The following is a 276,148-nucleotide window of genomic DNA, read 5'->3' as shown; positions in this document are numbered from 1 at the left end:
CCAGCGTCCCTCCTCGGGTCTTTCCACACCCCCCGCCCCCAACTTACGGCATCCTGACGAGTGCCCTCTCTGTAACAGGACTGCTGGAATGTGGGAGCTCAACCTGGGCAGAGCCAGCCGGCCGCAGGATGAGGTCCCGAGTGCGGTTTTCAGCACCCTCCGCCCTGGGGACAGGAGACAAGGCTTCCTCAGGCGCACTCGGAAGCCCCTAGGTCAATGGGCTATTGAGATGGATCCCAGAGTTGGTTCTTTCTCTAGTCACTTTGTCCAGTGACATGAGGAGCAACCAACCAACGTCATTATATTGCTTAGTTTTCAAAAAAAGTTTCGACAGTGTCATGTGTGAGTGATGTGAGCTCCTTTTTCTTGGAAGATGTGGGCTTCAAGTGACCCATGTCTCTGAAGAGTTCACACCAGGAACTCACCGTGCTTTCCTTACCACTGGAAACAGGGTCTCTAAATCTAATCAGATTAAAGAAGCAATTCCAGAAACCATGAAGCCAATTCAGAAAACTCATCTTTAAAACTCTGTTCCTCTAGAGCCACTCTCAGTACCAAAGTCTTTACCAGTGCTCTCCAGAGAAACAGCTGATGGGAGGTCACACACACAGGCACACACACCACTCACTCACACGTAATAACATCACATGTATGATTTATTATAGAATCCAGCTCATGTGTTTACAGAGGCCAAGAGGTCCCACGATCTGCAGACCCTGTCGAACCAGGAAAGCCCGAGGTGCAATTCAGTCCAAGTTGAAGGCCCAAGGACCACGAGGTCCAACGTCCAAGGGCAGGAGAAGGAAAAAGTGAATGTCCCAGCTCAAGAAGAGGGAGCAGATTCAGCCTCCCTCCTTCTGTTGTTCTGTCCAGGTCCTCGACAAATGGCATGATGTTCTCGTCAGGGAGAGTGGATCTTCCTCCCTGGGTCTACGGATTCGAAAGCGAATCTCCTTGGGAACACCCTCAAGGACACATCCAGATGTGAAGCACCTAGGAGTCTGGGAACCCCTCAGTGACACACAGAATCCCAGCAGGGCAGGCAGTGTGGGAGGGGAGGTGCAGGCGAGTCGTGGGCAGCAGCTGGTAGGTCTGCGTGAAGGGGCACGCAAGTGCGGGGCGCATGGGCAACAGAGAACTCAGCCATGCAGCCCACTCTCTCCAGGGCCTGGTGGCACTTCAGGATGTGGAACCATTAAAGACTCTCAGAGCAAGGTGGCAATAAAAACTGAGTTTCCAAAGGAAGAATCGAGGGAGAGGGGAGGGAAGGAAGGAGACTTGTCTCCAACTCAGAGGTGTCTGCCAGGCTTTGGGACTCACTGGGGCTGTGAGTTCGGGTTCAAAGTGGTCATTCAGGCAGTGAATGGAAATGGGGGGTTTCTGAAACCTGGGCCACCTCGGGCAGGGGTCTCCACCACCAGCGCCCAGCCACCATGCTACGCCTTATCAATGGTTAAACTGGCTCCTCAGAAACTGGGAGGGGATTTTCTCTAATTAGGATCCCACCGGTAAGTACGTGTTGGCATCTCCTGCAGCCCACAGAACAGAGCAGCCCCCACCCCCACCAGGAAGAGCAATCGGAAAGCAAGGTCATCCCACACAGGCACGCTGGCCTTAATAGCAGTGAACTCCCCTTAAATATTAGATGCACTGAGGAAATATTAGTTAAATTATCACAGACTAATATGATCAGTTTCCTCTAGGATAAAATGTGATAAATGGGTTTTAATAAACTGAGGAGAATTATATGCATCATATTCGTGGTCCTTGTCAATTTTATTTAGAGTAAAATGCCATTGCGATAATTAGTTGGTTTTTACTGTGTTCATTAAAAGCTTTTCTAATGACCGCTTGGAGGAATAAGTGAAATTAATTTCTATCTTGAACATCAGAGGAATTCCTCAGACAAACAAAAAGCACACTGCAGGTTGCTGTGAGGCAGGCCGCGGCCGCCTCTGGGCTCCTTGCTCCTCTCGTCTGTCTTGAGCACTGAGACTCGGGTGTCTTGCAGAGATGGCTGGAGCCGGGGAACGCCACCCCTGGTGGAGGCCCTGGCTGCCTCCCCAGGTGCCACTGAGCTGTGACTGCAAGGCCTCCTCCTCCAGGCAGCACTCCTTGACTGCTCCAACTTCAGGGTCCGCTCCTGCTGGACCCACATCTGAACTGTGGCCCCTCAGTCCCAAAGGCTGAGACTGGGCCTTCTCCTTGCCTGCGACCCCACAGGATCAGGTCGAGTGCCGAGCAGGGCTCTGGGGCCTAAACCTGGGATCCTGGCTCATCTCCTTTTTGCAGGGCCGGCATGTCCTTTGCATCTCCTCTTTGTCCTGGGTCTCTTGGACACCAGTCCCCGAACAGCCCCGGCAGGATTTGGCTGAGCTTGGCCTTCTTCAGCATATGGTGTCCATCCCAGAGGCCCGAGGCCAGTCCATGGGATCCAAGGGTCCCCTGGGGCCAGGGGCAGAGCCACTGATGACTGGCCTCAGGGAGGACAGCCGCCAGGTACAGAATTGCCTGGCCAGGTCTGGAGGAGGCAAGGCGTCTCCAGGCAGCAGGGCATGGCCACAGGGCTGACTCCACAGAGGAGGCCGGGCAGGAGGAGGGCGTCACCTGACAGGATCCTGTCACACCTGACAGTGTGGACGGTGGACCAAAGCCTGATGCTACTCAGCACAGCTGACCAGGATCTCGCCCACTGCCACTGGGTGGGGACAGCCTGAGACCTGATGAGGAGCTGCACCAGCCTCTCCTCTGGGCAGGACACACAGCTCCTGCACACGCACTGACACAGAGGCTTCTGATACACAACCAGTACTCTGGCTCCTCAGACCCGACCACCACACGGACTCACACCACACACTCCTCACACACAACCACCACACGGACTCACACAACACACTCCTCACACACAACCAACACACGGACTCACACCACACACTCCTCACACACAACCAACACACGGACTCACACCACACACTCCTCACACACAATCAACACACGGACTCACACCACACACTCCTCACACACAACCACCACACGGACTCACACCACACACTCCTCACACACAACCAACACACGGACTCACACCTATAGCCTGTGCACAGACTCTTCACACAGAACCAACACACGGACTCACACCTACAGCCAGTGCACAGACTTCTCACGCACAGAACCAACACACGGACTCACACCTACAGCCTGTGCACAGACTCCTCACACACAACCAACACACAGACTCACACCTACAGCCTGTGCACAGACTCCTCACACACGACCAACACACAGACTCACACCTGCAGCCTGTGCACAGACTCCTCACACACGGAACCAACACACAGACTCACACCTACAGCCTGTGCACAGACTCCTCACACACAGAACCAACACATGGACTCACACCTACAGCCTGTGCATAGACTCCTCACAAACGACCAACACACAGACTCACACCTGCAGCCTGTGCACAGACTCCTCACACACAGAACCAACATACGAACTCACACCTACAGCCTGTGCACAGACTCCTCACACACGACCAACACACGGACTCACACCTACAGCCTGTGCACAGACTCCTCACACACAGAACCAACACACGGACTCACACCTACAGCCTGTGCACAGACTCCTCACACACAACCAACACACGGACTCACACCTACAGCCTGTGCACAGACTTCTCACGCACAGAACCAACACACGGACTCACACCTACAGCCTGTGCACAGACTCCTCACACACAACCAACACACAGACTCACACCTACAGCCTGTGCACAGACTCCTCACACACGACCAACACACAGACTCACACCTACAGCCTGTGCACAGACTCCTCACACACAGAACCAACACATGGACTCACACCTACAGCCTGTGCATAGACTCCTCACAAACGACCAACACACAGACTCACACCTGCAGCCTGTGCACAGACTCCTCACACACAGAACCAACACACGGACTCACACCTACAGCCTGTGCACAGACTCCTCACACACAACCAACACACGGACTCACACCTACAGCCTGTGCATAGAATCCGCACACACAGAACCAACACATGTACCACCACCTGTTCACAAGTCAACAGGCACAACCATCTCACGGAACTGTAACACACACACACACACAAACCTTCCATCCAGCTGGGTCTGGATTTGTGGTCCACTGTTGGCTGGCGGTTCCCTGTCCACCCCCCATTGCTAAGCAGGTTCTGCTCCTCACTCTGGCCCTCTCAGCCATGGCCCCTAGTGTGGCTGGAGAGCCCCATTTTGGGCGGAGGCTGCTGTCTGACACTGGGGGTCAAATCCCAGCTCCGCCGTCCACACTTTATTTGAACTCCAGTTGAGCTTTGTCCCTGGGAGCCCAGTGCCACCGTGGGGGCTGCGAGGGCCCCTAACCCACACAGAGTCTGAGCAGGTCCTCCATGATGCCACGTCCAGGTCCCACACAGTCAGCTCCTGGAGCCTGGGGGCTGGCCCTGAGCACAAGCAGGGATGGGTTTCTCTAATCACTACCAAGCGCCACTGTGTGGACACACCCCACTGGCCCGCCTGGCCAGGTGCCCCGGCTGTCGGCCACTTGGTTGTTGGTATGAGGAGCTGGCTTGGCATTGGGAACACCCATCCTGGCTCCCTCAGGGGCCCCTTGCCACAGGACCTTCACCTCGGCCCCTGGGGTGTCTGGTGGGGCTGGGTCCTGGACCCAATGGGCAAGGGACTGCGGCTGTGCCTGGACACTGGAGGCTCCCTGGCAGAAGCCCAGCCAGTGCTGCCTGCAGCTCCTCCCTCACCTAAGGTGCGCTCAAGCCCAGCACCCTCTACAGGTCAACGGGTGGCGGGTGGGGAGTGGGCTTGAGCCCTTGGGCCCTCTGGAGTTTGCCAAGTTGGGCCTGGGTGGACAGGCTGTGCCCAAGCTAAGCCACGGCCAGTGTGTGGGCACCCAGCCTTGCCAGAGGTTCTCAGTGTCTCCTCCTCCACGGCCCTCTGCACTGGCCAGAGCCTCTCCTCCACAGCCCTTCACTTTGCCTGTGGTCAGTCAGGGAGAGTTGAGGTCAGGGCCCACTCTGAGGCCTCCCAGAAAGCCTGACCCACAGGAAGATGGCTGATCCTACGGCTGCCAAGAGACTGTGTGCTCATAGCCTTCACTCCCAGTCCTCTTCCTGGAGTATAAGCAGGAGCGCCCCTCTCCACCACCTCCCCTTCCCAGGAGCGCAGCTCCTCCGTGGCTCCCCAGCCTCTCCCCAGCCTCCCACCCCCTCCTCCTGCCTCCAGCCCCTCCTCCTGCCTCCCAGCCCCCCCCTCCTCCCAGCCCCTCCTCCTGCCTCCCAGCCCCCCCCTTCCTCCCAGCCCCTCCTCCTGCCTCCCAGCCCCTCCCCATCCTCCCACTCCCTCCTTCTGCCTCCCAGTCCCCCCCCTTCCTCCCAGCCCTTCCTCCTGCCTCCCCAGCTCCCCTGGTCCCTCCCCAGCCTCCCCAGGCCCTTCTTGAACCCTCCACTCTTCCCAGGCATGTTCCACCTGCAAATGTGCCACATGGTGGCTATTGTGTCCCTTGTCAGCTACACCCACAAGGATCTTTCCTGTTCTGCAGCCCAGCTCAGAGCAGGGCTCAGCACTCTCGGGAGTGCATGCGCCATCACCCTTGTGTAAGCCTGGTCCTGCTGTACAAGGTCAGGGCCGGGTCCCTGTTTGCAACCATACTGGCCCTAGTGAGTCCCTAGTGAGGAGTGTTTTGGTGTTTTAGTGGGGGGACCACACATTTCTTAAACTTGAAGGCAGCTTGTTACCCTACTACCCCTCATCTGAAGACCCTCAGCAGATGCCTGCAATGCAGAGTACCAGATTCTACACACACGGTGCCTTTTCCTGTGCATACACACCCCTGATCGAGTATAACTTATGAATTAGGCACAGTAAGGGATTAGCACAGTGACTAGTGTAGAACTAGTCACAACCTACTTACTGTAATGAGAGCTGAGTGGGTGTGTTCTCTCTGAATCTTACTGTGCTCACCCCCCTGGTGACATGAGAGGACAGCTAGCTAAAGGGGCCGGCACTGTGGCGTAGCCAGGCAACTGGCCCTTTCCAGGACTCCTCAGAGAGGATCATTGGCTTCAGGTACTCCTGGGTCATGGAACAACAGGGCACCTGTTCAGTTAAAGGAAGCACTCAGCGACCTCTCTTGGGCCTATGCAAACTGCTGGCCTGGCTTTCCGGCACTCCGGGGCTGGCATGAAGTGGAATAAAGCTGCTCGAACAGGAGCTCAGGGGTTCCGTGGCTGTGGACCTGACGACCAGCCAGCCACTGAGTGACTGATGGGAGGGTAGCGTACACAGAGTGGATATGCTGGGCCAAACGGTGATCACAGGCCCGGCCGGACACCGCGAGATGACTCGAGACTTCCTGACACTGCTCAGAATTATGCGCGCAACGTAAGACTTAGGGATTGTCTATTTATGGAAGTTTCCAGTTGGTATTTTCAGACGAGGTTGACCTGGGGGACTGAAACCATGGAAAGCAAAACTTTGAGTAAGAGAAGGGACCATGGTCCTCGCGTCTGAGGACAGGTCTGAGGCCGAGACTCTTTTCAGAGGTACTTGGATCCCCAGAGAAGGCTCTTAGCTAGACAGGGAGGCAGCAATGGGGACAGTGGCATGGGCAGGCCAGGGGCAGCTCTGAGGATGTGGAGACACTTGTGGCAGCAGTGTTCGGCCTGGACCGCGGCAGGCCACCTCCCAGAGCCAGCCTGGGGAGCGCGTGGGGCTCGGCACCGGGAAGGCGGGGGAGTCTTTTTGCACCGAGGTGCAGAGAGAGACGTGGCAGAGGTCAAGCTGGCTGGCCATCCAGTGCACGGCTGTCTGTGTGCCACGAGGAGCCCCAGCCCCCGGCTAGAGTGAGGCGGAGACACAGTCCATTAAGCTGGGAGTGAACAGGGACGGCGGAGCGGCCTCAGGCCCGGGGACAGGTACTGCCTGGGAGAAGTCTCCATGCCGACAGTCAATCAGGGCACCCTAATTGGAAAGCGGTAATAAAAAGTAATTGAGTTTAATACATAATTTAGATCATTACCCGTTAAGTTAATGCCTCCCGCTTAGGTATGGGGAGAAAATTATTTATCTCGGAGACGGGAAGATTTCATTTGTTTTTATAATGGAATGCTCGCCAATTGACTTTAATAAGAGCAGTTTGTTAAATCAGATTTGGAATTGGAGCATAGATTTGAAGTTCATATGTTAATTTTTGACGTGATATACTCAGCTCCTCCATTCTTCCCTTAAAGTGGCGGATTTATTCTCCCGCGGGCCGCCCAGCCATTGTTGTCCTGTGTTATGGAAATTAAATCGAGCTCTGGCGTCTGGTCCAGCCATCGAGCCATCGGCCCCCTTGCCTCTTCCCTTCTTTCCATAAAGGCGGGACAGCTCCGGGCTTCGGGCTTCGACTGCTTCTTTGCGGGGCCTGGTTTCTCTCGAAAACAGTTCCAGAGCTGCAAACAAATGCTGCTGTTAAATACCGACCAGGAACGTAATAAGCACCCCTTCCTGGGGCTCGCCATCTGCGATTCATTAAGTCTTGGATTTCCTCAGCACCCTTCCCACCGCGTGCGGGCCCGCCCACCCACGTGTGCACTGAGGCCGGGTCCTGGAGCAGCTCAGGGAGGGGCACTGGGGCCGCTGGAGGGCGGGTCTTGGCAGCCTGCAGGACAGGGCAGTGTCCTCAGAGCCCGGCAGGGTGGGCCTGGACCCAAACTCACCGTGGCGTGCCCGAGAGCCCGGCAGGAGCTCTCCACCCGGGCCTGTTTCCCTGTCTGCTCGACGGGACCCTCAGAGGTGGGGTGTGGATCTGAGGAGGCGATGCATGCCGGGTGCGGGGGGAGTAGCGCTCGTGATTCCAACACCCTGGTCTGGGAGGACCTGCCCCTGGGCACCCCCAGACAGGCCTCCGTGCCCCGCCACCAGCTGCACCATGAGGCAGGAGACCTACCCTCCCACCTGCAGCTGGTAGGGGACCTTGGCTGGGGGCTCCAGGGGCTCTGATCGCTCTGGCCTCTGGGTCCTCACCTGTGAAATAGGGTCCTGGGGCTGGGGCTGCGGCTGCAGGTGGTGCCAGCCCTGGCTCCCGGGTCCCCTGCTGTGGTGGCCAGGCAGGCTTCCTGACAGGCTGCAGGACAGACCCTGCCACCTGCCCAGTTTCACCAGGAGCAACCACGCAGACAGTCCCCAGCCTGTCACAGTCCCCTCCCCTCAGTGACAGGCAAGAGGCCCCGGTGCACTCAGCTTCTGCCTCGGCCTGGCCACCTGCAGCTCATCCTGCAGCCCAGGCTGCACCCCAGCTTCCCACCATGCTGGGAGCAAGAGGCAGGTGTCCCCCGAGTCCAGACTTGGACTTCTGCTGTACAAACGGTCCCGAGTCCCCCAGGAGGTGTGGGGCATGCCAGAGGCCCCCATGCCCACTGGGGCCCCCCGGAGGCCCCCAAAGCCTGAAGCCTCAGGCCCCAGGGAGTCTGGGCCTCCAGGAAGGACAGAGAGGATGGTCCGCCCTGGCTGGAGCAGAGGGTTGGCCTGTGCCCCTGAGCTGTGCTCTGAAGGTCTGGGTGGGTCCACTCCCCCAGCCCCTGAGCCCGGCTGTCCTGGGGGTGGGCAGAACCCGAGGAACTCACTCAGGCCCTGAGCTGGAGCCCGCCTGCAGAGGGAGAGCTAGAGGGGTCAGCAGAGGCTCCAGCTCCCAACCTGGTCTCCTCTCCATGGAGCCCTGGACCTTTGTACCTGGCTCTGAGGCTGAGCCAAGTTCACTGCCTGCCCGGCCAGGAGTGTCCGTGTCCCAAAGGGTAGCCACCACGTGGCGTACTGAAGCCCTCCTGCTCCGCCGTCGCCCACAGCCCCCACGTGGCCTGATGGTCGCTGGGAAGCCAGTCTTCACTGCGCCTCCTTCTCCTCTGTGTCCTGCTCGCGGGAGCACAGGTTGTGGCCCGCAGAGGGACACAGAACTGGGCAGGCGGGCCCCAGGCGCAGGCCCTGGAGCCCTTCTGGGAAGGTCAAATGGAGGAGGCAACCCACAAGTGTGGGAGAAGGAAGCTTCAACTCTCTGCTGGCACTGTGGGTGACCACAGGACGGTGACCAGGAAAGGCCACCCTCCGTGCTCCGCACAGTGGCTGTAGCCACACTGGTCCCTGGGCACCCGACGCCCGGCTAGAGCTGCAGGTCTCCTCTCCTTCCTTTCCAGGTAAGCAGTTCTGTGGCCGTTGGGCCACATCCTCTCCCACCTGAGGTCAAGGCCAGCACCAGGGAGGCCGCTGGAACAGCTCAGCTGCCCCCAGCAGGAAGTCGCCTGACTGAGACCACTGCTCCGGAACAAATGGACGGGCTTGTTTACAAATTGTCTGCTGACATTTGAGTCGCAAACACTGGCACCGGGCCTGGCCCGCCAGGCCACCGGATTGGAGGGTGATTTATGAAGATTGCTTTACCTGGGCCGCACGCGTCCGTGCCTGGGAGTGATTCACACCGGGCTCATTTCGGATGCAGTCAAAGACCCCCGTATTTCACTATGACAATGTAATCACAGAGCCACATTAAAAAGTCATTATTGTTTAGAATCCAGCTTGGTTTGAAAAACACTTACTATAAAATTCAACAGCCTTTGTAAATTACCAAAAGGTTTACTCAAGAGCACGAGAGGCCGTGATTTAGACCCAGAACTTACCACTTTATTGATTCTGTGGGATTTTGTCGGTCCCTGCATTTATGAGGAATGATTAGTGGGTGATCAGAGTAATAAACCGCTCCATGTTGGTTCATAAATAATGATGAATTGAATTTGCACCCTCAAATTTCCTGTGCACACTGCTACTGCCCTGGAGCCTGAGATGCTCCTCGGGGTGGTTTTGCAGAGCAGAGTGGAAATGGGTCCCCACAAGGGCAGGGAGGAGCGAGCATGGCGAGCCCACCCCACTGTCCAGCAGGTGTGGGGGCAGGGGACGCTTACTGCAGAGGTCTGGCAGAGTCCTGTGCCCTTTGCAGGGGTCGAGAGACGGGGTTTGTGTCTGTACCAAGTCCTTGGTCACCACACATCGCAGGATGGATGGGCCACTGTAAAGCGCTTCTTGGTGTGTCCCCAGAGGTTGAGCAGGCAGCCTGGACAAGAGGAACACATCTGGGGCTCAGAGAACCTGAGTACCCTGCTCAGGAACTGCCCAGATCCGGGCATCCAGACAGTTCTCTTCCACCCTGGGAGAGGGCGCATGGAGGCCACCTGCCCACCAGGGCCAGGCAGGGTAGCGTGGAGCCCTGGCTCTGGACCCAGGCCTGCCCCTAGAACAGCACGCCCCCAGCACAGCCTGCCCCAGGACCTGGGGAGTGCGCCTGGAAACTTTCTACACCTTTCCCTCCCTGGACTCCCCACCTGCGAAGGGTGGAGCAGACCCCGCCAAGGAAAGCAGCGTTGCGTCTGGCCTGCTTCCCAGTGGCCCTCAGCAGCTGCCCTGGATGCACTGGGGGTCACTGGGCCTGATTGTCCCAGCCTCGTGGTGCTCCTGGGGGCCCTTTGCTTGGGACCTGCCCCCACATCTCCCTGCTGGGTACCCGCACCCAGGCCTGTGAGTTCACCCCCAGCATCCAGGAACAAAGCAAAGGAGGCCAGCAAGGAGAGGCCAGCAAGGGGAGGCCAGCAAGGGAGGCCTATGAGCACGTCAAGCAAAATAGAAGCGGAACTTGGGTTGAACTGGGTCAGACTGGCAGGCAGGGGAGGCAGGCGGCCCTGGAGGCCAGGACCCAGGAGGCCCTCACTGGCCACACCACGCCCTGGGGAGACCTCGGGTCAATACACTGAAAGGAGCTGGAAGGTTAAGCAGCGTGGGCTGGTGGGTTTTCTTCCAGTGCACCCCGTAGCGGGGTGGGGCTTCTGCAGAGTCGTGATCTGGCTGTGAGGTGTCCACTCAGCTGCCCCCCCAGATGCCCTCCCGTGGGGCTGCAGTCCGAGCTTCTCTCCAGAGCTGCCCCGGCCGGCAAGCCAATTCCCTCGGGGCAGGTGTCGCACGGCCCTGCCCTCGGCAGGCCAGGAAGCCGCACCTCAGCTCTGCCGGACCCACTGAAGAACAGCCAAGTCACAGGCTTGGCCACCCTCGGCGGCGGCTCAGGGAACACTCGCGGGTCCCTGACGGTCACGAGCCGGGCAAGCGCAGGTTCTTTCACTCCAGTCTGAACGTCTAAGGTTTAAACACCCACGTCGCACGTCACAGGATGAGGCCACAGGTCACAGAAAGACCGAGAGAGGCCCAGACATCTGGCCGCAGGCTCACAGGACGCTGAGCCGGAACACAGGCAGAGACACAGCAGACTCAGCCCCTGCAGGGGCTGACCACCAGTTCTGCAGCGTGTCAAGGGAGAGGGCCGCTCTGCCCCAGAGGGTCAGCTGGCCGGGGCCGTGCACGTGGTCCTCGGGGGCAGGAGAAAGAGCACTCTGCTGAGGCCCCACGGCACAGGACACCCAGCTTGTCGCCGCGATTTCCCTGGGCGCGGCTCGTGGCGAGAGACCAGGCCCCGGGGCCAGGCTGCGTGGCGTCCGTCTTGGGGGCGCCTCCTTGGTGCATCTCAGAGGCTGACGAGCTGCCGCGTCTGGGGTTCCTGGGTGAGTGGGATGTCGCGGGTCCAGGGCTCCCGGCTTAGTTCCAGGTGGGAGTTCAAGCTGTGTCGCTCTGTGCCCGGGGCTGTGCCACAGCTCCGTCTCGTCCCTTCTCTCTTTTCCTTCCATTTTGCTCTGGTTTGGAGGGGGAGGCAGAAAGTCCACCCTCTTTCCAGCACCGCCTTTCCCTCTCGCCCTCTCCTGCTGCGTCCTGCGTTCTGCCTGTCCACGCGGCCGTGGGATTGCCACACCGACACTCTGGCGCCTGGCTGTGTCTTCAGCTCCAACACCAGTCCAGGGCTGGCCCTGCAGCCTGCACTTCAGCTTCAGATGACCTCACATATTAGCTCCAGCAGGACCTCCTGGGCCATGTCCTAGGTGCAGGTGTCTCGTCCCTAAAGCAAAGGGGGACCATAAAACACGGCGTCCCTGAGCGCCCCTTTCCGTTCCCAAATCCGAGCCAGGTTAAGGAGCAGTGAGCAAGCCTGGGCACATCGCCCTGGAGGACGTGGCTTCCTCTCCGCTCTGGGGACCAGGGCGCGTCGGGTTATCTGGAGAAAGCTGCGTGTAGGCCAGGGCAGCTGCTCCTCCACCATCCTAGGAGCCAAGGAAGCAAGCACATGCGGATGACGACAGAAAGCCCCCTCCGAGTGGGGATCCGTGCAGACGGGCACTGTGGAGAAGCTCCTGCCCCTCGTCCAGTCTGACACCCCTGGACTCAGTGCCGTGGGGCAAAGTGCAGTGGTGGGTGGAGGTGCTTCTGGTTCAGCCTTTGCCACTGGACCCTTCCTGGAGCAGACGCTGGTCCCCTGTAGGCTCTCCCCAGTGATCACGCTGCCCGCGCTGCCTCGGCACTTCCTTCGGCCCCTCTGCAGCTTACCCACCACCCTGGCCCGGTCAGGCTTGGACATATGGGCCGCAGAGCCTCCTCCCTTGCCCTGGCCCGAGAGCTCCATCCCTACCCCGTGGTGCCGAGCCAGCACCCCTGCTGTGGAGGGTGCCAATCCCTCAGCCAGCACTGCCACACGCCCAGCACTTGCCCACAGCTCTGCTGCCCCCAGGTCCAGGATGAGGCTGGCCTCCTCAGAGGCTGCCCTGGGAGCAGCTGGTCCAGGGCCCTGAGCACCACGGTCTGAAATCGCCTCTTCCGGATCCTGTCCTCTGCTTGCTCTTGGCCACCTGCCTCCCTCTGTGCCCTCATTCGGCTCTGAGCGGAGCGGCCTGGTTCAGTTCAGCAGCCTCTGCACTTCCTGAGGGCTCGCTCTCGCTTTCTCTCCATCCTGTGCTCGACTCCGCCTTCCTAGCCTGCGTCTGGGCCTCCTTTGTTCTCAGGTATTTCCTCTCGGGCTCCCCCAGAATCCGGGTTGTGTCCAGTGTTGTGTCAGGACGAGCTCCGAGGTTCTCAACCCAGGTGCAGGCCCGCAGAGGTGAACCGGGGCTCACGCCCACATGCTGCCAGCTTTCCTCCTGGCGCTCTTATTAGAAGAGAGAGGTTAGGAATGGACCGAGCCCTGCCCCTCAGCAGCACTGAGGTTGCTGGCACATCTACAGTGTGCATCTTGTGGTTGTGAAGCCTTGCACTCTGAAGCTTCACACAGGCACCACCATGCTGTGCAAGCAGTTTGCTCTGCTTGTCTGCTTTTCCTTTCAACATGACATCTTCAGGCCGTCCACGTCTGTGCAGGACCAAACATTTTTGTTGCCTCTTTCTTATTGGTCCACGTGTGCTCTTTTTTTTTTTTTTTTATGGTTTAATAACAATAAAGTGTTTATTAGTGCACATATAAGCACATGGTGATACAGGCCATTTTGCTCTTGGGTGATGTGGAGCAGGAAAAATTCCACAATGGCAATCATACCAGAAAACAATATATGCATACTAAAGGTAAAACTCTGCTGGCCACCAGAACCCACACTGCTCTTGAGTGCAGGATCTTGTCTATGCCATGAACAGACAGTAGGATAGAAGAGGACCCTGCCAGGCTCATATTAACCATGGATCCTTTCAGGGTTTGGCGTGTGCAGACATCTGCATCCCCCAAGCATATGATGAGGCACGGAGATATACCACAACGTAGTGTCTGCTGAGGTACTGGGTGGGTTAGAAAGTGCAAGTTAGGTCACAAAGTTTCCCAGGTACTTGAACCCTGCAGTGAATCTTCCAATTGTTGATCTTCAGGGGTATGAGGTTCAACTTCTGTGTGACAGATGAGATGGAAGATCTGTTCCATGAAAGGCTAGGGCTTTTCTCTTGCATGAAAGTTTTGGTGCCTGACAAGGGAATATCTCTTGTTGAAGGCTTTCCCACATTCAGTGCACTCATAGGGTTTTTCTCCAGTGTGTATCCTCTGGTGCTCAATGCGTTTGTTTTTGTAGATGAAGGACTTTTCACAAGCAGTACAGATGAAAGGCCTCTCTCCACTGTGAACTTTCTGATGCTGAATGAGGCTGGTGCGATGTCGAAAGCATTTCCCACATTCAGTGCACTCACAGGGCTTTTCTCCAGTGTGGGTCCTCTGGTGCTCAAGAAGCCTTTTTTTGTGGCTGAAGGTTTTCCCACACTCACTGCACTTGTATGTTTGTTCTCTGGTGTGGATTCTCTGGTGCTGAAGAAGTTTATCTTCAATGTAGAAGCCTTTTCCACATTCTCTGCATTGGTAAGGCTTTTCTCTAGTGTGGATTCTATGGTGCTTAAGAAGAGTTTGTTTGCAGATGAAGGCTTTCCCACACTCACTGCACTCATAAGCCCGTTCTCCTGTGTGAATTCTCTGATGCCGAATGTAGTCAGAAGACCGAATAAAGGACTTCCCACACTTAATGCACACATAAGGCCTTTCTCCAGTGTGAATTCTCTGATGCTCAAGAAGCCTTTTCTTGTGGATGAAGGCCTTCCCACATTCACTGCACCCATAGGGCCTTTCTCCAGTGTGGATTCTCTCATGATCAAGAAGTGACTGTTTGTAGATGAAGGATTTCCCACATTCACTACACTCATAAGCCCTTTCTCCACTATGAATTCTCTGATGTCGAATGTGGTCAGAAGACTGAATAAAAGTTTTTCCACACTCACTGCACACATAAGGTCTTTTTCCAGCATGGATTCTCTGCTGGTGCCCAACAAATGTTTGTTTGTGATGGAATGATTTCCCACATGTGTTGCACACATATGGCTTTTCTCCATTATGGGTTCTCTGATGCTCAACAAGTGAGTATTTGGAGCTCAGGGATTTCCCACATTCCACACACACGTAAGACCTTTCTCCAGCATGGATTCTCTGCTGATGCCCAATGAGGGTTTGTTTGTGGTGAAATGATTTCCCACATGTGTTGCACACATAAGGCTTTTCTCCATCATGGGTTCTCTGTTGCTCTACAAGTAAGTATTTGGAGCTCAGAGATTTTCCACATTCACTATGTTCATTAGCTTTTTCTCCAGTGTGAACTCTCTGATGTTCAATGGTGTGAACACTCTCATTAAAAATTTGCTCACATCTGCTATGTTTGTACTGTTCTGAATGAGTATGAAAGGTCTCTCTGCTTCTCAATGAACATCCTCTGCTAAGGGCAGTCTGATGCTGCAGAAGGTCTAGACTGGCTGGGAAGTCCTTCTCTACATCTTTGCATATGAAAAGGCTTCCTGACACAGGGACTCTGCAACTAAGCAAGGCTCTATTCTCTCCCTTTATGATGTGTTTCTCTCCACTATGCTGCTTCTTCTGTTGTAGTTTCAAACTTAATGAGAACTGTTTCCCACATGTCACACACAGGTATGGTTTCTTCCCGGGAAGTATTCCCTGGTGTCCAATCAGGTGCAAATTGTCTTTTATGGACTGCACACACATCTCACAGGGATGAGCATTTGAGATGCATGGACTTGGTGCTGGAGTCCTGGCCTGTGACACTCCTATGGAAAGTCTCTGTTCAGAATGGGCCTTTTTATCTACTCCATGCCAACAACCCACTGAGGCCACGAGTGCAAAGTTCTCCAGCATCACATCATGGTACAGGTGCCTCTGAGTGTCATCGAGGAGCCCCCACTCCTCCTGGGAGAAGTACACAGCGATATCCTCAAAGGTCGCATGGCCCAGTTCATTCTTTCTGGCCAGCATTGTCCTGTGATGGTTCCACGGGCCCTTCTGCTGCCATGGGACCCACGGGGCACGTCCACTCAGCCACCAACATGGGCCCGTGGCGGGCGGGATGGCCAAGCGTGTGGCCGAGTGTTGTTGAGGTCCGGGCCGCGGCCCCCCGCCGGGGATACCTCCTCCACACCTGCCCGGCCACCAGGAAGGCTGTCCCATGTGTGCTCTTTACATATACTGGCTCACAATCGTCTGCCACATGTATTGCAGACTAACCACCCTAGAGCTCTCCACTGTTCGAGGATCTCCTGTTCTTGTCCACCCCCACCCCCAACAGCCTTCATAGCTCTAACCCTTGCTGTGCACACCCCTGACAACCCTTCCTGTCAAACATGCGGTGATGTTTCCCATCTGAGGCAGAGGTGGCTTGCCAGGTGCAGGGTAGCCAAACTGCTCTCTGAAGAGCAAGGTCAGTGAATGCCCGTTTGCATGGTCTGAGACTTGCCCAGTGCCAGCATGGTCATGGCCAGATCCTTGATCTCTGTCCGTCTGATGACTGTAAATTGTCACAGCCAGTTTATTGGCTGTTCAGCTCCCTCTTTGGTTCTTTGGATAACTGCATGTTCATATCATTTTCTCTTTTTTTTTTTTTTTTTTGGCTTTTGTCTTCTTGATCTGCATGAGCTCTTTATATATGCTAGATAGGAACCACTTGCTATGTTTAGAGTAACCATTTTCTCCTGGCATGGGGCTGGTCTTTGAACTTTTAATAGCAGTCAGTTTTATCAAACTCCAACTGCAAGGCTTATATTTGCACGTCTTACTTGAGAAATTCTTCTGTACCCTGACATGGTAGCACCCTCTCCCTAGAGCTTCTCCCACATGTTTTAAACTTTGGTGTTTCATAGGCAGGATTTCAACCCATCTGCACTTCATCTCTGCAGCATTGGATGATGATCTGAATCCTTTGACTTTCCTGCCAGTGACACTGAGCAACTAACCCACTTGACATCCAGGTCCCCACACAGGCCTGGCTTCCTGTTGTCTGTCCATCCTGCTGGTCTCTGTCCCACGTCTTCACCGTAGCACTAGAGGAAGTCTGGCCCTGGGGTGCAGGTCTCTCCAAGCTGCCTCCTGTCCTGGTCCCCACTATTCCATGTCCAGGGACAGTCAACCCGCCCAGGTGCCACCAGGGCCTGAGCTAGGGTCTTAAACGCAAGCGCCTCATTCCTAGATTACGGTGCGTTCAGGACTGAGTCGCCCATTCCCGGCGCCTCCCCGGGGCGTGGGGTCTTTAGTGCCTCAAGCAGGAGCATGTCACTTTCTCCTGTTGCGGTCCACGCCTCTGCTGCAGATGCTCCTAGACCACCCTCAATGTCACTGCTGTGGGGAGGGGTCTGCCTGCTCTAGGACACGCTCCCTAGTACTGGCCACTGCACAGTGACGCTGCGGATGTTAATGTCCTCTTACGGCAAAACTTGCTGGTTCTAATTATAAGGTTTCTTGGAATTTTTTAAGTGAAATGACGCTACCTCCCAAAGCATGACCATTCGTGTCTCCTCTCTTCATCCCACCATGTAACCTTGGACAGGTCCTCAGCAAGGCCCCTGGTGAGAAGTGGCCCCAGAGTGCAGTCTTCGGGGAGGCGACCGGGGTCTCGGGGGAGCTGGAGGCTTCTGCAGGCTCCCTGCCGTCCTCTCCCAGGTGGGTGGTCCTCACACCTCTTTGCCTACGAGTGTCCACCCTGAGGAAGGGGGTGATGGTCAGCCTGTGTCCTCCGGGTTCGCCATGGTTTTCGGACCCTCATCCGCTGAGGTGGTTGATCCTGAGAGCAGAGATCCAAGAGTATTTCTGTCCTCCCCAAGAAAGAAGAGAGGGGCCTCTGCCCCCGGAATCTGTGGGACAAGGAGGGAATACTGTCAGCAAAGGTCACTGGCGAGTGAGGTGGCTGAGGATGGGACAAAGCGGAGGAAAGGAAACCCACCCAAGCTGGTCCAGGATGAACCGGGAAACCCTGACAAACTCAAGGCAGACACTGAGTTAGAAATTTTTAAAAATCCCATAAAGAAAGGAGGATTCTGGGCCAGCCTCTGAACCTAGCAAAGCCCTGCCTCGAAACTGGGAGTAAAAAGGGCTGGGGGCCTGGCTCAGGGGCAAATCTCCGGGTTTCATCCCTGCGCGGAGAAGAAAAAGAAAAGCCAGGCCCACCCGTGATTTCTACCAAATGTCCAAAAAACAAACATCGGTCCTTCATAAACTCTTCTAAAAAATAAAAAAAGAGGAGGGGACCCTTCCCAGCTCATTGTGAGGCCGGGATCACTTGAGCACCGGCAAAGACATCGCGAGGAACAAAAAAGAATGGGCAGCATGGCTGGGGACTCCGCCTGTGGCCGCAGATGCAGTTTCCCAGTGCACTAGCAACCGACTCAGCAGCACATAAAAAGGATCACATACCGCGGCGGCGGGACTCGCCCGGAGAGCCTTTATCTACAAAAACCTTTTCACGTGGAACATCACGTTAATAGAATGAAGGACAGAAACATCCGATCGTCTCAGAAACAGTAAGAGAAACACGGCCCAAGACTGCGTGAGAACGTTCCACGGACAGCAGTAGAGCCTCCCAGCTGATAGAGACGTCGCGCAGACCCAGCCACAGCTGGGCTCGCAGCGGGAAAGCGGCCCTCCCTCCAGGAGTCCGTTGAGCTCTGGGCTGGAGGCGCCAGCGCGGAAACAGGAAGAAGATGAAATAAGGCGCACTGGGATTTGGAAAGAAGCAGCAAAACTATCTCTATTTTCCAATGATGTCATTCTGTACATCGAAAATCCCAAGGAGCCCAGTCAGCAAAGCCGTCTGAACTGGGGTGCGTTAGCAGGGCCGCAGGACGGAGATGCGAGCCCAAACTCAACTGCACCTCTGCTGCCAGCAAAGAGCACTGCGAGAACCAAAGTAAGGGGCCTTCCATTTGTGACAGCAACAAGAAAGAACACTGAGCTGTGAACGCAACCCAAGAAGCGTAAGAGCTGTGCGCTGGGAGTCATAACTCGATGAGAGAAATCAAAGACCATCAAAATTAACGGAAGACGCGATATTTTCACCGCAACGGGCTCCTTGAATTGATCTACAGATCCACAGTGACCCTAGGGCCTTAACCCTGCCGACTTCACTACAGGACCTGACAAGCTGATCCCAAACTCCCTGGGAGCGGGAGGAAGTGGAAGAGCAGGAGACCTGGGGAAGGAAGGCCGAGGCGGCGGGCGGGTGGCAGAGCGTACCCAGAGTGGAGAGGCCCGTGAGCGCCAGGCGGGCTGGAGTCCCAGAACTGGCCTGCTTGTGGCCGACAGCTCTCCACGGGCTGCAGGCCAGTTAAGGGGAAAAGATGGACCTTCTCAGGGACAACATGCAAAAGACAATTTGGGCCCCGAAATCACCATGCACTAAAAGTAAGGCTCTGCGCAGATCCTAGGCCTGACTAGGGTGGAAGCAGTGAGAGTCCCAGCACAGGAGGGGAAGTGGGCTGGGTGAGCTCAGAGGCGCACACTCGCCTCGCCAGAAGACGCTGGCCCTTCCCCAGCGCCGCGCAGCGTTCCTCACGAACCCGCTGGTTCCACTCTCGCCCTCAACCCCAGAGAGAAGGAACGCACCGGCCACCACAGCTCGTCACTGTGCCCAGCAACCCAGAGTCACGAGAGGCAGAAAGGAAACAACCCAATACCGGCCAGCAGTGACCAGGTGAGGGAGTGCGCCACATCTGTAGGACAGAAGATGCCTCAGCAATTAGAAAAGGCAAGCCACTCACACCTGCAAGGGCCCCGCCAGGATGCGCCCTCACGCTGGGGGAAGAGCTAGCACAAAGGATGGCATCGTACATGGCACGTGTGGAAATGGCCCTGAGGGACCAGTCTGTAAGGACGGAGAGGGGCACTGCCACCACCCAGCTGTGCCAGTGCAGTGGGGTGGTCGCTGGGAGACCTCGTGACGCCTGGAGATGGGACGTTCATCCAGAATCCAGAACCTCCATGTCACAGAAAATAGCCCCTCCTCTGCCCACGGCCTGGGGTGGTGGTCTTGGCGCGGCCTGGACAAGCACTCTGCAGTCCACGCGGTCAGCACGGGTGGGGGTGATAGGTCAGCTTACAGAGGTGGCTTGTCGAGTCCAGAGCATGACCAGCGCCTCAGGACTTGGTGTGCCTGCCGGGCAGCGGCTCCCCACAGGCACCCTGGCAGGCTTGACCCCCGCGTGTGTGAGAGAGCCAGCGTCCTGCCAGGCGGTACAACAGGACCTCTGGCCAGACCCACCCAGCCTGGCCAGGGAATGGAGAGAGACACTTGGGGACATGGGGTCTACCGTGCTCTTCTCTCCACAAGGCACGGAGAGGTGGGAGCGGCCACTAATGGACACGGGTTTCTTTCCCGAGAAGCAGCAGTGTTCTGAATTCTGACGGAGACCATGCCATGGATGGTGCATTTTAGTGGGTGGTCACGTGGTGTGCCATCTGTACCTCAGCAAAGCCTTTTTAAAAAGTCCCCAGGACTGGCAGGTCAGACTCGGCTTCATCCGTAACACAGTAGAGACGATTCCAGTGTCACCTGGAGTTTTATGGAAAGACCCCCAGCTCGAGGTGTGAGGTCAGCGAGAAGCGAATCGCACGATTCGGAGGGAACAGGAAAAGAGCCTGCAAAAGGAATCATGTGTAAAACAGAACCCAACAGAGCATTAGCAAGCAGTCGGCAATCCATGGCCAAGGGCACATTTTATTCCAGGAATGCTGGGACAGTCCAATGCCGGGAAACCCAGCTCCTGGTGTGGGGTGCCACCCACACACGATGCCACCAGGGTGGCAGGAGATGCCTTCGATAAAACACAGCGCTCGGTCCTGCAAACAACCCTGAGTAAAATGAGACTAAGAGGAAGCTGCTCAGAGAAAGAGCCCAGTCCCAGCAGCCAGCCCTAGGGACTGGGCCCACAAAGGCACCCGCCATCTTGCACACCCCCATGAGGCCCACAGAGCCCACGCCTTGACCGTGGTCTGATCCGAGTTCTGCCGCATGACCCCTGTGGGAAGGTGGCACCCCTGGGAGGGGGCACCCAGGGCAGGCTCTGTCACTCTCTTCTGTGAGGTACTCTGAAGCAGGTGCGCCTGCTCCCTGCCACGGCGGAGCCCAGCACCCCTGGCCCCCTCGTTAAGCCTGAGTGGCAGGCCTCTGTGACTCCACAGAGGTCTGGCCGGGAGGGCCCTCCTCAGCACTGGATCACCACTCCTGCACTCTGCGGTCATCTGTGGCATACGGACCTGGACTTGCCTTTGCCGTCTGGGGAAGGCACTGCCTGATGCCCTGGGCTCATGGTTCCCTGACCGCCTGCTCCGAGGGCACGGGGGCAGCCCCCTTCACAGCCTCCTGCAGCTACCCTCTGGGGACTGCTTGAAAAGTGATATCCAAATACAAAACCCTAAACTCTCAACCAAAAGGGGATTTAACTAGGAAGGCCCTCGGCTATTGTGTTGGAACTGCACTGGGAGTTCTGGTGACTGCAAATAGAAAGGAAGATGAAGTGCATGGTATGTCGGTGGAGGAGACAGAAATACTCAGTTTTTGTTGTTGTCTGTTTTTGGTGCTGGGATGGAACCCAGGGCCTCACGCATGCCAGGCAAGTGCTCTACCTCTGAGCCACACCTGCAGCTCAAAACACCGCGTTTTCATAAACGCAGTGTAAGAGTCGGCTTTTTCACTGCTGTGACTAAAAGATCTGACCAGAACAATTTTAGGGAAGAAAAGTTTATCTGAGGACTCATGGTTTCAGAGTTCTTAGTCTATAGAAGGCCAGCTCCACTCCTCGGGGCTCAAGGTGAGGCTGAACATCACGGCAGAAGAGCGCGGCAGAGGGAAACGGCTCACATGATGATCAGACAGCAGAGAGAGACTCCACTTGCAGACAGAAATACAAACCCAAAGCCACGCCCCCGTTCCACCTCCTCCAGCCATACCCACCACTTCAGTTTCCACTCTGTTAATCCCAGTCAAGGGATGAATTCACTGATTGGGTTAAGACTCTCACAATGCATTCATTTCTCCTCTGAACCTTCCTGCATTGTCTCACATGTGAGCTTTTGGGGGTCACCTCACATCCAACTATAACATTCCCCCCAAAATCTCACAAATATCTCACAATGCAAAATACATTTTGTCCATTTCCAAGACTCCCTATAGCCTCAGCAGTTCCGAGATTGCTCAAAGTTCAAGTCCAAACACTTCTCTGAGGCTCAAGGCAATCTCACATTGTGAACTTCTGTAAAATTGAAAGCAATTTACAAATATCCAATACATAAAGGTACAGAGTAACCATTTCCATTCACAAAAATAGGGACATAGAAAGAAGGGACCAAGGCAAGACTGAAATCTAGCTGGACAAACAGGTCCTGTAGCTCCACGTTCAGCATCTGGGGCACATGGCATGGTGACGTTCTCTCCAAAGGGCTTGTGTGGCTCTGCCCCATGCCTTGTTGGTTGCAGCCCATTGGCCTTCCCATTGGCTGGTGTCTGCTCAATTCCTGCATCTTTCCTAGGACTATGTCCTATGGTACAAGCAGTTCTTACTCTCTGGGGTCTCCATTGGAGCTTTGGCTTCCTCCTCACATCTCCACACTTTGACTTCTCAGGGGTGCCCACAGGGACTCTGACCCTGCTGCCTGGCCTCCCAGGCCTTCCTTCAAAATCTTGGTTTAAGCCTCCATGACCTCCTAACTCCAGCACCCTGCATTCCTGCAGAACCAGAACCACATGGTTGATGCCAAGGTCTGCCGCCATCTTGAACAGTAGCCAAGCCTCCAGGGGCCCTTGCTGCAGAAGCCTCTGAGGGTCTGGGTGGCTGAGCACATTGAAAATGCTTCCTAGGCCCCCTTGTGCAACAAGGGTGCCCCACTGGTGTCAAGAGAATTTTCACCTTTACTTCCTTGAGCCTGAAATGGTATGGTCTTGCCAGTTCCTGAGATGTTCCAGTTCAAGTCATCTTTCTTATTGTCCCTTGGTAAAGTCTTTAGCATTTCTTTAGTGGCAGTAATGTGTTTAACCACCACAACTTCCTCATCCCCAGTTTTACTCCAGCCTTAGCCTTTCAATTCAAGTTCTTCAAATATTTCTGCTCTGCTTTCTGTTCCTGATTATCACAATAAATTTGGCTAAAAGTCACCAGCAATATCCACACCACCACCTGAATGCTATGCTGTCTAGAAATTTCCTCTTCCATATTAAGAAGTCCATTGCTTTGAAAATCAGCCTCACAGAAAGTCTCAGGACATGGGCAAAACACAGACAACTTCTCAGCCAGAACATAACACAAATGGCTTCCAGTCCAGTTACTAATAGTGTCCTCCTTTTCCTTTAAACCCTCTTGAGTACTGTCTTCACTATCCAGTGTCCTGTTGGCATTCTTCTTTGGTCTTCTGAGCTCCCACCAGAATTGGCTACTTACAACAACCTAAAGCATTTTCAGCTTGTACTGCTAAGCATCTCAAAACTCCTACCACCAATTCCAAAAAGCTCAAAAAGTTTCTGAACCACAAGTTCAGATGGGTCACAGCAACAACTGCACTCCTGGTACCAATTTCTGTTTCAGCTTTTTCACTGCTGTGACTAGAAGATCTGACTAGAACAATTCTAGAGAAGAAAAGTTTATTTGAGAACTCATGGTTTCCGAGGTCTTAGACAATAGAGGTCAGCTTCGTTCCTCAGGACTCTAGTTGAGGCAGAACATCATGGTGGAAGAGTGTGGCTGAGGGAAGCAGCTCACATGATAATCAAGAAGCAGAGAAAGAAATTCCTCTTGCCAGATATGAATATCTACCCCAAAGCCACACCTCCAATTCCCACTCTTTCAGCCACACTCACCAATCTCCTAAGGTAACCCCTTAGGAGATTAATTCACTGATTGGGTTAAGACTCTCACAATGCAATCATTTCTCCTCTGAACCTTCTTGCATTGTCTCACTTGTGAGCTTTTGGGGGTTACCTCACATCCAAACTGTAACATGCAACATTGGATTTCATGTTAACAATAAAATGTGATAAGGCAAGATGATGTCATATAATTACACAGAACTCAATATATCATCTCTTTTCAAATAATAAGAATCTAGAGATGAAAAGGAGAAAAAAACCCAGTCTATTCACAATAGTGACGGACACATACTCCTTAGGGAGGCATGAGTGTGCTGGGCTTGGGTGCCTGGCTCCATTCAGCACATTTCCCATCCTGCTCGCTGAGCGAATCTTCTTTTCAGGTGCTCTATTCCCTGGGCTTCCTGGGGGTTTGGTCCAGTGGCAGTGTTTACCCAAGATGGACCCAATAGGAGGAAAGACCAGGCAGGGCTCGCTCTCTCTCTCTCTCTCTCTCTCTCTCTCTCTCTCTCTCTCTCTCTCTCTCTCTCTCTTTCTCTCCCTCCCCCTTTCTTCCCAGTGTTACTCTGGCAGGGGCTGGTTACCATTGGTGACTGTAGCACACCCCAAATCCACTTTCTCTGTGGTCTCAGATGGGGCTGGGGAGCCCTTACCACGGTGGGACACCTCTACCTTTTCTTCCATCCCCAGCCCTGAGGTAGGAGTAGCCTGCTGTGTGCCTCACCACTGTGTATGGCTTCTCCCTTGCCCACCCCGTAACCAACTCCTTGCATGAAATTCCCTCTGGTTGAAGGACTTGGAATGGTTTCTGGTTTCCAGGTGAGGTTCTGACTGGTAAGGTAAGAATGAATGAAGAGACTGAACGGGATCTGCCTGTATTCCCAGTCACATGGAAAGATGGAAAGTTGGAGCAGCCTGGACTGAGGTACAGCTGTGGTGGAGTGCTCGCCTAGCGTGTGAGAGCCCTGGGATTCATCCAGGGCTGCAGAGTGAGGGAAACAGCCGCAGCCATGGGGAGGGCAGCCAGTAGCCCTGGGAGAAACCATGTGGGACCATCATAATGGGAACACAGGCTAACTAACAAGTAAAGCAAAACAAAATAAAAATGCTGGTAGAAAATCTGGGGGCATCAACAAGGGCGGCAGCTGAGGAGCTTCTAGAAGCGATTCTGTGCCTGCCAGGCTGTCCAGTCATCTCAGGCTGCTCTGGGACATGCTTAGGACAGGTCTGGGATGGACACCTGAAACAGTCACCCGAGGTTAAGTGTGCAGAAACCAAAAGCTGCTCCCCATGAGCCTGGCAGTCCAAAGCTGCTCCTGTAGGATGCAAGAGCATGCATCGACCCACTGGGGAAAGCTAACTCCCCAAGAGTAGGTCCGGAGTCGAGCGGCCTCTGAAGAGTCTCCACTGATCCTTGGGGAGATGCAAATGGAGCAACGTGGAGCTGACACTCAAGACTTATCCGTGCGCATGGACAGTAGCACCACCAGCGTGGACAGTGGCACCGCCGGTGTGGACAGTGGCACCGCCGGTGTGGACAGTGGGCTCACCTCGTTACCAGGGAGAAGTGGACATTTCACAGTGGGTTTGGAAAGAAGTCTCTTGCCATTGTTCAGGGAAAACCCTCTGAGCTCTCAGCATCCGGCTGCTGTGATGAGCCACAGCTTGAACAGCAGAAGCCCACAGTTCACAGTCCTGGAGGCCAGAAGTCAGATGCCAGAGTGGGGCCGGTTCTCCGGAGGACCCTGTCCTTGGTCTATAGATGGCCACCTGCTGCATGTGTCCTCACAGGGTCACCCCCGTGTCTGCGTCCTGATCTCTTACGGACCCCAGTCCCAATGGCCTCACCTATGACCTCATTTTACCTTAACCCCCCTCTTTAATGCCCGGAAGCCCAGGCACATCTCGAGGCCGGAACTTGCTATGAGTCTGGAGGGGACCCCGTTGAGCATTTGCGCATCCTGGGACTTGCTTCCACAGAAGTGAAGCCAGTGGTCTGTTCACACAGGCAGGAAAAATAACCTGAAATCCCAAACCAGGGAGATCCACGGAGATGTGCTCCAGACCTGAGTAAGGCCAGGGCACTGTGGTGCCAGGGCGGGCAGTGCCCAAGGGCCGCAGCGCCAGGCTCCTGCCCCCAAAGGCTGCCATTCTGGAGGGGAAGCCGATACCGGGAAGGGGCGCAGGGAGGGGCAAGGCAGAGGAAAGGCAATGGGGGCGGAAGGAACGCGCGGGGGGAAGGGGGCTGTGGAGAGCCGCCCACCTAGAGAGGCCCTGACACACTTCCTGCACACGCTCAGCAGAGCCAACAGCACCCAGACCTGCAGGCAGATACGGCCCCAGAGGAGCCCAGAGGGACCTCCGGCCCAGGCACAGGGGAGGGCTGCTGCCCCCTCCCAGGGCAGCCCTGCCTCGCTCCCACCTGGGTTTATGAACAGGTTGGAAACAAGCCCAGCCACACCTGGCTCTCCGGGGCCCATGGGTGCGGCCTCAACGCCGATGAAGCCGGCGGCTCTGCCCAGCACCCTCCAGGCTGGCAGCCGCTCCTCCCCTCCCCTCCCCTCTCCCAGCCCCACCTTGGGCAGAGTGCAGGGTCCACACCTGCGTTTCCCAGGGCACGTCCACTGCCAGTGGATGTTTCTGCAGCCAGTGGTCACTCAGGCTTTTGGTCCTCTCTGGTCATATCTACGTCCCCATGACACGTGCCCCCTACAAGCCCCCCATGGCCGGCCAGGCCAGGCCACGCTGGATAGCCTAGCTATGGTCCAGGCCAGCTCCCAGCACCTCACTGGCCAGTCCAGGCCAGGTCTCAACACAGCTCCAGGGACACTTGACATCCTGTTGTCGGAGGTCAACAGCTTAGCCTCAGGCAGGTGAGGGGAACGGGTGCTGAGGCCCAGTGTCTTCAGTACGGAGGACGGGTCAGCAGGGAAGTGTGTGTGAATCTGCAAGAGCACAGCCTGTTCCTGCTAGAGGAGGGACGCCAGGAGCAGCCTGGTGCCTACAGCGGTGCCCCCGGCCTTGCCCCCACCCACCCAGCTCCCCTGTCCAGCCCACAACCCTTGGACAGGCAGGTTCTACGGGGGCCCTGGGTGCCGAACTTGGCCAGCATGCCTCTTGGTCCTGTGGACAACACTGGGGCTGGCTGGGGACGAGCAGGGCCAAGCCCCCGGGGCACCAGGACCAGGCTGCCTGTTGCAGGGTGCTCAAGGGTGCCACAGTGGTGGGTGACAGCCATTTCCATCATTGGTGAAGCCAGTGGAGTATGGGCAGAGGGCGGTGGGCAGGGACCAGAGGCTGGAGGAAGGGCCAGGCCTGTCTGGAGGTAGTTTCAGCACTAATGAGCCCACCATGCCCCCAGGTCACTCCGCATGCACTGGTTTGCAGGTTGATTTGTTTATCCTCCTCTGTGCACAGCCGGCATCCAGACGGCTCTAAGACTGTCAGAAAAACCGCGAGAATGTCAGGGGACCCAACACTGGCTCGCCCAGTGACGAGGACCACGTGCCTGGTGAGCTGCTGCCCAAGTGGCCCGGCCCCACCCAGTCTGCAGAGGACACATGACCTCAGGAAGCCCGCAGGAGGGGGGCTGCACCCCAGCCTCAGGACCTGGTTCCCGGGCTCAGGACCTGCACCCCAGCCTCAGGACCTGGTCCCTGGGTCAGGACATGCTCCCTGGACCCAGGACCTGCTCCCCAGGAAGTGAGGAGGAGCACAGCTCCAGGGCACACTACATCCCTGAGCCCCGGACAGTTCCTGTGATCTCATACTGAGTTCACAAAAGTCCTAGGAGGAACCAGTCAGCAGTGAAGCATCAACACACCCCCAGAAAACGAGCATGAGGGTCAGATAGACATTCCCCCAAGGAAGGCACTGACGACCTGTGAGCTCAAGAAGAGGGGCTCAGCACGCCAGCCAGCAGGCAAATGCACGGGAGACCACTGTGGCCCCACTGCTCCCTCTTAGGATGGGGGAGAGGGAAGGAGGTAGGGAGGGAGGGGGAGAGAAGGAAGGGAGGGGAGGGAGGGGAGGAGGAGAGAGAAGGGAGGGAGGGAGGAAGGGAGGGAGGGAGGAAGGGGGAGAGGGAAGGAGGGAGGAGAGAAGGAAGGGAGGGAGGGAGGAAGGGGGAGAGGGAGGGAGGGAGGGAGGAAGGGGGAGAGGGAGGGAGGGAGGAGAGAAGGAAGGGAGGGAGGGAGGAAGGGGGAGAGAGGGAGAAGGAAGGGAGGGAGGGAGGAAGGGAGGAAGGGGGAGAGAGGGAGAAGGAAGGGAGGGAGGGAGGAAGGGAGGAAGGGGGAGAGAGGGAGAAGGAAGGGAGGGAGGGAGGAAGCAAGAGAGAGAGAGAGAGAGGGAGGAAAGAGCCGAACAGCACAGGCGGGAGGTCCCTCCTCGCACCCCATGGGTGGGAATGCGGTTCGGTTCCTCGGGGAAGGAGGTCCTGGCGCGCACTATGGTATGGATGGAAGATGTAGCAGACAAAGCTGGTCACCAGAGATCCCGCGGGAATGACCTTTTAGAGGGGAATTCCGCACAGGCAAATCCCGAGAGTCAGAGGCAAGGAGAGGGTGCTGAGGGTGAGTGGGGGAGGCTGCTGGGCGCAGGGCTTCTTTCAGGATGATGAAATACTGTGGAATCAGGTCGTGAATACTGTGGAATCAGGTTGTGGTCATAGTTTGATGGCGTGATTCAGGTTCCAGTCCACAAGGAAACCCACTGACTTCTTCAGTTAAAAGGATACCTAGGAGGCGGGTAGCAAGATGCCGCTCCACAGGAGGAAGTGAGCTCGGCACCAGGAAAGCAGCTGAGGAGGCCGGAGGGCACCACCTCTCTGCAGCAAAGAGCCCACCCCAGGGCCTCTGCCACCCACCCATGCCCGCTCCGCAGGAGCAGGTCTGAGGGTTGGCAGGCGGTGCGGGGCTCCGTCCCCTCCTCTGAGGAGGGAGGAGATGCAGGCAGGAGAGCAGGAGGCGGAGGGGCTGGAAGACACAGGTGGGACAGGTAAGTCCCTGCCTGGCCCACTGCAGGTCTGCCTGTCAGGGTCTGCCTGGGACACCACTGACGTACAGATCTCCTTCTTCTCAGGCTGTGGGGACTCCAGGCGGAAAGACACCCCTAAAGTGCGAGTCCCTCTGGCAACTTCTGCAGAGGGCCGTCGTTTTCTCAGCTCTCTATTTGCTGACTTTTAGGCAGATGGGACAGGTCAGCAGCATCCGGCCTGTGATTTGCAGCCGTCTTGCACCGAGTCACTGGCAATGTCCTTGGGTGCCTCAAAGCTAGGCCCTCGCTTGCCTTGTCAGAACTGCAAGCTGCAGGCCAGCGTGGCTCTGGGACCCCGTCACTGCTGCGGCTGGCGAGATGCTGATTGCTCCTGATTCCAGGTAATTGAGTTCCCTCCGAGTGGGACAAGCAAGCAATATAATTTCTAGGATGATCAAATCCTGCCAGGGCCTGAACAAAGCTAGTGAATCATGGGATTGCAAAGAGCGAGCCTCGCTCAGCAGCCACTTCATTCCCGGTGAGAAGATTGCTCCCTGCGGCCCTGAACGGCTGTGGAGGTAAACAGACGCATCCCCGGCTCATTCCGCGGAGACCTCACGGCGGCCCACTCCAGGGGCTCCCGGCCAGGGCAACTTCTGACCTCTGCTTACCTGCCCGTGCACAGGGCCCAGAGAGACACCCACCAGCCTCAAGCTATTGTTCCTTGACACCGCAGGACATGGCTCATGCCAGCCCTTGCTGCCCAGGGCAGATGCCTCGTCCCCTCAGGCTCTTCCAAAGCTCAGCGCGGGCTCTGCCTGGGGCTTCCCATCCCTCCTGGGCCTGCAGCATGGCCTTAGGGATGCTTGTCCAAGACCTGGGTCCCACTGGCCCCTGGGGGCCTCCAGACTGCTGGTGCAGTGTCTCTGTGCCTGGACCTCTGGTTGGATCTCTGGGTCTGCCACAGGGGAGTGTCTTCCCAGAGGAGCTACGGTCCAGACCAGCTCATCCATGGCAGCAAGCAGCAGGAGGCCCAGCAGTGGGTGGTGCCTTGGCCCACAGGCTCGGGGCCCAGGAACCCAGCTGTCTGGTCCTAGAGCAGGCCCACAGCTGCTCCATGGCCTGTTCACAGAACAAACCTCAGGCCCAGCCAGGAACCAGAGAGGAGCACAGTGCCCAGCAGGAGCCTGGGGGTCAGAAGGGGACTGGAGCTCTCCTAGCCTTATATCCACCCCTCATGGGCTTCTAAGAGACTGAGGCCTGGGAACAGTAGCGGCCAGGAAGGGTGGGAGCTCACCCATGCTGGAGCACAGAGTGGGCGGCAGTGAGGGGTCCGGTGGGGGCCTGGTGGCCAGGCCATGAGGACAGGAGGACTTTGCAGCAGCAAGCCTCTTAGAATTTCTCCTCTCTGGGGCCCAGGACACTCTCTCAGCCTCAGAGGGCTCTCAGTGCAGAATAAGCCAGGCCTGGGGAGTCAGGGCAGACACTCCCCTGCGGGGCCCCTCCTGCCTGGGAAAAGGGCAGGCGAGGCTCCTAGGCCTTGCCAGATGCCTGTCTGCCCCTTCTTGTTCCTCTCCCGCCCTGAGCTGCCCCCTGCAGGTCTCCTCACCCCACCTGCCCCTGACCATAAGCCAAGTCCAGGCTGCTTCATCCTCTGGGTGGGGAGGGACATGGGCCTCTGGCCTTGCTGGTCTCCAAGGTGAGCCCAGGCAAGCAGACCCCCTCAGCTGCACTGCTGCTTCTAGAAGAGGCGGCAGGCGGACCAGAGTCCCCAGGGTCCTACTCAGATCCCAGCCCCTCATGGAAGATATCCCCAGGTCCCCATATGCCTGGGAGTTTGGAAGTCACCTCTGGAGGAAGACAGAAGACCAGCTGACCTGCAGGGAGTAGTCCAGCAGAGGAGCCCCTGATGTCACTCACGTGCGGCTGTACCAGGCCTCTACAAGATGCCATCTGTCTGGCTGCAAAATACGCCCCATGGCCCTCCACCTGCACCTCTGAGATCGCTGAACAGAACACCTCCGCCCACCCTGCCCAACCTGGCAGGACCCCAGGTGACCATAGAGCAGGCCATGGGCACTCCCAGGGACCCAGGCTGCAGCTCACTTATGCATGGGGTTTAATGATTGCCTGGTTCTATAATTAGATATTAAAAATCTCACTGTGCCTTCATAAAATAACATGGAACGAATAATAAAGTATCATAGTTATAAAGTCATCAAAATGTAATAAAATGGTGTTATTACAAAGGCTTAAATTTTAACGATGGTTTTTTAGTATGTCACTTAGTATGTAATTAAAGTTACAAAATAAGATAGAGTAATTAAAATGGAGACTTGAGGCTCTGGGGGGTAAGGGCTATGGGGATCCCAGCTCAGAGCGGGCATGTGAAGAAGCCATCCCGCCATGGTGGCTGTGGCCTTGGTCAGGGGTCTGGCCAGGCTCAGGATGACCTCCTGCCGTGGTGATGAGGGGCTTGAGAGATCCCACCCTCACCTCCTCAGTGCCCACAGGCCAGCCTCTAATGGCCAGCACACATCTTTCTTAGCCAAATGCCCTGGGGGCTTCTGCCAGAGGGCCTGGAAATGACCACCACCAGGAGCTGGCCTCAACCGGGGGCTCCTGGGATGCCATGGGTGGAGCTCTGGCCCTGCCTGGGTGGGCAGCCACGGGCTCCCTGCGCGCTTGCTGGAGGAGCCTCCACCGCTGCCTCCCTGTCCCTTCCCTTCCCGCTCCTTCAGGACTATCTCATGCTCCCTCCCAGCCAACCTCACACCTGACCCACGATGCCCAGGGACACAGGGATGCTCAGGGATGCCTGGGAGCTAAACCCTGTGCTGGTGTCTGGCTCACGGTGAGCAGATGTTCCAGTGATCAGACAGACCCCAGGGAGGGTGTGCCAGGACCAGCACGTGGGGTCCTATGGGCAGCCAGGACTGGTGGTGGGCAGAGGGCAAGTCCAGGGCAGTGCCAGTCATTCTCCAGTTTAAGGATGGCTGCCTAACAGGAGACCAGCCGCCCTGTGCAGCAGGACCCCAGAAACTCAGGGAGGCCCTGGTCTCAGACTGAGCCTGGTCTCAACCTGGGCCTGGTCCCAGCCACGGTGTTCCAACATCCCCAACCCCATTCTCATTGCCCCTGTGGCCCCCCGAGGGCTGGGCTCTGGGCGGATGAGTGCCCTGGGGCGTGGAGCAGAGCTCTGGGAACCGTCCACTTCCCGGGCCTCTCCCGCCCCTCTCAGCCTGGAGTGCTCCTGGTTCTGAGAGCGGATCTCCCTCGAGAGGCAGCCAGAGCCCTGCTGGCTTCTGGGAAGGCATTCCCAGGAGCACAACTCCCAGCAGGCCTGGTCCACACCGGGAGCGGAGGTCATCCACAGCCACGGGCTCACGTGTCCTAAGGTCTTCTTGCACAGGAAGCTCACACCTGCCCCGTGGCCTCCAGCCTCAGTCTCCAGGCCTGCCCCAGGCCGTGGTGCCTCTGCTCAGGACAGCGAGTGTGCTTAGAAAATGAAGGCCTGGCCCTTGGCCTCCCTGAGGCCAGGCAGAGCCACCTGGCTCCTCCAGCTGCTGCCCTGCACCAGCACCCCAGGCCCCTCTGCACTCTCCCCCTCCAGTGGACACCCTCCGGTCCTCGCCCCTGGAGGTGAGAGCCTCAGATTGACCCTAGTGGGATCTCCTGGAGGCCAGCCCTGCAGGTGGGTGCTGGGGAGCCGTCCTCCTGGAACAGGGAGAGCCTTGCTGTAGATCATCCTTAAAAAAGAAACCAGAGGCACGGGGCGCCTCTCGGGGGCCCCATAAATCTGGAGAGGAGGGAGCCGTGCTCAGAAGGCTGAGGCTTTTGAATTTTAAATGGCCAATTTGGTCAATGAATCAGTCGGCTGGCTGAGGGGCGGGGCGGGCGCCGTCCTCGGGCTGCGTGGAGCGGCGGCCTCTGCGGGCCCTCTTCATCTGGCCGCCCTCTAATAACTCATCTATATTCATTTTTATGGCTTTCCAAATTATAGATGTCAGCTAAAAACCTGACAAAAGAGCGAGAATGGAGGGAGGCAGAGGCCGCCTGTGGGTCGGGAGCCCGGCTTGGGACGGGAGAGCGGCACCCACCGCCCAGTGCCCAATACCTGGGTGTGCCACCACCTCCCGTCAGCACCCGTAGCTGGACTTGTGCTGACCCCGGCTCCGTTGCTGGCTTGAATTCCACAAGTAGGGAACTTCGCTAATCAAGGGCCTGCTCTGCAGTTTGTGTGAGATCACGAGGTAGGTACCGTGACCCAGGTCGGCAGGCCAGGTAAAGGGCCAGATGGCCGATGCCAGCCCCCGAGCACCTCGGGGTCTCTTTTGCGACAGCCTAACGTGGATGTTGTGGAAGGGCCACAGACAGCGCCTGCACACGGGGATGTGGCCACACTCCAGCCAGACTCCATGAACCGTGAGGCATGGATTTGGCCAGCAGGCCACGGGTCAGCAATGCCCATGTTCAATATCACACCGACCCGCTGCGTTTTCTGCGGCACATGATCCGACCTCTGAGATTTTCTCCTCGGAAGGTGTTTGCCCTCTCTGGAACCCCCTCGGAATCCCAGTCTCCTGCTCCTCCGCTCCTCTCCTCTTGCCGTCTTTGGATCTTTGAGCACAGGGAACGTTTACACAGGTGCTCTAACATCTCGCCTGCCTTTTCCATCACTCTTATTTCTGGGCCTGTTAACTGAGTTGTCTCCTATTTCTGAGTGACATTTTCCTGTGAGTTTTCTTGTCTAGTAATTTTTTACTGGGTGCTGGACATTACATTGGCTTCTGCACAGCATTGAGTTCTGGATTGGCTAAGACGCCTTTAAAGGGTGCTGGGCTTTGTTCCAGCAGGCAGGCAAGGCGCCTGCAGATAAATTTGATCCAGGTAGGCTCGTTTGGATGCTCTGGAGGCAGGGCCCGAACTAGCATCTCCTGCGGAGTTGACTCAGCCCTGCTGCAAAGGCAGGACTCCTCTGCGGCCTCTGCTGAGCACCCCTGTGTTCTGTGAGCTCTCCCCACTCTGGATGGTGGACACTTCCTGGGCCTGGCAGCTCTCGGGGTTGCTCCTCTTGTGGGAGACAATTATCCTCCTGGCAGGATAATATTCCTTGGGATCCTCCGCTTCTGACTTCCTCCTTCTTCTCTGGGTTTTTGCTCTGCAAATTCTAGCAACCTCTGCCATCTCCTTGACTGGATGAGAGTTTGTGAGCTGTCAGTCATCAGGAAGGAGAAGGGAGAACTGAAGATGTCCGCCCATCCTCAGGGTCCACTCCAAGGACGCAGGTTGACCACACCTCCACAGTGGCCCTCACACCCCCACAGTGGCCCTCACACCCCCACAGTTGGTCCACAAGCCAGTTCTCAGCACATCAGCCTCCCGAACGTGCTCGTGGGGCCCCCGGAGCTTTGCCTTGAGCCACAGGCCTCGGGTGCCCTGCCGCAGGCATGCCTTGAGCGGATCTCTCCGCCTGCGTGCTTCTCTCCAGTGTCTGAAAACAGCTGCCTCCCGTCTCTGCTGGGGGGTCGAGGCAGGATGGTCTGGGGGTCTAGAAGCTGCCACAGGAGGAAAGTGCTGCTTCCTACCTGGGCACCGTGCACTGTGAGGGCCCTGACCTCAGCAGCCACCAGAGTCTGGTTTGGAACCCAGCAAGGGAAGAGGAGGCTCGGGAGGGGCGGGGCAGGGCCACTTAGCAGCTGGTGGCCATGTCTCTCCCTAGACCACACTCAGAGGCTGCCACCCACGTCCTCCCACAAGTCTGGGCACCTGGCCACAGCGATGACCTCTGTTTATTACTTTCCCCCAACACACACACACACACACTCACACACACACACACACTCACACTCCACAGCCATTTCCTTCCTACCCAGTGTGCCCATGCCAGGGCTGCCTCTGAGACCCTGTCCTGCCAGCCCTCCTAGCAACAACTGGGCAGAGAGGCTGGGCCAGAGCTCTGTGCAGTGACCCCTCAGGTCATGAGACCACCAGAGGGGTTTAAGGCCAATCCTACAAGCCAGGCCCCGATCACACCATCCTGCCCACAGCACAGAGCTGCCAGGTGGCAACACAGCAGGTGGCCAGGTTACCTTGAAGGAGCCGAATGCAGCAACCTCAGCCCAGGCTGTGCCGTGCCCAGGCTTCAGTGGCTCAGAGGGCAGGAGGGGCGCCCAGCCTGCACTGGGGTGGAGGCGCTAGGGTCCCAGGGCAGTGGCACACACCCTCCTCCCTCCAGTTTCACCAGCCTGGGAAGCCACACCCCGAGCAGACGCAGGCAGGGCACGGGGGAGATGCAGGACGAGCTGAGGAGCCATCAGGCCCCACAGCGGCCAGCAGAGCACTCAAGGACTCACGCCCCAGGCTTAGTCCTGGGTGCTTGCAATACCCAGGACGTGAGTGGCAAAGGCAAGGCTGACCCCATGGGAGGGTGACCCTAAAAATATCCACACCCTGATCCTGGAGCCTGATCACAAGGCAGACGGGGACTTCGCAGCTGTGACCAAGATCCTGAGGCAGGAGGAGCGGGGGTGGAGCATGCCCTGGGCCATCCACAGGTGTCCTGGCCAGAGGGAGGAGAGCGAGACCAGGAGGCCATGCAGGTCAGCAGTGAGTAGGGTACAGCCGCAGGTTGGGCGCAGCCAGGAGCCCCGGGAGCAGCGGGAGTCAGGAAGGATCTTCCCCGGGGCCCAGAGGGACCCAGCTCTGCCGACATCCTAAACTGAAACCCTAAGACTCCTCCTGACCTTCTGGCTTCCAGAACGGCAAGAGAACAGACTAACGCTTGACTCCACTACGCTTGGAGGTACGCAGCCTCAGGCCCAGGTGCTCCCCTGGCCAGCAAGGCTGTCTGCTCCTGGTCAGTGTCCTCAACTAGAAAATGGGGACAAAACACTAGGAAGGGCCAGAACGGGCACAGGGCAGGGACATGGAGGCCAGAGGTTCTCCTGGAAGTCCACAGTCACCCTGCCACTGCTCTCCAGGGGACACAGTCCCCCTCAGCTGCCACAGGCAGCTCTGCCCCCAAGGCCTGGGCACGCTCTTCAGCTCCAGCCAAGCTCTCGCTGTGCTGTCCACCTATGTTCCTGGACCATGGCTTCCACCCCAGCATGGCAGGGCCAGTCAACTGTGCTCCCCAAGGACAAGAGACAAGAGGAGGCAAAGCCTGCAGTGCTATCGGCGAGCTGTGCTCACTGATGTCTCCAGATGGGCCAGCGAAAACACAGTGACCTGCCCACAGGGGAAGGACACAGGACAAGCAACGGAAGCTGCCCACCCTGGTCGCTCTCCCACCCAGCCCAGGGCCAGGTAGGGCGGGCGTGCTGAGAGCTGAGGGTCCTGAGACTGGCCCCCTGCCACCTCTCCAGCTGTGGCTAAAGGGTCCCCAGTGACCACAATGGCCTAACACAACCAAGTGACCTTGACTGTCTGACCCCTGGGGGGTGTCGCTGCTCCGAGTCTGAGCCAGGGACTGAGGAGGGAGACAGGAGGAACCAGTCTGGATTTGGAAAGAGTGCCCTGCAGACCAAGGGCTTCTGCAAGAAGGAGCCACCTGGGAAGGGCAGAGAGGCCAGTGGTCAAGGCTGCAGCCTTCACTGACCTTCAGTCCTGGGACAGCCTGGGAGACTCCACCTACATGTTAGCACTCCTTGCAGGACCCTTGGGGACAACTGAAAGCCTGAGGTCATCCCAAAGCAGGGGATGAGTTTCCAAACTGAAACCCAGTGTCCCCACCCAGCTCCAGCTGATTTCTCCCATGGGCCCTCCTCCCCGTCTGGACGTTGTCCTCCCACCCCCAGGGCACACCGTCTCCTGGTGACCTTGTCTGTGTCAAGTTCCTGGGTGCCACTGCACACAGATGGCTCCCAGCTGCCCCCAGCCCAGACCTCAGTGCCCAGCTGCAAACTCATCTGGGGCTTCCTACATCTCATCCTTCGCCTCTCGTAGCCCAAAGAGAGCCCCTCTCACACAGGACCATCATCCCAGGGGTCATTAGGCCAGGATCAGCATTTCAACAAGAACATCACTGGAAAACTGAAGCCTCATTGAGCAAAAGGAGGGACAGGACAGGATTTGAGTCAAACTGAGTCTGTGGGTAAAGAAGAGAAGGGCAGAGAGCCAGAGAGCCAGCAAGCCCACAGATAAGCTGCCCTCCAGCTGACAACTCGGTGGGCACTGGTTGGGCCTGCCTGCCCTTGGGCAGTGTCCACTTGCGAGTGAAGCAGGGGACCCTTCTCTCCCAGGGTGTGACAGGATGGCAGTGACCCTACGATCACCACATCCCTCACAGCAGAGGAGTCAGCCCAGCCCACTGCCCAGCTGGGCTGAGGGGCCTTCTTGGGGCCAAGCTCCTGCTTCCCCTCACTCAGAGGCCAGAGTGCCAAGTGGCTTACTGGCCTTGCAGGTCTGTCTGCCCCTGCCCTCCCAGGCCCTTCTGTGGCTCTGGGGCCCCGGGGAGGTGGAAGCCTTCCAGGAGAGTGTGTGCCCTCTCCCTGGCTAGGTGGGCTCCAGCCCAGCAGCCCAGCTCCTAGTACCAGAGACAGCCCGCCACACGGCTCGCTCAGGCTGGGCCATCTGGTCACTCCCACCAGGGTGCACACAGCACTTGGGTGGCTGCGTGTTCAGGGCCCACCCAGCCTTCCTGCTCTTTTGTGATGTCTGTGATCTGGCATTTTGGAGAGAATACCGTAAAGGCAATTTAGCACTGCAATAAAACCAGCAAAGTGATCCTCTGATGGTTTTAATGAGATCTGCTCTATCTCCCCCAACCGAGCCGGCAGACGCTAACCCCTTGTGTGAGGTCAAAATAAACGTCGCCTGGCCCCAGCAGAACCAAGAGCCGTCGCCACGGAGCTCACCTAATCTGCTCCAGCCTCCGACAGGGTGATCAGAAGATACCTCGCAGGAAATTGTTTCCTCTCCTTGTAACCATAACGACAGATGGGAGCCAGTCCTGCTCAACCTTCCAGGCGAGAGTCTTTGTGTACCCGCAAACAAACCCAGAGGGCAAGAGCAAGGACCAGAGCTGGGCACCTGGGAATTTCAGGGGAGTCGGGGCGAGGGCCCCTGGGGGTCCTGTTCCTCCCTCTCCCACCCCACTGAACAAAGAAGCTTGGGATATTCCAAAGAGAGCGCTGGAGGTCGGGTGGAAGGAGGACTGGGCCCCGCAGGGCAGCACCGTGAACCATAGCAGCTGCCTGATCAGACCCTGAGTGGCCACTGCCCCTGCCCAGAGCCTTCCCAGGCTCTCCCACCCAGGAGACGGGCAGGGGCTCTGTTGCATGGCACTGGGCAGGCAGATCTATGCCCAGAACTGCAGCAGCACTGCCCAGAGAAAGCCAAGAGCTCACTGAGCCGGGCGTCCCAGGTCACAGAGGGCATGACTCTGACTGGAATGATCCATTGGCTCAGGTGGATTGTTAGGCTCAGCGCACCTCCATCAAACCCCAACAGGCTTTGTAGCAGAATCACACATCGATCATAAAATGTGCTTTAAAGTCCAAAGGGCCTGGGAAAGAAGCAGCAATCCTGGAAAGCAGAGCAAAGTCATCTGTGCAATGCCAAGACACTGCCAGTACAGGAGGCAGCGAGGTATGGACCAAGGCCCATGCAGAGGGTGGCACCAAATCCAGTTGGAACTCTTCCCAGGGGTACGTCACCCACCAACCTGACACAGGGCCAAAGGTGATTCAGTAAAGAACATATTTTCAATGGATGATGTTGGAACCATTGAATGAACATACAGGGGAAATGAACCCTCCCCCATCCCCTTCCTCACACCACATGTAAAAAACAATTGGAGATCATATGTTTTAGATGTGAGGTGTCCCCGAAAGCTCATGTGCGAGACAATGCCAGAAGGTTTAGAAGTGAAATGATTAGGTTATAAGAGCTTGAACCTACTCAATGCGTTAATCCCTGAGGGTTAACAGGGTGGTAAGTGCAGGCAGATAGGGTGTGGCTGGGGGAGGTGGGGCCCTGGGGGCAAAGCCTTGGGGTGTATATTTTGTTCTTTTTTAGTGAAGCGAGCTCTCTCTGCTTCCCGGTGCCCTGTCCCCAGCTGTTTTCCTCCACCCCACTCTTCTGATAGGGTGTTCGGTCTCACCCAAGAAATGGAGTCAGCCATCTATGCACCCTAATAAAATTTTCCTCTTCTAATTGTTCTTGTCTGGTCTTTTGGTCACAGCAGCAAAACCTGACTAAAACAGCTAACAGGAGTGGGGTCGTTGCTGTGACTAACCTGACCTTGTGGGTCAGAAGCTTTTGGAACTTTTTGGAATTTGTGGGAGGAATTTTCAACAGTTTAGTGGTGCGAGCTGGAAAAGCTTTAGATCCTTGTAAGCAGAGCTTAGTGGGCGATTCTGGTGGGAGCTCAGACCAGAATGCCGATCTGACCACGGAGGGTAGAGTGGGCTCAGGAGGTTCCGGAGGAGGGGGGCTCTATCGGAAATTGCATGAAAGGCCATCTGTGGTATGTTCTGCTAAGAAGCTAAGAAGCATTTTGCAGGTGTCCTGAGACTTTCTGGAGGTTGAATCGAAAGGTGATGAATTTCTTAATATGGAAGAAGAAATTTCTAGGCAGCATAGCATTCAGACAGAGACATTGATATTGCTGGTACCTTTCATTGTAATAATCAGGAGAAGAAAGCAAGGCAGAAAGAGTTGAAAAAACTTGAAGTTTGGTCAAAAAAACAGTAAAACTGGGACTAAGAAAGGTGTGGTTGTTAAAGACATGACAGCCACTAAAGAAATGCCAGGCTCTCCTCAGGGATCGTAGGAAAGGTGGCCTGAGGGGATGTGGGGAGCTGGCAAGCTCACACCTCTCAGGCTCAAGGGAGTCCGTGTGGAAACCCCTTTGAGGGGAGACCATGGGGCACTCTGCACAGCGGGGCCTGGGAGGTTGTTTCGCCATGCTCAGCCACGCAGGTGCTCAGGGCTACAGTCAGTCCCTGGGGGCTCGGCTACTGCTCCAGATGGCAGCAGACCTTGGCGCCAACCATGTGGTGCTGGTTCTGCAGGACTGCAGGGTGCTGGAGTTAGGGGGTCAAGGAGGCTTCCACCAGGATTTCAAGGAAGGCCTGAGAGGCCAGGCACAGTGCAGCAGGGTCAGAGTCCCGGCAGGAAGCTCCTGAGAAGTCAAAGTGTGGAGATGTGAGGAGGAAGTCAAAGCTGCTGTGGAGACCCCTGAAATTAAGAAATGTTCGCTGAGGAAAGCCGCAGAAATGGCACAGAGACAAGCCAGGAGAGAGGCCACGTGGACTGCAACCAGCAAAGCAGGGGCGGGGCCGCACCAGCCCTCGGCAGAGAACATCTCCTCGCCCCAGATGCTGGATGTGGAGCTGCAGGACTTGTTGCCCAGCTGGATTGCAGTCTTGCTTTCATCCCAGTCCTTCTTTCTGTGCCCTGTTCTTCACATGGAAGGGTCTACTCTTTGCCTTTGTACATGGGATACATTGGATACATGTAACTGGCTTTTGATTTTTACAGGGGCTCATGCTGAGAGTTTGCCCTGATTCTCAGAGGAGACCTGGGCTTGGGCTTTGGGCGATCTTGGAACCGTTGAGACTAAGGGGACCTTAGGAAATGGGTAGTGTATTTTGCATTGGGAGATGAACATGAGCTTTTGGGAGCTGGGGGCAAAATGTTATGGTTTAGATACGGGGTGTCTCCAGATCTTAGGTGTGAGTCAGTGCAGGAGGGGTTAGAAATGATTCGGTTGTGAGAGCCTCAACCCCATCGTGAGTTGATCTTTGATAGGGATTAACTGGGTGGTAACTGTAGGAGGTAGGATGTGCCTGTGGGGTGGGTACCTTGTCCCTGGTGATCAGAGGCCTCTCTCCCCCTCCCCCTCCCTCTCCCTCGCCCTCTCTCCTTCCTGGTGCGGGTGCCTCAGGTGCCTCCTCTCTTCCCTCTGCCACAGCGTTCTGCCTCACCTTGAGCCCAGAGGAATGGAGCTCACTGTCTATGGATCATGACCTCTGACACCCTGAGCCCCCAAATGAACATTTTCCTCTAATCGTTCTTGTCATGTCTTTTGGTCACAGCAGGAAAAAAAAAAAAAAAAAACTGACTGGACCAGAGATGGTCCACAGACCAAAACGTAAGACAGACCTTTCCAGTGCACATGGGAGCAAGTCTTCGTGCCACAAAGGGAGTGAGCCAAGAAAGAGAAAATGACAGAATCTCATCAAAACTTAGAAGTTCAGGCCATCGTGAGATTGCTAACAAAACAACAAAGGCATTTCACAGGCTGGGAGAAGTGCACGCGCACACACACACCCCTCATGTCTGGATGCATAAAGAATCTTCACAAATCAATAATAAGACACAGAACCCATTGAATGCTGGAAACGGCTTGAATGGACACTTCACAGAAGATGTGCAGGGGCTGATGAGATGCCGCCGTCCTGTGAGAGGGTGCTGAGCGTCAGTGGCGTGCAGCAGGGAGCATCCCTTTCCCCCTGGGTTGTAAGCTCAGAGGTTAGGTGGAGGTCGGAGCCGGCCTCCGAGCTCTGTCGTGGGTGGAGAGGGGCCAGCGTGGAGACTTGCGATTTCTTACACGGGGAAAATCCTCCTGCGACCTCCGACCTCCGAGGTGTTAACCCAAGACCTGTGTCTCGGAAAACGCTGGCAGGAGAGCATTCGCAGCACTTACTGACGGCAGTCCAGCCCTGGCATGTGCCTAGAGCCGGGTCCACAGGGAGCACGGCCACCGTGCAAGTCAACGGAGGGCGGATCTCAAGCCGCACTGAGCAGAAGAGGCCAGGAAGCGCACAGGCTGCAGAGTCCACTTCCTTGAAGTTCTAGAACAGGAAAGCCAGGGGGAAATCAGAGCGGAGGTGTGGAGGTGGGAGCCGGTGGCCTGCCGAGCGTGGTACTCATGAACGCAGACCCATCAGGCCTCGTCAGACTGGGCCCTCAGACCCTGACTCTTGCCTCACTTGGATGCACTTCACAAAGAGCAGCCCTCTCCGAAACACAGGCATGACGGTGCTGTCCCTTGGCCAGGCCGGGTGCGCCTTGTGGACCGACCCCGCCCAGCACCCTGGCTTGGGTCTCCGTCCAGCACCCATGGTGCCAGCCTCGTCCAGTTCCACGGCCTCCCTGGCTTTGCTGGGGCAGATGAGCACTGGCTGGGGTCCACGGGACCTGAGTGCGGATCTGGGGAAGGGACACACCCCCAGCCGAGCCTCCGTTCCCTGCCTGCAAACTGGGACCACAGCAGCAATCCCAATGGCCAGGAGGAGCCTGGCTGGCACACACAGGCCCTCACCCGTGTCTGGCCACAGATCTCGGTGAAGGGCAGTGGCCCCAGCACATCACTCTTGCCAGCTTCCTGTGTGTCCCATGGCAGTGCCCGTTTGGCTGGACCAGGGCACAGATAGGATCCACTTCCAGGTCTTACCTGACCACATTCTGACCTTCTCCAAACACGGGCTTCCTGGTGCCTGTAAAAGGTGCCTCCTCCAGTGTCACCTGCAGCACTCTGTCCCCCTAAGGACTGGCTCAAACATCTGGCCTTCTGAGAGCCACCAGGACATGTCTCAGTGGCAGTCGGGGTGGCCGGGGTCCAGGCACTGAGCTAGGGACCAACTCCTCTCCTTCTGCAGAGTGTTCCCATGATGCCTTCTAACCACCCACCTCTTGGCTGGGACACCCAGCCAGCTGGGGAGAGACCCTGGCAGTGCTGGCGCAGGCCCTGACCCCCAGGCCTGGGGACAGCCGGCCGGGTTAGACAGGGACAGCACACAGCCAATTTTCCGCGGGAACAAATGGAGAGAAATTGCTCTAAGAGGCGAACAGCCTCTGTTTCAAGCTAATTTCCACATAATAGAAGCAAACTACTTCCCTTTCCCCACCACTGTCTCCTCCGCATAATTTGACAAATTGCAACTGCGATTTGATTCAGGGGCCTGAACGTGGGCTCTGCTTCTTCTCCATAGTCAAGGACGAACGGGAGGGAGGGTGTGGAGAGAACTGGCTGCTGCGGCCCCAGGGACAGGACATGGCAGGGCCCTCAGTGGCCCGGGACGCCACAGCCCACCTCAGGAGGCAGCGCCCTGCCTGATGGGCAGGCAGCCAGCAGGCGGGGCGAACTCCGCATTCCTCCACCCTCCCGCGGGCAAGCCAAGGCCCATCTGGGAAGGGCTTCCATCCAGGGATCTGACGGACAATATGTCTTGTGGGGCTTGCCAGGGGCTCCTGGCTTGGAGTGGGCGCCTGGCAAGGCCAGCCCTGTGCCAGCCAAGACGGAGACTTGAGCTTGTGCTGCCACCTGGGTTGCGCTGCCGAGGAGCCGGCCCAGCCAGGAGAGCGGCTGGCGCTGGGCCCCAGCCCTGGAAGACCACCAGGCCCTCACCTGTGTGCCAGCTCAGCCTGTCCAACCCCTGTCCTGTGGCCCTACCACCTGCAGCCCCAGGCCGACCGTTCCTCCCTGGAACCCTGCCTTGGGCCCTGCTCTCCCCTGAGGCTCTACCCCAAAATGTCCCACGTCGTGGGGGGACCTCAGACCTCCCCACCCAGGACTGGCGCACCTACCCTGGCCCAGAACAGGTGGGTGTGCTTGCTGTGTGGCGCCTGCAGCCAGCTGGGACATGGAGACCCCCAGCCAGAGGGGCCGGCACACATTGCATCCCGCCAGGCCGCGGTGCAAGTCAGAGGAGCAAATGGAAACAGGTGTCACAAAGGACGACCATTTCCTCCTGCTAAAGAGTGGCTGTGAAATGAAAGCAATGTTTTAAATACTTATTTTTAAATTGCACAAACACCCCCTTAACAGGCTGGACAGGCTCAGAATTTAAGTTGGGCATGTCTCCCCTCCCCTCACCCCAGTCGCCCCTCCCCCCAGCTCTCCCCAGGTTAATCCCCCATGCAAAGTGAGTACTCAGCAGACAGTACTGACCTGGAAGTTCAGGGCAAGTCCCATCTGACACTAACAGGTGCTTGCCCTCAGCACCCATGTCCCCATAAGTAAACCAGACCCCTAACACAGGAAACGTCCTGTTCCAATACCCTCCCTGGTGGAGAGTCTGGGGCCCCAGGCTTCACACACAGGCCCTGGACAGGAGAACTGACTTGTGTCAGGACAAGCCCCACACCCAGTGCCTCCAGAGCTACTGCTCACAGCGGCACCGAGGTTGCCCTGCCCCTCCCCACCAAGAGCACCCCACCGAGAGCACCCAAGCAGGGACGAAGCATGGGCAGCTCTGACTGTGAGCCTCACAGGCCAGGCACACCTGAGGGACAACAGGCCCACTCCAGCCACAGGGCGTTAGGGGACCACAAGACTGTCTGGAAGCTCAGGGTGCCAAGGGGAAAAGACCAAAAGAAACCATAGGGCTGGGCAGTGGCTCAGTGGCAGAGCGCTTGCCTGGCACGCATGAGGCACTGGGTTCCACCCTCAGCACCGCATAAAAATGAATGAATAAAAGTAACCAGAGGCTCTCTTGCTTTTCTCTCCCCCACTCACTTTCTTTCTCCTCCTCGATTTCCACTCTCTCTAGCACGCGCCCTTTCTCGTTCCCTTTCTTTTCCTCTCATTTTCTCTCTCACCCTGCAGGGAGACACTGTTTGTAACCAGAGGACAGAGTGTTATGGGGGCAACTGAAGAACAGACCGTCTCCACTGAGAAGTCCAAATCTGAGAGTCTTTATTAAGCCGGCCGCTGACTGTCTCACACAACACCCCAAAAATGGCTATTGGGAGAACAGCCCCGACCACAGGCTTGTAGGGGTTCTTATACCAAAAATCACATCAATCATAAGTGTCTGTTGCTATGATTCGAAATGACACACTAACATCATGAGATCATCGACAGAGGGGGAAGTGGGTCAGAATGACCCTTACCTAGGTACAAACTGAAGAATGGTTGCTAACATCCACACAATCACCGTTCACATGGTACATTGTTTAGGAACAATAGGATCAAAAGAGAGCAATTTTTCATTACATAAGAATTGTCATTTTGTATTGCTAAACATGTCCCGCTAAGCAACTGATGATGGGCACAGAGGCGGGGTGTTCCCAGGGGAGAAGCTCATTTCCTACATAACATGGAGTCTCAGAGCAAAAGGGAGTCTATTTAGTCATCTCCTTAGAGTCTGGCCTGTAACATTCCCATGGAGCCAGAGCTGTCAGCCCATCACACAGAGTGGGGTGCCCACGAGCACCATATGGAGGGCCCCTGGACAGGCATGCAGCATGGGCTGGCACCTGGGCTGAGCTGGACCTGGGGCCATGGACACTGGGCAGAGGGGCACGCACTGTGTGGTCAGTGGTCAGTGCATGAAGAATTGGGACTGGGAGCCCTGAGGTGTGGGTCCTCCAGGCCCACGGCTGGGAGGGGTAGCCCAGAGAGCAACCTGGAGCTGGCACAGACCTCGGGATGCCAGCTCAGCGCTGACCAAGCCAGCCAGGACAGACAGCACTGAGGACACAGCTCTGTCACCAAAACATCATCGTGTCTCAAAGCAAAACAAATGTGTGGTCTGAGTTCTGTGCGAGACAAGTCTGCCCCACGGGGCAGCGGGGGAGCAGGCTCTGTCCACCTGTCCAGAGCCGGCCAGTCTCAGCAGCACAGCCCACCCTGTCCTCCGTGTCCTCAGCAGAGGGCAGGATCCATGTCACTTGGGGCACACTGGACACACCAGAGCCCAAGAGAGCTCAGGCCCGAGGGGTAGAATGCTCTGGAAGGGCCCCTGCAGCTGGACAGGGTTTGGGGACATACTGAGTGAGGGAGTGGCCTGTTCTGGCAGCGAATCCCCTGGGTTGTGTGGGGACACAGCAGGACCCAGGGCACCAGCGTGGAGGAGGTGGTACTATGGCATCTGGGCTGCTGACCCAGGCAGGTCCATCTTCAGCACTGTTGGAGAGGCCACTGCTGACAGCAGCAGTGTCCCTGGCCTGTCTTCAGCCCAGGGGACAGGACCAAGATACACCAACACGTGTCATCTGGATCATGGTCCCTCCTGGCTCCGGGACAGTGTTCACGCCAGACGCTGAGAGGCTGGGGCACCTCTGGGGCAGGGCCTCAGCCCTGAGGGTCCCCGAGGATCCTGCCCTGCAGGCACCTAGAGAGGGACTCAGCACCCAGTAAATGGACCCCGCCTGTAAGTCCTGCCTGACGGGTGCCCACACAGGCAGGTCTCCTGAGGCCAGGTAGGAAGGGGTGGCCCGCGGCAAACAAGGGGTTAACTCAGTCACGTGGTGGCTGGTGATAGCCTCACAAATGATTTATTGATTTTTTAAATAACAATATGTCACGTTCTCTGCTGTGGGTTTAAGCCAATTACGTGTGTGGCCAACTGGATGCAGAGCTGCCGGCTGATGACAGATGCCCGCTCGCGCTCTGCTGTGGAGCTGCGACCTGACACTTGCCGCATGCGTCCACACGCACAGCCTGCGGGAATCCACATGGTCTCTTAAGAGCACCAGCTCTGTGCCAGGCTCCCAGCAGGGTACAGCGGGGACTGCGAAGCAATCAGACTCATCACCTTCCTCGCCAGACTTGGGCTGCAGCCCAGGAAGCAAGATGGCTGGCCCCGCAGGCCCTGCAGGCTGTACTTCAGGGGGTCCAGCGGGTGTCCAGCATCAGACGTGCGGCGGTGCGCGTGGCTGGAGGCTGGGGAGGGCTGTCCCTCCGACACATTTGGATGAAGACTCAACGGCAAAGCACAGCCAGCAGGGGAGGGGCAGAGGGCTCAGTGAGTGGGAGACTGAGGCAGGATGGAGCCCGGGGTCACAGGAAGATGGTGGACCGTGGAGCCCGAGACAGGGCGAGGGACTGGGGAAGGGTCCCCGGGCTGGACCACCCAGGTCACGTGGTCTCACTGACCCCTGGAGGCTTTGAGCAGAAAGGACTTCACCCCAGGAGTCTTCCAAGGCCCCGCCTGGCCCATGCGCCCGTCAGGGGTGAGCACACAGGTGCGGCCGCGCCAGGAGGCTGTGCAGCCTCAGAATGAGCACGGCACGCACCCAGCCGGGCCTCCACGTCACACCGAAGGAGACAGGCCCTGGGCAGAGGGCCACCCGTCATGGGATCCACTACCCGGAACATCCAGCCCAGCAAACCCACACACAGCAAGATGGGGGTGTTGGACAGTCCCCCGATGGGGGCAGGTGACGAGTGTGCATCCGTGCCTGTGGGCTCACCTCCAGTAGGAGGAGGGACCAGGAGGAGGCGGCAGGGCAGTGATCCCCTGGCTCCATGCAAGGGAGGCTTCGGGGAGACACGTGCAACCAGGAAACCCAGGGACAGGCTCCAGCTCTGGCCCAGGAGGCGGTGACCTGTGACAGAGGGTCCTGTGAGGACTGTGGGGTGGGCAAGGGGAAGGGAACAGTGTGTTTTTAGGAAGAGCAAATGCCAGGATGGCCAGGGGTGGGAGGAGGGTGGGGCTGGGCCCATTTTGAGCGTAAGCTCCAGAGCGGACAGCGGCGCCGGGCAGGCTGGAGAAGCCGGGGCAGGAGAGAGTGGCTCCTGCGGGTAGCTGGCCGAGGAGTTCCTGGGCATGGGGCAGCTGGGTGTGGCATTCGGGGAGGTTTGAGCTGGAGCGCATTCGGGGAGGTTTGAGCTGGAGCCGGTAGGGACGCGTCTGTCATATGGAAGCTGGGAAGTGAGGCCCCCTCGGGGGCGGGGGATGGAACAAGCAAGAGGGGACCTCCCTGCACCGGGGGCGGGAGAGAGCACTGCACCTGCGCCTGAGGGAGCCAGTCACAGCTCCCGGGAGCCAGGGGTCTCTTAACCCGGCTGGCCAGTGCTGAGTGGCCAAGAGCTGGGACGCAACAGGCTGTAAGACGCACACCCTGGGTCGGGCCCCTTGGCAAGCGGGGCACAGAGGGACAGAGGCTTGGCACCTGACAGAGCAGCAGGCAGCGGATCCCAGAAGGCAGGGGTCTGCCTGCTCCTGCCTGGAGCTGTAGGCAGAGTCCCACGCATCTCATCCAAGCGCCACCTGCTCTGCCACAGGAAACGGGGGACCCCAGCACCTCACCCCGCACTCTCTTCTTCCTCCTTGGGGGCCTAAGGCTAACTTGGGTCTCCACACCCCTTGGCTCCTGGCCCGTGTGGACAGCGTGCAGAGTGAGTGGCTCTGTTCCTGTTTCTGGGTATTTGGTTTCCAAAACAGGGCCTTGTGGGGGTGCCCGAGTCGAACCCCTCAGAATGTTCCCCAGTGCCTCCGTCTCTGCTTCTCCTCCCAGGGGAACACCTGGGCAGCCCCCGGTCACCTGCTCCCTCCTGGGGGTGGTCCAGGGTCAGTTTAAGTCACGACATAGCCCACTGGAGAGTCGCAGGAGGCAGACCTCTCCCCCAGCTGGAGCCACAGCCCCTGCCCACCTGCTCCAGACCACTCGTCTGTCCTTGGAGCCCCAGAGCCTCCAGAGGAGGTGCTCAAGGTCGGGGCCTAAGGCTCCTGCCCTGCCTCTCGGTGCAGGGATTGCCTGCATCCCTAGAGCTCACCTGGGCGGAGTGGGGCAGGTCCCAGGACCCTGGCCTCCCAAACCCGGGACCCAGCTGGGCCCCAGGTGAGTCCGATGGGCCCACCTGCACTTGGACTGTGGAGGCAGCCTCCACACCCTTGCCAAGGAGCCTGGGACCTGCGCCCTCTCCGTGGAAGGGCCCAGCCCTCTCCTTACCCTTTCCATTCTCACCCCACAGCGAGTGGCTCTTCGGAGCCTGAGAGCAGCTTCCGTACCTTCTCTGAAAATCCACAAATGCTCTGCCTCCCCGCCCGTGGGGCAGGATCTCAGAGCCTCTCTGGGAACTTTCAAGGCGACATCCTGTTTATGCAGAGCTCGGAAACTTACCGTCTCCCCTTAGCAGGGCCCTGCGAGCCGTTGGCAGGACCGGTTATGCCCCAGAAGCTGCTCTTGGGCCCAGGGGCTGGGCCCTGCCCTTCAGACCGACAGGTCAGCCTCGCGGGGTGGCCGTGTCCGCTCTGCTCCTTCGTGCAGGTCTCTGCATGAGGGAGGTCAGGCCCACCTGAGCCCTGGGGACCTCCGGGACCTGCACGATTGCCACGGCCACATCTCTGGCAGCTCGTCCCCAGTCTGTCTGTGGCCCCTCAGTAGGACCCTCCTAGGCGCCATGCCGCGCTCCCCAGCCCCGCCTGTGGCTCCCATCTGCCACAGCCTGCCGGCTTCTGGGGCTGCAGTCTGAGGGGTGGAGACCTCCGGCTCCTACACCCACCACGCCACACTCCCTTGGAATGAGAGGAGGGAGTCTGACCATTGCAGACTGGCCAGGCCCCGAGCCAGGAGCTGGGGACAAGGGAGGCATCTGGCCCAGCGCCCTCAGGATGTTCACATCACTGGTGGCAGGAGGTGAGCTGCTTCAGGGCAGGATAGGAGGAGGCCTGAGGCGGTTCCTTCCTCAGCTGGCCTCCGGGAAGGCTTCCTGGAGGCAGCCCGAGGAGAGGGAGCCAGAGCTCTGGTAACTAGAGATCTTCAGGGTTGCGTGGGGAGGGCTCGGAGGCCCTGTTCCCCCCGGAGACATGGTCGTCACCTGTCATGTGTTTATTCACCCGTCCTTCCTGTGGCATGCTGGCCAGGCACCAGCTTCCTGCAGACCCTGGGAGTTGTTTTGCGAAATGCCGGCCGACCTTGAATACGGGCGGGAAACCGCCCGGTACCTGGACAGCAGCAAGCGGTGGCTGGAGCTGAGACCTTGGTGTCAAGGGAGCCGAGCTCCAAGGGAGTGGTCCTAATTACCCTGGGCCTCCATTTCCCCTCCCGGCAGGGAGGACGCGCTTCCTTCCCCAGGGGCCCCAGCTCTTTGGCTCCAGAGGTGGCACACATGGCACTGCTGAGCTCAGGGAGATGCGCACAGCTCTTCTTCCAGGCTGGGGGGGGGGGGGGGGCTCAGCTGTGGATATAGAAGGGCTCGGGTCCTCCTAGAAGCCCACGACCCCAGCCCCACCATGGAAAAGCGTCAGGCGGAGCCCCACGGACAGACACTCTACAGAATACCAAGCAGCCCCAAATCACAAGGCCATCAAAAGCAGAGAAAGTATGAGAAACCCTCACAGCCAGCGGAGACCAGGAGACATCCACATGTCACGTGGGATCCCCAGATGGCAAGCAGACACCAGGTACAGAGGGACTCTGATTACAGTGTGGGTATTGGTCAGTGAGGAATCGACCCTGGTTTGTCAGTTAGCAAAGGCCTGACCTGAAGCTGGTGCAGGGGAAGAGGAGGGGAAGCTGGGTCTGGGGTATGCGAGGCAGATCCCAGGGGAGCAGGACCCCCTGCACAGGGGACAGCAGGGGCGTCTCTGTGCCACTCCAGGAACAGGAGTCCAAGGCTCCTGCCCGCGTCCTGGGCTGCGGTGTCCCCAGTGCTTGGGTTAGGAAGACACACCACGTAGGGCCAGGCAGCAAGGGACAGAGCCCGGGTCCAGTGGCAGCTGCAGGAGAGCCTCTGGGGAGGCGAGTCCGGCCGGCCTGCCCGGCGTGCTGCCTTGAAGCACTGGGAGTCTGCCTGGGTTGCACCCTGGGGGCACAGGACTCCCCGGGCTGGAGGCGTGAGGGCCAGTCTGCACCCCGAAGAGACGAAGAGACGGGCAGGGCCAGGGCGGCCCAGGCAGCTCCTCCCCAACTCAGACGTCACACGACCAGCTTCTCTTGAGAGCTGCGAGAGGAGCGCTGCGGGAAGGGTCAGTCCAAGGCCACCCAGAGAGCTGCCCTACAGTGTACGTGGGAACTCTCTCCACAGTCTTCAGTTTTCTTTTTTTTCTGGTAAATCTACATCTGTTCTAACCTAGTTTATTTTAAAATCAAAGCATATGCTTTACTTCTGCAGGTTGCTGGGTTACAGCATCAGTTGGAATCACTGTCTTGCCAAATTCATTGTCCCAGGTCAGCCTGCGCGGGGAAAGATGGGGGTCTTGGAACCTGGGATGAGGACCCAGGTGAACTGACGCTCTGATCCCAGCGTCACTGGGCCTCCTTGCCTTGGCCGGCGGTTGTCCTCCTGAGTCTAAGAAGAGTAGGCTCATTCAGCTGGTTCCCTGCCAGAACCCAAGGGCCAGGTCATCTCGGGAAAGGGGTGGGCACCCTCCCCGGACTCCCCGTAACCACAGCCTGTAACAGGCAGGATGGCCAGTGCTCCGGGGAGGTGGTCACTCAGCCCCAGGAGGGACTGCGTCAGGACTACCCCCTTCCCTCCAGCGGTCCCTTCAGCCCTCAGAACACACCCTTTCCTTAGCCGCGGGCCTGCTTTCTCCACGAGAAGCCCCATGTGCACACCACTGCTCTTCGGAAGAGCCCTTTTGAGGTTTTCCCCTTGACCTCCGTTCTGCACTTTGTAACATACTGTGCCCGGAGGGTCCTGCGGGCTGGCCTGCTGCCTCGCTCAGGTGTGAGTCGCCGGCTGGAATCTTGCTGTCCTCAGGACGTGGGAGCCGTCCATGGGCCAGTTTCTAGGGAGTCACAGAAGTGGAAGCTGTCTCGCTGGGCCAGGTGGACCCTGTGCCGCCCAAGGCTGCTGGCGGATGGCCCCACCCTTCGCGGCCCGAGTTGGGCTGGGGCTCTGCTCACTCCCCTGGTGCAGCTCAGGTCGTCCCCATCCGCTCCAGGGGCTCCCAGGCCTGCTTCTTCCCTGGCCACGGGCCAGTCTCCTCAGGGCTTCTGTCCTACACCACCTTCGTCCTGGAGGTTGGGTCAGAGACCTGGTTCCTTGGTCCGTGGGTCCAAGCCCCTGCCTCTCTTAGGACTGCAGCCCTGCACCCACCCGTGCCTCCTGGTCATGGGTCTGCACAGGCTGGGACCCCTGGGGTGGGGTCCCTGTGCCAGCGCTCTCAGGAGCAGTGGTCCTGGAATGGCCCAAGTCCCAGGACCCAGCCGCTCCCTCTTTCCGGGCTCTCCTCTCCCTCTACCAACACCATCTTGCTCATGGACACCAGCCCACCTTGACAAGTTGGGCTCCTAAGGCAGCAGGGACACACAACTTGCCAGCTGCCTGTCCCCCAACATCTGAAATCACTTCAGCCTCCTCTGGGCCATGGCACCTTAGGATGAGGGTCTTGCCGTCACCCATGGAATGGATGTTCATGAGGACCCCAGCCAGGAAGCCACCCTGTGCCCAGATAGGAGGCCCAGAGTCTCCCCACCGCCCCAGTCCTCCAAATCCAGGGCTGCCTCTGGCTCCACATGGTAGACTCTGGACCCTGTGCCTGTCCCCGCCCTGCCACCACTGCAGGCATGTGGTCCCATGCCCACAGATGCGACTGGTCCCCTTGGAGCCCATTAGGCTTCCCAGTGACCGGCCCAGGCTGCAGAGGCATTTGAGAAAGGACGGATGGACACACCTGAGCCCACTCACCCCTCCCTGGTCACAGGAACTCTGGCCCTGCTGCCTGGAGGCTTAGACACCACCCCAGGGGCACAACACACGCGGGCCCTGCACACAGCCACTGGGCCAGCACTGCTCTCCTCACCCTCAGGCCCCTGCCTCTTGAGATGGCTCAGACTGTACCCTGGGGAACCTGCTGCCCCTGCAGAAGACTCTCGGATCCCAGAGCCCGAGACTCATCAGGCTGGTGATGGGAGGCCAGGATCCCTAAGCCCACCCTCCCGCGGTCCCATCCTGTCCACCTCCTGCCACCCTGCAAGCTGCTCACTTCCTGTGGCGGGGGGGGGGGGGGGGGCATGGACCTGAGCCTGTGGGGCTTCTGCTCTCAGGCTGGGCTCTCCACTCAGCTCTGCTAGACAGGCCTCTCTCCGGCTCCCGCTGGTGACCACCTCGGTGGGGTCCCCTGGCTGGGAGGATCGGCTGGCAGGGGAGCTGTTTCCAGAACGAAGGCAGACTGTGCACCAACGTCAGCCACAAAAACACTCAAATAGCTTCAAGCTGTCGGTTCAGACAGCTGAGTTCGCCAGAAAACAAACAAACACAAGCTTGAAAGGCCGCCCACGGTGCCTCCTCAGAGCCAAAGCTGAACTGCCACGGGGCATGGCGGCCGCTCCGCAGTCTCCTGGGGTGGCAGGGCTGGCACCTGTCCCACCAGGAGACCTGGCCCTGCGCTCCTGCCCACTCCATCTGCCTCACAGCAGACACTCAGCATGACTCTGGGACTGAGGATGTCCTGCTCCAGAACAGCCACCTGGAGGAGTCCTATGCTCAGGGCCAGGGCTGTAGGTGGATGCAGGGCTGCTCTGGGGCTTCTGGGGATTCTGCGCAGGGGTCCTGGTGCTCTGCTGAGGGAGGCGTGCCTGTGGGGAACCATCTCTGTGGTGCCTCCCAGGGCGCGGGCTGCTCTGCCGGTCATTCCTCTCCTAGCGCCAAGAGAAATGGAGCAAGTCCCCACCAGACCTGGGCAGGAGCTCTGGGGCATCTCAGTGCCTACCAACAAAGAGGAGCTGCCCCACAGTCCTCCACAGCGACAGAGGGACCCCTGGGTCTACCCTGCAGTGCGGGGGCATCAGCGGCTCTGGACGCAGGGCCCATAGCAGATTGGTCTGGCCTCAGGAGCAGACCAAGAGCCAAGGTCCCCCGTAGGGATGCTGGCCTCCTCGGCAGCTCAGTGGTTGCCAAGTGCTGCAGAGAAGCAGGGTTCCAGCAGCACGCCCAATGCCACGCGCCCAGGGATGTGGGGTGTCCACCGACTTCCGCATGAAGTAGGGGAGCGAGGATATGTTCAGATGTGCTCGTGCCGCAGACATTGAGAGCTTCACCACAGTGGCCATCAGCTGGCCAACCCGGGACCGTCACCTGGAAACACCTCTCTACGAGCACGGCCAACCTCCCACACTCCCTGGGAAAGGAAAGACACAGTGAGAAGGCTTTTGAGAAAATAAGCCAAGGGCGCCTGCCGTGACCACTGCACGCACACCAGCAGACGGCCAGGAGGCCATCCTGGCAGAGGGCAACCCCGCCTTGCACAAACACCTCAAAAATTAAATAAGAGATACGAGACTGATGACGAACTTCCTCCACAGAGAAATGACCCCAGGAGACTCGGGGGACAGGCAGACAAAAAGACTGCCATCCATCCTGATCCCCAGGAGGGAAGAGTTCCAAGAGGAGATCATGAGATAATAGAAGTGCGAGCCACCAGCCGCGGAGGGCTGGAGCACGTGCCTAGGAGAGTGGTGCCACTCTGGCGGGAGAAAGCCAAACTCCTCGGGGAGCGGTGGGTGTGTGGGGAAGACACCGGCAAGCTGGGAGCAACGCAGAAGCAGGAGATGAGGCCGCGCACACGCGGGGCCGACAGATGCTCCGGGAAAAGAGAGCCAAGCCCACGGCCGGGAGGCACACTCCGCCCTAACAAAAGGCACGTTGGAGCTGGCTTTGCAGTCCAGAAGCACAACCCCCGCGGGCTGGTGCCGCTGCCGACTGATCCCAGTTTTGAGGACATAGAAATAGTCCTAGGAACACTTGCTGCTAAGTTCCAAGAGGAAAAAGAAACACTAGGACCGAAGGATTTTATGTCCAATAGGCCTGCTTCGAAGTATAGAGGGCCCGGAAGCTCCCCCTGCACCCAGCACACAGGGAGGAAGGACCAGGCTCCACTGGCCTGGGCTCCCACTGTCCCCAGCAAGTGTTCCCAGCACCCTCTTCAGCTCCCATGGCTGCTCTGGCCTCCAAGGGGGAGGTGCTACCAAGACACTGTGAGGTCAGGGGACAAAGCAAGAATGTGGCTGGAATTCCGGATGAAAGTGTCCATAAGGACGTGTGAGGTCCACGCCCCTTGCGAGTCCCTGTCCTCAGAACAGACATGATAAAGCAGATGGCAGAGCACTCGAGGATCTGGGTAAAGGCCACGTGGCAGCTCCTTGTATTAGTTTTGTTTTTGCAACTTTTTGCCAAGTTTGAAATTATTTCCAAATTTTGAGAAAAGAGGCAGCCAAGTGCTCCAGGACAAACAACCAGTCGCCGGGTCTGAAACAACGTGGGGAGACAAAAGCAAGCAGGCCAGGATGGCACGAAAACAGGCCCCAAAGATGCAAAAACCAAAACAAAAGCCTGAATTGTGCTTCAAAGTCACCCAAGATCAAACTGGCTCAAGTGACGGTGGAAACCACCGACTGAGGAACAGAAGTTAAAAGCCATAAATGCTGAGAATATGTAAAAAAGATTGAGTTATTAAGATTAAAGATGGTGGGGGGTGTCAGGAAGCAAAGATAACTTCTGAGCTTGGGACATCTGGTTTCAGGAACCACAAGAGCTGGTACCTCCTGAAGCTCACGGCCGACCCGGGCAGCATCCCCCAGGGGCGGCCATCCCCCCGAGCAGTTCCTTGAGTTCACTTTGGTTTATCTTTGCTGAATTCAAACACAGGACACATACATGCTTTTCCTGGCCAATGATCCTCTCTCACTGTGTCCATCCTTCCAGTCCTGCTGTGCCCACAGGGAGTGTCCTTCACAGTGTTGAACGGGGTTGGTTACATACAGGGTGAGCTTGGAGCATGTTTGTAAATCCCTCTTGGTTTCCTGTGTTACTTAATTTTTATGTGGCCACCATAAACATTTCTTACAAAAACAAAATCATTATTCTTTTAAAATCGTATGTATTTATTTATTTTTCATGCTGGAGATTGGAACCCAGGGCCTTGCATACACTAAGCGCATGCGCTGCCTCTGAGCTACACCCCCAGCCTCTGATGATTCTTCTTGCAAAAAGAGGGAGGGCCTGAGGCCCTGCACCTCCCTCCTGAGATCTGGGCTCTCCAGAGCTTTTCCTGCACAACATTGGATGGCTCCCGCCACACAGGAAAGGCGACATGTGTCCTTCCTGAACGTGGGATTCTAGACAGAGCTTGAGTGGTTTGTAACGATGGCTGTAAAGGCTCCATGTTTCATGCAAAGTGACGCCTCGGGCTCCGTGAGGGCTGCTGCCCGCTCAGGGTTCGCCAGCGGCTGCAAGGTTGTCATCATATTTTTAAAGCGGACTTTGCACTTTGAATAGTCTTAGGTTGACAGCAATATGGGAAGGCAGTAGAGTCCCCAGGAGACCTCTCAGATTTTCCTCTTATTAAAGTCTTACACTTGTTCTTGTGTAGTTATCCCAATGAATGAGCCAGTACTGATACATCAGTATCAACTGAATCCCGTATTTCATCCAGACATCTCCCCTACTGTGGTTTTTGTGTCTCAGGACCCTCTCTGGGACCCAGGGGATGAAATGGATCACCACGGGCCTATGGTGATGTAAACAGCAGATGAATGAACATAACAAGTTGCGGGGAGACAAATCTGGCCTGCAGAGGATCCAGGATAATTTGGGTGGATACTCTTTCTGTCAAGGAAGAGGATCCCGTCCTCATTCCCCAGATGCCATTTGGCTTCTTTTTTCCCTTAGGCTCCTCCTGCGTTGGTGACCTTGATGGCCCTGAAGCACGGGTCAGACACCTTGAGGACACCTTCTGCCAGAATGCTGTGGCGGTGTCTTCAGGACCAGCTGGCGCTGTGAGCTGCAGCGGCCGGAAGCGTCACTGTCATTGCCATCGCATGTGTCGAGGGGCGTGCTATCCACAGGACTGACCCCTGGGCGTTGACCTGCACTGCCTGGCTGAGTCTGCAGGGGAGGTCCTGCCCCCAGCGCCCCCCGGCAGGGGCCTCAGTTGGGAAAAGCGGTGGGTGGTCCTGTCCTGGGAAGGGCCTCTCCACAGAGTACCTGGCGTTCTGCAGGAGAGCGCTGCCTCTCTCTGGTTACTCTTGTCCATCCCTGTTTCTTTCTGTGTGGCTTCCCTACCATTTGCCCGTGGGCCCGTGGGTGTCTGCCTCAGGCCGGGGTGGACACCCAGCAGGCTGTGGCGCTGGAGCCATTCCAGCCCCCGACAGGGGCCCTTTCCAGGTGGCCCTTCACCCCTCGGAGAACCCCTTCCAGGCAGGAGTGGGGTCTCACCAGCGCTCGCTGCTACAGGTCTCCCTTAGCATTTCTCACCTGGCGACAGCCACATAAGGAACCCTTTCCCGGAGGTCAGGGTGGGCCAAGTCTGGCACCAGGCGTGGGAACTGCTGAGTGTCACGGTCAGAGGCCTCCTTGCCGGCCACGGGGTGAGCTTGCCCCTCACGCTCCTGAGAGTGCTTTTGTCCCCGTCACGCTGAGCCAGCCTCGGTCACCCCACACGCGCCATTCAGCCCCTTTTCTTGCTTATTATAAATTCCGGCCAGGAGAAGCCAACTCCTGACCACAGGCCATTTACTCCTTGTGGGAGCACGTACGGCCTGGGGCCTGACTGTGAAAAGGAGCCCTTTATCCGCTAGGGTGTGTGCTCCTGGGACGTCCCTTCTGCCTTCACTCCTACAACCCACCCTGTTCCCAAAGTGACCCAGGCAGACCCCTCTCACCCTGCCCTGAGGTCCCTGCCAGCGATCATGGTGCGGTTAGGTTCTCCAATCATAGCCAGCGATGCTTCCTGCTGAATCCTTTAAACATTGAGTCGCTGCAAGCTCTGGAGTTCTGTATGTTCTGAAGAAGGCATAATGTCCTGTCCCCGTCACAGGAGAGCCTCGCTGCCTGTGCTTCCTGTCATCCCTGCCTGCAACCCCAGACTCTCCTAAGTCTGGAATCCCTCCTCCCAACTCCCTGAGTCCCAAAGCCTGGAATCCCTCCTCCAATCCCAGGAATCCCTCCTCCAACCCCCTGAGTCCTCCCAAGCCTGGAATCCCTCCTCCAACCCCCTGAGTCCTCCCAAGCCTGGAATCCCTCCTCCTAACCCCAGGAATCCCTTTCCCAGCCCTGGAACGTGCTCTTCCCAGAATGCCGTGGGTTGGCGTGTCCTGGTAGGTAGCCTCTCCAGCCTGGCTTCTTTCTCTCAGAAAGTGGTTTGCACCTCCCGCGTCCAGTCTGGCCTGACAGCAGGCTATCCCTCACTGCTGGATGGGCCTGTGTGCATGTGCTGGGCTGTCTGTCCCCTGCTGGGGACACTTGGCTGCTTCCGGGTTGCGTGGTCCTGGAGCGGCTGCTGTAAACGCTCACATGCAGGTTTCCATATTCACACAGGTTTTCGAATCAGCTGGGTGAAAGCCAAGAGCTCAACAGCTGGACCTCCGCTAAGAGGACTTCACTTTGTAAGCCGGCCTCAGCCTCGCTCTGGGCAGGGCCCTCAGGCCTCCCAGGAGGCCTGGCATTCCTGTTGCTCTGCAGCCTCCCCAGCGCTCGGGTTGGCAGCTCTTCTGGTCTCACCTGTGCGTGGCGCCTCTCACTGGATTTGCGGATCCGCCCTCACACATGGTCTTGCATATCTTTTCATATGCTTATTTGCCATCTGTCTGTCTTCTTTCCTGGGCGGTCTCTTCAGATCTTTTCCATTGTTAATCAGGATGTTTGTTTTCTTTGCTGAGTCCTAAGATTTCTTTGTATATTTTGGACAAAAGTTGAGAGACTGAGGGTAAAACTGGACACTGCACATAACAAAACCAGAACCCGGGCCCTGGCCCACAGCAAGCTGCCCTGGACAGCAGCCTCGGAGGGCAGCCTGCTGGACGCGGGCACTGCAGAAGCCAGGCCATGGACTCGGCAGCAGGCTGCCGATGGCCAGCACCTAACCCTTGCCTGCCGCTCTGCCCAACCAGAGAAAGGGAGTGGGACCTCCAGCAGCCCAGAAGCCCCTTGCAGTGGCTACGGCTCTGGGGTGGCGCCCCCCTCCGGCCCTTCCTTCTGTGGATCTCAGTGAAGGCCAGCTTGCCGCTCCTGTCAGGCTCTTGACTCTGTGTGGGGAGGCTCGTTGCTGAACCGGGATGGGTTGAGGCCCGACCACGGTGTGCCCTGGAGTTCTGTGGCTTCCCATTTTCCGTCAGGCCCTGGCCTGGGTCAAGCCAGCTTCTGCGATGGGGAAGGCCTGGGAGCCATCTGCTTGGAAGACCCCACCCCACCTTCTACCCCCTCTGCCTCGATTCGTGCGAGTCTTTTTCTGGGGTCCTACTCTGTTCCACGTATATATTTCATACCTTGCTGGGCTTGATCAGCTGATGCTTTTTGAGGATTTTGCATCTATGCTCTTGAGAGATTTGGGCAGTTTCCTTGCTGTTTGTGTAGCGTGGGGCGCTGGGCAATGGGTCACACGAGCGAACTGGGGAGGCTCCTCTGCTCCGCTCTCTGGAGCGGGAATAGGAAGGGCCCACGTCTCCCTGAAGCGGCCAGCAGAGCGGGCCAGCGGACACCTGGCCTGGCGGGTTTTCCAGGGAGCTATCACTCGTGGATGCCGTCTCTGTAATACCCTTTTCCACCATCGCCCTTTCCACACCCAGTTACCCGCGGTCAATTGCAGTTTTAAAATATTAAAATTCCAGAAGTAAACGACTCATAAGTTTGAAGTGTGAGTCATTTGGAGCACTGAGAAAGAACCCTCACGCTCCGCTCTGTCTGCCCAGAGTGGAACTGGCCCTTTGTGCAGCATATCCACCACCTGTTGGTCATGGCCCAGTGGCCAGGGCCACATGGAACAGGCTCCTCTCCTGACAAGTCCCCAGAGGGCCACTGCCTGATGCAAGGCCGGATGCCGCTGCTCACCTCTCCTCCCTCACCACGTAGCCACGTCACCACCAGGAGGTGAGCCCGGGACCGGAGAGGAGGCGAGGGCCACGCTGGCATGGCGTTGCCCTTGGCTGCAGGACCACAGTGACCTCACGGCAGCTGGCGAGGAGGAGGCACAGGGCTCAGCCCCACCACCGCTGGGCACGCGGCGCCCTGGTGGGGGTTACTGCCTCGCACCAGGCCTGTCAGTGGCCTGTCTCTTCTGTGTCTCTTAAGGAATTGCCCCGTTTCATCTGAGTTATCAAATTCGAGGGCACAGAGCTGCTCACAGGCTCCTTCCTCATCCCCCGCAGCCCTGGGAGCTGTGGTGGACAGGCTGCCCAGCTGCCTGGGCCTGGACCAGAGCCGCGGGCATCAGCTGGGCCGAGGAGAGGCCGCCGTGGGAAAGCCCTGCACGGCTGGCGGGGGGTGCTAGCCTTGTTGCTGGGTTTGCTTTATCTCTAACCCTAACCTCCCTGTCTCGAAGCAGACCCCCGCCGGTGTATGCAGATCCAGGTTGACTTTGGGCCCTGGTCAGCAGTCTGTCCACCACAGCAGAACTGTCCCAGGGCAGGGGAACCTGGGCTCCTTGGGCAGAGGTGGCAGGGCTCCTGTGCCCACCACAGCAGCGGGGCCTGCGGGGCAGTTGCCCTTCACTGAGGTCCCTGGCCCACAGCAGGAGGTGGACGTACAAGACCAGGAGAGGGCGGCCATGCCTGGCAGGAGCCACTGGAGCTTGGAGACAGGTCCACAAACAGGAAAGCCTGCGCTTACTCCGGCAGCCGAGGGCAGTGTTCTGGGGGAGGCCCAGCACAGCTCTGCCACGCCTGCTGTCCACCCACCCCTTCCAAAATGGGGGACTGTGCATGTGGGGTGGCAGTCCCACCAGAGGCCAGGGTCTCTGGCCATGCGCCCCTTGGTGCCATCCCCCGAGGCCAGCCTCTTAACAACAGTGATGCCCACAAACCTCCCCGTAGGCTAAAGGCAGTCTGAGGCCCAGGAGAGGACATCTTCACCCACCACCATCTTTGTGGGCGGATAAGCCTCACACGCAGGGGGGAAGCTGTGGCTGGGGCATGGACACGGCAGAAGGAGGCAGGGAGGAACTGGCGTGCCTAAATGCAGCCAGGCGAGCAGAGCCCTCCAACCCGCTTAACTGCCCGGAAAGCCCAGCAGCACAGTTGCTTCAGGACCGCTGAGTCCAGGCATGCCTGGCGCACCCTGTTTGTCCACCAGTGTGCCCCCACCGCTTCCCTGGACCACGTTTCCTCCCACAGGCTTCCATTCGGGCAGAAAGCGTTCCTGCTCTATCTTCCCAGCCCAGCAGCCCCGGGGGAGGGGGTGCCTCAGTGACCATCTCCCTTCCCCTCAATGCAGGCCCCAGTGTCCAGGCGCCCAGCTCCTGGAGGACCAGGAACCACGCAGCAAGGACCACTGCCTGGCTTTGGAAGCAGGACACCCCACCCAAACAGCCAAGCAGGTGAGAACGCAGGGCATCTGCCCCACCTGCAGACAGGGCTCTGCCCCCTCTAAGAGGATCCTTGGCTCGTGCCCCAGGACCGAGGCCAGCAGGCTGCCCTGGTGGCATCAGCTGGGCTTAGACTGGAGCCGAGCCAGTGGGGCATTGGCCAGGACCAGCAAACCTCCCAAGGAGGGCCCTGGTCAGGAGCTGGACGCCTAGTCCCGGGGCCGCCTGCCAGGTGGAAGAAGTACCCGGGAAGGCACCTGTGTGCGTGGTCGACTCCCCCCGACCCTCACCAGGGCTGTGGGCACCCTGGGGCGGGGCCCTCAGAGCACTAAGCCTGCTGGGCCCCCTGGATCCCTTTGAGACCTCTGTCCTGTGCCCGTCCAGCCATTCTGTGCAGGGAGGCTGACCCTTGTGGACAGTGTCACAGTGTCCCCTGACCCTGCCTTTGGGAGGCCCGTGAGGAGCTCTGGTGAGGAACTGCGGTCACCTTATCTTGTCCCCGCACATGGGCTTCTCCGCCACCGTGAGCCCCTGAAGGGCCAAAGTCAGGCAGCCTCTTCCCCCTCCCCTTCTGTGGCTGACCCCCTCGGCAGTGACCTGCCCCAGGGTCCGTCTCCTGCCAGTTACAAGGTGCCCCCTGGTTCTCACCTGCCACTTCTGGATGGAATGGGAAGAGGCTCTGGCCACAAGGGGCTTTGCTGAAATGCCATGAGCAGCCCAGGCCGCAGCCCTTGAGGCAGATGAGGCGCCCACCCTGCCTCCCTCCCTGCCTGTGAGCAGATGCCTGGCAGCCATCTTGGGCACGCGAGCAGCGTTCTGGGTCAGGGACCGTGAGAAGGCAGGCAGAGCCCAAGTCCCGATGTTCTAGATCACACCAGACAAGCCCAACGTTGGGTGTGTTAGCCGGGGAAATTTGGGGCCTGTTCCTGCAGAAGGGCCCATATTTTAGCCAGACAGTGACTCCCCCCTCTCAAAAGCCCCTTCAAAGTCCCAGAATCGCCCCTCTGGGCTGGAGCCACCTTTCTATTGTTGCCAGGGAAATGGACAGTCCTTCTGGATGAGCCCCGGGTCCACCCTGGGAGCTGGTCGAGGTCATCGGGTCACCCTATAGCCAGGGCCTGGGTGGGGTTCGGTGAGGCCCCAGAGGCAACTTGGAGGAGGGGGATTTGTACCGGCTCTGCCAAGACAGCCTGCTCCTCCCAGAGCTGGAACGGCAGCCTGTTCTGTGACACCTTCCGCCCTGGCACTTCCGTTCTGCGGTCCTCCCCGCGCGTTCTGTCCTTCCCACCTGGGACACTGCAGGCCCACTGGGCATGGCAGGACAGCTCTGGCTGGGGTCAGGGAAGGCTGGCAGCCAAGATGGAGGCCGTCAAAGGCACCTGCCAGCTGGGAGCCAGGCCCCACTGTGAGCCAGCATCCCACACGTGGCCTCTTGCTGGGGCTCGGGCGTCTGACAGAGAGAGTCCCTGCAGTCACATTTCTCACACGGTGGCTGCTTCCAAGAGCAGGAAGAGCAAGTCCTCCGGCTGGGAAGGCTGCACCAGAGCTGGCATGGCCTCCCTTCTGCCACGTCTCTGGGTAAAGCAGTCTCAGGGTGCCCAGGTCAAGGTGGTCAGAAACACGGCCCGGTGCACGTGGGGAGAGAACGGCAGGTGGAGACCTGGGTGTGCTCCCAAAGGTAGCCTGCAGTTCCGTCCCTCCACGGGGACCTGACACCCTCACCGTCGGCCCCAAGGGCCGTCCCCTCACAGAGCCAGCCCAAGGCCAGGCCTCATCATTAGGTGAGCGCAGGGTGCGGCCGAGGCCCCTCGGTGTGAGCCCTTGAACGTGGTTCCTCTTGATTGCCCCTCAGCCTGGTGTGCACTGGGGAACGGGGGACGGCCACTGCACTCCTGTCCACACGTGTGCCTTCTCAACTCTGGGAGCCACCAGGGACCTTGTCTTGACTGGGGCCATGTCCACGCTCGGAGCTCTAAGCACTGGCCTCTGGATCGTTCTCCATTTTCCATGATAAATGGTCCGTGCTTTCAGCTGAACGGACTTCTCAGCCTGCTGTCTACCTGAGTAGCTAGGGACTCAGCTCCTGGGTTTGAACTCTGTTCCTTCAGTCTAGGCGGATACGGCTTCTCTGTTGACTCCATGGGTTCCCTGTGCATCAATTTAGAGTCTCAAGACAGAACCTCTCCAAGTCGGATTGAGAATCAAGGGGCTATAGATACTGTTCATAAGGTTTTTTGAAACCCCGTTTACCAGCACGGGTCTGTAAGAGTGAGTCTCGACCTGGGGGTGCTTTGCAGCCCTGAGGGGTGTGGCCTGGACACTGTTTGACTGTCACCCTAGAGAGGTGCTACTGGCATCTGGTGGGTGGAAGGCAGAGGTGCTGCCAAGCAGGAAGCCCTTGTCTAGGCCCCGGTCAGGGGTGCTGAGGTCAGGAGACCCTGTCTGCAGTGATCGCCCGGAACACCTCTAAGATCTCATGGAGGGTCCTTGGCCACTCTCTTGCTCTCCCTTTCACCCCAGGCCATGTCTTGCTGCCTCAGGTCTCATCTTTACCTGGGGCCACTGGTTCCAGTGAGAGCCTCTTGCTATTGGGAGAGACAGGACAGACGATTTTATTTCCAAGTTTAGTAGATCCTATAGCAGCACAGGACTGCTAGCTTCATGGAGACCTGTAAGAAGGTTTACTGTCTGTTATGTAATATTAATATATGCAAAAGAATGGTGTAACACCTCAGCGCTGAGGACCGAAATCACAAACCATGTGAAACCAGACCCAGCGAAAGAAGCCACACCCTGGGGCCCACCTGCACACCCTTTCCCGCACCCTAGGCCCCACCCTGGGCCCCCAGGGAGTGACTGGCCACCGCAGGGCTTCTCGCTCACCCAGGTTCCAAGTTCACAGCACATCCCCAAACGCACCGCCCTGGCTTTTGCTGGGATTGAGCATCATGTGGGGATACATAAGTAGTCACCGAGGTTACACAGTAGATGGAGGATCATTCAGGGTTATGTACTTCTCTGGTAGCTGGGATTTTCAAGGAATTTTTTCATCTCTGTTGTCAAATACATTAACAAAATTGAAAACTCGGCTCAACTATCCTTGCAGCGTTGGTAAGATCTGCAGTGACCTCGCCTCTCTCAGTTCCAATGTTGGTAATGTGTCTTCTCTCCTTTTTTCCTAATGACTATGGCTAGAGGTTTATCAACTTCAATATTTCAAATAACCAGTTTCTAGTATCATTGAGTTTCTCTATGTTTTGTATTACTTTATTTTCTATTCCAGAGATCTCTGATTGTCTCTATTATTCCTGCCTTCCTGCTAACTTTGGGTTTAATTTGCTCTTCTTCCTCTGGGGGTTGAAGTACAGAGTGGGACTACAGATCTAAGACCTTCTTCTCCCGGAAGCTGGGTTTTAGTGCATTGCTGTCCCTCTGGGTACAGCTTTAGCAGTACCCAGGCATTGACTGTGTAGTGCTTCTAAAGTTTAAAATTTCTTTTTAAATCTTTCAATTTCTTCTTTAATCCGTGTCTATTTACATTATCTAGCTACCTATTTGTGGATTTTACAGATTTCCTTTTGTTATTGATTTCTAACTTAGTCCATTGTGGTTAGAGAAAATAGTCGGCATAATTTGGGTCCTCTCCATTTTTGAGGTGGTCAGCGGCCCTCAGCCTGGTGTGTCTTGGTGAATGTGCTGGTGCGCTTGGGAAGGGTGGCCCTTCTGCTCTGCGCCCGACATCCTGTGAGTGTGAGAGTCGCTTAGCTGAGCTGCTGGACGGGAATCTTCGGCGATCTTTCCCTGCTGGTCCTCCTGACCATCGAGCTAGGACTCTAACTGTGGGTTTGTCTGTTTCTCCTTGAAGGCCTCTCAGCCCCGTCTCGAGTGTTGCGAAGCCTCCCTGTCAGGTCGGAAGCCCCTCTGTTGCCATGTCCTCTCGAGGCCCTGGGACTTCAGCCTCCTCTGAGACCCACTCTGGCACCGTGTGGAGGCCCCCTCTAGCTGGCATTTCCTGGCACTCAGTCTGGTTTTGGATGCACTGTCTCTTCCTTTACACACGGCACAGTTCCCCAAAGACGGTATTCGAGTGGCAAATCGCCCCATGAAAGATCATCAGCTCGCTTTTCCATTTCAATAATGCAATTAGCCTCCAAGACGGCTGCCAGCCCCTCCCAGGGGCCACCGAGGCTCGGTCCTGCACCTTCCAGGCACCCCTGGCGCCCACCCTGAGGAGCCCCACCCCGGCTCCCACCTGCCCTCTTCTCCAGAGCCTGGAACCCAGACGGGATCACCGGTTCCCCTGCCCTTCCCATCACGGCCCCAGCTGCTCCACCCTTCACCTCTATCCTGGGCTTCTGCCAGCCCCACCTGGAGCCCCTGGTTTCCCTGTACCAGTGACTAAACCAAAGTTCAGTGGGGGTTGGTGGGTGGGCACAGACTCCTGGCCATCACCCCAATCAAACGGGGAAACTGAGGCTGGAGAGGCTGAGGGATTTGGCTGAGGTCACAACAGGAGCTGTAGCCAGCACCCAAAAGGCTGTGTCTCTTAATGAGAGCGGTGCTTGGAGCTGCGGACCCCTGGGTACTTCTGCGGCCCGGAGGACAGCCACCTCTGAGTCCTTCATTCAGGTGGAGGGAAAACAAACAAGCTTCCCTGGGTGCGTATGTTTGTGTGCCCACATGTGTGTCCGTGTGTCTGTCTGACCTGAGCCTCCCAGCCCAGTTCCCTGCCCTCCCCTTAGGCAGCCTGAGGGGCAGGTGGGCCTCCCGCCTTGGTCCCCCACATAGCTGTGACCTCCCCACAGAGTGTCTGGACACCCCTCGGGGTCCTCCCGCCTTGGTCCCCCGCATAGCTGTGACCTCCCCACAGAGTGTCTGGACACCCCTCGGGGTGGGCTCCCTCTCCTGCCCAGTCTCCCTCCCTCCTTGGCCAGCAGGAGGCAAGGCAAGGGCCAGCAGGACGGAGCAGCCCAGCCCCCGCCTCTGCGCTCGGGCGCCAAAGCTTCCCGGTGGTTGCGGGTTGCGGGAGGGAGGGATCAATTTGAAACATTAAGTATGGCTTTGGAACCAACTTGGCACCTCAGTGACAGCCCGCCTTGTTCCAGATGGTTCCGGGTGTTCGAGTTTGTTAGCATGCTAATTTATTCTGACTCATCCGGAGCTACAGAGGGTGGGCTGGCACTCTCAGGGTGCCAGAGCAGGCCCCGAGGCCGCCCCCAGCTGGAGAGGGCCCTCCCAGGGCTGTGGCAGCCATGGGTAAAGGGAAGAGATGTGCCGGGTGGCACCCCAGCAGAGCTGATGCTCACAGCCTGGGACGGAACGGTGCCACAAGGCCAGGTCACTGTGCTGGGAGATGGAGGTGGGGAGTTCCTGGTAGTCGCCTGCGCCGTGTCGATGGGCCCCAGAACAGGAGCCTGCGTGAGCCTCTGCTGGCCCCACGCAGCATCCTGGGCTCAGGGCCACGTGGACGGGGGCAGCCAGCCCAGCAGGCGCCTTGCCCGCATCCCCTGGTGTCACCTCCCCTGGGCACATGGGCTCACAGCTTACACAGCAGAGCCTCCACCTCCCCTCAAGGCATTTTCTGGCCACCAGCGTGGCTTGGCCTATGCCAGGGGAAGCTGGCAGGGCCAGGGTGAACCCTCCGGAGAAAGCCAGCCTGGAGAGGCGCAGGAGGAAGGGATCTGCTCCAGGCCTCCCCCAGCAGACCAAGCCAAGGTGCTCGCTCTGCACACAGCCCAGCCGCATACCCCGGGCAGTGCGTGAGCCCTGCCCACGAGAACCTGCTCCTCCTCCTCCTGGATCCAGCCGGAGACTCATCCCACAGAGGGCAGGGCACTGGCCCGACTTCGAGTCCCCTCCTGGACTGGGGTTGCAGTGGCTGCAGCTGGCTGCCAGGGACCCTGGGCAGTATCTATGACCTGGCAAAGTTTCCCAGTCCAGTCCTCCGGGCCGTGCCTCCAGCCCACAGAACTGCCTCAGCCTGCGTGCCCTCCCCGTCTTTGCCCTTCGCAGGTCCTCCCTGCCCCTCCCCTGCCTTGGGGTCCCCGAGCCAGACAGACAGCAACCTGGCTGCAGCCACGCTCGCCGGCAGGGACTCCTGCCTGCGCAGACAGAGGTCAAGTGCAGTCAGGAGGGCGTGTGATCTGACTCCAGGCTCGGCACCTGTGCCTGCACCTCCAGGGACACAGACATGGAGGCTCTCTCCAGTTCCTCAGGAGCCTCTGAGCCTCTGGGTGGGGCCAGGAAAACCGGAGGAGGGACCGAGGGCCCGCTGCAGAGCGTGTCCACAGCGCCTGGACAGAGCAGGCCCTTGGCTTCCCAGGGAAGACAGCTCAGTCCACCTGCTGCGTGGTGGCTTAGAGGAGGTGACCCTCCTCCCAGATGGCCAGGAGGGGCTCGGGGTGTGCCTAGGGCCCAGGTGGTTGCTGGGACACCCCTCTTTCCCCTGGGACCTGGTTGAACAATAGGTTCTACATGACAGAGAGAAGCTGCTTCCCCTAATCTAAGGACCCAAAGGACAACCCCGTGAAGTGGGAAGGAGACTTCTGTGAAGGGTGAGCATGGAGGGTCAGGTCAGAGAGCAGCCTCGCTGGGCAGCCTCGCTGGGCCTCCGGGAGATGTTTGGAAACACGCTGGGAGCCCCTGCCAGGCTAAGAGGTGTGGACCAGGGAGCCACGGAATGTTCTTGAGAAATGACAATGTGATCAGGGACATCTCTGGGTAAGATGCATCAGCAGCCATGGGGACCTCCTCAGGAGGAGCTGCCTGTGGTGGGGTCACCTGTCTCAGTCCCGGCCACTTGGCCCCTACCTGTGTGGAAGGGAGCTCCCATTTGACCAGCTGGGTTAGCAGTGGGGGTAGGCTGTGGAATCCCCCCTCCAGCGGCAGGGAGATTGAGAGCCCAACGCTGGGGAGACCATGCCCCAGCTGGTTCTCCCATAACTGGACGGTTCCCCTGGTCAGGCTGGGCACTGTTTCCTCATCACAAACTTCTAGGTCCCTTGCCCTTTCCAAGCTTGATTCCCGAGCTGTCCGTCAATTCTGTGAGCTACCTGACCCCTTAGTGGGAGCCTGTGGCTCGAGGCCAGACACTGGGAAGCTCAGGCCTTGCTGCCAGGCATGGAGGGCAGTGGGCCGGGGTGAATTCCCTGCCCAACAGGGCGCAGGGCAGGGAAAATCCTAGCACCTGGAAGGGAGGTGCCCTGCCCACCATGGCGCTGAGTGTCTGAACTGCTCCTGGTTGCTGGGCGAGGAGCCCATTGAAATGCACCCCAGGTGCCAAGCCCGCAGGAAGGGCCTGCAGGACGCGTGTGGCTGGTGGCTGCAGCGGCCAGAGGGGGCTCACAGAGAGACGTCTCCCGAGTGCTGTGGAGCCAGAGGACACAGGACAGGCTGACCCCAGCAGGGCGGGCCCACAGGTGGCCCGCCTAGTGCCAGCTCAGCACCTCACGTGCGCCGCCAACCCAGTGATCCTAAGAACGGAGGGGCTTGAGCTCCTGTGGTCCCCCCGTCGGAGGTCCAGTTCAGGGGCTCGGGTGAGTGGGGCTCTGCCCTGCATTGGTTCAGGGCCAGCCTGAGGCCCCTGCCCAGCCTCTCCTCTCTAATTCCTGAGGGCGTAGGAAAGAGCACCCCAAAACCCCACACTGGCACTGAGGAGGCCCACGGAGGCCTGGGCTCCGCTGCCACTGCTGCCCAGGGCCTCACCACTCTCCTGTGAATGCCCCCCAGCTCCAGCCTGGGCATGGCTTCCGACGCTCATCACGAGAGCAACCACGCTGCGCTGCTTCAGCTGTGGGTCCTCCTGGGCACGGCAGGCAGCCAGCTTCCCCTTCTGGAGACCCAGGGCCCTGGAACCCGGGCAGCCAAGCCACTGTGCCTCCCACCTCTCCTCTCAGTCACCACGCGCCCCTCCCCGTGCCAGGCTTGGTCCACAGAAGTGACATTTGCCTCACAATCACCCAGGTCATGTGCTGTCCTGGAAGGTCAGGCTGCAGGACCTGAGAGCAGGACGTGGAGGCCCTGCCCGCCAGTGGGGATGAGCCCAAGGTCCCACGGCCCCCTGGTGAGCGCAGGGGAGGACCTTGCTGCCTGAAGGGCACCCTGGCCACCAGACAGAGGCGCTGGCTCCACAGCCCTCACGGCGTGGAGTGGGGAACTCCACCAGGGAGGTGGTCACCAGGCCCTCTGTGGGGGTCAACCTTCCACTGGTCCTGTGTACCAGGGGCATCACAGGAGCCCACGTGGGACGGATGGGGATTCTGTGCAAGGGCCCCCAGGGAGAGTCCAGCAGGCCCCCACAGCATGTAGCACCCTCACCTGGCTCATGTTGGGCACAGGAGTCCGTGACACCTGACGTGGGACACAAGGGACTGGAGGCCCAGCTGGTCCCGGGTGTCCTGGGAGCCACCTGATCCAGGCCCCCTCACCCCCAGGTGAGCAGGAAGGGCCCCCAGCATCTCCCTGAGTGGCTTGGTCAGGCCACCGGCAGGAGAGCAGCAGGATGTCATTCAGCAGTCAGACCCCAGCCAGCATGGCAGCGGCCACACACCACGAGCAAGAGTGACCAGAGCAGGGACTCGAGTCTGCAGGTGTGGCTGACAGCTGGCCCTGGAAAGGACAGAGTCTGGTGACAGAACAGGAGGCCAGAGGAAGAGGGCAGAGGCCAGGACTGTTGGAAGTCTAAATGAGCTGGTGGACAGGATGTCCCTGGGGGACCAGGGGCCCCTTGCCCTCCACAGGCCTGCACAGGTGGCCAGGGCAGGCGTGGCGGCTGCACCAGGGCTCAGTGTCTCAGGCTTCCCCTAGAGGATGACTGCTCAGCCGCAGCACCTTGGGGACCTCCCCACTGCCAGGGGACAGGCCGATTATGGGCATGTGTCCTCTCCAGGAAGGACAGTCACTCTGTCGCAGCCCCAGCCAAAGCCAGCTGTCCAGTGCCTTGTTCACCACACGACACACTCCAGACCCAGGGGCTCACGGACGGTGGGCAAGGAGGGCAGTGGACGCTGTTGTGAGCTGCCCTGGCCTCGCCCTGAACTCATGGGTGTCCGGAGGGATTTGGAAGAGTCAGACACCTCAGGGACCCTGCTTCCCTCTCCTGCTGACCCGCATGGAGCCACAGCCCAGGTTCTGAGCCTTGGAAGAAAAGGTCCCACCCTAGCTTGGACTTGCCCCCCCATGCGGGGACAGCGTCCAGCAAGATTGTCAAATACCTCCGGTGACCCTGCAGGGGTCCACAGCCTCCCAGGAGTTGCACAGCCACGCCCCACCAGGAAGGCAGTCTCTAGCCAGGAGGAAGTGACCCTGGGCACTTAGCAACGGCCCTGAGACTGTCCACTGCTTCAGGTCACCATGAACATGCGAGGGCGCGGCCGAGTCCCATGCAACCCTGATGGTCTGGACGGCGTCATTGTGTGCATGAGAGCCCACCAGCCAGCTCCCCGCCTGCTCAGCCGTGCTGATTACCAGGACCCAGGCGGGAGCCAGGGCCCCAGCTCCAGGCCTCACTCTGCCTCTTTGGTCTGCCGGGGCCGGGCAGGGTGGGGGCAGCAGGAGGGGACCTGCAGCCAATAGGAGGCCCCAGCTCTGTCCCCTCTCTGGTGCCCTGGTGGCTCGTGGCTCACGGACAAGTTCAGACCACTACCCCACCCACAGCAGGGCTGTTCCACAGCTACAGGACCTCACAGGGAGAATGCGCCATGGACAAGGCCACACCGGCCAAGACCAAAATCCTGCCCGTGGCCCCAAAGAGCAAGGGAGAAGAACAAGGCCCCTGAGGACCAGATTTCATGAGAAGGAGCGAGGTCTCACGTCCAGTGAGACCATTAGTCTGGGCGCATCTGACTGGCAGATGGTCACGACACCTACAGCGGACACCAATGGGCCAAGGGGATGTAAGTAGAAGCACGGAGATGGAGCAGCCATCTTGCAACCATAAGGCTATGAGGACAAAACCCACTTTAAGGAGAGTGAAACAGAATCACAGAAAGAGCCTGACCCCAGGGCATAACGGAGACCCCACGTGCACTCTGAGTTACTCCATACTCTAGACTTCTTGTTACATAGATGTATAAAACCATTTTGGTGAATCCATGTTAAATCAAGCGTACATAGCACAAAGTTGAATATGTTCCTGATCAATGCTTCCAAGCATAATTGATACTAAAAACAGAACCAAATAGTCCTCTAGTGGCGATTTTAATTGGGCTCAGCTGTGAGGGGCAGCTCCAGGACCTGAACCTGCAAGCCCATGGACACGCACCGGCCTGCCCCTGAAGCCAGGCTTGGCTACCCACTCATGAGAGCAGGAATGCGTCCCTTTCAGAGGCCACGTTCCGTCTCCAAGCCCTGGGACACAGGATGCTGCAGGCCACACTCCATGGAGCTGCCCTGGAGCCAGGTGTGAGGAGGAGGATCCTCCGGCGCCTGAGGCTTGGGGCTGTTTGTCTGTGGGGCAGAGTCCCGCCTGTGCTGACTGACAGGGCTGAGATCAACACCTCAGGGAAATAGGCCAAACTGAAAGTGAGGCCGAAGGCTTTCCAGCCCGGGTGGATTTAGGTTCCACGCTTCTCTGCAGAGGTTTTAGCAGGAAGCGCCTGCAGCACTGGCTTCTGAAGCTCATTCCCAGGACGGTGGCCCACCTGCCCACAGGACCCCCGCCAGCCTTCCTGCTCCCGGGGCTCTTAACCCTGGGATCCAGGTGCCCTGGGAGGCACCTCTCCTCGCTGAACCTCCAGAGGCCCATCACACAGGGACTGGTGGGCAGCCAGCCTGGGCTCCGCGGAAGCCTCAGAGCAGGCGAGGCCAAGGGAGCCCGGCCTCTGCTGCCCTGCTCTGCTCCTAAAGCTGCCTCGGAACGGAGTCCAGACTTGGGGTGGGGGAAGGGGGACAGCAGGGTGTCTCCTGGCCCACGCAGACAGAGGCGAAGACCCTCTTCACCCCACCCGCCAGCACCGATTTGCTTCTTTGGGACAGAAGCCAGGGCAATGGAAGCCCACGTCCCCCTTTCCCACAGTCGCCTGGGGACACCAAGTGGCACCCCCATGAGAGGAGACTTGGGAGTAGCTGACCCCGTGGAGCAGCAGAGGGTGAGGGGCTTGTCTGGCGAGAGCTCCCGTGTTGGAGGTTCATTTCAGGAGGCCCCAGGAGTGGGGGAGTCCCCGCCACAGGGACACTTAAAGCAGCAGCCCCCAGCTTTGCCCGGGGCCCTGGCTGTGGGGCCACCAGCCCCACTGCTGGCCTGGAGCAGAGCCTCTGGGGGTCACCTACAGGCTCGCAGCAGCCCCGAGAGCTGGAAGGAGACAATCATGGACTTCATCTCTCCGCTCTCCTGGTCCCTGGGTCTTGCTTAAGCCGTGTCCGAAGGTGCGGAGGCTGGAGGTCTGGCGGGCCCATCTGGAGGGGAGACAGTGGAGCACCAGGCCCACGGGGCTGCCACCCCAGAGCTGGGCAGTGGCGTCCTACAGAGCGGGGCAGGCAGGGGCTTCTCCACGGGGAGCTTGGACACCGAGCAACGCAGTGGTCCCTGGCACATCACGGGAGGTAGCCTAGAGTCCGCACGCGCCACATGCGTGTGAGCTCCCCTCCAGGCCCCTAGGACACCTGTGTCACATGAATGCCATCCATGGTGGTTACCGGTTTTGTTTAGGGACAGTGGCACTAATGACATCGGAACATGTTCACCGCACATGCCTTTCCTTCTCCAGAAGCCTTGGATCCCAGGTTGGTGGAAAGCACCCCATGGAGCCCGCGGATGCCAGGACTGACTGTGTCTCAGACACAGGCCAAGTGTCCAGGGCAGTCCATCGCCCACAGAGGGGCGCACAGCCACGTGGCTCCACACAGGGGACTGTCCCAGCAAGGAAACCGCAAACATCAGACCCCAGGGCCCTGGCGCGAGTGGCAGAGGGAGTCAGTGACCGGGGCCTCTGGGGATGCCTGCCAGTGCCAGGGACTGGCCACTGGGAGCCGACCAGGGAGGCCGCGGGGAAACCCAGGCTGAGTCTGCGCGAGGAGGTGGCTCCCAGGTGGCTCATCTCAACAGATCCTGGGTCGTGGTCCAGTGTGAGGTGTCCCCCAGCTCAGTGAGACCACACGAGAATTGTCGAAGGTGAACTGCCCAGACTCTGAGTGCGGCAGCCCAGGCCACGGATCATCCTCTGGCACGGGTTACCGGGAGGTACTGCAGCAGCAGCAGGGCTGCCGGAGGGGTCGCGGGGCCTGCCAGTGCAGTTTGCACTCCGTCCCTGGCAGCAGGGCCCTCTCTTTCCTGATGCGTGTCCTGAGCAGCTCTCCTCGTCACGCCCGTCCGCCCTGCTGTCCTGCCTCACCTGGGCCCAGAGCTCTGCATCCGACCGCGGGCTGGACCTCAGAAAACGTGGGGCAAAAGGAACTTTTCCTCCTCTAATTGTTCTTGCCACGTCTTTTGGTCACAGCAATGAAAAGCTGACTAAAACAACCCATCTCGGCTCTTCAGGGGACACAACGGGCAACCCCGGCTACAGCTTCCGAAACAGGGTCCCTAGGACGGAAGAAGCGGTTGGCTCCGGGTGGGGTGTAACAATGCCCAGATGAGTCTGGAAGCTTCTGTCCCAGCAGACAGTGAAGACACTGCCGAGAGCAGCAGGTCAAGACACAAAGGACACGGGGCTCAAAGAAGGGCCATGGGACAAAGTGAGCAGTGCGAGACCAACAACGGCCCCGCACTGGGGTGGCGGGTCTAGACCCATGAGCACACGGCAATCCCAAAACATACAGCGGCCGGACCCTCGGGGTCCCCTTCACCCCATGAGTACGGGGTGAACCGTGCTCTCACCCACTCTCCTGCGTGAGCTGAGCCCTTTGGGTCCCAGAGTCACTGGGGGGACAGGCTCTGGGCAAAACCAGGTGAGCTGAGGGACCCCAAGGGAGGGAAGCTGGAGGGCTCCAGGGGCAGGAGGGGACAAGCAAGGCCAGGGACCCCTCAGCCGACCCTGACACAGCCCCTGAGCCCCACCTGGAGGCACGCGGTTACCGGTGCAGCCACACGGCCAGCACAACTGGACAGAGGCTCTCCTTGACAAGCTGCCGCTTTGCCACCTGGATCGTACAGTGGAGGAAAAGGGCCCGGAGCAACCCGAGCAGACCAGCGCGAGGCCAGCCATCCCCACTCCAGTGCTCCCTGCCCACCCTGCTGTGTGGGGGGACTTCCCCTCACCAGCTTCACGGCCCAGATCTCAGCCCTGGACCCAGCCTGAGCTGCCCAGGAGGACCTCTTAGCAGCAGGGAGTTGTGACGGGCGGGAAGGCAGCTCCCCGGAGCCGCGAGGACCGGTGCCTCACCCCGACAGGGCCTGGCACGGGCCATGTCCCTGTCCCCAGGGCTCAATGTGTCCCCTCCAGCTGACCAGCGGCAAGCCGCCCCACTCTGATCCAAAAGGCAGCAGGAGCAGAGGGTATTTTTAATAGAAATCAGGTACAAGCAGGTACAGGGGATTAATAGTTGTATTATGATTTTACAGTTCTCCATATACCGTGCCATGGAGAAGACAATCTGAGCGCAGCAGTTCAGGCAGATAAAACGGGGCATTTATTTTTAATGGAAAGAGGATTTCAGGATTCACCCAGCTGTGGAGAAAGCTGCTCTGGGCTTGGTGGGAGGAACCAAGAGGAGGCTGGAGTCTCGAGGGCCAGGCCTCCGGAGAGCCCTGAGGGAGAGGACCCTGGGGTTTGCTGGGAACCGGGAGGACTCGCGGGAGCTGAGGGGCCAGGCGGGGGTCAGCACCTCCAGCAGATGACCTGCGGCCCTGCCTGGAAGGAGCCCCAGGCGGGGGCCCCTCCCTGCAGCCCCGCGGTCCTGGCACTGCCCAGAGCCTGGGCCTCCCTGCGTCCAGGGCACTTGTCCGTGGCCGGCCTCCTCTGCTCCTCTCCTGGGCAGTACAAACAGACAGACAGGCTCACTCCTGAAGTCACGGCTCACCTCCCTCCCTCCGCTCCTCCGAGGCAGCAGCCCGCTCCCTTCCAGGATGCCAGGCTGCAGCCCCGTCCCTGTGTGCCCGGGCCAGGCTGGTCTGGCCATGCTCGGGCCCAGGCGTGCCCCCAGGTCCCTGCCATCTTCTCCCCCAGGCGCTCTCAGCAGAGGCTGTCTGTCCAGGTCCTGCAAGGCTGGCTCTGAAGCCGGAGCCTGTAACAGTGCCATTGACCGGAAAGGCGTCCTCAGGGCCGGCCTTCAAACCAGGCGCTGTTACGGCTGGAGCCCTGCCAGGGTTGGCTGGGACAGGGTGGGAAGACAAGCAGCCCTGCTCCACCCCCAGGCCCCCGCCTCCCAAGGAAGCTCTGGAGGGACAAGGACAAGGGGGCAGGAGCAGGCGGGTGCCTGGAGGTGGGAGGAGCCACACCTTCGCCCAACACCTCCTTTGACCCCAGAGCTCCTGGTCTCCCTGTCCAACCTCCTCCAGCCCAGAACTTGGAGGGAGTGTTCCTCCCACCTGTTCTCGGCCCCTGAATCATGCGCTGTGCGGGTTCTGGGCAGAAGACAGGAGCAGAGCCTGGAAGGCATTTCCCTCGGGGGCTCCCAGCCCCAGCCGATTGAGAAACCCCAACCAAATCATGGCTAAAGCCCACAGGGAGCTGGTGAGGACACTGGAGGAGGAGGAGGAGGCAGGAATGGGTCTGCAGGAGCCCCTCACCACCTCCTGCCCCTCCCAGGGGTGATGTCCCGAGTCATCACCAGGAGGCAGGTCCTGGGAGGCTGCTGTCTCTTATGTCCACCCAGCTAGTCACTCATCCTAGAGATGGGCTCTCTCAAGTGACCCTCCCCGGCTCCCCCAGACTCTCCCAGAGTCAAAGGAACCACGGATTCCACTGCAGTTCCCAGTCCCGGAAACCTGGCTGGGAAGTTCTGGGAAGCTAGGAAATCCCTCCCCAGCCCCCATCTGGAGCAAGATGGGATGGAGGCTGGTCCTCACCTTCGGTCCCATGTGAATCCTGGAGGCAGCCCCAGACACCTCAGAGGGGAGCAGCTCCCCAGACAGGTAACACCTTCTCCCTGAGCTGCCCTGGCCCCTCTTGGGGTCCACGGGCAAGGAGGGGCACTGCGCACCAAGCCTTGCCCTGCTCCTCCTTCAAGGAAAGCCCCACACCCTTCCCCAGACACACCAAGGATCACTGCCAGCAGGAGTCCCAGAGTCCAGGGTCCATCCTTTTGAGGAGTGGGACACCAAAAGCACTGGAGACCACTCCCACAGCCAGATTTGGTGGAATTTGTTCAGTTCTCTGTGCTTGGCATGCAGAAGTCACCAAACTAAAAAACCACCAAAACCTCTGAGTGAACACTGGTTCTGCAGGTGTATGGGCTGGGAATTGCCAGGGCCCCTTTTAGGTGGGTTGCCATGACGCATAGCAGGGGAGGTGAACCCCGGCTCCACATAGATGAACCCAGACTCAGCACAGGTGGTGATTCCAGGCTCAGCACAGATGAACCCAGGCTCAGCACAGGAGGTAATTCCAGGCTCAGCACAGATGAACCCAGGCTCAGCACAGAAGGTGATTCCAGGCTCAGCACAGATGAACCCAGGCTCAGCACAGGAGATCAGGAGATGAACCCAGGCTCAGCACAGTTGGTGATCCCAGGCTCAGCACAGATGAACCCAGGCTCAGCACAGGAGGTGATTCCAGGCTCAGCACAGATGAACCCAGGCTCAGCACAGGAGATCAGGAGATGAACCCAGGCTCAGCACAGGTGGTGATCCCAGGCTCAGCACAGGAGGTGATTCCAGGCTCAGCACAGATGAACCCAGGCTCAGCACAGGAGATCAGGAGATGAACCCAGGCTCAGCACAGGTGGTGATCCCAGGCTCAGCACAGGAGGTCAGGCTCAGCACAGATGAACCCAGGATCAGCACAGGAGATCAGGAGATGAACCCAGGCTCAGCACAGGTGGTGATCCCAGACTCAGCACAGGTGGTGATTCCAGGCTCAGCACAGGTGGTGATTCCAGGCTCAGCACAGATGAACTCAGGATCAGCACAGGAGATCAGGAGATGAACCCAGGCTCAGCACAGGTGGTGATCCCAGGCTCAGCACAGGTGGTGATTCCAGGCTCAGCACAGATGAACCCAGGCTCAGCACAGATGAATCCAGGCTCAGCACAGGAGATCAGGAGATGAACCCAGGCTGAGCACAGGTGGTGATCCCAGGCTCAGCACAGATGAACCCAGGCTCAGCACAGGAGGTGATTCCAGGCTCAGCACAGATGAACCAAGGATCAGCAGAAGAGATGAACCCAGGTTCAGCAGAAGTGGACCTAGGCTCAAAACAGGTTGAAGCCCCAACCCTTGGGAATCAGCCTGCTAGCTGGTGACATTTGGCTACTCCAGTACTGGGTTCTTACTGGATATGGACTGGTTTTCTGAGCCACAAGACTGGTCATCCACCATCCTGGCCTTCTACACCACACTTGGGCCTGTCCTCATGGAACCCACTGTCACAACCATATCCCTCACTGTTTTGCAGTCTCTGACCTAATGGAAAGATGGCATGGCCTTTGAAGACTCATGTGCACAGCAGCTGGGCAGAAACACTCCTTGGGACTGAGCAGGGACTTGGGCACAGAGTGCCAGCTCCTCACCATTGTCCCACAGCCAAGTTCATGGTCCAGGCATCTGAGGAAAAGGGTTGGCTCCTCCCACGGTTACCCTTTAGACCTCTAAGTCATGACATCTTTAGGACCTCGCTGCTTGGTCCTTGAATGGCAGATGGGTCAACCGACCTGAGTATGTCCGAGGGCTGTGCTCCCCTGTGGGCTGGCACCGCAGGCCCCTTGCAGGCTCACCCTCTGCACCCTCTGTTGCTCAGCCAACATCAGCAGGAGGCGGCCGAGGAGGTGGGCAAGATGCCAGGCCTCGCTGACCCCACATGGCCCCATTCACCCACCCCTGGGAGTGGCAGCCAGGTGGGAGGCACAGGACAGAGCTCAGAGGGAGCTCCAGGATCGAACGCATCCATCAGTCCATCGACAAAAACAGCACACCCGCAAGACCGAGCCAGCGAGGCCGCCTTGCCGCCGCGGCCGCCACAAAAGCAGGGGCCCCCACTTTCTAAATCACACAAATTAATTTAGAAATCAGAGCGATTCCCGCAGCTAGACTGCAGATTTCAGAGCAGCTTAACAAATTACCAAATCCCCTTTAAGAAGACAAATTACTTGGGCTCCTCCGCAGCCTGGTTAATTATGCATGCGCTTTTGTTAGGCCTGGTTAAATATTCACTAGCTGTGTCTTTGCACTCGTGACCTGAAGCCTCATTTCCTTGTGGGTCAGCAGTTGGGCTGCTGTCCTGGCACCCGGATGCTGGCCTTGGGACCCCAGTGCAAGGTCCTCCCTCCCCAACAGCAGTCCCACCACACAGCCCACCTCCACCTGCCCAGACCTTGCCCAGCACAGAGCAGACCCCAGTGCACTGCCCTGTGCCCTCCAGGCAGCGGGGTGACCAGGGCCTCTCGACTCCCCCAGCCTGTCTCCCACCACTAGCCTCTGGGTGTCCAGGGGCAGTGGCCTCCCTCCCAGGCGCCCATGGTCTTGTCCCTCTCCCTCCAGGACCAAGTTCAGGTCTCCCCTTCCCCACAGTCCGTCCAGTCCCAAAGAGGGAGTGTCCTCCCTCCTGGGTATTTAGTGGGCATGGGAGACCAGGAGGGGTCCAGGTCATCAAGTAGTGCCTTCCTCAGTGAGACTCAGGGCCCCTGCATGACCCCTGGGTGGCCCAGCACCACTCCCTGTCCAGAGGGGGCACAGCCCTCCTCTGTGCCCACTGCCCCTGGAGGGTCCTGCAAAGCTCGGGAGGCCATGGGGAAGCTCTGCCCCAGACACGGTATCCTGGGGGCTCTGTCTGCCTGTGACAGGGAGTCCCAACTGTCCCTGGAGTCAGTCCTACTGCCCCGGGCTGCCCCTTCCCTCCTGGGAAGGGACCTTGGTGAAGAGAGGGTCAGAGTTGGGCAGAAGGACACAGGGACTCCCGCCAGGGCCACATGGCCTCCTGGCTGTGGGGACCTTCCCCGTCTCCTGCCCCGCACAGCATGGCTAGAGACCAACCTCCAAGGGTCTTCTCAGTGTCCCGCCCGATTAAACCCACATCAGGAGGACCAGAAAGGACCAGACAGCGCTGCCGGCCACGGCACACCCACCCCACCCGTGGACCCGCGGGGGTGTGACAGCGCCTCCTCCGCCCTCCAGGCACCTGCCTGACCGCAACACACTGACTGGGCTCAGAGGGACCAGCGGCTGCCAGCACACTTGCCCGCAGGCACACTTCCCCGCACACACGCGTGCCACGCCCTCATGCACATGCAACCATGCCCTACACACCCACACACGTGCCACCCGCAGCACACACTGGCACCACGCGGTGCCCGAGCATGCCCCCCCCAGGCGGAGGCCCCAGAAGTGCTGTCACGGCACCCTCTGGTGTCTGGTCCATGGAGCCCCCAGGAGCCGCTGGCTGGCAGGACCACCCTGCAGGCTCCTCCCAGCAAAGCAGCAGCTGAGCCTGGGAGGGAGGGGCTCGTCCAGGCTCCCAGCCTCCTGGGCTCCTGGCCTCCCGGAACGTGAAGATGAGGCAGGCCAGCAGGCAGGGTGCAGAGCAGCTCCGCTCTCCCACCCCGTCCCCCTGCACCCCCACGATGGCCCCAGCTGGAGACTGGCTACCACCTCCCGGGGCTCAGTGCTTTATGCTGCCCTGGGTGGGCACCCTCTCCCCTGCCTGCTCTGGGAAGGTCAGAGATTCCACTCCATACCCATGTCGCAGCGTCCAGCCTCCCTGGTCAGCAGGAGTGTTGTGCCGGCAGCACTTCCTGAGCACACCAGGGAGCACACGGCCTGGGTCTGCAGCCCACTCCCGACCTCCCTCCCCAGCTTCCCCAGAACAGCCTGCAGGCCAGGGCGAGAGGAGGACATCCTTCTGGGTGGGGGCAGCTCAGGGAGTCTGAGGCTGGACCCCCAAGCCTGCCAGGCCCTGGCTACACCCAGAGGCAGATCAGGACAACCACACGCTCTTCTTCTCTGGGCCTCATGTTCCTGCTGCCACATCCTCCCCAGGGGAGAGGGAAAAGTCCACCCATCTGTCCAGGACTGCGTGGGCTGGGCCTCAGGGACCCCCCTCCCACGAGTCCCAACCCAGCTCCCCCAGGTAGTGCCCGACCCCACCCGCATCTGCCGCCCCCCGTTGGAGGCTGCAGGTCCCCTGCTCTGAGTGCCAGGGCAGCCTGCAGCCCGGAGGACACCCTCAGTCCCCCGGACTTGCAGGCGGGTTTCGGCGGGCGGAGGGCGCACTTTGAAAACTGTCGCTTCAGCAGTGTTGCTGGCGACAGCCCACGGTGGCCTTAAAGCTGTCACACCCATGAATCACCCGGCTTGAATAAGCGCTGGTGGCAAGTGATTCTTCAGATCCCCACACTCACACCGTGAGGCGTGCAGGGAAGAGGACCCCCGCCCCACCCAAGGGAACACGCAGCTGTGGGTAGGGCTCCCCGCCCAAGGACAGGCAGCCACCATCCTCACCCTGCACGCCCATCTCCCTCATGCCCACCCTACAGCCCCGAAAAGAGCCTCCTCCAGTCTGGATGAGGCTCGTCCCATTCCAGGCAACGGCGGAGCCCAGAAACCCACGAAAGCCTCAAGATGCGTTCCCTCTGCCCCTCACAGGTCGCAGCGCCCGCCCCAGAGCCATGCCCTGCCCAGCCGACCAAGGGAAGGAGTCGAGTGCTCCTAGGACATTTTCTAAGACTACGCTGCCCCGTAGCAGTAGGTGTTGCCTCAGGTCTGCCCATCACTGTCCATCCATCCTCAGACTCAGAGCACTGCCTGGGTCAGATCATGGGCTGAGGTCAGGAGCACATGTAAGCTGGGATCAGGGATCAGTGTGGGGCTGAGATCCAGGCTCTGTGAGCTGGGTCCAGGGATCAGTGTGGGGCTGAGATCCAGGCTCTGTGAGCTGGGTCCAGGGATCCATCTGGGGCTGAGATCTAGGCTTAGTTTGGAATTGAGTCAAAAGTCCCTGACACAAACTCAGAGAGGTGACCCAAGTGGTGCACCACCACAGTTGGTGGCAGTCCTGCCGGTAGCCTTCCCAGACCCTGTCGCTGTTTCCTCCTGGCTAGGAGGAGAACCTGGCCAGCTGCCTTGTCATCAGAACGCTAGTTGTCCATCCTGTGCAGCTCTCTAAAGCTTTGCAGAGAGACCCACGCCCCACCAGGAACTACCGCCTTCCCAAACAGCCCAGAACAAGAGGGTTCCCTGCCAAGGCCAGGAAAACCCCGAGATCACAGGACTCTGTGGGGATGTCTCCTGCAAGGTCTCAACCAGGCACTGGTGGCTCACAGCTCAGCCTATAGGGTGGGCCACATGGCATTTCCCAAAGCGTTGTTAAAGGGCCCCTCCTTTTACCACGGGGCAGCGGCCCCTGGTCCTGGCCCCAGTCAAGGGCCCAGCCTCCTGCGCCTCACCTCGTACTCACAACTGTCATCATACCCGAGCCCAGAGCAGCCCACAGGAGGCAAACCCATCTCCCTGTCCCTTAGTAAGGTCCCCAGAAAGACACCCCTCCCAGCAGGGAGCAGGGTCACCCACTGCCCACTTCCCTTGCCCTGCCAGCTCTTGGCAAGCATACCAGGAGCCACCTGAGGCCTAATGACATCCCAAGGGACCCCAAGGTGGCCTGTAACTGGGCCCTTTCTGGACCAGTCTGACAAAGAAAGATGGACGGGACATGGGGGGTGTTGGCCAACAAGTCTTCAGATTCAAGGGCTTTGGGGCAGCACAGCAGTGTGCACTGCCCTGCAGGCTGGGTCCTCCTCCCCAGCTGTCCTGAGGTCCCGGCAGCATCTGCAGCCCTCGCCTGCGGATACCCCTGACCTGCCGTCCTTCCCCCCAGGACCCAGCTGGATGAAGCCGTTCAGGTGTGGCAGGACCATTCCTGGTGCCTCCAGACCAGGGCCAGACGACGAGTCAGGAATGGCCCTGAGGAGGTCTGTGGCCACCCGCCAGGTGAGATTTCCCCCAAAGCCACCCCCAGGCCCCGTGGATTGTGAGTTCCGGGCTTGTCCCCAATAAAGGAAGCCCTGTGGCCAGGCGAAGGTGAGGCCCTCCCCCGCCTGACATTCAGAGAGAGGCTCCTGGGCAGCAGGGGGCCTCCAACAGCCCCCCTAGCAGAGGCCAGCCTCCCTGGCATCCCTCCTCAGCGCTAGCTCAGGTGGGTGGGGTGAGTCCTGTCCTCACTGGCTGGTCCTCCATCGCCACCTGGTGGCCCATCGCCCCTCACACCCTCCAACAGCAGCGGGGGGCCTGTCCTATCACCCTCCCCTGGGCCCAGCACCTGGCGGACCTGAGCATGCCTGATATCGGCAGAGGCCAGTGTCCAGGAGTCCCAGCCCCCGCCTGGGAGGGGACGGCCCAATCCGGGCAGTTTGCTCTTGAAAAAGAGTTTTGATCTTCAGAGGAGCTTTGTCCCCAGAGGGGTAAAGGCAATAAACAGCACATAAATGCAGGCCATTAGCACAGGCCCAGGCGGAGGGGCCTGACAGCTAATCAGAGCCCCCTTCCCGCAGCTCCTTGAAACCCTTCCTGAGCCACGTTATCGTCTCGAAGGAGCTGTTATTACTCTTATAAAGAAACTTGTAAAAATTCTAATCAACATGGTCTTAAACACGCAGGCTCGACACGCAGCAGGGACGGGGGCTGGTGGGAGGGGACATTGTCAGGCCCTTCGCACCACGTGGTCGCCCCTCAGCCTCACTACTTCTGTGGCCAGCAAGGTGAGGATGGTTGTATTTAAGCCCCAGTGTCCTCCACACAGTCTCTGTCCACCAGGGCAGGCAGCCCCTGCAAGCTGAGCCCTGTGGTCAGCATGGCCCGGGGCCCCCTGGCCTGGCTGGACACCCCCTGCCCACCCCTCACTCCCTGCCTCACCTGGACAACTCCATAGAGCACAACTGGGAAGCCAGGGGCGTCAAGCGGGGCAGGTGTGGAAGCCCCAGCAGCTGGTCCTCTGCAGCCCCGCCCAGGGCAGGCTTGCCACCCTTGTCCAGCCTGGCACAGTGACCCCTGGGCCAGCACTGCACCTGAGTGTGCACAAAGCCTGTGCTCTCAAGTCAGCTCCCCGTAGGACCCTTGGTCACCTTGTGGAGCCTCAGCTTCCCCATCGGCCCTTCTCCACACAGACCAGGTTGGCTTGGTGCTGGGCCCCTCCTCACCCACCTTGACCTGAGCCTCAGGCGTCCACAGGTGAGTCTGGAGGGCCCAGCAGGGAGCAGCCTGGGACTCAGGCAGGGCTTCCTGTGGACCAGCACCCACTGCAGCTCCCTAGTCATCATCCAGGACGCTGGCCCCATGGGTGGGAGGCCCGGGGTGGGAAGCCACAGAGTCCCACGGGTCAGCAGGAGCCTGTCCCCAGGAGGAACTCAGGGAGAATCAGGCAGGTGGCCCCAGGGACGTGCCGTAGTCTACACAGAGCCCCTGGCTGAGGCACAGAGCTGACCCTGCAGCCCCACCCGGGGTCTCCCTGGTGATGCCAAGGCTGGGGTCCTGCCCTCACTGTTGCCTGACCCTTCTGCCCAGGACTCTGGCTGGACACCACACTGAAAGGCCCTGCGGGGCCAGGGGCTTTATGCATGGGGAGCAGCTCTGACCACTCTCCAGGGCCACCCTGCCCGCCTGTCCTCCAAGCCCATCTTTGCCTCCCTGGCAGGGTCTGCCCTGGGGCTCCCAGGCTCACAGGGCGGTTGAGGTAGGCAAGATGGACAAGAGAGTCCTGCCCAGCCTGCAGCCCCCGAGGGCCTCAGGGTCCTCACTCCAGACTTGATGCAGGATGTTGCTAGGTGCCCTGGCCTCCCAGCTGTGCCAACCACTTGCCCAGTGAAGCTGCTTCCAGGAGGAGCCCGCAAGAGGGGCAGATAGGCCTCGCGGGGGTCTCGGGCCCCATGCAGCTTCATCCCAGCCCCTGCAGGATGAGCAGCTCCTTCAGGACATGTGGGCTTGCAACCCTCTGGCCCCTGGGGACCATCCCAAAGAGCTTTCTTGCCCCACATCAGGAGGGTGTGAGGTGAGAACCCACAGCTGGGCACTGCCAGGCGCCTGGGCTGTGTGGCCACTGAACAGGGCGGACGTTCCCGTTCTCTTCCCCTGATCCGGCTGGCGGTGTGCGCAACCTGAGCTCCCAGCCACAGAAGGAAATCTGCCAGAAACACCCACAGATCCCATGGAGTACTTGGCGGGCCAGTTGCTGAGGACAAGCTGGGGCTGGTTCTGACAGGGAGGGGCGTCTGGAGACTCAGGAGGCTTCCCCAGCAGAAATCGAAGGACCGTCTGGGGAGGCCGGGCCACCCGACCTGGGGTCCTGGGGTCCATCTCCAATTCTTAAGACACTCTGCACTGGAGATGCTGGAGTGGGGAGGGGCTGCAAGTGTAGGGAGGGGCCTGGAAAACGTGGGGGCTGCAGGAATCAGCCGTGGGGCTCAGCGCTCCCGGCCCCCTGCCCATTTCCTCTCCTTCTCCAGCCGAGACCCACACAAAGGCAGCTGGTGCCCAACCCCTCGGGCTTGCACAGACTCCCAGAGCCTCCTCAGAGCCAGGGCCGCCCTAGGCCAGGTGCAGATGGGCAGGGCCTTCCCCCCTGGAGCCTCTGACCTGCGGAAGACACACCACGAAGAGATCTGAGGGGAGTTCCCAGAGGGGCAGCTGCAGGCCAGCACTCAGGGCTGAGCAGGGGCAGGCCAGGGGCACCCAGGGCCGGGCAGAGGGGTGCAAGTCGGGGGCCACCAGAGACCCTCCCTCCCTGGCTGTGTCCAGAATCGCCCAGAAGTGCTGGGATCCCACAGCCCCTGACGGCTGCCTGGGGTGCTGTCTGTGAAGCTGAGCGCCCTCCTTTGAGGAGCAGGCGGATAAAGATAGGGCCAGAGGAATCCATCAAGCAGGCCCTCCCTGGGCCAGAGCTGAGATTAAAACGCACCACCCTTGATATGCGGCTAAAAACGTGAACAGTCCCTCAGCTGCAGAAATGGAGCCGTAACTCAGCCAGGAAAAGCATAGACAAGCTCCCAGATAAAGCCCGGAAGGCAACAGCCCCCCAGGCGTGCTCCACAGCGGGGCCTCTGGCTCCCACGGCCTGCTTAAGAGGCTGGACGGAGAGCCGAGGAGGCCCCTGGTCAGAGCCCACTGCAGCTCAGGAGCTTCAGGGATGGTGGCCAGGCCACCAGGGTGCATCCCAGGACCTGGCCAACTTGCATGCTTCCCTGGTCTGCAGGACAGGACAGGACTTGCCAATCTTTGGACACAACCTGAGACCCAGCACCCCAGGCCATGGCAGGGGCACCTGTGGTCAGAGGTCCTGAGGAAGGAGGAGCTGTGGTCACCCAGGTCCCGCCTAGCAGAGGTCAGCACCTCTGCCAGCCGACCTGGGCAGGACCTGACCCAACCTCACTGCTCAAGCACCTCCCGTCTGACACCAGCAGGGCCAGCTTCCCCAGCAACGTCTGTCTGGTCACAAGACGCTGGGCCAGCCCAGTCCTCTGGAACCCCAGATGCCCTGTACTCACGAGCCAGAGCCTCCCACTGCGGGTGTGGGCACGGCAAACCTGCTAGATAGCCGAGGCTGGCGTCCCTGGGGCACCTCCGTCTCCCCTGGTAAAAGGCGAGGCCTGGCTTCTGGGGGGCGAGGCCCTCCTGGGAGGGGCCCGCTGGCCGCGCAGAGGAGTGCCTGCCCCGGGGGTCTCCAGGGCCCCTCCTGCCCCCATGGAAGAGGTCCTGACTCCTGGGGGCCACAGCAGGGACTATAGCGAGGCTGTGGGGCAGGGTGCTATGGAGAAGCAACACAGCTCTAAATCAGCCCAAAGAGGAGAGTAGGACTGTTTTACCACCAAATCAATTCACCTCTGATTTTAACGCCCTGAAAAGGCGTCTTTCTTAATGAGTCCATTGTTTTTCCTGCGGTGAGCAATGGACTCCCTCCCTGCCCCTCCACGCTCCCTTGTCCTCCCTGTGGAGGCCAAAGCGTTACAGCCAGCTCCACACGCATGCCTGCCGCTCCATGGAGTGGTGGTCTCCCAGAATGTCCCCCAGCCTGTGTCCTGAAGGCCAGCCAGCTCCCTGTGGCAGAGGCCTGTGCTCTGCACATGCCGAGGCGCCGGGGCCAACCATCAGGCGGGGCCTGAGGCTGAGATCAGCAGCCCCAACACAAAGCCTGGGTGTCAGGGCAAGGGAGAGCACTCAGGACCCCAGGACTCCAGCTCCTGCCGGGAGTGGGCACCCTGCCATCTTTCTGCCTCTCCCCTCCAGGGCAGAGGCACTCCCTCCACCTGCACAGAGAGGCCTTTGTTCAGCCACACCTGAGTGCCATCTGTGGGAGGTGCAGCCATGCAGGGAGTGACGCGGTGGCGCTGGCTCTGCCCCAGCCCCAGGGACCAGGAGGCTTCCTCTGCCTCATGGGGCTCGGGCTCACACGGGGCGGAGGTGCTGAGGGTGGCACAGAGCAGGGAGGGCACGATGGAGCAGCAGAGCTGGAGCCAGGCTGAGCTTAGTTGCCTAGTGTGCAGCCTGAACAGCTGTACAGGCTTCTGTCCAAGGGTCCCAGGAGCAAACTTCCTGGTGAATGGAGACCAGAGCCTGTCTTCCCCGTGGGAGTCAGGGAGGCCACACATGGCCCTTCTGTGCCTGGCTGTCCACACACCGTGACAGACACAGGACTTGCTCACTCCTCTCCCCCAGTCAGAGGAGAAAGGCTGTGGTGGGGGGTCAGCCTCAGGGACACCCAAAGTGCTGTGGACACAGGCACAGAGTCCTGTGTGCCTGGTCCCGCTTGCCCTCAGCCTGAGGCACCTTGGGCACTTCTCAGCCTAAGGGCCTTTGCAGACCTGCCTGCCCCACAGCCCCAGAGGAGTCACTGGGCTGTTGTGTAACAGGAGACGCACCCGCTACCCAGCTGAACTTGCACGGGCTGGACAGGCCCAAAGCGACACCTCACGGCCTGTGGGTGTGCGGCACACAGGGCATGCACTGGGCAGCACCCACTAACACCCGTAACAGCGATAGTGACAACACTGACCGGCTGTCACCTGCGCCTGATCCTGTCCACTCAGAATGAGGTGGGCACTTCTGGGTCCCTACCTGCAAGCACGGAGACCCCTGGCTGTGTGTAGCTCTGGAGATGGGAACCCAGAGTGGGCATGCAGGGGGCATCGCCCACATCTGGCAAGGGAACCTGGGCAGTCCTCATCCAGCGAGGCTGTGTCCCCGCCACAGCCCTGGGGTCTCTGCCTGGACACCTGGGCACTCAGTGTGGGCAAGGGGGCTGTGTCTGGACCTAGGTCAGGACTGAGGGAGAGCCCTCCTCGTCAGCTTCCGCCATGTGGCGCCCCTCTGTGCAGACCAGAAGCGCGACCCCAGGGCCTGACCTTACAGACGGCACATCCTCCTGACTCCAACCCCCACAGTCGAGCCTGCCGGCCAGCGCTGCCCACCGGTGCTCCTGGCTCTGACCCGGATTCACCCCTCAAGCCTCTCCTGGAACTTCCTGCAGGCCTGGTGCAGGCCCCCAGGGGTAGTGCAGCAGCCCTGCCGCTGCCAAGCTGGCCACTCAGGGTCCCCCCTCCTGCCACCCTCAGGGTGCTGAGGACCCCGTGGCCCCTCTGGTGTCCTGGCCTCCAGAGAGTGCCTAGCACTCTTTCAATCACTTTCTCTGAACCTTGCCTGGTGGTCTCCAGGATGACTCAGGAAGCCCCCGCTGCCTGGGGCCATGCCAGGGGCTCCCGGCCACCAGTCGCTGCTGTGGTCAGTAAGTCAAGAGACAGGACAGGAGAGGAACAGTTCCTCTCAGGGATGCTCAGGCTCCGAAAGGCCTTGTCGCCTGGGCTGCGGGCAGAACACAGCCAACAGGCCCTGTCCAGCTGCCCTGGGGCCAGCTGCACCTCCCCTCCTGGTCTGGACCCCAGCCTCCAGTGCTCAGCTGTGCTTGCCCTGCACAACTGGCCTCGGAGAATGGGGAGGGAAGGGGTGAGTCCCCAGCCCTGCATCCCCTGCCCTGCCCTGCCCTCAGCATGGATGAGAGGGGTGGGCATGGGCCAGAGGAGCTGCCACTCCCTCCTCTTCTGTACCCAGGAACTTCCCCAGCCTGGTCACCTCCCTCTGACAGACTGTCCCCTCTCCACTCTCAGCAGGCAGGAGACAGAGTCACATGCTCGGTGCCCACCCTGCGTGTCCGTCCACAGCCTCGTCCAGGACCTTCCCGTCCTCTGCTCCCCCAGGCCCCACCTGGTTGGTGTCCACCCTCCCCTCGGGCTGCAGGGCTCACACCCCACCGCTGGAAGGTCCCCCCGGCCCCTTGGCTAGGGGGACTAGGGTGTCGGTCACTGCCCTTTGCTGGTTCTCCAGCAGCTTCCTGGGCGGGGATTTTCCTCCTTGGCAACAAGTAGCGGCTGTCAGCAGTGTGGGGTGGCCAAGATTCCGGGCGGGCTGGGCCACCCGCTCACATGACTGGCCCGTGTGCTCTGGCCTGTGCAGGCCAGACACCTGACAATTCCGAGCCTGTGAGGGTCGAATCCAGTGGCTTATCTGTCATCTCGCGACAGTAGAACTTGGCAGCAGGCACTGCTCCAGGTCCTGAGGGCTCCACGCCCTGGGTCTCCCTCTGGTCGGTCACGGACGCCACGCAGATGCAGTATCAGCCATGATGCCTCCAGCATTGGTCAGCATCATGTCCCACAGTACAGCTGGCCTGCATGATTCTCCACAGGCCAGAACACCCAGGACTGGACAGGACGGGACGGAAGGAGGGTGGCCTGGCGCTCTTACAGAGCTGGGCCTGCCAGGAAACCAAGGTCGAGTGGAGACTCCCCTTCAAACCCCAGTTCTTGCAATCAAGTTGGAAAGATTTCAGACACGTCACTCAGAGTAACAGGAATGAGTTCATTGAAGGGATAGGAAAGGGGACAGTCTCAAGGGACAGGGACACTGTGCCTCTCCTGCGCTCCAGTTTTATTGGGTCCCACAGAAGTTTCCAGAGTCCTGCCCAGGTCCACCTCCTGACTTTTGACTGACAGCAGGATGACATCAGACTTTCAAGGCCCCTCTGCCATGACGACTCTAGGTCGCCTTGGCCCATGCTGACCGGTCCTAACTGGAGTCTTACCCATCCACGCTTGCGGATTTCAGGGTTAGGAGGAATCATCCCGACCTCCCTGGTCACCTTCAGGGTAACTTGGGCTCCTCCATCGACTATCCCAGGCCTGCATGTCGCCCGCAGTTAGCGGGTAGTTTGCTGAGCACTGCGACATGTCCTGTCCACTAGGCCAGCAGGGCGGCTGTCAGTTGCTTCTTGGAGAAGAAAGCGTGCAGCTTGCAGAGTGTCCACCGCGTTCCCACCGCGCTCGTCTGTCTGCCCCCTAGCAGCGTGAGGCCGGGCGTGGGTACTGCTTGGCCCCGATGGGTGCTGAGGACACGCGGCCATGGCAGAGGCTGGACGCCCTGACCCTCTAGTAGCACCTTGTCCGGCAGCGCAGGTCCAGGGGTGCTGACGCTGGGTGACCCATCACCGGCCAGGATCCGTCAGCTCCTGAGCCATGCAGGTGAGCTGAGCAGGGACGCAGGGGAACCACAGCCCTGTCCTCCCACCTCTGGGGCCCTGAATCCACAAGCCACTCGGGGTGTGTAGCCATGCCTGTGGCAGAAGGCTGGTCCCACCCAGGGTACGTGCCTCGCCCTCTTGGCCAGGGCCCTGGTCCCAGAGACCTCCACTTGCACGTGACTCATGCTGTGCTGCAGAGAGTGAGGAGACGGCTCCACCAGAACGAGGTAGGTCCCACTTATGTGCGAGGGGCCATTAGGGACTCCAGGGGTCTGAAGATCCCTGGACCCGCCCAGGTGGGCCCGGCCAGGCTCCCTTGTCCCGCTTGGCTCCTGCCCCCATAAGCCCTCTAACCATGACAGTGTCCGGGTCCCGTCACACCAAGGCACTCAGGCCCTAGATCAACAGCTCTCCAAAGCTCTGGACACTTCTTCCCAGCGTGTGGTTGCATCGAGTCCCAGAGACTCATCCGCCAGGCAGCCCAGGAGGCTCCCAGCAGAGGGCGGTTAGGTCAGGGGACCCTGCAGGCCATGGCTGGTGTGGAGCCTCACGATGCCCAGGCAGGGCCACACCCATTGCAGGTACACCTGGGCTGGAGGCCATGGGGCACCCAGGCCGGGCTGTGCAATGAGGAGGACCCGTCCCACATGTCCACTGCCAGTGTCCCTGCGTCTCAATGTGCGGCCCCATCCAAGAACCCGTGAGGATGGGGAGGGGCCGCCAGGGCGGGTGAGCAGGACCTACCAGGCTCTGAACTCTTCCTGACCAGTCTCCTGGCCTGCTCCCAGCAGCCACCTGCACGGGTCACGGGGCAGCACGCATGGCCTGGTCCTCATCAGACCTGCGGCGGCACCTCTAGCCAGGGCACAGGTCCTGCCTCTAGGAGCCCTGGTCCTCTGCAGCCCACGAGGCCAACGTGGGCTGGGTGGGGGCTGAGAGGAGCGGGCAGGGGTGTCCACCGGGCCCCCCAGAGGCCCGGTGAGTTACACCCACACCCCACGGGGCACAGGCTGGAGGAAGAACTTGGGGTGCGTGCTGCGTGCCAGCTTGGTCAGTAGCCAGCCGAAGCCAGGCCCCTGTGTGGGTCCTGGGGACCAGGCCACCCAGGTCCAAGTGCACCCACAGCGGGCCGGACCCGCTGTCCACCCGGCCCCACCCCATGAGTGCCCCTGTAGCCAAGCAGACCCCACACAGCCCATCCGCAGGTTGGGGGCAGATGGAGACCCCCGCCCCAGCATCCCCTGCCCACTCCAGCGGCCCCCAAGTCCCAACCTGAAAAACAGCTGCGGCGGCAGCTTTGGAGGCCCGTCTCAGTTACGGCTTATGTACAGCCCCCCAGGCAGCCGGCTCGCGGGAGTCGATGACTTTATAAATAAAATGTATCATTGTAATTATGGCCCCTGTAGAGAGCTGAGGACATTTACGGCCTCTTGGAGGTCATGAATAATTTAATGGGAGGGAAAGGGGCGCTTTTGTTAGTGCGCAAGGGGGCCCAGTGGTCCTGGCTAGCTCGGCTGTGTGCTGCAGCCAACATGGTGCCCCCGCTCCAGCCATGCGCTGCCAGCACCCTCACCTCTTCAGGGCCTGGCTCTGCAGTGGAGTGGCCAGAGGTGGCCCCAACCATCAAAGGCCCCTGTTCAGTCTGAGAATGATGAGCTGCAGGCTCCACAGTGTGGAGGTGACCCCACGGCCAGTGGTGGCCACGCAGGACCCTCAGCTGCAGTTGAAAGCCAGAGAAATGCCACAGCCCTGATCATGTGCTGGACAAGCCACGGGGCAGCAGCAAGAGCAGCAGGGCCCATGCTCCCCACGGACACCGTCCCACACCCCACGCTGTCCCTGAGTCCAGAGGCAGGCTTGTCCTCTGCCTGCCCAGTGGTGGAGGACTCACTGCCCACTCTGAGTCCTTCCCTCAGACAGTTCTGGGGTGGACACTCCCTGCCACCTGCCCTGGAGGGCAGCAGTGCCTGGGGTCCCAAGCAGGCCCACCGGCCTCCTGGGGTTGTACCTCTGCTCTCCAACCCAAAGCCCACCATCCCCACTGCCTCTCCCCCACCTCTCCGGGACCCCAACTCTCAAGTTACACTCCTTCCACCCCCCAAGGGGCACTGGTGGGGCCCACCTGGGACCAGGTGGCCATGTCCAGCAGTGACTTTGGGCCCCCTGTCCTTTTGGGCCTGGCAGCTGGCAGTGAGGTCCCCTCCCTTCTCCCCCACCCCAGGGGCCTAGGACCCCACCCACCAGCTGCCCCTCCCTCCCTGTCTCGCCAGCTCCACCTCCTCACACTGAGGGTCCACGGCTCTGCGAGACCTCATGTGCTGTCCCTGGGCTCCTGGCTTGCTGCCCCCCAGGAGACTCGAGCAGAAAACAGATCATTCTCTCCACTGAGCGGGGGCAGGCTGGCATGGGACTCCAATCATTCCCCACCTAAGGGGACAGGTTGGGCCATCTGGCTGGACAGTGGCAGAGTCAGGACCAAATCTGGGGCTCCTCATCCCTGACGGTGGGGCAGCCCAGGCACGGGAACCATTCCACGACTATGGGCAGGCCTGAGATGGCAGGGTCTAGCCCCACCCCTGCCGTCCCTGGCACAGGAACAGAGGCCCCTCTGAGCAGCCACGTGTGCCCTGAAGCTCAGACCCCAGGCCACCTTAGTCCACCCAGCAGAGACCAGGTGGTGTCCTGATAGAGGGCACCTGTGGAGGGCATAGGGCAGGCCTCATCAGGCTTGACAGGGGTTGGAACATGGCTGGCCAGAGCAAAAGTCACAAGGACAGGGTGACATCCCCTTTCCAGAGACAGCAAGCAGTAGGCAGCTTCCAAGGCCTGAGGTTCCCTCCCCTCTAGTCCACAGGACAGGACAGAAGAAGCTGCCCAGAGCTCCCCACTCTGTGCCCAGTGGGGACAGCTCCAGCCTTACTGACCCAGAAGCTGGGTCAGGACTGAGCCAGGAGGTGGGCCTTGTCTGACTTCAGGACCTTGGTCCTCACACACCCAGCTTTGCAGGACACCCGCTGCCCCCACCCTCCTAGGCAAGTCTCCCTGAGACAGGGGTCAGCAAAAGACATCCTGGGGGTCAGTTGGACCCACTGAGTTTTTGTCAATAAAGCTTTATTGGAACACAGCCATGCCATTTTTCCCCACTGTCAGAGGGGCAGAGTGCAGTCTGGCCCACAGAGCAAGAACTTACCATTGCCCTTTAAGGGAAGTCACACCCCACCCCAGCATGAGGCGGCAGCCAGTCAGCAGCCCCCAGCACCACCGCATGGGGACAGGTGGTGAGTCCCAGCCTCTGTGGCCAGATGTGGCCAGATGTGGCCCCTGGGTGGCCATCGGCCCTCCGCTCACATGGCCCCTCCCATCATGCACGCCAAGGCTCCAGGAGTCCTGCAGCTTTGCCCAAGCAGGATATGCCCCCATGGAACGTTATGGGACAGGGTCTCTCCACCCTCCTCGGGCTGCCCCTCAAACAGTCGATCAGAGGTCTACCCACCTGCCGACCCCATGCTACGGCAGCCCACCGAGCCCCTCAGATCAGAGTCCGTCAGGCTGCCACGCACACCTGCAGGTGGGCTGCTAAACAACAGCCACTGTGCCTGAGCCAGCACCTCCTCCAGCTGTGTGACTTTGAGCAGGTTGCCTGGCCTCTCTGAGCTGTACTTTCTTCATCTGTAAATGAGGGGCCAAGTACACCTGCCAGGCGGGGCAGCTGCAAGCAGCAGAGGCAGTGGTGAGCCCCGCGCCCTGGACAGGCCCTGGATGCCGGTCCCACTGTGCCTTCCTGGCCCAGAAGCTCTTCTGCCAGGGCATGGCTGGGGCTCAGAGAGCAGGCCTCCAATCCCCTGCTTGGGACTCGTCCTTTGCCTTTTCCCCGAAGCCCCAGGGTGTTAGGCCATGTGGGCAGGGAGGCCCTGCTGCACCCAGGGCTGCGCTCTGCAGCGGGGCCTCTTCAGGGGCTGGACCCCCTCAGCACACGTGACCTCGACTCCCCACTCTGGCCCTCACTTCAAGCCGTGGGCTTTCCATGAGCCACACAGCTCTGGAATTAGCCTGGGAGGACACATTTGGCCAAGAGGGTGGGAACAGTGGCCCTGACCCCTGGCCTTGTCTGCAGGCCTGGCCTGCTGTCCACCAGGGGAACAGCCACCTCCCACCCAGTCTGGGGCCAGAGGCCTATGCTGGGGTTTGTTGCTGTTCCTGCCAAAGGGGAAAGGAAATCGCAGCTCAGTCCTTGCAAGTTGGACGGCCTCCACACCAGAGCAGAGGGGCCAGGCTCAGGGACACAGGCCGCACCGAATGGGCCCTGTGGACGAGCAGGCAGCCCCTCCAGGCCAGAGCCAGAGGGAGGCCAGGAAGGCCCTTCACCTGTGTGCCTTGAGGGCTGCCCCGCCTCCTCCTGAGGAGGACACTCCAGGACATTGCTGGACTCTGCCCCATGCTGGGACCTGCTGAGGACCCCGGAGGGAGCCAGGTGAGAGCCAGCTCTGGGAGCAGGTGGACGCCAATCAGACAGGGTGCCGGCGAGGAACCTGCCAAGGACAGCAGGCACAGGCAGAGCCTGACTGGGCTCACCTGAGTGACCCTGAGCCCCCTGCAGGGCACCTCCCTGGCTTCGCCCACGACTGAAGGGCTTCCCTAAAGTGGAACAGTTCAGGAAAACCAAGGTGGCTGGTGGTGCCCAGCCCCTCTGAAGCTCATCCACATGGGGGACTGGAGAGCCCCTGAGGGGACCAGGGGACACCCTGGCATCTGGTGCTCCGAGTCTCCTGGGGAGCCAGCTGCTTCGGGGGCAGAAGCTGGAGCACGGGTCTCTCAGGCACACAGGGCCTCCAGATGCCCCCAGATGGTGAGAGCTGCCGAGGCAGTCCCAGCTCCCTGTCCCTCAGCCAGGGCCACCAGGCGCCTGAGAGAGCCCAGCCAGGGACGGTCCTTCCCCAGGTCTGCCTCCTGCTTAGGTTGGAAGCAGGTGGGCCTAGGGAGCTGCCTGTGGGTTCTGACTGCCTTCTTGGGAGCCCCGTGCCCCACACCCCCGCCCCGCGCCCCGCGCTTGGCCTCCTGTGGCAGGGGCGAGTCAGTGCGGCCTCCCGGGCTCCCTGCTCTTCCCAGCTGGCAGGAGGCACAGCTTGCTCTGCTGCTTCAGCTCTTTAGCCCAGCGGCCAAACTGCTTAGGCGACGGGGACAGAGGGGGCCCCAGGCACCACAGTGACAGCCTCCCTGGGGACCCCTGCTCTGAGGCCACCCAGGGGCCAGGCCACGGGGCTGCGGAGGCCACTGCCTGTGTTTCTGTAATGGAAACTTCTCTGCTGGTCTGTGAGCCGCACTCCACAGCTCTGGTTCCCACCCAGGTGAGGCTCTGGTGGCCAGCGGCGTGGGGGACAGGGCAGGTGGCCAGCTCACCCGCCACAGCAGCGGCACCAGAGGAACCCAGGTGGGGTGTGTGTGTGTGTGTGTGGCTCGTGAATCTCCTTGCTCTCCCGGGAGATCTCCAGCTTCCCGGATCCTGGCCCACCTCCAGCCCCCCGGTGGGGTGCCCCAGCCTTGCTGCGCGGCCTCAGGAAAGCTTGCTACTCACCTGGGCTCCAGGCCGCCTGCCTCCTTGACTGTGGGCCCTGTCCCGCGTGCCCAGGGGCCCAGCTCGGATGTGAGCGCACACAGGGAGCACTGTGGGGGCCAGACGGTGTCTGCTGGTGGACAGAGCTGGCGGGGGCCTGCTGGCGGCACTGGCAGGGCACTGGGGTCTGCACAGGCCAGTCGCTGCACGTGGGCCAACCCTGGGCAAGGATGGAGACCCAGGCAATGGGCTGTGGGTGTGGTGGGCAGCATGGGCCGGCCGGCAGAGCAGGCTGTGAGCTCCCCAGGCACAGAGGCGAAAGGGGAGGCCGTCCTTCCTCAGGCTCTCGAGGCGGGGCAGTGGCCAGGCCCAGAGCAGGGGTGGTCAGTGGAGATGTGGCACTGGGCCGTCGCCTGCTCCAATGCTCCGAGACAAGGTGGGGGCGCTTGGACAAATGCCAAGAATGCCTGGAGGGTCTTTGGGACACCACTTGACCCAGAGCGAGGGGCAGCCCTGCTCACAGTCACCCTCCCCAGCAGCATGGCACAGCGATGGTGCTCTCCAGGCCCCAGCCCCTGGAACTATTTTCCACTCTTTATCACCCATCTGTCACCAGCTGGCCCCGGAGAAAGTACACTCAGGTTACACCTAGTCCCTCCACCAGGGCCTCTGCTGGGGGCAGGGGGCCCAGAGCCCTCCCCACTGCTGCTGTGCATGCCAAGGCCACCCCTCTGCCCTGTCACCGTGGGGTCATGAGCCCCAGGAGCTCACTCACGTGACCAAGCTCACAGAGACCAGAACCCCGCGAGATCTGGGGACACCAAAGGCCCTGCTTCCTGCCAAAGCTCCCTCCCTCCTGGAGCGGAATTTTGGGGCCAGGCCACCCCTGCCTGCAGAGGGGTGAGGAGCTGCCCAGGAGCAGGGACAAGGGCGAGGTGAAGGTGGGCTTCAGAGGGGGCACAGGGCATGAGAGAGGGGCTGTCCCTGTGCCTGGGCAAAGGAGCACCCGTCCTCTTAGGAGCGCCAACGGCCTACTGCGTCACAAGCCCACCTGCCCCCAGGGCCCAAGCCAGCTGCCATCAGCTCCCACTGAGCAGGAGTAGGCGAGGCCCAGGGCCTGAGACTCACCCATCACAGGTGGCCACAGGAGGAGCTCCAGAGCCGAGCAACCACTAGGTCACAGCAGGCAGTGCACAGCACCCTGCACACGCACACACTCACACACACCCACACACACACACAATCACCTCTGTGCACACATGCACGCACACTTACAAACAGGAACACCTGAGTGTGTGCACTCGATATTAGAAGTTGTGCATTCTGCCACACGAATGCACACACTCAGGCTCACACGCATGGACAGACATATGGACACTCCCGAGGACACGTGCACAGACCCACGGGTGGTCACTGTCATAGTCACACATCAGCATGGACACAGACATGCACGGACATGCTCATGTGTGTGTGCACACACACGTAGTCCCGAAATCCCACAGAGAGCCCTGCCAGGGAGGGCTTGCCACAGTGCTGCTGGCTGTGCAGCAGAGCGCAGAGGCCTGGTGTGGCCTTGCCTGGTGTGGCCCTGCCTGGTGTGACCATGCCTGGTGTGGCCCTGCCTGGTGTGACCCTGCCTGGTGTGGCTTGGCCTGGTGTGACCCTGCCTGGTGTGACCCTGCCTGGTGTGGCCCTGCCTGGTGTGACCCTCCCTGGTGTGGCCCTGCCTGGTGTGACCCTGCCTGGTGTGGCCCTGCCTGGTGTGACCCTGCCTGGTGTGGCCCTCCCTGGTGTGGCCCTCCCTGGTGTGGCCTGGCCTGGTGTGACCCTGCCTGGTGTGACCCTGCCTGGTGTGACCCTGCCTGGTGTGGCCCTGCCTGGTGTGACCCTGCCTGGTGTGGCCCTACCTGGTGTGGCCCTGCCTGGGGTGGCCCTGCCTGGGGTGGGCAAGGGCAAGGCCTGAGCCAGGCAGGCTGGCTGCAGGGTTGGGGTGCCCCAGTCTGTGCAGCCACAGGAGAAGCCACAAAACTCACAGGCTCCCCTCCACCCAGGTCTGGGCCGAGGAGACTGACGGGGTCTCTGGCCCACCCCGTGGCCCTTGCCTGCAGGGTGTCAGCAGTTCCTGGCCCTCCCAAGTGCAAACTGCGTCCAGCGCCCTCTCTGTAGATGCTGCCCAGGCCGCCCCACCAAGAAGCGTCCCCAAACGGAATAGACCTGGTGCTCTATGTCCGCACTGGCCAGAGGCCACATGGGCCCACATTCTGGTGACCTTGGCACTGGACTCCGAGCCCAGCAGAGCTCTCCACAGCACCCTCCCCGAGCGTGGGTGTAGGCGTGCTGGTTCCCTGTCACCGGCTCCTTGCTCAGCCTATTTGCAATAAAACCTGACGCCATCCACTGTGGGAGAAAGTGCTCTCTGAGGTCACTGAGCCAGGCGGGCCTTGTGGTGTGGATGTCACGGTGCTCTGCTGGCTGCGGGAACAGGGAAAGCCCCTCTCTCTCAGCCTGCCCCCAGCCTGGGGGACAGGGCCCTGGAGGGCCATGGAAACCAGGATGCTTCTCATGAAATTCAAGCTTCTGCCACCACAGTGAGGGGCAATAATGCCCACCAAAGGCCCCACATCAGGGGCCCTGGGAAAGGCTGGGCCGGTGGCCCCCAAGTTGGCAGAGAGGACCTGGCCTGCCAGCAGCCCCAGATGCCTGCTCTGTGCGGCCAGGCACACTCCTGTCCCTCTAAGGCGGTGTGCTCGGCAGCCCCCTGGGTCCTGGAAGGGCTGATGTCTGGTACCTGGTTTTCCCGCTGGGATGGCCAGGTGTCAGTGCCTGTGGCCGGACTGGAGTCCTCGGAGGTCGAGGGCCCTGCCAAGGCTGGGAAAGGAAATCCACACGGGGCCTCCCTGAGTACGGGCAAGGGAGGTTCAGAAGCTCCTGGCCACGGGGGACACACAGAGGGAGCAAGAGGTGCCTCTGCACTCGGAACGTGAGCAGTGTGACCCAGGGAAGGACAGGTCAGAGACAGAAGCAGAGACAGAGGGATGTGCTTATAGGCAGAGAGAACAAGAGACAGAGGACAGAGGCTAGATAGACAGAGATGAGCAGGGCAGTGCTAGGGGGCCTCAGGACTCTGAGGCGCAGTGGGTCAGGCCACTGGGCCCTGGGCAAGAGCCTTTCCCAGGGCCTGCCGAGCCCTGGCATGGTGAGGCGCCCACCCCTGCTGAGCAGAGGCAATGCAGAGAGGCATACAGTGACCGTGACAGAAGGCACACTTCCCGAGTCGGTGGGTGCAAATCAGGGTGGCAGCCCCAAGGAGTATTATGCAGCCATGAAGGATGAGGGTTGTAAAGACCGTGCAGCAGCAGAAAATGCCTCTAGGCACGTGTCTGAGCAAACAGCGTGCAGGGCTTCTGCCACTCTTGGGCAAGGCCAGTCCGAGCTGGGAGACCAGCCTGGCTTCCCGGAAGGCATCTTCCTTGTCTTTAGCCCCAGGAGTGCTGCTTGTGCAGTGAGCAGTACCTTTCCTGCCTTAGGACCCTGATCCAGGAAATGAAGACCACCCTGCCAGCCTCACGCCCTGACTCCCGGCCAGAGACCCGACACCAGACCAGGAAAAACGCAGCCACAGGGGACCCTCGCATGCCCAGGGCAGAAAGGGTGAGTAGGCTGCCGGTGGTGCCCGGGCCCTCACGCTGGCATCCCCTAGGGCTGGGGGCAGCTGAGGACAGAGAGGGTCCCTGCCCTTGCTCTCAAGGTGTCCTCTGCACCAGGGGCCACAGGAGGGGAGGCCTCTGGGGGCTGGTGGGGGCAGGGAGGCCACCTGGAAGGACTTGGTCTAGTGAGACAGCAGGTGTGGCACCTGCAGCCTCAGGCCAGCTTCCTGGGCACAGAAGCAGCACACAAGGACAGGGTGGGAGGATGGCCAGATGGAGGAAGTCAGGGGCAGGGAGGGACGCTGGACAGAGATGGGAGAAGTGGGAGCCATGCAAGTTCACGGAGCTGAGCAGCCCGGAAAGGACAGCGCTGAAGAGAGGGAGGTGAGCACAGGGTGCCCTGAGCTCGCCGAGCGCCCTCCATCCAGAACGAAGCGGAGGGACTGGGAGAGGGACAGGGGTCCTCCAGGGAGTAGGCAGCTGGGGGTCCGGGCAGGAGGGACCGACACCCCAGACCCTGAGGCCTAATGGAGACCTGTCAGGCCAGGGAGGTCACAGCCAAGAGGAGGTCTTGTGCCGGAAGGGCAGCCTCCCCTGAGGCTGCAGTAGTGGTGCCCAGCTGGGAGCAGCCTGGGCACAGCCCTCAGTCTGCTGTCCCTGTGCCAAGACAAGGATACTGGGGCTCACAGAGGCCAGGGGCTTGTCTTCCAACTTGGGACTAGGCAGTGAGATGGTACCAGAGCAGGAGGGGGCAGCCCTGCCACAGAGCAGCCTGGTCACCTGCTGCCCCAGGAGAAGGAGACCAAGATCCTTGAGGGCAAGGACCCTGCAGCCAGCCAAAGCCACAGCCAGCCCAGTGGAGCTGGGTGGCGTTTGTTGCCCTGGCCCCCTACTCAGAGCCCTCCCCATGCCATCCCCACCCCCCAGGTCCCCCACGGTCCCCGCTGGGGCCTGAACAGCAGCCAAAGAGGGCATGGAGGAGCCTGGGGCTGGCACCTCCCCCAGGAGCAGGCGCCCTCCCACCTGGCTGGTGGGTCCCCAAGCCCTGTCCAGTCTCTGCACTCTGGTCCCTCCCCGCCTGATCCCTGGTCACCGGCCTCTGCACGCCTGGTGTTTAGGGACCCCTGACAGAGCCCATGGGAACTTGGACAGGCTCTGAACCCTGACACAGAGGCAGGCCTCAGTCGGCGGCCCATTGCCACAGGGTCACCCTTATGTGGGGTTATTCCTCTTCTTGACATGTGGACGTTATTCTGGTCCTATGGGGACGGGGAGGCACAGAGTCTGGGCTGGACCAGGGCCTGCTCATTGCTGACCGTGTCTGCTCAATACTGTCCAGGGTTCATGTGGACCTCACCACAAGGAGTAGCAGGGGGTGGGGCTGAGGGCAGTCTGGAGGGTCTCCACGCCCTTCTCTGGTCCTCCAGAGCCTGTCCCTCTGCATGAAACCCAGAGGGGGAGCAAGGACTCTGGTTGGGACAACCTGTCTCCAGTGGAAAGTGCTCACTGCCATCTGCCTCCCACTTATCCCCAGGAGAGTGATAGAAAGGGTCCCCGCTCCATCCTGAGACGGAGCCAGACAAGGCGCGGGCCCCGGGGGGCCGAGCTACAGAGCATCTCCAGGCACGTGCGGTTCGGAGAGCCCTTGGAGGTGGCCATTCACTGTAAGAGGGGCACGCAGGCCAGCCAGCAGGGCTGGCATCAAGGGTTGGGGGGTGCCCGCAGTGCCCACGCAGGTCTGGCAGGTCTCCGGACCACCAGAGGGGGCCATGGTCCTGGTTGTTTTCCCAGGCAAAACCCCATAAAGCCTGGGCCGTGGGGTCATGTGGACACACTGTGGGTAGTGGAGCAGCTGCTGGCAGGCAAGAACTGCTTCTCCATGGCCACTGTCCTTGGAGGTCAGGGCCCTGCTGGAGCTGGGTCTCCTGCCTGTGGGCCAGATGGCTGCTGGCCATGGCCTGCCTTGGCGTCCTTTGGACTGGGGAGAGGGAGAGACAGGGGGCCTGGGGGGCCTGGCACACTGGGACATCTGTGCTCTCCTCGTAGACATCGCCAGCAGGGACACCAGGGCCGCCATCAAGGGTGAGTTCAGTATGAGCCCCTCTGCCCAGGAGCCCTGGGCCCCCACCTGCCATGAGTATCTGGCACAGTTTGACGAGCCCCAGGCCTGGTCCCCACACCCCCACCGCCCCGGGCCTGCTCCGCCTCCCCCTCCATGAGCCCCAGGCCTGGTCCCCACACCCTCACTGCCCTGGGGCCCACTCGGCCTCCCCCTCTGTCTGCTCCCAAGCCGTAGCTGAAAGCTGCTCCCTCTGCTGGGTCCTTGGTGGACAGCGGGGCAGCAGTGCCCCCTCCACAGGTGCAGTTAGCCTCTGGCCAGGATGGGATGGGATCCACACCCCACGGGTACTCTGGGAGTCACCCCAAGCCGCTCCAAGTGCCCACCCTCATGGGCACAGGGCAGTAGCAGGTTGTGGCCGGGCAGCCTGGGTCTCCTTCCATCCCTTTCCCAACAGAGGGGAAGCACCTGGCCGTTCTCACTGGGGAGGGTCAAGGCACAGGCCAGCACTGACCTGCCCACCCTCGCCCACAGTGTCCAGTCGGCACCGGCCCCACAGAGGCTCCCTGCTGCAGCTCATGCCCCGCGGCGGCTCCCTGCTCCTGCGGCTGTGCGCATGTGTCCTGCTCGGGGTGGCTCTGGGCCTGTACTGTGGCAGGGCCAGGCCCGTGGCAACGTCCCTGGAGGACCTCCGAGCCCGGCTCCTGGTCCTCCTCATGCGCCTGTGGCACGTGGTCCTCACCTGCTGGCACTGCCTTCTGGGTCTCTGGCCAGTAGCCAGCCAGGACGTCGCCTCTGGACAGGCCTGGGTAGATGAGGCCGTGGGCTAGAGCGCCGAGCAGTCCTCGGGCTCTGGGACGGGAGCAGCCCTGGCTCTGGACCCAGGAGAGAGCCCTGGCAGCTGTGCTTGGAAAACCCAGGGACTCCACGGCGGGGGAAACTGGCGACAGGGACCCACAACTCAAGGCCAGACAGGGTGACGCAGCACCCCCACCAGTACAGCGCCTGCTGTTTGGGGTTCACTGTGAGAGTACATTTAGGTCCTTACCACCCTCGACCCGGCGGGAGCCCTCGTCTGAATGACCCGTGTGGGGCCACCCAGAAGGCCAGACAGAGCCTTCTGCTGTCTGGGGGCCTGGCCAGGCCCAGATGGCAAACCCAGCAGGAGAGGGGCCCTGGCTGTTGAGGAGGCACCTCCCTCTGCAGCCACGAGGCCCCTGGTGTGGGTCCGAACTCTGAGCCCAGCTCTGACCCCACACTTGACCCCAAGAGCCCAGGGAGGCCGTTTGGGGCTGGTTGCACTTAGGTGGAGAGAAGAGAGTTTCCATTAAAATCCCCACAACCTCTTTCAGTCATGGGATTTTTACAGGCGCAAGAAACATGGGGCCACTTTGAGGAACTTCCTGCAGCACCAGAGCATGGGCTAGTCACGAGGTGCCTCCCTGCCCCCGCAGCCACATGCCCTTCATGTGAGAACTGGGGTGCACTGAGCCTCAGGGCCGTGTCCCCCAGCAAGTCCCGCCTGGCCTCCAGCTCTCTCGTCCCTCTGCTCAGGACACCATGCCCCCCACCTCAGAGACCATGGGCAGGGAGCGCCAGAGATTCCCGCAGCTTCAGAATCAGGGGAGTCCAGGGTGGGGGAGCCCTGCAGAGAGAGGCCCTGTTTCCAGAAGCAGCCTCAAGAGGACCATGGCGAGGGGTCAGGGGACCCCGGCAGAGTCATCACCATGGTTACCAGTCCCCTGCACCAGCCCAGCTGCCCTGGGACCCATCCCATCTCACCCACCCTGGGAAGAGGACAGGCAGGTCACCACCGACCATTCCAAATGGAAAAACAGGCTCTGAGAGGTGAGCTCATGGCCTCTGTGGCAGGGGCTGCCTTCTCATCCTGGTTCTGGGTAGGGTCCTGGCTGGAAGGGGGCTGGTATCCCCAACCCCATGTTCGGCCACAAGGCATGAGGGCAGCCCTGCTCACAGCCAGCTGTCCACTGCAAAGACCACAGAGGGACATGCCCAGCTCTGTACGGCCCACAGAACTCCCAACCCAGCTGACTTAATGTAATAAATGTTGCTCCAATAACCACCTGGGGGATCCTCAAATCCATCCTCATACCTGAGGGGTCCCTCGGGAGCCAGGAGACATGCAGGCATGAGGCCCAGCAGTGCCCGGAAGGTGGCTCCTGATAAGCCCCCAAAACCGACAGAACAACCCTGGATGCAGCCCCTCGAATGGAAGCAGTGGAGCCACGAGAAGAGGGAAGCCGAGGAGGGCAGGCGGGGGACGCAGCGGACCCCACAGGAGACGTGGCGGTCTTGCTTTTATTTTGATTTGGAGAAACAGACACACGAGGTTTAAGATCTTCGCTTTTCGTTTAGCCAGAAGGAAAATTAAAATAAGGTGTCCCCATGAACAAGCCAGGACCAGCTCCGGCATTTTGAAAGCCGTCTGCAGTGCAGTCACGGTGGGAACCCACACCAAGGGCCACCAGCTCCCGCCAGCACCAGGTCAGCGGCCCCTCCTGGAACCCCCAGGGCCTCCGTGTCTGGGGCACCAGGTGCAGCCCCCCAAGACAGCTCCAGTGCAGGTGGACACAGGTGGGCACAGGTCTACACAGCCCTGGCAATGGCTGCTCTTGTCCCGTGCCCTGTCCCCTGCTCCTCCTTCCAAGGTCCTAGGGGCTACAGTCTGGCACAGAGTGAGGCAGAAGCCCCTTTACCCTGTGCTGGGGACACACACCAGGACCCTCAGGGTTGGGCAGGGTCTTTGTGTTCAGTGGACTAGGGCTGGTGTGAGGGGCCCAGGAAAGAGCAGCTTTGGGGACCTCAGAGCGTCAAAACCCTGAGAACCTGCTGGAAACTCAGTCGACCCTGGGGCTGGAGCCCTGCAGGGATGGCCGCAACCTTGCCCCACCTGGTTGGACTTCTCCTGGACTGGCACCTACCTTCAGAGTGTCCTGACTAGACCCAGAGCCCAGATGACCATCCCCACCAAGCGGGGTCCCCTGGGGAGGAGCAGGGACTAGCAGACGTGCCCGCTTGGCAGCTGGGGCAGCTCAGCTCCAAGGAGCTTGTAGACCCTGGAGCCCCCCAGCCACTGGAATAAGCTGAGCTTCACCTGCTATTTCCAACCAAGCCCCTTGAGGTTGGCCTGAGCCACCCTCCTACCTGAAACCCACCAGTCATCTGTGGTGGACAGCAGAGAGCTGGACACAGTCAGGCTGTCCCTTCCAGAAGGGCATGGCAGTGGCGGGCGGGATCCTGAACTGGCTTGCTGAGGCCAGGGCAGGTGGGGCTCTTCCATGTGGGCCCCACTCCCTGGACTAAGGACACAGGGGAACATGCCGGCCAGGGAAGCACTGGGCTCTCCTGCAGGGTGTGCACAGTCAGCAGCCCAGCTGCTCACCCGAGAGCAGAGCTAGGGTGCCAGGCTCACACGCTGCTCCTGCGCCTGAACTCTGAGGGCTTGGCTGCCGTGTGCGGGAGGGAGGCAGCACTCTCGAGGCCGGTGCTGCACCTCCCTGTCCACACAGACACAGGCGGAGTGTGGGCCAGCCACCCCGTGGCCACAGGACTCAGGGGACCTGGCGGATGAGAGCCGAGTGCCGCGGATGCCTGGTGGTGCCTGCCCTGGCCCCTGTGCTGCCTAGCCAGCCACTGTCCAGCTCTCGGAGGGAATCGGGTGCTCACCTCACAGCAGGCAGGGCAGAGGGACACATGCAGGGCGGCGCTGGCAGGGTGGGGGCCCAGGCGGGGACCCCTCGCCACTCCCCCAGGACGGGAAAATGGGCGGGGGTCCAGGGTCAGCTCCCCTGCCAGCAGGGAGCCTAGATGACAGCGCTCTTCTCCCCGTGGAAGGAGGCGCGGGGTCCCGGCCTGGCCAGCAGCAGCTCCTTCTCGTGGACCAGGCTGTCCAGCAGGTCCTCCTGGCGGCAGTTGTGGTAGACCTTCAGGAAGGCCAGGGTGGTGATGGCCAACCAGGCCAGCCAGGATGCCCAGAGGCCAAACTGCAGAGAGCGGGGCGGCATCAGGGGTGCAGCCACCCGCCCCCAGAGCCGTGCCTGCTTGGCAGCCCCGGCTCTGCAGGAAAGGACAGGCATGCTGAGAGGCCTTGGGACCCCCGCCTCCTCTCTGCAGCAGGCCTCCAGAACAAGGCTGCGAGGAGCCTGGGGACTCAGCACCCTGGCCTGCAGCGGGGTCCCCTGGGGAGGAGCAGGGGCTAGCAGACGTGCCCGCTTGGCAGCTGGGACAGCTCAGCTCCAAGGAGTTTGTAGACCCTGGAGCCCCCCAGCCACTGGAATAAGCTGAGCTTCACCTGCTGTTTCCAAACAGTTGAAGAAGAAGCCATTTAATCAGCTCTAGGCTGGCTCCACATCTAACTGGCTCCCCTTTGAGTGTGTCTGTCCCCACACCTCATCTAATTGGCACAAATTAGGCCGGAAGCATCTTCCATGAAATTTCCATGAAGGTGTCTTGGACAATTTCAGCTCACTCAGCAGACCCTTGCCTCCAGGACTCTGCCTGGGGCTCTGCTGACCACCAGCCCGTGTGCAGCCAGCAGGGCGCCCAGCACGGAGCCCAGCGAGGGCACACAGGAATACCAAGTCACCACAAGGGCCTCCTGTGCTGTTCCAGGAGGACCCGCACCTTGCACCTCCCACCGGCAGGGAGCGCTCATGAGGCCCGTCCAGAACACAGACCCCTCCCTGCAGGAGACCCAGCACCCGACCTCCCCTTCCAGCCCCACCTCCCCACACCCACCCCGCCTCCTGGCACCTCACCACCTTCCTGCCTCTGCATGTTTGCCCTGGACCTGCCCCTCCCCGAGGCTGCCCACAAGAATCCGCTCTGTCTCAAGACGGAAACTTCCCAACTGCCCCACAGCCCGCACCCTCCCTGCCTGGCCCTGTTGTTAACTATGATTTGTTTCCTCCCCCAAACGGAGGAGATGAGCAAATGTCCAGCAGTGGTGGCCCCACCCCAACACAGCCTACCTGGGCAATGGCGAACTGATCATAGAAGGCAGAATTGTCCACATTCAGCTCCAAGTCGATGTCCTGGAGTTCCTCACAGCTAAAATGTGAGACATGGGTGTGGAGGGCGACTTCTGTGGCAGAGTGGCTGGCAGGGAGCAGGGAGCTCCACCCCCAAGTGCTGGGGGGCCGTCCACTTGGGGGCAGGGGGAAGCCACCAGGGACCCCTCTGGGCGTCAGTCCACACCCACCAGTGGAGCAGGACTGGCTTTGGGGAAAGAACCCACAGATAACCAGAGGACACACCTGTTCTTCACCACCCCACCCGCCCTCCAGCCCTCCAGGACTCATCTCGAGCCCGACACCTCCTGGGACCTCCGCCTCCCACAGGCAGCTCAGGGCAAGACCCCAGGGTCTCAGGCTGCATGGCCACCTCCAGCTTCCAGAGTCTCCCAAGCCCTGGTGGCAATTGCTGACCACCTGGGCCCCCACTCATTGCCTGTCCAAGCCCCTGGCTCTCGGGGGCCTCACTCCGGCGTGACACTGTCCTCCTAGCTGGGAAGGAGGGCCTGGGTGCTGAGGAGGTGGGCTCTGGAAGGGACTCCCAGGTGTGCAGAGGTCGGGGTCCCGCGTCAGGACCAAGCTGCAGACGCAGGGTGGGATTCACGAGGGAAGACCCTGGAGCACAGGGAGGCTGGGAGGGGTCTCCAGGGACGCAGCGGGACAGCATACCTGCGGGGCACAGTGCCCTTCTCCGTGACAGTGTCACACCACATGGTGAAGCCCACGCTCACGATGGTGCTGGCGATAAAGACCAGGAAGACCACGAAGGCGCTGACCAGGAGGTTCACAAAGGCATAGAAGAAGGAGCTGCAGCCAAGGACAAGAGGTGGACATGGGGGCACTTGGCACCCCCCAACATGGGGCCCAAGCCTCCACACTTCCCGGCTGGCATCCAGGGCCGCCTCCCCTTCTGCAGCCACCCCTTGCCCTGGTGATAACCCTGGCCCCGAGCTGCCCATCTCACCCTCCCAAGGACCCAAAGCTGGAATCATGGACTGTCACTGCACAGGGGCGGCAGGGCCAGCACGGTCAGCGCCAGGCCGAGATCACTAGCTCCAAGGCACAGGAGACACCCTTCTAAGCCATGGACCCCAAGGCCACGGAGAGACCCCCACAGTGAATGCCCATACCTCGAAGTTCGCCCATGGAAACCCTAACCCCACAGTGATGGCAGCAGGGATGGGCCTCGGCCGTGAGCCCCACAGCCTCTGCCAGGTCCACACGGCCACGCCCCCAAGGCACTGCTGCTTCCTTTCCTGGCGGCACAGGGGACCTGAGTTGGGTCAGCCACACCACCAGACCCCTGCCTTTCCCCAAACATCCACCATCCTGAAGGCCCCAGAGATTCAAAGTCCCTCAGGTGAGCCCAGGTTGGCTGCCCACTGAGGTGCCAAGGGGTGGGGGATGGTCCCTGTCCCTGTGGGGCCCTCACAGGAGACTCCTTCATGCAGGACAGCAGCAAGGAGCAGGGTGGCCAAACTGCCCCACGCCTCATAGCACAGGGGTATGACTCCAAGGAAACTGGCTTTGGGAGCGTGCCTGGGAATCCAGGTCTCCACTGGCTTCCCGGCCAGGAAGGTGGGCTGGCGTCACTGAGTGTGGCAGGCACTGGCCGGCAAGCAGAGACGCACTCATGCTGGTGGGAGCCTCCCTCCTGTGCTCGCCCACCAAGCCCTTCCCTGGCATCTGCGGGGCCTGTGCTGGAACAGGAGCCTGGGGCTGATATGCCAATGACAAACCAGGTCCCTGTGCCCAGCTCAAGGCAGGCGTCAGCAGGCTTATGACGTCTCCAGACAGCAATCCCACAGCAGCTGCTACGACAGGCCACGTGCACCAGTGGCTGCTGTGCCAGCAGCAGAACCCCGGGGTGGGAGGGCCTGGACCCCATCCCGAGCAGACAGAGCAAAGGACGCAGTGCTCTTAATGCCAAGGGCTGTGACCCAGTGGTCACAGCAGCAAGGGCAGGGCAAGCAGGGCTGGCAGGAGCCCAGTGGGCAATCAGGCCTCTGCCCTGGCATCTGGCCAGGCATCTGGCGAAGGTACCAGCGAGTCGAGTCCCATCCCCTCCTGTAGCCACACAACAGACGCCAGCAGCAACCAGCCCATCCTGGGTGGACTCTGCCACGCGGCTCCTGCTCCTGCACGCAGGACCCTGCATCCTGCCTGACCTGCCCACTCCACGCTGGCTCTTCCACCCCTTCTGTGGCCCCATGCCCCCCTGGCAGGGAGTCGAGGGTGCTCCCAGCCCTCCCAGGCTCCTCGGGCTGGCCGTGTCCCCTGTGAAAGCCAGTTCCCCTCCAGGACTCCTACAGAGCTCCATGGCTCCAGCCTAGGGTGGTGACAGACCTTGAGCAGATCACATCCCTGTTCAGAGCCCCAGTTTCTCTTCTGTGAATTGGGTAGTAAGAGCCCTCCCTCCCCCACACTGAGTCCCTGTGGAAGTCATGGGAGCTCAGGGGGTAATGACACTGAGCGTCACTGCCCTGTGCTCCTGGGCACTCACTCCCTGCCCCATGCCACCAAGGATGGACCTCCCTGCTATGAATGGGCCCCTGCCCTCCCTGCCCCTCAGTGGCTCACCTGGAGCTGTGTCCAGGGCTAAGGTCAGTGGTGTCACTGGGCTGCAGGAAGTGTGGTTGTCCATGGGCACCAGACATCTGGAGACTGGGACTCAGAGCAGCTGCCCCCTGTGCAGAGCGGCCTGGGACTGAGTGAGCTGGGGAGGGGCCGAGCCCACTGGAGGTGGCTCGCAGAGCACAGCAGGGCAGTCACCCAGAGCTCATGCCCTAGCCAGGCCTGTGCTGGCTGCTCTGCTCCAGCCAAGGAGAAGAAAGTGGCCAGGGCAGCCAGGGACTTGACCTCCACAGGCAGAACTGAGCAAGGGCACTGCCCTTGGCACCAAAATCCAGCTCAATGGACAGCAGGAGAGTGAAGACTCTGGGACAGGCCCTGCCAGGGCACACTGTCCCTCCACCTGCTGGACAGCACTCCCAAGGACCCCCTCTGGTGGCAGCACCAAGGTGCCTGGCATTCCCGACTCACCAGCAGATCATCCCACCCAGTGTCTGCAAGGCTGGGCTGGCCACAGTGCAGACGGCAGGCCACACAGGCTGCCGGGCCAGCACCACACCTGCTCCCTCCCCAGCGGGGCAGGGCAGTCGTCTCCAAGCTCTGCTGCAAATTCAGGCGGGGTGGACATGGAGAACACATCCCGAGAGGCAGCTCCTGGCTGGCTGTCCCTGAGCCGTCTCTGAATCCCCTGGCACAGCACACGTGAGACACAGGGCCCTGCGGTCCCTGTCCCTGCCCCTGCCACCACTGAGGTGCTCAGACACAGGCTGCACAGTCAGAGACTCTCCTGATCTGCAGGCGCCAGACACTTAAGCCACTGTCTGTGAAGTGGCATGGTTTCTTCCTCCCATGGCCAGTGCAGGGAGTGTGGGACGGTCCAGCCTGGAGCCGCTCCCCTCCTGCTCTTCTTGCCCCTCTGCTTGGGTCCCATGGAACCTGCCTGGGCTTTCCAGATTCTTGAAGCATTGGATATGTCTGAGGCCTCACCTGGACCCAGCCCTCAGGTTTATGGCTCGCCCACCTGATCCCCAGCACACCAACCAGAACCGGACAGGACAGGGTGGGAAGGAGTGCAGCACACACAGGGTTAACCCATCTTCTCCCCTGCCTGTCAGGGTTCCCAGCCTAGGATGTGCTGTCTCCATGGTGACAGCTTCCCTGGGAAGCCCAGCAATCTGAAGGCTGAGGGACAGGTTGGGCAGGCAGATGGGTTGTCTTAACCCCCTGCTCCCCAGCCGGTCACAAGCTGCTGCCAACCCTGACTGATAGGGTTCCCCTCACCTGAGCTGCCCTGGCCCAGGCCCACAGCCCACATAGCCCTGCCATCTGCCCTGAGGGCCACCATGCCACTGACTCAGCCCAGAGCTCCAGGGGGCACCCCTGCGGAACTGCCCAGACTACCTTCGGTGCTCCTGTGCAGGGGCAGTTGGGCCTCACTGCAGGGCAGGCACGCTGGAGGTACGGCTGGCTCCTCAGACACAGCCTCAGATCCACAGCTCAGGACCAACCAGAGCCCCTCAGGAGGCCACAGGCAGTACTCTGCCTGGGTGCTGGTGGGAGGGAAGCCGGTGGCCTCAAGATTGCTGCCTGGTCTTGAGAGACGCCTTATGTGTGCTGACCCTCAAAAACCCAGGGACTACCAGCAGCCCTAAGAGCCCTGGCCACACACAAGCTCTCTGTACATGCCTGTCCTGGCCCCTAGCTACCCCAAGTCCCTGACTCAGCCTGTGCACGAGCCTGCGTTGCAAGTGCTGCTCTTGGGTGATCACCCTGTCCTTCACTGGCCTCTGCAGACCCAACTGCCCAGGGCACCAGAACACACTGACCTGGCCAGTCTGAAGGGCTGACCTCTAGGCTAGGTCCTGATCTGCGGGGACCAGCTGAGTGCCCACGGAGCAGCGCACCTGGGTCCAGGCATCTTGCTGACATCTCTGGGCAAATGTTATTTCATGACTCTGGCACACCAGGATGCAGAAACAAATGTCGTGCATGCCCACCCTGGGTTCCCCAGCCAGGGTCCCCTAGATAGATACCGTCGGCCTGGGACGGCTCGCAGGAGCTTTACCCGAGTCCTACAGAACTCAGATGAGTACCGACACCACAGCTGACTGACACCTGGACTGACACCTGTGGCCCTAGCCAATAGCTCCTGATGGGGCATTACGTGCCAGGTGTTCCTGGAGGAGAGAAGGCTGGGCCAGCCACGGCTGCCCAGACAAAAACCTGAGAGAGAGGTCATTCAGCGCAGGACAGGTGATCCCAAGCCCCGGAGCAGAGAGGCCCCAATTATGAGCACAAGCCACCTGGGTCTGCCCCCCTGCGTTCAAGGCCATGGTGGTCCTCCTTGAAGTGCCTTGACCGCCCAAGGCACTTGAGGTGCCTTGACAGCCACCTGTTTCCTAAACCCTGCTGTGGCCTTTCAGCAGAAATGTCCCGTGAAGGCCCCAGGACGTGGGTGCCTTTCAGCCAGCACTGCTCCTCAGGACCTCAGGAATGAGCCCCTGCAAGGGCCCTGGGAGAGTCTGGAAACTGTGCCTCAGTTTCCACCTTTGAAGTGGGTGATGCTGGCCATTTCACAGGGCAGGTGGACACCTTCTACAAGATGACAAGACAGAAGCTGCGCTCCCACGGTCTGCCGCCCAAGTTATATGGAATGAGCTGCCCTACGGACGAACTCCTGCCCCGTAGGCTCTCGGTCTCTCCACTCTCTCGCCTGTCCCTCAGCCTCAGGTAGATGCCCCCTCTCTGATATCACCCTTTGCTGTGACCACAAAGCTGGGTCCTGCCTGGAGACCCTGGCTAACAGGGCCACTTCTCCTGCAGAAGCCCAGAAGACTGAAAGGACATGTTTGAGCAATGACTGAGCCATGGCCCCATGGCCTGTGTCCCCCACCTCCAGAGTCCCAGACAGGAGGGACCTCTGACTGTTCCCATGCCCCCTGAAAAGCCCCATCTCCTGGCCAGAGGGGCTTCTACCTCCCCACCTTGCAGAGGGCTGACTAGGTAAGTACTGGTTTGGTGATGTGGGTGCAGGTGACATCTCAGACATCTCCTTGGAACCCTGGCCACTGAGGAACTGAGAGGCGAGAAGACCTGCAGAGGAGTGAGGCGTCGTCCTGCGACCAGACAGGCCAACGCTGGCAGACTCCAGCCTCACAGCCCTGAGTTCGGGAGCCCAGCCCCCAGCACTTGAAGGCATCCCGGCTGACATCTGGCTTCCTGCAGGCCCTGTGTGCAGAGCTTTAGTGCAGTGGCTTGGACTGTGCCTCCAGAAAGCTCTGTCCAGGTCCTAGCCCTGGTACCTGTGACTACTTGGAAATAGGGCCTTTATAAGTGCCATGAAGTTGAGAAGGAGAGCCTCCTGGTTTAGGGTGGTGGACACTAACCCAGTGACCATGTCCTCATAAGAAGGGAAGACCAAGAAACAGAGAGAAAGCCACATGAAGATAGGCGCAGAGACCACAGTGACAGCCCGGAGCCAAGGAACGAGGGCTGCTGGAGCCACAGAAGCTGGAAGGAGCTTAGGAAGGAGCCTCCCAAGGAGAGGGGCTCTGTGGACACCTTGATTCTGGACGTCCAGCAGATCCAGGAGAGCAGAAAGTGCCTGAAGCCCCAGTTTGTGGTGCTTGGTTACAGCAGCTCTAGGACTCTCACACTTGGGGTCCTAGGACCCGCACCCTCCTCCAGTCCTGCAGCACCACCCAGCACAGCCTGCTGGCCCTCTCTGCCCCGGAGCCCCTCTTCATCTTCTCTCTGGCCTCTCTGTGTCACAGCCACACTGAGCACTCTCACAGGTCCCTGCTGGCCCCGGTCCTGCCCACCCTCACGCCCTCAGAGCCCTTGCTCATCTCCCACCTCCCTGCAAGGAGGGAGAAGCCACCAAAACCTGCCAAAAGTGATGGATGGGGGGACAAAGTCTGAGGTCTGGCTCTTCCCATCCCTCCCAGGCCCAGCAGGCCACAAGTGGGTGGGGACTCATGGGGTGCCCTGCTGAGGAGCCCCGGCAGCCCAGGTGAGCCTCCTCCCAGAGCTCCAGGGTAGTGCCAGGGCATTAGAAGGTGACAGGACAATGGCAGCAGAGGAAGGGAGGTTCTGGAACCAAGATGCAGGGCTCTCCCTCATCCCCTGCCCCAGCCAAGAGCTTGCCTGGAGGGATTACCCCTAAGGCCTCTGTCCCAGGATGATGCAGAGGCCAGGAGGGCACCCCCACCTCACCACCAAGGCCTGGTCCCCTCCCCACTCCAGGAGAGCGCGGGGTGGAGCAGAGCGCAGGCACAGAGCAGGGTTGGGAGCTGCCCCCAGGCCTGGAGAGTGGGAGCCTGGCGGAGTCGCGTAGGAAGGCCTGGCCCTGCTCCGCCATGACTGTGCAACATCTGCACCACCGGGGGTCGATGCCCGGAAGCTGGAGGTGGTGCACGCTCACGGGGAGAGGAACCGAGGGCGGGCAGAGTATCGTCATGGCCCCTGTGTCTGCGTTTAGACAAAAGGCAGTTGCATGGAGGTGGTGAGGGCCGAGTGTTGACACTTGGAGGCCTCTGAGCTGCGAAAGCGATGGGGGTGCTCGTGTTCCTGCCGGTAGGAGGCCTGGGGCACTGCGGGCACGGAAGGGGCACCTGCGCGGGCTGGGGCTGCATCCTTTGGGGCAGAGGGGCCGCGAGGCCCCCACTTACCCCTCGTGTCCCTTGCACAGGAAGAAGAGCGTGCGCCAGGCGTGCGCGGCGGCCAGCAGCAGCGAGAGGAGGCTGGCGAGCAGGCTGAAGCGGCAGGCGGCCGGCGGGCCCCACTCCTGCACCGTGAAGCGCTCGCGCTCCTGCACCGTCAGGTTGGCGCTCAGCCACATGCCTTCGGTGAAGAGCAGGCAGCGGCCGCGGAAGTCGTGGCCGTTCTCGGACAGCGGCACCACCACCACGAAGCTGAACAGGAAGGCCAGGAAGTAGCAGACGCACTGCGCGAAGAGGAAATTGTTGAGCGCCATGGTCGGGCGCGGGTCAGAGCCGGTGGGAGCGGGCCGGGGAGTCGAAGGGCCCTGGCGCGAGGGGCGCGCGGCGGGGCCGGAGCCGGGCAGCGAGAACCTCAGGGCGCAGCGCGCAGGCCGGGGCTGCAGCCGCGCGGGAGGCTGCGCAGTGGCTGCGCTGCCGAGTACCGCGCCCCGCCCGGACGCGTGCGCATCGGCCAAGCGCCGGGCGCGCCCGCGGTCAGCACCGAGGACAGCTCCAGGCGTGCGCGCAAGGGAAGGAACCGAAGGTTGGGTGGGTTGGATGAGGGCCACACTGGACAAGGCCAGGCTGCATTGATGGAGATGCTGCACGGACACCGGGGGAGGGAGCGGGAGTACAGCCAGTTGGCTTATAGAGACTCTGCCAGGAGCTGAGCCACTAGCCACACTTGTGAGCCTCACTCCTCTAAGCAGGTTCTGCCTCCCTGGCTCCGCCTTAGCGCCAAGGAAAGGAGGTGGGGGGATGAGTTTGATGTCTGGGCTGGAGTGAGGCTGCACTTGCCAGGATCCTGGAGGGCAGCGTACAAGGCGAGGGGGGCATGAGGGAGTGGAGGAGCCGGGTTAATGAGAATGGGACCCAGGTGATCCCCAGAGGGCGGGGAGGGCCAGTGCTGCAAGGAGAGCGCAGCCAAAGAGCAGTTTGTGATCTCGGCCCCCAGCTCCTCAGCCTGATACACTAGGGCCTGGAGCTGAGGTTTATAGGAAATAATGGGCGCCCCAGGCACCTCATTAAGGCATCTTTGCTGAGGTGGATTCCACTGATGCATTAATTAATAGAATTAATGCCTTTTCTAGTTTCCCTGAAGACTAAGTCACATTTATTCTGATTCCCAGAGTGAGGAAGCCCCGCCCCCATTGCTCCTCGGGTTGGAAATCACATCCACATTTTTTTGCAAGCACTAAAACTCTGTTTTATAGCCAAACTAAAATATGCTTATTTTTAAATTCCAACTGTGTAGACATGTATAATAGAAAAGGTTCAAGTCTCCCCCTCCTTCACACCAGGGGTGACCACTTAAACAATCTAGTGTCTACATTTTAGACATTTCACACATAAACACATACAACTCCATGCTGCACATGTATTCTGCAAGCTTTTCATTCAACAATATGGACATTAGTTCCTGCCTGCAAACACAGATCTATCTCGCTCTTTCTAATATAGCATGACACTCCAGGATAATGAGGAGCCGACACTGTGCATGACTCTTCCTCTTTGGATGGACATTGGCTCTTCAGTCAGAGGCCAGCCCTGCTCAGCTTCCTCTGCCATCCGTCTCCGGGCACGCAGGGCACCCAGCACGGCCATCCAGTCCATGCCCTCCTTCTGCAGTTCCTACGCTGCCCCCACCTCTCAAGCTCCTGAGGCCAGTGCCAACCAGGGCATTTCCTTCCCCTGACATAGTACCCAGGTGCCCCAAGGGAGGAGCAATTGCTCTGTGCCAGCCACAGCCAGGTGGACCCTGATGGCTGACCTGTCGGCCCTGGTCCCGTCCCTAGTTTCCTGCCCACAAACCTCAAAGCCCAGTGACTGGCTCCCAGAAAATCTGATCTGGGCTGGTGCTGGGAAACAGACACCAACATGGGGGTCTCCATGGGAACCACACCTAGGTGTCACCAAGAGCAGCAGGGCTGGCCAAGGGAGAAGTGCCCAGTGACTCAGGCAGCCAAGGACTGGCCAGTCCTAAGGAATGGCCGGGCAGAACCATCCCACGCTGGGTAGGCCCTGGACCTCTGCACCCCCAAATCCACCAGTGGTTGGACAGGGTCCTCCTCCCAGTGCTTGCCCTGCCCCCTGCACCAGTTCACAAGCTCATCTGGCCCAGGACCCCGAGTTTCGGCTGGATCTGGAAGGTCTCCCAAAGGCTCCGGTGTTGAAGGCCTGGTCCCTAGAGGCAGAGCTTTCAGGGAATGGCTCACGAGGCTCCAACCCACCTTATGCATGGATCGACCCTTGGTGGCTGAATGGACTACGGGGAGGGGAGGCCACTAGAGAGTGGAGCGTGGTTGGAAGAAGTGGCCACTGGGGCGAGTTGAAAGGTGTTCTCCTCTCTCTCTCTCTCTCTCTCTCTGTCCTTTCTCCCACTGTGCCCTCCCTCCCACCATGATGTCCTGCCTCACCTTAGCCCCAGAGCAATACAGCCAACCAAGCATGGCCTGAATCCGCTGAAGCTGTGAGCCAAAGTAAATCTTTCCTTTTCTAAGTTGTTCTTGTCAGGTGTTTTGATCACAGCATCAAAAAGCTGACTAACACAAACAGCCTCACAGACACATGAAGAATAATGTGAAATGAAAATCTGACACCCCAAGGCCAGGCAAGTTGATTCGTAGAAGTAACCATCACACTCAAACCCAGTGCAAAACAAACTCAATGTGTTCTAACTGCCAGGATGCCAAAAAGTAGATAAAAACAATAGAAGAGGAAAACCTAAGGCTATTTTTGCATAATCTTAGGTGAGGATACCACTTCTAAGCAAGACAGAAAATTCAGTAACAATAGAGGAAAATACAGAAAGAATAAACCATATAAAATTTTAAAATCCTCTATGGCAAAATAAAGTTGTCTATGGCAAAATAAAAATGTCTGCAGGGCCATTCCTTAGGACTGGCCAGTCCTTGGCTGCCTTAACTTTGTTATCAAAGTCAAGACAGAAACAGAAGGAGTGAAAGGGATCATGGCAGTCATGCCAATAGGCTGGTGAGATCTCACTGCACACGCCCGGCTCTCGGGCAGGTTGGGAAGATAAAAGACACAGAAGTGAGACATGAGCAGGAATACTACCCCAAGCTGCTCTGAGAAGATGAAAACAGACAGACAAGCCCCGTGGCCATAAGAGACTGACCCTGCCAAAGCAAGGCCTCCGCCTGACCCAGGAGACCACACTGTGCCAGAAGAGACCCTGGCAGCACTTGGTGGGAGCCGCCACTAGCACCTCTCCTTGGCCCTGGCTCTGCACTTCTGCAAAACCATAGCTCCAAGAGAAAGGTCATTTCATAAAGACATGTGCACATGAATGTAGATTACACCTTGTTTTGTTCCAGCCAAAACCAGAAACAGTCAGAATGTTTGCACACCAAGCAGAGGCTGGGGAGCCTGGCCACTCTTATGATCCAAAACATCGTACCACTGAACAGAAGCCAGACCGTGGGCCTTGCTGGAAGGAATGTTGGCCACAGGGCCGAACCTGTGCGTACACACGTGTGTCTGGGATACCGTGTGTCACGTGGGCACATTTTCTGATTCCATGCAGCTGCATTCCTGTCCCCGCCTGGCAGAGGCACACCACACCACTTGTGCCCAGGTCAGTGTGATCCTTGCACCCACAGGTGAACAACAAGGCTGGCATTCAAGCCTGGAAGCCAGAGGTGGCAGTCGCCCGCACTTCTGCCACCAGCTTTTGGGGCTGGACCAGCACCATCCCTCCTCCTCTGGGTTGGTGGAGCAGAGGGAAGTTGGGGGTTCCCTGTGGTCCCAAAACTGGCTAGGCTTCCATGTGGGAGGCTTACCTTGGAGCAGGGCCACGTGCCCCTCTCCTTGCTTCTAGGTGAGGACCCCTCTCAGGGTGCAGCTGTGTCCCCTGCCCAAGTGAAGAGGGAGCCCAGCCCTCTCCAAAGGAGTAGGGGTCTGGGACAGGACCCAGAACCGCTACTCCCTACAAGTAAGGGACTGGTAGCTCTTAGGGAGGCCCTAAGCAAGGCACGTGGGGAGTGGGGAAGAAGGGTCAAGGCAGTGGAGGGGTCAGAGAGGACTCAGCTGGGAAAGCCACCCAGAATTCCCAGAGGCCAAGCAGCAATCCCAGGACTGCCCAGAGGGGCTGAGGGCCCGAGGGCCCAGACACCCCACAATTTGACGCCTGCACTTCTCCCCCATGGCCCATGCCTCTGCTTCCAGGGGAACCCTCAGAGGGGGTGAGGGCAGTACAGAAGTTCTGAGGTCCTGTAATGGTTAATTTGAATCATCAACTTGATTGGATTAAGAGATGAGAAAGATTAAGAGGCTTCTGGGCGTGTCTAGGAATGACTGGCATATGGGATATCGGATTGAAGGGGAGCCCCTCCCTACTCGTGGGCAGCACCGCCCAATAGGATGGTGGCTTGGATGGAATAAAAGCTGGAAGAACAAGGAAGCAGATGCAGATGCAAGCTCAGCTCTTCTTGAAGAGGTGTTTTTTTGTTTGTTTGTTTGTTTGTTTTGTTTTTTGCGGTGCTGGGGATCGAACCCAGGGCCTTATGCTTTGCAAGGCAAGCACTCTACCAATTGAGCTATATCCCCAGCCCTTGAATGGGCTCTTGATTGCTGCTTCGATTGCCTGAGGATGTCAGACTCTCGCTTCTTCACTCTTCCAAAGTGAACTCTGCCAGTGATTCTCCAAGGAGTCTCCAAAAGCCTTCTGTCTCGGGCTGGGGAAGCATCATTGATCCCTCTTGTTCTGGGGTTTCTGCCTCTTGGACTGTGCAGCTACTGCTTCCTCCAGCTCTAGCCTGCAGACAGCCATTGTGGACTCAGCTTCTGATGTGTGAGCCAATCCAATAAATCCCCTTTTTATAATCACACTTCCTGTTGATTCTGTTTATCTAGAGAACCCTGACTAATACACTATCCCTTAGCCCTCATTCTGCTGGGTTCCAGAGCTCTGGGGGAGAATGACAGTCACCCTTCTGTGACTCAGAGGCCCTCAGAGGCCCTGCCTCCATCCTCTGCCTCCTAACTGCTGTGCCCTAGTCCTGCTGGCTCTTCTATCTCCTGCCCATGCCCACTCCAGCAGCAGGGCCTGCCTGTCCTTTCCACACTGAAACCCTTGTCCCCTTGCCTGCAGGAAGCTGGTGTCCAGTAATCCACTCTCCACCCCTGTCTTTGCCCTCCCTCCAACTCCCTCCATAGCTTGCAACCAAAATCAGGTCAGGCCACACAGCTGCTCAGACCTGCTAGCAAGGGCACTGGAGTGAAATCCAGGTATGGCTGATGGGCCAGCAGCCCTGGCCTCCCCAGGGGTTCAGCTTTCCCGCCCGCCACCCGACCTTGAGGACCAGCCAGGGACACACCTCATCCTTCCCTCCTCCCTCCATGGACAGAGGCCCCTGCTCTGCCACACAGCAGTCCCTCCAGGCACCCATGCCTGCAGGATGGAAGACACACACCCAGAGGTCACAGGTGCTGTGTGGGCCAGGTGGCCATGTGGCAGGGGTGCCCGGCAGGAGAGAACTGTGAGCCTGATGGGTCTGGGGGGACCTGGAGAGCTGGAGTGGCAGAGGGGCCAAGGGACATTAGTAAAGGGACAAAGGGCCCCGAGAGGTTCTCAAGTAGACAGGCTAGGAGAGAAGACACGGGAAAGAGCCTCCTCACCGGCAACCCGGTCCACTGGGTCCCTCCATGGAGCCTGGCTGTGACCCTCCACAGGGCTATGCAGGACACAGAGATGGGGGCAGGCTGAGCGAGGGAGGCCTGCAGCTGAGGAGAGGAGGGGCTGGCGGGAGGAAGCCAGGCTAGGGAGGCCAGCATAAGAAGCAGCCCAGGGAGACTGGAACAAGCCACTTCTTCACTCTGAGGGCAAACACGAGGAAGGTCCTAGGGTACACAGTTCCTTCTCTCACCCACTGTGCTCTCCCTGAACTTCTACAGGGAAGTCCTCTTTCTCCCCCAGCATGCCCCCTGGAAGGACTGGCAGACAAAGGGGACTGCTGAGACAGTTGGTGGATGAAGGGTCACAGGACAGATGGATGGGTGGATTGGTACATCAGTGGGGGCAATAAAGGGGTGAGGAGGTGGGTGGGTGGATAAGTAGGTGGATGGATGAGTGGATGGGTGAGTGGGTGGATGGGTGGGTACATGGGTGGTGGGTGGGTGAGTGGATGGATGAGTGGATGGGTGAGTGGGTGGATGGGTGGGTACATGGTTGGGTGAGTGGTGGGTGGGTGAGTGGGTGGATGGTTGGATACATGTGTGAGTGGGTGAGTCAGGGGGTGAGTGGGTGGATGGATGAGTGAATGGGTGGGTGGGTGAATGGGTGGATGGGTGGGTACATGGGTGGTGGGTGGGTGAGTGGATGGATGAGTGGATGGGTGGACGGATGGGTGAGTGGGTGGGTGGATGGAGGGATTGGTGAATGGGAGGGTGGCAAGAGGGGTGAAGGATCGATCAATGTGCTGATGGAATGGCGGGTGGAGGGGTTGATGAATGTGTAAGCGGGTAAGCAGGTGGCTCACTGGGTGGAGCGTTCAGGGAGAAAGAATGACCAACAAGTCCTGGCAGCCGCACTTCGGAGAGCACCCTCAGGCTGGCTCTGGTGAAGTCCCATGGGCTCATTCACAGTCTCCAGTTACCACTCGTGGGTGAGGGCCTCAGCACCACAGACTCAGAAGCACAGGTTTGTGGGTCCAAGAGAACACAGCAGCCACTCCCTAAGTTGATTCAGAGTCTGATATGGAAATCCCAAGGGTCAGTTCACTGATTGACCCTGGAAGTGACTGTCAGCAGGACTAGCACAGACACCCACACTCCATGAGTGTGTTGCTTCTGGTCAGCAGTGCCAAGCGGGAGGCACCATGCAGAGCGGATCCAGAGCGCAGATCAGAGGTCATTGGAGAGCAGAGCCAGCAGAGGACTGGGGGCATCGCATGACCATGGCTCAGCCCAAGAGGAAACAGTGCCTGCGCCTCCCAACAGTGTCCACCTGCCCACCTGCCTGGAGCACCTGAGGTCCTAAGGGACTAGGGCACTCTGTCCCTGGGCAGTGCAGGAAAGGACATGACCAATGGGTCTCCTTTTTCCTGTGACTCCAAGACTGCTGTTTTGACTTACACACTATTTCTCTGAGTTTATTTTGTTTCTTTTTTAGCTTTTCAAGACAATGGGTTCAATCCCCAGCACCAAAAAGGAAAAAATCTTCACCTACTATTTTTCAATTTTAATAAATAAAATGAGGTTATATATTTTCCTCTTGGTAACAGTTTGGCCATATCTGATAGTTTTTTATTTTGTTTGTTTTTTGTTTTGTTTTTTAGTACTAGGGAATTGAACCCAGGGGCACTAACCACTGAGCAACATTCCCAGCCCTTTTTTAATGTTTAATTTAAAGGCAGGGTCTTGCTGAGTTGCATAAGCCCTCACTAAGTTACTGAGGCTGGCTTTGAACTTGCAATCCTCCTGCCTCAACCTCCCAAGCTGCTGGGATTACAAGCGGGTGCCAAAGCACCCAGCATATCTGATAGGTCTTGATGTGAAATATCCTCATAGTCTTCAGTTATGAATGGTTTAGTCTCCATTTTAATTTGTCTTCAATACCTGCCAAAATTAACAGTGCATTTCCAGCTGCTCACATCTTGAAGGACTTTCTCTTTGTTGTTCTCTATTTTATTGCATTATGATTGCTGAATTTAGTCTGCGCAGTATCATTTTTTAACTTGCTGACATTCTGTCACCTAGTACAGTGTTTTAATGTTCTTGCTGTATATATATAGATATACACATATATTCTGTTTCTTGGCCACAAATCCCTACATGTCTATAGGTCAAGCCTTAGTTGTGTTACTGAAATCTCGGGTGAACTTATTCAAAGCCTTTTCAATTCCTCAGTTTCCAGGGATGGCCTCCCACCACGATTAACAACTCACAAATTACCCTTTGGTTTATGTATTTTCATTAAACATTTCATATATTCTTTATGAGCTGCTCCATTTGTCTATATGAAATATTGCCCTTTTCCCCTTAAATATTTTGCCTCAAATTGCATTGTATATCATATAAATATTGCTGGCACTGCTTGATTTTTGTTAGCATTTTTATACACTGCTTTGTGCCTTTAAGTTCTCACCTCCTAGCTTACTTTTAGACGAAGTAATGTCTTTTGTGACATTTTATTTAGAATTTATTTGTTCTAAGTCTGAGTGTCTCCATCTTCAAACACATTTATTTAAACCATTGACATTTGTTGTGGTTTCTGACATTAAATCTTACTATTTTTCTATTTTGTTTTTCCCTTTTCTTGCCCTACTTTAGAGAAAAAGCTTATTTTATTGTTTTTTTTTTTTTTTTTTTTTCCTCAAGCAGCTTTGATATATTTACATTGCTTCCAATTTTCTCTTGATTACATGTGGATGTTCAAGAATTAGAGTCTGGATACTGTCCAAACAAGACGAGGCCTGCCACGTGCTTCCACTTCACTCTACTCCCGCCTCTCCTCCAGCCCCCGCGTCTGTTCCTCCCGTAAGGAACAAGGCTGCCCGCTCCCACACGCCATTTTGTAATCTAGATTGTTAACCTTCTTGTCAGTCATTGGTCCAATTAGCCTGCGGGCTTTCACTACTTAAGGGTAATTCCCCTGCTCCCCCTCCCCCTCCCCCTCCCCCCTTCTCTCCTCTCTCTCTCTCTCTCTCTCTCTCTCTCTCTCTCTCTCTCTCTTTCTCTCTCTCCTGGATGAGTTCCCACATCCAGAGTGGTTTCTGGGTGCTTTCACATCCTACATGGAATTTTAGTTCTAGAGTTCTCACTCTTCTTTGAAGAATTGATACCTGCTTGAACTTAACGATGCTAACACTCTTTCCTCACCTGTGGGATGTGAATAGCTCCTGACCCACAACATTATTATGAGGATGTCCTAGTCCGTTTTCTGCTGCTGTAACAGAATACACCAAACTGGGTAATTTGTAAAGAAAAGAAATTTCTTCTCTGCATTCTGGGGCCTGGGGTGCATGAGTGAAGGGCTGCGCCTGGTGAGGGCTGCGTGGTGACATGGCAGAGAGCATCTTGTGGTGGCAGTGGCAAGATCAAGAGACAGACAGTAACTAACCCACTCCAAAGACAACAGCCTTCGTCCATCCATGAGGGTGGAGCCCATGACCTAATCTCCTCTTAAAGATCCCGCCTCCTGACCAGGCACGGTGGCAGTTACATTTCAGCATGAGTTTTGGAGGGACAGTGTGACCATAGCAGAGGACTGCCAGATAGTCTGTGAGCAGCACTCAGCAGGACCCGGACGGTACGCAGTAGTGGGCTCAGCTCCTGGGCCCCTATTTCTGCATCTGCCCTCAGGGTCCAGGCAGCCCTCTCTGCTGTGGACTTGGCAGCCACGTGCCTTTGTTCTCTACCTGCAGGTGAACACCCGGTTGTCCAGGGACTCCCCCAAAGCCAGGGGAAGGCCTGGCTGTCTGGCGTACTCACGTCCACAGTGTGTTGAGAAACCAGGTGTCCGTCTGATCCCTGCTGGTCTCCTTCAGGACGGGCTGGGCCCCACCCACTGCAGCCTTCACTCCACGTGCCAGGTCGCATTTGGTGCACCAAGGTCCAGTGTTGGGGCTTCTTGTTGACATGGATTCGTCCTGCTCGGTGCTTGGTGCTTTTTCTGTGAAGATGATGCATGCATTTAGCTCTGAAAAGTCCATAAGAAGCAGCTGGGACAGCTGCCCCTCCGCCTTTCCCTTCCTCCTCGTGGAGTCCTGTTAGATGGATCCTGGAACTGCCAGCTCTGCCAGCTGGCCTTGGGTGTTCCTGACTGTCCTTTGCACTACACTCTACTGGAAGCCTGGCCACCCTGCCCACCTTGCAGCTCAGCCCATCTGAGATCCTTTTGGTTCTGTCCTTGATATTTTGCTTTGTTTTCCTAAACTCCAGGACCTCCTTCCTGTTCCCTGAGACACCCAGGACCTCCTTTCCCGCTGGGCTACCTGGCATGCTGGCTGTCCACTCTTTGATGGCTCTACAGTTCTGCATCTGTTTCTCCTTGCTGCCTCCAGCACCTCTTCCACGTGTAGATTTTCCCTGGAAACTGGGTGCTGCTCCCCTGTGCAGTCACCTGGCAGTGCAGAGGCCCTGTTAGGTCACCTGCTGTGGTCTCTGCCACCCCCTCAGGGGTGGAGCCACACAGGAGGTCAGGCCACGCCCACTGGGATATTTGGCATATGCAGAGCAAGCATGTTCCACGTTTCCCCTGGAGACACCAGACACCAGATATGGACGGTCCTGACTCTTTGAACTGAGAGCCCAGGCAGCCCCAGTCCCAAGTGGGGAGGAGGACAGTGTGCAGAGATGGCCAGCACTGCCAAGTCAGAAGCACCACGTGAATACAGGTAAGAGGCCAGGAAGACATGTGCAGGTGCAGAGGGAGACCCAGGGTGGTGCAGCCCGAGAAGGGAGCAGGGCTCACCCAGCCCCCATGTCCTGTCCTGGAAGGCAGCCGGCCACCACCCTCATGCACTCCAGCACACCGACTTTAGCAGGAGCCCACGCACCCCAGGCTGGCTCTCTCTCCCACCCAGGAGCTGCATGCCCCCACCTGCCATCTTACAGCTCCGGGGCAGGGGAGGGATGGGAAGTGGTCTCCAGAGGACAACTTTCTACCTCCGAGGTAGAAGCAGAGGGAAGCTTGCTGGAGAACATCAAGTCTGCAGAAGCTGGGCTCATAAGGCGGCACCTCCTTCTTTAAAAGAAAATTTCCAAATCTCAGGAAACCCAGATAGAAATCAAAAATTAAATTAAACAAATAACTGGCAATGCCTTACTACCAACAAGGCCTGGAATCTGCACATCCGCAAAGAAATCGTCCCTGGAAAGAAGTGTAGACTGCTGCTTCGCTGCATGTAAATGAACTGTTAATTGCTTTTTGCAAACAATATTTATGCAAATTGCCCCAAGTCTGTGGAGCGCGCAGGTTATAGAGCACATGCGTCACCAGCCCTGCTCTCATCTCTGGACCTGAAGAGCTGCAGAGCCCCAGCCACGCACAGCCGCTCTCCCCACTGCTTCTGCCCCGCAGCTCCAAGGAAGGGAGCTGAGTGCCCCCGGTCCGCCTCCCACGCCAGCCCTGACCCCACGTCTCTCTGCCCCCAGTGAAGGTCAACCCAACCACTGCCCCGAGGCTGGACTGACAACATGCAGCTCCCTCCGCAAAGCCAGTAGACAGCCAAGGAACTCAGAAGACTTGCTGGCAGGTGCATCACCATCTGCCCGACACACGCAAGGACCTCCTGGAAATGAACGTGAGCAGAGCCTGCGGTCAGCAGAAGGAGAGTCAAGCAAGAGCAAGGTACAAAGAGCGAAACCAACCCATCTCATGCACAGAGAGCCGCTCGCGCGTGGAGCCATTCTAGGAGCGTCCCGGGCAACTCGGGAGGTGGGCAGCTGCCTGGCTCCCTCACCCACGTCCACCCGGAACCAGGACAGAACAGGAAGCCCACACAAAGGCCACTCCCCGCGGAACCAGAAGGCAGGGAACACCCAACAGGGAAAGACCCACAAGAAGCAAGAAGAGTCACAGGAAAGAGAGGTGGAAGCCAGGGACATCACCTGCTCTGACCGCCAGCAGCCCAAGGCCTGTGCGGCTCGGGAGAATGGCATCCGCAGACCAGAGAGCTGACCGCAGGGAGGGAAGCGAAGGCACAAAGGGGGACTCGGGTGGGTTCCCAGGTGGAAGCAGGAGGGGAGGACCCAGTCCCCACAGAAAAAGTGAACCGGACACTGTGGAAGGCACACAGCCCTTCCCCTCCCGAGGCCACCAGAGTGGAAACAATCCAGTGAAAACATGGACTGCCCCTCCCTGAGAGCAGCAGGAGCCTCGTCAACCTCCCCAGGTGCACCAAGTGACGGAAGGAAGCCGAGTCTCACTCCTCCAGGAGTCAGAACGTGATATCACACAGCTCACCTGACAAAATTCCCCTTCCTGGGGAAAACATGAGCGGGAAAGAACTGCAGGACGGCGTTCCGACCGGACCGGAGCACTGGGATCCACAAGCCCCTCCCGAATCAAAAGCCAACAGCTGCCAACGCAGGCGGGCGGAGGCAGGAGAACATGGTGCGACGCCAAGGAACTGGGCCTGGAGCAGCCTCAGAGAGGGGACGGCATCCAGGAGAAGGAGGGCGTGAGGCCAGAGAGGACGCAGCAGCCACGTCCGAAGCAGCACACGAAGAAGGACCCACACCTGCACCATGGAGCCCAGGAGGTGAGAAGAGGCCGGTGGGCCAGGGAGTGCACAGCGCAGTCCAAGAAATGCCCTGGACAGCCCAGCCTGTGGGATTCCAGGCAACGCTCTGGAAAGTTCCTAATGAAACTGTGCTTCACACACAAAGTAGAAGTGATGCCCTAAGAGCGAAGATCTGCCTGGTGTCTGATGTGTCAGAAGTAAGAGCAAAGCAAGACCCCAGGAAGGGCATTCTCGAAAAGTCAGCGAGGGCAGGGAGGCCAGATCTCACGCCTGCAGAGAAAACATCTTCCTGCTTCTGCACCGTCATGGCTCTCTGAGCAAGAATTACCGGTAACCTGGGCTAAAGGACACCTGAAAGCCCAAGGAGCCGTGGAGCTTCAGACGTGAGGAGCCTGGGAAAGGCACACAGGCTCACCTCCCTGTGGCTGTGCTCACGTCTGTCCCTGGGGGTAGGGTGGAGACTCACACGGTACCGTTACATGGCGCGACTAAGTATGAATCGTGCGGCTTTGAAAAGCTGGAGGAGGAAAGAAACAGTGAGCTTCTCTCTGGCGGTTCACCAGCAGCGCTGCCAGAGCCACAGTGGGCGCTGCAGAGAGAGGGCAGAAAGCTGGGCACCAGGAGAGCGAGCGAGCAGCGGCCCTTAAGCAAACAGCCTCCAGAAACAGCAGGACGGAGAGCTGAGCGTGTGCGCCCGGGCTAACAGAGGAACACCTCTGACGATGGGCATCGGACCCCCGGCACCCACCGCAGTTCCTGCTGCTGCAACAAAACACCTAGCTCAGCAACCCCAGGGGCTGAGGCAGGAGATGCCAAACTTAAGGCCAGCCTGGGCTACATCTCAAAATGAAAAATAAAAAGGGCTGGGCTGTAGCTCAGTGGCAGAGCGTCCCCAGGTTCAAGCTCCAGTGCCACACACACACCTTAGATGGGGTCATTTACAAACAAAAGCAATTTAGTGCTCAGCGTTGCAGGAGCTGGAAGCCTCCCAGGACCCGCCACTCATGAAGACAGCTCCGTGCCAGGTCAGAGAAGTCAGCAAAAGCCCGGGGGCAACAGAAGGTCAGGACGCAGCAACACGAAGCTACTGACAAAGCGAAGGGCCCAGGCGCCCGCCCGGAAACATCTGCTCTATTAAATGATTCTGGACCAGCAGGGACTACGAACTGAAGTCATGTCATGCCGTTTAAAAACAGTGATGGGCTGGGGATGTAGCTCAGTTGGTAGAATGCTTGCCTCACAAGCACAAGGCCCTGGGTTCAAATCCCCAGCACCACAAAAAAAAAAAAAAAAAAAAAAAAAAAAAAAGTGATAACAAAGATGGCATTCAGACTCTGGGACAGGTAAAGCCATGATTAAATCCATAATTCTGAATCCTTTATCAACCAAAATAAAAGGAAATTAGATGCTGTGAGAAACAGAAAGTCCCTGGTCCATTTTTAGAATACAGAATTCTTACAGCTCTTCCCTTCACCCGCCCCCGCCCCCAATTTTAAAATCAGCCAATCGTGGAGATGGTCCCCCTGAGCTCCTCCAATCAGGGTGAGGGGTGCACTGCCTGAGGGGTATAAATGGGCCGGCTGGGAGGCTGGCTGGATAGGTTCTGGCTCTGTAGCTCGCTCCTCTTGGGGGAGCAAGCCTTGCCTTGCCCACCCAAACTTTGAGCCTGCGTTTGATTTCTTAAGGCACCTCACTATTTCTAACAATTCCCATCTTAAATAACTAGAAAAAGAACCACAAAATAAACCAAGAGAAAACATGAGGAGTGAACTAATAGAGATGTAAAATATAAATGGAATAATTTCTAGAGAATAATCTCAAGGAATTTTCCCACCAAAACTGTGTCAGGCCTACTTGGCTTCACAGGGAAATTCCACCAAATTTGCAAGACAAGCCAGTCCCAGTGTCTCATAAATTGTTCCATATTATTAAAAATAAAGTAAAACATTTATATTCGTTTAATAATGCAATCACTGCATTGATACCTAAGTCTCAGTTACCAAAAAGTCTTAAAAACTAGACCAATAGCACTTACAGATATTTGTGCAAAAGTGCTAAGTAAAATACTAACAGCGTTCAGCAGCACTGAAAGAAAAACCACACCCAGCCACGGGGATTTATTACAGTGCCTCCAGGCTGACTTGAGATCAGGGCCACTATTAAGACGACGGACCATATTAAAAGATAGAAGGGCCAGAGCGGTGACCCATGCCTGTGATTCCTGAGACTCCAGAGGCCAAAGCAGGAGGATCGGAAGCTCAAAGCCAGCCTCAGCAACTTAGTGAGACCCTGTCTCAAAGCAAAACTTAAAAATGGCTGGAGGTGTAGTGCTGTGGTAGAGCACCTCTGGGTTCAATTCCCAGTACCAAAAAATAATAATAATAAATAAGTGATAAAAGATATAAATGAAAGCCATATGATTATCTCCATAGATGCTAAAAAAGCTTTCAAAAAAAAAATCAACACCCACTCCAGATTTTTAAAAAAGAACTCAAGAAAATCAGGATGGATACTTTATTGCTGTGACCACGGATTAGGAGGGTGCCAGGTGACCACAGAAAGATTGCCTAGTCCTAAATCTCCCCAGACGGGAGGTCGCTCGGATGGTCCCCCACCCCCAGGGCATTCAAGGGCCCAGGGATCTTCACCAGCACCTCAGCAGGGGCGCGACCACAAGTCAAGCAGGTGAACGAGAAGCAAAGCCGGCTCGCCCTGCAGAAGCTGCGGGTGCGGCTGCACCACGCAAGGCACAGGGCTGAGGAGCGCCTGACACCCGTGGGGAAGCTCTGACGGAGACCCCCAACACGGCAGCAGAGGAGACCTTTTTAAAAAATGGTCAGAACCCACCTGAAGAAAACCTAAAAGGGTTCCTGGGGGACTTAGGCTGGTGGGAAGACGTCCCTGCTCTTAGAGAAACACCTCAGCGTCCTAAAGGGTCGGTTCTCTTTCCGTTATCAGTTCGCCAAATACCAGCAAGCCTTTTTATGGAGCGAGGAAATTTAACACTGAGGTTTATATGGAAGAACGCAAGCGCGAAAATAGGGATACCCTGGAAAACCCTGAGTCAGGCCCGTCCGGCCTGGATCGCAGATGAGCCCCGCGGGCTGGCGACAGAAGCCGCAGTGCTGGCCCACGAAGCTGGCTGGGCGTGGGGTGGTACCGAGATTGCACCAGGCTGGCACGTGCGTCTGAGAGCTTCGCATGGGGTTCGCCAGAGCCTGAACCCAGGGCCGGAGGTGCGGGGCACGCGTGTTTCTCTAGGTCTCAACTTCCTCATTTGCAGTAATGACAGACGCACGTGGGAGCCATGCACCCTCCGCCCGCCTGCGCTGCAACCCACGGCGCGGCGTCCACACCACGGCACAAAGCCGGCCCGGACCTGCCAGGACTTGCGCCCCAACTCGCTTGCATGCCTTCCGGGTGCGCTCAGTGCGCATCCACCCACCGCGACCCGGATGCCGACGCACCCAAATTGCCGCGCACGTCCCCAGCCGCAGCTGCTCGCTGCTTCTGCATCTCTAGGGCCGCCCCCTTGCAAGAACGTTGCACAGTGGACCCTGCAACAGCAAGCGCTTCTGCACAATCCCCAGCTACTGCGATTAGCAACAGCTCGTTCCGACTGCCTCTCGGAAGAAGTCCACGGCCCCACAGCCGTTTGGTGTTCTCGCCCACTGAGGAGCACCTGGGTTGTACAGACTCTGAGGCATTACAAGTAGTTCCCACGAACGTTTCTGTGCAGGTTTTACATGAACATAAGATTGTAGATCTTGTGCTATTTTATTTACCACAGTAGAAAGCTACACTGACACACACCTGTTGGTGGAAATGAGGCCGCATGTTGGCCGGCTGGGCTGGTGGGCTGGCAGGATGCGGCCCCTCACATGTGACTGGAATGCAGATCTGCAGGCTCTGAAGAATTTAAGAATGTCCTAGGAAACTGTATGCACCTGCCTTTCGGTCCAGCCATCCCATTCCTAGGAGTCCACTCCGAGAATATTTGAGGATGTGATTACTCAATGGAGCATTGTCTCTAATTGCAAAATATTGGAAGCAACCTAAATACACCATATGGGTATAGCCCCCACATCAGGCAACAGGAGAGGATTTGGATACACGCTGACACACCCACACATGGAATTCTACACAGCTCTGAAAAAGAATAATTAGGACCCCTGTGGACTCACATCTGTACTGTGATGGCCAAGAAGTATTTAAGTTCATAAAGCAAAGGGCAGAAGAATACTCATAGGATGCTCTCTCTGGGTAAGAAGGAAATGGAAACAAAAGATTATATGCATGTCTCATGTACAAAAAGGAACCCAGGGAGAATAAAGCAGAAAAGGAGATGGTTGTTTACCTGTGGGGATTTGGCTGGAGCAGGGTGGAAGGTGGGGCAGGTGAGATGCTCCCACAAATAAGCTCTTTTGTGTATGACTCTGACTTTTAGAACCAGGTTGACAGTTCACATACTCAGACAGAAATAAGTAAGTAGAAAAAAAAACCACAGTTTCTGGGGCAGGAAAAGAAAAAATAGTCTTGAAATATAAAAGTGATCAAACAATGATAGTGTTGAATTATAATGAATAAGTATTTATGAATCTTCACTGAAAAAAAACAAGTGAATGAGCAATGAATAAATAAATGTATGAAGCCTACAAATATTTAGAAAGGAAACCATAGTATTTAGAATTTTAAAAATCACTGAAGCCAGTGGGGTGTACCTCCGTGGTACAGCCCTTGCCTAGCATGCACAGGCCCAGGGTTTGAGTCCCAGCACTGAAAAAGCAAAACCAAGAAGAGAAAAACAAGAAGAAATCAATGTATAGATGGACCCGGAGTTTAGGCACAGCTGTAGAGAGAATTAGCACCCGAGGCAGAGTCGACAGACCTGCCCAGGATGAAGAGGTGGAAACAGGAGTGGAGAGGAAGGACTGGGAGGCTGTGTGTAGCGGGGTCTGAGGAGGGGAAAGATCTGAAGCTGAGACAATGCTCGAGAGAGTGCAGGGTCGCCAGGGTGCCCTAAAGCCGATGGTTTGCCGTGAGGACCCAGGGACTCAGCAGGCAGTGGTACTCATGGCCAAGACTTGCTGCAGTGGAGGAGGCAGAGAGAAATCGCACGGGAGAAGGCACAGGTGAGTTCAGAGGAGACGAGCCGCAAGCCTCCACGCCGGTCCCAGTGGAGTCACGTGGGACACGCGTGATCCTCCAGCAGCGCTGTGACAGGCAGGTGCAGCGTCATCTCCCGGGCGGCCCTGCCTCTGTGCCCAGGGTTCTTACTAGATGCTAGGCACACAGGCAGCCCCAGCCAGGCTCACGCCAAAGTTCCAGACGCTAAGAAGAGGAGGTGTTGAGCACAACCAGGCCTTGGCACACAAAGTTAGGACAGAGCTCTTGTCCCTTCCAGGAAAATCGCATTTGCAGAGGGAAGCCCAGGGTCGACCTTCCACACAGGTCTTTCTGAGAAGCAATCAGGACCTGCATGCAACTTCTCTGCACAGAGACCAGGCTGAAGGGCTGACTTCCCAGAGCCACGAATCACCATAAGTTCTAGGCAGAATAAGTAAAATCAGTCACACGCCTAATTACATCCTGTGTGTACAATCATATAACCAGTGTAACCACAGAAACTTATGACAGAGAGAATATATGAAAAGCAAAGAAAAATAGAAGTGTTTACATGCTCAAGCTTCCTGGTGGCTTAAACAACAAAATTCAGGAGTCTGGAAGTCCAAAATCAGGATGTCAGTGGAGGGAGGTATAGTTTTTCCTGAGTCACTCTCTTTGACTTGCAGACAGCCACCTGGCCACTGTACCCTTCTATGACCTTTCCTCTATGTGTCTCTTCCTTTCTTAGCAGAGGGACCAGAAAGGGCTATGTGTGTGTGTGTGTGTGTGTGTGTGTGTGTGTGTGTGTGTTAGGGACGGAACCCAAGGCCTCAAGTATGCTATGCAAGTACTCCAGCACCAAACCATAACCAGGGCCCACCTGAATAGCCTCCTTTAGCTCAGTCACCTCTGACCAACTTCATCCAAGCACAAGTACATTCTGAGGCATGAGGATTGGGGTCTCAGTACACAGATGGTGTGGGGCACAATCTAGCAGACAACCCCACTGTCACTGTAATTCAGAGACAGCAAGATCTCTCCACAGCAACAACAGAAAGCTGAAGACAGAGGGGAAATGTCTTCACACTGCAAAGAAAACAAGTCATTTTAGAGTTTTATACCCAGCTAAATTACTAACCAGAGACAGTTAAAAAATAAATAAAACTTTCAACACAAAAAATTGAATAATTGCCATTTGCATTCCCTCACTGGAATAATTCTGAAAGGCCATTCTTCAGACAGATAAAAAATATAAAAACATGGAACTAAAATAACAATTCAGAATAACATGTGAAACAATATCATTATAGCTAAAATATTCTAAGGTCTGTGTTATGGTTTGGCTCTGGAATGCACCCCGCCAAAGATTCCTGTGTTGAAGGCTTGGTCCCCAGTGGAGCAAGGACCAGAGGTGGGGCTTTTGGAGGTGACTGGGTTGTCAGGGCTCTGACCTCATCAGTGGAGTGGACTGTTGGGAACTGGTGGAGATTACGGGAGAGGGGCCTAGAGGGAGAATGTGTGTCACTAGGGCATGCCCTGGAGGACACATCTGGTCACGGCCTTTCCTCCCTGGCCCTCCGCTGCTTCCTGGCTGCCTTGAGCTGAGCAGCTTTCCTCCACCACACCCTGCTGCCACCATGTTCTGCCTCACCTCAGGCCCAGAGCTATGCGCTGGCCCAACATGGACTGAGACCTCTGAAACTGTGAGCCAAAATAAATCTTTCCTCTTTAAGTTATTTATGTCAAGCATTTTGATCACAGCAATGAGAAGCTAACACGGTCTGGCTTGTGTCATAGAGGGCCTCAAAAATTCCAGCTGAATGTTTTTAAGCCAGTTATGCTTGTTTAAAAATCTTCAAAGTACCTATTAAAAGGATAAAAATAGAACTGGAAATATCCACACCTCCACAGGAGGGAAGAAAAAAAGAGCAAAGGAAATTTCATCAACCCAAGAGAAATCGGAACTGGAAAGCAAAGAAAAACATCACAGGAAATAGGAACTACAGATTAAAAGGTAGAAATAAATATAGATGTATCAGTAAATACACATGAACTGAACCTACCAGTTTAAAACAGATTTTACAAAGTCAAATCTAGTGACATGCTTTCACAAGATATCTAATGAGAACACAGAACATTAAAGCTTCACATAGGAAGAAGAAACACTTCCTTATTATCTTAAAGTTAAGAAAGCTATGTTACTATTGGAAATATAAATATCAAGAAGAGAGCCTTAATAAGGATTAAGAGAATTACTACTACGTATTGGTGAATACAGGTCTAAATAAATATCAATTAAAAATGCACAGTATCATCGACGATGAAAAATTGAGAAATCGACATTCAGATTGGAAGATCAGTTTCACTTCATAACTGAAAATCATAAAAACTAAAAAGGAGAGGAAGGAAGCGGAAAGATAGGCAGCGGAGCCGAGCGAAATGTAGCCAAAGCGTTCTCAAAGGGAAATGCACAGCCTAGAACCGCTTCCATTAGAGCAGAATAAAACATCACGGGTGTTAAGAATCCAAACCAAGGGCTGGGGTGTGGCTCCGGGTGGAGACCCTGCCTGGCAGGCACGCCGTCCTGGGTTCCATCACCAGCTCTGCAAAATTAAGAAAAAGAAATTCCAAGTCAAGGAATAGAAACATAGTAACACGATAAACCCCAGAAAGTAGAAGTGAGGAACCAGAGAGTGACCACCAGAAATGCCTATAGCAGGGAGCAGGGCCGCCAAGAACCCGCCACTGTCCCTGCTACAGTGACCCTGACCGGCCCTATGGCTTCAGCTGCACCACCAGCTCCCACGGGCTCAGTGTGCACTGCAAGCGTCGCTCTTTGAAAACAAGCAATCTGGTCGCTCCGTAACCCGGGTTTCAAGCAGAGGATATCTGTTTCTTGATTGCTCACTGTCAGGCACCTATCATCTGCCATTTGCCTGCCTCTCGCCTGTCCATCGCCTGCCTTACTCCTATCCATCACCCAACGCACGAGGTTCACCTCCCGATCGTCCGACAACAGTCAGCAAACTGATCGCTGACCGCCAGTGGAGCACCAGCTGCCTGCTGCTGCCTGGAAGTTCACTGTCACAGTACCTGCAGGTTTGATTACACGTGGCTGCCACCATTTTGAGCCAGGCCCCGGAGGACCCCTGGCCGAGCCCCGGAGGAGCCCCATCTCCAGGATCCCTCGGCCCGACCAATCACTCCCTGCCTCTGGGGCCCTCACATCGACTGACTGCTTGCTGCTGCCAGGACCCCCAGACCAACTGACTGTGCCCTATCACCAGGACCCCAGACCGACTGATTGCACCCAGCCTCAAGGATCCCACAACCACACCAAACACACCCAACCTCCAGGACCCCTGCCTGACCAACCGCATCCCGCCTCCAGGACCTCCAGCTGACCACAGCCACACCCTGAGCTGCAGCTCCCCATTTGCCAACACATTTCAAAGCTAGAGTGGCCATCTTGGATAATCCTGGAAGCCGTAGCTCCCATCTTTAGGTGGGGCAAATCCCATCCTGAGATGCCTGCTGGAGGTTTGAAGCTCATTGGCAGGTACCTCTCATGCATCAGGCTACTGAACACTGGGAGTTTTCATTACTATATGACTGTTATACTGTAGATTTTCTTTTTTCTCCTTTTTGAAAAAGTTTAAGTTTTTATTTCTTTACTTTTCTTGCTCTCTTTTCCTTTTGTTTACCTGTTCCCTCAGAGTCTCTTTCTCCCTTTTTTGCATGCTAACATCCAATTTCTTTTGATTACACTCTCACCCTTTCTATTATCTAGAACTTCCGTATATTCTTTTCTTATCCCATTAACAGCCACATTCTACGTCCCTCTGCATCCCCTTTGTCCTCCATTAGAAAGTGCAGACCTTATTGCAAATCTGTTTGTTTTACTGAAGATAATATTTGAACTCATTCTTTGTATTATGACAATTTTGTTATTGTCCTCATAGGGGCTATTTGGCCTAGGATTGCTTAGTGTCTGAATTGGGCACTGCTAATATTGATCTCCCCTTAAAGAAAGGGTTTTGGAATCCTATAGGGCCACTATAAGCCTATAGGGGAAAATCTGCAATACCCCAGATCTGCACTGCTAGAGGGGAAGATACATGAACAACATGAAAAAACAAGGGAAGAAAATGATCCAAACAAATCTAGATTCTATATTAATAGAATCCAATGACAGTATGGTAGAAGAAATGTCAGAAAAGGACTTCAGATTATACATGATTAATATGATTCATGAAGCAAAGGATGAGATAAGAGAGCAAATGCAGGCAATGAATGATCATACCAATAAGCAGTTGAAAGAGCAAGTGCAGGAAGCAAAAGATCATATCAACAAAGAGATAGAGATTCTCAAAAAAACCAAACGGAAATTCTTGAAATGAAGGAAACAATAAACCAAATAAAAAACTCAATGGAAAGCATCACCAAAAGACTAGACCACTTGGAAGACAGAACCTCAGACAATGAAGACAAAATATTTAATCTTGAAAATAAAGTCACCCAAACAGAGAAAATGATAAGAAATCATGAACAGAATCTCCAAGAACTATGGGACATCATGAAAAGACCAAATTTAAGAATTATTGGGATTGAGGAAGGCACAGAGACACAAACCAAAGGAATGAACAACCTATTCAATGAAATAACATCAGAAAATTTCCCAAACCTGAAGAATGAAATGGAAAATCAAATACAAGAGGCTTACAGAACACCAAATGCACAAAATCACAACAGGTCCACACCAAGGCACATTATAATGAAAACAAGCAATCTATAAGCGTCTCTTCTCTCACAACTGTGGATTCAGATTTTTCTTATTCTATTTTTTTAATTCATTTTTATTGTAAACAAATGGGATACATCTTGTTTCTCTGTTAATGCTTCAGATTTTGATGACTGACTGCCAGTTTGCTGCACTTTGGTCAGAGATGTGGCCTGTGTGTGTGTGTCTACTCCTGGCAACTTCTCCAGCTGTCCCCTGGGTGCAGCCTCTGGCCAGAACAACCACCAGCACCTCTTGGGTGGAACTGGCAGTACGTGTCCCATCTCGCTGGACCTTGTCCATTGCTATAACTGTCGTGTTACTTGTGACTGCCAACACTTGGTTGTGACCAGTCCTACTGGTGCCAGAAACTGGATTTTACATTGTACATAATGTGAATTAATTTAAATTTAACCGGCTTCACGTGGCTAGTGGCTACAGTGTTTTACAAGGTAGACACAAACAGATGGCACTGGGAACGCTGCCTTCCGCAAAGGAAGGAGTGACTCTATTCCTGTCTGGACAGCGTGCACATCAAATCCCACCTCAGTCAAAGAAATGTGCAAGGAAAGCAGAGGAGAGCATGCTTCTGGCACTGACCAGGAGCGATGGCTTAAACCGCAAAGTCAACAGGACCAAAGGAGCGCATTAATAAATTTGCCTAGCTTAATTACAAAAGTCTGAATGTCAAAAATGTACTAGAAACAAAGAAAAAGCAAATGAAAAAGACTCTGGGAAATCCCAGTGTGCTCGTGACTAACACAGAATTAAAGTCCAGAACACACAGGAGCAGCTGTAAGGACAGATGTAGAAAGAAGGGGGACACAAACAGCCCAGGTGGGCACGTGAGCGGAGGGCATGGGCAAGGGACACTGTGTCCCAGCTCCTCCTGCTCCTTTCCCTTAAAAAGATGCCCCCCACCCCAGGGGCACGGCCCCTTCCCTCCTGCAGCCCCTCTAACCCTCACCAGACAGGACAGCGAGCAAGAGTCCGCCCGGCCCTTCCCAGTGTCCAAGATGCAACCAACTTCTTACATGGCTGAGGCTCCTCCCAGCAGGCCCCAGGCAGGCTGGCCCTCCCCCTTCCCCTGCCAGGCAGGGGCCACCTTCCCAGTGCCCCACTGCATCAGGTCCTACCCACATAGCTCCCTGTCTTCCCGCCCCCTGGCACCCAGCAGAAGCAGCCAGCAGTCCCCAGGAGGAAAGGCAGGGTGGCCCACCGAGGTGCAGGGCGGCTCCCACGTGAGATGCCCATAGGAGAGGGGTGATGTCCCCGCCACACACAGGGCACACCACAGGGGTGTGGGGGGGCACACTCTGGCCCCTCAGGTTGGCCACTGGGCACAGTGGTCACCTTCGATTGCCTTTGGGAGTGGCCTCAACAACACAAAGGCTAGCTCCCTGGGTGTCGGTGGCCAGAGCGTGGACACCGCCTGTCGTCCGTCAACAGTGTCCTTGGTGGGCTGCCGACTGCCAGAGCTCTCCTCTCAGGCTCTGCTGGCTCCCTGGGCTCAGGCAGCACTCAGGCGGAGTCCAAGGCCTCCGCCCCAGAGCCAGCCTCTGCCGCTGCTCTTGAGGTCATGGTCCAGCACGAGTGGGCAAGCCTGATGGGCCACTGCAGGGGTGTCAGGCTCCCACAGAAATGGCAGCAGACCAGGGCCCAGGGGTGGAGGCTGGTTCTCAGCCTGAGCTCCTGAGAAGCCAGGAGTGGGGCCCCACAGTGGGGCCAGCTGTGTGGCGAGGTCAGGTCGACAGAGACCCAAGTCCACAGCCACCAGCCTCCCGCCTGCTGTCTCTTACAGCCTGTGTGGCCCCCACCAGGCCGTGGACACAACCTCCCCTGAACCCAGGCCTCAGCCAGTGTCTCTTCCCAACATGGAACCTGCCTGTGGCCCCTGCCTGGTTCTCGGCAAATGCAGCCCAATCCATCTTCTTTCCCGTCAGCCTGTTAGAGGCCCCAGGGAAGCTGGTGCTCAGGAGGGTCTCTGGGGATGGAGCAGAGGGGACTGCCAGGGCTCTGGGCCGGCTCCCACGGGGCAGCAGGTTCCAAGAAGGGCACTGAGTCCCCACGTGAGGACGCCCAGGCCCCTGGAGGAGCAGGCCCGCACTGGATGTCAGCCCCTGCAGGAGGCTCTGCCGGTGCCAGCACAGGAGACCAGCGGCCACTGGGCCCCACACCACCTTCCCACAGCTCGCTAACGCCATGGGGCCTCTCCTGGGGGCACAGCATGGAAGGGCCAGGAGAGGTGTGCGGTCCTGCCCGGCGCGGATGCGGTTCCGGCCACTCCTCTCCTGGGCCCCTCTGTGGATCTGCAGAAACCCCAGTGGGACTGCCAGCCATTCTGTTTTTGATTTTTTTTTTAGTTGTAGGTGGACATGATTCCTTGGTTTATTTATTTATTTTTATGGGGTGCTGAGAATTGAACCCAGTGCCGCACACATGCCAGGCCAGCGCTCCACCACTGAGGCCCAGCCCCCACCTCCAGCTGTCTGCCCCCAGCAGGGGAAGCACCCCTGCCCCATTCACGCAGGACCCCGACCTCCAGTCCTGAGGCGCGATGGCGCAGGCCACTCTCCCCACAGGACACTCTCGGGCTGGGGTCCTTGTCCACCCAGACTCCTGGAGCCGTGCCCAGGCCGGGGTGCCCAGGCCGGGGTGGCCAGGCCCCCCTCCACGCCCCGCCCCACCGATGAGCAGAACTGCGAATTCTCCCCTGGGCGCTCACGGTGCTCTGAGCGGCTGCTGTTTATTTCATGACTGAATCAACGTTACATACACAAGCGCACACTTAAGACACACACCAGAGGAGCAGGAGCGACTGCCGCAGGGGAAGGGGCGAATTCTTACGCACACTTGTGTCTGGGCCATTAACAGGACGTCTTTCCCGCTGACCTTTATTCGCAGCCCAGTGATCGTGGGCGCCAGGAAATTGCTGCTGGCTGCTCAGGCTGTCCCGACCCACTAATCTTCCCGTGTTCGGGACATACTGAGTTTCACAACCTTTATATGCAAATAAAGTCCTGTTATCTCCTTAAATCACTGAATAATTAACCAGGTCAAGCACGGCCGAGCACCCCACTCCCTGCAAGTGGAGGGGTCGGCACCTGCCAGGAGGACTTGGAAGTGGGGCCAGGACTGCCCCACCCCAGAATGGGCAGGGTCCCTACTGAACCCAGGAGGCCTGGGGAGCCGGACAGCAGCTCGGGAGGTGGGACCACCCCGCTCTGGGATGTCCTCTGCGTGGCCCTTGGTCCAATCCAACCCCAGATGCCCCTCCCCTGGGCCTCAGAGAGACCACCACAGGCCGTGGGAGACCCCTCAGGGGACTGGCAGAAAAAGGAGGTGGGGATAGAGGCCTGTCCCCTGGCACGAAGACCACGGCCCTCGGAGGCCCCGCGTGCCCCTCCCAGCTCCAGCCCAGCCCACCTCCGCACCCTTTGCTGCTCCCTCCACCCGGCAGCCTCTCCCTCCCGGCCGCTCCCCGTGCTCCTCCCCTTGCACCCCTTCTCCCACCCAGCTGCCCTGACGGACGTGCACCCCGCACCCGGGCCTTGCAGAGTCCGAGGCAGAGGAACCAGGTCGTCCACACCAAGCGCCCCAGCCCCATCCCATCCACGGCACACTGACCGCGACCCCCGCAATGGCACAGGCGTGTGCTGGGGCAGCTGGAGGATCCTGGGACACGGTGCCCAGGCCAGGCCCTCATCGTCCCTGGCTTCACGGGGCCCTGGGTCCCAGGGGCACAGCAGCCAGAACCTTCCTGGGCAGAAGGCATTTTGCTAACCCTCAGGGACGTTATCACTGTCCCTTGTCCTCCCTGCCCTGCGAAGAGGCTCCAGAGCTTCACAGGTGAGACTTGGAGGTGAGGACCCCAGAGCGAGCGGCGGGAGGCCCGGGCAGAGCGCAGGACGCACTGCCCCACACAGACCCACCCGAGGGAGCCCAGCTGCTGTGAGCAGGCAAGCCCCCCAGGAGAGGGGTCCAGGTGGGCCGTGGGTGCCAGGGAGGGCCGGGCTGCAGGCGGGATGGAGGCAGAGCAGGCCAGGCACGCCACCTGTGCCAGCTGAGAGTGACCAGGAGTGACCAGACCCGAGAGGCCAACCCAGGTGTGGGAGAGGGGACTAGAGGGCACCAGGGATCAGAGGAGCCTTGTCTCAGCCCCTCAGACTGCTGTGCACAGCCCAGGCGGACTGGGTCCCAGACGAGAGCCCATCCAGGTCAGACACGCTTGCAGGCACAAGCGGTGGGGGAAGAGCCCCTCTTCCTCTCCTCACAGGACACCCCCGCTCTGGGACCCACTGAAGCCCCTCCCCTCCCAAAGGCCCACCCCAGGTGCCGTCACACGGAGTCGGGCTTCCAGAGGCGGCCCCAGCAGGCCACGAACAGCGGTCACGGACGCCAGCTTGGCACCACAGCCAGACCCAGTCCCCCGCCAGGGAGGGCCAGTTCAGGGCAGCTGGAGCTGGGCAGAAGGTCTGAGAGCCTCGCCAGAGCCCGCCCCACCTGGTGACCAGCTGGACAGCCTAGCTGGGTTGACCTGCACCTCCACCTCTCGCCCAGCTTCCCTGCTGAGCCACAGGCCAGGACCTGGGGCTCCCCTGGGGAGCACGTGGCCCTGCCAGCAGCCTTGGCGTGCCCAGGGGGCAGCACACAGGAGGCAGGCCCCTCACGCAGCCTCAGCAGCTCTCTCCCGCCTCCCTCCCCCCGTGTTCCTCCCTGCTGCCCTGGGATCACACCCAAAGCACCCGGGCACAGAGGTGTGGCTTTCCAGGCTCGGTGAGGCCAGAGCACCTCCCCACTGGAGACCAGGAGCATGGGCAGAGACATCGGGGAAGAAGGTGCCCTCCAAGAGTCACGTGCCACTGCCTCCATCGGATGCTGCGTGTCCTCCCCTCTCCCTGGAGCTGGGCAGTCGTGGAGAACTGTCTGGTCTCTGGGTTCTGAGGCGAAGCGTCTGGAGCGCTCAGGATTTCCCCAGCACTGGAGGGCTTCGTTCCTGAGGTACGTCAAGGAGGCCGCCCTGGTGGGGTTGGCACCAGAAGACCACCCTCGGCTTAGAGGGCAGGGTGGGGCCAGGAGAGGGGCCAGAGACAGAGTTCAACCGTGATCGATCCCGTCAGTTGCAGGAAGCCCCGCGGGAGGTGGGCAGGAGGGGACCGCGCAGGACACAGACCTCACCCACGCCCCCAGGGTCGCCTGTGCCCTACCCTCACAGAAGTTCTCATCAGAACTCAGCGCTTTTCTGAGTTCTGCACACTGGGCTGGTGAACCTCCTCAAACCTGAAGGGAGTCTGGAGGCCTCTGGCCCTGCAGCCAGCTGGTCAGCAGTGTGGGTGGCCTGGAGACCGTGTCCTTCTAACGGGGTCTGCCCTGCCTGCAGGTGGCTTTGCAGGACAGCAGCATGGACCACAGTTGAGGCATCAGAAGAGTCAGCACCCCCAAGAGTGATCCCACCGGGCACCAGGCCACAGCCTTGTGGCCACATTGCCAGCCCAAGAGCAGGCGGAGCTTCTCCAGTGGCCTGGGTGGCCTGTCACCAAAACGCTGAGAGTCACCTGAGGAAGGAGCTCTGGCTGTGGCCCAACACATTTGAGAGCCTTTCCCAACACATTTTGGTCGGACTGGGAAACACCAGCGTCGGCAGCTTGTTGGTCCAGGGCTCCCTGGACCTGGGCATCTCCACAGGAGCGTGGCACCTGAGCACACTCCCAAGGCGCAGGAATGACCCCGGAGACGCCGGGCTGAGATCTGAGTTCTGCGAGGAAGACGCTCTAGGGTCACCTCCACTATTGACCCCACTTTGGTTTCCCTTTCTGCAAATGCGTAGGCGTGAGCCTGATGGAATCCTGGGGTCCCGTGAGTCCGTGGAAATGGCGACGGTGGCAAAGCAGAGCGCTCCTCTGAGGAAGCGCCGCCTCGGCTTGCAGAACAGAGGTGCGCCTCGCAGTCCACGGCATTCGACAAAGGGGCTGAAAGTGACCCCATGGTCCAGCGTGCTCTCCAAGGACAGCAAAAGCGGGCCCCATTCCATCCGTCCACCAGAGCCCTCTGGAAGGACCCAAGGACCGAAGCCCGTGGTTGTCTCACAAGACACAGAGCAGACCACACAGGGCCCCGCACAGACCTGCGATTCCTAAACACTCTCAGAAGGCCACAGACAAATGGAGACCCTTTACCTGGTAAAACGGGGTTTCCCAAAACTCTCAGGAAACACCAGACATGAGAGAGTCCAAGCAACAACCTGCAAGATCAGAAGTCAATTAAGATGTCACCTGTCATCCCTCAGCTGATGGAATCTTGAAAGTCCCAGCAGACACCACAAGCCAAAAAATAAAGCCAGAGGTGTAAGGATGGGCAAGAAAGAGACAAAGCTGCCAGGACACGGGGCGGTGGGGGTGGGGGGGGACACGGTGGCCAACTCTGCAGGAAGTGTAAACAGAGCAGCCCAGTACTGGAACCGGAAACTGTTCAAGATAAAGCTGCAGAGATCAATAACGGTCTTCTATGCCAGCAGGAATGAGCCAGAAAATAAGGCCCCGTTGTTTGCAGACAGCAGCAAAAGCAATTAAGTAGCTGCAAATTAAACTACCAAACAATGGACTGGACTTTCAGGGAGAAAATTTCGATGCTCCATGAAAGGGCTCAGATAAGCATCAGAAAGGAGAAGGTGCTGGGCTCATAGATGGGGTGACTGGGGCAGCACAACTCGACACTGTCCCCAAACTAGTCTCTCGATTAATGCCATGCAAATCGAAGTTCCTGCAGGCTTCTTTTGGAAACCCAACAGCCCCGGTCGAACACGTTATGGAGGAATAAAAGCCCATGACTGCAGAAGCACAGCAGAGAAAGGGCTCGCTCCCCAGGATGAAGCCAGCCAGAACCATGGCCACTGCCCATGGGACCAGGCAGACCCCATGGGAACTCGTGAAGGTCAAGGTGACCCCACAAATCACGGGGCCCCAGCATCAGGGAAAGTGGCTCCTGGTGGGTGAGAAATCAAGCCTGTTATGCCTACTAAACACGGGCTACAGGCGGAGCAGAGACGAGAGCATGGAAGGAACAAGCACCGGAGGAGGACTCTGGACGAGGATGAGCAGACCTCCACCTGGACACACGAGGGCCAACCAGAGAGGACCCCGCCACAGAGCGACAGACTGCTGGGAGCCTGAGGGCGCAGCACTGTCAGCAGCCTGACCCAACCTGCCAGGACTCACCCTCCCACTCTGCCAGCTAAATCTTACTGAAGCGGACATGACTGATAAGCTTCGGGACTGCTGGAGGCACTGGTTTTGCAACTGAAGGCAAGGGACAGTGGGGACTTTGCAGGTGTCCTCACAGATCAGCAGGAGTCACTTTCTGGGACGAATCACCAGAATCACCCTACGGCCACAAAGGGGAGCTCCTAGGGACAGGTCCAAGTGACAGGTTCCAGCCCCCTCCCTGGGGACCCCACCCCCACCACGACCAGCAGCACCAGCTTCAAACAGGTTCTCTGAGGGGGAGGAGAAGCAATCTCCTTCATATAAATGTTTAATTGGGAATAAATATTTATGAGGCTCTTGAAGGACAGGGCTGTGGGTTTAATAAATATTAACATGGAAAGGGCCTCCCCTCCTCCTGTGCTAATACCTCTGTTTGCATAGCATGCATTATTCAAGCCCCCTCTGCTAGGGACATGGGCTGAGGACCTGCCCCCTTCCTCCTGGCTCTCTGGGGGAGCCGCCCCTTCTTTCTGGCTGCCACAGGGGATGGCCTAAGTGCAGGGAAAGGAAGCCAGGACGGGCTTAGGACTTCACGTGGTCCTGTCCTGACCCCAGGACACCCGCCCCCCCCCCCCACCCCATCCCTCAACACCTCCGGCTGGCCACCAGAAACCAGTATCCAGACAGAATTCACCAGGCTCTTACCTGGCACGGCCCCTCCCCCAGGAAGCCCTCCTGGCCTGCCCAGGGGCGGGCAGCACCGCCTCCTTCCCAACCCCGCAAGGGCTCGGTAGCCTGGGCGCCGCCCCGACAGTCGGGCGGTGTGCGCTGCTCCGGGAGGAACAGGTTTACCCGGTGCTCGGGGTCGGACCCAGCGCCAGGGACTCCCTCCCAGGCCGTGGGTGGAGCTCTGGCGCCCTCGTGTGGCCGGTGTGGGCACGACCTCCGGACCAGCGAGGACCTGGGAGATAGCTAGGCCTGAGCCCCACCCCCAGCCTGTCCGCACGCCCAGGACCCGGCGCTCGCTCCGTGCCCTGAGAACCCTCCTGAACACGCGGAAGGACCGGCCCCCTGCCAAGGTCCCCAGCCCTGGTCCGGGGCCTGCCCTGCAGGGATTGCAGGGTGGAGCACCGCACCCCCGATCCCATGCCCACCCCACACTGGGCAGCCCAGATCTACTTTCCCTTGGCCCAGACCACCTCCGTATGCCTCTCCCAACGATGGGCTGCCAAACTTGCGCAAAGATCCGGCCCCGAGCTCCCCACAGGGTAGACTTCCATGGGAGGTACAGCACAGGGCCCCAGAGAAGTCACCCCTGGGCCACACACCTCTGGGCTGCTTTGCCCACGCCATCTGACCATCTGCCAGTGCCTCCCCTGGGCCCCACCAGCGCCCAGGACCGGGAGGCAGGGACGCATCCAATAGTCCGCCTACAGCCCCCCAGTCCAGGGAGCTGGAGGTTCCCAGAGAGGTCAGCTCTCCCTGGTGCTCAGTAAACCACCCTGCACCCCAGGGTGCTGCCCCCACCCCAGCAGACTGAGTGACAGACAAGGGCTTGGGACCCAGCCAAAGCAGAGGGCACCGGGGCTTCCTAGGGTGGAGGGCTCAGGCAGGAGTTTCCAGTGGGTGAGGAACTCTTCCCCTGCCCTTTCCTGGCCTTTCCCTGATGCTGGCCAGCCCTCCTGGTCCTGGGAGTCCTCAGGAGACCGGCTGAGAGAACAAGGAGGGGACACTGATGGGGTGGGGCCAGGACCGAGGTCCCCATGGCGTCTGAGGGCCTTCCTGGAGAGGCCCTTCTCTGCTCCCCTGACCCTCTCCCCATAGGGCTGCAGGAGACTGCCCTTCTCGGGCCTGGGGAACTGCCCTTGGGCTGGGCTGTCCCACTGCTCCGCCAGGCACTGGCCCCAACTCCGGGGGCTGCCACCGTCACACCCACCTCTGCAGCACCTCCTCACCCAGCGACCTCCACCCCACTTCCTCTGGGGACCCCTGCCCTGCACAGCCCTGGGCTTGTCCCCACCAGGACCCTTGATCACCACCTGTCCTACCCTCACTCCCACCACACGGCGCCGCCAGCTGGTGGAGCCCTCCTAGGCCTCGCCCTTCCCATGGTGGCAACCCTCCTGCTTTCTTCCTCCCCTGCCCAGTCCAGTCCCAGTTCCTGTGGTCCCGGGAGGCCCAGGTGTGGTGCACCTAGGGCTGACAGCTCGGGACCTGAGGTCAGTACAGAGCCTGGCCTGGCCAACCAGGGCATTCCACATGGGCATGTGCCCCAAGCCTGACCAGCCAAATCTTCCCTGGGACTTGGCAGGAACTTGGGAAGGAGCCTGGGGAGCAGGGGATGGTGGGAGGAGCCTAAGGTCCCTGAGATGGGCACTGGGGACCAGCCACCCCTATGGCTGCCCCACACAGTGGGCCCTAACAGAGCCACCTCCTGTCAGAGACCAGGCCCCCCGGGCCTGCCAGCAAGCCCCCCTTGCAGGACCACAGGCCTGCGCCCAGGCACTGCTCCCCACCACGGCTCCACCCACCCTGTGCTTTCTCCAGCCTCCCTTCTTCCCGGCCTGGCCCTCAGGCTCCTGCCTCCGTCCTGGGCCACACCCTGGCATCCCTGCAGCCTGTGGCTCGCAGCCCTACCGCTGATCCTGCTGAGACACACAGAGCCACCACCCCAAGTGCGTCCTCCAGGACTCCCAGAGCCTCCGGGGCTCAGGGACCTTCCTGGTCAGGCCTCCTGGCACCAGATTGAAGGCCATGTGAGCCCTGCCCCCACTGGATGTGGGATTTCTGGGTGTGTTCTGGGGCATGCTCTTGTCCTTCAGGTCTGGCATGGCTGCCCCCCAGCCCCCAAGGAGAGGAAGCATGCTCAGACCAAGGCAGCCTGCCCCGGGAGGCCGGAAGCAGGAAGCCGTGATTGCTCTGCAGTGAGCTGAACAGCTGACTCCCTTCCTTCCTTCCTTCCTTCCTTCCCCAAGGCCACAATGGGGTTCCACATCCAATCCCATCACCGGCCTCGCTGTTCTCAGGGCCTCTCCTGCGCCCGCCCAGAGCAGTCACTGGGGCCTCCCAGACAGGGGCCCTGAGAGTGCTCTCTGCACACGCTGGACAGGCCGAGGGCTGCAGCCCTGGTGGCCAGCCTGGCTCGGTCAATGGAACCACTGTTCCGGTGCAGGGGCCACAGCTAGCCTGAGCAAGAACGCCCTGGGGAAAGGGGTGTGCTGGGGGTCACAGGGACCCTGGCCTGACCCCAGAAGGGCTTGGGGCACCTTTGTCTGGGACAGGTGGGAGGGGCAGAGCTGACTGTCCGGAGTGTGGCGCTGCACACAGGACACCAGACTCGAGGGTGCCACCCCAGGCGTTCCACACGCCCCAGCTCGGGCGTGTCAAGCTCAGGCCTGGCACCCACCGATGGAGCCCCCAGCTCGGCATTCCCTCACAGGTCAGTTCCTCGAGTCTGGCTCTGGCAATCGCTGGTGCTTCTGTGGGTTTAAGGGAAGATTATAAGGGTGAAGAGGGTTTCTCCCATTTGCAGAAAGTCTGTGACTCTTAATTAAAGTACCTTTAAGGACAGCACAGGAGGTTGTAGCAAGAAGCCCACCCGCAGAGCCTCCTCTGGGGTCTGCACTGCAGAGGTGGGAGGGTCTCTGCACCACCCCCAGCACCCACCTGCCCCTGGGCTCTGGCAAGCTGGCCCTGGGGAGTGGGGGAGGTTATGATGCCCACCCCAGGGCACTGCACAGCCTGGTGCTAGGGCAGCACCCCAGCACAAGTCCTCCCTGTGGGGCCAGGCCCTCGACCTCCAGCAGCCCCCTGTGCCCAGCCCAGGAGGAGGAGACAGCTCACTGCAACATCACTGTCGGACAGCAGATTTCAGGGCAAAAGCATTCAGTGGGATAAAGAGGATGTTCTGTTCAGATGGCATGTGCACCTGCCTGGCAGCAAGCCCTGGGAGATGTGCGCTTTGTCCAGACACTGACCCTGCTGAGCAGCAACACCTTGCACAACTACACACACTGCACACACTCAGCCACTCCGCAGCACTGAGGAGGAGAGTCTGCATGCAAGAACACCAGAGCAGCCATCTCAGGACACAAGACAAGCTAAGAGTCCAGTGGTCCCAGCAGTACTGCGGGCATGGAAGGGATCTCCAGAGAAGCAGAAACCACAGGATTTATACGGTTTGGATGTGAGGTGTCCCATGTCCCCCAAAAGCTCACACGTGACACAATGCATGAAGGTTCAGAGGAGAAAGGATTGGGTTGAGAGAGCCTTAACACAATCAACAAATTAATCCCCTGATGGGATTAACTGAGTGGTAACTGAAGGCAGGTGAGTGTGACCGGAGGAGGTGGGCATTGGGGGCGTGGCTTTGGGGTAGATATTTGCATCTGGCCAATGGAGTCCCTCCCTGCTTCCTGACCATCATGTGAGCCACTTCCCTCTGCCACACTCTTCCGCCATGACTACTGCCTCCCCTTAAGCCCTGCAGAATGGAGCCTGCTGTCTGTGGACTGAGATCTCTGTGACCAGGAGCCCTCAAATAAACTTTCCCTTCTTTGCAGTTGTTCTGGCCGGGTCTTTAAGTCACAGCAGAAAAAAAGCTGACTAAAACGCAAGTTGGTGCCATTGCTGTGACTAACTGACCATGTGGTTCAGGAGATTTTGGAGCTTTATGGAGTTTGGGAGAGAAATTTTGAGATGTTTAGCAGTGCCAGCTGGAAAGGCTTTAGATTGTTTTTAGTGGAGCTTAATGGCCAGTTCTGGTGGGAGCTCAGAAGACCAGAATGCCCGCCAATAGGACCATGGACAGTGAAGACAGGGCCCGAGAGAGTTCAGAGGGAGAACTCTTGGAATTTGGAAGAGAGGACATTCGTGCTATGTTCTGCTGAGAAGTTGTCTGCATTCTTCCGTGTCCTGAGACTTTCTGTGAGGCTGATTTTAAAAGTGATGAACTCCTTAATCTGGTGGAAGAAATGCCGAGGCAGCATAGCATTCAGGCGATGGCATGGATGTTGCTGGTGGCTTTTAGCCAAATTTATTGTGATAATCAGGAACAGAAAGCAGAGAAGAAATATTTGAAAAATTTGGACTTGAAAGGCAGGAGTAAAACCAGGGAGGGCTAAGGAAATTGCAGTTCTTAAAGACATTACTGCCACTAAAGAAATGCTAGGGGGCTGGAGTTGTAACTCAGTGGTAGAGGCTTGCTTAGTGTGTGTGAGGCCCTGGGTTCAATTCTCAGCACTGCATACAAATAAATAAAATAAAGGTCCATCAACAACTTTAAAAAATGCTAAAAATTTTGCCTAGAGACAATAAGAAAGATGGCTTGAGGGTAACTAAGGAGCTGGAAAGACCACACCCATCCCAGACTCAAGGAAGTAAAAGTGAAAATTCTCTTGAGAAGGGGCCAGTGGGGCAGCTTTCTTGCACAAGGGGGCCTAGGAAGTTTTTCAATGTGCTCAGCCACCCAGGCACTCAGAGGCTGCTGCAGCCAGGGCCCCTGGGGAATTGGCTACTGTTCAAGATGGCGGCAGACCTTGGCATCAACCACGTGGTGCTAGTTCTGCAGGAATGCAGGGTGCTGGAGTTAGGGGGTCATGGAGGCTTCCACTAAGATTTTTAAGGAAGGCCTGGGAGGCCAGGCAAGGTGCAGCAGGGTCAGAGTCCCTGTGGGCACCCCTGAGGAGTCAAAGTGTGGAGATGTGAGGAGGAAGCGAAAGCTCCAGTGGAGACCCCCGAGATTAAGAACTGCTAGTACCATGGGATATAGTCCTGGGAAAGATGCAGGAATTGAGCAGAGACCAGCCAATGGGAAGGCCAATGGGCTGCAACCAACAAGGCCACGGGGCGGAGCTACACAAGTCCTCTGGAGAGAACCTCACCATGCCATGTGCCCCAGATGCTGGACGTGGAGCTACAGGACCTCTTTGTCTTGCTTTGGTCCCATCCCTTCTTTCTATGCCTCTATTTTTGTGAATGGAAATGGTTACTCTGTACCTTTATATATTGGATATTTGTAAAGTGCTTTTAATTTTACAGGAGCTCACAATGTGAGATTGCCTTGAGCCTCAGAGAAGCCTCTGGACTTGAACTTGGAGCAATCTCAGAACTGCTGAGACTGTGGCGACTCTTAGAAATGGACAAAGTGTGTTTTGCACTGTCAGGTAAACGTGAGCTTTTGGGGGCTAGGGATGGAATATTATGGTTTGGATGTGAGGTGTCCCCCAAAAGCTCACATGTGAGACAATGCAAGAGGGTTCAGAGGGCAAAGGATCAGGTTGTGAAGTCTGAACCCAATCAGTGAATTAATCCGCTGATAGGATTGAATGGTAACAGAAGGCAGGGTGTGGCTGGAGGAGGTGGGCATTGGGATGTGGCTTCGGGGTAGATATTTTATATCTGGCTTGTAGAGTCTCTCTCCGCGGTCTGATCATCATGTGAGCTGCTTCCCTCAGCCACACACTTCCGCCATGTTGTTATGCCTCGCCTCAAGCCCCAAGGAATGGAGCCAGCTGTCTGTGGACTGAGACCTCCAAAACCTTGAGCCCTCAATAAAATTTTCCCCTTCTGCAATTGTTCTGGTCGGGTCTTAAAAGTCACAACAGCAAAAAAGCTGACCAAGACCAGGGCAGATGGTACACTGGTCAATCTTCCATAAGCAGGACACCAGACAAGAACAACTTGGAGTGGAGAAGTTTTATTTTGGTTCCCAGTTTCAGAGGCTCAGTCCATGCCAGCCGAGTGAGGAGAAGCATCGTGGCAGAGGGTGGTGGAGGAGAGCTGCTCAGCTCACAGTTGCCGGGAAGCAGAGACGAAGAAGGAGTCGGGGACAAGATGCAATCCCCAAGTCATGTCCAGCGACCCACCTCCTCCAGTCACCACCCAGCACAGTCCTCCTCACAGATCCATCACTGGTGAGGCCACAGGTCTGGTGGCCTGATCCACTTTGCCTCTGAGCACTCCTGCATTCACACAGGGGCTTCCGGGTACCTCACATCCAAACCACCAGGACAGTACAGACACACTCTCAGGAAGTGCAGACAGCAAGCTGGAGACCCCGGGGGACAGTCCAAGGCCACAGGCCTGAGAAGCAGGGGAGCTGAGGATGTGAGTTCCAGGCCAAGGTCGGGAGCTCCACAGACCTGCAGAGGTCCCTCTGCACGACCTCTTTGTTCTTTTCAGAACTCCCGCTGCCTGGATGCGGGCATCCTTCCCGGGGACAGCAGTGTGCTTCACCCTTCTGCTCAGAGAGGCTAGGCTCCCCAAGGGCAGCCCAAAGCAGCCCCCCCCCCCAGGGATGACCCCACTGCCCTGTGCTCGGGGACCCATGCAACCTGGCCATGGCAGCAGCTTTGGAGCCGCCAAAGGTTCCAGCCCATGGATTTGGGAGCCAAGCCCAGGAAGTCCTGGCTGATCACGGATGAGACCCGAGCCTTCCTCCCTTTACCGGCCAGAGGAGACCCCAGCTCCAGCCTGGCACGCACGTGGCACTGGGCATCGTTTCTGCCTGTTCTTCAACTTTCTTTTCATTAGCATAGAAGCTGGGACAGGTGCTTTCGATTTCTAAAATCCTGAAGGAGCAAAATCCCACACCATCCTGGAGGAAATTAAATTTAGAAATTAGATGCTAAGCCTGGCAGGGACCTCGGTGGAGCCCCAACAGGGCCAGGCTGACACACCTGCTGAGACCACATCACACTTATTAACCTTGTGCTCCAAAGCATATGGAGGGAAGCTGCTGGAAACACAGGGAGAGTTTTCCTAAACCACAGTCACAGTGGGAGACTTCAAGGTACCTCGTCAGTAATTGCCAGATCAAAAATGAGTAAAAGAAGAGAGAATATTAATAAAACAATTAGCCACGTGCATTAACAGGCAAACAGGACTCTGCACTCCACAAAGGGAGAAAGGGGTCCCTTTGGAATACTGGGCAAACAGTGGGTGTGGGAGAACTGGAACCCAAGCCCAAGGAGGCTGCTGAGGCAGCCGGTGTTCACCGAGCCAGCTCAGCGAGTCAGGCGACTGACGAAGGCCACACCTCCAGTCAGCTCCCCATCACTGTCGAGGATGAGACCAGCTGCCCTCCTCTGCCCCACGGGCAGGTGGCGTCTGCTTCGTGTCTGTGAAATGAGGACCACGCAGTCACACACTCTGCTCTCCAGAGAGGAAAGGCAGCGAATGCACCGCGCAAAGGCACACAGACGGTGCTCAATAAATGCTAGTGGAAGATAAGAAACACCACCTTCTGGATGTCTCTGACTTTAGGAGGAAGTGCAATTCCAATAGCCGGCTCTTGGTCCAGGGATTCAGCCAAAGCATCTCTCAAAGGACAATGCATAACCCTAAGGAATTCCAACAAGAAGTAAAAGGGAGCCAGCCTGCCTTTCATCCAGAAGTTCTACCCTGGGCGGCTAGCTTGGGTGGAGTCTGCTTCTTCTCTCTCTCCCTCCCTCCCTCCTAGTCGCATTTCCTGGGTTTTTATGAGGAACACGGGTTGCTTCTGAGTCCCAGAAGAGCAGGAGCAGGCTGTCCCACTGGAGTGGATCCCAGGCCTCCACGGCCTGCATGTTCATGCTTTCTGCTTCGTGCAGCCCTTCCCCAGACCAGAGACACTGCAGGACAGTGGCCTCAGCTGGGCAGCAGGGGTGCTGGCTGCTGAAGCTGGAGGCTGCCCCCTGCCCTACCACACACTGTCTTCGTCTTCTATTTGGAAAGTTGTCAAAAACACGGCAAAGTTGAAATCAGACAGAGGTCACCATCTCCCCGCCTGGTGCATGGGGTCCTGGCTCTGCCCCCCTCTCCTCCCGTCCCCACCAGACGACCCTGACCACTGTTGAAACAACCCACTGCTCCCCCTGGGCCCCACAAGCGGGTCAAGGGCTGGGTCAGGTTCAGCATGTGGTCCCCATTCTCTTTGAAGTAAAATCTGCATGCAGCAAATGTCACTGGGCCATGAAAGGAGAGAAGTGCCAACACCTGCTACAACAGCCCAGGCGCCAAGCAGAGGAGACAGTCACAAGAGCAGGGAGCAAGTCCACTCGTGAAAAGTCCGGCACAGGGACAGAATGCGGATCCGTGGTCGCCCAGGGCTGCAGGGCTAAGGGGCGAAGGCAGGAGCTTGTTCCGAGTGTCCCTGAAAAAAGCCAGCCCACCCAGCAGCCCACACCGGTTGCCCCGGGAGGCCCCCTCCCGCCACCTCCCAGCTAATCCCCCAGAGGCAACCGTAGTGTGATGTTTGCTGGAGGCGGGTGGCCTGCTCAGCAGTTCCAGGTCAGAGCTGTTGCAGGGCCGCCCCTCGGTTTGAGACGGCTCTTCCTCGGCGCCAGGTCTTGAGATTCATCCGCGGTCCTCTGTGGGCTGGTCAGCGACGGCAAGGCCCGCAACGCCCGCCGAGGTCCGCTGTCAAAGACGGTCGAGTAACAGGCACAGACGGTTTCCGTTACCTTGTTTCCACTCACCTTGCCCACACAATTCTGCACTAACATATTTTATGCTTGAAAACGTTCACTGCCCACTCCTCAGACAATTAAAATGAATTAAAATACGTGTTGGCTACAGTCGGCACATGGTGTCCCCCAGGCTGCATGTATTGAAATTCAACCCCCCTGAGGCAATGAGGGGTCGGGGAAGCAGACCCACTCGGCTCCGGAGCTTAGCTTAGTTTAGCTTGGTTTAGCTTGGTTTAGCTTGTTTTAGCTTAGGTTGGTTTAGTTTACCTTAGTTTAGCTTAGCTTGGTTTAGCTTAGCTTAGTTTACTTTAGCTTGGTTTAGCTTAGCTTAGTTTAGCTTAGTTTAGCTTAGCTTAGTTTAGCTTAGCGTAGCTTAGCTTAGTTTAGCTTAGCTTAGTTTAGTGTAGAGGTGCGGCTGTGGGCAATTCAGACATGATGGAATGCGGCCGCCATGACTGACCCTGGAGGTCTAATAAGAGGGCGCCCACCCGAATGCACACACCCCATCCCTTGCCCTGTGAGGTCCTGCAGCCTGGAGACTGTCAGCGAGGCCACCACTACATGCTGCCCCTCTGCCTGGACCTCCAAAATGAGCCTCTTTTCATTCAGCTGCACCCAGTTTAGGGCATGCAGGTAGCTCAGCGGGTGAGTGTGGCCTGTCAGTGCCAAGTCCTGGGTTCAGTCCCCACCCCAGCATTTAAAAAGGGGGGGTTGCTGGGTTTTTTCACCCAATCGTATTATCGGCCACAGAAAATAGAGATATAAGACATCAAATGTGTACGCGGGAATGCCGCTGCTCTTCCCTGTTGTTTCCAGTGCTGGGGGGCGGAATCAGGCCTTCCCACAGGGTGGCCAGCCCCGCGGGGCCACCCCCCACGCTCCAGCCTGGTGCTCCCATTCCTCAGTCCTTAAGCTCTTCCCATTTTCTGCAGGATTTGGTAGTTTTTACAATTATTAGCTCACAACTCATCAAAACCACAACTTGGGTGTAAATGATTTATGATACAGTTTTGACAAAAAGGTGTTATGCAAAAAGAGAGCCTTCTCCTTGCCAGTCCCGGCTGGAGGAACTGGGTGGGGCTTTTTCCCGTAGTCCCCGTTTCCATGGATGAAAATTACTTATTGTTAAAAAAGACACTGCTTGCATCCAATTTACTCCTACTCTGGAGGCTTTTAAAGATGTTAGTACTAAGCAACTGGTTCGCATAAATGAGCACAAAGGGACAAAAGGAGCTTTATCACCGAAATTCCAAAAATCACAGAGATCCATTATCAGAAATTACGGCAGCGGTCAGCTGACGGCAAGGCCATCTGCTGGTCGCCTGCGTCCCCCACTGTCCACGACTGTCTTTGTTGGGCTCCAGGCCCACAGGCCTGTGGAAGTGGGCGGTCTATCCCCGCGCCCCGCCTCCGGAGTCCCAGCTCGGCGGCCCGGGGACAAAGAAGAGTGATGCTGCCTCTCGCCACCAGAGGGCGCACCACGCCCCCCAAACAGCGGGGTGGCGCAGGCTGGCTGCTCCTGTCTGCCCAGGCTGGCTCAGGGACAGAAATGCAGGAGGGCAGTTCTGCATCTTGGGTTGGAGAAGTGAAATGGAAAAGAACCAGAGGAACGCCATTTTGATCTGACCTGGCTCCACCGTGTGCTTGTTTGGAATGTCTTCCTTTCAGCCTCCTGAAGCCGTGTCCACGTCGACAGTACAGTGGGACCTTCCAGCATCCCTGACTATGGCCCTGATGTATAACAAAAATGACTCAGAAATGTGAAATCAAAACTATTCTCTCACGTAATCAAAACATCTGTCTCAACAAGGTCTTTTCTGACCTACATGTGCCTCAATTGTCCTTGTGGCTTTTGTGGATTTTGCCTTTGTAAACTCTATTTCCAAAATTCAGGTGCTGGGAGTTCTTTGAGGTGCTAGCCTGCTCCCAGCACTGCTTGCCTGGCATGCTCACTGAAGGTCCCTCTTTCAGTCTGGCTCAGTATGTGTGGTGGTCTGTAACTCTCTGGCACTCCATAACAAGCAGGGAACCCTCCTGCCTGGGTAGGCGTGGGGGACTCCTTCTTATGGTGAGCCAGAACTTGGACGCATCCTGATGTGACCCGGTGCTCCAGACCCAGCGACTCTGCCTGCTAGGGTGGGGCCCGCGAGAGGAGAGGCCAGCCAGCACCTCCAGCCTAGTCCTGACCGGAACCCAAGTCTGAGGAGAAGAACCAGGGTGGCCTGGGCATGACAGGCACCCTTTCTCCCTTCTGAAGGCTGCTGAGCCCCCACCCCTGCTCCAGGGGGGAGGTCCTGGGCCCCTGCACCGAAGGCCTGCTTGCTCGGGTGGGAGGAAGGATCTCAGGACCTTCGCCTGGGGCTGGCCACACCCGAAGCAAGCCCTGCCTTGGCCAGGCAGGAGTTGCATGACCTGCTGTGCATGAGGCCTACCCCAGGCCTGTCCCCAGCCTATGCCCCGGCAACAGGGGTATGCTGGGTCCCCTCCGCCCACTCTGACAGGAGGGCTCAGCCAGGATGCCCAGAGTCCTGGAAACATGGTGAGGCCCAGCCCCTCGGGAAGCCTCTGGCACCCTCAGGGCTGCTCAGGCCTGGCAGGCGCCCTTCCCCACGTGCAGCAGGACTGGGCTGCAGGTGGCACCTGGCTGCCCTCCCCTCCCCTCCATCATGACGCAGCTCCTCCTGGAACTCACTTCCTGGGCCTCAGCTTCCCTTCTGCAGAGCTGGCAGGCTGAGGGGCCTGAGTGTGCCTATGGCTCCCCACGGTGATCAGAGCCCGGTATCCCCCGCACGCCCTTCGTGGGGCCAGCAGCACTTCTTGCTCTCTGTCGGTGCTGTCACTCCCAGCCTGTGGACGCCATCTGACCAGGCTGGGCCACACACAGCCCCAGCTCCAGCTCCTGGGCTGGGAAGAGCTCCCCAAGGCCCAGGCTCACGAGGAAGGACACCCTGGGGCCGGGGGCGAAGGCTGGGCTGGCTGCGAAGCTTCAGCCAGGCTGCACCTCAGCAGCCAGAGCCCTTCCCTCCCTGAGAGGAGGCCGTTAAGTCCAAAAGGCACAGAGGCAGACGACCTCACAAGCCAGCTCACCACCACCAGTGTTGGGGGCTCCAGGCCCCTGCCCGCCAGGCCCACCCAGAGCATCACTCAGAGCGGATTCAGTGCAGCCCAAGGCGCACCCAGGAATGCCGGCCTGCCTGCAGCCCCGGCTCCAGCCCACAACTGACTTGTAGCCACGTGTCTGCTGGCTTCTGCAGACGCAGCTGGAAAGAGCCAGTCAACCCTCCGGGACTGGCAGAGAGCACAGCTTCCCCCCAGAAACCGGACCCTCCTGTTCATGGCGGAGTCAGGGACCTGGGGAGAGGTCCAGCAGCAGAAGGTGGGCGGGACTTGGCAGGGCCCCTAGCCCCCAGAACAAGGCACACATGCTTCCTGAGGAGGGGAATCCCAGAACTGAAATTCCCGGCCAGGAGGCAGACCTGGGTTCCCGGCCACACCCTTCCTAGCCCATCCCCTGGTCTGTCCGACAAAAAGGAGGTGCACCTGGCAGGCCTGCCACGAGCTCGTGCTTCCCCTGGCCTCCCCTCTTGTGCAGACTATAACAGGTCACTGTGGAAATAAAGGCCACAGAGCCCAGCTCGGAAGGCACAAGGCATCCACCAGACTCTGCTAATGTGCAAGAGAAGCCACAGCCGGGGTCTGCAGGGCCTGCCCAGCTGAGCCAAGGTCATGGCCTGGGAAGTCAACCTTGTGAAACAGGGACTCTGGGGACTTGTGGCAGGGCAGTTGTAGGTCAGACTGGAGGCTGACGCCACAGGGGGAGGTCAAGGGAGAGGAAGTGAGCCTAGCGGCCCCAGAGTGGGGAACAGTGGGGGCCAGCCAAGTCACAGGGAGGCCACCTGAGGGGCCTTCTCCAGGGGCCATGGAAAGGCCAGGCTGAGGGGAGAGGAGGACCCAGGCAGGGGAAGAATGAGGAGCAAGAGCCCACTCTTCAGCCACCTGCAGGCAGGCTCACAGAACGTCCTAGATGCAGGGGCAAGGGGTGGCCAGGTGATGGGATATCAGGACCCAGGGCCCAGGGCAGGTGCCCCCTGGCACTGGAGCTTCCTGGCCATCCAGAGCAGCAGGACATGCCATGCCCTGGGGGCAGGCTAAGTTCTGCCCACTTCTCCAGGAGGCCCTGGCTGCAGTTCGTGGGAACAGGCACTTCAGGAGCCGTCTGAGCCCCAAGGATGCCTGGGCTCCTGGGCTGGACAGCATCTCCAGGCAACACGAAACCACTCCTCATGCTAAGGGGAATGGCCACTGTCCAGTGATGGGATGAGTCCCCACTGCCTGCCAGTGCCTGCTTGGAGCTGCTACCAAGAGGAGAGTCCTCTCACCTCACCATCCTCCTGCCTCGGCCTCCTGAGTGGCCAGGGTTAAGGCGTGGGCCACCAGGACTGGCTGCTCATTCTTTGTCCTGAAACATTCTCCACTGTTCACTCACTCTGTGTTCCTCCAGCTTAACATCCAAAGGTTTTCCATCTTGTTTTTATTTCTTCATAAGAGTTTTTCTAATTTTGATTGATGTCACTGCTTCATCTAGTCTATCACTGTCGTTCCAGAACAAGTCAGACCTGGAGTGCAGGGGCTGTGTGAGACCAGAGGCAGGAGCACGTAGCCGTTCACCAGGACTCACCAGGGTAGCATGGCCCTGCGCTGCAGCAAGACGGTCAGGTCCTGCAGCTTGGCCCAGGAAGAGGGGCGTGCTGACCGGTGAGAACAGCAGTGGCTCCAGCCTGCATGCGCCTGGTTTACCTTAGGATCCCGTCAGGTGCGGCCCTGGAGCCAGGGTCTGGCTGTAAAGCACACACGTGACTCCGGTATATTTCTCTGTTTATGGTTTACTGGGAAACTAAGCAGGAAAAACCAGCAAGGGTCACTCAGGATCTCTCATGACGGTGATGACTCAGGACGCTGAAGTCAGTCGGGCTGAACCCACGCCAGGTCTACGGGGTCGGAAGCTGGTTGAGGCGCTGGGCTTTGTTTGGGTCTGTGTAGTACTGATCCAGGGGACTCAGTACCCGGCTGCTAGCGCCTACTCACGGTCCCTGGCCTGACTGGCACAGCCAGCAGAGTGTGGAAGGCGCCCTAGAATTGGCTGCCTGGGCGCGGCACAAAAGGAGCCATCACGTGGGGGAAGCCGGGCGCCAGCCAGAGGACGCAGCAGCCTCGCGGAGAGGCTGCTGGCTGCAGACTGACTCTTTCAGCTGTGTGGGCGCATAAATTTGGTAAAAATTGAAACTTAAAATAGAAAAGGGAATTGAAAACATAAGCAAGAAACAGGAGGCCATCAGAAATTTTCAGATGAAAGAACAGCACTTCTAGACATTAAAAATAGAGATTCCCATTGACATTAAAAACTCATTCATCACCTCATACCCATTAGGATGGCTACTGAAAAAAAAAAAAATTCCAGAACCTGATACAAGGTGGTGAGGACCAGGGAGAACCGATTCCGGCTGGTGGAAAGCAATATGACGGCACTCGGTGTTCCCAAGTCAGATAGAACTCCCTGGGAGCAGCAGTTCCACTCTGGAGACACACGCAAAAGAACTGAAGCAGGGGCGTGGTCAGATGTTCACACCAGGAGCACTATTCACAGTAGCCAAAAGGTGGCTGCCACCTAGTGTGCAGGAGAGACAAGCGAATGAACAGAGCGGTCCATCCACACAGTGGAATATTACTCAGCCCTGCAGAGGGAAGCCCTGTCACATGACGCAGTCAGGGGAACCTTGAGGACACTATGCTGAGTCGGAGAAGCCTGTAGAGAAGAACAAGTGCCATCCAGATCCACCCACAGGGAGTTCCTGGAGCAGCCAGGTACACAGGCAGAGGGAGGACGGTGGGTGCAAGGGGCTGGGCGAATGGGTGGCTGGTGTTCAGTACTTTAGAGTTTCCATTTGGGAAGGTTGAAAAGTTCTGGGGACAGCTGCTGGAGGTCGCACAGCAATGTGGACGTGCTGAATGCCTCTGACCTTGAACTGAACACTTAAAAATGGTAAGGACGGTGAGGAAAGGGACCCTGAGTTGCTTGGTTTAATAGCAGGGCTGAGGTGGAGCCGGGACGGAGGCACCCAGGCCAGCGCTCAGCGGGCAGAGGGGTGAGGAAGCTGGCAGCACGGGGCAGGCAGTGCAGTGAGCCCAGCCTGGCAATCTGCAAGGTGGACACAGGCTCGTGGGGAGCGGTGGGAGGACAGAGGGCTGCGGGCTCCTGGGGACCGAGGGCGGGGTGAAACCTCAGTCTCTGCGTGTAGTGAAGACGGGACGCGGGAGCACTGTGGGATGCGGAGAGGAGGGGACGTGCTCAGAGCAGCCGGAGCATCCCCCCACCCCCCGCCAGACCATCGTCCCAAATGCCAAGTCGCAGCCCAATGCGTGCGTGCCCTGGCGCTCAGTGGAGGGCGCGGGGAAGCCAGGTGCAGGACAGACCACATCAGGCGGCAGCACGGTGGAGGGCCTTGGGAAAGCACTCGCAGAACAGGAAATCAGAGGGCACGCGGGAGCTGCAGGCGCCGAGCGCGGGTAAGCCTGTGCGGAACTTGAGGGCTCTGGGGCGGCAGGCCCAGCTGCTGCAGAGCAGGGCAGGAGGGTGTGGCCGTCCCCCCAGCTCACCCAGGCTCCTGCGGCCCACACACTGTCTATCCTCAGATTCCAAACACGAGTGACCGTGTTAGGACAGCACAGAACCTTCACCTCATGCTGGGAGGGAAACACTCAGACTGGTAAGAGCCAGGGAAGAGCAGCCCTGCACAAAGGCCCTGGGCCGAGGAGCCGGCACTGGGCTGATGTCAGCCCACCGGGGGGCAGAGAACACCTGCAAGATGAAGCTCAGGCGGCTGGCCCAGCAGGCGCAGGGCTGGAGGGTCAAGGTCCAGCTTTCAACAAGCAAGAGCCACTGCAGGCTTCACCGAGGGAGGGGAGACGGGATGTGATTGGATCAGCACCATCTTGCTGGCTCCCACCTGAGCTCAAGGGCCAGGTGAAGGGAGGTGCGCAGACAAACAATTCAGTTCCTTGGTGCAGGGCGTGGCGGGGAAGCGGTGAGGACTGGGGAAGAGCACCACGCCTGCGCGTCGGTGTGGGAGGGAGCCCGAGCCAGGCCTGGGCTCGCTGAGCGAGCGGCAGGGATGTCCTCTGGGGGAAGCCCACCAGGAGCAGGGGAGTGCCACGGTGCTCCTGGCCTCCAGCTGCATGACTCTGTCCAGTCACTCTGCTCCTGCAGAAGACGGGAGACGGGAGACGAGGGGCCAGGGAGACGTCCTGGAGGGACTGCTGTGGCCGGGGCAGGTGGAACACCAGGGAGAGCAAGGGCACAGAGAAGGGACCTGGGCAGAGGAGGGTACGCAGGGACTGGGAGCTGGGGTGACGCCGCTGGGAGGTAGGGGCCTCGTGTCCCCCAAATTCATGTTTGGAAGCTGCTGGGGCTCAGAAAACAATCTCCCACAGTGGGCCTCAGGAGCAAGGTTCCTCCTGCCCTGCCCCACCCCTCTGCTCCCCCAAGGCATTCTGTGGAAACTAGGATTCCTCTCCCCAAGATGAGTCCTGGAAAGCAGAACCTGCTTCTCCCAAACCAGCCATAAAAACACAGAAATGCACTCTCTCTACCTCTCTGTGAAGGTCCTACCCCGACTATAGGTCACAAGACCTGATTCCATAAAGGGAGTCTCCTGCCCAGCACCTGAGGGAAGAGGGACACAGAGGCCAGGAGGACCTGAGCACACCAGCTGGTCATGCCCGCCAAGCCTGAGCACGAGGTGGCCGGCTCCTGGGCCTTCGGGTCTGTGGTTCCAAGTCCACACGTGCACGGGCACCCCTGGGCTTGGTTCTCAGTAAGCTGCTTTTCTGTCCCTACAGAGCCCAAGCCCCCACACAGCCATATTTGGAAGCTCAGTCTTCAAGAGACAAATATGGTCACAGCAGGACACGAGGTGGGGCCTGACCCTGCAGGACAGTGGCCTTCTCAGGGCACAGAGACGCCATCCTCGGGACCTGTGAGGCAATAAATACCTGTGGTTTAGCTGCCGTCTGTCTGTGGTGCTGTCACGGCAGTGGGGCTGACCAGCAAGAGGGGAACTGAGAGTGTGGAGGCCATGACACCCCAAGACCAAGAAGGAACAACCTGTGGACGGCTGCTCCCCACAGCCTGCAGAGAACTGCCGAATCCAGGGCAGGCCCCTGCAGAGACACATTTCCTGGTGACACGTAGGACCCAGACAGCTCCCCCAGGGCCTCAGGGGTGCCCCCACCCTGCAGCTGCCATGCTGCCCCTACACGCCTCCCTGGACCCCAGCAGGACTTTGCACAGAAGTGAACTGAGTGACCTGCTGGGCTGGATTCTGAGGATGCCACGCTGTTACATCTCACCCCCCCCCGGATTCTCACTCTGGCACCCCAGCCACCATGCTGCCCAGAGACCGAGCAGCCCCTGGAGCCTTCAGGGACTGGAGCCAAGGCCCTGACCCCAGCACAAGTGAGTGAGCCATGCAGAGAGGACCCTCCCCCTGACCAAGCCCCCAACTGATGCCTTGTGGACAGATGAGACCACCTGGCTGAGCCTGCCCACAGGAGACTCCTGAGCAAAGTACACCACCACTGGCACCGAAGCCAGGGGCAGCCGGTTACCAAGCACCACGCTGGCTCACTCTTCCCGTGGCCCACCGGCCACCACACAACCTGCTTAGCCACTGCAGAGGGTGCCCGGGGTCCCAGCCACCCTGGTGTCACTAGTGTGCCACACTGCTTCTCTCTCAAAGCGTTCTGATTTGGATGACAAGGGGTATCATCATCTCATCTGCATAAAGAGTCTGCCAAGGCTACATCCCTATCCAGAGGGCAGGGCGACCCCAGAGGGGACTCGGGGACCGCCTGCCTTTGGGCCCCCGATATGTGATTTAGCATCCTCCCTATAAGTGGAACAGAAGAAATTGAGAATAGAAATGCCCCCTGAACCACAGCTGGAATCTGGGATCTTACCAATGGTCATGTGCGGTCAGTAATCTTTCTAAGGTCCCTTTTTACAAGGTGCCCCTCACCTTCTAAGCCAGGAACACACAACCTCCTGGGGGGGATTCCAGGAAGGATCCTAGAAAAAAGGACCCCAACCCTCCATGCATCTCGGTGGGGAATACAAGGGGTCTCCTGAGAAGGGTCTACAGCGGGGCAGGCAGGAAGGTGTCCAGAGCTTCAGCACCCCCAGTACCAGTGGCCCCTATCCTGGAGGGGCTCTTGGAAGCTGGGCCCATGCTGGTCTCTGCCAGGTCACCAGCTCCAGGTTAGACTGACCATCAGGGTGGCCCAGTTGTGGCCAGCTGGGCTCTGCCCCCTGGGCCCATCTGGCCACCTGGCCCCTCCTCCTGGGGACCCTTCCTCTTGCAGCACCCAGACCTGCCCTCAAAGCCTTGGCTAGATGCTGGGTCCTTCTCACCTGCACCTGCACAGCAAGAAACCTTTTGCCTGTGGGCAGAGCCCTCTCACACAGCAGGGGATCAGCACTGGAAGCCAAGGGGTCCTACTACCAAGGCCAGAGGGCCCCTTTCTGCTCTGGGGACACGCAGCATCACCCTGACTCCTTCTGCTGACCCTGGAACAGAACTAGGTGGTGGAGCTGGTGAACCGAGGCAGCAGGTCCGGCATGCTCCCTGGTCCTGGTCCTTGTTCTCTCCTTGCACCAGGCTTTACAGATTGCTGGAAGCCACCACTGGTTCGGGCCCCTCCCTTCCCTGGGCCCCAGTTTCCCTGGCTGGACGGGCGTGGGACTCTGGTGTCTCTGGGCCTGGGGCTCAGGGGTCTCTGGGACACCCACGCAGACGCTTGACGCGCCCCACATGGGAGCCTGACTGTGCACCCGCGGAGGGCCACGTGCATCCGAAGCCTCCACCTTGCTGCCCTCCTTCCGGGGAGGCTCCGCCTTGGTGGCCGCCTGTGGCCTGGACTTCCTGGAGCAAGTGGCGGCGACCTGGGGCCTGGACAACCTCCAGGCCGTCGGTGCTGGAGCCCTTGGAGACTGGTCCCGCCTCCCCGGACCGGGTCACTGTGGGCGCTGCAGCAGAGGCCGCGTGTCCGGGTTGGCAGGGTTCTGGGTTCAAACCAGCGTCCGCCGTGCAGAACCTCCGCTCCCCTCGTGAGGTCAGGGTCGCTGGAAAGGCGGCGACGAGTGGGCGGGGCCTCGCCTGTCCCCAGCCGCTCACCTGGGGCTCTCGCCGGAGCCACGCAGGGCTGGAAAGCAGGCTCCACTGCTGCCCCCGGCCACCTGGGGCTCACCCTGCTGAGGCCTTCCAGGTCTGTGCATCCTAGAATCCGGGCAGCAAGCCTCACCAAGCCCTCTTAGTTGGTTTCCAACCTGTATTCCTGGACATAAAATCTAGGCTACACTCATTGTTCGCTTTAAAAACGGGAAAAAAAAAAAAAAAAATTAGAAGCCCAAATAATCTTGAGTATTTTCCCGTCCATTCTGCTGGATGTACAGAATGGGTGCAGGGCCACCCTCAGAAGGGCAGGCTCCTCCTCCAGCTGCCCCTCCACCACCCCCCTTCACCTCCCAGAAAACTCTCCGCATCTTCGGGCTGCCTGCCCTGGGACAGGCACTCCCAGCACACGCTGTGTATACTGTGTACGGAGCCCTTTTGTCAGTCCTCCTGAGCTTCCAATTGAATGCCAATGTCCTTCCTGCTGGCACCCCATAGATCTAAGGGGTTCTCCCAGGAGTTCAAAGAATCAGTCAAGACAGATGCATTCGTGACTTTTTAAAAATCTGGGAGATGGGGGCAGATGAAGCATCCCTAACAGGTAAATTGTTCCCCAAAAGCCCACCTTGGGGGCAGGAGGTGTAGACAGTGGTGCTTGCTCAGTGGGGGAGCACTTGCCTAACGGGCATGAGGCCCTGGGTTCCATCCCCAGCACTGCTAAAAAATAAAAATAAAATGCAGTGAGAACTGCTTTAAAGCACATGAGGAAAACAGACGGTGGTGGCCAGGGGCTTGGGGTCAGGGTGTGGGTGTTAAACAGGTGGAGCACAGGGCTCGGGGGACAGTTCATCTGTTCTGTACGGCGCTGGAATGGGGCATGCGACGCCATGCCTGAGACAACGCAGCCTTACAGCAAAGGCTGAGCTGGGGGCCCCGGGTGTGCAGGCTGCTACCAGAGAGGCCCGTTGTGCTCCTAGTGCAGAGGCTGGGGAGCAGCTGCCCAGTCTCCAGGAAGGAGCGGGACTTGAAACAAACTGAGTGCCTGGAGCGCTGTTCCCGCGGGGTCCAGCCAACAGTCCTGCCACGGCTCCAGCTGCCCTGCGACTCAGCGGGCAGGAGGACAGAGGCAGGGACCAACATGGTCCTCTTGCGTGGACTGGAGCCGGAGACACTGGCGCCAAGGCGTGTTTAATCTAAACAGACAGATGGTCACACAGAACTACACAGAACCATGTGTTGGTGCAGAGCTTGGTATGAAGACACGGTCTTACTACGGTTTCTGTTGCTATAACAAAATATGCAAAGCAGGGTTCTTTATAAAGAAGAGAGGCTTATTCAGCTCAAGGTTTTGGAGTCTGAAAGTCCAAGAGTTGGGTCACATCAAGCACATGGGGTGGGTGACCTTGCTTGTGACCTCTTTCTCTTATGAGAACAAACCCGGGCCTCTCAAGAGCCACATCACTATCTCATGAAGCTGATGCCCTGTGACCTACTCACCTCCCACTAGACCCACCTCTGAAGGGGTGCCAGCTCTGGCCACCACCACCTCTTAGGCTCCCAGCATGTGAACCTGTAGGGGACACCCTCAAACCACATCCTCGCTCTGTCACTGAGGTCCCAGAAGCCACAACTCCCAGGTCTTGATGTTTAACAGGGTCCTTGGCATGAGGAGCCAGGGCTCCCTGGGGGCATGGCTGGGGCCAGGGCTGGGCCAGAAGGGCACAGGATGAGCCTGGAGCTTCTCGCAGAGCCAGGAAATAAGGAGAGTCCAGCACCCAGGGATGGGGCGTGTCAGAGGACACGGGTGCCAGTGAGAGAAGGGGCTCCCGGTGGCCAGAGCTGGCACGGTGGGAGCCACAGAATAAACAGCCAGGTATTGGATTATAGCTCAAGTGGGAATCAACACGTGGTCCACACTGACCTGAATCAGTGAGCCCGTGGCAGGAGGCAAACGCCGTGCAGGAGAACTCCAAGGAACTCTGCGCATGCCCGTCCTCCCGGAAGTGGGCACCGCTGCCCAGCCCCTGAGTGGGGACTGGACGGAGGCCATCCTTCCACAGCGCAGTGTGGGAGGGCAGGCGTGACTTCCAGGGGGGATGCCTCCACCAGGCCGTTGGTCCAGGACGACATGGACCGTGGTTGTCCTGTTTGCAGCCTGCCCCCGACATGATGCAGTTCTCCTCCCTCCGAAGACCCCTACCTCCAGGCTCACATGAGAAAAGCCGCAGACGTCCCAGAGCAGGGACATCATGGACCCCTGACCAGGATGCCCCCAAACTGTAAGTCAAGGCGAGGAATGTCTGAGAGACTGTCTTCAACAATCCCGAGGGGACAGGTGACCAAGTGTCACCAACAGAGTGGACAGAGTAAACATTCCCATTCCACACAGGATGCTCTTCCTTTGGACCCCTTAAGTGGCGGGTTATCCCTTGGTGTAGCCTGGAGCAAATTTCCTGTGTGAGGGTCATGAGGACCTAGTCACAGGGGTGGTTGTGACGTGGTATTGGTAATAAGGGAGGGTCCTGGTGACCTGGTCACCAGAGACTGTGGTGACAGTCTGGAGCCAGTCGCTCCCTTAAGGGATTGTACTAATACGGCTGGGAGATTCAGACGCACCCGGCCCTGTGTCCTGAAGCTTGTCTGCTTCTGCAAGGTCCCCATGATGGCGAGTGATCGTTCTCTCAAGGGGCCATTAGGATGAGTGAGTAGGGCTCTGCCTCCAGGTTCTTGCCTGTTCAACAGGCTCCCTGTGGCCTGGGCTGTGACTTGCAGGTGTTTCTTGCTGCACGTGTTTGACCTGCAGGTCACCACCCCTCGCTGTCCTTCTCGTGGCGACCGCCTGTCTGACCTTGGCATTGGTGTGTGCTATCCTTTCATTCAGGAGCCTCTGCTCTCCTCCCTGACTTCCTGCCTACCCCAGCAGTCCTGTGGGGACAGCCGCGCTGCCCTATGCGGAGCGCCACCTCACAGCAGGCGCTGTTCCACACACGGGGTGCGTCAAGGACAGTCCTTCAAGCAATTGAAATGCACCTTTTATTTTCCTGTTTTACAGGTGGGGAAACTGAGGCAAAGAGCCACAGAGTGCCTTCCCGAAGCCCCAGGTGCAGCAGCAGCTGTGACTGCAAAGCACATGCTCCCCTCCTGCCCCCTCCCAGAGGGTCCCAGGCTTTGTGTTCTTGGACACCTCAGCAGCCTGGGGTAGCCCCCTTCAGAGTACGGCTGATAAACACCCCAAATAAAATGTCTCAAATTACAGAGGAAACCAATGGCATTGACAGTCAGTGACCAAAGTGATACAAAGTCTACTTTGTTGTACAGTAAACAGTGACCTTTGTCGTTAATGCGTCGATGGAGGCCCAGCGGCAGGTCCTGGGCCACCTCAGTGTCATAGCAGGCACCAGAGTGAGGCCTCGCACGGCACAGCAGTCTTCTCTAACTTTGAGAAAATACCCAGCACCCCACTGGCGGGGGTGGGTGGCAGGACCATGGTGTTGCCCATCCCTTGCCCGACGCCTGGTTGAGGAACACCTGACCTAGGCCTCGGGGTGGGAAGACAAAGAAGCAACCTGCCCCCAGTTCAGGGGTGCAGGGTCCCGTCCTCAGGACGCTCCAGCTTAGCAGCTGGGACAGAGCCCCACCTGACCCTTGAGAACACAGTCTCCCTTTCCTCAGCCTCGTCACCCGACGGGGCCTGGGAGCTCACTGCTGCCCCTCCCCGCTATACCTGCTCCAGCCAGGTGTTCAGGGTGGGCTTTGCAAGAGAGGTTTCTGAGGCCGTGGTGCCCGGGTTCTCTCCTGGCCCTTGCACTTGAGGGCTGGGTTCATGGACACTCTGGGTTCAAGAGCTTTCCCTGCCATCCTCCACCCACTGCTGAGAGTGAAAATTAAGGAGCTGGGCTGAGCTTGGCGCTTTGCACAGGGAATCCTTCCTTGTTATTTGGAAGTTTATAGAATGTTCCCTTTGTCTTTGGTGTTAGGAAACAAGAATGTCCCAACACTGTCCTGACTTCTGTCCTTTGCCCCTCTGAGCCCTGCAAGTTCTCCATCGCTGATTTGGGGAAGAGACCCTTCCTTTTGCACACGCAGCCTCCTCCGGGTCTCCCTGGCTCGGCCTCCGCTCCCGCCCTCAGTTCCTCCGGCCTTTTCTTCGCGCTCTGCCTCAGCTCTCCACGGTGCTGCCTCGGCTGCCCTTGACACTGTGTTTCATGTGTGTCCCCGGCAGGTATCACGACTCTTGTCAGCAGTTATGTCTGTCAAACCTAATGTCACAGGAGAAGGGGTATCTCCAAAGAGGGGTCGAGGAGTCCCCAGAGAAAGGAACTCAACTCAGGAGCAGTAGGGATCGTGGCTCATGTGACAGAGTAGATTTCAGCTCACACCAGTCAAAGGCCCAAACGGAGCTTTACTGAAGAGGTAGATACACGTCCCAGGGAGAACGCAGGTCATCTTGAGGGAGAGGCGCATCTGCAACACTCCCAGCTCTTTTTTTTTTTTTAAAGGAAACCTGGTGAGGGCAGGTAGGGAAGGTATGGAGGGATGACCCCGGTCTGGCCATCTCAAGACGGGTTCCGGTGCTCTGGTCCGTCTCAGCATCCTTGGCTGACATGGTCCTCGTGATCTCATCCATAGAGAGCACCTCTATCCTCTGACTTGCAGGTTCTAGAAATATCATATTTCTCTTTAATTAATACACTTATCAGGTGTTAGTCAGCAGCGCACAGTAGACTTGCAGATTTCCAGGAACTGGGAGGACCAGGCCCACAGGGACGGGCTCTGGGCGTGGCGGCCTGGGAGGCCCGGGACTCCTGGGTGGGAGTCTTCCTGTTCTTTGGCCCTCGCTCGTGCTCCGGTAGTTTCCGCCCAGCGGCCTCCTCCACCTCCTAGGCATACCTGCCGCTGTGCTTTATTTTTTTCGTGCTTATTTCAAACCCTTGGTTCATCTTCCCCAGCAGCCGTGCCCACGGTGAGGGCATGGCACAGGCTGTGCCCCAGGCGGCTGACTCCGCCAATCCCCCCACACCTCCCCTTAGCCAGGAAGGGCTCCCGCACACTGCCCACCCCCAGGGCTTGGAGATGGAGGAGGGAGGAGGGAGGTGCCGAACGGCCTGCAGGCTTCCCTGCGGGAGCAGGAAGGAGAACAGGCACAGAGGCCTGGTCAAATGGGGCAGGTGCTCAGGAGACCTGCCTGGACAGGGCCTGAGGTCATTGCCACCATCCCGCGGGACAGTGAGAAGGCGTGGAGAGAGACATGGAGAAACGGGGCTCCCGGAGGGACCTGTTATGGTTTGGAAATGAGGTGCTCGCCCAATTCTTCTGTGTTGATTCAGGAATACTCAGGTGAGATTATTGGATTACGAGAGCTGTGGCTTAGTCCAGCTTAGTTTGAACGGACTGACTGGTAACTGCAAGCAGGTGGGCCATGGCTGGAAGACACCCTCCCGGCAGCCCCTGGCTCTCTCTGCTCTCTGGTCACCATGAGGTGAGCAGTTCTACCTCACCTTCATGTTGGGTCTGCCTCACCTTAAGCCCAGAGCAATGGAGTCAGTCCACCATGGACCTAAACCTCTGGAACCACAGGCCAAAATACTTTGCATCCTCTAAATTGGTCTTGTTGCGTATTCTGATCGCAGTGGTGAAAAACACAGAAATCATTCTTATCAGGTGTATCTGTGATAGCAACAAAAAGCTGACTAAAGCAGAAGTTGGCACTGAGAAGTGGGGTCTTGGCTGTGACTAATCTGACCGTGTGTCAGAGCTTTGGAGCTGTTTGCCAGAAGAACTTGGAAAAGTGCGGAAATGCAAGCCGGGGAAGCTTAGTGTATGAGCAGAGCTTAATGGGTGATTCTGGTGGGAGCTCAGAAGACCAGAATGCAGACAGTAAAGACTGTGCTCATGAGGCGTCACAGGGGAACAAGGATTCTACTTGAAATTGGAATAGAGACCACTCATGTTATATTCTGGTGAAGAATTCATCTGCATTTTGCCCATGTCCTAAGCTCGTGAGCTGAATTTCAAGGTGAAGGGCTAATTAATCATGTGGGTGGAGGAAATTTCAAGGCAACACAGCATTCAGTCAGTGGCACGGGTTTTGCTGGCAGCTTTTAGCCAGGTTTACTATGAGAATTTGGAGCAGAAAGCAGAACTGGGGGATTTTAATAACTCGCAGTTGATCAGAAAAGTGTGTGTAAATGTGAGGACAAGGAGGGTGTAGTTGTTTAAGAGATTACTGCCCCTAAAGAGATGCTAAGTACTTTTTGAAGACATAATCCAAAAGATGGCTTGATGGCAGCTCAGGAATTTACAAGACCACATCCATTGCAGGGTCAAGGATGTAAAAAGGAAAAGTCCTTTGAGAAGAGATCCTGGAGGAACTCTGCTCACATAGAGGTGCCTAGGAAGTTGTCCAGACACTCAGAGGCCCTTCAGTCGTGGTTACAGGGAACCCAGCTACTGCTCAAGCTGGCAGCAGACCTTGGAGTCGTCTACTTGGTGCTGGATCTTTAGGAATGCAAAATGCTGGAGTGAAGGGGTCATGGAGGCTTCTACCAGGTGTCAAAGGAAGGTCTGGGATGCCAGACAAAATGTAATGGGTCAGAGTCGCTGTAGGCTGCCCCTGAGAGGGTGATGAGTAAAGCTGTGAAGGTGAAGCTGAAGCTGGCATGGAGGCCCCAGGAACCGAGAGATGCCAGTGAGGTGACTGTCTGCCAAGGAAAGTTCTTGGCTGCAGAGAAAGCCCACGTGTTACAACTGGCAAGACCCAAGGCACAGGGCTGCCGAGCCCTTTGGAGAACTGAGTCCTACCATACAGGCATTACGGGACTTGTTTGTCCAGCTGGGTTTTGGTTTTGCTTTGGTCCCATCCCTTCATCCTATGCCCTTGTTCCTCCCTTTTGGAATGGCAACAGTGACTCTGTGCCACTGTACACGGAATGTAGGTAACTTGCTTTTGGGTCTTTACAGGTGCTCACATCCACCAGTTTGCCCTCAGTGCCATAGGAGACTCAGGACTTGGTCTTTTGTGCAGCACTGGAAACACTAAGCCAGCAGGGCTCCTGGAGATGGCCTGGATGTGTTTTGCACTGTGAGATGGGAATGGCTTTGGGGACCAGAGGTGGAATGTTATAATTTGGACATGAGGTGTCCTCCAAAAGCTTAAGTTAACACAGGAACATCCTCCAGAGGTGCTATGATTAGATTATGAGAGATGTAATGCCATCAGTCCTTCCTAGTTTGATGGACTGGCTGAGTGATAACTGTAGGCAGGTGGGCTGTGGCTGGAGGAGGCATGCCCTGGGTGGGTGAATCTCCCCTGGCACCTCTTCCCTCCTCTCTCTCTGCTTCCTATCTGCCATGAGGTGAGAACCCTCCCTCCACCATGCCTGTCTGCCATGATGTTCTGCCTCACCTTGGGCACAGAGCAATGGAGTCAGCTCATCATGGACTAAACCTCTGGAACCATGAGTCAAAATAAACTTTTCCTCCTCTTAGTTACTTTGTCAGGTGTTTTGGTCACAGCAACAAAAGCTTGACTAACCCAGGACCTAACACCAACATGGGCACCAGGGCCACAGGCCTCCCAAAGCACAGACACACAAACCACAAGCTCACACACACGCACGCACGCATGCACACAAGCACATGTGCGAGGCCTGCACAGCCTTCTCAGGCCTCCTGGCATTTTCTCTGTTGCAATGCACACAGGAAGACCTGGGAGCAAACCCGGGCAGTGGAAGGTACCGTCTGTCCCAGCTTAAGAAAGTCCAGGTACTAATTAGCCTAAATAAGTGTTAAGAATGAGTCGAAGTTACAGTAACAGAAGGCATCTTCCTTTTCACCCTGACCAGAAAACCACTTCCCTCCCTGGGTAGGTACGTTCACTCCACAGTTCTCCAGTGGCTCACGGGACCCCCGCGGCCCCAGCCCAGGGTGGGTGCCCTCCCCTCTCTCCAATCTGTGAGGAGACACCACGGCTGTTAAGGCCTGAGCTTGGAGCCCTGCAGAGCCAGAGGGAGCCTGCTGGACCTGGGGAGACCTGGGGAGGGAGGGAGAGGAGAAGGGCCACAGTAGGGAGCCCGAGAGTGAAGAGACCCCCTCCCCGGGGTGTTGCTGATGCTCTGCAGGTATCAGCAGGCTGGGTCCTGCCTACCTACTCAAGCTGGCTGAGTCCTGGCACGTGCACTGCCCCAGACTGATGCCCTCTCCAGTCCTGGCCAGCTGCCACTGCTGGTTAGAGGTGCCCAGCAGCCTCAGAGGTCCAGCAGGATCCTGAGAACTGGCCAGCATTCAGCCAGCAGCTCAGAAAGAAAGGCCTTGTGTCCTGGCGACCCCACCCCTGAATGTGGCCTGCTGCCCGTCCCAGGCCTTGTCACAAGGCAGAGGGTGTCCTTAGCACAAAGAGGCACAAAGGTCTTTTGTGCCCCTGTGCCAGATGACCTCCAGGTGACACTGGAGCTACAGGCAGGGCAGCCTTCCCAGGTCACAGAGGCCTGCAGCAGGGGCCTCTGTTATCTCCCGCAGCAGGTACCTGGCTGTGAGCTTGTGCTCTGAACCACCTGGAGAGAAAGTGCCTCTGGGGTTCCCTGAGCAGGCAGAGGCCCTGGGGCCTTTCCAGGAACAATCCACATCTTGGGGTTATGGGGTCTAGACGCGCCAAAACTCATGTGCCTGAGGCCTATGTGTTTTAGTCCCTGGAAATCTTATGTCAAAGACACCTGGTCACAAAGATCCAGTTGTTGATTTAAAACACCAGAAAAATAAAGGCAAACCACGCAAACACTGAATAACCACTGACAACAGCCCGGGGTCCACCACGTCAGTGAAGGTGCCCTTCATCCCTCGGGGTCCCTGTCCACCTGTGGTGTGCACTCAAGGGCACTCTCACAGCAGGGACTGCCGTGGGCCCCACCCAAGTGCTGCTGTTCCCATCAACGAGACCGGCCGGTCTTTCCATGGCCCTGCCACAATACTTCTAATGGGTACCCGACGTTAGAGTGTGTGTAAACACCCCCTCTTTTTTCCAACAAACCACCTGCGGTTGTAAATTCGCTTTCTAGGGTTTTTCTTCCAACTTTCGGAACAGCAGTGCTGAGCCGTCCTGCCGGCTTGTCCCGAGGGTGAGGCCTGGGGTTCATGTGGGGTCCATGGTGCAGCCCCAGGTTCTAACCAGAGGCTGGCAGTGCTGTGCTGCAGGGGCATTTCCGTGCTACCGTGGCAACAAGGTTAGACTTGGGTGCTGACCCGAAGGCAAACCAGTGAACCGCCACAACTGAAAACTAGCAATGGGGCTTTTGCCTCCTATGGAAAAGGGTGGATCCTCCAGGATCCAGGTGGAGGAGCCAGGCACAGTGCAGAAACCTTCCCGCCAAGGCAGCTTCTGAGGTTGAGGAAGCCACGAGGCAAGTGGAGAACCGTCCCAGGAGCTGGTGATCCACTGACTGCCTTTTGCCTGGGACATTTGCCCATCGGAGTGCCAGCTAAGGACTGGACTCGGTGCAGGTGGGAGCCGCAGCTCCAGAGAGAGGAGATCAGCCATGCCTGCCACACTCAAGGAGGGAAGAGGCAAAACTGGAGACTTCAGGAGCCTCAAGTGCAGAGTGGGTCCCCCAGCCCCCTCGGAGACCGGGGAGAAATCTTGACACTACATTTTCGGAAGGGGAAGGCGCCAGTCTGAACAGCTCAGAGCTGCAGCACTCAGACCTACCTGCCAGGTTTCCAGATGAACTGCGAAGAGACCAGTCCCTGAAACGGGCAAACCAGAGGAGGAAGACCAGTCTCCCCAAACTACAACCCAGTCCTGCCGCCAGGCCAGCTGGGTGAGGGACGGCTGCCCTGACACCCAGCTACTTCTGAGGTTTTGTCTGGCACAACTCACAGCTACACTGCTGGTCAGGACACAGAGGACACTGCCTAGGGGGCCTGGAGGGCACCTGAAGCCAGACCCAGACTGTCGGGGATGGACACTCGACAGGAGGGAATACTAGGGGCAGAACCCAAGGGATTCCTGACCCTAGAACCAGAGGGCAGAGGTTGGGGTGAACATGGAAAAGAACCAGAGGAACGCCATTTTGATCTGACCTGGCTCCACCGTGTGCTTGTTTGGAATGTCTTCCTTTCAGCCTCCTGAAGCCGTGTCCACGTCGACAGTACAGTGGGACCTTCCAGGTCCCTTACTGTGGCCCTGATGTATAACAAAAATGACTCAGAAATGTGATATCAAATCTATTCTCTCACGTAATCAAAACATCTGTCTCAACAAGGTCTTTTCTGACCTACATGTGCCTCAATTGTCCTTGTGGTTTTGCCTTTACGAACCCCTATACCCACATGCTTGGGGCTGTTCTCCCAATAGCCATTTTGGGGTGTTGTGTGAGACATCAGTTGGTGGTTAATAAAGACTCTCATATTGGGACTTCTCAGTGGTGATCGTTCGGTCTGTCCTTAAATTGTGCCCCACAACAAACGCAGCAGCCTGGAAGGGAGGGGAAATCCCTGAAATAGGCCACAGGAAGGGAGCCCCAAATCCTGCACTGCAAACTGCTGAAACCTCTGGCCATCCCTGAGCTGAGCTGGCAGGGGACGGAGTCCAGCAACCCAGGTGCTTCTCCTGCCTGCCATGTGCAGCCTCCACACAGAAGTTCGCTGGGTTACCTGCTGGGTAAAGTCAAAAAATAATGTAAGAGGCAGATAACAGAGTCCTGATGTTACCATAAAGGTCTGGTTTTGCTGCAGGGTGGCCAGGTGTTCAGACCAGAGTTGGTGGGGAGAAAATCAGGTTTTATTAGGATAAGCTCGCTGATCCAGAAAACAGAAAACGGCCTCTCACATCCAGATACTTTATGTTTTTTATGTTTTTGTTTTGTTTCCCAAAATAGGAAAGCTGTTCTTCTGTGCTGCTGGTGTAGCCATCGCTGGCTGGGTATCCTTGGGCAAGTTTATTAACCTCTCTCGATATCTACAAGTGTAAAATGCAGACAATAATACCAAATTCATAGGATTTTCATGAGGATCAAATCCAATCCTTAAATTTTGGTTTAAATTATTACTAAAATTTGACTCTTTTTTGAATGCCTGAAGAGTGAGGAAGGCCTTAAAAGCAGACTCAGCACCACAAGGAGATCACAGCCAGGCAACCTGCCTGCTCCCATGCCCCAGCCTGGGGCTCCCGTCTGTGGGGACAAGAGACTCTGTGGCCAGGAGGGCTCTGAACTGAGGTTGCCGTGACCTCCCAGGAAGGGGACACCTGGCCACACCCAGAAGTGGGGGTGTGGGCTGGCACCCTGAGCCGCACCAGCTCAGGAAAGCCCCGAGGTTCTAGGGCTCCTGCGTGGGCGTGAGGGAGCCCTGGGGCTTGTTCTGAGAAGCTCCTTCCTCCCCCATCCTGTGGAGCATGGGAGCCCCTCCCATGGACTCGTGGGACCCTCGGGAGCCCAACCCAGAGCTGCTTTGGAAAAAATGTCCCCTGGCTCTGGAGGTCCCAGGGAGCTGGCCTGAGCGGGCCCTCCCTTCCCCTGCCTCCTCCTCCCTCTCCCTCCTCCCTCTTCCTGCTCCTCCCTCCTTCTCCTGCTCTTCCCAAGGAGGAGGCAGCTGGTGGTGGAAACTGCTTCCTCCGTCTTGTCTTCCGGAGCATGACTCAGTGTGCAGCTGTCTGCTCAGCCCCCGCAAGGCAGTCTGTCCCCGCAGGGGCCCACTGGCCAGAGACTCCAAGCCTCTCCCCGCACCAGGGTCTCCCAGAGCCCCCAGCAACTCCATCTGGGGAGTGCAGGGCTGCACGATGCAAGGTTCCTCTAGGACCTCTCCAGGCCTGGGTGGGAAAGGGAGCCCCAGCGTCCCTGAGCCCCCTCCTCCTGAGGGGACCCCTTGGGGGCCTGTTGCCCTCACGCCCTGGAGGGCAGAGAAGAGGAGGGTGCATTCCGGGCGGGGAGGCGGGAGGACTGGGCTACAACTCCTTCCGAGGGGCAGGAGGTGACCTGTTCCTTCCGTAGTGGAGGAAAGAGGGCTGGCGCAGGGGAGGCCTGGGGGCAGCACCAGAAATCACCAGGAGGCTGGAAAGCAAGAGAAGGTTCCGGGAGCAGGCCAGTGTGGAATGCTGTAGGAACCAGTGGCCAGCCTCCACCCCGCCCTGGAATGTCCCTGGGGACAGACCACAGGCCCTGAGCTAGGGACACTCCCCTCCTCTCCTGCTCAGGCCCTTGCCCTGGAACCCCCACCCCAGACCCTCTCTGCTGGGACGGTCTCTGTCACCTCCTTCCCTTCGCCTTTGCTCCGCCTCACCGGGACCCAGCACCTCAGGCTGCTCCTAAGCACCTCTGCGGAGCGTGGCCGTGGTCAGGGCCCCACTTCCAGCCCTGGAAGGTGAGAGCCCTCTATTGGCCCCACTCACCTCCAGCCCTCCCATGTCCCCAGACAAGCCACCAAAACAGATCAAGGTCAAATCCCTTCACCCAGGGCCACAGCGGCTAAGTGGCCGACCTGGGAGAAGCCAGGATCCGAGACCCCGGCCTGAGGTTCCCATTCCAACGCTGGAAAGCCGCTTAAGTCAGGCCTATGCAGGGGTCCAGGACGGCCCAGCTTCTGGCCTCCTCCAGGTAGGCTCCGTGGTTGACTGAGCAGGACACCATCACCTGCAGGCCCACTGTCTTTATGACAGTGACCCTCTGTGCCCCCAGAGGTCCCCCAAGAGCTGTGACTGAGGGCTCGTGTCTAGGCGTGACCAGGCTCCTTCCTGGCCTCCGACAGCAGCTGCTCCCACTGTCAGCCTGGGTTTCTGCACCTGTGCTTAGGGACAATGAGGACCCTGCCAACCACCCCTGGAGGCCTGGAGAGTCATGGGATGCAGAGTGCCTACCTCCTCTGGGGTTGAAATGCCACTCCAAGGTGCAGCCTTGTGTCAACCAAAGCCAGATGGAGTCACAAGTGAGCCTCCAACCCTAGGCTTGAGTGAACTCTGGGTCCCTTGAACCCTTTGTCCAGTGTCAATAAATAGGTGGCTGCATCTGGGCAGAGCTGCTGAGGGGTGGAAAGCCAGGCTGCCCACCAGGTGCCCAGGAGACCCTGGCAGCCCCATGCACTGCACCAAGCACCCGGTCACCGGGCGCCTGTGGCACACAGGTCCTGAGCACCTGTCTGCAGCAGGGCCTGGGTCTCTGCTTCTCTGCCCAGGGCAGGTCCTGGGGCTGTGAGATGCTGGCCCCTGACCACATGGGAGGGCCTGACTGAGCTGCTCACACAGGGCCAGAGGCAAAACAAAGCTGCCAGTATCCTGTGGCTCTGGTCATATCAGGCCTTAGCCCCTAAAGGGCTACAGAGCAGCCCGCCATCCCTGGAGAGACCCCAGCAGCTATGACTGTTCTCCAGGGGTCCTGAGCTGAATGGGGGACTGAGGACCCAAGGGAAGGCAACAAGTGGACAAGACTGGCCACTAGGGTCCCCAGCACTTTGTAAATTGCCAGTTGTCCTCATCCTTGGCCACACCAGCAGGCCTGGCTGCCTCTCGGCCTGAGCTGCCCACGCAGACATGGCCCGCACACCCAGCCCCGCAGTTCAGCCCCACTTCACGGCCCCCAGGCCCCTCCCCTCCCTCCACCCACTCAGCCCCGGCCACCCTGTGCCTGCGTTGGAGCTGGGCAGCAGTCGGACAGGACCCCTCCCCGGGGCCCTGCAGCCCGGCCCCTCGGGCTCTCTAGCTGCAGTTCCAGGGCGGGGGTGAGTCAGGCCCAGAGGCAGCCTCACAAGGAGGCAGCCTCAAGCAGGGCCCCTAAAGGCTAGGCTCTGCCTGCAGGGCCAGTAGGAGCCCTGGCTGGAGCCCTGGAGCCGCCATCTGGAAGGTGGAGCAAGACCAGCCTGGGGAAGACAAGCTGGAGCCAGTGAGGCAGGGTCTCTGGCCCACCCCAGGGCCTCCCACAGCCCCCACTGGAAACTCCAGGCAGGCCAAGGACACCCAGCAGCCACTGACTCACTCTAGTCACCGCCCTACTTCAAGCTGGCCCTGGAAGGTGTGGACAGCACACCCTGCGCCTGAGCTGGGCAGAACAGCGGTCGCAGGAGGAAATAGCCCTGGGGATAAGCGTTCCTGCCACTGCAGACGGGAGGGTCCTCTCCACACCCCACTGTAACCCGGCATGACAGATGCCTATTGTCCTGTAGATAAAGCACTACCACAGAAAATGTGCAAAACGAAATAAAGGATATTTCGGAGACAGCCGGCCACAGGAAGGCTGGCAGCCTCCTTCTCATCTCCCAGGCACTCCTTGCGGGGCGGGGCACGTGGGGAGCGCTGCATCCAAGCTGGGCTGGGAGCTGGTGGGGCATCCGGGAGGACTCACTGTAGAAGGGCTCAGTTTGGCTCAGACGCCTGCGTCAAGCCCATGGGAATCCCTACCACCCACAGTGCAGAGCTGCGCAGCCAGCTGCACACCAAGAGCAGCAGGCAGGCAGGCCAGGCCCTTGACTTGCATTCATTTTGCAAAGGCAGCCAAGGTGAGGCAGTGACAGATGAAAGGAGGCAAAGGCCAGTGGGGCTGGCTGCAGAGGGCGCAGAGCACACCTGGAGAGCCTCACATGTGCTCAGGGTCCACGAAGAGGGGCCCCAGCCCTGGACACCAGGGTGGGACGGCAGCATGCAGGGCATGGAGCTGGGACAGGCGGGGGTGGGAAGAGAGCCATGCAGGCTGCTGCACGAGCAGACTCTCCAGCTCCTGCCTGACCTCTGTACACTCTTCCTCCCGAGAGCACAGGAGCAAAAGGGCCCTTCCTAGAAGGTGCAGAAGCAGGTGGCTGAGGACCAAGCAGGGGTGTACTCCACTGGGTGAGCAGGGGACCTGGGGGCCTGAGCTAGGCTGCCCTGGATCAACTGAGGCCCACCAGTTGATGGGCAGTGTCCCCCCGGGGGTCACAGGGAGCCCTTGAGGGCTACAGGACCTGCCATCCCAGGTAAGGAAAGAATGCATATCAGAACTCAGCCATAAGAGGACAGGGGTCTCAGGGAGCTGGGAAGCAAGGCAGATGAGGGCGGTCTTATCTACCCCCAGCCTAGCAGCAGAGCCGAGGGAGGTTATGTAAGAACCATAAGAAGCAGCATTTCTCAACCAAGTCAGGCACACATTGTGCAACCACCCCAGTCCTAAGGGATGGCCTAGGTGGCTGGCTGACTGGCCCCCAGCCCAGGGTCCTGGCAGCCATCATAGAACGCCTGCTTCCCTCCCCAGAAAGTCCCATGCCAATGTGGAGAGAAAGACAGCTACGCCTGAGATTGACTTGTCCTGCCTGAACTGGCAGGCCACCTGCAAATACTGATAGTGCTACAATCACTGCCGCCTTCGTGATGCTAGAGAAGCACAGTGCGTCCATGCGCAGCCCAGCTGGGATGGACTGGGCCAGGAGCGGGTGTCCTGCCCTGGGCCCCGGTGTGTTCTGTAGGGCAGGGTCTCAGTGCCTGCCTCACAGGGCGGAGGGCAGACTGCAGGGTGCTTTCCTGGGTATTGTCACTGCTGGTACAGCTCAGTCACGGGTAACTTTTTTGTGATTTAAAGTAAAAAGAATAAAATAATTTAGCCCCCTTTGTAGCCAATGTTAAGATTCTTGAAAGAACTTGATAATCATTCGAAGGTTTGTTCCATTAAATCCACCGTCTGAAGTGCTGATGATGCAGATCACATGTATTTCGTTCATAAACGCGTTGGGAAAGGAAGAGAAGCCACGCCAAAAGACACTGTCAGAATTTGCTGGATGAATGGCGGAACACTGAGATGGTACAATCAGCCGGCACCCAGGGTCGGAGCGGGACGCGGAAAGTGCTCTTTGGCAAACCGAGGACTCGTGCTGAAACCTCGGCACCTGGCTTCTCAGAGCAGCGGGCTTGGCAGGGCGTGGGGTGACCAGCAGACCCAGGGGCCAGGGTGGCACGTGGGAAGGGTACTGAGGGAGACCGAGGAGACCAGAGTGGGGAAACCATGGCCTGCGAGGCGGGGTGCAGCAGGCAAGGCCAGGACCTGGGCAGCAGGAGTCAGCGGGAAGAGCGTGCACGTCACTCAGGGGCGTCAGGGTGCAGCAGGCAAGGCCAGGACCTGGGCAGCAGGAGTCAGCGGGAAGAGCGTGCACGTCACTCAGGGGCGTCGGGGTGCAGCAGGCAAGGCCAGGACCTGGGCAGCAGGAGTCAGCGGGAAGAGCGTGCACGTCACTCAGGGGCGTCGGGGTGCAGCAGGCAAGGCCAGGACCTGGGCAGCAGGAGTCAGCGGGAAGAGCGTGCACGTCACTCAGGGGCGTCGGGGTGCAGCAGGCAAGGCCAGGACCTGGGCAGCAGGAGTCAGCGGGAAGAGCGTGCACGTCACTCAGGGGCGTCGGGGTGCAGCAGGCAAGGCCAGGACCTGGGCAGCAGGAGTCAGCGGGCAGAGCGTGCACGTCACTCAGGGGCGTCGGGGTGCAGCAGGCAAGGCCAGGACCTGGGCAGTCAGGAGTCAGCGGGCAGAGCGTGCACAGCACTCAGGGGCGTCCATTTCACTCATCAACGCGACCACCTCCCCAGCCCCTCTGAAGCCTGGGTGCCCAGCCTTGGCTGTGTCCACAAAACCCCCAGCAAGGAAACCAGACCCTCCACATCTCTGGGGGCCTCCAGGCAGGTTCCAGTGCCTCAGCCCAAATGCCCTGCAGCTGTCCGGCTCAAGCGTTCCCTGCTGAGTCTGCAGGCTCATGGCCCTAGCAGGGTAGTTGGCAACAGGGCTACATCCTGCAGGACTCAGGCCCTGGGCTGGGGAGAACTCAGGCCTCCCTCTGCTCAATGTCCCCAAGGAGCACTCAGGACTCCACCTGTGCACTGAGCCCCACCCCCATTCCCAGCACCAGGGCGAAGGCACAGCAGCTCCCCACTCCTCACTGGCAAAATCCCCTAGAGGAGAAGATGTCAGGGACCCTGGCCTGAACAGTCGCAGTTGGGCGGACCCTCACCCCTGCCCACTGAGCCATCTATGCAGAACCAAGACTCTCACGGGGGTAACTGAAGCCACCACAGAAAGGGAGGGGCACCCAGGGATCACGTGGAGATTGGGGCTCGGTCAGCAGGCTGCTCCCCATGGCCAGTCACTAACTGCCTGGGGTGCTATAGGCACCACACCTCAGTCTGGCTCAGAGGCACTGCCTTGGACCAAGGGCCTGGAGCTTGGGACACTGACCAGCTCGGCCAGCTCTCTGTTCTCTTTGCACCTCCTTAGCAGGTGGGCCTTGCTGCCCATCCAGCCTGCAGACACGGGGAGCCACAGGCCTAGCGTGGGGAAGGCAGCTGAGAAACTGGTGGAGCCATGCCTGGCCCGGCCCAGCCCTGGAGCCCTGTCGGGTGGCTCAAGGAGCCCTGTCATTTGATGCAGAGGGAGAACCAGGGTCGGGACTGAACGCATGCACCTGCAGGACAGGTCCAGATGCAGGCAGGTGGCCCGATGGCTGCACCCATCCACACGTAGCAGTAGCCCAGTGTTTTAGCCTGCAGCACACAGCAGCAGGAAAGACGAGCTGCAGGAAAGACGAGCTACAGAAAAGCAGCAGTCTGGCTCCCAGACCTGCGGAGCAGAAAGGCCAGCCCCAAGCATGGGCACTGCGTGAAGGCCTAAACCAGGAAGGGAGGGGGCGGTGCGCAGGGGAGAGTAGAAGTCACCTCGGGAGGGGCGCCAACTGCAGGGAAGACAAAACACCCGGAAGTGTGCCACGGCTCCATCTGGGGGCGGTACCTTCATACAAGGACGTGAAACTCACTGTGCTGTGTGCCCCGACTGGCTGCACATCGGCAAACTCATGCACAGCGACTATTGTTATGACAGCAGTCGTGGGTCCTTCAGTCACACACTTGGCACCTGGGGAGACCTAGCTCCCAGAGTTAGGCTTCTGGGAGCCTCTGGTCCCAAGGTCCTGCAACCCATCAACACAGTCACTTGTTTTATGCCTGTTCCTGCCACAGATGCCTAAGGCACACGTGTGTCATCACTCACTAACACGGAGCTCATGCCCAACACGCTTGAGTTCTCCAAGAGTCACCGCACAGCCTTTCTGTGCTTGGGAATGCCAGACAGTGCCTGGGGCCACTCGAAAAGCAAAGTCCCCGAGAAAAGACCAAATGCAAAAAAAAAAAAAGAAAGCACTAAATAGACCAAGAAAGGGCCTTCAATCAGGGTGAGTGCCGAGCAGAGCAGAGGGCGGCCTTGCCGCGCCCCAGCCGGCACTGCGCAGGGGAGGCTGCAGCCCCCCGAGGCTCGGTGCACCTCCTTGAATCATGCAGAACTCAAGCACTCAATCGTAGGGTTGCAGGTAAGTTTAAGGGTCGCAGTTAAATGAGGCAGATTTATAAGTGCAGAATCTGCAGGTACGAGGTTCTGCTCTCTGTGTGGGTGACATTCAAACAAAGAGAACAGAGGCTCCTGCCCCAGCCAAGCCCTGGCTGATGGCTGAGGGACCCACCCTTCCTCTTAAGAGCAGCTGCCTGGTCCCAGCTTCCGCCTCCCCTTCCCCAGACCACGGATGACCCTGACCAAGGTCCACCTGAGGCCAACCTCCTGCAGCCTGGCCCCCAGCTGCTCGGAGTGTGAGTGGAGAAGAAAGGAGAGATGGGGGAGTGCTGAGAAGCTGCTCGGGGTGTCGAGGCCACAGCAGCCCACGCGGGGCGCAGGGGAGGCCCAGGCGGAGCCCCAGCCACCTCTCTGGTCCTGTCCACGTTGGCAGGCCCACTCAGGTGCCATGGGTGGATGCGGGACAAGTGGGTGGGGAGGTGGGTGGTGGACGTTGGGGTTGGGGGGTGCATTTTCAGCGACTTCATTCTGTAACCACATCAGAGGTCGACTCAGGCAGCGCGCCATGAAGAATGAAAAAGATTTTAAAAGGAAGAGGCAGAAAGCTCTCTGGGTGCCAGCTGACAAAGGCAGGAAGCCCCAGCCATGCTGGTGCTCGGGTCCGAGAGGTGCTGGTGGCGCTCTGGCCAGCGGTCAGGGCCATCCAGCTCTGCACACGAGCAGCATGGGCTGGAAGGTTGCTCTGGCAGGTGCCCAAGCCTGCCTGCTGTTTCTGGTGGAGCTCAAGCTGCAGCACTCGAGGTCGCTCCCCCGGTCCCAGTCTTGGTTCTGCTTCCCAGCAAGAGGCCTGCAGTGGCAGGGCCACCTCCCGTGCACTCCGCGTGGGCAGGCATGTGACACTGCCCAGGTATGGACAGGCTGCTGGTGTTGGGGCTAGGTCTGCCTGCAGGTCTTTGGGCATCTGAGCCGTGGGCAGACACATGTTTACTTCCAGCTCTGAGGACAGACCAAGGCCCCAGGAGGAGAGCTGCTCACAGACCATGGCTTCCAGAAAGAACTTCCTACAGTCAGTGGGAGCCCTGGAAGCCAGGCAGTGACTGCAGGAGACAAGAGTCTCCCTCCCTCCCTCCTTCCCTCTCGCTCTCTTTCTTTCCTGGGGATTGAACCCACAGTGCTCTGCCACTGAGTTACAGCCCTGGCCCTTTTCTGAATTTGTTTTTTATTTTGAGACAGGGTCTTATTAAGGTGCACAGGCTGGCCTCAAACTGGGAATCCTCCTGCCTCAGCCTCCCCAGTAGCTGGGATTATAGGTGTGCACTAACTCACCCGGATAAAATTTCTGAGTCCACATTGATCCTCTTGTCAACCTCAGAGATAGGAAGCAGCTCAGGATGGGGCTGAGAGGTGCCTGGAAGTGCTCAGGGTTATAGTTGAGCCACTGGAAGAAATGAGGAGGGGCCTTGAATGTCCCAGAAAACCAGTGGTCTAGGTAGGTGGAGTCCAGAAGCAGATTCCACTGCCCTGGGCATGTTGGTTCAGGCCCAAAGTCCAAGAAAAAGGCCCCTCTGGTTCCAGTATCCTCATCCGTGCTCTGCCAAGTTCTCTGACCCCTGACCTCAGCGTCCCACTACCCACCACACACTGAGTCAACCCCATCAGACAACCACAGGGATTTCCTCAGTCTCCCCCAGTTGATCCCAACTCACCCTGCCTTCTTCACCCTACTCTGGCCTTCAGAGGCCTGGTCCAACCCTGGGGTACAGTTGATGGGCCTCCTCCACAGTGCCCATGCACCTGGACTATGGCCTGGTCCCTGGGCCCTGTCATCCCCATGCAGAAGCAAGGAAGCGAGCCCGAGGCAGAGCCACCCTGGAGGAGTGGGCCCACCCCTCTCCCATCAGGGCAGGGTCCCCACAACTGAAAGTGCTGCAGAAGATCCCGGAAAGCTGGCCCAAGTGCAGCTGCCCACCCTGCCAGGGCCCCTACCTGTGTCTGCGTGAGGCTCAGGTGGACCAGCACTGGTTGTCAAGGAGGGGAGCCTAATGTGTTTTGCACGTGTGCCTGGACTGGGGCTAAAGGCCACATTCCTCCTCCGGATCAACAAACACACCCACTGACCAGAAAGCTGCAGCCTGGCGCCAGCACTGGAGATGAGTCAAGTAGCCTGCCCCCCTCCCCCGTGGGTACCAAACTAGGACACTGCTGGTGTCCCCCTGCACCAGGTGGAGCCACACCAGGACACTGCTGGGGCCCAGGAGACACAGGGAGGCCAGATCCCTCGCTGGGGGGTGGGGGCAGAGGTATGCCCCTGCGAGGAATCCCGCATTCCAAGAATGGCTGAATCTCTGCACTGGAGAAGCCACAATGTTCCAGGCTGGAGGGTGTCCAAGAGCCAGTCAGCACTGGCCTTGGCGGCTCCCCTGGGCACATCCAGCACTCAGGGGCCCTCGCTGGGCACTGGCCGACTGACAGGGCTGCTCCTGTACTGGGGCTGAGCCAGGGAGACTTCCAGGGCTGTGGCTGCTGGGCTGGGAGGGGATCTGCTCCAGGAGCAGATGTTTAGAGAGCAGGAAGGATGCCGAAGTACAGGGGGCACCCAGAGGGCATGGCTTTGGCTACGAGGAGGGGGAGCCACCTGGACCCAGGTCTGAAGACCGTGGCTCTGCCCTGGGCCATGCTGCCCGCTTGCAGGGGAGAGTGGAGGCCAGGTGAGGGGCAAGCCTCACCCAAGTGCTCATCCTCCTTCTTACTACCGAGGAGGTACCACTTTACAGCTGGGAAAATCGAGGCTCAGCAGGGTCACAGCCCAGCTGAGGTCACCTGGAGCACAGGAGGACTGGCCTGGTGGATGGGTACGCTCTCCATCCCCTGAGGCGGGGAAGAGCAGTCTCCCAGGGGAACTGCGCGGGACACCAGATCCTGCCGGTTTGACAAGGCTCTCCTTGACCTAGAGGGAGAGTGAACACGCCAGGGAGTCCCGTCCCTCTGCCTCCGTGGGGTGAGCTCCCCAGACGCCCAGTTGTTGATGGGGGTGGACCTGGAGGATGTGGGATGGGGGCAGGAAGCTGGCAGTGAGCTCCGGCTGGGGGGGACGCATTCCTGCTGTTTCCTAGACCCCACCCCATCTGCGCCCACCGGGAACCAGGCTGGCTGGCTGGGCAAAGGGCCGGCCAGAGTGTCGCAGGCGTGGGGAGACCCCAGCAAGCGCCCTCCTTGGCCGGGGCGGGCGGGCGGGGCCTCCCCGGCGACCCCACCCCAGCCCGCCCCCCACGTGGCCGCCGGCGGGCGGGGTGGCGCCTCCCCTTCCTCCGTCGGGCCCCGCCCGAGCCCGCGGGAGCCGGGTCTGACCGTGCGGAGAGCCGCAGTGGGACTGGCAGCCCGCGGCCACCGACCGGCCACCGACCCGCCCCGGACGCAGCGCCGGCCGCGCCACCGCCCCCCCGCGCCCCCACCCGGTAAGTCCGCGGCCCCGGGCGGTTCAGGACCCCGGGGTAAACTGAGTCCGGGAGGAGGCGGGGGCGCCGGGAGCTTGGAAGGGGACTCGGGGCCGCCGCGTGTGCGCCCTGAGTGGTGGCGAGTCGGCCCGCGGCGCGGGCTGTCCGGGGACCAGTTCTGGGGCCTCGGGCGGGGACTGGGCGCGCCGGCCTCGCAGGCTCCGCACGCCCCGCCCTGGACTGCGGCCCGGCGCCGAGGTGCCGCCTCAGCGCCCGCCGCCCGCGGGTGGCGGGCCACGACCTGGGGCAAGCAGTTCCCGCCTCGCGGCTGCCACATCCTGACCATGAATCAGCCACAGTTGAGAGAATAAACTTCAACTCCGGGTCGGTGCCCCGGTGGCACCCAGGCATGGGCGGGTCTGCGCCCCCGCCTTGACGGCTGGCTTTCGCCTGGGCCACGGGTGGGTGCTGGCCGGCCCTAGCACAGCCGCTGCCTGGCCTTGGGGAGTGAGCCCCCTTCACAACTGGGATTGCTGGGAGTGGGAGCGGTCCTTAATGCTCCCTAGCCCCACCTGTCCACCTCCTTCCTAGGGAGGGACCCCAGGAGTGACCATGGCCTTGGGAGGAAGGCCAGTTGACTGTGCCCCTACCCAGCCCACAGCGGTCCCTCGGGAGGCCTGGGTCTGTTTGATCCTCCAGCCACCCAGGGCTCCAGGCTGCACAGTGGCAGTGCCACGCCCCAACTGGACAAACCAGAGTCAGAGTGGCACAGGCAGCCTGCACCCAGGCTAGAGTGCGGAAGCTCCCTTCTGCCTTCCTTGCCCCTCACTCTGGCAGTGAGACGCCGGCAGGACCCTGCCTTCTCTGGAACTCAGGTTCCCATCTGCTGTGAGTTGGGATCCGTGCCTGAGGAAGTGGGGAAGGCAGACCCCGAGCAAACCTCCCTTGGGGTGCCGCCCAGGGCAGGAGCCTCCAGGGAGTGAACATGGGCATTTGGTTGCAGGGCCCGGGTCTGAGGCCTCCCCCTGCCCCTGTTCCCTCAGGTCAACAGTAACTTTCTGTTAAAAAGCCTGCTCGACCCAGCCCCGCTGCAGGCACCAACGCCAGGGTCTGCCTCACAGCCCTCCGCAGGAGCACAGAGCTCCAACCAGCAGAGGCCCCCTGGCAGGCAAAGGGAGCACTTCCAGGAGGACTGCAGGGCCAGGAGCCGCTGCCCTCTGCGGACCAGCCCCACAGGCTGCTGTGGAGGGCTCTGCTCCTCCATGACGTGGCCACTGAGCAGCAAAGAATTAACCCTCAGCACCCCCCACCTCCACCCGTGCCTCCCCCCACCCCCGTGTAGGTGCTGATGGCTGTCAGCTAATTACACACACCGCACATTCTGGGATCCAGCCTCCTACCTGCAGTAGACTCCACCTTCCATCAAAGTGCAGTTGTTTCCCAGGCTGGGAAAGTTTCAGGGTTGTGAAGGCCACAGGAGGACAGGGGATTCTCTGCGGGTGTGGGCAGGGTGGAGCTCCCCAGCCCTGGGAGGGGTAGTGGGTGCTGCCCGAAGCAGGCCAGAGCCCAGCTCCTTGAGGTGCCTTGTCAAGGACCCCATGGTGGGAGGGATAGGGCCCGACTCTCTGCTGCCTGACCTCTCCACTGCTTTGGTCTTGCACACAGCAGGAGTCTGATAAATGCACATTCGTGGCCCAGTGGGCACAGTTCATTGAGGAGGGCGTGTCCACTTCTGTTTTCAGAGTTTGTGGACAAGGCCAGGATAGCTGGGAGGCAGAGGCCAGAACAGCCAGTCTGAGGGGCTGTGCCTGGGGAACACACAGAGTCCAGGACAAGGAGGTACGCCCAGGTGTATTCTCTGTCACTGGAGTTGTGAGAGCAGCCCCAAACATGTGGCCTCTTGTTCGAGGCCTTTACCTTGCAGCTCACTTTAGTAAGGAGACTCCTTCCCCCAGGTATTGGACAGGCTGAGTCTTGAGCCTGTTCACAGCTTCGTCTGTCCAGCACCTGCGACCTCCAGCTGACCACCAGCTGTGCATGAGCCAGCCAGGGAAAGCGGGGGCAACTTGTCTGTCCCCTACAGGGGCTGTTGCAAGTACACTCTTATAGTACCTTTCTAAGGTGGTTAAGTAAAAAACAGGGCTGGGGTGCTGCTCAGGTCTCCCCTTTGCCTCTTAGCCCCCAAGAGCTGGCCCAAGCCTGGCCTGTCTTCTCACCACTCATGGCTCCTGAGTGGGGTCTGTGTGCTGAGAGAGTGAAGGGCAAGTGGACCCACCTGCCCCCTTCCCACAGCTCCATCTGGCCCTCACACCCTGAGTACTTCAAATGCTGTCCATTTCACAGGTGAGAAAACTGAGGCCAGAGGTATTGGGTTATAGATTCAGGGTCATCCATTCTGGCAGGAGATACCATAAAGCCCTGTGGGCATCTGCCCATGGACCACTCCCCACTGTGGGAAAGTACCCAGCACTGTGCCAGGTACCCTGAGGCACTCACTGGGTCAGGGCGAGAGGACTGGCAGCCTGTGGAACCCTACCATGCCCAGCCTCATCGCTTCGCATGGTCCACAGATGGGGCCCGCTTGGGGGCCAGGTACCATAGTCCTGGAAATGGGAGTGCTTTGTTCTGGTCAGGTAGTCCCCACAGGGTCTCCAAATGGTGGGAGCAGGGGCAGGCTCCCCATCTTTCCCCCGTTGTGTGATTCCAGAGCAGTCTAGGCAGATACAGCTGCACCAGTCCCTGGAACTGCTGGTTTATCAGGCACTGGGGTCCTGCTGGCAGGTTGGGGGTGGGGTCACAGCCCGGATGGGAGGACTGAAGCCAAGGCCCCTCTCCAGCACTATCTGAGGACAGAATGGCCATGGCCTCTTTCCTGTTCTGCCTGTCTGTCCCCCCAACCCCTGTGACTTCTCTCAGCTTCTCCTTGCTACAGGAAGCAGAGGGGTGCAGGGTAGCAGAGGGGGCAGGATGGGACTGGGGAGTCTACAGGGGAAGGCCAGGCGGGGCCTTGTCAGCCTCCTCGCCCTCATCTTGCTCCCCTGGTTTGCTGGCCAGTGACAGAGGCCTCTGCAGGCACCCTGGGCAGCAGACCCCCTGCCAGCAGATGGCCACAGCTCTCTCCACTACCCCTTCCCTGATCTGGAGCTGGTCTGAGTACGCCAGGTCCAAAGCGAGAGGGGAGGCAAGGCGTGGCCTGGAGAGCTGCCCCCTCCCCTGGGGCTCTGCCTGGGGCCAGCCTCAAAGTGGAGGCAGGCGCCTCCCCAGGCAGGGTGTGGACTGTGCTGCCAGGAGACCAGTCTGACCCGGCCCAACACGGAAGCCCTTACAGGACAGGAAGCCAGCCAGGAAGACACTTGGGGAGGTGGAGGCAGGGTCTGCTTTCCATTTTGCAGATGGTGCCACCGAAGCCCCACTTCAGAGCTAGGGTGGAGACCAACCCAGCACGGTGGGTCAGAGAGTGGCAGGTGTCCCAGGTGGACACTCCCCAGTGGCAGCTTCTCTGCCTCTCCTCCGAGGACCCATTCAGTGCTGTGGACAGATGCCAGCCTCAGCCAGGGTGCCCCCAACACACACTCTGCCAGGGGTTTCTCTGTGCTGAGCTTGATCTTGGCCCCTGTCCAGTGGTGGACATGTCCTGGAAGTCAGCCTAACCAGCTGCATGAGAACTGCATCTCGTGGCCTCAGTCTTCCCATCTGTGCCTGGCCCTGGGCTGTGGCCTCCATGTGCAGCCTGCCTCCCCCGCCTTCCACGTGCCTCTTGTCCCCATTCTGCTCCAAGTACAGCTTGGCACTGCCGCCTGCGCCCAGCAGCGGGGGGGCAGGCGCTGCCTGTCCCCGCCTGTCTGCCTCCCTGCGTGCACAGATGTGAGCGGCTCGAGAGCAGGATTCCCATGGGGACCCCCATACTCAGAGGGTCCAGGCGGAGGGTGGGGTCTGAGGAGGCAAGGGGTCAGCCTGGTTCTGGTCCTTGATGGCCAGGTAAGCCTGGGGGCAGTACTGGGTGAACTGGCCGAGGGCAAGGGCCCCGGGCTCCCTGGAGAACCCCTGGCCATTTTACAGGTGAGAAAACGGTACAGAGTGGGCTGGCGTTCTCGAGGGCCCTGGCGCTGACGCTTCCCACCAGGATGCATTGGGCTCAGGATCTCACCCACCAGTCAGGCTGCCAGGTCTCCTGGTGCTGGTGCCCAGGGACAGGAGCCTGGGGGCCTCGAGCTCTGTCCCAGTTCACCTGGTTGTCGAGCAGGTAGCAGGCCTTGTGGATGTGGGCAGTCAGGGCCCAGTCTTTTTCTGTAGTTCCGGGGCCACAAGTGACAGGCTTTGACATGCTTGTCCCCAGTTGAAGGCAGGAATAGGAGATGTAGTGGGTCGTGCGAGGCACCTGCGCACCACGCCGCAGGGTCCCTCCGTACCTGGAACCAGAGCCCAGCACCTGCCCTGGCCACACCGGGGAATGCGGGCTGCCCCTCCCACACCCGGTCTGCCTTGTTCTGCTCCTGGGTGGGCAGCCTGGTACTGGGACACTGTGGGAGTCAGGGACTGCAGGCCCTGGCTTGTGGAGGACAGGCTAGGGACGGAACACTGTGAGGCCCAGAGAAGCACTCAGTGGTCAGAACTCGAGTCTTGAAGCCAGCCTATCCCTCCCTGGGGGACAGCAGGGAGACCAGAACGGACATGGGTCCTCTCAGAGGAGGCATCTTTAAGTGACCTGGTCTTGGGGAGAGGATCCAGGTAGGCATCCTGGGCTGAGCCTGGGGTCTTCATGGCTACCTGCCCCTCACCCAGCGCAACCCCCGTAGGTGGGCGGAACCTGCGGCCAGGTTCTGAGGCCTGCGGCACACCAGACCACAGTCATCCCAGCACTGCCACTTGCAGGGCCTGGCAAGTCCCTTTGCCTCCCATCCTGAACCCCAGAACTGCACCCCTGCACTCTGCATTCACTGATGGGGCCAGCAGCAGCTGAGGGCAAGGCCTTGTACCCAAAAGTGCTCTGACTGGCAGCCACAGTCTTTGTCATTGCCCCACGCCTCTCCCTGGCCCCAGACTCTACACCAGAACCCAGGAAGGTTGGAGAGGCCCAGGCCCTCAGCAAACCCCAGTGGCCCTATTCTGTGCAGCTGGGGAGACAGGCCCAGAGAGGGCCCTCTGGTGACAGTGGGAGCCTAAGGCACCCAGCCCTGCATTACCTTGGAGCGGGTGGGATGGGATGCCCAGCTTCCTGGTGTGAAGGCCTCTGCCTTCCTGACCTCCTCTGGCCCTTGTGAGCTGGGCTCTGGAGGAGGGGACTCCGAGGCCACCCCAGCCCCTTCATGGAGTCCCAGACCCACAGTTCTCAGCACAGGCAACCCTGAGTCAGACCCTCCTGCCTGGGGCACAGGGCAGGGCAGTGCCCACCGAGCCCCAGCAGGCATTTCCTGTTTACCGATTCTGTTGGCATTCAGCAGGTGTCCTGGTGACACATCACAGGCACGTGGGTGGAATCCTACCCAAGGCCTCCTGCTCCCGTCCTTCTGGTTTTGGATGTGACGCTGCCTTGAGAGCCTTCCCACAGCCCCTCCTAGGACCCTCCGTCCTGGGCTGCGCACCACAGTGCTTCAGTGGGGCCCGCCCTGCACAGCCTGAGCTCCGGGGCTGTGGGCTCCCTGAACACCGCCACGCCCACCCTACGTGATCCAGGCCTGCAGACATGCAGACAGCCTGGTCACTCCTCCACCCTTTCCCGAGGCCTGTGTGCACAGGACCCCTACGTGGGCGGAACCTGCAGCAAGGCCCCTCGGGCCTGCAGCCTGGTGGGAAGGTGCTGTACTTGCTGAGTCAGGCTCAGGGAGCTCACATTGTGGTAGAAGGGAAGTTGATGGGGTCACAGCAGGACAGGCCCAGCTCCGGGGGCTGCCCCTGAACTCAGGGAGCTGCCAGGAACGCGTGCAGCTCTGGAGAACCGAGGTTGCCAGGCAGTGGAAAAATTTGGGCTTTTGGAGGAGCTAAAAATACGATGCGGCAGCCCCTGCCTCCCAGTTCCGGAATCCCGCTCCTGCCGTTTTCTCCACCCACCCCTGGAAGACAGGCTCCCTCCTTCACCCCCTCCCCAAGCCTCCACTGGATCCAGGCCCAGAAGCACCCCAGCCCCAGGGCTGGCACAGACAGGTCCCCTCAGAGCTGCCTCCCCTCCCCAGCCACTGGCCCCTCTCCAGCTCTCACCTGCCCCCTCTGCCTCGACGTCTCCTGAGCCCCTTGGACTGGCAGTCCTTGCAGGGATGGTGGAGCTATCTGAGGGCATGGGGACCCCCAGCCTGTGCCATATGCAGGGACCCTGTGGCTGGCTCCTTGGAGGCAGTGGCTGCAGTGATCCTTGCTGTATGGGTGAGGGAGCTGAGGCCCGGAGGTTAAATGGCTCAGCAGGTTCCCCAGAGAACCAAGAGCCCCACTGCTGGCCTGCTGGAGGCCAGTTGTACTGGGTGGGGCTTGGTGCCCACCTTGGCAGCCTGCCCTCTCTGGCCCAGTTTCTCCATCTACTCAGCAGGGGCTGGGTAAATGGTGCCTGAGGTCTTTCGGGTCAGCTTTGGTCCTGCTGCACATCCACCAGCTCGGCCCGACAGATGACTACTGGGCTTCCCTTGAGTCAGCACAGCTGCTTGGGCGTGTGGGGTGCAGGCAGCATCTCCAGTCCAGCCTGGCCAGGCATAAGTGGAGGAGGCAGACAGGAGCCATACCCTCGAGGTGGCCCAGGAGCCTCTTGGCCTTTGTCCTCTCCTCCAGAGGGCAGGTCAGCCCTTAGATCTGGGCTGGCCCTCCCAGGAAGGAAGGAGACCAGGCCTTTGGGATCCACAGTCGGAGCTGGGCTTGGCCCCTCCCGGTGGAAACCCTTGCTGCTAGAAAATATAGCGGCTCAAGAGCCCTGCCAGTGCTGAGCTGGAGCTCCAGAGCCTCAGGGGCTCCGTCCGAGACCTTCCATGGCAGTCCCACCCACTAGAGGGGTCTCTGGGGGCATATGGGACCTTCCTGAGTGCCCTGACCTTCAGCTGCCCGAGGCCCTGAACCAGGTGCTTGGGCCCGCACAGCTGGGGCCCTGCAAGTGCTCTTGGATGTGAATTCCTACACACCCCACTCCAGGGCACCTAAGCTGAAGACAGTCCTGTGTTCTGGCTTGTGCCAAGCCTCTCTGGGCCCCTGACACTCAGCCTGAGGACCAGGTGGGGCTGGAGGGGGAACGGCCAGGTGTCTGTGGACCGTGTCAAGGCAGATGTGAGAATTCCTGCACTCCCCCTCTGTCCCCTCTCCAGTTCCTTTGTGCGGATCCCGCTGGGTCTCACTGTGCCGATGGAAAACAAAGGGGCAGAGTAACCTGTCCAGGGCGACTCGGTTGGTAAGCCCAGAGAGCGGCTCTGGAGGCTTCCGTGTGCTTCCCATGGCCTAGTGCACCTGACATCCGTAAGCTGGGTTTCCCCTGCCCCCCACTGAGCCAGTGCGCAGCCACCTGCCTACGGGGGCCCACAGGGGCTGTGTATTTGGAGCTAGCTGTGGAAGGGGGTTAGCTACCACCTCTTGTGTTTGGCAGAGACCTGAAGGCAGGTAGGAGAGGGAGAGAGCTTTATAGTTTTTTTCTGTAGAAAAAAGGGAAGCCTCAGAGATGAGGTGATTGGAGGCTAACTGGAAGTGGGGCATCCTGCTGCTTAGCGGGTTTGTTGTTCTCTGGTTGGTCCTAAGTTGGAAGCAGGCACAAAAATTATGGAAACTGTCATTCATTAACCAGGTGCCAGCTGCTGGGGCCAGCTGCCGCAGGGCTTGTGTGACTTTTGGACTGGTTGCTACAGATTGTGGGTCAGAGCTCCTCATCAGTTGCTGTTGTCCCTTTGTGTACTCAGCCGCATCCTGCAGAGCTGGAATGTTTCTAGGGGGACGTCCCTGGCCCAGGGCCTGGCCCCATGAATGGGCATGTCCCAGAATGAAGTTTAGTAGCCTGGCCAGTGTCATAGAGGGAAGAAAGTGCTCTCACCCCGGCCTGGGGGTGTCCAGCTGAGATCCCTTTCCCAGCCGGGCCACACCCAGCAGAGCCCTGCCCCAACTTGCTGTCCCTACACAGGGCCAAGTGAGGCATGGCCCACCGTGTGCAGCTCAGTCCGAGGATGTGGCATGGGGCCAGAACACACCTCCTGGCCAGATTCTGCCCCACAGACTGAGGGGGCTCCTGACGATCAGGGTCTTTTGGGGAGGGAGCTTCTAGTCCTGGGGATGGTGGGTGCCCCGGGCAGGGAAGACCAGAAGTGGCAGAAGAGGCCGTCCCAGGTCTGCAAGCATGCTGACTTTTGCATCTGGGAGGCCTGGAGCCTGATGGGGCAGTTCTGGGTGACTGCTGTCTCTGAAAGTTCAGGTTCTTTTGCACCACGGTTTCCTAGGGCTCCTGGCTGGAGAGGGCACTGCAGACGCCAGAGGCCTGGCCTGGGAGAGTTCATGCTCCATCCACTCTGCCTGTGCCAAGTGGACAGGAGCTCTGGCCAATGGAGGCAGAGGGTGGGTGGGGAGGGAGGGTCCTTTCTAGGAGCCTCCTCAGGGTGCCCGAGACGTGCCGAGGCTGGCAGTCTTGCTGTTTGTGGCCCTGGGGACCTGAGGCTGCCTGGGAGGGACAACGGCCGAGGCTGGCAGAGGACTACCGCGATGAGAAGCCTGAGGCCGGGCTCAGCATGGGTGGGCAGAGGTGGCCGCAAGGTCTTGCGCATCTGGGTAAGTGGACAGAGGGACGGGGCCTGGGGGCCAGGCCTGGGGGCTGAGGTTAACATGTGGGTCTCAAGCGGAGGGTCTGGGCTCCCCACACTTTGGCCCAGCACAGGACCTAGACTGAGGAGCTTTCGGGGGGCTGGTACCCACCCAGAGGGCCCCCTTGCTGCCCGCAGGCCAGGGGTGTCCACACCTATGGTCTCCTAGGGCACTCCAGCCACCAGATGCCCAAGAAGCAGGTGAGGAAACCAGAGGCTCTGATAAGATTGACAGGTGGAGGGCTGCTGGTGGCCGAGCTGGTCCACATGCATAGGACAGCCCTCCAGTCTATGCCAGGTTCCCACCAGAAGGCCCTGCAGGGCAGCTGGGTAAGCAGGGGCGGGGGCCGGGGCAGGTGGGTGCTCCAAGGTGTTCACCAGGGCCAAGCCCAGCAGCGCCCCAGGGTGAGGGAGGCACTGGGCCCCAGAGCCTGCTGGGAGAGACGCCTGGCTCTCTCCCCCTGTGTAGCCACAGTCTCCTGGGTGACCTCAGGTGGTCCCTCTGGTCAGGGGTCTCCTCTCTAGCTTACTGGCTGAGGGAGTACTTGACGTGAGGCTGTACTGGACATTTAGCAGACTCGGGGTCACCAGCTGTGGGGCTGTGGCAGCCTGGGGCTGCCTCTGTCCCCCCAACCCCTGTCCAGTGTAAATGCCTGCCATGTGAGTGGGGCAGCTGGGGTCAGGTGGAGGGTGCAGGCAGGTCCTGGGCCTTTGGAGGGGCCTAAGGCACAGTGGGGCCGAGTTCCACCAAACCTGCCCCCACCACCCGCTGCACACTGCGGTTCTCAGGGGCTAAATATAAGATCCAGCCGTACATGGCTGCAGAAGGGCCTGGGAGGCCCCTGACCTTTGAGGCCTGTTCCCAGGGACTACGGTAGGGACAGCGTCACAACCAACAGGGCCCAGGCAGGGGTGCCCTCTGCCTGCTGTGCTGGGTTCTGCTTTGGGGAAGGCCTAGGCTGGAGCCAGCCTGTTGCCCGTGAACAGGTGCCACTGTGTGCCCAGCCTCTGCCTGCGCCTGTGTACCCTCCACCCATCACAGCCAGACTGAGGCCTGGGGAGACCCGCGCCTCCTCCCAGCCCCGCCGCTGAGGCCGTGGGTGGCCCGGGAAGCATGCAGAGAGAAAAGGGCGCTTTGCTATGTCGCCGCCACTGCCCCGTGCTGTTCTAGCTGGTGGGACCCCCACAGCCTCCACTGGGCCTCTTCCAGCCCTCCCGGGTTCCAGGTCTGCAGGGACACTGCTCGTGAGGGCATGGGGAGCCTTCCCAGCTCACCAGGGCGTCCACCAGGGTGTGAGCCCGAAGCATGATGGGAAACTGAGGCAGCAGAAAGTGGTATCCACATGCCACCAGGGGCGGAGCTGGACTCCAGCCTCTCCCCTGGCTGGGCTGACAGCCCCGTCCTTCTTGGTTCTGCAGTTTGGCAAGATGTCGGTGAAGGAGGGAGCCCAGCGCAAGTGGGCAGCGCTGAAGGAGAGGCTGGGGCCGCAGGACTCGGACCCCACGGAGGCCAACCTGGAGAGTGCTGACGCCGAGCTCTGCATCCGGCTGCTGCAGATGCCCTCCGTGGTCAACTACTCGGGCCTGCGCAAGCGGCTGGAGAGCAGCGATGGCGGCTGGATGGTGCAGTTCCTGGAGCAGAGCGGCCTGGACCTGCTGCTGGAGGCGCTGTCGCGGCTGTCGGGCCGCGGTGTGGCCCGCATCGCGGACGCCCTGCTGCAGCTCACCTGCGTCAGCTGCGTGCGGGCCGTCATGAACTCGCAGCAGGGCATCGAGTACATCCTCAGCAACCAGGGCTACGTGCGCCAGCTGTCCCAGGGTGAGCCAGGCCGCGGCGGGCCGGGAGGAGTAGGTGGAGAGCCGGGACCTCAGGCCGCCTCCCTCCCTCCATCCTGGACTCCACCAGCCCTGTTTTGGCTCCATTTTGGGCTTCAAGCCCTGGTTCTCACGATGTCCACCTGAGTGGCCCCCATGTGGGCTCCACCTGGCTCCTGAGCCTTTGGACCTTGGCCCATCACAGCCCCAGGTCTAGCCCACTCCTAAGGCTATTGCTGTCCGTCAGCACCTTCCACAGCGCCCCCCCCACCCTGCTGTGCCCCCCTTCTACCCCTAGAGGACTTGTCCTTCCCGGCAGGCAGCCCTGGCCTCTGCCTCCTACTGCTTTCCACCTTTGTGGACCCCAAGTGCTACTCATGGTTTGCGTCTGGCCCCAGGAAGTCTCGCCAGGCTGTGGCCAGACTTCATTCTGACCCTCTGTGAGGCGTGATGGACAGTGGTCTCTGTGTCCCCTGCCCCCAGATATTCTGCTCCAGGTAGCACTCAGACAGGCAGGAGCCTGTGTGGTGAGCAGGCCAGAAGCCACCCATCTCTCGTCCAACCAAGGCCCACACCAGCCTCAGCCCCCTGGCTAGCCCCTCCATCAAGCCCTATGGGCTGGATAGCTGAGAGACACCTCCAGAACTTTCTCAGTTCTGGAGATGGGGTCGAAGGCAGAGGTTCATGGGGAAAAAACACTTTCAGGCTATCTGTTCGGAAGGCATCTGGTACTGAGTTTGGAGAAAACTGGGCACAGAGCCAGTGACAGAGGCCATCCCAGTTCAGCCTCAGCTGACCTTGGGGATGCTGGGGGGTCACCTTCCCCTTCCTTTAGAGTTTGGCTCTGTGGTCTTGGAGGCAGGGTCCAATGGCAGGCGAGCCCTGTGCCAGCACCTACCGTGGGCATGGGTGAGCACACAGCGCCCCCTGGTGCCTACTTGCCAGGCCTGGAGGGAGTTCCAGCTGGGAGGCAGGGCCCTGGGTCAGCAGCGTGGGTGAGAGGAAAACTGGCCAGGGAGGGTAGACAGGGACCCATGCTGCGCCCTCACCTGCAGCCCTGGACACGTCCAACGTGATGGTCAAGAAGCAAGTGTTTGAGCTGCTGGCCGCCCTGTGCATCTACTCACCCAAGGGCCATGCACTGACCCTGGATGCCCTGGACCACTACAAGGTGAGTGTCCCACTGGGGCCGGGCGCAGGACCTCCCGGGAGCGCACTGACCCTCGGGCTCTGCAGACGGTGTGCAGCCAGCAGTACCGCTTCAGTGTCATCGTGAAAGAGCTGTCTGACAGTGACAACGTTCCCTACGTGGCCACCCTGCTCAGTGTGATCAACGCTGTCATCCTCGGTCCCGAGGACCTCCGCACCCGAGCCCAGCTGAGGAGCGAGTTCATCGGTAACTGCCCCAGCCCGGGGCCCTGCTGCCTAGGCTGCTGGCTGCCCTTCTGCTGGCCAGACACCTGGTGGGCCTTCCCAGAGGTCCGTGGGCCAACCCAGCCGGGGCCACACTTTTCACACCCTGGGGAGGAGGGACTGCAGAAGGACCTGCCCCACCCCAGAGCCAGGTGGGGCACTGTTACAGAATTGGGCCTCAGGTCACAGGCCTCAGAACTGGATGTCAGCCTCCATTTAGAGGCTTTCTGGGCAGTGGAGGGAGGCAGCTGGCCTGGTCCCTAATTGCAGCCCTGCCCATTCTGGCAGTGACCACCATGGTGTGTCCAGCATGTCACCCCACCTCTGGAGCCTCAGGACCCTAATGTCCTGTGAGGCGGGCGATGCACGTAGTGGAGTGAGCAGGGCGGGGTGGTGAAAGAGTTGATATCCGAGGGCCAGGAGACCCGGGGGCGCAGAGACAGCCTCCAGACCCTCCCCACCTCTCCCTTTTCAGGGCTGCAGCTGCTGGACATTCTGACCCGACTGCGGTGAGTCCCTGCCGTGGCTGGTCCCACTGGCTGCCCTCTGCTCCCAGACCGAGCCCACCTTCCCTGGTGTCCTAGCGGCCTGGCCCCAGCAGGCCTCTAGCTGGCAGAGGTGGCTTCCAGGCTGGCACCCAGTCCAGGCACAGTAGGAGACATTCAGGTAGTTCGGACACAGGACAGGGCCCCAGATGGTGCCCACATACAGTCACGCCCGCAGCTTTTCATCCCTCATCTGAAACTCAAATGCGGTTCTAGTTCCCGACCCTGAATTCCAGCCTTGCCAGGAACCTGCTCAGCCAAGAACCCCCATCTCAGCCTTCGTCAGGCCCACACTTAGGGTGGACTCCCACCCTGGGAAGTCAGCCCAGGCGCCCCAGGAGGGTATGGTGCTGTCCAGCTGGCCTTGGGCAGAGCTCTGCAAAGTCAGTGGCAGGCCATTTGGTGGGGGACTGGCCTTGCCCGCTGAGGGCTTTGCTCATTGGCCAGACTGAGGTGACTGGCTTCACCTGAGCCCAGTGAACTCCCAGGTCCTCCTGCTCAGGGCAGAAGCCCAGCCCCCAGAGGAAGGCCTGCGCTTCCCCCTCAGGAGGACTGTGCTTCCCTTCAGAGGGGTGTGGAGATGCCCAGGTGGCCAGCCCAGCAGGGCACGGGGCTTAAACCTGAGCCTACCTCAGCCCCTGGCTGCAGTGGCCATGTGTCAGCCGCAGGGCTGCCCAGGAGCCTTACCCAGTGTTCTTGGGTCAGCAGAGCAGGAACAGATGTGCAGTAGGGCCCTGGGCTACCCTGTCTTGCATCCCTGGACACAGAGCTGGTAGGAGCAACAGGTCAGCTTACCCTGGTCCTTCTGCCTCAGAGACCTGGAGGACGCTGACTTGCTGATCCAGCTGGAGGCCTTCGAGGAGGCCAAGGCAGAGGATGAGGAGGAGCTACAACGTGTGTGTGATGGCCTCAACATGAACAGCCACCAAGAGGTCTTTGCGTCCCTGTTCCACAAGGTTTGTTGGTCTGGGCCTGGGTCCCTAGGGTCAGACCTCAGCATGACCTGGGCAGATACGCATAACGAGGGTCACACTCCAGCGAGCAGCAAGGGAGGGGGCTCGGAAGTGAGGCAGAGCCCAGAGCAGGCAGCCTGGGAACAGGCTGATCCAGAAGGACTGGACTGCCCTGAGTTGACCATGCTATCCTGGACCCAGCTGACTGGTCACTGTCGGAGGACTTTAGGGAACTTCAGGGCCAGGCCAGGGTCTAAGAGACTGAGTCTGAGCTGCACCCAGGCCCTCTTGCTCACTGGCCCTGCACCATCCACGACATCTGGAGACATTTTTGGTGGTCACTCCTAGGTAGGGCATGCTCCCTTGCCATTTAATGTCCCACGATGCACAGGCCCCAGTGTTACCAGTAACACCAGGAGCCCTGTCTCCGAGTTGCTTGTCACCAGGCCTTCAGCTCCGTGAAGCGAGCAGTGGGTCCGGTGCCCCAGCAGACAGACTGGTGGCATCAGCCTGCCCAGGGCAGGGGAGGGCACTGCCACTGACCGGCCCTTGATCGGCCCGCCCCACTCAGGTGAGCTGCTCCCCAGCGTCGGCCCAGCTGCTGTCAGTGCTGCAGGGCCTGCTGCACCTGGAGCCCACCAGCCGCTCCGGACAGCTGCTCTGGGAGGCCCTGGAGAGCCTGGTGAACCGGGCTGTGCTCCTGGCCAGCGATGGTGAGCGGCTGGGGGCCAGGCAGGCGTGGGGGACAACCTGGTGGGAAGAAACGGGTCCTAGGCCACATGGGGGTGCCCACCCTGACCCCTAACCCATCCTTTCTGCCCCATCCCCTGGCTCTCTCTCTTGACCCCAAACGTCTCCCCCGCTGCAGCCCAGGAATGCACCCAGGAGGAGGTGGCCGAGCGGCTGCTGTTCAGCAGAGGGAGGCCCCGACCCACCTCTTTGGACAAGGCCCACAAGAGTGTCCAGGCCAACCTGGGCCAAAGTCCAAGGGATAGGTCCCCCCAAAACACTACTGCTCCCCTGGCCAGCATGGGGAGCCAGCAGCAGGCAGGAGCTCCTGCCTGCCAGCACACAGTCAGCATCCAGAGCCCTGAGCAGCTAGCAGCGCCCCCACTCCCACCTGCAGCCCCCCTCCCCAGCTCCAGCCCTGGGCCCCTGCCACCCCCACCCTCCCTGCCGGGCCTGGAGGCTGTGTCACCCCCAGCACCCCCTCCACCCCCACCTCCCTTGCCTCACCTGGGGGCCACGTCTCCCCCAGTACTGCCCCCACCCCCGCCTCCCTTGCCAGGCCTGGGGACCACTTCCCCTCCAATACCTCCACCACCCCCACCTCCCTTACCAGGACTAAGGCCCTCATATCCCCCAGCACCCCCTGTGCCACCTCCCTTGCCTAGCTCCATGCCCCCACCCCCTCCTCCACTCCCTCCACCACCACCGGGAGTGGGCTGGGGCCCTCCTCCACCTCCAACCCTGCCTGCGGGCGGCGTGGAAGAGCTCATTGTGGCCCACGTGGACCACAGCCTGGGCTCAGCCTGGGTCCCCAGCCACCGCAGGGTCAACCCACCCACACTGCGCATGAAGAAACTGAACTGGCAGAAACTTCCATCCAATGTGGCCCGAGGTGAGGCTGCAGAGCCCAGAGGCAGGTGCCCTCCAAGGTGCTGGGGACGGTGGTGCAGCTCTGCACACGTGCCTGCCAGGCAGGTCCCTCTGTGCTGTGCCCACTCGTGCATGGCCACAGCAGCCTGGCCCCTGCTCTGGGCTCAGTTCCGTGTGGTTTGGTGTGGGGAGGGGGAGGCAGAGGCCACCCTCTGGTCCTGTGGGCTGTGTGTATCTCTAGTGCTACAGCCCATGCCCAGCCCTGTGCATGGCACCCTGGGGCCTGGGTGCTGATGCTCAGAGACTAAGGCCAGACAGGCCAGGACATGTGCCACACGGATACATGCATGTGTGTTCACATACATGCACAGAGCAGAATAGCAGCCAGGCACTTATTAAGCACCTGCTGTATGCTTGACCCAGGCTGGGCTCCATGCAGGGCCTTGACAGCCCTCAGAGGCCTGGACCCAGGCCCCCAGGCCTGGAGTGGGTGTGAGCCTGATGGTGGCACCCCCTCCTGCCCCTCACTGCAGAACGCAACTCCATGTGGGCAACGCTCAGCAGCCCTGGCACGGAGGTGGTGGAGCCCGACTTCTCCAGCATTGAGCGGCTCTTCTCCTTCCCCACAGCCAAGCCCAAGGAGCCCACGGCCGCCCCAGCCAGGAAGGAGCCCAAGGAGGTGGGCAGGGGGCCAGGATCGTCAGGTTCCCATGCCACCCTCTGGGTCCCACTCATGTGTGGTTTTTCAGGTTACTTTCCTGGACTCCAAGAAGAGCCTGAACCTCAACATCTTCCTGAAGCAGTTTAAGTGGTGAGCCTCACCAGCCAGCCTGGCCCGGCAGCACCCTCTGGCCACTCTGGGGCAGTGCATGCTCCTTCCCCAGGGCAGGAGACCCTGGAGGCCACCAGTCCAGGTTCTTGAGGAAAACGGCCTGGAGTGTCCCCAAGGCTATGGACAAGCTGCGGCCAAGTCACATGGCCCTGCCTCCCAGCCCCCAGGTTCTCTGCTGCAGCTCAGGTGCTGACCCCTGCCAGGAGCTCACTGGATGACCCTGAGCTGTCCTCACCCACCCCCATACTGACAGGGAGAGTGAGCCGTCAGGCCCTAGCCTCATTACCATGTGACCCTGGGCAAATGGCTTGCCCTCTCTGCGACCCCCTCCCCTCACCCTTTCAGCTCCAATGAGGAGGTCACCGCCATGATCCGGGCTGGGGACACAGCCAAGTTTGATGTGGAGGTTCTCAAACAACTCCTGAAACTACTTCCAGAGAAGCATGAGGTGAGCTGGGACCCTGGCACCCAAACAGGTGGGGAAGGGAGGGTCATGGGGCAGAGAGGTACCTGCTGTAGGTGGTGCAGGCTGGGAGCCACCCAGGACACCCTCCGGAGGAGGAGGACTGGTGTGCACGTGTACCCACACCCGGCCTCCTCCCGGCAGATTGAGAACCTGAGGACATTCACAGAGGAGCGAGTCAAGCTGGCCAATGCTGACCAGTTCTACATCCTCCTGCTGGATATTCCCTGGTGAGCAGCCCACCCCAGCGCCCAGGGAGGGAGAGGGCAGAGGGGGCCTGGAGCAGAGGGTCTGGACAGCTGTCTGCTTGCCAATGTCACTCCTGCCCCACGTCCCTCGCACAGTCCCTCAAAGAGTAGAGGGAGTGGGTGGACTCTGGGGCCTCACGAGGGGATCCGGGTCTTCCTGAGAAGGCCTCTGCATGACCAGCCCTCCCTGGCTGTAGGGGAATGGGCTCTTTCTCTAGGTCCTGACTGTGCCCACCTCATCTTGGGGCAGGCCCTAAATGAGCATGCGGAAGGGGGCCAGGCCATGGGACCCCTCCTCTACTCTGTCCACCAAAGCCAGAACTCTGCCCAGCGAACTCTGGGCCCTCACACTGCAGAGCCAGGCAGGTGTCTGGGAGCCTCCAGGCCCTGACCCCTGCTCTGCCGGGCCAGCTACCAGCTGCGGGTGGAGTGCATGCTGCTGTGTGAGGGCACGGCCATTGTGCTGGACATGGCGCGACCCAAGGCCCAGCTGGTGCTCGCCGCCTGTGAGAGTGAGTGGGGCCGGGGGCGGGCAGGGGTGTGCGCCACAGGACGGGCCCACCACACAGGTGGGGATGGGGCCTCCGCTACAGGAGTATCGCGACAACTGCGGAGTGCCCACGGGGCCAACCCTCACCTCACCAGAGACTACCCTGTCTGCACTGTTGCCACTGCCTGAGACACACACGTGCATTAGGTACAGTGTGCATATGGTGTTGTGCACGCACAGCACAGCAAGCAGACTCGTGTGCACACGTGTCAGACACCTCAGTCATGCACGCGCCTCGGACACATGCACACACCTCAGTCAGGCATGCACACACCTCAGACACGCACACATGTGCACATACCTAAGACATGCATGCACTTCAGACACACATGCGCTAACCTCAGGCACACATGCATGCACCTCAGACACACACACACATGCCACACCCCTCAGACACATATGCATGCACCTCAGACACACTCACATGCACACACCTCAGACACATGCATACACTTCAGACACACGTGCACACACCTCAGACACACACAAGCATGCACCTCAGACACATGCACATGCCTCAGACACACATGCACCTCAGACACACATGCCACGCACCTCAGACACACACGCACACACCTCAGACACACAAGCATGCACCTCAGACACATGCACATGCCTCAGACACACATGCACCTCAGACACACATGCCACATGCCTCAGACACACATGCACACACCTCAGACACACACACATGCCACGCACCTCAGACACACACGCACACACCTCAGACACACAAGCATGCACCTCAGACACACACATGCCACGCACCTCAGACACATGCACACATCTCAGACACACTCACATGCACACACTTCAGACACACACATGCACCTCAGACACATGTGTGTGCACATACCTCTCACACGTACACACCTCAGACAGACACACACAGGCGCATGCAGATTGCCACCTCTGAGGAACGGGTAGGGGCTTGCCAGGCCATAGGCTAGGGATGCAGGTGGGATCAGTTAACCAGGGTGCAGCCTGCTTTTGTGAGAGGCACATGCAGTGGACGTCCACTCCCACCTCAACCACTGAGCCAGAGAGCTGCCCTCCCTGCCACCGAGGGTGCTTAGCAGAGAAGCAGGGCAGCCACAGGTTCCAGAAGTTTCCTCTCAGCACCCCAGTGTCCTTACTGGACGAACAGGGTGGTGGTCATCTGTCCCTGGGGTTGTGAGGGTTCAGAATACCTCCTCCCTAGAGCTCCTGAGCTTGGTGGTGAAGGGCTCATACCCACTGAGCCCCTGCCCTGTGTCCTTTCCTGTGCTGGGCTGAGCCTGGGCAGGGGGCTTGTAGGGTGGGGAGTGGGAATGGACTCCATGCCAGGCCCTGGGGCCTTGGGCCTCTGTGTCCTTCAGCCCTACCCGCCCGCAGGCCTGCTCACCAGCCACCGGCTGCCCGTCTTCTGCCAGCTGATCCTGAAAATCGGGAACTTCCTCAACTATGTAAGTCGGGGAGTTGCTCCTCAGCCCTCCAGGCCCTCAGGAGGCAGGGAGACCTCACCCCCTGTCCCTCCCAGGGCAGTCACACCGGGGATGCTGATGGCTTCAAGATGAGCACCTTGCTGAAGCTCACAGAGACCAAGTCCCAGCAGAACCGTGTGACACTGTTGCACCATGTGCTGCAGGTGGGCTTCCAGCAGGACCTACAGGCTCCGGGCTCCCTCCAGCCTGCTCAAGCCACACCATGGCCCTCCCCGGCTCGCCCTCCCTCCTGCAGTCCCTGGGCCGGCCGGGTCTCCGTCCTTCCCCAGGACACTCACCCCTGCCTGGAGTGAGGCATGTCCCAAGGCAGAGCCAGACCTCCTCACAATCATAGCCAGGCCGGAGAGGAGGATCCCAAGGCCCCAGGAGGGCCCCAGGAGGGTGCCAGGGAGGAGGACTTCCTGGCCCCCTTGCTAAGACAGCCCGGGCGGGACACACCCAGGTCCTAGCGGGGCTGAGGCGGGGTCTCCCCAGACACATCCTATTGCAGGAAGTGGAACAGAGCCACCCAGACCTCCTGCAGCTGCCCCAGGACCTAGAGCAGCCCTCCCAGGCAGCAGGGTAGGTGGCTCTCCCCATCCCCAACCCCTCAGCAGCCCAGGACCCGGACCTCAGCCCTAAACTTGGGTCCCACCATAAGGCACAGGCCAGAGCCAGGTATCAGCTCAGCACAACCCCAGTGCCCCAGGACTGGTGCCTAGAGAATGCTGACTTTCCCTTTGCAGCAGGACTTCGTGTCTGCTGTAGCCCATCCCTGTGTGGCTTAGGCAGGGAAAGGAGGCAGGCAGTGACCTGAGCTGGCTCAGCCTCTTTGAAAGGTTGGCCTTCATGATGGCCCATGAGCAAGGTTGTGCCACCCCAAGGGGCAAACAAGGAAGCTGAGGCCAGGAAGGTAGCAGCACCACCTGGAAGGGCTACCAGAGGGCAACTGGCCACTGACTCTGGTTCACACATCTCCCCAGGCTCTACTGCCCTTGGAGCTGCTCTGATCAGGCCTTGGGGACAGGCAGGGAGGGCAGGCTGACCATGAGGGGTCCGTGTCCAGTACAAACTGAAGCAAGTGCTTGCTGTAATAGGCACTGGTCCCCACGGCATGGCGCACCTCAGAGCTGACCGTCTGGCACCTAGAGTGTACGTGGTCTGAGGCGCCAGCACAGTGTGGGCAGGACCTCAGTTGTACCCTGACCGAGCCCAACCCTGCGGTGCCTTTCAGGATCAACCTGGAGGTCATCCGCTCTGAAGCTAGCACCAACCTGAAGAAGCTCCTGGAGACGGAGCGGAAGGTGTCCACCTCTATCGCTGAGGTGCAGGAGCAGTATGCCCAGCGCCTCCAGGCAAGCAGCAACGGGAGGTTGAGCTTGTGGGCAGAGCAGGGCCCGGGAGCCTCCGGGGGTGGGCTCCTCGGTCTCCTGGCTTGTGTTCCTGTCAGAGAGGGCCCTCCCGGAGCCTGGGGCCCGCCCTGCTCCTGAGACCGTGGGCCCCACCCTGCTCTTGGGCCCAGCCTGGGAGTCCCGGGTGGTGACAGAGCCCATGCCACAGGCCAGCATCACAGCCTCTCGGGATTTGGACGAGGTGTTTGAGGCCATCGAGCAGAAGAAGCTGGAGCTGGCCGACTACCTGTGTGAAGACCCCCAGCAGCTCTCCCTGGAGGACACCTTCAGCACCATGAAGACCTTCCGGGACCTCTTCATCCGGGCCCTGAAGGTGGGCCGGCCAAGGCTGTAGGCAGAAGTCGACTCTCCGTCCAGGGGGTGTGGGTGGGTACAGCCACATGAGCCAGCCCCGCCTGTCCCATGTCCCCCTGTGGCTCGGGGAAGGGGACACACCCATCTTGGGCTCACAGAGTGGCTGAGGGCTGGGGTGATGGGGCTCCTGTCTGCCTGAGCAGGAGAACAAGGACAGGAAGGAGCAACTGGCAAAGGCAGAGAGGAGGAAGCAGCAGCTGGCAGAGGAGGAGGCACAGAGGCCGCGGGGCGAGGATGGGAAACCTGGTGAGGACTGGGACCCAAGTGGGGACAGGGCCAACGGGGCCGCTTCCTCTCTCCCTTATAGCACCACCCGCCCCGGGCCTCTCCTGGGGGCTGAGAGCAGCTCTCTGAGAGTCTCTGGTTCCACAGTCAGAAAGGGGCCTGGGAGGCAGGAGGAGGTGTGTGTGATCGATGCCTTGCTGGCCGACATCAGGAAGGGCTTCCAGCTGCGGAAGACGGCCCGAGGCCGAGGGGACAGTGAGGTGGGCAGCAAGGCAGCCTCAGCAGAACCGCGGGCCATGGTGCCAGGTGAGCCACTAGCCCTCCCGTCTCCTCAGGTTCCCTTCCACAGCCCGCCCGTGCCTTCCCCTGGGGCACTGCAGGGAGGGGACAGCTGGGGCCTCTTGGGGCAGCTCTGACAGCACTGCAGGGGCTAGCCCTGGTGTGGACATCATCTGTCCAACCCCTGGGCACGTCCCAGGAGACGTGGGAGCCGGTGCCCACCACAGACATCCCTGGGACTCGGGGGACCTGAGGTGGTGGGACAGGCAGGCCTCGGGGAGAGGCCCCTATTCCTGAGGGCCACTGCAGGGACCTGGTGACATGGTGACTCATGTGGCTCTTGGATACCCTCCACTGTCCCATGCTGTGGACAGAACGAGGATGCGAGGGTCCTGTCCAGCCAGGGAAAGGCCACATGTGGGGACCCCTGAGACAGTGGAACTTAAGGGGTCAGACAAGCCTGGGGGTCAGGAAGGCCTCCCAGGGAGGAGCTGGGGTGGCCCTTCCCTGATGCGTCCTTCCATCTACAGCAGCTGCCAGTGACCCTGCACAAACCCCCAGCGGGGAGGCCAGCTGCCCTGCCTCTGAGCTGGACCCTGCTACTGCCACAGCTGGGAAGCTGCAGGGCTGGGACCTTGCGGATGCCGTGACCCCCAGCCCACAGCCCGCTGGGGAGGAGGGCAGTCCACGGCCCGTGGAGAGGCGTTCCTCCTGGTACGTGGATGCCAGTGACTTCCTGGCCCCGGAGGACACCCTGAATCCACAGCCTTCTGAGGGGGTCTGGCCAGTGACTCTGGGCGATGCCCGGGCCCTAAAGCCCCTCCAGTTCTCTGGCAATAAGGCCCCTGGGGCCAGGAGCTCACAGCAGGACACCGAGGAGCCTGGAGGCATCCAAGGCGGCCACCAGGTCAAGGAGCATGGCACAAGCCAGGTGCTGGAGGACGCAGCTGTCCGAGGCCGCAGTGCTGGCCTCCCTGCCACAGGCCCCAGTGGGGATGAGGATGAGGAGGACACAGCCCCCGAGTCTGCCCTGGACACATCCCTGGACAAGTCCTTCTCCGAGGACGTGGTGACTGACTCCTCGGGGTCTGGCACCCTCCCCAGGGGCCGAGGCCGGGCCTCAAAGGGGACAAGCAAGCGAAGGAAGAAGCGTCCTGCAAGGAGCCAGGAAGGTAACTCGGGGAGCCAGGCCAGTGGACAGGCAGGGCCACTGGCCCATGGTTGAGCTCTGCACCCAGGGCGGGTCAGACCTGCTCTGCCGCCAGCCAGCCCCTCTCCTCTCCTCTCCAGGGGGTGCTGCAGGCGCAACCCCACCCTGGAGAGGGAGTGGACAGTCCCAGGGGCACTGCACATAGGCAGGAAGCTGGGGGCCTCCACGGCCATGTCACTGTCCCTGAGCCCCTGGTTCCTGCCTCACACCCGCTCCCGCGGGGCCTGGGGACAGGGCAACCACGGCCAGAGGCTGCTGCAGGGTGGACTGAGCACGTGGCCACTTCGGGCTCAGTAGCCAGAGAACCAGGGCACTGCACCCCAGTGGCATATCCCCGAGGGCGTTGGCGAGGCCGCCTGGCCCCATGCCCCCGGACGCTGAGGCCAGCTTCCCGTGTGTGACAAGCACTGAGCGCAGTTTCTCTTGTTTGAAAGCAGAAGTTGCCCCTGGTTCTGACGCTAATGTAACAAAAAGACTGTGTGCCATCCAGTGAGGTACGTACGCGCCAGCGCCATGTGTGCCAACATGGCAGTGGCACGGGCCGCAGCCTGCTGGCCAGCCTCCTGGATGCTAATCTTGCCTCCCCCCATCTCCCGGGTGTTGGCACCCGTGGCCCTTGGTGGCGGGCTCCTTCCCGTCCTCCTCTGCCAGGGAAGGTCAGGCGACCAAGTCCCGCTTTCCTGATGCCTCATCTGCTGGGGCAGGAGGCAACCTCAGGGCTGGCCTCACGGGCCTCGAGAGGGTGGGTGGACGGGACCAAGCCGGGCTCCCTTCGGGACTCTGGGGCCTCTGTGGACACAGTGCCAGGTCTTTGGGGGTGGCTTGACCTCCTGGCCAGCAGGACAGGCTGAGGTTGTTCCTGTCCCACATCTAGCCCTAACCACTGCCCACTAACCCTGCAGCTTTGCTGATCCCGCTCTCTTGGAGGACACCTTCACCCCGAGTCTGCCTCCCAGGGCCGATGCAGCCCTGCTGTGGCTCGGGTGCTGGCCAAGTGTGTTCCCAGGGAGGCTATAAGGAGATGGGTAGTTCCAGGGGCAGACGCTGCCAGGGACGGGGTGGATGGCCACTCTGTGCCCTGTGGCCGGGTCCTTGAGGCAGCAGACTGTTCAGGTGCAGCATGCGTCAGGTTCTAGGACCCCGTGCAGGCAGGACAGCCAGGGCTGTGGATGTGCCCAGAAGGTCGAGATGCAGCGCCAGCAGCCTGGGCCCCTGCTGATGCCCAGCCTCTGCCTGAGGGAGGCAGTGGGCCCAGCCTGACCAGGAGCTCCGTGACTCAGGCCTGAGGGACCCAGGGCCTCCAGCACTGCTCAGACGGCCAATCCAGCTCATGCTGTGCACGTGCTGACGGCCAGGCCTGACGCTCAGAACTGGGCTCTGGGTGGGGGCTGCCGTGCCATGGCCAAACTGGTAGAGACCAGCAGCACGCTCCTCTTTACAGTCTGCTCTTGCCGCTGGGGCCTGCTTGGCGCTTGGCCCAGCCTCTGCTGCCTGGGGCTCCTCCCTGAACCTGGCTCCCTGGGCTAGCCGGGCACCGGGTCTCCCTCAGAGGCCAGCCTGTGTCCTCACAGCTCTTACCCAGCTGCTGCCCTGGGTGGGGGACAGTGGACGTGTGGTCTGTGGGCTTGAAGGGCTGGCAGGCACATGTGGCCCAGTCCAGGGCCGTCCTGGCTTGGTCTGCACCTGCTTGACTTCAGTGGTCCCAGAGAACTGCGTGGCTGGGGCCCCAGGGAGAAATCCTGCCCTTCCAGCGCCCCGCTCTCTGTAAAAAGTGCTTGGAGGGGTGCTTGCTGGTGAGGTCCGATCCTGCAGCGCCCCTCCAGGAAGTGTGGGCGTGGCCACGCCTAGCCGTGCCTGCCCTCCGCTGCCCTGCCCACCGGGCTGAGTCCCGCGGGCTGTCCTGAGGCCTGCCCCTCTGCACCCACCGGGTTCTCCTCAGCTTTTTTGCCGCTGTGACTAGAAGACCAAACTGGAACAGTGGTAGAGGAGCAAAGGGTTATTTAGGGGCTCACGGGGTCAGAGGTCTCAGTCCATAGACAGCAGGTGCCAGTCTTTGGGTGCCACGTGGGGCAGTGCATCATGGTGGATAGGGCAACAGGAAGCAGCTCACAGTGGGCAGGAGGCAGAGATGGACTCCACTGGCCAGATGCAGGTATCCACCAGAGCCAGGCCCACTGGTCACTCCTGCAGCCACGCTCCCCCTCCCGGAGCTGCTTAGTTAACCCGGGGTTCACTCACTGACAGGGTTAGGGCTCTCACAACCCAGGCATTTCTCCTCCAGCCTTCTTGCAAGTGAGCTTTTGGGGACAGCTCACATCCAAACCCTAACGCACGGGCCTGCCAAGCGTAGAAGCCGCAGAGCCCCCGGACACCTCACAGCTAGGCAGACGCATCCCCTTGTCCCATAGTAACACCCGGAGTTCGTGCTGGGGCCCTTGGAAACACGGTTGTCCGGAACCGGGGTGTTCAGTGTCCCTTCTTGGTCCCCTCTGCTCCCGCACCTTCCTGCCCCTTGTCTCTGCCGTTTCAGGGCCCCCTTTGCCCTGGTCTTGACGGCCTCCCCCTGTGGGGGCAGGAACCCTGGCAGAGAGCACTGGGGAGGGCCTGGGCTGTCTCCTGGTTTCCTGGTGTGACGATGACTGGCGGCCAAGGTGGCACCAGCCCTGCAGCCGGGTGACACCAGAGCCACACACCCTCAGCACCCTGCCACCGTGCGGTGCAGCCGGGTGACACCAGGGCCACACACCCTCACCACCGTGCCACCGTGCGGTGCAGCCGGGTGACACCAGGGCCACACACCCTCGCCACCCTGCCACCGTGCGGTGCAGCCGGGTGACAGCAGGGCCACACACCCTCACCACCCTGCCACCGTGCAGGGTCTTGGGGTGCTCGGTAGGGTCCTGCATTTCCATGAGGACCAGTCAGCTGCCACGCCCTGTCCTGTGCCGCTAGGTCAGCAGCCTCCCTGCTCTGAACGTCCCCCTCTCTGGCCCGGCCTGCAGTTCCCACCTGGGCTCCTGGTGGGTGGACCTGAAGTCCCCCTGAGGCCTGGCTCCTGGTGGGTGGTCCTGAAGTCCCCCTGAGTGGTTTTTCCTTTGCCGCTGCCCAACTCATCATCCCACTCTGTCTTTTGAGCAGAGGGTTTTCAAACCCAAATCTTCCTGGGGAGCCCAGGACACTACCCAACCCTAGGGTGGCACCGGGAGAGGGGTAGCTGAGCAAAGGCCCTGGACAGGAGCTCAGGGCGTTGGGGACAGGGCACTTGTGGGGTCAGCCAGGCAGGAGTCCAGTTGAGGGGACTCCTGGTACCAAGTCCTGGGGCTCTCAGCATGCAGCAGAGAGCAGGCAGGACAAAGTCCAGCACAGGGCCTGGTGGGGCAGACATGGAGAGCTCCAGGTGGGGCTCGGTGAGTGGACATGGATACAAGTCTGTGACATGGGGGCCACAGGGTCCAATCTCCGCAGAGGACACAGCTCAGGGCTCCAAGCCTCTTGTAGACATGCCCTCCACAGGGGCCTCCTACTCACACAGACTGGCACCTTCCACCTGGATGAATTTTGCTGCCACAGGGAAAGACAATGGGACCTAGGACCCAGAAGGCACCCAGAGCCATCCCCAGCAAGGCCGTTTCTTAGGATGTCATTTTCTCTTCCTCCTCACAGGCCTGAGGCCCAAGCCCAAAGCCAAGTGAGAGCCCTGGCCAGCCTGGGCACCGCAGTGGGCGGCTGGATGTGCTGTGAGTGAAGCTTTCCAGGGCCAGGCTGGGACTGGGCCCCTGAGAAACCAAAACTCCGTGCCTTACCCAGCCAGGGCCTCCCGAAGCCTTCCTGGCCATCGGCTAGAACCCAGCAGGCGCCAGCGCCCTGGGCCGGGCACCCTTGACCACCTGCACGCACTGCCGGGCGACCCGCTGTTCCAGACAACCCCAGCCCTGCCCCTGCATGTGCCGCGGGCGGCCTCCTCCCATCTGGGCCCACATCTGCCGTGGCCCAGTGCCCGGCCCTGCCTCCCACAGCTCAGCGGCTTTTTAATTGGAATGCTGTCCTGAGTCCTCATTGTTCTGAGGCGGCTGACTTGGGACAGCAAGGGGATTCTAGGCCCTCCCAGGCCAAGGGCCCCTCTGTCTGGCCACTGGAGGTAGGGAGGGGTCTGCCTATGGACACAGCCAGGCCTGCCAACACTGCACTGGACTGGCCCCAAGGAATGAGAAGGGTCCACCTAAGCAGCCACATGGTGGCTTAGCAGCCGCTGGGAGTCTCCTCAGTGTCCACCCTGTGAGGGGCAGCCTGGCCATGCCTCCTCCTGCCCCCAGGTTTGTACTGAGGAGGCTGGAGGCCAGCAGGGACTTCAACCAATAAAAAGCAAGCCTGGTCAGCTGTGACCACGTGTTCGGAGCCATGGGACAGGCTGAAGGTGCTGACCACTGCTTCCTTGTTGTCTTGCCCTCACAACAGCTGGGGGGCAGGGGAAGGAAGGGAGGGGCAGGCAGGCAGGTGAGAGGCAAGCAAGGTCTCTGCCCTGCAGAATGGAGCAGGAGGTGAAGCAGGTTGGGGACGGGGCCAGCACGGAGCCCTGACTGGGCTCTCTCCCTGGTCGGGACTGGACTCTGCTGGGTGTCCAGACCCTCCCTTCAGTACCCACCCACCCACACCAGAGGGAATCTAGGGTGAGGGGTGGGCGGAGGGACAGAGGGAGGGTGGCAGTTTAGGGGCAGTGAAGGGGTTTGCGGAATACATATTCATAAGTGCACCAGTCATGGTGGCATGCCTGTGACCCCAGAGCCTCGGGAGGCTGAGGCAGGGGGATTGCAGCGTGAGGCCAGCCTGAGCAGCTGAGCAAGGCTCTATCTCAAAGTCAAAGCTAAAGAGCTGGGGACGGTCAGTGAGGAAGTGCCTGGCTGCGAATTGCTCCGGTCGCCAAGGTCTGCGGGGCCGGAGCTGCAGAGCCGGGCCGCAGATGTGGGCAGCCAGGCGCCTCAGGTGTTCCTGGTGAAGGCCGGTCAGAGGGCTCCGTCCACCTGGGCAGCCCCATCCAGAAGAGAACAAGGGGCAGGGTGCCTCCCCTGCCACCGCCCACAGCCCAGGCTTGGGGCCTTCTGCCCTCCCTGCTCTCTGGAAGCAGCTGCTGTCCATCCATCTGCCGTTTGCCCAGCAGCTTGGGTTTAGCCATTTTCTCCCTAGGACCTCTCTGGGCACTGTCCAGAGAGCCAACACGACCTCGAGATGGGCGCTGGACTTCTGCGCCCATCGAGGGCTTTGTGTCCTACCCAATGGCCAGCAGCCCCTTCTGCTTCACAAAGCGTGCAAAGCAGAAGAGCAGCTGCAGGGACCTGAGCCCCGGCCAAGGGGAAAGGCAGGCCTGTGGCTCCCCTGTGGCACAGGACAGGGTCCGATGAGGGGTGGACAGCCCCAGACCACAGCGTTGAGCCAGGCATGACCTGCACACTACGAACTACGTCCACTGAGTGGGCACTGGCCAGTCCACAGGGCCACAAAGCCACCCCCAAGGCCTCAAGTGCTTTCCGAGAGTCCACCGTTCCCGTGAGCAGGTGCCTGCCCACCAGCTTCCTGGCCCATGGGCTTGCCGGGTTGGACGTGACCTGTGACTGGCCTCTCACTGTTGTTGAGGTCACTGTGCTTTAGTGGGGTGGCCCGCCCACTGCGGTGTTCCAGGGCTCAGAGGCACCCAGGGCCTCCGCTCCGTTCCCGTCAGCCACCGAGCCCGCTGCTACCACGTGGGGCTTCTGTGGCTACCACGGACGGCGATTTTTGTTGCTCTGAGGCAGATCCTGGCCCCAGTGGCTGGACCTAGAGTTGGCGGTGGCTTTTAGAAATGGCAAACTGTCTTGGAGCTGTGACAGCCCCCTTCCGCTTGCACTGTTCTTAGAGAGCTCAGCTCCTCCCCTCGCTCTGTCCCGTGAGCCGGTATTGGACTGTGTGCCCCCACGGGGGCCAGGCCATCCCACCCTCCTCCTCCACAAGGCGGGGCGGGGAGGCCTGGTTGCACCTGCCTGGAGAGTGCGAGGCCACTTCCAGGGCCCACTTTCCTCACTGACCCCTGGACAGCAGCTAAACTATGAGCCCCACAGGAGCTGGGTGCCTGGCACCGTGCGGTTCATTGGTGCAGCACGTAGGTGTATGTCCTGCTACCATCTGTGATGTGGTTCTGTGGTGACCCTCAGGCCCACAAGGTGGTGTTGAGGCCATTTGTCTGAGGTGGCACAGCTGCCAGGCTGGGTCCCCAGGCTCTGGGACTGCCGTTCTGCCCCAACCCTGGTGACAGGCCTGCTGCAGGGGTGGGGTGTTCTAATTTGGGCTGGGCCATGTGACTGGCCAGGCCTCAGCTGTGGGGCCTGCCCGGGGCTGATTTTAGAAAAGCCCTGCCCCCTCCCATCCAGGCCCATGGCTATTTATATTCTCAGGCCTGGGGGACTCGGTGCCCCAGGCCAGCGTTTGGTCCTGAACAGCCTGTTTAAGCCCCCATGGTAGGGCACTCAAGGTGGCCCCCGATTCCTCTGAGCCTTAACTTAACGCCTACTGACACTGAGCCGGGGTCTACCCAGGAAGGACAGCCAGAGCTCCAGAGGGACGAGGGCAAGCACCCTTCGTCTGATTACGTTCAAGCTGGGCATCCACAGGCCCAACTCCTCTCACTTGGAAATGAACCCTGGCAGGCCCACCTCGGTCTCTTCTGCTAAGGTCCTGTCCTTCCCATCTGCGGTGCCTCATTCCCCCAGTCCCAGTACCCCCACACTGCACCCATCTGCAGTGCTGAGGCAGCATCAGCCTCCCTGCCTCCCCCAACCCGGGGGCTGGAGGAAGGCCAAGGCATTGGAGCGGCGTGGGAAGGCTGTAGCTCTCCCGGGGTGTGGCCTCTCCACTGCAGCCCACGGGACAGGGAGTGTCCAGAGTGCCCCGAGTCGGAGCACAGGGAGGGGGGCAGCCATGGTGCAGGTGCAGGCCACGGCATGGCTGGGTACAGCTCTTGTCTCCCAGGTTGGGGGCAGGGCCAGGTCTCCGGGAGGAGGAGGGGAAAGAGCGGAGGGGCCCCAGGAGGCTGAGCAGGGGACTCAGCACTCTGCTCTTCTGCAATCAGTCGCTCTCAGCCAGTGACCTTTGCTGGGACCAGCCAAGGGTCCACGCCCTTCTTCTTGGACATTGTCCAGTCACCCTGGACTCCTTGCTGTGGGCCTGAGAGCCACCCCGGGAGCCCAAGGCACCTGGCGGCTCTGTGAGCCACATCCACAAGCGAGCCAGCCAGCTTCAGGCCCTTGTGCAGCCAGAGCTCCCAGTGAGGGAGGGAAGGCACTGTCTCCAGCTCTGAGCCTTCCTGGGCCCCTCTCCCAGCTCTGGGCTAGCTCCCTCTAAGCCAGGTCCACGTGGAGTCAGGTGGAAGGGTGTGAAGCAGTGCTCCCAGCTGGGAGCACAGCAGCCAGGACAGATCATGGCCCACTCTGGGTCCTCAGTCGCTCCTCTGGGAAAGGAGGGAGGCTTGGTGTAGGGCCTCTTGGAAATCCAGGTGCCTACCGTGACTTGGTGCGCATCAGGTGACCCTGACAGCGTGGTCCCTTTAACCCAAATCTGGGTACTGAGGGCTGGGTGCTGCAGCCCACCTGCACGCTACAGTCAGGCTCAGCGCGACAGCGCGCCCCCCGCTGGTCTGGTATGGTGGATAGAAGGCGCTGACCTCACGGCGCCATGAGCGTCTCTCCGGGACCGCCAGGGGGCGCGCGCCCCTTCTGGGACTCCGGGGCTCACCGCGAGTAAGTGGGACAAGCACAGCGGACCCTCCAGGGGCCCGGCGAAGACGCAGCCCCGGTTTGCACACCGCACTCTTGGCCTGTAGGGGACGGCCACCGTCGCAGTTTCGAACCCCGAAGTCCTGGGCCCGGCCGTCCGCGGGGCGGAGACAAAGCACAGCGACCCCAGCTGCAGGCAGGACAGGGTCACCTGCGGGGGTCGCGCGCGGGCCACCGGTTCGCACCGGCGTCTGTCGGTGCGCCTCTGCCCAAATACCGGCCATCCGACGCGGCTTCCCGGCGGCGGCGAGGGGGCGGGAGCTGAGGCCGCAGGGCCGCAGGTCACCGAGACGCGTCACCGCGCGCGCCCGGACCCGCCCCCGGCCCGCCCCCCGCCCCAGGCGGCGGCATTTAATGGCGCGGGCGCGCGGGCCGCGGCGGGCTCCCGGGCGGCCCAGCGTAGCGGACGAGCCGAGGCAGCATGTCGGGGACCCGAGCCTCCAACGACCGGCCCCCCGGCGCGGGCGGCGTCAAGCGGGGGCGGATGCAGCAGGAGGCGGCGGCGACCGGCTCCCGCGTGACGGTGGTGCTGGGCGCGCAGTGGGGGGACGAGGGCAAAGGCAAGGTGGTGGACCTGCTGGCCACGGACGCCGACATCGTCAGCCGCTGCCAGGTGCGGGCCGGGCGCCGGGTCCCTCCCCCACGCGCCCAGCGAGCCCCTCCCCCTCCCCGGGACCCAGACGGACCCTGTCCTCCGGTGCCCTGACTGGGTCAAGCCCTTGGATTCCTTTCCTCCGGGAGCACCTCCTCCAGGAGCCACCCCCACGCACGCACGCACGCACGCACGCACGCTCGCTCATACAGACTCCCTGCACACACACTCAGCCCCCTCCTCCACCTGACACTGCTCACTCCCCCCCGCCAGGTGGCCAGAGCCAGAGCTATAAATACAAGTCGCTGAGTTGGACACACCTGATCCTCAAGGGGTGGGGCATACCAAAGCAGTGACAGCCCCACCCTAGGGGGGGTCACCCAGCTCAGGGTGATTCCAGGGCCCCTTGGACACCCCTTTCCTCATTCTGCAGCCATCACCTGGGGCCCCAGTGGCATCCGGGACAGGGCTGGCTGACCACACAGGGGTCACTGCATGGCTCGGAGGGAGAGAGAGAGAGCTGCTTGCCTGGCAGGGGGTGACCCTGGTGAGTCAGATAGGCCAAGGCATGACCCAGGCTGGGCCACAGTGGGTATCTGAAGGAGAGTTCTGGAGGGTCCTGACTGCATGGAGTCATGAACCACAGCCTCTGGCCAGGGTGACCCAGTGGTTGGTGGTGCCACAGAGGCCAGGCTTTGTCCCCTGAGGGCCTGGGCGGGGCCTCCGCCAGCTGCAGGCTGCTCTGCCCTTCTCTTCTGACAGTCTGGACGCAGGGAGGCACTGTTGGGGCCACCACCCTGCTCTCCCTGGGTCCCTTCCTAGTGCTGTGCTGGGGCTTTGGAGTCGTACTGCCTGTGGGTGGTCAGTCCATCACAGAGGTGTCTGCTTTGGGGTGCTGCTGATGCTTGGCGCCCGAGTGGGGAGGAGGGCTTTCGCTGGAGCCTCTCCCATGTTCCGTTACCGCCTTGCTGAGCTCCAAGAGTGGCTGAGCTGGACCAGCCTCCCGGCAGAGGGGAATCAGCCTGGCAGCCTGTTGGCTCAGGGCTCTCTGGCCATACCGACCTGTTGGAATATAGGAAGTTCCTGGAAAGTTCTTCCCCAGGTGGGGGAGACCTCTCACCTCTGCCCTGGGCACTGACAATCAAGCCCATCCCTTCCCCCTAGGCAGCCTTGGACCCCCACTCCCTCTGCACTGCATATTCTGCCCCTGTGGCATGTGTGACAGGCCCTTGTCCCCCTTCAGCCTGCCTACGAAGTGGTCTGAGGCTCCAGGAGGCCCCAGTCCCAGGGCCCCTCCATATAACCTACCATCCCTGGTCAGCCCCACGTGCTGCAGTGGTGGGAAGACCCTGCCAATCTCAACGTAGTGTCTGTCTGGGTGGCTGCAGGCTCTGCTCCCAACTGTGGAGTCAGTTCTGAGAGTGGGTCCTCCTCCCCTGCCACCTGGGTCAGCAGGCCAGACCCTGCCTGGTCCCATCACTTGACAGGATGAGCAGAGGCCAGAGTAGGCTGGACCCTGTCACCTTAATTTGGGGCCCACTGGTCCCTCTCCCCCAGCTGGACCTCCCTACCTGGGGAGTCCTGGACTCTAAGGCAGTGGAAACAGGGGAGTCAGGGGCATGTCTCCCCCAGCTCCTAACAGGCTGTGGGGCAGGACCCTCTCTCTGAGCTCCTTTGCAGGTGGGGAAACTGAGGCTCAGAGAAGTGAAGAATGACAGCGACCCCTTTGGGGGCTCGCAGCTCTTGCCACATGCCCCCCAGGATAGCTCTGGGCCTGCTCTCCTGCCTCACCCCCATGGAGAAGGTACTAGATCTGGGACTTCCACTGCAGGCGCTAACTCAGCCCCTGTCTAAGGCAAGGCCCTGAGCCCTTCCCCCCCGGGGGCCAGGCCCCCAGCTCCTTATAGGTGTGTAGTGACCCTGGCTTCTTACATTGGTCTCTCCCCTTAACAGGGCTTTTTGCCTGCTACCAGCCTCCCAACATCTCCTGTTTCTCTGCCCCCCAGGACAACCCCTGTGTGGTCACCAGCTAGCCAAGTGAAGGCCAGGCCAGATGCCTGCAGAGGTCACCCCGCGCTTAGCATGTGCAAGAGCCGTGCAGGGAGACGAGAGGCCAGACCTTGCTGTGGACCCTGGGGCTAGGCAGGAAGGGGCCAAGGGAACAGGGCAATGAATGTTTATGTGGTGGGGAGAAGGCCAGCCTGTGTCCCCCCAGTGCTAGATTGGCTTCCTACAAGGCTGCTGGTTCCTTAGGCTCCAGAAGGCCACCTGGCCTGCAGCCCACTTCTGTCCTTGGGGGCAGCTTTGTCCCCAGGGCCGCCCTGGCATCTGGAGGGTACAGGTGCTAGCTCTGTACAGCTGGCTCTGCCAATGCTGCCCAGCAGTTCTGCCCTCAGGTCCAGCTCCCACACCCTTCCGTGCACCCCACTCGCCTTGAGACCCGACTCTTCGCCTGTTCCGCGGTGGTCTGGGACTGCCCCAGGCCCCACAGCTGCCCTTCCTCTCCCATCAGTCATTGGGTCGGAGTGGACCCCTGGTGGCCCCGGGGCATCCTTGGCAACGCCCACGCCCACGCCTTGCAGTCCTGCTTCCCTCTGGACTGTGGGCCCCAACCCACCACAGCCCCCACACTCACCATGCACAGCCCTTCCTCCACGACTGGCTCTGGTCTGCTGGGGGCCGGGGCACCTTCTGCCCGCTGCCCTTGCTCCTCTCTAGGCCAGGCCTTTCTGAACAGGGTGGTCCTGTTGTCACAGCCCGGGTGCCAGCTGCCTCCGGCGCTGGAGTGCCTGCTCTTCCCCCAGCGGGGACGTGCGGGGCTCCCCAGGAGTTCCTCGGCACCTCCACCTGGCTCCCTCTTTCCATGTCCCTGCATTTCCTTCTCTGTTGCTTGACCAGCCTGCCAAGCCCAGCTGCCCCCTCAGGTGGACCCCAGGATGGGCTCACTGAGAGGCCTCCTGACTGCACCCTGTTGCTGGCCTACCGTTGCTCTCTGGATCCTCCCTCCACCCCTCAGAGCCCAGGCCTGCGGGGGCTCCCTGCCACTCCATCAGGACATAGAATCCCTTCTGGCCTGCAGCAAGCAAAGGCACTGGGGTGCTGGGTGTGTTGCTGTGCTTGGGACAGGGACGCCACAGGGGCTTTGTCTTGGTTTTTGCTGTGAACTCAGGCCACTTCCCCCTGGCTCCAGCTGGGGTCACTCTCTAGGTAGGGCTGGCAGGCTCAGGCTGGTGTGGAGAGCTGGCTGTGTGCGTTGGGAAATGGGATCAAGGGTCTCCCTGCAAGTCCTCAAGTGCTGCAGCACTGGTCAGAGCTGACATTCTAGGATTTGAGTCCTGTGGTTTGGGTACTCTAGAACTTCTCCCAAGGGGTTTATTGGAACAGTTTGCCTTGGGCCCCGGGCTGCTCCTGTTGTCCCAGGAGAAGAGGGGCCAGGGCCTTGAGCAGGGAATGCCAGTGTTGCTTCTAGAAGCAGGTCTCCTCCCACACCTCCGCCCCTGCCAGTAACATTGGTCACTGAGCCGTGGCAGAGGCCCTGGGAGTTGGCACCACCTCAGCTCTGCCCTCAGTGCACATGACACACACATACCTACACACACGACTGCCTCTCCCACCTCCAAGAAGGAGGTCCTGGCCATGGAGGGGTCTCAGTGTCCCCAGGGTCTGCAGATGTCAGAACAGAATGGGGGTGACCCAGGGCTGGGAAGGCGAGAGGCCACAGTTGCCTGCCTGGGTGGCCTGGGAGGGGTCTCCAGAGAGGTACCATAGGCGGTCTGGGTGATAGAGCCCCTGGGCAGGCACGAAGGCTGGGGGGCTTCAAGCGGAGGCAGCACCAGGGGAGGGGGCAGCAGGTGCAAAGCTGGGAAGCTGGGCCATGTCCAGCCCCAGGTTTCGCTGCTGAGGGGGTGCTGCAGGGGGCAGGCCTGTGCAGACGGGCGATCTCGTGCCACATGGCCTGAGAGCTCCTGGACGGGGAGAGCGGTCAGGGTTCTGGGGTCAGGTCCCAGGCTAAGAGCCTCAGGTTCCAGATCAGCTGGCAGGGGCCCTGCTGATGGGCAAGCTCTCTGGATACAGGATGGGCAGGGGGAGAGTTGGGCGTCCATGTCACAGGGACACAGCCTCAGCACACGCAGCCCAGACGTAGGGCCTGACCCTAAGCCCGGGGAGGTGAGGGCTAGCCTCTGGCCCACCTTCCCTGGCCCCCTGCACTGCAGGAGGAAGCAGCGGTCAGCAAGGCCATTCTGGAGCACCATCAGTTGGCCTCAGTCCCTCTTTATCTGTCCAGGAGGGAGAGAACCCTTTGTCTTAAACTCCGAGTGACTTTGAGTGACCAGCCCAGCTGGGCAGAGGACAGTAGGTGAACATCACTGTTCACAGGGGCCTCAGAACTGAGGCTCCGCATGGAGGGAGAGGGCCTTGGGAAGGGCCTGGAGGCACTTGTGGTTCTATCATGCCCAGTTGACTCCTTGACACCCCTGACCCTGGGCCACTGGCCTGGTCCTGAGTGAAGGTCACGCCAGGCAGGTGCTCTGAGCCACCACATCAGCATGCTCCTGAGAGTAGGGACTGCCTCCTCACTTGGCAAAGAGCGGGAGGCACCTGGAGTGCTGGAGGCTGCCACAGCTCCGGAGCATCATTCACACTGTAGCCATGGGGACAGCACCCCTGCAGTGGTGCAGCGCACTTCAGGTGACCACAGCATGGCCCGGCCCACTGGCCACACAAATTCTCCTCTCCCAGGAGCTCTGGGCCTGGGGTTCTTGATCCACCCGCAGGAGAGGCAGGAAGCAAGCATGTTACATGAGCAGGACTCTCCAGAGCCTCCTGCAGACCCTGCCCTGGGGCTGAAGCTCGGGGACCTTGGCTGCACCAGGCCACAGCTGCCTCCTGCTTCCAGCAGCAGACAGCAGGGCAGCCACAGGGCAGAAAGGGCACACTGGCTGGGTGACAGCACAGGCTTCAGGCAATGTCCTGAGATGCTCAGCCTGGCTCTTCTGTCCATCATTTACTCCCAAGGGGGAGGGGGGTCAAAAGGAGGGATTCTGCAGGGAGTGCAGCACTGGGAGGGGCTGATGAGGTAGAGACACTTGCTCCATGCAGATGGTGCCCGGGCCACCCTGCCCAGGGACTGGAGTCCGCCTGACTGCAGGATCCCAGTGGACCCCCGGGAGGGGGACTGGGCAAGGGCTCCACCCAGGTCTGGTCCTGGTGTCTCAGTCCCAGAGTTGAGTAGTGGTCAACGTCTACTGATGGCTCCCTGGGCAGGTCAGGCAAGTCAGGGCTGTGGACTGAGTTCCCTGGGCTGCACACGAGGGCCCTGCCTCTGCCCTGCCCTCAGCCTGACTCCGGAGTGACGCTGGCCCCCTCCCATGATCGATCCCTCTCTGACCCCAAGAGCCGCCCAAGGCCAGGCACAGTCCTCCCAGGGCTGGAGCTGAGGGCAAGTTGAGATGGCATGTGCTCACAGCACCCCCCAGAGCTGTCCTCCTGGACTGGGGACCTTGATGCCCCAAGGCAGTGCCTGCTGGGCAGCTGTGCTGACCTGGGCCACTGTGCTCATCTGGCCCCACCTCATCCTCACAGCAACCAAATGGCTTCCAAACTGGGTTGCAGCCCAGAGTGGCTTGTGTTGGGCAGGTCTGAATGCGCCCACCCACTTCAGGGATCAGTGAGCCCACCGTGCCAAACCCTCAGTGGCCCCTATGTCTGACCGTCCTTGCATGCCTTTTGCTCCAGGAGGCCAAGGTGGGGCGTGGGCACTCTTGTCCCCAACCCCACCAGCTGCCCCCAGGTGAGCCCCTGCCTGGTGAGGGGAGGGCAGACTGGGTCTCTCGGGAGGGGACACTACCCTGCTACACTGGGCTCCACATGCTGGGAGCCCCCGTGTACAGGGTCTGGCACTTGGTGTCCCAGGCTGGCTTCTGCCCCTCAGAAGTGCCTGTGCCTGACGCCTGGGCCCTGCAGCGGGCACTGCCCTGGGCCATCTGATGCCAGCTGGCCATGACGCCTGTGCTATTCCTAGGCACCTGTGTTTACCCCCAACACAGGCAGGCACACGTCATCTCCTGTCCTCAGACCAGCTGAAGAACAGGGAGACAGGCACAGCCCAGGGTGTCTGGGCTTCCTGGCCACTAGCCCTGGCGACCTGCAGCCCTTGGCCACCTCATGTCCCTGGAGGCCTGCCAGCCCAGGGGAGGAGGCCGTGTGCAGCAGAACTTGCCAGTCCAGACCGCACTGCAGACTTGCCTCTCTCTGGCTCTGTCACAGGGACTGCACTCTGCCTGGCCCAGTGGCAAACATGGTTACGGGCATGCACCTGAGGGTGAACCAGGGCAGGGGGTAGGCTACTACATATGCCATTGTGAAGGCAGAGCAGACCTGGAGCCTGTCAGGATCCTTCATGGGCTCAGGAGCACTTGGAGGGGCAGGTACTATCATGTGACCAGAGCCAGCCCTGGACTGGGGCCCCAAGCCGTCTTCTGGCCAGGTCAGAGGTGGCTGGGAGGTCCCGCCCTCATGGGCCTGGGCGGCAGGGCCAACATCCAGAGGCTTCAGGGCAGACCTGAGAGAGACCCTCACATGTGCATTTGAGAACCTTCCATGGTGGCAGGGGACTGTGTTGGGGAATTGGCTTCTGGCAGGCGGGTGTCAGACCACTGCTGAAGATTATGGACCAGGTGTGGGCTTCACAAATGGCCTTAGGAGGGGAAGTGGCTTAGGTGTGTGGTGCTCCAGCCCTGTTGATTCGGGAAGGAGGACCCGGGGGACAAGCCCTCACCTGGGGGCCTCGGGCATCAGCGGCTCCCTGACCTGAGCTGCAGGCTGTGGATCCACCCAGCGCATCAGGAGGAGCTGTGGTCACCGTGGTCATGGGGGAGAGGTGAAGGCCACCCTCCCCGCAGGTCCTGCCTGGGAATCTGCTCTGCCCAGGTTGTGGGGGTGGAGGAACTGTGCTCCTCAGTCCCATCCACTGGTTACCCCTTAGCAAGGCAGAGAAAATGGGGTGCAGGTGGGAGACAGGGCCCTGCTTCCTGATGCCTGCCAGGCCCTGCCGTTCTGAGTTGCAGGTTCTGAAGAGGCACCAAGTGGTTCTCAAATGCCCTGCAAGGGGGAACTGGCTGGGGCAGCAGGCCACCTCGGAGAGTGTTGTGCCCATCGGCAAATATGTCCATGCAGTGTGGGCCTCCTGCCTCTCAACCATCTCCCCTGCTACACCTGTGTTCAGGCATACCTGTTGGCTAGGGCTCTGCCAAGTGGTCCAGTGTGGGTGACAGTCCACCCAGACACGGGCAGAACTTTGATAACACCCCATCCAATGGGGCCTCTTGCATCTGCCAGCCTGGGATATAAGGTCGAGGGCAGAGCAGTGTGCTGTGCTGGGTGACTGATCATTGGCAGGACCGGGGCAGGAACCTGCAGCCTCGTCCCACCTCCCTGCACCTGGTGCCCACCCCAGCTGGCTTGCAGCCCATTGGTCAGATATGGGGTACTCCCTAGGACAGGACTGTCTCCGAGTTGCTTCCCTTTTATTCTCAGGTGGGGGGTGCCAGCCAAAGGGAGGGCCCCTGCTGAAGGGGGCCAGGTTGGGCTGTGGCTGCAAGCTTGTTTTCCAGAGGCTGGGCCTCCTTTCTCTCAGAGGAGGCAGCATGTGGGGTGGGGCTCTGGAGAGACCTGGCAGCTGGGGCCTGTGCTGAGCCACCTGGAGCCACCAGGGCCAGCCTGGGCCAGAGCCTTTCCTGCCCAGGCCCCTGACTGCCCCAGAAACAGGGGCACCAACCCAACCTAGGCCTCCTCCCCACGTGTCAAAGTGACCCCTATCCTAGGCCAGCCCAGTCCAACCACTGGGAAGTGCCCAAGAGCCCTGCACCCCCCAGGAAGGCGCTGGCCCTGGAGTGAGGTCTGCCCCAGGGTCTGTCCTCAGCTCCTGCTCAGCCACACTCTGTTCTCAGGGGGGCAACAATGCTGGCCACACGGTGGTGGTGGACGGCAAGGAGTACGACTTCCACCTGCTGCCCAGTGGCATCATCAACACCAAGGCTATGTCCTTCATCGGTGAGTGCCCCGGGGCTGCCCCGCACCTGCCTAGAGGGCCTGGGAGCCAGCTTGCTGCAGGGGCACAGCCACTGTCCCCAATGCAAGCTGCCCTGGGAGGCCGGGTCGAGGTGGGGGCGCGGGTGGAGGGGCCGCAGGGGGCTGGCTGAGCGCTCAGGCTGCCATGGGCACTGCCTGTGGGCGTTAGCTTGCCTGTGCGTGCGGGCTGTGTGGACGAGGCCATGCTTTGCTGACCCTGCCCAGGATGCACGGCCCTCACCCCTGGGGCTGCTGCTCTCTGCTCCTGCAGCCTGACAGGCCTCCAACACTGGCCTCCCAGTTGACTGCTGCAGCTACCCATGACCTTTCAGTGCCACCTCAGTCTCCAGGACTTCGTGGCTCTCCCTTTCCTTTCACCTGGCTGGTCAGAGGGCACACAGCAGTCCTGGCCTCTGCCCTCAGCCTCCTGGGCCCTGGAGGCTGGCCCCGGCCCTTCTTGTCCCTTTCCTTCTGGCTCTACCTGACGCGCTTGGGGCTTAACTGACCCCCAGCCTGGTCAGGAAGTGTAGTGGCTGTGCCCAACTGGTGGCACAGGGGCCTGCCCACTGCAGACCCGCTGAGGAAGGAAGACCTGGCCAAGGCGGCTGTGAAGGGTCTGAGCCCCGCCAGAGCTCAGAGGCTTGGGGCCTCCCCTGGGGTCAGCCCTCATCTTTGCCCCCTGCAGCTGTGACATCCACATTTCACACCAAAGAGCCCCAGGGCACAGTGAGGTGACCAGCCTGCCTGTGTCCCTGAAACCTGTCCCCAGCTCCCGGGCAGGTGGATGTGGTACTGACCTGCCGCTTGGGTAGTGTTGCTGGGGTGAGCTGCCAGCCTGTTCTGCTGGGCCCTGGGCCCGCTGGGTTTGGACAAGGCCAAGGAGTACAGCTTGCCAGGAGGGCACTCTGCCCAGCCTCTGAGGACAGCCGAGTGGTCACTGGGAACACTGTGAGAGCAGGCTGTGGTCATGTGGAAGTATGGCCCCCTGCAGGCTGGCACCACAAGGCGCAGACACCACGGCCCGCACAGCGCCCTTCGCTGGTGACACTCCGCATGGCTATTTCGAGATGGTGGCATTTAGGTGACCTTCTGTGCTCCCTGTGGCCAGTCATTCCCATCTGGAATGTGGTCAGCCTCCCTTGGCCAGACCTGTGCCATGTTCAGCCCCATATCACCAGTGGAGGGAGGGGCACCCCCCGGGAAAGGTGACCTGGGTCCCTACGGCACTTCCTCCGGCCTTGGAGGAAAGGGCTGCAGCTCAGCACCTCAGCCCAGACTCCACAGTGTGCTGTGTGGCCTTGGGTGAGTCATCCTCCCTCTCTGGGCCTCTGTTCTGCCTGTGTGAAATATCTCTTTTTATATGGGTAGGGAGAGCGTGGCTCCCTAGGAGGTGCTGCTCAGCTCCTGGGGCCACTGGGTACTGTGTCCCTCCAGGGATCCTGCTTCCCATTTTCATGCCATTTCAGCAAAATGACAGCCAGACTGAGGAGTGCTTGGCACATCCTGGAGTTCACCCACTGTGAAGCACAGCCGTGCCACAGCCACCACCTGGATGGAGCGTCCTCGCCCCCAGGCGCGTGGGGCTGGCTGGCGCCTCCCGCCCAGGGCGGCAGCGGAGGGCCTGCGTGCCTGCGGTGTGCTGGCCAGCCTGGGAGCTGCTTTCCCTGACAGGGATCCTTAGAGTCTTTGTGTCTTAGAGCCGTTGGAGGTTCACAACAGACTTGAGAGAGGCAGGAGTCCACAGGGGCAGGCTGCAGTGCGCCCTGCTGCCACGGGGACACGCTGCATGTCACCACCACCCGAGGACACTCTTGTCGGGTGTCCTGTGGGCTCATACGAGTGTGGGATGGTGTGTCCCTACCACCACAGCACCAGAATAGTGCCACCTCCCAAAGCCCCGTGCCCATGCTCAGCCCTCCCTTGCCAGGACCCTGGCTCCATCGGGGTCCACCTCAGCGCTTCGCCCTTCCCTGCGGCCGAAGATGAGGTTGATTCCATTGAGCTCAAGGGCGTCGCTGACGTCACCAGCCACCGGGAGCTGGCCGCCCAGCCCTTCCCGCAGCGGAGCAGGGCAGTCAGGCCTTCCAGACCCCCACCTCTGCATTCTGTGGCTGCGCTGGTCATGGGCAGGGACCTCAGTGGATGGGTCCTCTGGTTCCCACTCACCAGCACCCAGCTGATTCCACTGAGCATCACACCCCGAAGGCCACCCTGTAGCAGCAGGTGTCAGAATCTCCCTCCTTCTAAGGCTGGGGGTCATGTGGCTGGACCACGTTGCTCATCCGCCCGAGGATGGACACCTGGGCAGCTTCTGCCTGTGGCTGCTGCAGCAGAGCCACTATGACCGGGGTCAGCGTTCATGCTGCTTGCAACGTGCTTTCAGGGTCTGAGACGCGACCTGTCCCTGTCCGTGTGTTGCAGGCAATGGTGTGGTCATCCACTTACCCGGCTTGTTTGAGGAAGCAGAGAAGAACGAGAAGAAAGGTAGGCTGGGTCCCTGCAGACCGCCTGCCAGCCTGCAGTGCGACTCACTGAAGGCCAAGAGGTCAGCGGTGGCCTCCCCACCCAGACCACGCCCCTCCTGGCCCGCGTCTCTGCCCGTGCAGAAGGCAGGGTCCTCCCCCGGTAGGCGGCGGTTGGGCAGCCTAGAGGTCCGGATCCTGCTCAGACCACTGCCTCGGCGTTACAAGGCAGGTGGACCCTGGAGTGTCAGGCTCAGGACGTCCAGGAAGGGCAACAGGAGCAGGACGAGCCCTGGGCCTGCAGGGTGTCCTCCCTGAGCTCAGCAGGGGAGGCAGGGAGGGCAGGGCTGCCGCTGACTGCACAGTGCAGGGGACCCTCTCGGCCACGTGCTCACCCAGTGGGGCCAGGTAAGCTGGAAGAGCTGGTCCAACTTTGGTACTTCTCACCTGAGTGCAGCGCACCTGTGTGCCCTGTCCCCACAGGCCTGAAGGACTGGGAGAAGAGGCTCATCATCTCTGACCGGGCCCACCTCGGTGAGGTTCACACTGGGGGCAGGACCCCCTCCTCACCCACAAGGCCCGCCCACTCCCTGCCTCACCCCTTGCCCCTCGAAGCGCCTCAAGGCAGGCGCTGGGTCTAACCCATCTGCACAGGGTACCCAGGGCTAGCCCCGCGCGGGCCCGTGGAGCCTGGGACTCTACAACCCAGGCATCTACCCCCAGCTGGGAGGACAGTCACCCGCGAGCCCTCCCACCCTTCCTGGGGCTGCAGGCCGCAGACAAGGCCCCGCTGAGCCTTTGTCCTCTGCTCTCCCTGCTCCTTGGTGCCCTGGGCCCCACAGTGTTCGACTTCCACCAGGCAGTGGACGGCCTTCAGGAGGTGCAGCGACAAGCCCAGGAGGGGAAGAAGTAAGTGCCAGGCAGCACCCCCCAGGGCCCGTCCTGCCAGCCAGTGGCACTGGGTGCATCCAGTCCTGGGGACAGGACACCAGCAGACGCAGAGCCACTACAGAACAGCGCCTACCAGAATACCAGGGTGACCCACCTTCAGGCCACATCCCACCATCACCTGCCATGTCCTGGGCCACCTGGCCACACCAGGCCACAGGGAGCTGGAAAGAGCCTGTCTGCCTGCCCAGCTAGCACCCACTGTGAGGCAAGAATCCTGTGCCTTCGCACCTGATGGCCACATACTCGTCCACCTAGAGACGTCCGTCAGAGCCTCAGATGTGCTGGGGAGATGGGAGTGGAGCTCTGGGACCCAGGTCCTGCCTTGGGAGATGATGGCCTCAGGCTCGCATGCACACGGGCGGACATGGTGGCAGCCGTGAGCTCCTGGCTCCCAGGCTCTGACTGGTCTGTGCAGTGCACGGACACAGGCTGCACGTGCAGCACCCCCATCCAGGGGACACAGCCGCAGACAGAGCAGCCTCTTCACGGCTGGGGGTGGGCAAGGCAGAGGTACAGACAGGGTGGCTGGGGCAGGGGTACTGCTGGGGCGAAGGAGGGTAAGCCCTGGGCTCTGCACACTGCCCACCAGCCCCACTGCAGACCCTGCGTGCCGCCGCCCCCGCTGGCTCTGCAGCCTGCCAGAGGGTGGGCAGGGGCCTCTGCAGCACGGGCTCCTCCTCTTCCAGCATCGGCACCACCAAGAAGGGAATCGGACCAACCTACTCCTCCAAAGCCGCCCGAACAGGCCTCCGCATCTGTGACCTGCTGTCGGACTTTGAGGAATTCTCCACCAGGTGCCTGCATACCCGCTGCCTGGGGGCGGGCAGGGAGGTTGGTGGGAGGGCACCTGGACCCAGACAGGGGTGCAGTTCCCTGTGTGGACCGTCGGGTCACAGCAAGGTCACTCATGCAGATTCAAGAACCTGGCCCAGCAGCACCAGTCCATGTTCCCCACCCTGGAAGTAGATGTGGAAGGACAGCTCAAAAGGCTCAAGGTGACCCTGGGGGGCCGGGCGAGGCACCTAGAGGGTGGCCCGGTCCCCACGCCATTCCTGGGAGCCGGCCTCCAGCCTGCCCGCCTCACCCTCCACGTGGCCCCCAGGGCTTCGCGGAGCGGATCAGACCCATGGTGCGGGATGGCGTCTACTTCATGTACGAGGCGCTGCACGGCCCCCCCAAGAAGATCCTGGTGGAAGGCGCCAATGCAGCCCTCCTGGACATCGACTTCGGTGCGTCCCCCACCGAGCCGCCGCCTGGGCCACGCATCCTGGTGGGCCCTGGCCATGAAGCAGGCTGGGGTGGAGCAGTCACACCCCCAGGCCACAGTGCCCCTGTGCCTGTGAACGAGATCCCGTCATCCGAGTTCTCCTGATTTCAGCCAGGGATGGCGGGGAAAGGATCAAGCTAGAAAGGAAGGAACTGGCAGCAAGAGAGGCCAAGAGCGGGACCAGGGGCCAGTAAAGCTAGCCCTTCCTGTCCTCCCAGCCACAGGCAGTCCACCGCTGTCAGGCAGCCAGGCCTCCCCAGGCTGCATGGGGAGCATCTGTCCTCCCCTCACCCCAGAGTCCTGTGTGAGCCACAAGGCCCAGCACGCAGTGCCCATGCAGGACACTACACAGGACAGCCCCTTGGACCACTGGCCCTCTTTGCAAAGAGGCCCCGGGCCCAGGCCTGCAGAGGTGAGGGCAGCCCCTGTCCTCCGTCTTTCAGGGACCTACCCTTTTGTGACTTCTTCCAACTGCACGGTGGGCGGCGTGTGCACGGGCCTGGGCATCCCCCCGCAGAACATAGGCGATGTGTATGGAGTGGTGAAGGCCTACACCACCCGCGTGGGCATCGGGGCCTTCCCCACGGAGCAGATCAACGTGAGTGCCCAGCCTCAGCACCAGGCGGTGGAACCGTGCAGGGGCGGCAGGGACCTGTCCTGGTCATTCCCGACACCCCCGTGAGGCCCTCCTGCCGCACAGGCATGCTGAGGGTTAGAAAGAGGCAGGGCTCCTGTGCAGTTCCACAGCGTCGGCACCCTGAGCCAGAGTGGCTGTGCGCGCTCACCCACCACAGCCCTGGGAAGCGAGTGAGGCTCATGGCACGTGGGGGCCCTCACACCCCTCCGAGCACCCTTGTATGGGGTAACCACCTGGCTCAGGAGGGACACCAGTGTCCTCTGGGCCCTCTCCTGGAGTTGGGTTGCCTTTGTCCTTTTCTGGGTCTCATCCAGCCTGGCTCTAGGTCCCACCAAGCTAGAATCAGAACTGAAAGCACGCCCTCCCTTCCCCCGCCTCGGAGCATTTCTGGGGCCAGTGTGGCCCCAGAAGCTGCAGGAGCCACCAGCCTTCCTTCCCCAGCCTCACCCTGAAACCTTGGCAGGGCAGGGTCGCCACGGGCCTTGTCCCAGAGCAGGGAGGAAGAGCAGTGCGCACGAGAGCCAGAGTCGGGGAGCTTCAGCTCACATGCAGAGGCAGCAGCTTCCGGGTGGGCATGGGGGCCAGCGGAGACAGGCACACCTGCCCCCAAGGTCCAGCTACAGGGCCAGGCCCCACTGCACCTGCCCTCGCCCAAGCAGGAGGGAAATGGTGGGGCTCCTGGCCCTCTGGGGACAAGGTTCTGCCTGCCCAGAACCACACTGGGCAGCAAGGCCCTGCCACTGCGCATGCACCAAGATGGGGATGCGGCTGCCAGGAACATGGAGGTGTGGGTTGTGCGTTGACGGCCTCAAGGGGCACAGCTTCAGGGAGGAGAGGGAGGAGAGGAAACCTCCTGCAGCCAGCCAGGGCACATGCTTCCCATCATGGCACAGGGGACCATCTTCTCTGTTCTCATGCAGGAAATCGGAGACCTGCTGCAGAACCGCGGCCATGAGTGGGGTGTGACCACGGGCAGAAAGAGACGCTGTGGCTGGCTGGACCTGATGATCCTCAGATACGCACACATGGTCAACGGATTCACCGCGTAAGCAGCCCTGTACAGGCGCACCACGGGCTCGCCAGAGCTGACGCCTGGGAAGGGTGCAAGCCCCTGATTAATGGGAAAGGTCACCTGGGATGCACCGGAGACCCCTCCCCACATGGGCGAACCCCACAGAGGGGACCTAAGCAGGAGGCAAGTTCAGCTTAGGGCCCGGAGTGCTGCGGCCCCCAGCAGCACAGCCCTCAGGAGAAGCCACTCTGAACCTGGGGGGAGCCTGAGGGGCATGGAGGAGCACCCTCCCTGCTGTCAGCTGGAACGGCTGGGGGCATCTTCCCAGGAGGTGCAGCAGGAGGCAGGACGGCCTCCGGTGATTCTCCGTGAGGACCCTGGAGGTCGGTGGCTCAGGACCATCTCCTGGGAGCGAGGCTTTGCTGGATGGTGGGTTCACTGCTTCCTCTCCAGTTTAGGAAGACAGCCAGGGCTGTGAGGTGCACATCTCCCCACAAGGTGAAAAGGTCCCTGCCGGGTTCAAGACTTAACCAGAGTCCTCCTGAGTGGGGACCATGCTCACAGGGTAGGACCCCACCCGTGCCATGTTGCAGGGCCCATATGGCAGGAGGCACGGGCAGAGGGGGCTCTGACTGGCAAGAGAGAAAGCCGAGATGACGGGAAAGGGGTTCCCTGTGGGGACGCTCAAGGAAGGGGCCTGGCACGGCCGACATAGGGTGCAGCCCAGAGGTGGACTTCCTGCCTGGCCTCTTCATCAGTCACACTTTGTGGGGTCACCTTGTCTTTATTCTCAATTCACTGTAAACACAGAGGTGTAAACAACAGAAATGACAGCCTGCTGCGGTCTCTTGGGTTTTGGACAGGCTGGCCTTGACCAAACTGGACATCTTGGATGTCCTGGGTGAGATTAAAGTCGGCATCTCATACAAGCTCAATGGAAAGAGGATCCCCTACTTCCCAGGTACTGAAACCAGTCACTGTTTCTCTATCCATTGGGACATTTGTTTGGCTTTGATGATGGCGACCTATGGTTTCTGGGAGACCGAGGAGTTGCGCTCACTCAAGTGGGCAGAGGGTGGGCTGCTGCTCCCCAGAGACCCACCTCCTTCCTGGCTTTGGTCTTTCATGGGTTCTTGGGGAAGCCTGACCAGGTGTCAGGGCCACCGCAGGTAACTTCTGGTGGCCTGAGAATGGCTCAGGGAACAGGACTGTTACCAACTGCTGACAGTCATTTGCCAGGGGATCCTGGGGCCCCTCAGTCACTTCAGCAGAGGAGGACCCCCTCCAGGGAGGGCAATGTGCCCGTGAGTTAGTGGACGTGGGCTGCTCTGGGAAACCCCTGCATAAGGATGGCCTTTCCTCTGAGGAGCATGCTTCGTGGCTACATGTGTTGACTTTTTTTTTTTTTTTGGTGCTGGGGGAACGAGCGCAGGGGGCTGGGGGTAATGTGCTCCACCCAGGCCCCTGGTGCTGGCTGGGTGTCTGAAGATTTCCTGGGTTCTGCCCACGGTGTGTCCCTTCCTCTGAAAACCACAAAGGAGCGCTACTTCCCAGGTTCCAGGGTGCTGAGCATCTGGAACGCTCTGCTGGGCCTCACTCCAGGGTCACACTGACAAGCTCTTCCCTGAGCCATCTCCACCGTAGCCTGGCATGACTCACCACCTCTGAGCAGACCTGGGTAGGCCGAGAAGTGCCCCTTGGCTGCAGGAACCATCTGTGTCCTCAGGGCCCTCCTGGCCCTTTTGACCCTTAACCTTTGAGAGGGCACAGCTTGGAGGCTCAGAGTTCCCTGGTGGTCAGGGCTCTGCAAATGTGAGCACCAAGGTAGACCTCAGCCAGCTCCAAGGCTCGGGAACCCTGGTGGCGGCACTCACCCCAGCATCTTCCCCGAGTCAGGGCTGGCACCCACCTTGAGTCATAGCGTCCCAGCATGGAGCAAGTGTCCCTGTGCCCAGGCTTGGCACTCCTGGGCAGGGGCATGTATCCCTCAGGGCGCCTCCTGCTTCAGCATTCAGAATCCAGGTGGGGCCTTGTCGTGGAGCAGTGCTTAGTGAGTGCGGGTCCAGATGGACACGCCCTGGCCTGGAAGGGCGAGCGGCTGGCTGACACTTCCCATGCTGAGGAGGCGCAAAGCTGCCTGCCCGCGCAACACTGCCTGGAGTCCACGGCGTCCAGACCCCCTCACCCGTGTGTCCCCCCAGCTAACCAGGAGATACTTCAGAAAGTTGAGGTGGAGTACGAAACGCTGCCCGGCTGGAAAGCAGACACCACGGGAGCCAGGAAGTGGGAGGACCTGCCCCCACAGGCCCAGAGCTACGTGCGTTTCGTGGAGAATCACGTGGGTGTGGCAGGTGGGTGCCCAAGCCCCCTATAGCCACCCCTCTCTGCACCCTGGGCCTCAGGTGCCCCAGTGCAGGGCCTGGGAGCAATAAGAACCCCCCCCAGGTGTGGTGACCACAAGGGTCTATCAGATGGCAAGAGGGGTGGAGCTGGAGCTGGGGCACATTCTGAGACCACTCACTCCATAGCAGTGGCCAGTGTAGGGCCCGTGGGGCCCGCGGCCCTGCCGGGAACGGCTGCACCAGGATGCAGACAGGCAGGCAGGACACACCCCTCCACTCTGGGGGTGTTTCCACCTGCCAAGAAGGTGTGCCTGCAGCCAGCGTGTCAAACCCCAGGAGCAGGCTGGGGCCGGGAGCCACTTTCTGCTGAAACATCCACTGTGTACTACCTTTGAAATTTTAAGTCAAAAATATTTCCATTTAAATGTCCAACTTAAAATTTAAAAATATGTCCATTTGGAGAGAAATTGCTCCCATTGTCAGATGAATGACACAAAAAGATGTGATGCTGAGACAATTTTGTTCTAGGCTTTCTGATGCCAGTGTGCACTGTAACCATTCTGCTGTCCTTTCAGTCAAATGGGTTGGTGTTGGCAAGTCCAGAGAGTCCATGATCCAGCTGTTTTAGACGGAGCCAACTGGGCAGGCCATGGCAGCACCGGTCCCTGAGTGAGCAGCGGCAGCCACCACAGCCACACCATCAACACGAATAGGAGAACGAGCTTCTGCACTTTATTTTTCTATTTAAGCCTTCAGCTCAACCCCTTGAATTCTGTGATGGTTTTCAAAATCTGAAAGTGGGAACCATGCACAGTTTTTAAATATTCTGCTGTTTAAAATGAGCCTAAGTGCTTCAAACAGGGCCCCCCCGCACACTGATGTCATAGTGTGTCCAGCTGGCACCATGTTGAAATAAACATGTCCCAGAGCCACCAAGACAGTGTCACTGCGTGCTTGCCTCGACCTTGTCCTTGTTGCTTTTCCACACTGAGGGGCACCCCTCCCCATGACCAGGGTCCGGATGACGCAGCCTCCTAAGAGGAAGGCTCTGCTCATAGCCGGGAATGGCTGCCATGGGCAGAAGGTGCCCTGAGACCCCAGGAAGAGGCAGATGGATCCAGGATTGCACAAAGCAACTCACCAGAGACTGAGAGACAGGGAGATCCCACATCCTGAGGCAGGAGCCGGGGGTCTACTTGCTAAGCTAGACCATGCTGGGCCGTGCTCACCTGAAATGTGACCTTCCTCAAACCTGTTGACATGTCCAGCGTCGTTAACAGTGAGTGTCAGGGGCCCAGTGTCACACTGGGCTGGCTATCTGAAGGACATCATCCCACAGGGTTTGGGATGGGGCCAGAGTAACTGGTGGGCAAAGGCTGGGGTCAGGTCGAGCTGGATCCCTGCAATTTGGTATCACAAAGCTAAATCATGTATTTGCTCAGAAAACAAAATGGAGCAAGCCCATGTTGGATGGACCAAGTACATTAAATATGCTTTTGAAAACTAACCAACTATGCTGGGAATGAAGCTCAGTGGTAGAGCATTTGCCTAGCATGCACAAGGCCTAGGTCCCATCCCCAGTACAATAAAAAGACAATAATAAAATACAAAGACAAAATTTCCAAACCAACCACCTAAATGGTGGTTAGTTAGGACCCACTGGGTATTCCAAGACAGATAATCATACCCAACCAAGAGGACAGCGAAGCCCAGGGGCAGCCCCTCTCTATGCCAGCTGGGCAAGCTTGGTCACAGTTCCTTTGAACTGCGTCCAATTGTTTAGCTGCTTCTTGATTGGCCTGAGCCTCCCAGCACAGACCAGGCTTTCTGCCCAAAGGGGCGCCAGGCCTCCGTGAATAAGTGTCAGAGTTTAGGGTACATTTAGAAAAATAACTGCCCTCTGATATCCTTCCCAAGAGGGCAGGAATGGTATGGAGACCTGGACTCCTCCAGGGTGACCAGACTTGTGGGCGCTAAGTCAGGTGGTCTCCCCCTACTGAAGGCCACCTGGGTTTGCTTTCCAGCAGACTTCAACTGTCCAGGAAGTCCTGCAGGCTCAGCCTGGCTGGCTCACACCCAGGAGACACAACTCACGTGACACTGCCCCAGGTGTGGGCTCAAAGCAAAAGCTTCTGTGACCCCCAAGCTCACTAGCAATCTCCCAAATGGTGCCAACAAGGCCCTTCGGGGTTTGACAGGAGATGGGAAATGCTGGTGCAGTGCCTCCTGGCCACTTGGATGGCCTTCCTGCACCTTCTTGGTGCTCAGTACACAGCCAAGGGAGGAGGCAGAAGCAAACACAATTCTTTGGGTTTTCTGGGAATTTTCCTTCCACAATATAGCAGGAGAGGCAAAAGGAAAGAACTTTCCAGCAGCAGGTGTTTTGAGGGTCTCAGTTGTTAAGAAGGGGACAACACCACCCCAGGGTAGACAAGGCAGAAGAGGTCTCTCTTCAGTGCCTGGGTAAAAGAAAAATCAGTGGCTTAATTGCCACACGAAGCTTGCAATTTCCTGTCACCTGGGTGCACCGTGAATGGAAGCTGCACCCTCACACCAGAGGCAGGGCTCAGGCACCAGAAGTCTGTAGTTCCCTGCCTCCTCGGGGTGGTCCGTCCACAGCGCTCCCTCTGCAACTGCCTCCCAGAGACCCCCTCCTGTGGAACAGCTGGAGACAACCAGCCTGGCCCACACACCGACCCAGACTGCGGCAGTGCCCACCGCCCAGCTCTACCAATTAGAGCTCCCTGTGGGACCCTGCTTAGGTAGCACCCTGGACCCCAGTAAAGGCTTCTGCCCACAGGTCTTGCTCTTAGGCTGTTGCCCCCATGTGTCACCTGGGCACATGTGCTGGACAGCTCCCCACTGCCACAGGTCCTCGCCAGGCACCCTGCTCTCTTCTCCTGGATCTGGGAGGAGTGAGCTGCCTCCTCTGTGTCCCTCCCAAACCTGACCTCCCATCAGGGCTGTCCCAGAGAGGGCTACCTCGGCAGGCATAAACTGGATACAGGTCCAAAACAGAGCCACAAGGACATTTTAACAAGCTGCCTGTGAGGGGGACACAGTTGCAGGTTGGACACTCTGGCATCAGGTGTCACCAGGACAAGGAAATACCCTGCAAAAGACTCCCAATAAACATCCACGACCAGATCCCTGGGAGTCTGGTCAAGGAAGGGCTAGAGATCACAGCCACCATCCAGACACCACCTCAGAACCCAGCCAGAGGAAACTCATGACAGCAATGTTTTTGATTCAAGTGCATTCCCTAGCACTCTGGAAAGCCACCAGCTTGTTTAGAAGTTAAACATCCGTCTACCCACCGCCTGGCATCCCTCCCCCCGTCCTGACCCATGTCAGGTGAACATGTGTGTCCAGAAAAGGCCTTCCTTGCACAGGTTGTCCAGAGCAGCTCAACCCATTACAGCCAAGGCCTGGCTCCAGCCCAGGGCCCAGGGGTGGCTAAGCAGACTGAGGCTCTGCCAGACAATGGGACATTTGGTACCAAAAGGGACCAGCTGCTGACAGATGTGAGAAGACAGTGGGGCAAAGTTAGTGCTGAGAGAAGTAGCCAGATAAGAACAGCTGTGGAGGAGCCCACCCTAGGAACTCTAGGGGAGGCAAAGCCACCCTAGGGACAGAACACAGACCAGCAGTCACTGCCACCAGGGTGAGGAGGGAGGGGCTGGGTCACGCAGGCACCTGTGCTGGTCACTAGGGCTCCACCTGTACACTTCCTTGCCACTCCTGGGCTGAACCCCCATTCACATTGAAGCCCTAACCCACAGAACTCAGAATGTAACTATTTGGAGACAGTATTGAAAGTGGTGATTAAGTTAAAATGGGTCCTTAGGGTAGACCCTAACCAACATGATTGGTATCCTTCTAAGGAAAGGACATCAGGAAACACACAGGGATGACCCCGTGAGGACACGAGGAGAAGATGTCAATTACAGGAGAAACCAACCCTACTGACATCATGATCTTAGACTTCCAGCCTCAAACTGGAAGAGAATGAGCATCTGTCATTTAAGCCGCCCTGCGGTATTTACTATTGAATAAGATAGGATAGTTAATGGACCCCTGATTAAGACTTTTATTTTGATGTAAAGGCCATTTCATAAAGTTAACATGTAGAAACATTGCAGCCAACTCCTTCATCCTGGAAAGAGTAAAGGCTACAGTCTCAAGGGGTAACTAACAGTCTTCACATTTTCCCAATACCGCATTAGCATGGGTTTTGGTCATCGGCCCTACACAGAAGATAGAGGACCCTAAACTAGCACACGAAAGTGGCAACCTGCTATCAGGTCCCCTCTCAGCTTGTGGGAATTCTATGCCTTTTGTTCTCACTTAAATAAATCCTCCTCTTTTATGCTCACTCTTGCTCATCTGTGAATTTCACTCTGATTCGCAAAACAAGAACCAAGAAAGAAATCAGCAGTGAGCTACTAGGGTCCATCGTTAAGTGAAGAATCTGGCTTTGCCAGCTGTGACTCTCAAAGCTAACACGAAAATGAACTTTCTTAGCTGTAGAGGCCTGCAGTTTATGCAGACCCCATCCTCCAGCAGAAGCAGAGAATCGAGTTTTGTCTCAAACTCAATCTGAGCAGACAAATACAGCACCTAATGCACACTCAGTGGAGAGTTCTTGAATTCAGACTCAGCTGAAATGGAAGACCTGAGAAGATTCTCTTTGTCACTGTTTTGCATGTGTTTACGGTGTTACAAGATCCTACAGCAGTTTTGCAGTGGTGCATGCCTGTAACCCCAGAGACTCTGGAGGTGGAGGCAGGAGGAGTGCAAGTTTGGGACCAGCCTGGGAAACTGTCACATCCAAAGCCCAGTTGTGCCACGGATAGGTTTTGAGAAAGCCAAATAAGTACCCAGAGACAACACAGGAGCCGTGATTACTGGGGAGAGCCTACAGGAGACCAGCGTCTGCTCCAGGAAGGGTCCAGTGGCAACAGCTGAACCAGAAGCACCTCCACCCACCACTGCACTTTGCCCCATGGCACTGAGTCCAGGGGTGTCAGGCTGGACGAGGGGCAGGAGCTTCACCACAGTGCCCGTCTGCACGGATCCCCACTCGGAGGGGGTTTTCTGTCGTCATCCGCACGTGCTTGCTTCCTTGGCTCCTAGGATGGTGGAGGAGCAGCTGCCCTGGCCTACACGCAGCTTTCTCCAGATAACCCGACGCGCCCTGGTCCCCAGAGCGGAGAGGAAGCCACGTCCTCCAGGGCGATGTGCCCAGGCTTGCTCACTGCTCCTTAACCTGGCTCGGATTTGGGAACGGAAAGGGGCGCTAAGGAACACGGTATTTTACGGTCCCCCTTTGCTTTAGGGACGACAGAGCAACTTGGCAAGATTCTGTCTCAAAGAGGCTGTGATGTCCCTTGGTGACAGAGCGCCTGCCTCGCATGAGCAAGGCCCTGGGTTCCACCCCGGATAACAATTTTAAACAATCAAACAAGGAAAGAAGGAAATCCTAAGGCGGTTTCAACCGCTCTTCCCGGCGGCCGGCCAGCGGAGCCGGTACCTGCCGGATGGAGAAACGCGACGGCCTCGCACTCGGCGCTGGGAAACAGAACAGCCACCTGCTTCACCAGGGCTTCCGGCGCCCGCTCGCCGCTCCCCGGCCTATCCCACGCAGCGCCACGCCGGGGCCACGCCCCCAAGCTAGCCTCGACCTATCCCGCGCCGTATCGCCCAGGAGTCCCGCCCTGACCTAGCCGCGGACTTAACACAGCCACGAGCCGACAAGTTCTGCCCCCTGAGATCCGGGCATGCCCTCAGCCTCCCTCTAGGTCTTTCCCGCGCCGCCGAGCCCCGCCCCCGACTCGGTCCTCGGCCTATCCCGCGCCGCGCCTCTCACGAGCCCCGCCCCCGATCCCTTGCTAGCCTATCTCGCACCGCGCTGCGCCCTCGCCTCGCCACGCCCTCGCCCGGCGGTTGGCGCGCGGCTGTGACGTCAAGGTCAGCGCGCAGCGCGCGCGGCGGTCGGCGTCCTGTGGCCCCGCGGCCATGCCCAAGCGGGGCTACCCCTTCGCGGACGCCGCCCCGCTGCAGCTCAAAGTCCGAGTGGGCCAGAAGGAGCTGAGCCGCGGCGTGTGCGCCGAGCGCTACTCTCAGGAGATCTTCGGTGAGTGCGGGCGGCCGCAGCTTCCCATTGGGGCCGGCCCGCGCAGCTGTCCCGGAACCCTCCGGCCCCAGAGCAGCGGGAACCGGAGCGGGCGGGCCGCGCCGGGCACGGGCAGCGGAAACGCGAGTGACCCAGAGCACGCCCTCCTTCCCCCAGCCTGCCCCTCGCCCCGCCCTGCGCCAAGCTGGGACGTGTCTGTCCCTCGAGGACGCGCGGGCCGGGAGGGGCGGGGTCCCGGGAGCCGGGGTCCGAGGTGGCACCGATGCGGAAGCATGAGCACGGGTGGCAGGGACTCTCGGGAGGTTCACAGTCGACGCCTAGTCCTGCAGGGTGAGCTAGTCAGGGGGACAGCCAGGAGGGGAAGGGACCAGGGCCCGGGTAACAGCACGGGCAGGTGTTCTGGGTGTGTTAGGGCAATGGAGGCTTGGGAGGCCGCCTTGAGCAGAATTTCAGGCGGTTCGTGTTACTGAGATCACTTTGGCATGATTAACTTCTGGGGTAGATGCAGAGTGGTATTTTATTTTACCGAGTGATTGGGGACAGAAAGTTTATACCCATAGTGGCAGTTAGAGAACAACCTGGAGTGAGTTTGAAGGTTGCTGTTTGTGCCATTGGGGTGTGGGGGAGAGTCTGGCGTTTGGAAAAACAAAGACCCCTTTCAAGGTCCTGCTTCTTCCGTGTGTGCAGTGCTGTGTCCTCTCCCTGGCCAGGGCGGCCACCTGAAATACTTTTGAGGCCACCCAGGTGTTGAAATCATGAGGCCAGGGACTGTGGCTGAACTTAATCGTGTGCCCTTAAAAACCAGAAACAAGAACTAAGTAGAATTGGAAGCTAAACTAGGCTCCCTCTCTGTAACCTCTCTTGAGATTCCTGTCTTGGCCTATCAGCAGGGGCTTGTTCCTCCTAGCCAGGTCTGGGAGGGCTGCTGTGCTCTGCAGTGTGGGCAGGACTGACATGCAGGTCTAAGTCATGTGGGAGGAATTCCAGGCCACAGCAGACGCCTAACCTCTACTGCGAGTGGACCAGGAATCCTTGTCCTCAACATGACTGCTGCCCACATTCCCACCACAAATGGAGGAGGCAGCCACACCATTCCAGGTCACCACTGCTGCTTCATCTAGCGTCTGCACCTGGGCCATACTGGACAGATACTTCAGGAACTGGCATGTGGGTGTTTGATTTTGTGAGGCTGCCTGGGCACCCTGGGTGCTGAGTGATCACTCCAGCTCTTAGGTAAGGGTGGGTGTTTGAGACATGCAGAGGTCTAGAAGGTTCTGGGATCCCTTGGTCAGCAGCCATCTGCTGCCCTGTCTTGCCCCTCTGGGGGTGATGGGGATGTGCTTGCAGGCTTAGCTGAGCCTCTGGCTGCCTCCTACCTCCTTGGGAGCACCTTTTTGAGGAGTAGTGTTTCAGGGTACAGAGCTTCTTCTGCATGACACAGGCCGCTTTGCAGGGTGGAGAGTGTTAGGGAGGGGAGAGGAAAGGGCACAAGCCCCATCAAGTGAAGCCAGCTGTGGATGCTGAAAATTTGAGCAGACCAATAGAAGAGCACCTGTATGGGACACAGATGGGGCTGTAGTAATGCAGAACCTACTGGAGGTGGCAACTGAGCCATGTGAGGAAGGGAAGAAATAATAATTTAAGCACAGAGGCAGAGGAGGTCCTGCCTTTCCAGGGAGCAGAGTGGGCCATGGTAACGGGACAGGCACCAAGAACTCCCTGCGCCATCCTGATGGGTCATAAGATGGCTGTCGAGGGCTTCATGGCTGCACAGTGTAAATTCTAGGCATGGTCTGTCTTCCCCAGAGAAGACCAAGCAACTCCTTTTCCACGGGGCCCAGGCCTGCAGGAACTATGTGTGGGGTGAAGGCTGTGCCATCGTCCACCTGCCAGAGTCCCCAAAGCCCGGCCCTACAGGTGCAGCTCGAGCTGTGAGGGGGCAGATGCTGATTGGATCCGATGGCCGACTGATCAGGAGCCGTTCCCAGGCCCCTGAAGTTGGTGAGTGGCCACCAGTGACACTTCCCAGCTGTGGTGCTGAGGGTGGGCAGTGGCAAGAAAAATCAGCTCACAGGCTTTTCCTGCCTCACAAGCAGGAGTCCCACCTGGAGTCTGATATTCTGGCCGAAGTTTAGAAGGCTTCTGCTAGGAGATCTGACCATCACTGATATCCAGATCTGGAGGTTGTTGAACAGCTTCTGATTATTGGGCCAGGAGAGTAGGGCTGGGTGTCCTGCCTGGTTGGCACCTGCCCCTCTCCATTCTGTGAAGGTGGGAACATGCTGGTCAGGTGCCTGTGTGGTATAGTACCCAGACCATCACTTGTACTGGTTGAAAACAGTTCCAGGTCCCACCCTAGAGTCTGTTCCATGATCAGAAAGGGGTCTAGGAACCTTGGTTAAGTAGCAGGCCATCCCTTAAGACAGGAACACACCAAGTTCTGATAAAACAGTCAGGAAGAGCTCCTGAGCTCAGCAGCAAGTGGGCCTGGATTCTCAAAGAGTACCATGGGCAGGTGTGGGATCTTTAGTAGAATGGGGTCTGAGTGCTGGCCAGAAACCTTGGCTGGCAGGCTTCTAAAGGATCCATTGCCTGAGGGGGTAGAACTGGTCAGGGCTTTCTGCCTTCAGTTGCAGGGCAGGAGGTGAGCCCACAGCCCCTGCACTCTTCCATTCCCCTTCCAGGCTGACAGACTGGTGTTTCTTCCTCACAGACCCGTCTGGGGCTACAGCCATCGCCTGTTCCTCATGTGTGCGAGCTGCTGATGGGAAGGTTGTCTGCGGCCAGTGTGAGCGGGCCCTGTGTGGGCAGTGTGTGCGCACCTGCTGGGGCTGTGGTGCAGTGGCCTGTGCCCTGTGTGGCCTTATAGAGTAAGTGCTTTGGTCCATGGTCAGCGTGCTCGGGGTGTGCCTACAAGGTAGTGGGCAGGTCCTCTGTAGATGCCATCTACCATCTCCTAACAGGACAGGACACAATGACGATAAATGCTTTGCCCTCTTTATTTTTTTTCTGAACACTGAGCAGTTCTTTCTAAAGGAAATCCAGATTTCACCAATGGTCGGTCCTCTGTGGCCTTCTGTCTTCAACAGCTTGGTGTCTTGATCTTCTCAGCTCCAGCACTTCCTTACAGACCTGCTTCCTGCATTGTGAGCTGATGTTTGAGGAACACCTGATGCATGATAGCAGGCACATGCTGCCATTTACACAGCTTCTGTGTGTGTGTTGGGTCATTAGCTGTAAGGAGGAAAAGGGAAGTTGGCTTAGTCTGTTTTGAGTGAGTGCATGTGCTTGCATGCCACTGCACCTTGCTGGCTCTGGTACCCACGAGGTGCCAGGAGACAGTTCCCACCCAGCAGCTATGCCTGCCTGGTGGGTGAGGTGGACAGAGCAGAGCCCACTGGTCCTGCCCCTTCAGAGAGAAGTTTGCCCAGGCACTCACATGTGGCTCTGAAGATCTAAACAAGCTCAGATCCACAGTTTAAGTCTGAAACCCACATGTCACGTGGCACCTTTCCCTTGAGCAGCAGCTGGGGAGACCCAGACAGCCCTGGAGGGGTGCTCTAGGGAGAATTACCGGGTCCTATGGCCAGGCAGGAGTAGGGTGACTTACAGCAGTTTAGGGACTGGTGTTGGGCTAGTCCTGAAGGCAGGTACGCTTCCTCTGGCGTCCCAGCCTGCTTCAGCTCTTCTTCCTACTGACAGCAAATGAAAAAGGCGCTGTCCTTCTAGCCCTTCCCTGCAGGTCTTTAGGAGGTGGGCTCTCCACCCTGTGTTTTAAGTGAACACTGGCCCCAGGTCACTAGCTGGTAGTGATGTCCCCAGGCTTGGATGCCAGTCCTGCCCTGCCCCCCCGCCCCGCGCTGCTTCATTCAGACATGGCCCTGGCTTCCCAGTCAGGACAAGTGGCTGCTCAAAAGTGGCAGAAAACAAGGGCTTCGCTAGCTTGGCTCTTATGTAACTGAGGCACAGTGTGCTGGCCATCGCCATCCTGCCTGGTGGCCCTGCTCGGCCCATACTTGCTCCTTTGCCCCAGGCTCACAGGCTGGCTGCTGGAGCCGCTTTGATTGCTCACCTCTGGTGCCACTGGCAGATGATTTGAATACCAGGTGGCCATCAGTGCTGGCTTTGCTGACGTATTTTAGACTGCATGTCCTTACTTGCATCTCGGTTAGCACATTGTTCCTGTATGTCCTTTGCGTGTCCCTCCTGATCAGTGTTTCCTATGAATGACTCGCTCCCCTTAAAAGTCTTCGGAGAGATCACTGTTTGATGTGCTTCCAATGTGAGCCACTGTGTTTTGTGAATTCCAACGGGATGTCAGCCAGGTTCTGGGGAGAGCACGTCCTGTGTGAAAGCCTGCTGGGCCACCACGAGCTTCTCAGCCTGCATCAGCTCCAGCTGGTGCTGGGTGGTAGCTTAGGCAGCAGACAGTTACCCTCATGTTCCAGAGGCTGAAAGTCCAAGATCAGGGTGCCTGCAGGGCGGGCTCCTTCTGAGACTGTCAAGGAGAATTCATTCCATGCCCCTTCCAGCGTCTGGTGGCTGCGGCCGTGCTTGACTTTCATTGTGGATGGTCTCTTCTCCATGTGCCTTGATGTCTTCCTCTCCTGTGTGTCTTTCTCCTTGTATGACATTCTCTTAAGGACCCCATTGCTCTTCTCCAGGGTGACCTCATCTTGATTGATGGCATCTGCTCTACAGCTAGGAATGGGGGAAGTGTGTGAGCCAGTTTCTGATGACAGTGTGTCCGCATGCTGAGCCAACCTTGAGGAGGGTGGTGTTCCCAAACAGGCCCTGAAATGCCACTGCCACATGAGCCTGGCTCCAAGGGTCTTACTCTTCTGTCCTGGGTCAGGATGGTAGAGGAAGGGGAGGCACAGCCTGGGCCCTAACATGGCTCTCCTCTCTCTCCCTGGTGGCCGTGCAGCTGCAGTGGCGTCTGGGAGAAGGCACTGTGCACCAGCTGCGCCATGTTTGAAGCCTGAGGCTCCTGTGGATGGCACATGCGTGTCTGTGCTGAAGAGGACAGGAGTGGCTTCTGTGTTGCATTTTGTACCTGATGAGAGAATCAAATAAACCCCTTTATATTTGCACACGAGGACTCCTGCCTTGGCCGTCGAGGGTGAACTGTGGGATCTCACCCAGGCTAGGAGAGTAACGGGGTGGCTGGGGGCCACCTACTGCGCCCTTGCAGCATGTGCCTGTTCCCTCTGCGTGGGAAGGCTCCTACTCATCACCCATCTGGCACAGGAGCCAGAGCCCAGCGTCGGAGTGACGTGACAGGCCCCTGCCATCCAGGCGCTCTGTTCAGCAGAGGAGCTCTCCCTAGTGGTGCTGGGGATGGCGGTCCTTGCCCTGTTTTGAGCAGAGGTAGTTTGCACGGGGCCATGGATGGGGCGGGGCTGGAGTCACACAGGTAGGCCGTGCGTTCTGGTCCTCACACACGAACCCAAGGGACTGAGACAGGGTGGACTGTGCACTGGGACGTGCTGGCCAGGGTTCAGGGGCAAGTGACACTGACTGAGGGAGGCTGGCGGTAAGCAGGTAACAGCTGGACCTGGAGTGGAACTTGGGACTGGGGCGCGAGTGAGCTGCTGTGGCACTGCCAGGTGGTGGAGGGTCCCAGAGAGGCGGCAGATGAGGCTGCTGCGAGGACTGCAGCCTCTCCTGGCTCTGGAGCATTCTGAGGCTGTGGGCCAGGTGCTCACTGTCCTTGTCGAGGGTGACCTCCTGCCACAGAGACCCAGCGCCTCGCTGCCATGGCTCCTGCTGCCGCCTCGCCCGACGCCCAGCTCTCTGGCAAGCCCTGTTGGTTCTCCCCACTGCGTCCTCCAACTGCCTGCCTGTGCCCCAAGGGGTGCCACGGCAGCTTGTCTGCCTCCACCACCAGACAGATGACTGCACAGCCCCCGCCACCTGCAGCCTGTCCTCAGACAGCAGCCAGCCCATCTCCTCCTCCCCAGTCCTGGAGTGTGCTTGGCGTGCTCCCCTTGGCCCCTTGCCTCCTCTGCCTGGGGCACTTCAGGCGTCTGTGAGGCTTACTTTCATTTCTTCCAGGTTTGGGTTCAGAGAAGCATCCAGAGCCCCAGCACCCAGCTCCCTTCCCTCATTCCCTCAGCCTCCCCACTCCGCCCACTGGACGTGATGCGTGTGCGCCCGTTACCTCTTCCTGCTGCAGGGGGTTCTGCAGGGGGCACCTACCAGCTTTGTGGTGAGCGTCTGCTTGGTGTCCTTCAAACAACCTGCAGAAAAAAGAAGACAAGGCGTCCAGACGTGGGACAACAGCCAGCACAGGAGAGTGATCCCAAAGAGAAGGGAACAAATGAGTTGAGCCTGGGGCACCAGTTCCAGGGCTCTCCAGGAGAGCCCGGCCACCGCCCAGGACTGCAGGTGGAGGACTCAGTGGCCTGAGTTGAGACGGTGAAGGGTCAGAGGCCAGGGCCACCTTAGTGTGCACACTAAAGTGGAAATTGCCACAGAGCATCCTCTCAGGGCCCTTTCCACACACGTGAGGAGAGTCGGAAGAGAAGGAAGCCTCATCCTCCGTGGGTCGTGGGCAGGGTCCTCAGTAGGAAACCCTTGAAAGGTCATGGTCACCCTGGAGCAGACTGCCTCGCCCCTTCCCGACAGTGGAACCAAGCTCCACAAAGCCAGACCTTGCCAGTCCTTCAGCGGCACCCCAGAACAAAGCTCCAGAGTAAAAGGTTCTGATTCAGTCCAACATCCAGCCAGGTGAGTTTGTGACACCTGGTGTCCACTGAACACCTCATGGGCGTCACCAGCGAGCAGAAACACCTGACTCCACCAGACGGCGCCGGAGGGCCTGGTGCGTTCCTTCTGTGGGAAAGCAGAGGGGAAGCTGGAGTGTGCAGGGGCGGGGAAGCATGGCGTGCCCAGCGCCTAGCTAGGTGGACAGGTGGAGCCTGCGGAGCGTGGCAGCTGCAGAAGACCTAGCTTCAGTGCGAGTGGAGTCCTGAGGCAGCCTGGGCTGGAATGCTGTGGGGTGGACAGCTGCTGGAAGGAACAGTGACCGTAGAATGCCCCTGTGTGATGGAATCAGAAACCCACCATCCAAGAAGCCTGACATAGCCCCAGGGAACCTCTAGACACGTCATGATCCAATTCTCTGAAACGAAAAAGGAGAATCTTAGAAGCCGCCGAGGAAAAAGATGCTTTAGGACAGATGAGGACAACAATAGACTAGTCATCAGAAACCGAGCAGGCACCGTGGGACAGTGCCGTGACAGCTCTGAACAGCCTAGAATCCCCTGCATGGGGGTTGAGGTGCTGCCTCGGGAGTGGACCACAGGGAAGTCCGCGAGGGCAGGTCTCAGGTTTCGCTGTGCCACCCACCACGGCAGCCTGACCCTAGACCAGGACCACCAGCCCAATGAACCCCTTTCCTTTATAACTTACCCAGACTGGTTTTGTCCCTAGCAAGAAAATGGACTAACTCATTGAAAATATTTGACCAAAATGAAGTAGAATACTTTTCAGATGGGCCAGGGCTGAAAGAATTACAAGAAATGTCAAAGAGGCTATTCAGACAGGAGAAATTGTGCCAGATGTAAGGCAGACTGCACAGAAGCATGGAGAGTCTGGAGGCAGGGGTGGTGAATGCAGGAGCTCCCGGGCTGTTCTGAAGTCTCTGGAAGGAAGCTGGCCACGTGGAGAGAATGCCAGAAACCCAACAGCAAAGCCCCACGAGAACTTGGGCAAAGGACTTGAGTAGACACTTCTCCATAGGAGGCTCACACGTGGCCCGGCAGCACAGGCAGAGGGGCCAGCCCCGCTGACCCCAGGAAATGCTGCACCTGAACCGCAGGGCCTCGGGGTGGCTGCCACCCACCCCTGCAATTCTGAGGGCGTTCCAGTACTGCCACACGTGAACCGGGAGAGTTCTGCCGAGTCCAGTAAGCAGGCAGACAGACGTGGCTCCGTCTACTCCTGAGGCTCTGCGTGGTCAGACTCGCAGAAGCAGACACCAGGGTGGTGGGAGGTGCGGCTTGAGGTGTGCGAGTCTGTTGGTGGAGACAGAAGCCTCCAGAAAGAGATGGCGGTAGCTGCACAACGGCGTCTGTACTTGGTGCCACGAGCTACAGGCTATGATGGTAAGATCCGTATCTTTAGCACAACAAAAATATTTTTTCGGAAAGCATTTGTTCAAACAAAAATAATAATTATTTGTGAGTTTACGATAAATTGCAAACAACATTTCTGACAGCAATACTAAGGCCAAGAAAGAAGCGAGTGTCCTGTGTGAAGGCTTTCGTGGATAGTGCGTGAGGTGGCCAGGCACACGTGAAGACCCTGAACAGCAAGGTCTGCACTCTCGCCTGAGTGGCCCACTGGGTGCTGCACTTGCTCCTGTTGGACAGACCTGTGTTCTGAGTGCAGCATGGTGTCCTGGAGTGACAGTGTTGCTAGGAAACTGGTGACGCCCACAGACGCAGGCCAGCGAAGACAAGAAAATGAGATAATAAGGAAAGGCAGGAAAGGGAAGGCGGGACCCCAAGAGCAATGGTATGGAGGGGCAGATGGCATGTTAGAGCTCGCCACCACAGTATGCTGAACGTGAACCTCAGCTGAAGGGCAGAGATGAGTAGGCCTGACTTTAGTAGTAGTTTTATTTTTTAACAAAAAGAAAAACCTAAACTGGGGACAGTGGCACATACCTCTAATCCCAGCTACTCAGGAGGCTGAGGAAAGAGGACTGTGGTTAAGGCCAGCCTGACTCAAAATTGAAAGGGCTGGGGATGCAGGTGAGTGGTGGTGTGCTTGCCTTCCATGTGTGAGGCCTCTGTTCAATCCAGAGAGCTGTACTGAGCGTAAAAGAAAACTCCTTGACGGGTAAAGAACCAAGTTAGAAGCCGAGGGATGGGCGAGCATCTGCCTTTGAGCAGGATTCCAGTGGCGGTACCAGCGAGTGTGGGCCCAGTCCTCATACCACCCAGCACACCCAGTGCATCCCGTCACCAGGGCGGGCAGAGCCTCAGCCACACTGCTGACACGGGGAGGCTCAGGTGCTAAGGCTACTCCTGCTATTGTCTTCCTGGCCCTTCTGAACCTGCCTTGTGCTGGGCACATGGAACCCAGCAGAGCTGCTTCCTCTTGGCAGGATGTGAGACTCCCTGGCTGGCCCCGCCGTGCACCAGGCTGCTCTGTGGCCAGAGTCATGCCCTTCCCCATCTGCTTTGCACACCGCCCTGCCCTGCCCCTTGTGAGGCACCTGTGCCTCAGGAGTTTCCCAGAATGTCTAGCTCCTTGCACACCCTCCCACTGTTCCCCACCCACCTCCAGGGATACAGCTTCTGCCACAGACGGCAAGGAAGGTTGGCCTGGCGCTGGCTGCAGCTGCCCTCTTTCCGTGCCACATCAGCCACTGTTGATATGTTTTGCTCAGTGTGAGGGTGACACAGTCTCTGGTTCCGTGTGGTGCCCTCCAGCACATACCTCTGTGTTCTGGAGAAGCCGGTCCTCACCCATGTGGCTTGAAGCTCAGCCTGGTGGAACCAGACCCAGGACCCCCCCAGAGAATTTGGGCTGCCCCATATGTGACTGGCTCTCCCAGGTCCAGACTGTCAACCCCACCCACCCCCCAGTGAAAGCGGGGCCAACTGCCATCCCTGCATGTCCACAGCTGCAAGGAGCCCAGCCCACTAGTGGTGGGAAAGCTGAGGGTGCCAGAGCCTTGTCGAGGGCAGTCCTGCCAGGTGTCCACCAGGTGGCACCAACAGCATGTCCTTCCAGCTACTTGGACTCAGTTGGTTCCTGGTGCCCTAGGAGCACCATCGCCCCAGCTGTGCCCCATCCCTGCATGTCACAGACTTGCTGTTGGACCTGGAGCAGGCTGCTCCCTTGGGCCTCCTGGGCCCTTCTTGCACCGTGGCCCAGCTGTCACCTCAGCCTGTCTCCATCCTCCTGGTGGTCCTGGTCTTACTAGCTGCTCTGCCTGACGAACAGCAGCAGGAGCTGGCAGGCAGCCTGGACAGCCATCTTTGTGGGGAAGAGGGCTGGGTACAGGAGAGCAGGGACAGCCAGGGCCACCTGCCTGCTGGCACCCACAAAATCTTCCTTGGAGCCCCAGGACAGTCGCTGGGCCTCGGGCCATGTCCTCTGCAGCCCTGAACCCACTGGGCTGCAGGGAGAGGGGTAGAGAGGACTCCTTCCCCAGGCCACAGCTCTTCCACCAGCACCAGCACCCAGCACCCAGCACCCAGCACCCAGCCACAAACTTGGAAAGCAGTTTTTATTGAAGAGTTTGAAGGGACAGTATCATAATAGTAAAAATGCTAAAGGTGAACGTTGTAAAAAACGGCATGGTGCAGCAGCGGGCACTGTCTGGCCAGGGGCAGGAGGGCCAGGGCATGGCCTGGAAGTAAAGCGTCTGAAAGGACAAGTGCTAAGAGACCGTCTGAGTGGAGACCATGGCCCGAGGGAGGGGCTTTCCTGTCACTAAGATGAACCCCGAGTGCCTCCACACAGCAGACTAGACGGCGACAATTTAAACTTGATCCTCTGCCCCGTCAGGCCCCACATGGGGGCCAGCTCCGAGGACCGCCTCAGAGGCACAGTCTCAGGGCTGGGAGCTGCCATGTGTCCTCTAGAGGAACTGAAGGTGCTCCCGGTGTCTCCAGGTCCTTAAAGGCAGGTGACAGCCCAGAGGGATGGCCAACGAGGCGGTGGCCAGACCTGCAGGCCCCACATTGCAGGTGGCTGCAGAAGTCCTTAATGTTTTCCTAGGGAATTTAATTGTTCTGAGGGCCAAGGCCACGTCTGAAGAACAAACTGGATGAAATAAATTAAGAAAAACTGCAGAACAGTTTTTCTTTCGACCCGGCTGGGAAGGCAGGACGCAGTCCACAACAGGAGCGTCCTCCCACCCGTCCCTGGAGGCTGGCACGGTTCCTCGCCAATGCATCCGGGAAATGAGACCATCAGTACAGATCGTCCACGTGAGGCTTCTGGATCCAGGACGTCTTGCACATGGGCTGCTGAGGCCCCGGCCTGGTGGCCCTCAGGCTGTGCCGCTGGCCGAGTAGGAGAACTGGGGGAAGTGTGGCCTCCGCTCGCTGTCCACACACTCCATGTTGTCGTCTGTGGAGCCATAGATGGCTCAGACCGGATGCTGCCCTCCCCAACCCATGCTTCAGAAGCAGCCAGCCCACCCACCAGGTACAGGGCCCCCAGCTGGACAGCCATGAGCCTGGCCCTCAGTGCCGACCCCCTACCCTGGCCACTACCAGCCTCCAAGAGGACCTGGATCTTAAAGCATCTGAAGCCAATAAAAGCCAAATACTGCTGCCGGGTGGGGACACTGCTGTCTGGCCAGAAGGGCGAGCACTGAGCGGTGCTCCCTCACCTTGGTCGGGCGGTGTGATGGTGATCATCTGGGCTGTGAACTCCTCATCAAAATACCTGGTGTCGGTCTCTGATGTGACCTGGGGCTTGAAGGGTGGGCTGAGCTGTAGGGGGGGACAGGAAGGACAAGTTCAGGCCTCCCTCCACTCCCTAGCAAACTCTGACTTGGGAGGTGCCGGACCCTCACGGCACTGGAGCTCTCCAAGGGGCTGTGGCCCGGCAACAGAAGGGCACAGCTCTGGAAGAGGGGGTGCAGAGTGGGGCCACGCTGCCCCCAGCAGCAGAAGCCTGTGCAGCCAGCTCCCTCCACAGACCCTCCTCACACGAGCAACAGGGCAAGGGTGAAACCTGTTTCCTCTCTGGCTGTCATTTACTCAGGTTTTCTTAAGAGTGGGACAGGGCACCAGGTGAGCCTGCCTGCCCTGTGCCTGCCCTGTTCCTGCCCAGGGAGCACGCGGCTTTCGGCAGGGCAAGGACACGGCTGGGAGAGAACCTCCAATGGCCCCTTGGGTCATAGGCACTATCCTTTGGTCACCGAGGGCCAACGCTACCCCTTATCCACTCATGTAGTCGTTGGTCAGGGCGGGGCAGAAGGGAACAGGAAGCTGGGCAAAATCAAGGGACCCCGTGTTGCAGGGAGGACTGAGGCCTGGCCAGCCCATCAGCCACACATGGCCTGTGAAGGGCATTCAGCAAGGGCGTGCTCAGTGACCAGTGGACCACCCTGCACTCAGAGGGGCACAGCTGTCCTTGCAGCAGCAGGGCCTGGGTCAGACCCCAGAGGAACCAGTAGAGAGCGGAGATACCACCTTCAGCCGGCCTCCACCAGGCAGCACTGGGAAGGGGACCTGGTGCTGGACCAGATGGAGCGTGCAGCTCCTCTGGGGGAGGAAGGCTGGGTCAGAGCCTCTGAGCACAGGCCAGAGGGCCACGAGCAAAGCTCCTGGCTGCGGGACCTCCACGGGCCATGCGAGTGTGCAGGGCAGCTGCTGGCTCCCACTGTACGGGGAGGGCGCATGTGCCACGCTGAGCCAGTGGGAGCTTGGCCACCACACCTTCTTCTCATACACGTCCTGCCACACGATGCTGGCGAAGAAGCGGTGCTGCATGATCTCCTTGGCGTCCTCAGAGCCCCCGCCAAGCCTGCAGGGACATGGGCCAGGGGCTCAGGCCACACTCGGCTGGACAGCCCCCTCTGTGGTGTGGCACGGGACACAGCATGCCCCTCTGAGCAGCTGGAGGTAGCTCAGCAGTCAGAGCTGCCACAGCAGAGGGCCATCGCCCAGCCCAGCCTGCCCAGCCCCTCTGCCTGGGCCTGTCCGGGCCAAGGATGCTGAGCAGAGGCCACAGAGGAGCACTGTCCAGCACAGCGGGCACCACTCCTGGCACACGCTGGGTGGGGCCGGAGGCTAGAGCACAGCCAGGCTAGCCGCCTTACCTCTGCTTGGGGTCTTTCTTGAGCAGCCCGGAGAGCAAGGACTTGGCCTCAGGGCCAAGTGTGCGCGGGAATCGGATCTCCTCCATCAGAATAAGCTCGAACAGCTTCTCGTGGTCCTGGTTGTAGAAGGGCAGGCGGCCGCACAGCATCTCGTACATGACCACGCCCAGCCCCCACCAGTCCACCGCCCGGCCGTAGTCGTTGTCCTCCAGCACCTGGATGGGGCTCAGTGTCAGCGTGCCAGGCATGGGGGGAGGAGGGGCACGAAGGTGGGTGCTCAGCAGTGCAGCACACCGGGACTGGGGCACACCTCAGGGGCCAGGTACTCAGGTGTCCCACAGAAGGTCTTCATGGTGGCGCCGTCCTTGATGCCCTCCTTGCACAGCCCGAAGTCGGTGATCTTGATGTGCCCATCCTTGTCCAGCATGAGGTTCTCCAGCTGTGCAGGGAGGCCCTGGGTCAGCGCCACCAAGCCCTGCCCCCCCACACCCCCAGCCCGTGGCGCACCTTGAGGTCACGGTACACCACGTTCTTCTCGGAGTGCAGGTAGTCCAGGGCCGACACAATCTCGGCGCCGTAGAAGCGAGCCCGGTCTTCGGAGAACACACGCTCGCGGGACAGGTGGAAGAAGAGCTGCGGGAGAGGAGCCTGAGGGGCCGCAGGAGGCCACCACCACCCGGGGCAGGGACGCCACGCCAGCTGGGCGGGCAGCACTGTCCCGCACCAGGGACGTGACGTCTGAGGCTCCCAGAGGGATGAGCACCACCCACGACGCTGCCCACGATGAAGCCGGGCACCCACCGCCTCTGCCCCGGCCTACCTCGCCTCCGTTGGCGTACTCCATGACGAAGCAGAGGCGGTCGTGGGTCTGGAAGGAGTACTTCAAGGCCTGAAACGGAGCACAGTTGGAGCCAGGCCGACGGCCACCAGGCTGGGCCAGGCAGCCACGATGCACCTGGCCTGTTTTAAAGACGAGCAACCTGGGGTCTGGGCTCAAGTCCAGGGGAGAGTTAGGGTCTCAAGTTGATAGTGTGCCAGGCTCTGGGGCACCAAAATCAGCTAAGAAGCGGAGTGTGGGCTTGGGATTCCTAGCCCTCAGCTCCAAGCTGCCAGGGCTGCCTTTCCATCTCAGACCGGAGCAGCCTTGTCCAAAGGGAAGGCCCACCAAGGCCAATGCACCCTAAAATGCTGACCCTGGAGCCAGTCAAGTGGCTGGAGCTGAACCCCCCTCGGAAATACCATGGGCCCCTGGATATGAACCCCTTCTGGGCCAACTCCCCAGAGCAGGGGTCCACCGGGCCTGCACCTTAATAGAGGTCCACAGAGGAGCAGGGTGTGGGGAGCTTGGGGCCCAGGGCCTTAGCAGGGCGGAAGACCAAGGTCACCTGCTTGGTCTTCCCTGTATGCCAAGCCATCAAGCACCGTCCCCAGCCCCACACCAGGCGCCCTCTCACCAGCCCTCCACTGGCCACATGCAAAGTCCTCAGATATGCCTGGAAGGAAGGACAGCAGCCCCATGGAAGCCATGGCCTGCCCCTGCCCCTCCCTGGCTAGGCAGGACAATGCCCACTCACCGTGAGGAAGGGGTGTCTGGAGTTCTGCAGGACGCGGTTCTCAGTGAGTGTGTGGGCCACCTCATCCTGGAAGGCAAGGCCAGGTGAGCACCCAAGGCATCCTGTCCCCAGTCCCTGCCTGCTGCTGCCCACCCCGCACCTTGGCCACGATGACCTCCTTCTTCAGGATCTTCATGGCGTAGCAGCGGCCCGTGGCCTTCTCCTTCACCAGGATCACCTTCCCAAAGGTGCCCTTGCCCAGCAGCTTCAGGTACTCAAACTCATTCATGGTCTGTGGCAGTGGGCAGAGCTGCTCAGTGCCCTGCTCGCTGCCACCTGTCCACGGGGAAGAAGCATCCCTAGAACCAGGGCCATCTGCTAGACAGTGTAGGCAAGGTGCCCCAGGGCGGACTGGGAGGCTGGAGGTGAAGTGGGGCCCCACCCTTGAACCTGTGGGTCTGTGGGGTCAGTGGAAGGCCAGCACAGCAGAATGTGAAGCTGCGTGGCCCAGCTCAGCTACGGGCAACACCCCAGCCCTCTGGCCAGTGTCCCAACTTCACTTCCGACCCAAGGGGGTGTCCAGGGAGGGAACAAGGCCTCCCATTAGCAGAGGCAGGGGCTGGGCCTCACCACACGGTGCTTGGGCTTGGCCAGGGACACCTCCATCTCCTCTGCTCCTGAGTTGTCACTGGGCGAGCCCGACCGAAAGTCCATCATCTCTTCCTCCTGCCTCTTGAGTCCATCAGCCACGGTCTGGATGGCCGTCGTCCACTCCTCCCTGCAGGGGCTCAGGTGAGGCTCTGGGCACCAGCAGGGATGCCACCAAGCATCACCCACAGCCAGCTGGCAGTCCCCGAAGAGCCATCTGGCCTGGACTCCACACATTCAGGGACACTGAGGTCCAGCCCCAGTTTCCCAACCCACACCCCCAGGCCTGGGCTCGTTTCCAAAAGGGGCTCTGTGGAGGGCCATCTGCCCACCCCAGGCACCTGTCTCCAACCTCCTCCAGCCAGGCCTGTGTCCTGCCCCACATACCGCTCCTCGGGCGTCTCCACATGGAAGGTGCGCTCAATGACTGTGGTCCACTGCAGGCAGCGGATGATGAAGGTGTTGGGCCTGGGCCGCTCAGTCTTCATCAGCTGGCATTCTGGGGCAGAGCCAGGGCAGCATGTGTCTGCACTGGCCCACCTGACTTCCCTACAGAGCTGCCACAGGGACCAGGACCCCTGTTCTAGCTGGGACACTGTTCTGGAGATGGGAGGCACCCGAGAGGGTGTTGGGGCTGTCAGGTCAGCCCCACCTGGTGCCAGGCCCCTAAATATGGAAGCAGAGCACCTGGAGAATGTGCTCATCTGCAGCGCACACCTGGCGCGCACACACCTGGAGTGTGCACACCTGCAGGGCTGGATCATGGGGGCACGCCAGGCCTGAGGTGTGACTGCTGTGAGCAGAGAGGGCGTCAGCAGGACTGAGGCAGGAGGGGCTGAGGGGCCAGCCCAGGGACCTCCCACATTCCATCCTCCAGGCCCTGGCAACGCAAGGGGCTGGCCGGCTCCACCGAGTGAGCAAGGGGCTGCCTGCCAGGCCTGGGGGCCGGGAAGGGGCTTGGGGCCCGGGAAGGGGCTTGGGGCCCAGCCTTGGGGGAAGGACCTGTGTCGACATGGTGGGAACCTGCCTGGGCCTTGTCACTGAGCACACCATCTCTCACTCACCCCCGCCCAGCCTGTCACACCAGAACCATCTCCAAGAAAACCCCTGGACAGAGGCTGCCATGCAGCCCCCATGCTCTGCTCCTGCCCAGCAGGCTCTGTGGCTGGACTCACCCCATGCCCCCCCCGAGCGCCCCTTCTTCTTGCACTGTACTCAGCCTGGGGAGCCCTACAGGGCCTTCTCCCCAACAGCAAGGCTCTGCTTTGGGTGCTGTGGGCACACAGGGCACACGGCCTCCTCCTGGCCCAAACGGAGGGGGCATAAGGGAGAGCCTGCAATGACCCTACCAGGGGCTGGGGGTCTGCCTCCTGCGTCTCCCCCCATGTGGACATCCCCACCACTGCCAGGCCTGCAGCTGGAGGAACTAAGAAGAAGGAAGTCAGGGCTCAGAGAGACCTGATCCTGTAAAGGCCCCCGCAGGAGGCCCCTCAGCCTGGAGCCCACAGGGCAGGGCCTCTGCTCCCTGAGGAGGAGCCTCATCAGGCTGGGGCTGCTGGCCCTGCCCTCTCCCTCAGTCCACAGCCAGGCACACAGGTGGGGGCTGGTGAGGAGCAGCTGAGTACTAGAACCCACCCTGCTTCTCTACCTGCAGGCACTGGACAGGGGTCCTTCCCCATCTGACCTTGGGATGGCAACTGTGCATCTCTTCCAAGGCCCAGACCAGAACCCAGGGGCCAGGGAGGTCGGGGGGGCTAGAGGATCCCAGAGGGACAGCAGAGCCAGCTGGTGGGAGGGGTAGGACCCAGGTCTGGGGACATTGCACTGTGCACCCAGATACAAGCCGAGATGGATCCCATTGGCCTGCCAGTGAGCCTGGTGCTCACAGATGCCCTGCAGCTGATCCCTAACCACCCACTCAGCCACAGCTGCACACCTGGCCAGCACCTGGGGCCAGCCTCTGGGAAGACTGGGCTGCAGGGTGGCAGCAGGAGGAACAGATCAGGCCAGGAGGCCTGCCTGCGCCAGCATCCCAACCACCCTAGCTCACGCGGGCTAGACTCTGTGGATGCCCCTGCACACAGCCTGGAACAGCCTTGCCACCTTTATCCATCAGGAGGGTGGGGTACCAGCTAGGAAGGAACAAAGGGCCCCCACAGGGCCTGTGAAGCACCAGCTCGGGGGCGAGGGAAGCTGTGTGCTCTGTCCTCCCACCAGGGCTATCCCAGTGGGAGCCCCTGGATGGCTCCATTGAGCCCCAAGCAGAGGTGGAACCCAGTCAGCCTGTCTCCCCAAAGGCTAAGCTCTGTCCACAGGTCGGGAGCTGCTCTGGACCCCCTGGGTTCAGCCAACACTGGCCTCTGCAGTCCTACAAAAGGGGCCAGGAGCCAGCTCTGCCAGGCCCGCTCCCAGGGACAGAGGAGAAAAAGAGGGCCTCAGGAGGGAGTCTGGTGGGCACAGAGAGCTCTAGCCCTACCCAGCCACCTCATTCCAACCCACGGTGGCCAGGGGGACACTTACGAGCCACAGAGAAGTTATTAAGGGGGGACTCGCGCTGGTCAACGTCCTGGGGTCGCTCCTTGTAGCCAATGAAGGTCCCGTCATTCTTGAGGAGGAAGTATCGTGGCCGCCAGGTCTTGATGTACTCCCCTGTGGGACAGGGCCACAAGGGGCTGCAGCAGGCGGGGGGCTGCTCACAACAGCCCCGGGCCATGGGAAGGTTACTGAGGGGGAGATGGGGCAGGGCCAGAGTGCCACTCAGCACTGCCCGTGGAGCCAGACCCAGGAGGCACCCACAGCTGGACCGGCCCTGGGTCCCCCAGGTATGCAGGAACACCCCCTCAAGTTGTGCAGCATCAGCCATAAGCAGGCGCTCACATGTAGGAACCAGAGCAGATGTCCCCTGTGATCTCAGAGCGACTGCCATTTTTCATACTGACACCCGGAAAAAATGTTTCATTTACATTTTGCCGAGCAAGGAGTCTGAACAGCAACAGGGAGCTCACTAATTAGGCGACTTCTTCATCTGCAGGGATGCTGGGCAAGAGCGGGAGGAGCGGGCCCATGGGGCTGGAGTCCCTAAGCTCCGGGGCTGGGTCCTCCTGCCACGCTGAGCTCTGGATGAGGGCACCTGGAGGGCTGCGGGGGCAAGTGACGGCTCTGTCACCAGCCACATGCCACTGGGCCTGGCAGGGTGCGCAGGCTCCGAGTGCACAGCATAGCTGCTGTGGTCAGGCACCAGGGGACCAGACCCCAGCCCACAGGGATCCTTCCCTGGGGCGTGTGGGTGGTGGAGGGCCAGGCAAAGGAGCTGCCCCTCTCCCCACAGCTGCAGGGGTCCTTCCTCCTCTATCCTATCCCAGGCAGCACTGTCTTCCAGGTGCTGTGGGCTGGGACCTTCTGGCAGCCACTTCCTCCCTGCCCACAAGCCTGCACCCCTCAAGGCTACCAGCCCACCATATGCAGGCAGCAGGAACTCTGGGTACAGATGGGAGGTCCTTCTGACTCAACAGTACACCCCCGGGCTCTGTCCCCCCAGCCCCCACCACCCAGACCACTCCAACCGGGCACCGGGAAGCAGCTTCCAGAGGCCCGGCCTCACTCTGCATGGCCTGAGTTGGAAGTACCTGCCACCAGGACAGCCTGTCATAGGGGTGGCTCTTGGTCAGCCCTGGGATGGCCAGAGCCCACTCTCAGGCCACATCCCCAGCCCAAGGAACCTGTCATCAGCACTTATGAAGGGGCAGGGAGGACCTGAGCACTGGTCAGGGGAAGGGAGGAGCCCTCCTTGTGATGCTCTGATGTGCCTGCATATGGAGGGGCAGTCTTCAAAGGGACAGGAAAGGCACTGCCCCCTTCTTGCTGGCCTGCAGCTCACCTGTGGCCGCCAGGGCACCTGCCAACTGAGCTCCAACACCCCTGGTTCCTATGGCCACTTGGGGCCTTGCCTAATAGCCAAGGCCAACCCTGGAGGAATGGGGTCTGAAACCCTAGCAACTGGCCTCCCACACCACAAATGCCAACCGGATCCACACCCAGCCCGGCCAAGGCCAGAGTCCCTGGGCAGCTCTGCCAAGGTCAGTATGCCTACCTGCAGCTCCTCAGGGCCTGGGATGGGCAGCAGACAGCAGAGGCTCCTAAGAGCGGCAGAGCCGGTTGGGGGGCTGCACACCCACCCCATCCTACCCCTTCTATCCCCCCCACATGTGCCCACCCGCCAGCACCAGTCTGGAGCTGTCGGCCCCTGATGGAGTGCCTCCCATCTTGCCAGCTGCCGCTCCCCAGGACGCTAACTACACAGGGAGGCTGATCAGCAGTGCCCCGCTCGTCCCCGAAATCCATCTTGGTCCCCACCACCACCACCCTCAGCGTGCCCAGCATGGCCCCCAGCACTGCCCTGCACTCCTGCACCGCCCAGCTCCCAGCCCTGACCCCGGATCTGCCTCTGCCCAGCTCCCGAGGGCCACTGAGCACTCCAGGCCAGGTGGGTTGAGAGCCAGATCTGGGGGTGCCCAGCGCCCAGGAGCTCTCAGAAGGGGCTCTCCCCTTACCAGCCTTCAAAGACCCCAGGCCATGAAGGCCCAAGTCCCAGAAGACCAACATGAGCAGAGGCACAGGGAAGGGGCCCTACCAGGCCTTTGGGTGCACCAGCCTGGCACACAGACCCCTTCAGAGGAGCAGGGCCCTGGGGCCAAGGCTCCAAGATACACAGATCTCTTTCTTCACCCCCACCTCAAGGTACAGCCAGGAAGTCACTCAGGTACCCACCAAGCCAGTGCGGTCTGGGTCATGGCCTGCATGTTCATGAGTTCAGCCCAGACAGGAGGTTAGGTGGGCAGCCAGCTCAGACAACACCACCCACCCTGGGCTGGGTGACACAGGATGGACAGGTGGAGGACATGGCCGCCCCTGTCCTTTGTGGCCACAGGATGCCTATGGGGCAGCTCTTGCCTAGCCCTGGGTCCCCAGGACCAACCCCAGCCTCTATCACTAGCCTTACCAAGCTCCACATGCCAATAAGAAGAGACTGACTCAAGGGCCACCTGGCATCCTCAGAGTCACCAGAGGCATGGGCACTCACCCTGGTCCCCCAGGTTCTTCCTGGGCTCCATACCCCATCCTGGCTGCTGAATGCCCAGGCTGGGCCTTGCCACCACAGCTGTTCCCTCCCCTCGGCATGTCACATGGGCGAGTCAGCCAGGACCCACGACTGCTGAAGGAGACTAGGCAGTGGCCTGTGCCCACCCCATCCCAATGCCAGGGCCCCTGGGCAGGGCAGAGGCAGGACCTCAAACCACCTCCAGGATTTCCTGGAGGCAGAAGAGCCAAGAAGGGGAGGGACCCTGCTGTACCCTCCCCCAGGCCAGGTCCTGTCAGGCCCAGGGAAGGGGTATGCATGGCCAGCAGGAGTCCATCCCCCTGATGGGCCCACGCACAACTTAGGGCTCCAGGCATAAAGAGGTGGGTGTGGGCTCCTGTGCCCAGGTTGCCCCACTCCTCCCGCACAGGATGCTGGGCTTCTGGCAGGCTGGCCTCTCCAGGAAACCTCCCCACCCAACCTCCCACAGCCCACGTACCACCATCAGGGCACAAGACTAGTGCTTGGAAACATGAAAGGCCAAGGCCTGCCCTCTCCACACTGGGCCTTGGGTCCTGGACCACAGTGGAGGTCAGGGAACCCCAAGCAGCACCCTCACAGAAAAGTCCTGGGGGCGCCCGCACCCCAGCCCCACCTGAGCCCTCCTGAGTTGCTGGGAAATCGGCTCCTCCAGGCCACACAGGCCGGGCTGCCGTGTCCTCTGCTCCATGAACATTCTCTAAAAGTCCTCAGTTCTCGGGAAACTGCTGGATAAACACTTTGCCACGGCGGTGGTGGCAGGCGGCAGCTGGCAGGGTGCCAGGCGGCACCGAGCTGTTTCTCCACAGCAAAGTGAGCCCCAGCAGGCCTGGGGAGCAGGCGCCAGCTGACAGCAGCGACCGCACAGTCCCCTGCCGCCGACACATCCATCGCACACCGACAGCTGCCGGGCGCCCATTTACCTTCTCCAGCACATTGAGCAGACGGCCCGATGACAGCAGCCCATGAGGCTGTGCGTCCAGCCGCGCTGCCTGCAGGGCAAGAAGCGGGCAGCACGGGTCACCTCCAAGGCCCCACATCCGCCTCTGCCCAGGTCAGAGTCCCACTGTCCCCTTACCCCAGGAGGGGGCTGGGCTACAGATAGGCAGCTCCTGTGACTGCGAGCAGGGAGAGGGATGGGAAGAGGCCATGTGACCACGGCCACAGACCCAGCCAGGAGGAGCCCGGTCGGGGCGCACCCAGCCACTCCCTGGATGAGCCCTTCTAAAGACGGCGCCCAGGGTCCCCAGGGGTGGGGCGCAAGCGGCCTTGGTGTCTACTCCCTGCCCAGCAGAGGCTGATGCTCCACGGAGCCTAGCTGGACCTTTCTCCAGATGAGGTCCCGTCCACCCTCCCACAAAGCCCTGCTGGGAGGCAGGAATCATTATGCCACCAGTTCTGGGGAAACTGAGGCTCAGGCGCAGGGACCCTCGAAGTCACAGAAAGGCAGATATAAGCCAGTCACAGTGGTGCATGCCTGTAATCCCAGCAGCTCGGGAGGCTGGGGCAGAATAGGAAGTTCAAAGCTAGCTTCAGCAACTGAGCAGGGACCAAAGCAGCTCAGCGAGACCCTGTCTCTAAACAAAATAAAAAATGGCTCGGGATGTGGCTCAGTGGTCAAGTGCCTCTGGGTTCAATCCCTACTACCCCCCAAAAGAAGCAGATGTGACCAAAGCCCCAGGTCCTGCTGGGACATGCTCTGAGCTCCTCGCAGGTCTGTCCTGCCACAGAAGGCAGTGACCATGCACTCACAGGTGTGGGGGACGCAGGGCCTGGCACCATCAGACCACCCCTGCCAAGGCATGGTGGCAGCACTGGGGCCCCAGCCTCTCTGGCCACTCCAGGGCAGTACCAGCTGGGGCCTGTCCCCCAGGCTGCCGTCCCCCAGCCCTCCCACTGAGCTATAGCACACTCACACCAGGTCCCACCACCCAGCCCTTTCCCACAGACCCCGCGCCCTGCAGGGCACGGGCACAACACCCACCCCTTGGCACTAACGGGCCAGACTGGACCCCTAACCGACGCAGCCAGTCCACGTCCTGCAGATCATCCCGCTCATCAGCGCCCACCACCTGGCAGCCTAGCGCTGCCGTCTCTGGCCACCCTACTTACCCAGAGACCCCTTAAGACTCAGCTTCAGCCCACTGACCAGGTGCCACCCATTCTGCCCTGGCCAAGCCATCCCACCTGCTGTCTCTATGCCGGGACTCAGGCTGGGGTCTCCTGTCACCCATCCACCTGCCTCCCCACCTAAGGGTGGCACAGCAAGGGCCATTCACAAGGGGGCCCATGAAGGGACACGCAGGGCTTCAGGAGCAGGGCCCAGGTCCAGGTCAGGCCCAGGAAGCAGTGGTGCCTGTGGCCTCCACACTCTGGAGGGGCAGGTAGGACACGGCCATGCTGTCCTGCTCCAGGTGGGAGCTCCTGCCCAGCCAGTCCCGGCCTAGGACCCACCTGCGGCAAACAGCACCAGGCCGGGACCCGCACAGGGCCTGCAGCCACCCGCCCTCATCCTGCAGACAGCCCGGGTGGCCCCACGCAGGGGAGGTAATGGGCTCCTGGCAGCACAGAGGGCAGAGAGAGGGAGCCAGACTGTGGGGGACCTGGGGCTCAGGAGGCCTCCGGGAGGAGGTGTGGAAGGGAAGCTGGGAGCGGCCACCTGGCCCTGCGCCCACGCCTCCCCACCTGACACCCTGCGGAGGCCTGAGAGGGGGCTGAGCCTGCAAGGGAGGGGGCGTAGCATGCACCCCAGGACCCCACCCCGAGCTCCCTGCCCACAGGAGGCCACCCGAGGCCCGCCCCCCTCCACGACAATGGCACTAAGATACATACCTATTATTGCTTCTCCGGTTAAAGTCTCGCCTAAGGCAGGGAAAACTGTGGGCCACCAAGCATGAGCACTGGGGACTAGCGAGCCCGGGCCTTCGCCAACCTGCCTGGGGTCTAGCTTTGGGCTGGGGGAGCCTCTGAGCGGGCAGAGCAGAGGCCTCATCACTGTGGGGCAGCCCCAGGCAGCAGGCAGCAGGAGGGCCCAAGCTGGGCACTGGCCCTGAGCCCGGCCTTGGTGTTCCCAGGAGGGGGCCGGCACGGCCTGCAGCCCCCTCCCAGTGGCATCTCTAGGAACCCCCTCCTGCAGCCTTGCTGAGCAGTGGTGGCCAGTCACCTAGGGGCCATCCCAACACACTTTTGCCCCTGTGCAGGCCTGGCGTCCCTTCTGCCAACACTCTGCTGCCCTGCAGGTGGACAGCAGGTCAGGAGGTGGTCCCAGGGCCCTGCCCCTACTCCTGCCACCCTTCCTTGAGATCCCCCCGGGGTCTGGCCCCCCCTAGGACACCCCTGCCCCGAAAGGACAGGCAACTGGGCAGCAGAGAGAAGGGCACTCCAAACTCCAAAGCCACCAGGCTTGTGGGCCCTGGGGCCAGGCTGGGCTGATGCTGACCCCACACCCCCTGTGAGGCTGCCCGGCTTCCTCTTTTGTTGTCTGTGCTGAAGGGCAAGCTCGACAAGCTCACCAAACAGGAAACGGCCCCACACCATCCAAGCTGCAGCCATCAGCCAGGCAGCGTGGTCACTAGGCCACAGTTCCATCCCCTGAGTCCAAAGGTTGGCACATGTCGCCCGCCCTCTCCCTGCACACCTGTACACCTCTCCCAGGCCGTCCCCATGGCCAGCACGTGTCCTGCATAAGACGAGGCCACTGTGCACTGACCTGCCCACAGGGGCCTCTTGGTGCTCACTGACCAGGCCAAGGACACAGCAGGGACTGTGAGAGCACCTACGGTCAACCCACACACGACCAGGGAAACCAAGGCCCAGGGAGGCTGGAAGCACTGCTCACAAGGTTCAGGGCCCCCAGGTGACCAGGTGGTCCTGTGGTGCACCCCATCGAGCAGGCGGCCAACGACCTCCCTTTGCACTCAAGCAGCTGGCCCGCGGCCCTCACTGCACACGCTGACGTGGGTTAGCCAGCCCCACAGACCACCTTCCACTGTGTTCGCTCAGCAAAGCCAAGTCCTCCACAGAGCAAAGGGCATTGGGCTGTATCCTTATGGTGCAGACCCCCACCCACACAGGACCCAAGACGAGCTGACGGCAGGGCCAGGGCCACAGCTGAGCTGCAGCAGGGGTCTGTGACACTGAAGTGGGACCACTCGCCACCCCAGAGCCCCCACAGGCCAGCCATGCCAGGACCTCAAGACCGAGCTACAGTGGGTAGGAGGGAGACAAGGCCAGGAGCTCCCCAGGGTCAGAGCCCAGACTCCGCATCCCCCACTATGCCTGAGGGGCCTGGGTCAGGGGAGGGTCCATGCCAGGATGGGGCAGGGATGCCGCTCCTGGAACACGGGGCAGCCTGGGCCCGGCCAGGTGCCCAGCCCCGGTGTGTCAAGTTCCATTGAGGCCCCACACGAGGCTGGGGCAGGAGGATGGCAATGCCCAGGCCAGCCCGGGCAACCAGCAAGACCCTGTCTCAAAATGAGAAAGAAAAAGGGCTGGGGATGTGGCTCAGTGGTAGGTGGAGCACCCCAGGGTTCAATCTTCAAAAAAAGAAAGAAAACCCCACAAGTTCAACTGAGGTCCAAACACAGCTCCTACACACACCGAGGCACACACATTTGAAGACCCACTCAGGTGCCCACATCCACGCAGGCCAGGGGTGGTCAGAGCACCTTCCCACCACAGGCTACCTTCCCTCCACCTCACCCCACAGCCTCAGGCTGCTTCCTGTTAGCCCCTGGGTGAGCCAAGAGGTGCCCAGGGGCTGGCACACACTCCTGCCTCCAGAGTCCACCATCCCTTCTCCCCCCAGCCTCCTGCCCACCCTTCTCTTCCTCTTCTCATCTAGCCACCTGCTGTGGGTCAGGGACACTGAAGACAAAGGAAAGCCCGGCCAGGTGGACGAGAGTGGGATCCCTGGACTGGAGGTTCGGACAGAGTGGCTGTCCATGGGGTGGGGCCCAGCCAGGTGGCACATGGCCCCGCAGGCCCTGGGGCAAGGGGGTGAGGGTGGAGCAGCCTGGAGCGAACAACGCTCCAAAAGAAGTGGCACGGCCAGCCTGAGGCCATCCGCAGAGCTTCCAGCCTGAAGCCTGAACATGGGAGGCCCTGGGCGAGGTCAGCCAGGCCTGCAACTGGCTTACCAATGTCCACCTCCCGAGAGCTCACCTCGTGCAAAGAGGACATGCGGTGGCACAGGGCACGGCCTGGCCCCCGCAGGTGTGCTGCAGCCCTCCTCCACAACCCACGCGGCACCTGCCTGGCTAGGTCGCCACCCACCAGCCCAGCTGCAGGTCCATCGACAGGACCTTGCTCTGGTGTTGGTTACTCAGGCGGGCATCCTCTGAAACAGCCCGAGATCACGCCCAGAGATGGGTGCCCACCAGCCCACAGACAAGAGAAAGAGTCTGGGCCTGGGTCTGCAGATGTGGCTGCTGGCCCTTCACCTGGGGTGGGACACCCATCCACTCTCATCTCCTTGCCCACACAGCCCCAGAAGGCATGGCCACCCCATGTGGAGCAAGCCCAGGGTTGCCTTGGGAGCTAGGCCGAGAACCAGTGTGCTCCAGGCCCCAGATGTGGTGGGCAGCACAGAGGCAGGCCCAGGCCCGGGCAGTTCCTTCCATGGTGGCAAAGATAGGAGTGGCCAGGGACAGAGGGCTGGAGGAACCTGAAGGACATTTGCCATGTCCCTCCCCCTCACCAGGGGTGCCTCAGGATCGGTGTTCAGAAAGCAGGGGCAATTCCAGCCAGATCCTGGGCCAGGGCAGGACACAGGCCTGACCCACACAGGACCCAACCACCCTGCCACAGCCCACACCCTGGGCTGGGGCGAGAGGAAGAAGCGTGGGGGCAGAGGACAAGACCCTCTCCCTGCGTGTGGCTGGACATCTCGCAGCAGGGCCTGGAAGCTGCAGAGGCTTTCTGGACTGCAGCCCCCAATTGGGGTCCCCTCCATCCTGCCAGGGCAGGGCCTCACGTGCCATGGGACCCCCACAGGATGCCCGCTCCCCTGCACCAGGTCCCCTGTGGGGAAATGGGCCCAAGGCTCTGGAGGGGCCTAGCCACAGAGCAGTCTGGTCGGGGTCAACCTGGACCCCAGGCCCCTTCAGAAAGCACAGCCACGGTGCTCACCTGGTTACCAGGAGCTGGGTCTGGGGCCTCTGGGGCACTCCTGCCTGAGTCTGGCTGGCCACCAAATGCCCTGTATGACTGGGGCTCGGGCACCTCCGGGTTGGCCCTGAATCTAACAGTCACTCAACAAGCATTTGCCAAGGAAGCAGACGGTGCAGGGCACAGAAGAGTGTCAGGGCCAGGGCTATGAGATGAGGCAGGCAGTGCGATGTGGCTGGGGCCTGGGAGAGCGGGCAAGGGGCTTCCATGATCACAGGCCCCGCAGCCTCCTTGCCTCTGTTTCAGGTCCGGAGCAGGGACAAGCCAGGCCGCAGCACACAGCTGGCCAGCCCCCCACCGCTGCTTCAAGCCCTCCTGGGCCCTGGCATGGCTCGGCACCCCTGCCTGCTCGGCTGGGGAGTGTCCTATCCATCCCACAGAACCTGCCTCCTAAGGCCCATTCCCTCACGCCTCCCTGTCCCCTCGGGGTCTGGGTCACCACCGCCCCTCAAGACGTGGGCTTCGTCTGCTGGAGCGGGAGGGCGTGGGTGAGCTGCTGGCATGGGTCACCAGAACTCCCGAGCGAACAGGTCTACAGGAAGAGGAAGTACAGGAGAGAGGGACCTGCCCAGGACCCCTGGACGTGAAGTGCACTCCCCAGCATACAGGGGAGAACAGCCATGGAGGCTGGGAGGCTGGGAGGTGAGGCGGCAGCTGCAGGCCCCGACCCACCAGCTCCTTGCTGAGCCCTGTGGGCAGCACCCCTTCCCAGGCTGGGGGCCCAGGGGTAGGACGGCCGGGGTGGCCAGCTCTGAGCTCCCACACAAACATGTCCCCCGCTGGTCAGGGCCCTGGGTAGACAGAAGCCCCTCCCCAAGGCACAGGCCTCAGGTGGGCAGCAGGCCAAGCCGAGCGGCCCTGCCTGCCCTGCCCTCGGGAGCCCTTGGGCAGTGCCTCGGGCTGCCAGCGTGCTGGGCCTGGAACTGCTGGGTCCTTCCAGGAAAGCCAGGAGGAAGGCTGCAGTGGCCTGGCCCACCCCGCCCACCAGGCCCTGCCGGGCGGCCGGAACAGAGGCCCTGCACAGGCCTCGCCCTCCCACCCAGGAGGCCCCAAGAGGCTGTGACCTCCACATGGTGGAGGGGTGCTGGGCCTGGACACTCACTCAGGGTCCAGGAGCCTTGGGAAAGCAGTCCTCCTCCCAGCACACACCTGAAGGAAGCCCACAGGCCAGTGGCCCCAGCTGGCTCCAGGCCCCGGTGGACCAGGGGTCATTCCCTGGCCCTGCCCCCAGGCCAGCCCTGAGGGCAGGCACTGACCTCGTTTGTGCAGCCACCCCTCCTTAACGATGGCCACGTCGTTCATGGTGCCCGGGGCCCCTGCTGGCCGGGGAGGCCCAAGGGTGCAGACGCGCGCCTCCAGCAAGCTCCCTCTGGGCCCTGGCAGCCTGGCCGCAGCCTCTGGAAGAAGCAAAGGAGAGTGTGTGAGGCACTGTCCACTTGGAGTCCGCTCCCCACACTCTCCGAGAGCCCTGTGGCCACGCACCTCGCCGACGCAGGTGCCTCCCTCCCGCAGCCTCGTCCTCACCCTTGCCCTCCTCTGCAGGCCTGCTTTACTTCCCAAGACTCTCAGGGCTGCGGGACAGAAACCTGCACTGGACTCTGCTCCCCAAACCCAGGCGCCCCCAGCTACTGCCACGCTCACCTGCCGGGTCTTGTGCAAACCACACCCACCCCAGAAGGCTCTCTGGGTGTACCACCTCCTATGCCTCCTGCACCAGCTGAGAGGACACCTCCTCCAGGCAGCCCTCCGACTCCTTCACCACCCCTGATGGCCAGTGCCCAACTGCTCTCCCTGTTCCAGTCATTTGCAGCCACAGGGTGCGAACCCAGGGCGGGGCCGGGGCTCCTCCCTCCTGCTCCCACTGGGAAAGCAGAAATTCAAACAAGAAGGCAGAGCCAGAGAGCAGTGGCTGAGCCCCAGGGTGAGGCAAGAAATCTCCCCAGGCCCTCCCAAACCACAGCGCCCCTGCCGCTCTGAATCTGGTTCATTCATTCAGCCAACAAGTACCCAGCATCTCTGGTTTTGCCAGGCCCTGCACTGGGGCTTGGGGACAAAGAGATGTTCAGATGGTCCTGTTAGTAAGGAGCACCAGGCAGGGTGGCTTCAGACCCATAATTACAGCATTCAGGAGGCTAGGGAGGGAGAGGCAATGCACTGTACAAGCCCTTGCCCCCCAGTGGCCTACCAGTCAGCCATCACCAAAGGACACTTTGCCCATTGATCCTACAGGGCCCTCTCCATGGAGCCCATGCTGGAAGAACTCCTAGGCATCCCTCAAAGCCCAGTTTCCATGTCACCAACTCTGGGCATCCTGGAAAAGAGCACTTGGACCCAGCTCCTGACAGCAGCCCCCCAGGTGGGCACTTGTAAAGACAGGCTCAGGAGAGGCCCCTGAAGACCACTGTGCAATGGATCCCAACATGGCAGCCCAGACGCGGCCATGAGCCACCTCTCTGGCCTCCTGAGACACAGGCTAGGCACCCCCAAGAGTCACTTTGCCTTAATTGTCTTAAGCTAACTTGACCCAGCAGGAAGGCCCCACTGCCTGTGTCAAATGTCCCAACAGGGAAGATCACACCTGGCCCTGAGGAAAGCGTCCAGGTGCTCAGCAGGTCCTGCGGGAGTGTCAGGAAGCAGAGGGCTCAGCCCAGTGAGGGCCCACTGGGGGCCTCAGAGTGGGCGTGGCCTGCAGGCAGAGCTGGACTGCAGTCTCTGATGTCCCCCACCCCACCCACCGGGCCTGCAGCCTGCTACTGAGAGTCAGACAGCTGTCCAGGGCCTTGTGTACAAATATATCCCTGCACACAGGGTGATGAGCAACCACACCAAGCCAGAAGCAGGGCAGCGGGTGGACCCTGCCTTGGGCTCTGGCGCGTGCCTCACCATGAGGGCGTACTGTTGCTATTATCACTGAAGTCACAGCTTTCATGAAAACACAAGGCTCTGAAGAGCTCTCTCCCTGGGACACTAGGCTGTGAGTGGCATGTTAGGCTGCCGCCCCACCAACATGCCCCACCTTCACTTGGGTGAGGGGCTGTGCAGGCAAGACTGGCGCTCTGGAGCAAGGCCTGGAGGGCCCACCAGTGGGTGGGGGACGGCCTCTGGACAGAGGACAGGCAGGCCCCAGCCACCCAGCCTACCATGGCCCAACTCAGGAACCAGTCCCATGGGACAAGCACACCAGCTGGCTCAGGATCCCCAATCCCCAGGGCAAGCCCCACAGGCTCCAGGCCCCTGCCTGGGGTGTGTGGGCAGCGCCTCCAGAACCCACCCAGGGCAGGAAGCAGTTCCGGGCCCAGGAGGGCCAGCAGTCCTTTGTGGGCTAGCCTGGGCACACTGCCCCCACGGACAACTTTTTGTCCAGGGGAAACGAGGTGTCCCTCCCAGGTCCTCCCGCAGGCTTGCAGGCCGCCGGGGCGAGCCTTCTCCCGGCCGAGCACCCCCTCTGCCGTCGCCTCGCGGGCCCCCGCACCCCGCAGCGCCCCTCTCCTGGCGCGCGCCCCTTGCGGCGGCGCGGCGGCCAAGGTCAAGGGGCGGCCTGGCGGGCGGCCGGCCCCCCGCGCCCCGCGAGGGCCTCCAGCGCGGCGACCCGCGCCCCGCGCTCCACGCCCAGGCCGCCGCTCGGCCACTTCCTGCTCGGCCGCCGCGGCCCGCCCGCGCCGCGGCCCGGCCAGGAACAAAGCGGCCGAGCCGCGGGGCAGACAGGGCGCGGCGCGGGCACTCACCGGGCCGCCGCGTGCGGGCGAGCGGGGCCTAGCCGGGCCGCGGCCTCCGGCGCCCGCCGCTCCGCATCCCGCGGGCCGGCGCTGGGCGGGGCCGGCTGGGGCCGCGGCGGGCGGGCGCTGCTGGCCGGGCCTCGCGAGGCGCCGCGGTGCCGCCGGTGCGCGCTGCTCGCTCGCGGCCGCCTGCTCCCGTGCTCCGGGCGCGCTGGCTGCGCTGGGCCGGCCGCCCGCCGCCTCGGTCCTGCGCCGCCGCCGCCGCCGCCGCCGCCGGCCCGCCCTCTCCCCGCCCCGCGCCCGAGCCGCCGCCCACATCCGCCTCCGCCGCCCCGGGCGCCCCCAGCGCGCGGCCGGCGGCCAGGGCGGAGCGCGCCCCGCGAGCGCGGCGGGCGGACGGGCGCGGCCCTCGGGTGGCCTGCGGCCAGGGCTGGGCCGTAGCGGAGGCCCGCCGCGGGACTGGGCCGTCCACCGTCCGGCCTGTCCCGGGGCCACATCCTCTCTGGCCTCGGTTTCCCCGTTGGTAAAGTGACCCGGCTCTCCTCCGCCTGGTTCAGACGCCCCCTGTTCCAGACCCCACTGGGTGGGGTGGGGGAGGTTAATTTGACTTTCACAATGTGCCCACGTGTGCACCTCCCCATGCTGGGGGCAGGGAAGGAGTGGCCGCCAGTGTCCTAAAGGGTCGGGAGAAGGAAGGGGGACCCTGCCATTTCTGTCTGTGCTGGCAGCCAGTAAAGCAGATGGAGGACTCTGCAGGTGACAGGGAGAAGGGGGAAGGCAGGCCTGGGTCCCACCCAGCTGGATTCAGATGCCTGAGGGAGCTGTGTGTCGGGGCAGACTCAGGGTGGGGTTATGGGGCAGGAGGCAGCCCCGGACCTTTCTCAGAAGGGCCCAGCACCCAGCCAGCAGAAGGGCTCCATGCCATGTTCTGAGGGACTCACAGGACCTACTCCTGGCCAGAGGGCTCCCCGCCCTTCCCCCTCCTGAGGCCCAAGCAGATAATAACCCTTGGGGAGGGGACTGGCCAGCACTGTCCTTGGGTAGTGTCTTTGGGGAGATGTCATTTTCGCTTTTCATTCAAAGGTCAGAAATCTGCTGGAGGCGGCAGATTCAGCCCATCCTGGCTCCTGGAAAGGAGATGGCAGCTAAAACTCCTGGGAGCTGTCCCTGCCTGCTAGGGCTGCCCAAGAGGACCCTCCCCAGGAAAGGACTCCCCCTACACGCCAGGCTGTTGCTCCTCAGTCAGGGCTGTCAGCTCTGCTCCCTCCCCAACACAGCTGTCTCAGCTGACTACCTAACCCCAGGCAGCAGCTTGCCAGCAGGGAGCCTGGTCAGAGGCCCAGAGTTCTGTGCTCCTCAGGCTGGATACCCCCCGGAAAGAGGACCTTAGATACCTGTCCATTACTCACTCACATAAGTTCACCCTGGCCATGCCCTTTATTATTCTCCTCTAGGCTGACCCCCAAGTGACCACGGGGAGTCATCAGGGCGCCCTCTTGTGGAAGACTGTGATTCCTGCTGCTCTCTGCTGGCTGGTCTCCAGGAGGCCTCCCTGCCTCTGGCATGGGCAGTTAGTTGCCCAAGCCTACTGTGAGCCCTGCACCCATGCAGTGACCAGTCCTGCCTTTGTCTCTGAGTCTACCCTCCTTCCAGTCCTGGGTCTCCTCTTGGCAGGGCCACCCTTCTTCTCTGACCTCCCAGAAAGAAAGCAGAGCCCTCTCTTCGAAATACCCTCTCTCCCCCATGGACACAAAATGTCAAGGAGAGGACCCAGTCCCGTGTCCCAGCCTGGCTGCTGCTCTGACTGAAGTACACTACAGCCAGCTGTTTCCAACAAAAGACTGTGGCACTGTCCCTGGAGAGGGCAGCCACCTGCCCCTCCTGGAACAAGGACCTCCAGTCCTGTCACCTTCTGCAGCTGCAGGCTGTGCTGGCCACTGGGCAGGACCAGGGCTGCAAGGTCTCAGCAGCAGCTGCAGGGCGGGGCCCTGAGGCAGCAGCTCCCAGGCCAGGTGGTGGGCCCAAGTCTGGAGAGGTTCTGCCCACACCACTGTCACCCCAACTGCAGCTCTGTGGTGGCCTCCTGTCATCTCTGTACCTGAGACCCGGTGGAGAGGGGATCCCGGTATCCAGGCCAGCATGGCCCCCAGCACCAACTCAGGGCTACCTGGACCAGCCTCTCTTTCAGGGCAGGGTGAGCAGGAGGAACTTGAAGTCAAATCTTCTGCCCCAAGAGGTGCAGGGCTTTCCTCCCACTCTCCTCTCCTCTTTCCCTGACCCAGCCCTAAGCTGGGCAGGCCACCCAGGTATGGCAAGCCTCCTTGGACATCTCTGCACTGCAGTCTCTTTGTCCTGCCAGGCAGAGCAGAGCAGGGGCCAGGCTGGGTGGGTAGTGCTGGATAGCTGCCATGGTGGGCCTGGGTGCAGCCACCTAACACTGAACCCCTCTGTGCCCATCCATGCATCTGGCAGTGGACACGGCAACCTGGGCCCTGACGCAGGGGAAAGGATGCACCTGACCACACTGCCCAGGGAGCACCCTGGAGAAGGCGGAGCAGGAGTGGAGAGTGGGCCTCAGGGTCTGGAGGGTCAGGGAAGACACTGACCCTGGTCAGGTGATCTCTGAGCGGAGACAGGAATAAAGTGGAGCCAGTAAAGGGCTCTTTGGGGAGAACATTCCAGAACCTGAGTGACCAGCACTGCAGAGGCCCCAGGACCTTGCTGCGGCCAGGCCTTGCCATTAGTGTTCACAAAGCCCCCTCCCTGCATGTGTTCTGCTTCCTGCTTTGCAGTTGAGGATCTTCAGTGGTCATGCAGGTTAAGGCCCATGCCACGCTGGGGGAGCTCTGACCCAGGTGGGCCCAGTAGGGGCTCAGATCTGGGCTCACCCAAAGCTCAGCTGTTCCTGTTGTGCGGGGTAGTGGTGGAAATACTCCGGCAAGTGGAGGGAGGGAGTGGCTGTCTTCAGGAAGGGGTCTTCTGAGAGGGCAGGGCTCTGCAGCCCCTCAACTGGTCTTGGTGGCTGAGTGTGGTGTGATCCCAGGGTTCCAAGCTGCAGTTGCAGATTTAGGAAATAAAAATGCAGGACATCCGGTCGAATTTTAATTTCATGTAAACAAGGAATAATTTTGTAGCATAATAATGTGACTGTCCTTCCTGTATACTCTAGATCCTGCTTTCAGTGGACTCCAGGGCCTCTGGCAGCCTCTCGACCCCCAACCCACCAGACTTGAACAAGATTCTGGGGATCTTCCCCATGCCACCTCCCACCTGGTCACTCTGCTCACCACCCTCCATGCTCACCATGTCCCCTGCCCACAGACACCTTTGTCCAAGCTGCTTGAATACCTGGCAGAGACCCTGTCCTTTGTCCTCCAGGCCCTCTCCCAGCACCAGCCCACCCCCACAAAGGCACCCTTCCACACTCAGCCTCCATCAGCCCCCCCAGGGGCTGCCTGGGCAGTGCAGGCTGGGAATTCAGAATGAGACTGCTGAGATCAGAACTCTGGTTTGGGGGCAGCACCTACTGTGAGGTCCTAAAAGGTCTGAGAATAAGAGCATCTAATTAATTGGGCCGTGAAGCTGATCTAGGCACTGGCCAGAGTCCTTTCAGACCATGTCCGTGGGAGAAAGCTGCCCAGTCAGAAGAAGAGCCTTCAGCGGGTTCCAGAGAGGGGCCCAAGCTCCGCAAACCAAGGCTCCATTGCTCTGGGGCTGTTCCTTCTCCACCAAGAACCAGGTGCCTCCTCTCAGCCTCCTGACCCTGATTTCCCCAGAACACCCTCTCCATGTTGCTCCTCTTTGATCACTTTCCTGCCTGCCCTGGATCTGGTTGTCCTTGTGGCCTGTTCACGTCCCACCATGTCTCCGCAGAGGTGCCCTGTCCTGTGGCCCGACAGCGTGCCCGGCCCCCAGTCTCGGGACAGTTCAGGGTGGGAATCCCCTGGGCTGGGTTCCAGTGGGATCCAGACCCGCTCAGCGCCTGGGAGTGGGGAAGATAAAAGGCAAGTTTCGGAGGAAGAAGCGGGTGTCCTCTTTTCAGGATTTACGACCTCCCTCCTGCGCCCCACGCCCGCTCCAAGGCGGGTGCCTCCTCCAGGTGGCCTGAGGCCCCGGTCCGGCTGCGCCCTCGGTAGTTGCCCCAGCGCGGGCCAGGGGGAAAAGTGGGCGCTCCGAGAGGGTCCCTTTGCAGACTAGTGCTGTGGAGACCCCAGGGGGAACGCGGAGGCCGAGGCTGCAAGTATCGCGAGAGAGGCCCCCCATTCCCCCTCCCACACGCCCCGCGGCGTCCCGCACCCCTTCCCACCGCAGTGCCTCAGCTGGCGGCACGCGGGACCCGCCGGGTGGGGCGGACAGGGAACGGTGGCGAGGTGACCTCAGCGGTTCCGCCGCTCCGGGAAGTCGCCTCGGCCCGCCCCCTCCAGCCCCCGCCCAGAGTTTCGCTCTCGGGGCGGGGCGAGCGGCGGGCGGTGCCGGGCCGGCCAACTTGGAGCGCGCCCCGCCCGGCGCCCTCCCGGTCCCCGTGCCCTCCCCGCCGGGGCGCGCTGCCCGTAGCTCAGTGCGCGCCGGGCCGCACCGGGAGGGCGCGCAGCGCGGGCGGGCACCGAGAACAGCGCGGGCGGCGGAGGTGAGCTCGGGGGCGGGGTCCGGGCTCCGCCCGCCCCGCAGCCGGCCCGCTCCCCGCGGCCGCGCTGCCATAAATGGGGCCGGCGGCGGTGGCAGCATCTGGCGGACCGGGCTGCAGCTGGAGGCTGCGCGGAGTCTCGGGGCGGAGGCGGCGGCCCGGACACTCGGGCGTCGGGGGACGCGGCGGACGGGCGGGCGCCCCGGAGTGAAGTTCAGGGGCGCGGGCGGGGACCAGCACAAGTTCGCGCCGAGCGGCCCTTCAACTCGCGCCCCGGGCCCCGCCCCCGCGGCCGAGTGGCTTCTATTTACTTTCGGTCGAGTTTTTCCTGCTCGGGGCAGGTGCCCAGGGAGGCTCCCTGCTGGCGGTTGCGCGCGTCACTCCGCGCAGCTTTTTCCGCGCTGCTTTGCACCGGGAAGAACATCTCGTCGGGCCGCCCGGGGGCGACCGGTGGCCGGGGTGTCGCCAGGCGCGCTGACAGGCGTCCCGTTTGTGCCCAGGTGATGACCGCGGCAGCATGGAGTTCCCAGAGCACGGCTGGCGGCTGCTGGGCCGCCTGAGGCAGCAGCGCGAACTGGGCTTCCTGTGCGACTGCACGGTGCTGGTGGGCGACGCGCGCTTTCCTGCCCACCGCGCGGTGCTAGCGGCGTGCAGCGTCTACTTCCATCTCTTCTACAGGGACCGGCCAGCAGGCAGCCGCGACACGGTGCGACTCAACGGCGACATCGTGACGGCGCCCGCCTTTGGCCGTCTGCTGGACTTCATGTATGAGGGGCGCCTGGACCTGCGCAGCCTGCCTGTGGAGGACGTACTGGCGGCAGCCAGCTACCTACACATGTATGATATCGTAAAGGTCTGCAAAGGCAGGCTCAAGGAGAAGGACCAGGACCTGGACCTGCAGACCCCTGCCCCTGAGGCTGAGTCGCCTCGCAGGCCACCATGTCCCCTGTCTGCATGGACCCCTGACGTCTGCCCGGCTGCCCAGAAGGCTAAACTTCCTAGGGTAGGGATCAAGGCTGCATCAGGTCCTCCTCCATGGCAGGCCTTAGGACAGTCAGAGGGGGCCCTGGACCTGTCACTGAAGCCTGTTCCAAGGCAGGAGCCAGTCCATCCGCCCTGCATCCCACAGACACCCCTCTGCAGCCGGATCCAGCAGAGGGCCCAACAGCTGGTGAAGGGTGAGCAGCATTCATTGCCTGTACAGGAAGCTAGCAGCGTCCTTCGGAACCCCTGCACCCCGCCACAGCCAGCCTGCATTCCTGCAGCCCGGGGTCTGGCAGTGGACTTGGAGCCGCTGCCCATCCTCAGGGCAGGCAGCCAAGAGCTGGAGCTGGATGCTGAGCGGGTGGTGGGTATGGAGGAGCTGGGTCCCAGGGGGCACCTCTGCGTCTGCCCACTGTGCTGCAAGCTGTTTCCCAGCGCCCACGCACTGCAGCTGCACCTCAGTGCGCACTTCCGCGAGCGGGACGGTGCCCAGGCCCAGTTCTCACCTGACAGTGCTGTCCCCACGTGCCCACTCTGCAGCAAGACCTTCTCATGCACATACACCCTGAAGAGGCATGAGCGGACACACTCCGGGGAGAAGCCCTACACCTGTGTGCAGTGTGGCAAGAGCTTCCAGTACTCCCACAACCTGAGCCGGCATGCCGTGGTCCACACCCGGGAGAAGCCACATGCCTGCCGCTGGTGTGAGCGCCGTTTCACGCAGTCTGGGGACCTGTACCGCCACGTCCGCAAGTTCCATTGTGGCCTTGTCAAGTCCCTGCTGGTGTGATGCATCCCCCTGGGGCCCTGAGGTCAGTGGGAAAGAAGGGGCAGGGCCCTCCCAAGTGGCACTGGGGTGGAGTCAGAGTCTGAACAGGTGAAGCCCCAAGGCTGTCTGGCTTGGCTGCCTGAAAGAACTCGGCTCCCTCCTGGGGCAGGCGGGTGGCTCGCAGCCTTCCTCCTGCCTGGCGCCCACCACTTCACTCTCTGGTGCCTCCAGCTGCTCCCTGCACGTGTGCCCCGCCCAGGCTCAGATGCTGTCCTCTTCACCAGTCCCCACCAGCCACGTTCCAGGATGTCCGATGGCACGTGCGTGGGCCTGGACTCCTCAGTGTGAGGCAGCACAGGTGGCCTGTGTCTCAGGCTTTGAGACATCCCTCTGGCACACTCAGGGGCGCCCTCGTGAGCCTGGTGCCATGATAGGTGAATGACTTGTGTGTCGGAAGGGTCAGTGAGTCCACAGCAGGGACAGGTCACTCCTGGTGAGTGCCAGCAGGGCCTGCCTGGGCACAGCTGGCATCCCGGGGGGCGAACCCCATTGGGGACCTTGGGGCAGCCAGAGAGCCTGCTAAAGCTGAGCGGCCTTGGGGTTATTGTCATAGAGTGGACTTCGGAGCATGTGGTCCTGGCCACACTGTAACTTTGGACAGAGAGAGTAGGAATTTTGAAATGGATTCTCTTTAGATCCAGAAAGAGATTCCTTGAGGCTACCGGACATGTGGCAGTGGGAAACAGGCCTGAGCACCCATCCAGGGTGCCGCCGAGCAGCCCTGGGGTGACGAGGGGCTGGCAGTGGCAGTCCCTATGGGAGCCAAGCTCTGAGTGTTGGAGGCCGCTGCTGGGACTAGGCGGGCTGACTACAGGGGTCCCCGTCCTGCGTGGGAGGGGTCTTCCATAGCGCTGAGCACTGAGCACATGGGCAGCCGCTTCCTGCCTTACAGGAACAGGGTTTGCAGGGCCCTCTTCCCATGGCGGGGTGTGGTCAGGGGCAGCTGTCACCTGGGGAGCAGGAGCGGGAGGCCGGCATCCTCTGGGCTGGAGCTGCAGCACCCCCCTCTCACCCACTGGCTGATGCCCCTGGCATGTGAGGCACCACCCGCTGCATTTGCAGTTGGTCAGAGTCTCCCTGCTTCACCCACCTGCTTACCAAGCGACTGGTTGCCAGAACCTCAGTGGCTGCAGTGAGTGGGGCAGTGTCATAGGGACTCTGGCCTCAGGCCAGCAGGTGGCAGAGCTGCCGGACTCCTGGCTCTCCCCAGCCCTCCAGGCTGCTTCCAGTGGGATTGGAAGTGGCACATAGGACAGAATCTAGCCCAGTCTAAGTTATTGTTTTTCTCCTGAAAGCACTTGATGTCGTATGTGTTCGTCTGCCTGATCTGCGGTGAAATGACAGCTGGCCTTCTCAGTGGGTAGAAAGATCCATAGTTCACCTCCCTGCAGGGTCTGGCCTCTCCTGGCGTGTCTGTCGCTGGCCTGGGAGGCCAGTCCTCTTGGTCATGCTGTGGGCTCCAAGGCTATGGACCGGCTGCAGTTCCGAGAGAACAGGGGGACGAGGACCCACCCACTTCTGACTGCCCTGGCTCCTGCCCCCAGCCTTTGGAAGGACTAGTGGGACTGTGTGCTGTGCTGTGTCCCATGATCTGGAGTTGCGTGTGTGTGCACGAACATGTGTGTGCCCCTGTAAGACTAGCACCTGGCAGGGCTGGGTCTAGCGGCAGCCCTGCCAATAACCGGCCACTCCTCCACCGCAGCAGGCAGACGGCTGCCTTGCGGGTTTCTCCTGGGACAGGGAAGCCTGCCCTGAGTCACCGACACTGGAGTCCTGGTCTTCTGTGCTGCCACTGTGAAGTCGGCGTAAAGTGGTGGTTTTAATTCTGCAGCTGGCACGGTCGGGATTGTGCACCTGTTCTTGTCCATTCCGAACCCCACTCCTGTGGTAGTGTGGGCCAGGCACGCGGAGCTCCTGGTGAGGGTCCCCGGGCCAGCCCAGCCACTGGCCATGCCTCCCTGCTGGGCGGGAGGGTTTGTTTGCAGGTGCCTGCTGTCACCAGCCTGTGCCAGTCGCGGAGATGAGTTGTTTTCCATTCTCACGACCTCGTGGTTGTCACGACAGCAGCAGAATAAAGCCCACCGCAGGTGCATGTGGCCGTGATCATTTCTGAGGATGGGAGAGGCGGGAAGGGTGGGCACCACTGAGCTGGGCTGGGGGTCAACAGGTGGTGGGCACTCTGGGGGCAGATGCCACTCCAGGCTCCTATCTGGTGGGGTGACGGACTGGGACAGGGACATGGCACGTGGTACCCTGTCTTTCCCCACGTTTGCCCCTGGCTGAGGACAGGAGGCAGGACTGGGTAGGGAGGGATTGGATGCAGGCTGGATGGTGGCATCAGGGGTAGGAAGGCCAGGCCCCAGAGGAACCTGCCAAACGCTGGCAGGGGGCTGCAGTCCAGGGTCTTACACCTGAGACCTCCTGCTTCTGGGCTCCAGGTCCTTCTCCTGGCTCCTGGACACCTCCTTCCCCGTCCAGCTTCTGCTCTCCTGCTCTCCTCCCTTCATGCCTCATTCACACCTCCCTCAGGGTGGGACTGGCCCCAAGGATGGGTCCTCGTGAGGGTGACCAGGCGTGCTTGGCCCCTTGGGAGGCACAGAGCTGTGTGGAGCCATGAGCCAGGCTGGCTCTGGGCTGGTGGCCAATGGGCAGTCCCAGCGTCCCCCCACCCCACCAGACATTAAGCTGCCTGCAGGAGCCCCCGCACCCTCCCATGGGCTTTGCCTCCCTTACCAGGCCCTGGGCAGGTGGAGCAGGACAGCCTCCATATGCACTAGCTGTGTCCTGCCCCGGCCCAAGTGCTCACTCAGGGAAGAGCCAAGGTGGAGCCCAAGCTCAGAACAGGGTGGGGGTCGTGGCTTGTGAAAGGGTCCCCAGAGGTCCAACTGAGCTGGCGTAAGAAGGGCCTGCCAGCTCTTGGGCCCACTCCTAAGCCATTCCCAGTCCTGACCCCAGTGCGAGTCCTTGCTCCTGGGAGGTGGCCCCTCCTCACCACCCACCCTCCCCCCTGCTGAGCCTGGACCCAAGCCACTGT

General features: G+C 59.8%; 7 protein-coding genes and 1 long non-coding RNA gene across 25 annotated transcripts; 6 read left to right on the top strand and 2 right to left on the bottom strand.

The window, feature by feature from the left end:
- Positions 1–74,742: 74,742 nt before the first annotated feature.
- Positions 74,743–76,332, top strand: LOC306654917. Its single transcript, XR_013762130.1, has 3 exons — positions 74,743–75,967; positions 76,058–76,134; positions 76,188–76,332. It is a non-coding gene; the product is annotated as an uncharacterized lncRNA (long non-coding RNA).
- Positions 76,333–91,768: 15,436 nt separating this feature from the next.
- On the top strand, positions 91,769–101,421 carry LOC306654286 (nutritionally-regulated adipose and cardiac-enriched protein homolog). Of its 5 annotated transcripts, none has more exons than XM_079127672.1 (6): positions 91,769–93,542; positions 94,417–94,499; positions 98,150–98,273; positions 99,804–99,942; positions 100,316–100,351; positions 100,863–101,421. In XM_079127672.1, the coding sequence occupies exons 1-6, from the start codon at positions 93,507–93,509 to the stop codon at positions 101,156–101,158; spliced, it is 714 nt and encodes a 237-aa protein (XP_078983798.1). In that variant the 5' UTR covers positions 91,769–93,506; the 3' UTR covers positions 101,159–101,421. The 5 variants fall into 5 exon arrangements, with proteins under 5 accessions (XP_078983798.1, XP_078983800.1, XP_078983797.1 ...); XM_079127671.1 differs by lacking the exon at positions 91,769–93,542 and adding an exon at positions 93,554–94,037 and having other exon boundaries at positions 99,804–99,933; XM_079127673.1 differs by lacking the exon at positions 91,769–93,542 and adding an exon at positions 93,554–94,037 and having other exon boundaries at positions 99,804–99,933; positions 100,786–100,976.
- A 2,041-nt stretch (positions 101,422–103,462) lies between these two features.
- TMEM179 (transmembrane protein 179) lies at positions 103,463–191,782 on the bottom strand. 3 transcript variants are annotated; one of them, XM_079127668.1, is made up of 9 exons: positions 188,721–191,782; positions 153,006–153,109; positions 140,904–140,968; positions 138,355–138,483; positions 137,579–137,727; positions 112,603–112,877; positions 106,031–106,168; positions 105,320–105,398; positions 103,463–104,332 (listed from the first exon to the last, which is right to left on the bottom strand). In XM_079127668.1, the coding sequence occupies exons 1-9, from the start codon at positions 188,733–188,735 to the stop codon at positions 104,153–104,155; spliced, it is 1,134 nt and encodes a 377-aa protein (XP_078983794.1). In that variant the 5' UTR covers positions 188,736–191,782; the 3' UTR covers positions 103,463–104,152. The 3 variants fall into 3 exon arrangements, with proteins under 3 accessions (XP_078983794.1, XP_078983795.1, XP_078983796.1); XM_079127669.1 differs by lacking the exons at positions 137,579–137,727; positions 138,355–138,483; positions 140,904–140,968; positions 188,721–191,782 and having other exon boundaries at positions 153,006–153,637; XM_079127670.1 differs by lacking the exons at positions 137,579–137,727; positions 138,355–138,483; positions 140,904–140,968; positions 153,006–153,109; positions 188,721–191,782 and having other exon boundaries at positions 112,603–113,445.
- Positions 182,475–209,791, top strand: INF2 (inverted formin 2). 7 transcript variants are annotated; one of them, XM_079127661.1, is made up of 24 exons: positions 183,180–183,322; positions 185,044–185,140; positions 193,468–193,867; positions 194,919–195,034; positions 195,100–195,259; positions 195,752–195,785; positions 196,636–196,777; positions 197,346–197,487; positions 197,643–198,395; positions 198,907–199,052; positions 199,123–199,184; positions 199,551–199,653; positions 199,813–199,898; positions 200,328–200,428; positions 201,841–201,911; positions 201,986–202,093; positions 202,441–202,511; positions 203,164–203,284; positions 203,490–203,654; positions 203,839–203,941; positions 204,068–204,226; positions 204,730–205,371; positions 205,847–205,903; positions 209,073–209,791. In XM_079127661.1, the coding sequence occupies exons 3-23, from the start codon at positions 193,477–193,479 to the stop codon at positions 205,900–205,902; spliced, it is 3,732 nt and encodes a 1,243-aa protein (XP_078983787.1). In that variant the 5' UTR covers positions 183,180–183,322; positions 185,044–185,140; positions 193,468–193,476; the 3' UTR covers position 205,903; positions 209,073–209,791. The 7 variants fall into 7 exon arrangements, with proteins under 7 accessions (XP_078983786.1, XP_078983787.1, XP_078983785.1 ...); XM_079127660.1 differs by lacking the exons at positions 183,180–183,322; positions 185,044–185,140 and adding an exon at positions 182,475–182,575; XM_079127659.1 differs by lacking the exon at positions 185,044–185,140 and having other exon boundaries at positions 183,184–183,322.
- Positions 209,792–213,199: 3,408 nt separating this feature from the next.
- On the top strand, positions 213,200–231,477 carry ADSS1 (adenylosuccinate synthase 1). Its single transcript, XM_079127663.1, has 13 exons — positions 213,200–213,821; positions 221,750–221,852; positions 224,292–224,354; positions 224,816–224,866; positions 225,175–225,241; positions 225,970–226,077; positions 226,197–226,278; positions 226,386–226,512; positions 226,994–227,148; positions 228,108–228,232; positions 229,063–229,160; positions 230,401–230,550; positions 231,117–231,477. Exons 1-13 carry the CDS (start codon positions 213,630–213,632, stop codon positions 231,167–231,169), a joined length of 1,374 nt encoding a protein of 457 aa, XP_078983789.1. The 5' UTR covers positions 213,200–213,629; the 3' UTR covers positions 231,170–231,477.
- A 5,019-nt stretch (positions 231,478–236,496) lies between these two features.
- On the top strand, positions 236,497–241,770 carry SIVA1 (SIVA1 apoptosis inducing factor). Of its 4 annotated transcripts, XR_013761783.1 has the most exons (6): positions 236,497–236,677; positions 238,484–238,678; positions 239,391–239,547; positions 239,767–239,823; positions 241,342–241,393; positions 241,605–241,770. XR_013761783.1 is itself a non-coding variant. In XM_079126713.1 (5 exons), exons 1-4 carry the CDS (start codon positions 236,560–236,562, stop codon positions 241,355–241,357), a joined length of 486 nt encoding a protein of 161 aa, XP_078982839.1. In that variant the 5' UTR covers positions 236,497–236,559; the 3' UTR covers positions 241,358–241,393; positions 241,605–241,770. The 4 variants fall into 4 exon arrangements, 2 of the variants coding, with proteins under 2 accessions (XP_078982839.1, XP_078982838.1); XR_013761784.1 differs by lacking the exons at positions 241,342–241,393; positions 241,605–241,770 and adding an exon at positions 241,102–241,232 and having other exon boundaries at positions 239,767–240,993; XM_079126713.1 differs by lacking the exon at positions 239,767–239,823.
- Positions 241,771–246,912: 5,142 nt separating this feature from the next.
- AKT1 (AKT serine/threonine kinase 1) lies at positions 246,913–266,947 on the bottom strand. The gene is made up of 14 exons (XM_079127662.1): positions 266,687–266,947; positions 264,218–264,358; positions 254,198–254,326; positions 252,065–252,176; positions 251,660–251,807; positions 251,190–251,321; positions 251,051–251,116; positions 250,297–250,365; positions 249,984–250,109; positions 249,787–249,915; positions 249,477–249,691; positions 249,094–249,181; positions 248,040–248,142; positions 246,913–247,774 (listed from the first exon to the last, which is right to left on the bottom strand). Exons 2-14 carry the CDS (start codon positions 264,261–264,263, stop codon positions 247,695–247,697), a joined length of 1,443 nt encoding a protein of 480 aa, XP_078983788.1. The 5' UTR covers positions 264,264–264,358; positions 266,687–266,947; the 3' UTR covers positions 246,913–247,694.
- Positions 266,948–267,548: 601 nt separating this feature from the next.
- On the top strand, positions 267,549–275,204 carry ZBTB42 (zinc finger and BTB domain containing 42). Of its 3 annotated transcripts, none has more exons than XM_079127666.1 (2): positions 267,549–268,871; positions 271,980–275,204. In XM_079127666.1, the coding sequence occupies exon 2, from the start codon at positions 272,065–272,067 to the stop codon at positions 273,073–273,075; it is 1,011 nt and encodes a 336-aa protein (XP_078983792.1). In that variant the 5' UTR covers positions 267,549–268,871; positions 271,980–272,064; the 3' UTR covers positions 273,076–275,204. The 3 variants fall into 3 exon arrangements, with proteins under 3 accessions (XP_078983792.1, XP_078983791.1, XP_078983790.1); XM_079127665.1 differs by lacking the exon at positions 267,549–268,871 and adding an exon at positions 271,167–271,304; XM_079127664.1 differs by lacking the exon at positions 267,549–268,871 and having other exon boundaries at positions 271,802–275,204.
- The last annotated feature ends 944 nt before the right edge of the window (positions 275,205–276,148 follow it).

Source organism: Sciurus vulgaris (assembly GCF_902686455.1).
Source record: "Sciurus vulgaris genome assembly, chromosome: 2".
NCBI classification, from domain to species: domain Eukaryota; kingdom Metazoa; phylum Chordata; class Mammalia; order Rodentia; family Sciuridae; genus Sciurus; species Sciurus vulgaris.
This window is presented reverse-complemented; position numbering and strand designations above follow the sequence as displayed.

Excerpts from the sequence above, each read along its gene's own strand:
- ZBTB42 (XM_079127664.1), top strand. The coding sequence starts at position 271,819 with ATGGAGTTCCCAGAGCACGGCTGGCGGCTGCTGGGCCGCCTGAGGCAG.
- ADSS1 (XM_079127663.1), top strand. The coding sequence starts at position 213,630 with ATGTCGGGGACCCGAGCCTCCAACGACCGGCCCCCCGGCGCGGGCGGC. Across the intron at positions 228,233-229,062 it reads ATGGTCAACGGATTCACCGC|GCTGGCCTTGACCAAACTGG; the intron begins GTAAGCAGCCCT and ends GGTTTTGGACAG. Across the intron at positions 230,551-231,116 it reads GAATCACGTGGGTGTGGCAG|TCAAATGGGTTGGTGTTGGC; the intron begins GTGGGTGCCCAA and ends CTGTCCTTTCAG.
- TMEM179 (XM_079127668.1), bottom strand. Across the intron at positions 137,728-138,354 it reads GTGCCATTGCGGGGGTCGCG|GTTGTGAAACTCAGTATGTC; the intron begins GTCAGTGTGCCG and ends TTGCATATAAAG. Across the intron at positions 112,878-137,578 it reads TTAATGGCCCAGACACAAGT|TGCGTCTGCTACTTCCTGGC; the intron begins GTGCGTAAGAAT and ends CTCTTCGCGCAG.
- SIVA1 (XM_079126712.1), top strand. The coding sequence starts at position 236,560 with ATGCCCAAGCGGGGCTACCCCTTCGCGGACGCCGCCCCGCTGCAGCTC. Across the intron at positions 236,678-238,483 it reads CTACTCTCAGGAGATCTTCG|AGAAGACCAAGCAACTCCTT; the intron begins GTGAGTGCGGGC and ends TGTCTTCCCCAG. Across the intron at positions 239,548-241,604 it reads GCCCTGTGTGGCCTTATAGA|CTGCAGTGGCGTCTGGGAGA; the intron begins GTAAGTGCTTTG and ends GTGGCCGTGCAG.
- AKT1 (XM_079127662.1), bottom strand. The coding sequence starts at position 264,263 with ATGAACGACGTGGCCATCGTTAAGGAGGGGTGGCTGCACAAACGAG. Across the intron at positions 249,692-249,786 it reads CTGAGTACCTGGCCCCTGAG|GTGCTGGAGGACAACGACTA; the intron begins GTGTGCCCCAGT and ends AGCCCCATCCAG. Across the intron at positions 247,775-248,039 it reads CATCACACCGCCCGACCAAG|ACGACAACATGGAGTGTGTG; the intron begins GTGAGGGAGCAC and ends ATGGCTCCACAG.
- LOC306654286 (XM_079127671.1), top strand. The coding sequence starts at position 93,774 with ATGGGGGACTGGAGAGCCCCTGAGGGGACCAGGGGACACCCTGGCATC. Across the intron at positions 94,500-98,149 it reads GCGGCACCAGAGGAACCCAG|GACCCTGATCCAGGAAATGA; the intron begins GTGGGGTGTGTG and ends TTCCTGCCTTAG. Across the intron at positions 100,352-100,862 it reads CACCAGGGCCGCCATCAAGG|TGTCCAGTCGGCACCGGCCC; the intron begins GTGAGTTCAGTA and ends CCTCGCCCACAG.
- INF2 (XM_079127655.1), top strand. The coding sequence starts at position 191,951 with ATGAGAAGCCTGAGGCCGGGCTCAGCATGGGTGGGCAGAGGTGGCCGC. Across the intron at positions 195,260-195,751 it reads GCTGAGGAGCGAGTTCATCG|GGCTGCAGCTGCTGGACATT; the intron begins GTAACTGCCCCA and ends CTCCCTTTTCAG. Across the intron at positions 200,429-201,840 it reads GGTGCTCGCCGCCTGTGAGA|GCCTGCTCACCAGCCACCGG; the intron begins GTGAGTGGGGCC and ends ACCCGCCCGCAG.